The sequence below is a fragment of the Pipistrellus kuhlii genome, unplaced genomic scaffold (assembly GCF_014108245.1).
Source record: "Pipistrellus kuhlii isolate mPipKuh1 unplaced genomic scaffold, mPipKuh1.p scaffold_m20_p_18, whole genome shotgun sequence".
NCBI classification, from domain to species: Eukaryota; Metazoa; Chordata; class Mammalia; order Chiroptera; family Vespertilionidae; genus Pipistrellus; species Pipistrellus kuhlii.
In genome coordinates, this window is record NW_023425493.1 from 10,510,606 (window position 1) to 10,798,963 (window position 288,358).

The window sequence follows — 288,358 nt, forward strand, 5'->3', positions numbered from 1 at the left end:
GGCAAACACCAGCCAACCAATTGTCCACAGGATCCAGGCCTTCTGTGTTGACAGCTTCCCTTTAGAATCTCAATTTATGAGCGTTTACTCCACAGGTCGGGTGACTTTCAGACTTTGGCACCCATTTCTATTTAGATATCATGTTTGGTTCCTAGGCAACCAGCTGGCTGCCTTCCCTCACACTTCCCCCATCAGGGCGCCGGCTTACTCTACTAGCAGAACAGGTCAAACAGATCAATCTTGGACAAATCAGTGCTTGAGGGAACTTTAATGAAGGCAAGAAAGAAAGAAAAATTGGTACAAGAACAATTCAGAAGGGTTCTGTTCCAGGCAGTTTTGCCTTGTACAAGTAGAATGAAGTCATCAAGTCCGAGTTTTAAAGCTGGCATTATTTCAGGCATCAGTCCAACCCCTTCACTTTACAGTAATGAATCTGAAGCCCAGAGGTTAAATGACCTGGCTCAAGGTCGTACATTGAGAGTAAAGCCATAGTTAGAACCCGGGTGTCCAAATCTCCTTCTACTACAGTTCTACTACCATTGGGATGTTTATAAAAAAAGAAAGGGAAAGTACAAAGGGTGATTTTTCCATAAATTAAATCAACTTTAAGAACCAGACTTATTTGGAGAGTCAGAAACTACTAACATTGTTAGAAAGAAAGCAGGTTTTACAAGCTGGTTAAATCTGAATAATAAAAAATATCCATATGTACAATATTGTAAAAAAGAGAAGGAAGATGGCATTGGTGATTACTGAGCCGGCAGGGCCGGGGGCAGCTGCATGTTGGGGGTAGACTGCATGGGCTGCCAGCTTTCCTGGGTTTGGAGGATGCGATACAGCTGCTTCAGCTGAGCAACGATGTTATCTTTAATGTCTGGAGTCGAGATCTGCAGGCGGACACTGCCACTGTCAAAGGATCGTGTGAAATCACCAGAAAACATCTCGTAGATCATCCGAGCCACCACCGGAATAACCTGTTCAGGACACAGAGCACACAGGAATCTGCTGAGGAAAGGGTATTTTTTCAACAGCAGGAGTGATTCAAGATTGAAGGAAGGACCAGTGAGGCCCTAAGGGGTTCCCCCACTCTAGATATAGGATATGCCTTCATCTCTCTGAACTGTCCTACTAGGGTTTACTCTAAAAGTTGGTTCACATGAAGGTCAAGAATCTATAATAGATGTAGCATCATATCAGGCATCTAGATAAATAACTGCTAATTTAGCAAGACTTTTACCCAGATTTCATCTATTGCCTAGTCTTGTTGTACAAACCCAGGGGCCAAACCCAAGTGATCTTGGTTTTACTTCCCAGAATAAGATTGTGATCTTAAAGGTAATTGAAAGGTTTTTGTAAAAAAAAAAAAAAAAAAAAAGGCTGCAAGGGTCATATCCTGTTCAGTTTCAGCAAGACTAATGTCAGTAAGAGAATGAAAGCTAAAGGTCTCCACTAAACCTGTCACCCACTTTGAGGACCTGGTATTCCCCATTGTGGACCTACTGTGCAATGTGCAAAGCTCACGTCTGCTACTCCCTCTGATGGGATTAAAACCCACTCAGTGTGAAGGGTCCCTGTTCAGGGCTCTGCCTCAGACCTAGGAGCTAAAGCTTTGATTAAAAGGTAAAGAGGTATTGACACACCCTTATCGCCTCACCTGAACCAAGATGAGTTTCCTTTCCGGGGGTTTCCCGTCTGGCCATTCTTCTCCAAAGCATAAGTAGATCTCGAATGGCGGCTGCTTCTCTATCTGTCCTTTCTGGTGGGCAATGAGCTCTGCAGAAGGTGGAGAGCAAGTTTGGTGTACTGGGCCATTTCGTCCATAAATGCCATCCTATTATGTGTCTATTCAATTTAATTAAAATTAGTTTCTTAGTCACATGAACATGCTTAATAGCCACAAGTGGCTATTGGCTACCATACTGGACAACACAAATACAGAACATTTTCATCATTTCAGAGGAAACTACCAAGTTAGACTTAGGGTTCAAGCCACATTGTAAAATTCACAATGCAGTGCTCTCCCTAAATTCACCTGCTTGAATTCACCATTCGGATATTTTTCAAAGGAGAAGAGTATACGTTTTGCTGAGTATGCTGAACAGGGTCACCTTCCAAAGTTAAGGATAAACTGGTAGCATTTGGGAGCTAATGCCAAGGCTGTTTCCCTCTTCTGCCACTAAAGGTGCTAAAAACCAACCAGAAATAGCGCTTAAGTACATAGCATTGGAGTGGAATGACCTTTTTTGTTGCCCAGGTCACTTTCATTTCTCAGAACTACTGTTCTTTTTTACCTTTACTTCCTCCAGAAAAAAAAATATTTTTTTTGGCTAAAATCTTTGCAGAGCCAGGAAAGTGGGGAGGAATGGAGGAAGATATATTTCCAGGGACCACTTCCCACCCATCAACCTTCTGAAAAGAGACTCACCACTGAGGAATGTTTCCAGACAAAAGAGTTTGACCTTCTTTTGCCTCTCAATCAGGTTGGGAGCAACAAGTGATGGGGCGCATGGCCCCGACCAGTACACCTTGCACTGACACAGCCTGATGGCATAAATGGCGTGGCCGCTGACCTCGAGGATCAGTCCTCTGTCCATGACGTCTAGCAGCTTGCTGGTGAACAGCTTCTGCTTCTCATTGGTGATGTGCTCTGGACCTGGGAACTTGACCTGCTCCAGACTGACAGGACCAAAGAGCTCCTCCTGGTCAGGCATGGGACCCAGGTCCCCATAGAAGAGCCGGCAGCCCTGCGGGTTGCTCACGGTCAAGGTCTGCACATACTCTTTCCCACGATACTGAAACTTGATGTCCAGGTCAGTCACTGCAAGATGAGAAAGGACAGTGAGAGCCCTGCTCTGCTGCTCTGCCCATTTATCCCTACGACTCAGACAAGTCCATCAAGATTGAGCCACCTTTCTAGCAGCATTCAGGAAGGCCACTGCCATAGTTATCCTTCCTGCAGCAAAGGGAGACATCAACATAACCCTGAGACAGTCACGCCAAAGGCTGTCTTGAAACAAACAGTTCAAAGGTCCATCTATCCTATCTCTGCTCAATCACCACACCCTCTGGGCTAGAATTCCTCCAAGCTAAGGTCTTCCCATTGCATACTGAGTCTTTGTATCTATAGGCATTGGAAGGAGCTTGAAAATAAGCTATCTGGCTTGTGTCATATTTTTGTCTCGTTGTTTAAAGAAACCAGAGAAACAAGAATACCAACTCATCTTTCAATATATTATAAAAAACATGCAGCTCACAGCAAACTAAATTTTCCCCAAATCCCCTAGCCAAACTGATAAAACCAGGACTCCCACCCACATAAAGGTGAGTAACCTGGAGCTGTAACCAATCAGAGCATCCTCATGGGCAGTTATGCATAGGCTAATGTCTCTTTATTTCTGTCCTGGTAACTCGACATCCGCTGGCCTATTTCTGCCTTGGTAACCCATCATCAGTTGGCCAGGAACCATGCGCAGAAGGTACCTGTGGAAAAGGTAGCTATTCTACACAAGGCGAAGAAACGGAAGCAGAAGGTGAGGCAGCAAGGGACTCTTATTAGGAGCTGAAGACCCATCAAGAAAGCCCAGGGCTCACTTACTTGGAAGAGAGCTGATCCACAGCTCTGGAGAGCTATAAAAGGGCTGTATAGGTGCCTGGGGTACTTCCATCTCCAGAGGTTCCGTTTTGGGCCACACTGCTTCAGGGCTGCAGTTGCCCACACTGCAGTTGCTTACACTACAGTTGCCCACACTGGCCGGTGCCAAGGGAGAACCTAGAACAGAAGGATGTGGCTGAGCAGGCAGGGGCACCACACATGCACAGCATCTGGTCTGAGGCTCTAACACCTAACAAAGTCAACAGACAAGAGTCAAACACTGGACCAAGATAAATGTGGCAGCCCGTCACGGATCCCCACAACTAACACAACAAGAAACACTTGCTCCTGGGAAACATAATCATATCGGTTTTCCCATAAACTCATAGTCATGAAAACCTGGGTTTGCTGAAGATTAACAGAGGGGTGAGTTTTCTCTGGGGTTAAATCAGTATGGGCATGTATGAGAGGTTCCCTGTTGTAAAATTTGAACCCTGCAATTAAATAGAACCTGGTTATCTTTCATAAAATGAACTCAACAGAATCAGTTTGTTAGCTTTGAATAAGTGTTAATTTATCAGAATTCCATTAAAAACAAATACTTTTACATGCATTAAACATCTGGAAGGATACTCAAGGGAAGGAATTAGGAGGTTCAGAGACAGGGATGGAAGGAAAACCTTCCACTGATTATCTTTTTGTACCATTATGAATTTTAAATTATTTAAGTATTTAATCAAAAGTACTCAAATAAAGCTATTCTTAAAAGATAATTTTAAAAACCCATCTATTTCTTTGCTATTGGCCAGGTTGGCTCACTCAAAAGTCTACAGATATCTCCTCCTAGCCTCACCTCTTAGGCATCTATTCTTCCACAATTCTTCTTCCTTTGCCCCAACAGCTCTGAAATCACAGAGGTTAATGTTTCTTGGACCCTTTGCCTGGTTAAATCTATGTACCCATTTTACTTTTTTGTTTTTCGTATATGCTACACATCTTCCCAAAAAGGGTCCAAGGAAGCATGCAAGTATCTCATTTGACCCATAGCAGTCAGATGAAATTAGAAAAGCAGGGAAAGCTGCTCAACTGAATGCATGTCAAGGACCATTTTAGTGGGCAGTTCCAGCAAAAATGCTGCAGAGGAGCAGTTCAGCTTGTGTTGAAGCATCTTCTGGACAGCAATGGGAGATTTAGTACCTGCCCTATCACACACTGACCTTCCAACCTCTCAACTCATTTTTCCTGGGAAGCTGAATTTAAGAAGTCTACAAAAAAGAGAACCAAGTTGGCAACATAGGTAAACGCCCATTCTTGCTGCCTCCCACATCCACATCAAAATTACAACTAAACAAAACAACTATCATCCAGAACCTCCAGAAAGCTGACTGAATGCAAGTACTTCAACTAGAGAAGTAAAGAAGAAAGCATACTGAGACTGGTAGGAAGTGCAGAGGCACAGAATGGGCTGGAGGGAGATAATTGGGAGGGAGATAGCCTCTGTGGAGGCCACCCACAGGAGCAAAGGGTCCCAGCTCCACATCAGACACCCAGCCAAGGGTTTCAAAGCTGGGGAAAGAAATCCCTATGGGCATTAAGAACTATGGACTGTAAAAAAAACAGTGTGAATTGGGCCTGAGTGACACACAGGCTGCTGTAGACCCAGCTGCTCCTCTTAAAAGGCCAGTACCCTGAACTTAATTTACAAGATCTCACTTCCTCTGAGCTCCAGTGCCAGATGAGGCTCTGGGGGACCCAGACCCATACAGGGAGAAACTGGACTGTCTGGCATCAGGGTTGGAACTTAGAAGTGCTTACAGCAGTCTTTGTTCTGATACTGGGACCTCCCTGGTGCAGGGCTAACTGGCAGCCATTTCAGTTTGCTCCACCCTGGTGATTCCCTGAGACCCCGCCCCACCCAATTTATAATCCCACCCAATTTATAACCCTACCCAAGCTGTGAGCAGAAGCTTTTGCATATGAATGGTCTTTTTTTCCCTCCGGCTAAAAATTTGTCAGACAAGCTACAGCTGGGTCAGGGATTCCCAAACCCATCAATAAAAGGCCCAAGACCTGGCACCAGCACCAGCCTGCCTTGCTTCACAGCTGGGCCTCGACTGGGCATTTCCAAACCCAATACAAAGAGGAGGAATCTGCAGATCTCTCTAGCTCCTGCTGGATGGCCCCAGGCAGTGGCTTTGCACCTCCCTGGAGACCCAAGAGCCAGTGTACCCAGTGGTCAGTGTGAGACCATACCACATTACAACTCTTTACATGCATAAGCAACATATTCAAGGGCAGACTTAGGAAACACCAAAGCCCCACTGAAGCAAGTCCTGCTCCGTAAGGGTATCTCCTACACAGCAGTTCTCCCACTGTAGTCACAGCTGGTCCCCACAGCCAATTGGCCTGGAGCTCAATTCCTCCCAGTGACACCAACAGCAATCAAAGTTCAACTACAACAAAACTGTGCACACAGCCCACAAAGGGGTGTTCTAACAGTGTCCACCTCAGGTGATTGGGTAAGCTGAGCCACAGGCCCTATAGGCACCTACACAAGGCCTCTCTATCAACTAAAAGAGATTTAGCAGCTACCCAAAACATAGACACAAACACAGGGAAGCAGCCAAAATGCAGACACAAAGATGACACAAATGCAAGAAATGAAAGAAAGCAAACTACTGGATATAGCGACCACAATTATAAGGATACTCAAGAATCTTATAGAAACCTCTGAGGAAATTTGATTTTCAAGTATCTTAGTGATAATGCCAAAAAGAAAAGGACCAGTCAGAAATTAAGCATACACTGATTGAAATAAAGAATAATATAGGGAATTCAACATTGCCTAGAGGATCCCGAGAATCAAATCAATGATTTGAAATCAAGGAAGGATAAAATATCCAATCAGAAAAGCAAAAAGAAAAACAAATAAAAGAATATGAAGATAGTATAAGGAGCCTTTGGGACAACTTCAGGCCTACCAACATCCGAATTACGGAGTGCCAGAAGAAGAGAGAGAGCAAGATATTGAAAACCTATTTGAAGAAATAATGACAGAAAATTTCCCCTACCTGGTGAAAGAAATAGACTTAAAAGTCCAGGAAGCACAGACAACCCCAAACAAGAGGAATCCAAAGAAGACCATACCAAGACACATCATAATTAAAATGCCAAGGTCAAAACAAAGAGAATCTTAAAAGCAGCAAAAGAAAAACAGTTCCCTACAAGAGAGTGCTCATACGACTGTCAGCTGATTTCTCAACAGAAACTATGCCGGCCAGAAGGGAGTGGCAAAAAATATTCAAAGTGATGAATAACAAGAACCTACAACTAAGATTACCCAGCAAAATTATATTTAGAATTAAAGGTCAGATAAAAAGCTTCACAGACAAGAAAAAGTTAAAGGACTTAATCACCACCAAACCAGTATTATACGAAATGCTGAAGGGTATTCTTTAAGAAGAGGAAGAAAAAGAAAAAGTTAAAGATAAAAAGTATGAACAACAAAGTGACAACAAATACATATCTATCAACAATTAAATGTAAAATTTAAAAATTCTGATGAATAGAACAAACTGGTGAATGGAATAGAATCAGGGGCATGGAAATAGAACAGACTGATGATTCTCAGAAGTAAAGGGGTGTGTGGGTGGGTGTGTAGAGAGAGATTAAACAAATATCATATATGCATGTATGCATACCTATGGACACAGACAATAGGGTATTGAGGGCCTGGGGTAGGATGGGTACCAGGTAGAGGGGAGCTATTGGGGAGGAGGGGGGAAGAGGGACATATGTAATAATCTCAACAATAAAGATTAATTTTTTAAAATTATTTAAAAATCCACAAAAGAAAAGTCCCTAGCAGATCAATCCTATCAGAGCCAAGAACTGAGGGCAGTAGAAACCACACATTCCCATCACAGAGCCTTAGCTGAGTAGACCCTGTTCAGGAAGTGACAAAATTTATATTGAGGAAAAGGGCAGAAGAGTCTGCCTACAATTCATGAAAACGATGCCTGCAATTTGGCCTGAAAGAAATCAGCAAAATGTATAAAGTTTTGTATGTGGGACTGAGAATTAATAAAAAATTTTAACTGCTTGCCTATGACCCCTATTTGCTAACAGACCAGCAGCCTGGCTCCCAGTGCAGTGGTGGGATCAGCGGGAGCAAGGTCAAAGCCCTCCTCTGGACCAAATATCACCCCTACTCACCATTGATGTTCAGGAAGGGAAAGGTGTCCTGGATGGGAACATGGTGCTGTGACTGGTCCAGCTCATCTTCCTCATCTTCTTCATCCACATCATTATCCTTCTCATCCCAAGGAGCAGATCCAGTGGATCCTACCAAGAAAGAGGCACACAGCTGCAAGTGAACCCCTCAGGTTCTGCTGTGAGTGCTGCAGCTCCCCCACTGCACAAGCTAGGGACAGCTAGCACAGGGGGTCTCCGGGCTCAGTGTGCACCCTCAGTGCCCTAATCAAGAAGAGTGGAAGAGTGGATCCCTGGTTCCAACTCTTCCCACAGAGCCCTTATGTAAGCTCTCTTCCCCTCCCCTATTAAGGAACTGTATTCCTTACTCCCTTCTACAGAAGTCTCTTAATTTGTATTATAACCCTCTTCCTACACATTAGCATCTCTTTTAAGAACTTCAGGACACCAACTTCTTTCCTTTGTAAGCTTAATGTGAGAACAGACCCTTCCCTCCTGGCAGGGCCTCACCAGATCCGCTGAGGACAAATCAAAATTATCTGGCTCTCAAATAAATAAATAAAAATAAATAAATATCAGGCTCTTAATCACTTCTTGTTAAGGATTGGGTATATAGCAGGATCAGGTGGTATTCTCTTAGTAAAAGTATCCTACAACTAAATGGCCACTCACATCAACATTTATAAAGAGAACTTAAGAGCTTTTACACGTTACACCAATTGATTCTTGCAATAGCCTTCGAACTAGGCAAGAAAGATAAGCATCCCTATTTTACAGCTGAAAAACTGAGACTCAAGTCGGTCAAATGCCTTGAGTCAATGTCCCACAAATAGTGAAGGGACAAGAACCAGCTTTAGAACTCAAACCTTCTAGGTTTTATCTCTTCTTTCTTCTAAACTACCTGGCCTCTGCCCTTCGTGCTAAGTCCCAAGTAGCTATTTTTTTGGTAGAAATCTATGTTATACTCCTCTACTTTCTAAAGCTTTAAGCAATCAGACTAGTACCTATCCCCCTAAATGAGCAAGAAGATTTTGCTGAGTTCACATCTTCTGTTCTCTGGGTCCCTCCTAGGGAAAGGCTTTCTTGCTTTACCAGTCTTAAACATAAAAAGCCAGACAATTTCCAAGTCAACTATTTCTTTAAGAGTCCAGCCTAGAACTTGACAAATGATCCACCTTCTCCCCAGCAGCTGAGGCCTCACCTGGGTTAATGATGGAGCCCTGGGGCTGGGGGATGTCACACACTTGATATATCTTCACTGGATTCATGGGCACCTCCTTGGTGCCATCATACATCAAGTTGAATTCCCTGCTCTTGTTGAGAGCACAGCGGAGCTGGGCCTTCCATTTAGCCGGGTCAGGGTCATCCACCCCTTCCTGGTACTTCCCTGTCTCCACAGCCCAGGCCTGAGGAATAGGAAACTGCAGTGAGTGCCTACTAATGCCCAGAAACATTGCAAAGTCTGTTCACCCTCTCTCACACAGCAGACACACACACACACACACACACACACACACACACACACATACACACACACTGGGGCCTGCACAGATGACATGGAGGATCCATGCTGATGCAGCAGAAGGTAGCACCCACCATAAGGCCATCACTGTGATTTATAAATATCACTTGTTCAAACCTGTTCTGAGTCATACTTCTGAGGTTCTGGCCACTGTACAGGTCCCTATTTCTCTTCCTAAGATGGAAATAGCCCCTGCATTTTTATGATCATTTACGAGTCCCTTCCCATACGTTTTTCATTCAGTTTTCACAACAATCCTTGCGAGGCAAGAAAGACCGGGTTCATCCCCATTTTACTGAAGGGAAATCTAAATCCCAAGGAGATTGTGTGACTTGCTCAAGGCCACACATGCAATTGATGGTAGCAGGACCTGAAGACAGGTGTTGCAATTCCCAGTCAGAAGGGGCAGGATGAAAATGGGGAAGAAGATAGGCCTGGGTTCAAATCATGACCCCACCATGTCCTGGCTGTGTGATTTCAGCAAGCTACTTAGCCCTTCAGAGACTCTGCTTCTGCATCTACAACCTTCCAGAGCTGTGAGAAATAAATGACGTAATGGACCTAGCGTGTGGGTCAGGCACCCACTTCAGGCTAGCGCCCCCACCCTTATCCCACCATCCTGGCAAAGGCCAGTCAGAGCTTTGGATCTGTGAAAGCAACCTCACTTTTCTCCTAACTGCCAAAGCTCTCCCTTAGCATTCTGCAAACACATACACAGAAATGACAAAGCAGCTTCCCACCGTCCCCTTTTCTCAAGCCCTAAGCACGCAGATTGCTCTTCTGAGTGGGGCTTCCAGGAACCAGCCTCTTCGTCCATAGCCAGCCACCACCAGATACGTCAACAGCAAACCCAATTTCAGACCAGCTGGACAGGCAGGGTAGGCCCATCCCCCCTCTGTGCCAACTCGAATGTTGGTGCTGGTTTACAGATGTTTTCCTATCCCTATTGTATCATTATTTAATTTTAAATTAAGTGCTCATTTACGTATTCGGGCCAACTTTCTCTCTGCCTCTTCTCTCTACACCTGACATAACTGAGTCGGGTGGGAGACATCTCCAGGATGGCTCCCCTTTAAGATGTGAGCCCACCTTTCCTGGTCCAGTCTCAGCAAGATCTTGACAAGCCCACAGTAGAGACTGAATTTCACTTCTGACTTGCAGCTTACAGTCAGGAAACAAAGCGTGAATTCACTTCTTGGTGTCTTGGGGGTGCAGTAACGAAAGTTACTCACGAGCTGGAAGACTGGCCAGCACAGAGAAGTTGATCTGGGGATGGGGTGCAGGCTCGCAAGTTACCAACCACATCACACCCCTGCCCACAGCAGCTTCCCACCTACTTCTGGCTAAGTCAGCTCTGGTTTCACTTAACATTTGTAACCTGCCAGGTGGTTAAAACTTGTTTTCAGTTAAGTAAAAATGACTCTTGTATCACGACAAATTTTTTTTAATGTAATTTTCAATTTTTTAAGTTTTAAATTATTTTTCAATTACAGTTGAGGTATAAAATTATATTAGTTTCAGGTATACAACATTGTGATTAGACACTTATATAATTCATGAAGTGATCCCCTTGATAATACCCACCCAACACCATACATAGTTATTTCAATATTATTGGCCATATCCCCTATGCTGCTTTTTATTTATAGAAAAGATATTTATTTATAGAAAAAGTAATGAAAACATAATTAAATCACTTTTTAATTTTTAAGCAGAGGCATGGATAGGGCAAAATATGTCAATATCAAAAGAAAAACTTGCAAAGGGTCTTCTACACCCATCCTACAGATTATGCTAGGAACCTGATGACAGACACTCAGTAGTCCTGCCCTGGTCTGAAGAGCCATTCCCAGGCCCAAATACCTTTCTTTATAGCAAGAACCCTGAGGGAATAAAGAGGAAGAGTCCATTGCTGACACTTGGGAGCTTTTGGAACAACTCACAGGAGTTTGGCCAACCTTACCCCGGATCCTTTGGAATGTGAATTGAGTGCCTTGGACCAGTGGGAAAGAATAAATGACCTCATCCATCACAGACGTGCCCCAACAGGAGAAATTACTATGCCTGTGAAGTTTGGGCACCCCCATCATAAACACTGTTGCATCAGCGTTTTGGATTTAGGGTATTCCTCATGTCAAAAGAGAAACCAGAACAAAACATAAAACCCAACAGAGTTGGAGAGAATGGAAAACGTGTAAGTCAAATGGTGAGACTCTTTACCTTGAAGATGGTATTTTCCTCCTCCTGTTGGGGGCTGTGCCGGGTGGCATGTTTCCAGGGAATCTGGAAGCGTTTGGAGTCCCTGTGCAGCCAGATGAGCCCAGGGTACAGGCCACTGTCCACCTGGGCCACCAGCCAGGGCTTTAGCCGGACTCTGCGGGGGTGGAGGGCCATGATCTGGTTGGGGGAGGGGGAAGAGATGGGGATAACAGGAGAATGAGGCCAGTTGCTGGGAACTTTTCCCATCGCTGTTCCCTTATGATAGAGCTACAGTTTCATTAGATTACAGCAGAGAAACTAAATATGGGAATAAACTGTGCCAGGTGGGGAAGAAAATAAAAGAGGTTAAAGGGTTCTTTTGATTCTTATTCCAAAGCCATTTATACTTCATGCTCTAGCCAAATCAGACTTATCATGTAAGCAGATCACATTTCTTCTATTTAAATCCTGGAGAAGAAAAATGAAAAGATGATGTCATCTCTGCTGGAACACAGTCCTTCCTGAAGTATCAAGGGCTTTAGAAGAGAAAGAAAATTACTCTTTTTTTTTAATATATGTTTTTTATTGATTTAAGAGAGAGGGAGAGAGAGATAGAAACATTGATGAAATAATTATTGACCAGTTGCCTCCTGCACACGCCCCTCCCCCCACCCCCCATTGGAGATCGAGCCCACAATCCGGGCATGTGCCCTAACCAGGAATCGAACTGTGACCTCCTGGCTCATAGGTCAACCATGGAGCCACCCCAACCAGGCGAAAATTATTCTTTTCAAACTTGTCTCAGGAGACGGAAGAAAAATCATTATGGAAACAATAAGGATATGGGCACAAACCTGAAACATGCTCTCTTTTTAGAAAACTAAAGATAAATGGTAATATTTTAGTAAGAAACGATACCTTCATGGCTGGGGGCAGAGAGGGGAGGAGGGGGGGTCCCAGTTCCAAAGTCCTCACTTACATAGAGCAGGTAGTATATCCACCAGGATCTGAAGAGCTGGGCTTTGAGTCAGCTGTTCTTTCTCTGGGCCACCCAAAGATTCTGTACAGAAAAAAAAAGGGGGGGAGGGGGACTGATTTGGTTATCCACAGAACAATCTAGTGCGTGGAAAAGGACCTGGGAATGCTGGAGACAAAGGCTCTGAGGACCCTGCCCTGCAGCCGAGTCTGGTCAAGCTCAGAAACCTTAGAACCGTGGTCAGCAAACTCATTAGTCAACAGAGCCAAATATCAACAGTACAATGATTGAAATTTCTTTTGAGAGCCAAATTTCTTAAACTTCTTCTAATGCCACTTCTTCAAAACAGACTTGCCCAGGCCATGGTATTTTGTGAAAGAGCCACACTCAAGGGGCCAAAGAGCCGCATGTGGCTCGAGAGCCACAGTTTGCCAACCACAGATGGCCTCCTGACCCGGGTCTGCTTATTTCCCAGAGGCTGGAGTGAGCTGGCTGGTTGCAGGAGCCAGCCTGGGTAAAGTCTGCAATTAAATCTCATAAAAATACCCAGACATAGCAGATAGCACGGGAGGCAGCCTTCGCTCACAACAGTAAACAAAGGTTTGCCTCGATGATGTGCCCAAAGGAAAAGCTAGTCACTGAAGAATTGTTTGCCTGGAATGTTGTCCTTAGAGTTTTATTATTTATTTTTTGGTGTTCTTATTTTAGTTTGTTTTTATGTAAGGTGAGAAAGAAACACCTAAAAACTAACATTCATTCAGCAAATAGTTGGCCATCAGCTATTGAGTGTCCAGCACTCTGCTAGTTACTAAGCACTAAAGCTCAATGTTTCCATCAGACTCCTTCCTGAAGATATCCACATGAGAACTGCTCAAGCCCCATAAAGCCCTGAGGAGGAAAGGAAGACAAATAAGTCGCCTTCATCCCCAGAAAAACCCCTACCTGGATCACAGTTCAGAAACCAAATCGGTTGAGTCAGTGAAAGGCTCCCATTCAGAGGCGCTTAGCTGAGGGGCTGGACCATAACTCCGCTTCTCTCCCCAGCTAGACTTCCATCCAATGGGGGAAAACCCAATGCCAACTCAGCCCTGGCACTTTAAGAGCAAGGCAAGACCTGCTCTCACCTGAGCCTTCTGACCCAATTACCATCTCCTGCAACTGAAACCTTCCCCCTGGGGAGCACAGCTCAGTGAATAGGTGAGGCTGGTTGGCATGCAGAATTCAAGTGCCCCCCGTGCCCCCACCCCCCTGGTCTTGGCCTTGGTTTAGGTTGTTTTGCAGGGCAGCAACACAAGCCATCAAAGCCCAGAGACCATTACCTTATAAGGAGGAGGAAACACATTCTCCCAAGGGCAAGTTCTACTTTCTCCTCCTCAGTCCTAGCCTACTAGGAGGGGGAGGGGCAAGGGAAGGATGAAAAGAATAGAAGAATGGGCAGCCAACCAGTCAACCTAGCGAGGGGCTTTTGAGAATGTATATTGCAAAGCATCCAAGTCCTGTGTCTGGGCCTGTCTGACACGTGAAATCGACCTGTTGATGGATCATGGACTTTGAAGAAAAGTGTTTATTCTAGTTGATCCACAGCCCATGAAGAAAAAATTAAGGCAACCAGGCCAACACGAGGAACTGCACATAGTGATGGGGAAGGAGAAGCAGCCACCCATAGAGACCGGTGATTAAGATCTAGAGCCCTGGTTCTCAGCGTTCTCCCGAGATGGCCGTACCCAAGAACAACCCGCCCCAGCTTGCCCTCCTCCACCTTCTGGAAGTCAGCCAAGATCTCCCCCATCTGCCACCCAGTAACTAAGACTCTGAAAACAGGCAGAGAGGGGGGAAATGGAAGCAACCAAATAACAGAGGAGAATGGCTAATTACATGTTCACAGGCTGCAATATTAAGCAGCTATTAACAACAGGGCAGCTGAATAATTTTTATTGGATTTGGGGAAAATGTTTACAATATGAAGTTAAGGGAGAAAATGCAGCATATGCTATTGACTGCCCAGTAGTATCTCCATCTTGTAACAACATGCATGTGGATCCGTGTAAAGGGACACACAGAATTTTAAAAGGGGAATGAAAGAATACACCAATGCAACGAGACATTCGCAATGGTTACCTGGTGACAGGATCATGAGTGAATTTTATACTTGCCTATATACTTTTATATATGATTCATCTTTTCCTGCAATGACATGTTTCCATTTATACTTTTTTTTAAAACTACGAGTAGTATTCTTTTTAACCACAGGAAGCTAAGACATTTCTTGGCACTGTAAGGTATAGAACAGTGGTTCCCAACCTTTTTGTGGCCATGCCCCATCTAAGCATCTCTAAAATCCTGATTTCCCCCCCAACCCCATCCCATGATATACAATTCTCATTATTCAAAAAGTGAACTCTTCACGTGGAGGAAGCCTAAAAGGCCAGTAACTTGGTCTAAACAAGCTTCCAAAGAACATGGCATCCATGAAAGAGAAAAATAAAAGAATGAAAGCACAGGTGAAGGACTGAGGAAGAAATTGTTAAAAATAATAATAATATGAAGTGATATGAAAAAGTAGCAAATGAAGTTTCAAAACATAATAGAGAACTGAAATACATAAACATGTCACTATATATTTAGATGCTGTATTTGAGGCCCCTAGGACCATAAGAAATGCAAAAAAAAAAAAAAAAATCACTGTTAACACATTCTCAAATTGCCCCCCTTAAAAATCAAATTGCCCCCCTCCTCCTGTGGGGCGTGTGCCCCACATAGGGAACTACTGGTACAGAAGACAATGGCCTTCAACGGATGAGACCATGGTAACAACAACCCTTTTTATCTACACAGGCTTTACAGTTTTTATATGTATTTTTACTTAATGTGTCTGATTCCATCCCCTTTTGTAGCTGGGTTAACTGAGACACAGAAAAGTTAAGTGCTGTATCTGGGGCCTGGATCCAGCACCCCTGAATCAATGTGCTGTACCAAGTCCTGCCACTGCACCCCGCCATCCAAATCTCTCCCTTCTTCTACACACAGAAAGAGTGAACCAAAAACACCAACAAAGATGCCAACAGCATGGAGAGCCAATGAAGCGGCTGGGAGAAGACTACATGACACCCCCCTTCAAACACACTTAGATCAGAGTTCTCTTTCCAATCACCCTCACCACCCAAATCCCAATGCCCACAGAACCACCTCGGCCCAGTTGAACTCAGCCCTGGCATCTCTAGCTGCCATCCCAGCGAAATTCAAGGCCTGTGTATCCAACATGTATTGAACCAGCCAAAGAGCAAAGATGCTAATCTACCTCCTCCCTTCATACTGGGCACTGAGCAGGCACATTTTCAACCTCCCCCAGGCACTAACCATGCTCTCTCATACCCCCATTCCAGGGGGCCAGGCCCTCTATAAACACCCCACTGCCCCCTCTGCAGCTCCTGCCCAGACACGGTTCCAGGGGGCACAGCTACCCCAAAGCTGAGATCCGGCTGTCAGAGATTTTCTGCTATTTCTTGCAGACGGGCCTCAGCGGAGGTCCTGTTTTTCCCCTGCTTCCCAGAGGGAACTGAAATGCCAACTACCAGGTTCCCAGTCGGGCCTCTCTGTAGTTCAGCCCTGCTCAAGGGTAAATTCTGGGTCAACAGCCTTAATTCTCGTGCCCGTCTTTTCTGCTGGTCTGAATTTGGGATCGGCGAGCGGGGGAGGGGGGGGGGAGCGCAGGGTATTGGGTGCTGCTGTCCTCATTCCTAAAGGACGATTCAGGCTCCCCAGCCGCCTTCTCCCTCTCCCTCCCCAGGCTTCCACTTTCCATCGAGAGCAAGGTAGGGGCAGGGATGACCCCTTTACCACCGAGCAGGCTCCCTGTAAAGTGTGGCACCTCAGGCCTCCCTTCCAGCCCGGCCTGGGAGACTTTCCACATTTCTCCACCCCACCGGCCCTCCAGCACGGACGACGGGAAGAGGCCTCACCCGCAGCAACCACGCCCGGCGCCACCCTCCCAGCACCCAGCCTGTCTACTTGGAAATGCACAGGTGTCTCCCAGGGTGGGAACCGGGCTGTGCCAAACAAATCCCGGGAGAGAAAACAAACTGGCTGAAGGCCTTCTTGGCCTGCCCCCACCCCCGATCTCCCCCAAACACCCACCAGCACCCAAGGCCCGCGGGCCTGGGAATTCCCCCTTGGGAAATACGGAGGCCGGTGGCCCAGCGAGCCTGCAGAGGGTGGAGGCTCCTTCAGCTCCATCCGACGGCGGGTGGGTGGCAGGAGCCGAAGGCGGGTGGGGCGGGGAGGGAAAGGGAGAGTCGACCGAGTGTGGGGTTGGGGAGCGCCCAGCGCTGCGGGGCTCGGGCACCCTAAAAGCTACCTGGAGATGGGCGACAGTCAACCCCACAGGCTATCCCCCCCCCAAAAAAAATACAGATGTCCCCAAGTTTTCCTAACCCCGCACACTCAGGAGCGGACCTTTCTCCACCAGCGGCGTGTCCCTCCCAACCACCCCTACCCCCCAAAACCCCAGATTAACCTCCAGAAGCTGGCGTCCCCACCTTTCCTCAATCCGGCTACCAGAAGCGGACGTCCCCCCGAACCATGTCACCAGCTGCGATCGCCCGTCGCCGCCGCGCTCCTCGACAGGTCGGGCAGGTAGCACCGGGCTCCGCGCAGGCAGGGAGTGCGGGCTCGGCTCCCGGTCCCGCTCCGGCGCTTACCTGCTCCGCCCAGGTGCGCCCGGCCCACGTCATCGCCGCCCCCCAGGCGCCACCTGGCCACGCCCCCAGGTGAGACCACGCCCCCCGCGCTCCCGATTGGCCGGTTGCGAGAACTATGACACTCCGTGCTGGCGGGCGGCCCCGCCCCTCTCCTTACCTGCACTGAGAAAATGTGCAGATTCAGGCTCACAAACACCTTGTGCCCCGGGAGGCTGGTGGTGGTCCAGGGCACTGGAAGCGACGGGGAGGTCAGAACTAAGTCTGGAGAGGGTGCCACCTCGCCTTCATGCCCCATAAGTACCCTGCTGGGTGGAGACTGTTCACCCCAGATTCAAGGTTTAGGGATTCGGGGTGGCCCCGGCCATCCGTGGGCCTGTGCAAGCAGGATATGGGGAAGGGACTCGGGGTCTCCCACAGAGCAGGAATCCCGCCCGGACTCCGCCTCTTACCTGGGTGACCCTGGCTGAGTGTCCTGCGTCTCGGTTTCCTCGTCTATTCAGTCACGCTCTGGTAAAGATGAAAAGCAAGGCAAGGCGTCTGGAGATTCGCACCCCAATTGTTTATCTCATTTCAAAGTACTGGGATTCAAAGCCCAACTCCCTTGGTTACCACAGACTCAGGGGAAGTTTCTAAGCTACCCAGACCCCGGTTTCTTATCTGAGCTGGAACAAAGTAAGTCATAGCTCCCTGCTCAAAGGATCTTGTGGGGATTCAGAAAGTTACTGACTATAAAGTGATCGGAACGATATTTGGCACTCGTCGAGCGCTATATAAATAATTGTCGTGTCTATTAATGTATAAGGATAAAAAGTACCATTCAGGCAGAGCCTCACAGAACAAGATGAAATCTCCAGTTATTGCCTGAAATTCAAGGCCTCTAGATCCCATAACAGGCACTTGATGAGAGAACCCCTGTCCAGACAGAATACGTGCTTACAGTGAGCTATGCACCACTGCACAAGACCCCCGACTGCACTGGGCTGTCATCAGTAAGAATGGCATAAGGCCAAAACCGGTTTGGCTCAGTGGATAGAGTGTCGGCCTGTGGACTGAAAGGTCCCAGGTTCCATTCTGGTCAAGGGCATGTACATTGGTTGCAGGCACATCCCCATTAGGGGTTGTACAGGAGGCAGCTGGTTGATGTTTCTCTCATCATCGACCTAACTAGCTCTCTATCCCACTCCCTTCCTCTCTGTAAAAAAAAAAAACAACACACAAAATAAAATATATTTTTTTAAAAGACCTAAAAAAAAAAAATAAGAATGGGCATAAGCAGAGTACTTAGGTGTTGGAGTTTAAAGCACTGAGTGAGAGACCATAGAGGGGGAGTATTATGGTTGAGCAGTGTCTCCCTAAATTCAAATGTTGAAGTCTCATAACCTCCAGTATCTCAGAATCTGACCTTACTTGGAGAAAGGGTCCTTACAGAGCTCATCAAGTGAAAATGGAATCCTTAGGGTGGATTCTGCTCACCTTATAACTGGTTCTTATGAAAAAGGGAAATTTGGACACAGAGACAGGCACAGAGAGAAGATGGCGTTTACAAGCCAAGGAGAGGCCTGGAACAGATCCTTCCCTCAAAGCCCTCAGAAGGAACCAAGTTTACAGACACTTTGATTTTGAACTTCTAGCCTCAGGAAGCGGGAGACAGTAAGTTTCTGTTGTTTAAGCCACCCAGTCTCTGGTGCGTTGCTTCAGTAGACCTAGCAACCTGATGCAGATAGGCTGGAGAGCTCCAGATTTGTAATAATGTGGATTTGATCCCCAGTCCCAACTAAGCTTAGGGACATAGCCAACAAAAGCCTAGGAAGGCAGCAAGGCCCAAGCCTGACTCAGCCCACTGCTGTCTCAGCCGCTGCGTGTGACTAGCTCTGCCTTCGTGCAGGGGAAGGGCTATCTCAATCAGCACAGCCAGATCTTTATGGCTGATGAGCTCACTGGACAAGCACCATCTTCCTTATAGCCCCAGGCTAGGCTCCAGAGACCAAGCAAACAGTCCACTGCAGGTGTGTGCTATTCTAGCAGCTAGAATCAGAGAGGGCCACCAAGAGGGTGTCATTTGAGGGGAGATAAACGCCCAGTCACACCCTAGCCCGTTTGGCTCAGTGGATAAAGCATCAGTCTGTGGACTGAAGGGTCCCAGTTCTATTCCGGTCAAGAGCACGTACCTCAGTTGCAAGCTCAATCCCCGGCCCTGTGCAGGAGGCAACCAATAAATGTCTCTATCAGCTCTCTGTCTCTCCCCCTCCCTTCCACTATCTCTAAAAACAAAATAAATTAAAAAGCCCAACGGCATAAAAGTATAATAAAAGTTTACTATGCTAACTAGCCCGGACATCCCTCCAGACCTTCGGGACATAGCCAGGGCTCTGAGGGAAGCCTGGGTCCCAGGTGCCAGAGGAAAGAAAGCCAGAGCCAGCAGCCAGGGGAAGGAAGGCCTACTCTTGCATAAATTTTGTGCATCCAGTCGCTAGTAAAGGTATAAGCCCCCACACAGACATTCACTTTTGCACTAGCTGAGATCTCCACAACTAAGGTGATTTCTTAAAGATCTTTAGAAGACTCGTATTTTAGAATCAGAAAATTCAAGCTCGGAGAGCCCTGCCAATCCTCTAGTCCAGTGGTCGGCAAACTGCGGCTCGTGAGCCACATGTGGCTCTTTAGCCCCTTGAGTTTTTAGCAAAGGCCAGCTTAGGAGTACCCTAATTAAGTTAATAACAATGTACCTACCTGTATTAAAAAATGTGGCTCTCAAAAGAAATTTCAATCATTGTACTGTTGATATTTGGCTCTGTTGACTAATGAGTTTGTCGACCACTGCTCTAATCTGAGGGTGAAACTGGGTTAGAGATACTTGTATTTTACACACCAGGAGACTTCACATAAACGTCTGGATTCTCGGCAGCTCCTGAAGAATCAAACGCTCTCAACCCCCTGGACCGGCAGTTCCACCTGGCAATGGCTGCCCAGGTAGAGGGGCCTACTCATTACCGTTGGCACAACCCCACCTTATTGGGCTCACTCGTTTACTTTAATTGCCTGACCCTGTAGGCATAGGAGGTTGCAACCTCTAATCCAAATCTCCCCTTTTTATAGGTGGGGAAACTGAGGCCCAGAGAGGTCAAGTGATTTGCTCAAGGTCACATCAAGACTAGAACCCAAGCCCAGGGCTGTTTCCACTTGGACCTGGCTCAGCACCCCAGCCAGAATTCTATTCTGATTAGAACTGCACTGGTTGTTAATTTTTATTTTAATCACCGTGTATGTAGGTATTTTTGATGCTATATGGAACAAAACTAAGTCCCAAGACTTGGGTTACTCTACTGAAGAGCCAATGAAAGGGGATAAAGCAGGAGGAAGTAAGGTAGAGACCAGAAGGAACTTCCTGACTCTTGGAATGGTGAGATCTGGCTTGGTTCAGGGAATGAATCTCTCCAAGGATCTGGAGAAATCAGTTCTTTTGTGCTCTTGAACACTCTCTTAGGATTCAGACGTCCCCGATGTGGCTTGGGCCTGGGATATTCCCGTTGTCTGTCCATCAGATGGGGAAATGCTGACTCATTCCTGAGTGTGAGTTTCAGGCAGTGGGATGTATGTTTCAGCACATGGGGCTCTGATTCACAGCTACCTGGAATGGGGAATTCCCCTCTCCTGCTCCCAGGCCGTTCTGACTTGGTGAGAAGGGGTCTCTTTCATCATCACTCAGAAGCTTTAGCCCCTACAATATCAGTCATGTGACAGTACAGTCATGTGGCCCAAATCCCACTCTTCTTAGTAGAGCAGAGGGCATGGCTTCTGGGGAGGCTCTCGGTGGCTCAGTACAGTGGAGAGCATGAGGTTTCTGGAGTCAGTGATAGCAACTACTCTCTGAGGCGAAATGTGGGCTACTGAAGATGCCGTGGGGACCTCCAGCTAAATCACGCAATGCTGTGTACTCAGAGGCACTCAGACCCCAGCCAGCCTAATGCGGGGCATTCTGGAGCCCAACTGGTCTACCCCAAATCCTTTCTCCATCTTGGTTTCTCTCTCGCTCCATCCAACTGCCTCAAGGTGCCACGGTACAGATGAGCCCAGCACATTGCCTCGCCTAAACGTTAACACACATGGGTTGTTGCCCCTTCCTCTTCCCCTTACCCTCCATAGGTTCTATCCCAGAATGCAATCCAAAACATTGAATTATCACTAATTCTGCAGCAGAAATAAATTCATAAATAAGTTTCACTTTCCAACCCAGGCAATGCAATAGACTTCAGTTCGGCACTTTAGGAGAATTCTCCACTAGGTGTTCAACCTATGTTTTTTTAAAAATATTTTTTTTATTGCCGAAGCCGGTTTGGCTCAGTGGATAGAGCTTCGGCCTGCGTACTGAAGGGTCCCGGGTTCAATTCCGGTCAAGGGCATAATACCTTGGTTGGGGGCACATCCCTTGCAGGAGGCAGCTGATTGATATTTCTAACTCTCTATCCCTCTCCTTTCCTCTCTGTAAAAAATTAATAAAATATATTTTTATCTATTTCAGAAAGGAAGGGACAGGGAGAGAGAGAAACATCAATGATGAGAATCATTGATCAGCTGCCTCTTGAACGCCCCCTACTGGTGATTGAGCCTGCATCCTGGGGATGTGCCCTTGACTGGAATCCAACCCAGAACCCTTCAGTCAGAAGGCTGACGCTCTATCCACTGAGTCAAACCAGTTAGGGCTCAGCCTCTGTTCTCAAGCCAAGCTACAAATGTTCTCAAAGAAGCAGCTTTCTTTATTCCAAACTTGGATCTCGGTGCGGGGAGGAAGAGGAAGAGCTAGACCTAGTCAATTACTTGGAAGGAAGCTGCCCCCCCCCTCACCCCGCCCCTCAACCTTACTCCTGGGGCATCCTCCCTCTATTCTCTTTCCTTCAGTGTCAATCTGACCTGAAATTGACTTCCATCTCCCCTGGCAAAGGAAGCTTCCATTGGCCCTGCAGACAGGAGCCCAATAAGAAACTACAACTGTCATCATGGGACTTCACAATTCTGATGTCAACTCTGCTGCCCCATTGGGACAGATCAGTGCCCTGATTCTGACTTCATGGTCAGCACCAACCAACCTGCCCAGTGACTGCGTGCTGCTGTGAAATGGGATTGTGGATATGAAAGCTCTCTGACATTGGTCAAGTGCTTTGCCGACTGGAGAGATCATCCCCAGTGTTATCTGCTCTTTGTTTCCTCATGTAAATTCTTCTCTTTTGGCCTCTGTGGAGTCCTTAAGGCAGCAAGGCACAGGCCAGCCAGGCCTTGTAAGCCAGGAATTCCTGGCACAGGGCTAGGCTCAGGGTAAGGTCTGTGAGCACGGGACAATGAGCTGCCTTCAAAAAAACGAGTTATCTGGGTGTATAGAATTTTGGGCAGGGGTGAGGGGGGGGGGTGTGCAGTGTAGTAAGAAACTGTGCTTCTGTTCAATAAGGCTGATTGATCAAGTGTTTTACCTCTTCTCCTTCCTTAGTCCATTCCGGTATAATAATAATGAAGGAATTGTCAAAAGATAACCTTGAGCCAAATTCGGTTTGGCTCAGTGGATAGAGCATTGGCCTGAGGACTAACGGGTCCCAGGTTCGATTCCGGTCAGGAATATGTGCCTTGGTTGCGGGCACGTCCCCAGTGGGAGGTGTACAGGAGGCAGCTGATTGATGTTTCTCTCTCATTGATGTTTCTAACTCTATCTCTCTTCCTTCCTCTCTGTAAAAAATCAATAAAACATATTTAAAAAATAAAATAACCTTGACTCACAAAGTTAAGACAGGAGAAAAAGCGTGGAGTTAAAAAGGGATGAGATATTTAACGAAAACATTAAGAGATGACACATTCCAACAGATATAGGGCGTGGAGAGGGCTGATGTTTTGATCATAAAGCTTTCAGTACTATTTTATTTTTAAAGCAGATATACGTAATATTTAAGAAAAATGTTATCATTACTTCTTTTTTTTTTTTTTTTTTTTTTTTTTTTTTTTTTTTTTTAAAGAAAGAGCACTTGGGAGTCGAGAAACCTGATTGTCCATGTCAGCACAGCTTGTCCCTGTAGTTATCTGAGCCCAAGGAGCTGAACAAACTCCGAAATCACCTAATTGTAACCAGTCCTAGATCTACGATTAAATTCAGGAGGCAGCACTGATGTCTTCCCCAAACAACCTGCACTTTGCAATGAATCAAAACTTGTCTTAAGCCCGGCTGGTATGGCTCGGCAGTTGAGTGCAGAAACTGAAAGGTCATTGGTTCAGCCCTGACCGGTGTGGCTCAGTGGATAGAGCGTCAGCCTGTGGACTGGAGGGTCCCAGGTTCGGTTCCGGGCAAGGGTATGTACGTTGGTTGCGGGCACATCTCCAGTGGGAGGTGTGCAGGAGGCAGCTGATTGATGTTTCTCTCTCATCGATGTTCCTCTCTCTTCCTCTCTGTAAAAAAAATCAATAAAGTATTAAAAAAAAGAAAAAGGTCATTGGTTCGATTCCCAGTCAGGGCACATGCTGGAGTTGTAAGCTCGATCCCCAGAAGGGGGTGTGTAGAAGGCAGCTGATCAATGATGTCTCTCTCTCAGCAACGCTTCTATTTCTCTATCCCTCTTCCTTCCCCCTCCCCTCTCTCTCTAAGTTAATAAAAACATATTTTTAAAAAACTTATCTCAAATTACCCTTCTTTCAGTTGCTAGTTGTATGAATGAGCTAGCTGGACATCAGTTTCCTCAGATCATGCTTGAGGATACTGCCTGTTTCACAGGGACTGTTAAGAGAATTAAATGAAGTAAACACAACAGTAACAGGTCTCAGCAAAAGTTCTTTTTCTTTGGTGCTGTGCCTTCCCACTCTTTTCAATATATATTTTATTGATTTTTTTTTAATAGAGGTGAAGGGAGAAGGATAGAGAATTAGAAACATCAAGGGGAAACATCCATCAGCTGCCTCTTGGATGTGCCGCAACCAAGGTACATGCCCTTGACTGGAATCGAACCTGGGACCCTTCACTCTGCAGGCCGACACTATCCACTGAGTCAAACCAGTCAGGGCATGCCCTCCCATCTTTAGACAGGGATCTGACACAGTTCTGGGCACCCAGCATTCACTTAAGAAAAACTTGAAGAACTCAGAAATGAGTTCCTGTATGTTTTACTCTTGTTTGGGGCAGGAAGGCTATGAAGTGCTTCATTTCTGTTGACTGGGTTAGGGGCAAGGTCCCAGTGCAGACCCCAGAGCCCAGTGTGTAATTCCTTGGAGGAGATGTGGCCAGCTAACGGGCAGGCAAGGGAGTGTATAAATGACAGGTTCTCTGACCAAGTAGCAGCCCTACCATCCAGCCCTCCACCCTCGGTGGGAACTTTCTCTTAGCATAGTCCACATCCCCAGCTCCAGGCCAGACTCGCCTCCTAGCCAGAGACCTGCGGCTCTGCAGAAAAGGTAAGGATGGTGTCCACAGGGATGTCCCCTCTCTTGAGTGGCTCAGGACTGGCACACTCATTTTCACACTACAGACTCCCACACTGATTTCTCACATCGCCTAAAACTTGAGTTGTAGAGCATTAAAAAGTCATTCAAAAGTCATCCCTGCCCAAACCACACCCGAATTCCTCCAGCCTGAGCCACAATCAGTCTGCGCTAAGCTGCAGCCTAAACACTGTGGAGGGTGACCCCAATCAAGGAAGGAAGGGAAGATGTACATACCCGATGTAGGAGTTCGGTGTTGACCTCATGTGACCCCTGGCAGGCAGAACCCCAGAGTCAAGAGCTAAAAGGGTTTCGGTCTTTTCGAAGACAGGCTCAGACCCAGCACCGGGTCCATCTCTCATGAGACACAAGCATTCATCATTTCACTCATCATTCTGTAAATATTTTTTGCACACTTAGTATATGCCAAACAATATCCCTGCCCTCATAAATCATACTGCCTCCTATTGTCTTCTTTAAAAAAAAAAAAAAAAAAAAAAGATTTTTTTCATTGATTTCAGAGAGGAAGGGAGAGAGAGAGAAAAAAACAAACAAACATCAAAGATGAGAGAGAGTAATTGGTCGGCTGCCTCCTGCACGCCCCCTACTGGGGATCAAGCCCACAACCCAGGCATGTGCCCTGACCAGGAATCGAACCGTGACCTCCTGGTTCATAGGTCAACACACGCCCAACTACTGAGCCAGGCTGGCTGGGCAGTTTGCTTGCCTTTAAAAGAAGCAGCCTCTACGCTCTGGCCGATGGTTGCTATACAGAAACACAGGCCCAGTTTTGCTGCTGGGAAATCTAGATATTTAGGTAAAAACCTCCCAACTTTTTATGTGCTTGCAACAATATTTAAATTTTTTTTTCTGATTTATAGGTGCCATATGAAACATCCCACAGGAGCTGCTGTCTTGGAGGACAGCATGTGTATGTGTATTTTGCTCTTAAGAAAACAGGCTTGTGAAAGATGCAGGTCACATGGGAAGTAGCAACACTCAGGTTCAAGTTCAAAATCTCTGAACTTTGAAATAGACAAAATGACTGGCCAGAAAGATGGACTCGGGGTGGAAACAGGGCTGCCTCTGAGCCTTCCACCGCCTTCCGCCCCCGAGCTGCCCCCACCTGTCTCCAGCATCCTGGGTGAGGCCCCACCTGTTTTGAACCCCCCCTGGGAAACCTCTGATCCCACTCTCTGGGACTCTTATTTTGTCCCGACCTGGGAATCAGAGACTGGGGCAGCCCACACACCACCTGTCCCTCCCCCGGCACAGCAACATCTGCTTAATGCTGAGCGTCTAGCGGCAGCCTTTCAAACCCAAAAGGAGGACCCTCCCTGCTGGCCAGGCGCCCGGCCCACTGAGTCCCCTGGGACAGCCGGGTGGCTTCGGAGCTTTCTGTTCATTATTTACAAAACATGATTAGCAGACAGAACTGGAGATGGAAGGACGTGGGAAAATAGTAGAGCCAGTAAAGGGGGATTTGGGAAAACAGAACACCAGCCACCAGGCTTCTAAAATGAGACAAGGTTTCTACAAAGATCCACCCCATGGGTCTCCCTCCTGCCCTTTCTGTTAGGTCATGATGAGGGGAACTGCTTCCGAATGTTCCCCTTGCTCCCAGCCTGATGAACGGTCCTGTCCCCGGATGTGTGTGACCACCTGTCTGTCCCGGGGGTGTGAACAAAGTACCAGCTCTGCCCTTGTTCCTGACTGATGAGCCGGGGGCTGGATCTGAAGCTTCAGGGGCCTGGGAAACTGGGCGAGTGAGTCAATGGCTGGAGGCCCCGGGAGTTTCGCTCTGCTTTGGAGCTGGGTCCCCACCTCCCAGTTGCTATTCTGTGCGGTGGCAAGTGCCAGCTTGTCTCCCCTTCCCGCCCAGCCAGGAAGCCAGCTGCATTGCTCCTTCAGGCCCAGACCCGTCCCGGCCGCCCGGATTCCACCGCCCAGCCAGGAAGCGCCTCTCGGCCCAGCGACCCTTTCTTACCCTCTTTCTTTCTGGGGTTTGGCACAGGGGAATTTTTGTTCAGAGTGGTGGGGGGAGGCGGGCCCAGGGCAGTGGGCTGGATGTCAGGGTGTGAAGGAGAAAAGATGGGAAGGCAGGGAAAGGAAAGGTGAGGCATTCCATTCCTGGAGCTGTTTCATTCCCGAATCCAAGGCCAGGAAGGAGGTGAGAAGGATGGGCACGTGGAGTCCCGCCCCTGGGCAGCTGTGAGGAGGCCTTTCCCCGATTCCCACGGGAGGGTGGGAAAGAGGCCGGGCTGGGCAGGTGTGCAGAGGGCTGGCTCCCCGTGGCCCTGGGGGAACACGCCCTGGCTTGCTGACCTCTCAGGTAGGAGTCTATCGGGTAGGAGCACATGCACTGAGAGAGAGAGAGAGAGAGAGAGAGAGAGAGAGAGAGAGAGAGAGAGAGAGAGAGAAAGAGAAAGAGAGAAAGAGAACCGAGGGGGGTGGGGGGCAGGCATGAATGTGTTTATTCTTTAACTGAGATTCAGATGTAACTGGGTGTCCTGTATTTATTTTATTTTTATTTTTTAAAATATATTTTATTGATTTTATTTATTTATTTATTTATTTATTTATTTATTTTTTTACAGAGAGGAAGAGCAAGGGATAGAGAGTTAGAAACATTGATGAGAGAGAATCATCGATCAGCTGCCTCCTGCACACCCCCTACTGGGGATGTGCCCGCAACCAAGGTACATGCCCCTGACCAGAATCGAACCTGGGACCTTTCAGTCTGCAGGCTGACGCTCTACCACTGAGCCAAACCGGTTTCGGCTGGGTGTCCTGTATTTATCTGGCAACCCTGAGATAGGGGGTCAGGGCTTGGGAGAACTGGACTGAAGCTGACGTTCCACCCCCCGCCCCTACCACCACCTCCTCTTCAATATCTGCGAGGCAAGGGCCAGTTTTGGGCAAACAGCCTTGCCTTGACCTGCTCCTCAGTTGCTCCCTGGGCACTGGCTTTCCCAGCCCCCGGCCCACACAGCCAGGGCCCCTCTCCCTGCAGCTCTGAAACTGTACACTTTCATGTCAGGCGAATGCTCCATCCCGGAGCCCCTTTGAAGATGAAAGCTCTCCCAAGGAATGAAGTCTCTGTTGTTGTAATTAGCATCATTAAACGTGACTTTTCTCCTAGCCCTGTCGAAACCTGAGGGGACTTCACTTCTTTTTTATTTAATATATTTTTATTGATTTTGGAGAGGAAGGGAGAGGGAGAAAGAGAGATAGAAATATCAGTGATGAGAAAGAATCCTGCATGGCCCCTACTGTGGACAGAGCCCACAACCTGGGAATGTGCCCTGACCCAGAGTCAAACCATCACTTCTTGGTTGTAGGCCGATGCTCAGCCACTGAGCCATCCTGCCAGGCCTTCACTTCTTGCAGAAAGTACCTGCCTTGCTCTTTGAGGAGATGACCAACCTCTTCTGACCCAATGCTGGGGTGGGGTCAGAAGCCCCAGTCCCGGTGCCCACCCACCCTGACTTAGACTTGCTTTTACCTTTGCAGAGGATTCTTCGTCACAACAAGGCACCCATCTCTCCAGGCTCAGTAGCCACACTCTCCTTTCCTGGGTCAGTAACACCTGGTCCATCGTAAAGCCTGGGGCTACTGCTTCCACCCCAGCTCTGAACCAGACGGAAGGGGTGCCAGCTGCTGCCATCTCACCTTCTCACCCCAAAGGCCCAGCCCACTAAGTGCAAACTCTTCCTCTATTCCAAAAAATCAGGTTGTTCTTGTGCGAGAGACCATCTGGGAGGGCGGGTATTTCCCTCCAAAGGTTGGCCACCAGGGTCGTGCCCAAAGGCCCGAACAGACTTTGTTGTCTTCATTCTTTCTTTTTAAAAATTAAAAAAAAAATTATTGTTTAAAGTATTATATGAGTCTCCTTTTCCCCCCATTGACCTCTCCCAGGCTGTCTCTAACCCCCAACTCATGCCCTCACCCTCCTACTGTCGGTGTCCACTGGTTATGCTCATATGCATCCATACAGGTCCTTTGGTTGATTTCTTACTCCCTCCCCTCCTCCCCTCTCCTCCCTCCCCAGCTCTCATCTTCCCTCACAGGTTGGACAGTCTGTTCAATACTTCTATGCCCCTGGTTCTATTTTTGTTCATCAGTTTATGTTGTTCATTATATTCCACAAATGAGTGAGATCTGTTTTAATTATTTCTAGGAATGTGTTCACTTGCTTTTCCGAAAAAAGTGATCAACTCTTCCACAGAAAGAGCCACAGCATTTTGTTCCCTAAAGGTATGGCCTTTTCCAACAATACTAAGTGGGTTGTGCCAAATTAGCATCTCTCTCTCTCTCTCTCTCTCTCTCTCTCTCTCTCTCTCTCTCTCTCTCTCTCCCTCTTTCAATTCCCAGGGCTCTTAGCAGGCACTACTTTGGTTTCCTCAACCTACAGTTGAGTTCTGTCTGGCCTGTTATGTGGCCTGTTATGTCAGAGTTTGCAGAAATGGTCTATGAGGGTACCATTGGCAGTACAAAGCCTCTGCTCAAACTGGCCATAAGTTCACAAATTTCAGATGGTAGACTCTGTTGATGGCAAATTAGCAAGAGGTTATAAAATGTTCTTGTCCCCCAGAATCTGTCTTTAATATATTACATTGGCCCTACTCTAGATGCCCTTAGTAAATCATAAGAAAGAAGAGCCAGGATCTCAGAAGCATACTCTCTCAGGAGCTGGTCTTATAGGTGGCTCATCTCTCAGCCTACACACACACACACACACACACACACACACACACACACCTGGAACCAGAGAGCCAACTCCTGCCCACCCTTCCTGTTTCACTCAGTTTAATAGGAACTTGTGCTTAGACAGAAAATAATGCCCCACAAGAACAGTTCATATTGAACAGTATTGATCTAGTCTCTTTGAGATTCAGTGATCAGAATGTATCAGATGAACTGAGGGGGAGCCCTGACTGAGGCTCAAAGACAGGCAGTTGTGACCAGGCCGCTGATGTGAACCTCACCATAAGACGGGAGAATCTGGACCAGTGAACTGGGGCCTAGGGGAGAACTGGCTATGGGAACATGGGAGGCTGATCCTGAAGCCTCCTTCCACCCCATCCCAACCGGCACTGTGGGAGTGCCTGGGGAAATGACCCTAAAGAACTGTCCCATTGGGAGCTAGCTCAGCATGGCGCCCCTGAGACTAGGTGTAATGAGCTGGGGGACCTAGGGGGAGGGGAGGGAATGTGGGGAGAACAGCCAGGCTTCAGCAGTGACTGCTCAAGAAGCATGTAACCAGGACCAACCGCTGGGATTGGGTCCCCATCGTTGAAAGACTTGGCCAAACCAGGAGGGAGACAGGACTTCTTGCTAATCTACTCATGTAGAAGCTCCATGTCTTAGTTTGCCTGGGCTGCTAGAACAGAGTACCACAGACTGGATGGCTTACAGACAGCAGACATTTATCTTCCACAATTATGGAGGCTGGAAAGTCCAAGAAGATGCAGTGTCTGGTGAGAGTGCCCTTCCTGGTTCTTAGAGAGCCGTCTTCTCGCTGTGTCCTCGCTCGAGGAAGGGGTGAGGCTGCTCTCTGTAGTTGCTCTGATAAGGACACGAATCCCACTCACGAGGGCTCCACCCTCAGGACCTCTTCACCTCTCATGGCCACACCTACTGATGTCAACCCGTTGGCTGTCTGATTTCAACATGTGAATTGTTCACTCCAGCCCATTATACTCAAAGTGTCACTGGGATTCCCACAATAAAAGACACTCAGTCCTTTTAGTTAAAGATTAAAGCACTGGGACAACTTTGAAGGATGATTATTCTTTAAATAATATATGTCCTTTGTTTATCTTACACTCAGGAAGGACCTTTTTAGTTGCGAATTTTATTTCTAAAATCCTTACTTCTCCAAAATTGATCCAGAGACATAGAAGCATGGACCAGACTATGGAATCTCAGAGCGAAGGTGGAAGTGGGTGGATGGGTGGGAAGAGATCCACCAAAGAACTTGTATGCATATGTGCATATGCCTTGGACACAGGCAACAGGGTGGTGAAGGCCTGAGAAGGGGCTTGGGAGGGGAGGGCGGATAGAAAGGGTCAGTGGGGGGAAGAAGAGGACATACGCAGCACTTTCAACAGTAAAGATTTAGTTTTGAAAAACATAAAATTCTTAGTTCTCCCCAGGAACATATAGAGAAGAAAACAACGAGAAATAAAAAGCACAAGAGGACGCCGGAAAAATCTTGTTCGTGAGACATGGATGGTTGTTAAATGCAGGGCTGATAGTCCTGGGTTTTCAGGATCTAAACTAAAGGAAAAGCTTCCCCCACCCTCAAGTGGCAGGTGAGTCATCGCCCAAGGAAAAAGAATAAGATCGCCAGGTCCCAACCCTCCAGATGCAACAGGCTCTTGGCGGTTAAGCCAGAGATGTGCGGGCTGCACCGGGGAGTGACCTGGTAGCAGTCAAGTGGGAGAGCATTGCAGCAGCAGCTGTGGATTTGAGCTAATAGGCGATTGGAGACTCGATTTCATGCAGGATGTTAATTCTTCACTTCATTTTTGAAAAGGTAAGGACCACAATTCTACCCTGAGGATTTTTTTTTTTTTTCATTTCTTTTCTCCAAAAGAAGTAAACAAATCACATATTGTCACACAGATTGGCTGGCCGCACTCAGGAGAGTGGCTATTTTCTTGGGCAGGACGGCATGGAAAAGACAAACGAGAAAAAATGCCTCACTTCTGTGGACTGAAGGGTCCCAAGTTCGATTTGGGTCAAGGGCACATGCTCATGTTGCGGACTCAATCCCAGTGGGAGGCGTGTAGGAGGCAGCCAACTGATGATTCTCTCATCATTGATATTTCTCTCTCTCCCTTTCCCTTCGTCTCTGAAATAAAATTAATAATAATAAAATAAAAAAATAAAAAATTTCCTCCTTGGACCCAGCTAACAATGCTCAAGCCCTGCCCATGCTAACCTCATATCTCTCTCTCCACTAGAACTGCCCTGTCCCCAAATGCATTCACCACCATTCCTGCCAGCCATCAGAGGGACTGTGGCTCCAGTTGCTTTAGGATTGGAGGACACACTGATCCAAATATTCATCTGGCCCCCAATCCCTCATTGTGTCTCATCAGCATCTCTGGTTGGAGGAATGACTCCTCCTCGCTGTTCTCTTAGTGCGTGACTCACACGTGCTTTAAAGAATGTGTCACCTTGTGACGTCATGGAGGATCATCTGCTCCTAGGACGGGAACGGCTCCCTCCTCCTGGGCTGTGAGCAGCCGAGACCAGGGCCTGTGTTTGCTTTTCTATAAATTCCGTGGTGCTCACCATATGTCCTGTGTGCAATCAGCGATGGCTCAGCAGATGCCCTCTAGATCCTGTACTGGGCCCAGTGGAGTGTATGAAGTGCAGACTCACATATTACCCTGTTTCCCCGAAAATAAGACAGTGTCTTATATTAATTTTTGCTCCCAAAGATGCGCTAGGTCTTATTTTCAGGGGATGTCTTATTTTTCCATGAAGAAGAATACAGTGCACATTTATTGTTAAATGAAAATAAAGGAAATTTATTACCTTTATATGGTACGGTAGTACGGTAGTTGTCAACACAAACCAAACAAACTGTGAATCCTACAGTATCAAGAATTTACTCATTTATTCAATGACAATCATGTCATCATCTTCTGGAACATCATCATAACAATCCAATTCCTGAATTTCCGGGTGAATTTCTTGTGACTCCATTTCTTTCAGAATCAGTGGACCAAATCTCTCATGTTTAGCCTGGGGGGAGCCGTATTTTCAAGGGGATGCCTTATATTTCACTCAGAAGGAAACCTGTGAGTAGGTCTTATTTTTGGAGGATGTCTTATTTTCGGGGAAACACGGTAGTACTTAATACGTGACTGAGATGCGAATCCAGATCCATCGGAGGCCAGTGTTGGGTTGTAACCACTCGGTGAACCCACCTTTGCTGAGAAGGGTCAGTCCGTCAATGAGAGGCAACACCAGCTTTCCTGCTCCCCCTGGCGCTCCTTCTCAGTCTCCTGGCTGGGTCTTCCCCAGCGCCCCTCCTCCCCGCACCCCCCCTTCCCCTGCCAGGCTCCTAAGGGTGCAGGGCCCCAGGGCTCGGTTCAGGCCTCTTCTCTGTATTTATGATAGGTGATCTCACCTGGTGTCATTCACACGCTGACTGCACCCATAGTGCCTGGGCACCCCGCACCCTGCATCTCTCTCCTCCGAACCCCTGCTGTGCCCTCACATCTGACTACCTTCTGGACTTCCCCTTTGGCCGTCTATGGTAAGGATCTCAGGCTTCACATGCAAACCGAATGATGATCTTGACATTTCTTGGACAGATGATTCAGGGGCTCTAACACCACAAGGACAAACGCGGGAAGTGGGGTGGGGAGCAGAAGTTAACAGCTTTGGGGACCAGACCCCCTGGGATCCCGTCTTGTTGTAACCATGCCCCACACAGGGACTCCCGCGGATGGCATGGATTTCAAACACTGATTTCATGACAGTCTCAGCTAGGGGTGAGGACAGCAGGAGAAACTTGAGATAGCAATTTCAGGAGATGTTGAGAAGTGGGAGGAAGCGTTTGGTAAGAATATGAAAAAGTCTCCCAAGTGTTGGCGGGCGGCGTCAATAACAGACTCACTGCTCAGGGGAGGCACGGCAAGGAAGAGTGCACAGCCTTGTCACCCATGCCAGACAGCACTGTGGTTTCCCTAAGGCCCAAATCTGATCACATGACCCCCTTGCTTGAAAACCTTTAATGGCCCCTCACCTTATATGGGATTGGGCCTAACCCCCCGCCCCCCCCCAGCGAGGTGGACTGACCCTCACCTACCTGCCCCTGTGACCTCTCCCCTCTCATCCATCCAACACAGACCATATGCAGTTCTCCAAACACATCCTGACAGCTTTGCTCATGCTATCCCCTCTCTCAGGAACATGCCTTCCTTTGCATGTTGACCCAGGAAATCCTGACTGGGCACACCCTCTTGTGTACTTCCCCATAACTTCCCCATAACTTCCCCCCTCCCTCCTTCTACCTCCTAGCAGAACGTTTTTAAAAAATATATAGAGTTTTTATTGATTTCAGAGAGAAAGGGAGAGAGAGAGATAGAAACATCAATGATGAGGAATGATTATTGATTGGCTGCCTCTTGCACATCTCCCAATGGGAATTGAGCCCACAATCCAAGCATGTGCCCTGACTGGGAATTGAACTGTGACCTCCTAGTTCATAGGTCACCGCTCAACCACTGAGCCACACCCATTGGACCAGAGTGTTTCTTTATCCTCTGGGTTCCCATAAGCCAGTGTTTCCCAAAGTGTGGTACGCGTACCCCCAGGGGTATGGGAAGAGTTTGGTGGGGGTACGCGTTGCACCGGAGTTTGGTGGAGATATGCACTGCACCGTGCTTAGCTGCGCCTAATTCTACGTTCTCATGAGTACGAGGGGTACTCAGCGTTACGAAAATTATAGAAGGGGTACGCATATGTCAAAAACTTGGGAAACACTGCAAGCCATTGCGCCTCTTTCTAATACATTATTTAGCCCATGACAATGTAATGATGTTAATTGCTTTGTTTCCTTAACTAGATTCTGAGATCTTCAAGGTCTGAGCTTTTTATTTAATTGATTTTATTTTTTATTTGTTGTTAATCCTCACCTGAGGACTTTTTTCATTAATTTTCAGGGAGAGTGGAAAGGATGGGGAGAGACTGAGAGAGAGAGAAACATTGATTGGTTGCCTCCCACATTGCCCAGGTCAGGGGGCGATTGAGCCTGCAACCAAGGTACAAGTACCTGCCCTTGACTGGAATCTAACCCTAGACCTTTCAATCAGCAGGCTGATGAGAGCTAGGGCAGGTCTGAGATTTTTAAATCCTTGATGCCTCAGGCCTGGAATACAGTGTTTGTTTAATAAATGTTTGAGAAATGAATGAACATACACATGCTGTGCCTTTGCCAGAAAATACAAAAAATAGAGTGTAGTTACACCAATACTCCACTAGAGGGAGGAATATACACTTTTCTCCTCTAGCACATTTTTATGCTCTTTTTTTTTAGATTAACATATTCTGATGAAACATTTCAGTTTTAGGCTAGACCTAATATAAATCAACCTCTGATAGACCTGAGGAAACACATGTATTAAGGGTCACTATACACCAGGCTTGACAATGGGCAACTTCTTAAGGGCGCAGATGAACTGAAAGGGTAGGAACCGTACATGACATTTTGCATTTCTGTGTGTAGAGTGCGTCTAAGAGCATGACAAAGCTTTCCTTTTCTCAGACAAAATCTCGTTTTCTAAAATGTTCTCCACCTAGAAAGCTTATTGCTCCATCCATGCTGTGGGACCTGATGTCTACACAGCTTTCCAATTTCCTGTTCCGCATCCCTCATTTCCTGTCTTGAAGGCACACACGCTGTTTATAAAGTCAGCTGAAACAACTCATACAGCCTGAGATATAGTATCTAGAGCAACTTCCGAGTTCAGTACCAATGTTCAATGAATGTGACTGGTTGACAAATGACCAATGGCAGCAGATTCCCTCTCCCAACCCCTCGGGGCCCTCAGCCCCAAACACTGTCCTCCCTGCGTCCCCGGTACCAAGGGTGTCTGGGTTCAGCATGTGTCCCAGTGTACTGTGATAACCTGTGCACTTATTCCCATCTAGACAAGACTGCAAACTCCGTGAGGTGGCCGGCATGGGTCTTCCTCTCTCTCCTCGCCACGCTGCTGGCATAGCACCTGGTACACAGTGTTTATGAAATAGTTTTTGAATAAATCAGTAAGCTCATTTCACTATGAGGGCACCCAAAGACTGGTTTCTGCCAGCACACGCAGAGAGAGGCTAGACTGCTCTGGGGTGTGTCTAGACACATACATGTACTTAGTAAACTCAGATGCCTGGACACACACAAACACACACACCCTCCCTAGAATCTTCCCAAATCAGCGGCTAGGATATCTGAATTTTCATCATTAGAGCGTCATACCTTTGGCTTATATATGGCTCCCTGTCAACATGTCTTGACTCTGTGTGCCCTGCTATCACATAAATTTCAAAATGCAAACATCCCCTGGTATCTCGATTCCTATCTTCAAGCTTTGACCTCACCACCCCCTTTTGAGAATCTCAGCTAGGCCGCTGCTTACTTTCTGTAGCTTGCCTTAGAAAGTGGCTTGCTTCTGTCTTTTTGAATACAGAGCTAAATATTAAATAAGCTCTCTCAAGCCACATACACCGTCATGTTTGCGAGGAATTAAAGCACATCCATTTGCATGACTCCGTGAATTAATACTGATACTAAAAAAAAAAAAAAAATGAAAACTGGATGCATCACCATTAGAAGATCGAGTGAATTGACTTCTGGTGTTGAGAATTAGCGAAGGGAGAGAATCAAGTAATTCGTTCTGCCTTCCCTATATAAACTGTATCATTGGGTAACCAACATTTAGATAAGGAACAAGTCTGTCACTATGGAAAGAGTCCAGCAAGTGAGTGAAGAAAAAAAAAATGAAAGAATTAGAATATCTCCCCCTGTGATAGAAGTAGAGTGCAATCTTGAATAAACACATTTAGACATTAAGCACCAGTGGCTGCTAACAGCACAAAGTGAAAGGCAACCAGACATTCTATGCCTCCTGGTGGAAATGTAAAATGCCAACTACAACCAAGTCTGACCCAAGTTCTAGGTCTGCCCTGGCCAGGTTGGTTAGAGCATTGTCTGGATGCGCCAGCTTTGCCGATTCTGTCCCTGGTCAGGGCATGTACAAGAATCAACCAAAGAATGCATAAGTTGGAACAACAAATCACAAATCGATGTTTCTGTCTCTTGCTCTCTCAAAAGAATAAAAAAGAAAAAGAAAAATTCAGTTTCTGAAAAAAAAGTCCTAGGTCCAACAACCTATTCAGATAAATAGAGAGAGCATTAGAACACACAAAAAAACTAGCAAAGTGTTAAAAAAAAAATGTTTATGAGACAATTGGAATCTGAACACTGTCCTTGATATACGATGATATTAAATAATTTTAGGTGAAATGACGCTGATATGGCTATGTTAAAAAATAACCCTTGATTTTGGAAATGCAGGCTAATATATTTACTGATGAAATAATCTGATGTCTGGGATTTACTACTTAAAAAATAAGGCAAAGGAGTGTCAGGGGCAGTGGTGGGCACATATATAAAACAAGATAGCCTTGTGCTGGTCATTGGTGAAGCTGAGCAATGGGCGCATGGGGTGCATTATATCATTCTGTCTACTTTTGTATATACCTGAGATTTTCCACAAAAAAACGTTTTTAATTTAAACAATTGCCCTAGCCAGTTTGGCTGAGCAGATAGAACGTCTGCCTGTGGATTGACTTGTCCCAGGTTCGATTCTGGTCAAGAGCATGTACCTTGGTTGTGGGCACATCTCCAGTGGGGGCTGTGCAGGAGGTAGCTGGTCGATGTTTCTAACTCTCTATCCCTTTCCCTTCCTCTCTGTAAAAAATATATTTAAAAAATAAAAAATAAAATAAAAAATGTATTCATTCCTTCCTGAACTTTCTGAAATTCTTGTCTTAAGAGATGCCTTAGGACAGTGGTCTGCAAACTCATTAGTCAACAGAGCCAAGTGTCAACAGTACAACCATTGACATTTCTTTTGAGAGCCACATATTTTAAACTTAAACTTCTTCTAACGTCACTTCTTCAAAACAGACTCGCCCAGGCCGTGGTATTTTGTGGAAGAGCCACACTCAAAGGGCCAAAGAGCCGCATGTGGCTCTAGAGCTGCAGTTTGCCGACCATGGCCTTAGGACATTATCCTGGGCAGTCTCCGGGGAATTGCAAATACCCTGGGAAAAGTAACATTAATTCAGAAACCCCTCTTTTCGAACTAGCACCAAAGACTACTTCCTGGACCGCCTTTAGCCCAGAAAATGCTGTGTGCCTGAGAGTAAAGGTGAAGGAAAACTCTTGGAGGAAGGAAAAGAAAGGCTACCTGTGGGAAAGAGAAAGTGAACAAACGTTGCCTTCATCACACTTCTCCCAGGGCCTTCCCTAGCTGGCACATGCATCTTCTTTATGCGACTTTTCCTAAGAGAACTTTGACTTCAGACGTGTGGGGGGGAAAAGTTCACATTCTGGAGTCTCGGGTTAAAATGTCACCAAAGGTCCCCTTTTACGTCATCAAAGGCTAACGTAAGTACTTTCAGGAGAAGAGGGGCCCCTTTTCCACCGCTCAGTGAATCCATGAGGAGGCCCGTTGGGTGGAGCTGGGCACATGCTTGCCTGAACCTGGGAACCGTCTAGACTTGTCCACAGGACCACAGGATGTGGGAACCAGGAGGGTGAGGAGTCACCCCAATTGCTTAAGAGCGTGGCTTTTTATAGATTTCTGGAAGGATACCAAGGAACTGGTTGCCTCTGGGGAGAGAAGCGGGGGCACTGGGCACAGGGTGGGAGGAAGACGAAAAAAGACTAAGTCTTTATTGTTTCAGCCGGGTTAGCCTGTGGTGAGTGCCTTAAAGCATATGATGACATTCTGCACACAGTCTTTTGTTGACGTAAGTGATGTGTACCTTTCATCTTGACGTTAGACAGAGTCTGTTTGTTTATGGTTTCCTTAGCTGGGCCAGCTGTTGGCACCACCCGCGGTTTGCATATTTCCTTGGTACTCCCTTATCTGTCCTCCCTACCCCACCCCAGCTCCCAGAACAACTAGGAGGAGCAGATGGCCACCAGAACTGACACGACTAGGGTCCTCGTAGTGCCAGCTCAACTTCGGCAGGTGTGACATGGCCCTGGGCAAAGCTCACACTTTCCCACAGAAGCACCCTGTCTCTCTCCCCACCCCCTCTACCCCCCCGAAGCAGAGCCAAGTGAACAGGCTCCTGTTTCACCTTAAAAATTCAGGTGAATTTTGTGGTCTATGGGTTACCACTTTGTTTGTATAGGACGTGATCTTATATAAGGATCATGAGGAGGAACATGTCATTGTGTTTCTCTTGTGGTCTCAAGTCGCCTGCACACAGTACTGGTCCAGTTTTGTTTTATGCTTTTTTTTTCATTGTTTATTGAAGTTATTATTTACATACATCAAAATCCAACCATTTTAAATGTACAGCATGATTACTTTGAGTAATTGTATTCAAGATACAAAATCAAGATATAAAATAGCCCAGCCGTTGTAACTCAGTGGTTGAGCATCAACTCAAGAACCAGGAGATCACAGGTTCGATTCCAGGTCAGGGCATGTACCTGGATTGCAGGCTTGATCCCCAGTAGGGGTGAGCAGGAGGCCACTGACCAATGATGTTCCTCTGGTCCTCTCTCTGAAATTAATTATACATATTATATAATAAATTATATATTGTATATGATTAATATATATCATGTATTATATATAATTAATATATATCACTTATTATATATAATTAATATATCATATATTACACATGACTAACATATATTAATATATTAATATAATTAGTATATTATAGATAATTTATACATATATATATATATATCTCCACCTTAAAATGTTTTCCATTCCCCTTTGCCAAGAGTTGAGTTTTTGAGACAGGTAATTTAGTTCTACCGTGTGGTAAAGATGAAGTGAGATGTGCGGGCACCCTTACATATCGGTCGGTATTTTCATTATGTTATAATATATCCATCTCCGCTACTACATGTTAATGCAGGCGGACACCCACAGCCCACACAGAAGCACAAAGCAGGCCCCCATTTTATTCAGGCCTGGCAGCCCCAAGCCTGCCAGCCAGCCCACTTCCAGGACTAGAACCCACTTCCAGCGAGCCTCACTAGGGGGCAGAGTCGGAACTGGCAATTTCCGACGCCTGTCGTAAAAGCGCGCCGTAAAGCGGGCCTGCTTTACGGCAACCGGCTTCCGCCGTAAAGCGCCGCCGGCGAGCCCACGCTGGTGGGAGGAAGGAACAAGCTCCCGCGTGGGTAACGCGGCGTTGGAAGGCGGCGGGCTCTGTCGCGATGGGGAAGCGCAGCAGCCGCAGCCAGAGCCAGCTGCTCAGCACCCTGACCAAGAAGCAGAAGAAGCATCTTCGGGATTTCGGCGAGGAGCATCCCTTCTATGACAGGTACGGAGGGGCCTGCGTCTTCTCGGGGCGGGGGGGGGGGGCGGGGGGGATCGGGCTGGGCCCGCCGGCCTCCGGGGATGGCGAGGGGCAGCTCCCGCCGGTCCCCACGCCTCCCGGCGCCCGAGTGCTGGGCTGCGCCCCGCGGGAGACGGGACTTCCTACCTCTTGTCGATCCCGTACCTTTATGTCGGACCACACTCCTGCTGCGCTGGCTGGTTTTTGTGCGGAGAAAGGTTTTCCACATAGAGAGCTAGAAACATCAATGAGAAACATAGATCAGCTGCCTCCTGCACACCCTCCACTTGGGGATGTGCCTGCAACCAAGGTACATGCCCTTGATCGGAATCGAACCTGGGACCCTTCAGTCCGCAGGCTGATGCTCTATCCACTGAGCCAAACCGGCTCCGGCTGATTTGCTTTGGGACCTTCGCACTGATGTGTGGGTGGCTGTGGGTTCCTCTGAGTGCCAGGCGGCGCCCACCACCGGGCCGCTCTATCCATGACGGAGAGGGATGCTCTGATGAAGACATTGGCTAGAAACGGTGAACCTGAGACCTCTCATTTGCCAAATGTAGCCATCTTTGGGAGGAGGGCTAGTTGTGGTGTGAGCTAGTGTTTGTCATGGGACTACCTGAAACTTTTCATTTGTCAGCTGTTACCTATTTGCTATCTTCTTACCGTCGTAGTCCCCAGTGCACGTGTTGTTTTTACATGACTGTAGTTATAATGTGTCTAGAATGGTATATTCTGCCTTTTTCGTTGATAGTTGTGTCATCAGACATTTGCCTAATTGCAACATACTTACAGTTAAACATTTCCTGCTTCTTCCCAGGGTTTCCAGCAAGGAAGCAAAACCGCAGATCTGTCAACTGGTAATGCTTTCTCCCTTCTTTATGATAGTTGGTTCTGGGTTGTTACTTTTAAAATGATCCTATCCTCCTATATAATAAAAGGCTAGCATGCAAATCGACTGAACCGGCTGAAGGATGGGTCTCTGTGATGCTCACTGACCACCAGGGGGCAGACGCTCAACGCAGGAGCTGCTCCCTGGTGATCAGTGCGCTTCCACAGGGCTCATGGCTCATGGCCCATGGCCCATGGCCCATGGCCCATGACTGGCGAGTGCAGCTGTGGTGACAGTTCAGACTGCAAGAGGGCACAGGCCAGGCTGAGGAACGTCCCCCTACTCCCCCAGTGCATGAAAGTCGTGCACACCTGCCCTCTGGTATGTAGTGATAAAATTTGGCTACATTTCCATTCTTTTCAATTCTAGATGTAAGCTGTTATTTTAGTGATGTTGCTTCATTTTGAATGCAGGTATCATTAAAATGCCATGTGATAACTAAAACAGTAACCAGAATTTGAACTGCGCTGAGGGATCAATCTATTAGAAGCTGCTAGGGTTGCTTACCAGCCTGCATTCTTTTTTTTTTTTTTTTTTTTTTGTATTGTAATTTTCCCATTGCTCCTTTAAATGGGCCAAATGTCTGACTAATAGGTTAGATCTCTGTAACCTAAAGCTTTATGTTAGCTTTCTTCCCTGGGTGGAATATTAGCAGTTCCAAGAAGATTAAGAGCTGGCAAACATGTCAAACCTGCAGCTGGGTGGGGGGGGGGGGGCATGCTTCACTTATTTAGGTGCAGTGCCTTTACTTAAACGAGGCTTGTGGCCGGCAAGCCTCGAGTTTGACATGGTTGTTAGGGTCTTAGCTAGATTATAATATATAAGTACATGTGTGGCTAGCCTTGCTTGAATAGATAGGATTGCGTATTTGCAGAAAAGCTCATTTTTATTTAGGAAATTCTAAGCTTGTTATGCTCTTTGGCCTGATGATAGGCATAAGGTAGCGACGAGAACAATAAAATTGTGTTTTTAAAGTTCCCATTTTCCTTTTAGTCGGAGAACTCAGATACTTCAAACTCTGAAAGTGAATCAGAGAGTGAACCAGAAGAAGTTTCTGGGTACCACAAACTACTCGCCACATTAAAGAATGTTTCTGAGGAAGAGGAGGAGGAGGAGGAAGAAGAGGAGGAAGAAGACGAAGATGCTTTAGCTGAGGCAGAAATGAACAGCGACAGTGATGTCAGTAAGGAGGAGGAGACAGCAGCAGAGTCTGCTGGGATGCAGGACAGTAAGTGTCTGGGTTCATCCGCAGTGCCAGGATCATGGACAGGTTGCCGCCTGGGCACAGTGCCCTGTACTGTGTGAGTTTGGTGAAAGCACGTGGATCCAAAGCAGAGATTCCTAAACTTGTTGGCCTTAGTAATACCTTTGAGAGTCTGATGGAAAACCTAGGACCTTCTTGTGAGAAAAATGCAGAGGTAGCATTTTTGCTTAGGATTTCCAGAACTTCACCAAAGTTTCCCTTAATAGAGGAAAGAGAACATAATTTTGCTTTTGCAATAGTCTCAGTTTATTTATTTTTATTTTTTATTGTTATTTTTAAAATATATTTTATTGTGTTTTTTTTTGTTTTTGTTTTTGTTTTTACAGAGAGAAAAGGATAGGGATAGAGAGCTAGAAATATCGATGAGAGAGAAACATCGACCAGCTGCTTCCTGCACACCCCCTACCAGGGATGTGCCTGCAACCAATGTACATGCCCTTGACCGGCATTGAACCTGGCTCCCTTCAGTCCGCAGGCCTACGCTCTATTCACTGAGCCAAACCGTTTTTGGCAAGGTCTCAGTTTATTAAAGGGATTTCTTTTCCTCAGAGAAACCTAGTTTAATGAGAAAGAGACACAAATATACAAGAAGCAGGTTTTCATGGCACAGCTGGATGTAAGGTGGTGAGGAACTGCTGAGCCAGGGTAATGTAACAAGAAGGGCTGGGATTGCAAGCTTAAAAGAACCCTCCCTCACTAAGAGTCCTAGGTTTCTCTTTTCTTTAACTTTAAAATCAACTTTATTGAGGTCTGATTTACATGCAATAAAGCAGACCCATTTTAAGTATATAGTGCAATGGATTTTGACAAATGTATACACCTGTGTTACTACCATCAATGAAGCTACAGAACATTTCCAGTAACTCCAAAAAGTTCCTTCTCGTCCTTTTACAGTCAGTTTCCCATCCCAGGAACCAGGCAACCACTGGCTGCTTTGTTTCCCTAGAGATCAGTTTTGCCTGTTCTGGACGTTTGTTTATATAAGTTAGGGGTGTCGAACTCAATCAGAGAAGGGGCCAAAATCTAAAATCCAGCCTAAATCGTGGGCCGAATGGTTTACTGAACAGTCATAAACTGTCATTGTGATGGAAACACAGTGGAGTGCAGTGATGACAGCGCAGTGCGGGCCACATTACAAGGCCTGGCGGGACGGATTTGGCCCGCGGGCCTTGTGTTTGACACATGTGATATAAGTGGAGGTATATAGTATGTAGCCTTTTGTGTCTGACTCCTGTAGCTCCTCCCTTTGTGATTCATCCATAGTATTCTAAGTCATTAGTTTTAATAGGATAAAAATTCATTGTCTCAGACATAGAGGTGTGTTTTTGTTGTTGTTTTGTTTTTCCATTTTTCTTTTCTATTTTGGATTTTTCAAAATCAAGTTGTTTTTTTAATTATGAAAGTAACATATATATATATTTACTGTAAAAATCCAAGAATGTGGTATAGTTAACCTATATCCCCACCGCCTAGAGGTAAACATGCTTAGCATTTTATATAATCTGCCAGGTGACACTTTTATAGATATGCATATAAGTATGAGTATGTACATATATTTGTGTGTATGTGTATAATCTCATACATTTCTGTTACTTAATGTTTTCTTTGGTAATATAACATGGGCTTTTTTCCATGTGTGTAACTGGACTCACATTAACTTCTTAACCGGATAGTATTCCATTGTCAATGATATGGGGTAACTTAATTACCCCATTGATAGTGATGGAATCATTTTTCCCAGTAATTTCTTGTAAAACCCAGTGCTGTGTTGACCGTCTTAATGTAGAGTTTAGTGTACTTTGTCTAGTTATCATTTTGGAATAAGTTCCTAGAAGTGGAACTGAGTCAACAGCCAAGCTTAATCTTGAAATTTATTTTCTACCTGAATTTGCTTAAAAGTAAATGATGGCAGTAGACATCAGTGTTGAAAAAAAGCTAAGGAATTAGATTTTATTTGTCAACAGATGTATCATTGTATTTACAAAATGTTTCTCCAAATTGGAGGTAACGTCTTACCTGCTGACCCCAAGGAGAAAGATTGGGACGAGCCACCTGGCACCTCACAGCAAGAGTCCCCGGAGGAGTTCACAGATACAAAGCACGAGTCGCTCTTCAGCCTGGAAACCAACTTTCTCGAAGAGGAGAGTGGAGGCCACTGTCCTCTGAAAGCATCACAAGGTCAGATTTCATCAGGTGCTTAGTACGGAGGGTGTGTGTTCACACGCACTAATCTCTTGTTACTGGGATGAGTAGCAATAAAAACAGACACTTTAGCAGCCGGATTGTGCTTTTCAATGGTCAGGCAGCATGGGGAGTCGGGAGTGTGGGGGGAGCTGCTGAGGAAAGCAGACAGCTTAAGACCTGTAGGAAGGGCGGCCAGTTCCCCAGGCCTCCATTTCCACAATTGGAGACGCCTGACTTTCTTCCCATGCAGGGAAGGAAGAGAAAGAGAGAAGCACTGTGCATTTCCCTCTCTACCTTCACTTGCTCTTCTCTGTCTCTCCCGCACCCTTCCACTCTCCAAAAACCGATGGAAAAATATCTTCGGGTAAATATTAACAACAAAATAATAATAATAATAATAATAATAATAATAATAATAATAATAATGGAAAGAAAGCCACAGAGGCAGAAGAACTGGAGGGCCGTGTAATTCAGAATTTACATTTTGAAGAGGTAGATTGAAGGTACGTCCTGTAATATCCCAAATTTCAGCATGAGAAGTTTTTTTGAAGGTTTTTGAGCTGGGAAGTAGTGTGATTAGAAAAGTGCTTTAGCAAAATGAACCTGTCAGAAACTTTCACGCTCCGGACTGGGAGAGAGTTTGGGGAAAGGAATGGGAAAAGGGTGCGTTAACATGAAGAGCTGCATGTCATTCACAGAGGAAGACCAGAACATGCCTGCCACTTTCTCCAGGTGTTCTGACAGTCTCTGTTTCTCCATTAGACCCATTTCTACAACATGTCAACAAGGAACTGAAAGAAAGAGAAATTCAGGCTGTTGCCACAAATCCCAAAACTACCCAAGAGCTAAAAGTAAGTGTTGCTTGGTCATCTCCGCACGGGGGAGGGAAGTTCTAAGTAAAGCAGTGGTCTTGGGTTTTGGGGTCTCCCTGGACACAGGACATACACCAGTGGTGGGCGGCTTGATGGGGAGCAGGACACAGGGAGGCTGCAGGAGCCTCGTGGGGCACAGGTGTAGCTAGAAAGGGACTGAGAAGCTGGAGCGTGGGAGCCAGGCCACCTGTCTTGCATTTCCTCACTTTCTTTTTTTTTCTTCCTTTTTTAAAAACATATATATATATATTTTTTATTGATTTCAGAGTGGAAGGGAGAGGGAGGGAGAGAGACAGAAACATCATTGATGAGAAAATCATGTCCGGTGGCCTCTGCACTCCACTAGTGGGAATAGAGCCCGTGATCCAGGCATGTGCCCTTGACCGGAATGGAACCCGGGACACTTCCGTCCTCAGGCCGATGCCCTATCCACTGAGCCATACCAGCCAGGGCCATTTCCTCCGTTTTGTTGCATGTGTGTTTAGTTCTGTACTGTTTTGTCACATGAGTAGGTTCCCCTACCCTCCACCACCGTCATGATGCAGAACATTCCCAGCACCATACAGATCCCTCCGGTTTCCCCTTTGTCCCATTCCCAATCCTTGGTAACCACCCATCTCCTCCATCGCTATAACTCCTATAACACTGAAAAAGTTTGTCTGAATCCTATAACCTCTCCAAACCTCAGCATTTCTGACACTGTAAGAAGAGCATTCGGGCTTGTGGTGAGGCTTGAATGAGATTACTGTAGATCACGAAAGATCTTGGTAAATTATAAAGAACCATGTGACTATGAGGTATTACAATTCATTTCTAACATAGTTCTTGCTCTGTCTCTCCTAGTGGCCCACTCTGGGCCAGCTTGTCTTTTCATCCAAGTTCCAGAAGTTGGAAACATTTAAGCCCCCAAAGGACCTTGACCTAAAGGCACTTTATCTCCAGAAGCCCCTGGAATCCACCTGGACCAAGACCAACAGCCAGTTCCTCTCTGGCCCCCAGAAATCAAGCGGCCCCTTCACACCGCTGCAGAAAGAGCTCTTCGTGGTTATGAATTCTTACCGGGACCTGTTCTACCCAGAGAGGACCGCCCTGAAGAACGGGGAGGAGGTCCGCCAGGTGTACTGCCTGCACGCCATCAATCACGTCCTCAAGGCCAACGCCCAGGTGCTGGCCAACAACAGCAGGCGCCGGGGCCAGAAGCCTGGGGTGGGCGACGACGACGACTTCCGGGACCAGGGGCTGACGAGGCCCAAGGTGAGTGGCGGCGGGAGAGCTCTGCCCTCGAGGAGGAGGCTGCAGGGCACTGCCACGGAGGTGCCTGGCACTTGGCAGGCCCTCAGGGATTTCAGGGATTAGAATCATGCGCGAGGCCAACAGGCAGCACATTGGTGGCCAGGTAGTGTCAGAGCAGTGCTCTGTGGACGGTTTTTAACAGTGGCACTAACTAGGAACGTGTGCATAGGGAGGTCCCTCCATGATAATTCTCCTTTAAGATAAATCCTGGATGTACATAAGTAATATTCTATTATCTATCTCTCCTTTGTGATTGTTGGGCTGGATGGGACCTTACTAAGCCTCTTGTTTAATCCCCACCTGGGACACTTTGGACTGAGACCCAGATTCGTAGGGGCCTTGCTAAAGAGCCAGGAGGGGAGTAGCAGAGGTGGGACGGGAACCAGAGATTCTCTTCACTAAGCCACAGAAATGTGGAAACCTTGGAAAAGGAAAAATCCCGGTTTTCCATTGTGTAGTTATTGCTGCTTAAAGTAATTATGTTTATTTGGGCTCAAACGCAAGCTGCAGTTGGATTTAGGGCTGTGATAGAAAACACCTTTAATTCTGTTAACTGTCCTTGCTATTGCGGAGCTAGATCTGTGTCGCCTGTCCCTCCCCCTAGCCCATGCTGCTGCCTGCTGAAGAAGCGCCATCTTTTTGGATTATTCCCATTGAGCTGAATGGAGTCCCTCAGTTTTAATACTGGTCTAGCTTGTGGAGTTTTTTTTCTTTTAATATATATGTAAATATAATATTTAATATATATTAATGTATATGTACTTAAAATATATTTAATGTATTTAATATATATTAATATATATATACTTTAAAAAATATATACTGTATATTTTTATTGATTTTTTTTTTTTACAGAGAGGAATGGAGAGGAATAGAGAGTTAGAAACATTGATGAGAGAGAAATATCAATCAGCTGCCTCTTGCACACCTTCTACTGGGGATGTCCCCACAATCAAGGTACATGCCCTTGACTGGAATCGAACCTGGGACCCTTGAATCCGCAGGTCGATGCTCTATCCACTGAGCCAAACCGGTTAGGGCTCTTTATTATTATTATTTTTTATAATCCTCACCTGAGGATATTTTTCCATTTATTTTTAGAGAGAGTGGAAGGGAGAGGGAGAGACAGAGAGAAACATTGATGTGAGAGAAACACATCGATTGATTGCCTTCTGCATGCCCCCAACGAGGGCCAGGAGCCTGCTACCAAGATACATGACCTTGAACAGAATCAAACCTGTGACACTTCCGTCCATAGGCCAACACTCTATCCACTGAGCCATGCCAGCTAGGGCTTACCTTCATTTAAAAAAATATGTATATATATATATATTTTTTTTTTATTGATTTCAGAGAGGAAGGGAGAGAGAGAAACATCCGTGATGAGAGGGAACCATTGATTGTCTGCCTCCTGCACACCTACTACTGGGGATGGAGCCTGCAACCCCTGCAAGCAGACACTCTATCCACCGAGCCAAACCAGCTAGGGCTCTTAGAGTTTGTTAGTCCAGCCTCCTTGTTTGATTACCGGGAAATCAAAGCCGAGACACTTAGTGTCACAGTCGGGACAGTACTCGCCCCTCTTCACCCTCAGTTCATAGGCCCTGCATTGCATCTGTCCCCTCCTGGTCATGCTGGTTGCCTTCCGGAGAAACTACCCCAGAGTCCTGAACATCAGGGTTATGAGATTATGTCTTTCCATTTAGAATTGCAAAAAAGAATAAGAGACAGATTACCCAGGAAGCACATTGAGCATATGTGAATTACATGATCTAAATGGGGTTATTTCCACTGATGGTAATTGTTTACAAAACAAATAGAAATTATTTATTCTTTAAGCATTTTTGGTTTTTTTTCCTCAATAGTTGTAACTTTAACCTGCTTAGGAAATGTTTTGGAAAACTAAGGCCTACCTATATTGCCTATTAAAATAGGATCTTATTTCACAAATGTTTTATCATAATTTCTGAAAAATGTACTGCAGATTGTCTAGAAAAGTAGTGATGCATTTGTCCCTTTCCTTGGGTTTTAATGTGTAAAAATACTAAGTTTCACAGGAGACAGAAGTGAGTCACATTCCTTGCCCTCAAAGAGCTTGTGTGTTTATGTCCTTATGTGTTTTCGCTAGCGGACTCCTCTGTTAAGGGCATTGCCTTAGCCTAAAAGGTATTTCCCAGTTCTGCTTGAGAACTGCCTCTCATGGAGCCATGAGATTGAAGTCCACAGGACATGGTGCTGTGGGTATGAAAGCTGCTCAGCTTCTGGTACTGAGTCAGGCTCTGTGCAGAGGGGCTGGGGCCCCTGCGGTACAGGGCGTGTCAGCAGCGCATCCTCAGCAGGCTCACCTTGAGCTGCCCTTCCTTCCCCCTCCCCACCATGGCTGCCTGCTCCCCTGACAGGTGCTGATAGTGGTGCCCTTCCGGGAAGCTGCTCTGCGGGTGGTCCAGCTCTTCATCAGCCTCCTCGAGGGTGACAGCAAGAAGAAAATAATTGTGAGCAACAAGAAGAGGTTTAACGGAGAGTATGGCTCCGACCCCGAGGAGAGACCGCCCAACCTGAAGAGGCCTGAGGATTACGAAGCCGTATTTGTCGGCAACATCGATGACCACTTTAGGATCGGTAATTCCTCCTCGTCAAAACCGAGACCCCGAGGTGTGGGGGTCTCAGAGCTGGAGGCTGGAGCCTGGAATTAGGCATCTTTCAGGGGTCACTGGTTCGGCCTCCCGACAGAACCAGCATGCACTCGAGGCATGTTGTTGGCCAGGACAGAGAGTCTTACTGAGGCTGATGGGATAGACACTTGGCTAATGGGGTGCAGCGTCTCTGAAGGCACAGATGAAAGGCACGTGCACGTTATAACAGAAATGTCTCAGCACACGCATAGCTGTAGTGGGTAGTCTGTGCTGCAGGAGTTCTTGGGGAGCTGGAGGTGATGGGCTGTGGTGGTCAGTCTGGGGAGGCTGAATAAACAGCATCTGCATAGTGGTGGACCCTCCTGGCTGCCACGCCCCCCCCCCCCCCCCCCAGCGCCCCCCTTTGACCCCAACTAGAGCCACACAAGACTTCCTAACTCCCATTCAATCATTCACACTTTCTTGTCTCTCATTGAGCTCTCAAGTACTTGGTTGGTTGTATATTTGATAGAAGTTCTTGGGAAATATTCATTAGTCAAATATGCTCATTCATCAAACACTATTAAGCATCTGCTGTGCCCCAGGCACTGTTAAGAAGCTGGGGATACAGGAATAAAAGTTATGATGCCGAGGAGAGACCGCCCAACTGAAGAGGCCTGAGAATTATGAAGGAAGTAAGGAAGTCCAGCCTCATGAGGGATCAGGCAGTACAGAATGATTAACTGTTATGATCAGAGGTCGCAGTGGCAGTCCTGGGAGCATTGAAATGATCTCCTTACTCAGCGTGGGCACAGAGTGGTGAGGGAAGGCCTCCTGGTGGAGGTGCTAAGTTGAAACCTGAGTAGGATGTAGCCAGTTACAAATGGGCATGGTCAGAGTGGAGGAAAAGATTTGGGACAGGGAACTGCATGTTGCAGAGACACCTTAGGGTGAATAAGCCGGGCACGACCTAAAATGCACCCAGGCTCCAGCGAGCGCTGACAGCTGATGAGTGCAGCTCAGAAAAGAGACGTGGGCTAGAAATATAAGTTGGTGGAGAGGTGATGTTAAAACCCTGGCTAGTGAATAAATTTACCCAGAGCTTTATGTAGAGTGAAAGTCGCACCTGAGGGTGTATGGGGATTTGTGGAAGAGCTCTTTGGATCTGGAAAGATCAGTAATGATAGAAATGGAAGTCAGCGTTCGAGGCACCGGTGCGGAAAAGGACATTTCAGAGAGGGTGTGTTCAAAGTGCTGCGTATGCATTCATGACAAGAAAGACTAACGTGCCATTGAATTGTACTGAGAGCTTTTGGTGACCTTAGCAAGAGCCATTTCAGCGACTCCCTAGCATCAGAGGCCAGGTTGCGGTGCATTGAGATGTCAGAGTAGAGGCAGTTTTCTGGAGAATGACAGTAAAGGAAAGGAAGTGGGAGCCAGCAGGGACCACAGTGGAAGGGAGGGATAATGATTTTAGTAAGTCAGTTCGAGCATGGTCTATGCGAAGGGGGAAGGTTGGGAGGTACAAGGTTGGGGTGCGTGGAGAGGGTGGGAGCTAATGGCGGGGTAGTGAGGACTGAACTGATGTGTGCTTGGCTGTTTTGTGCAGGAGTGGCAATACTCCAGAGAAGCATCCGGCTCTATGCCCCCTTTTACTCCTCGGACATCCTCATCGCCTCCCCTCTGGGCTTGAGGACCATCATTGGCGCAGACGGGGAGAAGAAGAGGGATTTCGACTTTTTGTCTTCTATTGAGCTTCTCATCATTGATCAAGCTGACATTTACCTGATGCAGAACTGGGAGCATGTCCTGGTAATGCTGGTCAATACATAAAGAGGGCAGGAAGCTCTGGCTTGTCCTGTGGGGTTAATTGAGTCTAGATTAAAAGGCAGGGGTAGTTTGGAAACTGGGACATAGTCCCCATTTTCTAATTACCCACAGATTGGTCCATAAACTGTCCAAAGAGACAAATTCTTGTCAATATGCTTTTGGTTTGGTCTTCAGTGGAGATGGGAAAGCATTGTTCACTATTTTTTTAAATCATATTTTTATTGATTTCAGAGAGGAAGGGAGAGGGAGAGAGAGTTAGAAACATCAGTGATGAGAGAGAATCATTGATTGTCTGCCTCCTGCACACTCCACACTGGGGATTGAGCCCCCAACCCCGGGCATATGCCCTTGATTGGAATCGAACCTGGGGAAACTTCAGTCCACAGGCTGATGCTTTATCCACTGAGCCAAACTGCAGTGTTGTCAGTTGTAGGATTAAAAACCTATGCTTTGGAACAATCCTTATCACGGAACTACACGTTTTTGTTGTGTTTTTTTTAAAGCATATGAAAACTCACCTTTCCCACAAGCCCACTGCTTGTAAGAAGTTTGGGACAAAAGGGAGTACTAATTTATAAAGGAGAGCACAACTTATAGTACTCATTACCCTTCAACAATATTACAAGATAAAAATTTAAATAGCAAAGGCATGATAATGGTCCGTTGTCTTTCATTTGAGGAAGAGGCATGCGTGGTGGCTCTGGGAATGTAATGTTTTGAGGACATGTCATTGAAGGACAGCAGCTCTGCTTTCCATGTCATGTTCCTTCTTGACCAAGTGTGGGACTGTGGTGAATCCCTGATTCACCCCCAGGTGCGACTTTACACCCAGATAGAGTAACTAGGGGGCATTTCCTTTTAAAGGAAAGTTTCTTTTTCCTTCTTTTTTTTAATACTATATATTTTATTGATTTTTTACAGAGAGGAAGAGAGAGGAATAGAGAGTTAGAAACATCAATGAGAGAGAATCATCGATCAGCTGCCTCTTGCACACCCCCTACTGGGGATATGCCCGCAACCAAGATACATGCCCTTGACCTGGACCTTTCAGTCCGCAGACCAACGCTCTACCACTGAGCCAAACCGGTTTCGGTTTAAAGGAAAGTTTCTGTAGGTTCCATTTGATCCTCTTCGAAAGGTCTCCGAGGTGGCCAGTTTCAGCTTATCTTCTTGTTGGGGTTGTTTGCTTCACTATGGGCAAGTCACTCACTCCTCTGAGCCTCAGTTTTCTTGCAGTTTGGGAAATGATAGAACGTAGTTTATCCATGAGGTTAAATAAGATGACAGACTTATAACATGCGTAGCAGTGCCCAGTTGGTAATGCTCAGTAAATATTAATGGCGGTGCTATTTCTGTTGAAAGCATTTGATGAACCACATGAACCTGCTGCCCCTGGACTCGCATGGAGTGGACTTCTCTCGCGTGCGGATGTGGAGCCTCAATAATTGGTCCAAGTACTATCGCCAGACGCTGCTGTTCGGGGCCCTGCAGGATGCCCAGATCAACTCCGTGTTCAACAAATACTGTGTCAATGTGCAGGGCCAGGTGCGTTCCCCCCTCTGGGTCTCCTGAAGTGTTGTGTGTCATTTGGGTCCTGAGGAGGAAGGAGAGGAGAGAGGAGGTGATGGCGACGGCTTGCCGCCTAATGCTCTCATTGACTCCTGGCAGGTGGCCGTGAGGAACGTCCCGCTAACGGGCTCCATCAGTCATGTGCTGGTGCAGCTCCCACACGTCTTCCAGAGGATGGAAGCTGACAACCTAGCTTCAGTGATTGACGCCAGGTACCCGTCCCTCCCAGCGGCACGCCAGTTTACAGCTGGGTTCCGTGCTGGTTTGATAGATTGCCATTTACCAAATGAGGTGAGAGAATTGAACCCAGTCATGCCATTGTGAGAACAAGAAACCGAAGCCCGAAGAGAAATGGTGCCTTGACCTAGTTCCCATAGTTAGTTAGTGGCAGGGTTAATAAGGTAAAGCAGGGTCCTTCCCCTTAGACTGAGGCATTTTTAAGTTATATTATTGCTTAATGCTGCAAAGTATCCCAAGGCAACAACTTAATTGTAAACCCTCAGGGCAAGAACTGTATTTCTGATTTTCTCTGTATTTTTCCTTCTCCTTATTGTGTTTAGTCAGGGGCGCCATGGTAGCAGAATGGGGTTCAGCATGTGGGAGGTGTTCAGCAAGTATTTGTTGACTGACTGATGACGGAATGAGTGAGTGAGTGAATGAATGAATGAATATGTGATATGGTTGGGTACTTCCTAGAATAATTTTCTGCGATAACCAGCACTACCTCTATTCTTTATGATAAATGGTATTGGGGCTTATTTTTTTAATGTGCTTATCAAGGTTTAATCTTAGGTAATCACTTTGCCATGAGGTGAGCCATATTGGCCTCTTGGGGGAGGTAGAGGGAGGTTGCAACTTGCTCAGGTCACTCCATGAGTAAGGACGCTCCGGGCTTACCTCTAGCCCACTCACTCTGCCCTTTGCCTTCCCCAATCAGGTTTAACTTCTTCGTGAACAAGATTTTGCCTCAGTATCGAGATGCAGTCATGTCTCACACGCTCATCTACGTCCCCTCCTACTTTGACTTTGTGCGTCTCCGAAATTACTTCAAGAAGGAGGACCTGAACTTCACGCACATCTGCGAGTACACCCAGAAGTCCGCCATCTCCAGGGCCAGACACTTCTTCCTGCACGGGGAGAGGCAGTTCCTGCTCCTCACGGAGCGCTTCCACTTCTACAAAAGGTACCGCAGTGCGAGGCTCCGGGCGTTGTTTCGGGGTACGTGTGTGTGCGGAGGGGAGCGGGGGGATGCAGAGCAAATCACAGCTGCTCTGAGCACACAGCATGGCGGCATACGTAGGCTTTTTGGCATTACAGGACCCGCCATCACTCTGCCTCCTGCAGGGAAGCCAGGGTTTGGGGCTGGACAGACTCCTTTGGTTGCTTGGTTTCCTCCCTAAATGGGCATTGTTGCAAAAGGAGATAATGAGTGACAGCAACATGTATAGATCTGGAGTGGTCCATACTCAGGGTACTTCCTTAGCTGTGCTTGTACACCTCAGGAAGACAGAGGTGAACACTCTTAACTGGGACAGCACAGTGAATAGGGGAGGGGAGAGCCTGTCACAGAAGCTGTGTTGTGTGTCGGGTTGGGGGCTGTGGAGGCTGAGCACCGTGTTTGTGTTCAGAAAGCTTTGTGTCCTGAGGAGGTAGGCCTGCACGCACTTCCTCTCCCAGGAGAGCCCGGGCCAGGGGCCCCTCGATGTTTGCAGAGGCAAAAGGTGATTTTTTTTATTTTTTTTTTAAGGGTTTCAGCCTCTGTTTAGCTTCCCCACCATGTGACTTGGATAAAATAAGCCAGATTGGCCTTTTAAAAAAAAAACAATTCTAATGTGTTGAGTGTTGGTATGTTGAGCCTTCTGTTACTATTTGGGACAATTGCAGCCCTTTGTTCCCCCAGTTATCTTGCTAATTCTCTCTGCTGCAAATGAAAAAGCCCTATTTGAACCCTCATCTAAAAGAGAAGGAAATTGTGTCCTGATTTCTTTTCCTTCCTGATTCACAATAATGTTCAATGAATATAAGTTCTGTCTGTACTCTTTTATTAACTCACAGTTACATATGCCAACAAGGGGAATTTTCTCAGTGAAATCATTGCATCCCCTATATGCTGATACTAGGATGGTGCTTCCCAGACGAGCTCTTGTTACCAGGACAGGAGGGAGGAGCCCGGCAGCTCTCCTGCAGAGCGGGCTGCCCTGATGTGACCTCTTTGGGTAGTCAGCTGACAAAGTGATCTGAGTGGAGAGTGGAGAAAAGGCTACAATTGTGTGGGCTCCATCCAATTGACAAGGCTGTTGGCCAAAGAGTGTTCATGAATGCCTCCTGTTGACATTATTTGCTTTGTTCCAGGAGGTTCTTTTCATTCATGTTGGAGAGTAATATTTGGAGGGAGCTTGTACTCAGCAGGTCTTAAGAGCCCTTAGTTTTCTATTAGCTTGACAGATGAAAGCCAGCCCTTGTGGTAAAATGGGTAGGCTGGAAAACTTCCCACCGTGTGTCTTAGCAAGTGTGAATTAAGCTGGGATGAAGACTGCCTTCATAAAGCAGCTAGAGGACATGGTGTCCTACTTAAATAGTCAGGACAGCCCCCTGTCTTACACTGTCCATTTATTTATCAAACCATGTTTGCCTGCAAACTCATGAAGACTAACCTAGCGTGACCTAGCATGTGCCATTTGCTTTACACCCTGGGAAGGTTAATAGGTGAACCTGTGTTGAAGGTGAACGGAAAAAATGAGTTTCAGAGTTCTGTAGCTGCTAATTATCTCTGGGTTCCCATCTATAGAGCTTTTTGCTTGAGAGATCACCAAGGTGATGATGGGTGTTTTGATCAGCAATGCCTTTGTGATTTGATTTTTTTATTTGACCTTGGAAAAAGTACCTGTGTTTTGAACTGGACTGTACAACTCTGAAATTCTGTGTTTATGTTCTCTATGGAAATAGGCAGTGTTAGAAATATTACAGTTTGTGAGCTAGTAAAAAAAAAATTCAATCTGAAGATTTTCTTTCTTTGGGGGAGATGAAACGAGTAGAAGCTTAGGATTGGATGGTCACTCAGGATGGCCCTCCAGGGACAGGGAGTTCCAAGTTCTTTTCTGAACTTTACCTGTTGGCCAACCGGGGGCAGGTCAGAAACTCTGGAGGTGAGGTGGGATTCCTGGGGTTGGGAAGGGCTTCTGGGGTATTTCTGAGTATCCCTTGCTCCTACATGAGAATTCCAGAATATCCAGCTCCTACATAGAATTCCAAGTTTTAGGCCTGTTCTCTGTAGACCAAATGGAGCAGCCAGCCAGTGGCCTGACCGGTGGTCAAGTCTTTTTGATGACCTCCCTCAGCAAGCATGTAGCTTCTAAAGCGATATTCTATCATCTAACTGCAACACCATTACCATGCCAGTTGGCATTACTACAGTAATGTCATGTGATACGTAGTGTCTATTCAAATGTTGCTGGTTGTCCCCAAAATGACCATTGCAGCTGTTTCCCCTTAGCCCAGATTCAGTTAAGGCTCAGACATTGCATTTGGTTAACATGTTTCTTTTATGTGTCTTAGCTAGTAACAATCAGGAACAGCTTTGCTTCCCAGAAGACATTTGGCAATATCTGGAGACATTTGGTTTTCATAACTGGAGGGTTATTCTGATGGCCTCAGGGTTCTAGTGGGTTGAGGCCTGGATGCTGCTAAATGTTCTACAGTGCCGAGGTGAAGAAATCGTAACCTAAAATAATTCTCTCTCTTTTAATGATACTGACACTTTTTGAAGAGTCTAATTCAGTTTCCTGTAGAAAATCCCACAGTCTCAATTTGTCTAATTGTTTTTTTATTTAAGCCAGTGGTTCCCAAACTTTGCTGTACGTTAGAATCCCCTGGCCAGGTCGTACCTCAATGCCAGTTAAATCGCAGTGCCTGGGGCTGGGACCAAGCATAGATATTTTAAAAAACAAACAAGTGATTCAACATCCAGCAAAGTTTGGGGACTACTGATTTAGGTGAAATATTTTTTGGTAAGAATTCTACCTAGAGGATGTTGTCTACTTCCCATTGCATCTTATTCATCCCATTCTTTGTGATGTTAAGTATAATCACTTGGTCAAAGTAGATCTGTTCTTCATCCATCTCTCCATTGTAAAAATACCTTCCTTATGTAATTAATGTTTTCTATGGGGTGTGTATTGCTGCTTTTAACGGTTATATTATATGGATTTAATGGCATTATATTGTATGGATATATAATCAACCCACTTTTCCTTTAATAGGATTATAGATTTTCCTTTCTATTTTATGCTGTTATATACAACTAGAGGCCTGATGTATGAAATTCGAGGGGGTGGAGGGCCATCAGCCCGGCTTGCACCCTCTTGCAGTCCAGGAGTCTTCAGGGGACATCCTTAGTACTGTCTTGGAGAAGGGAGAGGCTCCCGCCACCACCACTGAGCTCACCAGCTGTGAGCCTGGCTTCTGGCTGAGTGGTGCTCCCCCTGTGGGAGCGCTCTGACCACCATGGGGCAGCTCCTGCATTGAGCATTTGCCCCCTAGTGGTCAGTGCACTTTATAGTGACTGGTCCACCTTTTGGTTGATTTGCATGTTAGCCTTTTATTATAATGCCAAGAACATCCATATGCATAATTTGTGTGTGTGTTGTTGTTGTTTTTTATTATCTGAAGTTTTACATATGTCTTTTTATTCCCTGGTTGACCCTGTCCTTCCAGCCATTCCTATCTTGGACAAGCCCCCACTGCTCCAGTGTCTGTCCTTTGGTTATGCTAATGTGCATGCATACAAGTCCTTTGGTTGCTCTCTAACCTCCCCTCCCCTGCCATTTGTCTCTGGATCTATTCTTACTCATCAAATTATGTTGATCCTTATATCCCACATATGAGTGAGATCATGTGATATTTATCTTTCTATGACTGGCTTATTTCGCTTAGCATAATGCTCTTCAGTTCTATCCATGCTTTTGCAAATGATAAAAGTTTTTTTTTTATAGCAGTGTAATATTTCATTGTGTAGATGTACCACAGTTTTTTAATCCACTTCATCTGCTGATGGGCATTTAGGCTGCTTCCACATTTTAGCTATTGTAAATTGTGCTGCTATGAACATAAAGGTGCATATATCCTTTCTGATTGGTGTTTCTGGGTTCTTGGGATATAGTCCTGTAAGTGTGATCACTGGGTCAAATGAAATTCCATTTTTAACTTTTTGAGGAAACTACATACTGTCGTCCACAGTGGCTGCACCAGTCTGCATTCCCACCAGAAGTACACGAGGGTTCCGTTTTTTCCACATCCTCACCAGCAATTGTTGTTCGTTGATTTGTTGATGATAGCCATTCTGACAGGAGTGAGATGGTAGCTCATTGTTGTTTTGATTTGCATCTCTTGGATGATTAGAGACTTTGAGCATGTTTTCATATGTCTGTTAGCCTTCTGTATGTCTTCTTTCGAAAAGTGTATATTTAGGTCCTTTGCCCATTTTTTGATTGGATCATTTGTCTTCCTTTTGTTAAGTTGTATGAGCTCTCTGTAAAATTTGAAGATTAAACCCTTATTTGAAATATCATTGGCAAATATGTTCTCCCATGCAGTGGGCTTTCTTGTTTTGTTGATGGTTTCTTTTGCTGTGCAAAAGCTTTTTATTTTGATGCAGTCCCATTTGTTTATTTTCTCCTTAGTCTCTATTGCCCTAGGAGCTGTGTCAGTAAAGATATTGCTATAACATATGTCTGCTATTTTGCTGCCTATGGAGTCTTGTAGGATTTTTATGGTTTCCCATCTTACATTTAAGTCCTTTAGCCATTTTGAGTTTGTTTTGTGTATGGTGTAGGTTGGTGATCTAGTTTCATTTTTTTGTATGTATCTGTCCAAATTTCCCAGCACCATTTATTGAAGAGACTGTCTTGACTCCATTGTATGCTCTTGCCTCCTTTGTCAAATAGTAATTGAGCATAATGGCTTGGGTCTATTTCTGGGTTCTCTGTTCTGTTTCATTGGTCTGTCTATATGTCTGTTCTTGTGCCAATACCAAGCAGTTTTGAGAACCGTCGCTTGGTAATATAGCTTGATATCTGGTATTGTGATCCCTCCAACTTTGTTCTTTCTCAGTATTGCTGTGGGTATTCATGGTCTTTTATTTTTATTCCAGATGAATTTTTGGATAGTTTATTTTAGATCTTTGAAATATGCCGTTAGTATTGTTATATGCATAGTTGATGACATAGTTGCTTAGATAATTCCTTAGAATAAATTTGAAAAGAAAAACTTGATACCTCAAAGGCTGTACACAATTAAAAATTTGCTCTGAATTACAACTTATTGGCTAACTCCCATCTTCCCCTTATCTTCCCTCCTATTCCCTCACCCCTGCTATCCAAAATTCATAATAATTTATACACTGGCCCATTTTTACAAAACCCCGCTTGTTACCAGTGACTTGGTAGTCAAAATGTAGCCTCATTGTTTTGTGTGTGTGTGTGGGGGGGGGGGGGGGGGTTGTGTGTGTGTTATTTTTTAATTTTTTATTTTTTTGTAATTGTCAGTTAAATGTAGAGGCTGAGGCCAGTAGTACTTATGTCCAGTCACACCTCTTTGTGTGAGGCCACTAGTGTGGGAGTTGGGAATCTAGTCAGTCTTTGGTTGTTACTATAGTAACCTAGGATACAGCCCAGATGATGGCTTCACGTGGAGCAGGGCCTTTCCTCAGCATCCTGCTCGCTCAGCTTTCACCAAGGCTGGTGCCCAGTGCCAGAGGAGGATCTGTCTCCATACTCCTGCTCCTCCCCCAGCAGCAGGCTGCCCCTGCTTACCCACTGCAAGGCTTGCTTAAGGCAGGAGAGGGGGCTCACTGTCCGGCTCGGGTTTAGGCAGGCCTTGCTCATTCTGTTTTGGAGGTGGGACTCTCTCTGGGTTCTTGCACATCCTCATGGCAGCCATATTGTGTCTGTAGAGGGGTCTTGGTGGGAAAGAGTTCCTACTTCTCTGTGGTGGCAGGCCTCTGCTCACATCAGTGGGATCTCTGGCCGAATAGGTTTCATGTTGTTTCCCCTGGAACAGGCCACTGTTGCTTTTTATTTGGTGTATGTTGTGGGGATGGACGGAGTTGGGGGATGGTTACTGCCCCTCTCTTAGGGCAGATGACTTTTGTTTCACCTACCCTCCCCCATCAGCAGTTGGCCTTTGCCCTCTCCCATTGGCTTCAGGTTTTTGCTTCATGTAAGGTATGGGTCTAGGAAAGTTCATATAAGGATTCATGTCTGTATCACCAGTGAAGGCCTGTGGAAAAGAGCTCATGAGTGCCCAGCTGCTGTGGCTCTGGGTTGGTGCTGACCTGTGAACCAGGAAGTCATGGTTTAATTCTCAGGGCACTATGCCCAGGTTGTGGGCTCAATCCCCGAGTAGGGGGCATGCAGGAGGCAGCCAGTCAATGATTCTCTCCATCATTGATGTTTCTATCTCTCTACCTTTCCCTTCCTTTCTGAAATCAATATATAATATAAATAGCTCATGAGTGAATGTGAACTAAGGGAGTGTCTAGGAATCCCAGGGAAGCTAAGCTATCATCCAAGCCCACACTTGTCCTTTAAGAATTGCTGAAAGTGTAGCTGTTCTTCCTGCCCACTTCCTTGGCAGCTTCCTCTTCCTCTTGTTCTCTGCCAAAGGGGAGATAGTTCTCATGTGCTCTTTTCAGAGGGCCTTGTCACTCTGGAATAGTCATTAATGGCCTGAAGCTGGCCTGTACTGGCTGTTGAAATCTCATTAAATGTCTCTTCCCAACTCCAAGTTCAGCAACATGACATTGGTGGCTTGAAATAGGCCATGAGGGAGTATTGACACCACAGAAATTGGCAAATGCTTCAAATCAGTACCCTTCCTTCCCAGCACCCCATCCAATCAGTTCACCTGGTTGCCTCGTAACATCAGCTGTCTAGGCTCAAGAAAAACGCTTTCGTATATGATCTGGAGTTTTCTTGTTAGTATGGGAGCAATGTTCTTTTGAATTTTCTACATCTGCAGAGGAGCTCAATGTTTGTTTTTGTTTTAGTAACTAGTGAGGTAGAACAGCTTACTCAAGTTCATTAGCCATTAGAATCCTTTATGAAAGGCGATGTTGCAACGTGAACCAAGTTACAATTTGAAAGAGGAGGGTCTCCAGAGAGATCAGGAAGAGCTGTGGGATAAAAAGGCAATGAAAGCTTGTTCTCTGTGAACAAAATAAAATTCCCAGGGGAGTCCATAAAGTCAGCAATGTATGAGCGAGACTAACAGGAAGAATCAGAAGCTTGTCAACATACAAAATCTTTGTTATGGTACCCCCAAGGGAATGATTGACCTCGACCCTAACCATATGGTGAGTCCCTGGGGTCCACCACTCCCTCCTCCCTGCCACCACCACTGTGCATCAGGGAAAGAATTGCATGAGCTGTTAAACTAATTGCTTTCCCATAATGCCTAATGGGTCCGCAGGCAGGATTTTGTAAATGGATGAACTTGGGACATCTGCCGTGGCGTTAACATGTCTGCAGAGTTACAAGAAAAGACTAATGGGAAAGCATTTACAGTTTCTGCAGTTTATCTTATGTGCTGGCTCTGACCTCATCTTCATTACAGAACAGTCTGTGTTGCCTGATTATAATAAGGATAATGTTAAAGTGTAAGTGCCTGCCTTGTAAGCTTTCTCTGACAGACTGCTAATCCCTAGTCTACTATCTTCTCCACTCTACCCAGAGCAGACTCAAGAAATGTGTTTTATTTTATCATCTCTTAAGCCAAAAGATTAGGAATTCAAAGATGATGTCACAGAAATAAGCCCTTCGAGCTCCAGAGAGCGTAACCTCGGGTCTGTTATTGGTGCCCTCCAGCACGCAGTGGCCGGAGCGAGCTGCGCCCTGCAGATCTCTTAGGTGGCTCTCCTGTACGTTTCTCAAGCAGACCTGGCCTCTCTTTCCCCTCCTGACAGGTACACGATCAAAGGCATCAGGAACCTGATTTTCTATGAGCTGCCCACATATCCCCACTTCTACAGCGAAGTCTGCAACATGCTGAGAGCCACCACCAGGGGAGAGGAAGCCGCCTGGACCTGCACCATCCTCTACTCCAAGTACGACGCCCAGCGGCTAGCTGCGGTGGTCGGCGCGGAGCGGGCCGCGCAGATGCTGCAGTCCAAGAAGAACGTCCACCTCTTCATCACTGGGGAGAGATGAGGATGTGCCGGGCAGGAAACAGTATTTGGCACAACACCGGGGCTTGGTTCTGTGCCACGTGGACCGGATTCTGACCACTTCTACGGGACCAGGACTGCCATAAGGAAGGGGCACCCAGCAGCATCGTGTCTGACACTTCTTTTCAGGTCACGTGTCCCTGAAAAGTTCAACGTAAACCAAATGTTGGTAACTCCCACCTCCAGGAGGAAACTAATGGGAGGGGCTCTTAGAAGTTGATAAAGCAGACTTCCACCTGTGAATATTTTTTTTAAGCCTTAAATTCTTTTATTGTGATTTTACCTCTAATTTATTACACTTGATAAATTTGTTCAGATTTGCCTGTTTCTTTTTGATATTTTCTTAAAGCGTACATGCCATTGCTTGTGAGAACGGGTGATGAGAAATTGGAAGACTTCTCGCTGCTGAATATCATCTTAATTTTGGATTGCACAGGTTTTGTAGAACTGTTATTTTTCCCCAACCAACCTTTAAAAACTGTAAATATTCTATTTTAATTCAACCTAGAAGAGTGCATTTATTCACTGATTTATTTTAAAAGACACAATAGTAAATATTTCAGTTAAAGTACACATTTAAAATATATATATATATATATATATATATATTTTTTTTTTAAATATATTTTATTATTTTTTACAGAGAAGAAGGGAGTGGGACAGAGAGTTAGAAACATCCAGGAGAGAGAAACATTGATCAACTGCCTCCCGCACGCCCCCCCACTGGGAATATGCCTGCAACCAAGGTACATGCCCTTGACCAGAATCGAACCTGGGACCTTTCAGTCCACAGACTGACACTCTATCCACTGAGCCAAACCAGTTTCAGCTACACTTAAAATATTATATAAAATAATTTCTATTTTGTTTCAAGAAATAATTTTATAAAACTCTGATGTTGAAATATCCATCTTCCACCTCATCATCTTCAACATTATTGTAGTCATTCTTTAAGTCATATAACAGAAAAAGGAAGTGGTACTTTTTGAAATATTTTTAAACAAAAAAGTACAGAACCAGAACCATGTAAGTACAGAACCAGTAAGTTGCTGACTTGATGGGCCAATCACTCCTTAAAAACCACTGAAGGACATTTTTCTATGGAACCACAAAACAACCATCAATCAGGAAGTTGCAATTAATATCTTGCCATCTAATCCTTGGACCCATTCAGGTTTTACCAAATGTCCCAATAATGACCTTCATAGGGAAAGGGTGTAGTCAGAATTACATGCTGCTTTTACTTACCCTGTCTCTGTATGTCTTTCATTCTGGAATTGGACCTTAGCTCATCACTGGCTTTCTTCACCTTGACCCTTTTGAAGGTCACAGGCCAGTTATTTGGTCCTTGTGATTGGGTTTAACTTACACATCTTTGGCAGGAACAGCTCAGGAGCAGTGTTGTGTGCCCACTGCTCTCAGAGGGTGGAGCCAGATCTCGGGAGTCCCATCCCTGCAGGCGATGCCTGACCAGTTGTTTCCAGTGGCGTTTGCAGGTTTTTCCCTGTAGAATCACTTTCCCCCTTTCCTTACTAACTTGTATTCATACAGAGTCTGCTCATCATCATTCATTGGGTGGTGATCCGCTACTATCCTTATTTCTTTAGATGTTTCAAGTCTCAGGATGAGCAGAAGCACCTTCAAGCAGACTCCTTTGACTTTTTTACTTCCCCACGCCCCTCCCCCACCATATTTGGACATTTCTTTGCTTTCTGGCACAGTAGGACATTCCACGCTTGTCTTGTATTTTTCCTACTCCAGCCTTACAGTAGAAAATTATTTTCAAGCTAGGATTTGAGAGCCAGGTGTGCTCAACACTATTATACTATTGTGGAGCCACTGGTCCAAGCCATCTCAGTGGTCAGCTTGGGAATACTTACATATGTGTACATGTATATGCACACACGTGTTTACATGACATCATTTATTTCTGTTTCTTTTTATCGAAAATCATGAATTCATATCTTCCTCCAATTCCAGTCTGACACCACAGGGTTCCTCTTAGTTTTCTCCCTTTTCATATCTGTAACTCCCTCCTTAAAGAGTGGCATGGGTGGCTCCCATTTTCCTCAGTGGAACAACCCTTAATTGGTACAAAATTTCTTCTATTGTACTTGGACACACTTAAAACTGCTTATTAAAAAAAGTGAAGACACTTTTGGTTCTTCCTGCTATTTCAATAGGCATTTTTATTTTTTTAAAATATATTTTTACTTAATTCAGAGAAGGAAGGAGATGGAGAGAGAGAGAGAACCATTGGTCAGTTGCCTCCTACACACCCTCGACTAAGGATTAAGCCTGCAACCTGAGCATGTGTCCTGACCAGGAATCAAACCGTGACTTCTTGGTTTATAGGTCAACACTCAACCACTGAGCCATGCTATTTCTCTCTTCCTAACATATAAACCACTGGGCCATTTCTCTCTTCCTAACATATAAAATAGAGAACTATGTATTCCATATGTAGATGGGTTCCCAAAGTTGCAAAAATTTAGGTGACAGTCTTAAGCTTACCGAACCTACGCAACAAAGAACTTTTTATATCTATAGAGTGCCCTGTGTTTATTGGCATATTGGTGCTGTTGTTTACCACCGAGCTTGTATATTGTGAGGAAAGAAATAAGTTTATTTGTCTAGTTCAGAGGTAAGAGGAAGAAGGAATGCTGACACCTGCATCTTCTATTTTCTTTTCCCCTGTGGATTGTAGCGAATCTGGCTTTCCTTAGCAGCATTCGCAAGACTCCCAAATCTCCAGCTCCTCTGCTCCTCCACTCACCTGGGAGCCTTGATTCCAAGTCTACGGTGTAGCCTGAGGAATATGCGTTTTAGTAAGCATCCGTGGTGATTTTGGTGCCAGTTTGTAGCCAGGCAACTGCTTCTTGCCTGCAGAGAACGCAGGATTTCAAGTGTGAACCAAGCATTGGGTTTTGTTCCTGGCTCAGCATCTGGGAAAGAAGGTAAGCTCAGCAGTTGGTCCTGGCTCCACAACATTGCAGTCGAGTCTCTGAAATGGTTTCATTAAAGCACATGTGTCAAACACAAGGCCCTCGGGCCAAATCCGTCCCGCCAGGCCTTGCAATGTGGCCCGCACCGCGCTGTCATCACTGCACTCCGCTGCGTTTCCATCACAATGACAGTTTATGACTGTTCAGTAAACCATTCGGCCCGCGATTTAGGCTGGATTTTACAATAGATTTTGGCCCCTTCTCTGATTGAGTTCGACACCCCTACATTAAAGGATGCTTTTGCCAAAACTGGTTTGGCTCTGAATAGAACGTCAGCCTGAGGACTGAAAGGCCCCAGGTTCGATTCCGGTCAAGGGCATGTACCTTGGTTGTGGGCACATCCCCAGTAGGGGGTGTGCAAGAGGCAGCTGATTGATGTTTCTAATTCTCTATTCCTTTCTCTTCCTCTCTGTAAAAAAATCAATAAAATATATTTAAATAAATAAATAAATATAAAAGGATGCCTTAGCATCAGGTCTCTTGCACACACAGTAAGGGAGAGTCTCTTGGACCATGGGTAATAAAGCGTAAGCTGGAATTACATATTGTCTTTTATTTTTCATTTTATGTTGTGTTTTTTAAAAATATATATATTTTTATAGATTTCAGAGAGGAAGGGAGAGGGAGAGAGAGAGAGAAACATCAATGATGAGAATCATTGATTGGCTGCCTTCTGCACACCCCCTACTAGAGATTGTGCCCATAAACAAGGCTTATGCCCTTAACTGTGCTCGAACCCGGCACCCTTCAGTCAGCAGGCCAGTGCTCTAGCCATGGAGCCAAACCAGCTTGGGCTCACGCTGTCTTGATATTTCTCAGCAAGCTTCTTCGCACCATGTGGCGAGATGGTGCCCATAGAAAATAGACAAAGGACCGGTCCCAATCCTGGGAGGATAGGGAGTTAAAAGACAGAAAGAGGAACGTACCCAGAAAGTTAAGACTTCTTTTTTTTTTTTAAATGTATTTTATTGATTTTTTTTACAGAGAGGAAAAGAGAGGGATAGTTAGAAACATCGATGAGAGAGAATCATCCATCAGCTACCTCTTGCACACCTCCTACTGGGGATGTGCCCACAACCCAGGTACATGCCCTTGATCGGAATCGAACCCGGGACCTTTCAGTCCGCAGGCCAACACTATCCACTGAGCCAAACTGGTTTTGCCTTTTTTTTTTTTTTAAATACTAATTTTAATTTTTAAAAAATATATTTTATTGATTTTTTTACAGAGGGACAGAGAGCTAGAAACATCCATGAGAGAGAAACATGGATCAGCTGCCTCCTGCACACCCCCCACTGGGGATGTGCCCCTCAACCAAGGTACATGCCCTTGACCGGAATCGAACCTAGGACCTTTCAGTCTGCAGGCAGATGCTCTATCCACTGAGCCAAACCTGTTTCGGTGAAAAAGTTGACTTTTAAACTTCTTTCTTCCCCGTAGTAATAACTAGCTTAGCACTTTTCTTTTTGCAGGGAAAAAAGCTTTGAATCATGAATGCTTCCTACAGCTGGCTGCACCACGTGCAGTATTCAAAAAGCAAGAGCTAGCTAATCATAGAGAACCAGCAGCAGCTAAACAGCCCTCTGCTGGCTTCCAAAGGCTTGTAATTGAGTGCAGATGGCCCCGGTGGGGTGGGGAGTGTGTCCCTGCTGACTCCTCGCACCCCAGAGGGCCAAGGCAGGCCCCAGAAGGCTCAGTGCTGATTGTGCCCTCCGTGTGGGCCAGGAGCCAGGCTGCCGAGGGTGTCAGGGGAGGCAGGAGGTATGGGAGCCTGCTGGCCGCCTTCTGCCCAGCCTCTCCAAGGCCACAGGAGCAGGTCTTCGGACAGCGGAGTTTAGATTGGATGAGTCTAGGGTCTTGCGATGTAATGGGCCTGGGGTGAAGGAGTGAGTTGCAAGTTGTTTATAACCATCTGCACAGCCTCATTGGGCAGCCTGCAGGAGGCTGCGAGGTGCCAGGAGCTTCGGGAAGAGGGATGTAGTGGAAATGCATAGACCTCGCCTGTCAAGGAGCATCCTTCAAGGAGGACGAGCCTTCACCTCACAGCCAGCCCACCCTCTCCTCCACCTGTCTCCTTCCAGTCTCTCTCAATTTCTCTCTCTTTAGAGGAGGAATCTTCATTACCACATCTTCCCCAGACTTCTCGTTGAAGAAGCTTTTCTGAAAGCCTAGCTCCGTGGTTGCCAAACCACGGCTCTCGAGCCACAGGTGGCTCTTTGGCCCCTTGAGTGTGGCTCTTCCACAAAATACCACGGCCTCGGCCAGTCTATTTTGGAGAAGTGGCGTAAGAAGAAGTTTAAGTTTAAAAAATTTGGCTCTCAAAAGAAATTTCAATCGTTGTACTGTTGATATTTGGCTCTGGTGACTAATGAGTTGGCCGACCACTAGCCTAGCTAAATAGAGTTCTAAGCAAACTTCAGTCAGCTGTTCATGACAGAGCCAGGGCATCGGGCGTGGCTCCACAGATAACCATCATGGGTGTAGTTTTTGGAAGCTGAAAGAGAGGAGAGTTCCCTCTTTCCTCTGGGCCTAGACATTCCCTCCCCAGTGAACACCCCTCCCTCCCCCCCCATTCAGCTGACAGGAGAAAGTGTGTTTCTTTCTAAACATGATTTCTTCTTCCTACACCGAGTGCTCGAATAAGAGTTGTCCTGTTCCTGGAGCTGAAGTCCTATTCCCGCTCCCAAGTTTGCTTTGCGTGTGTTTCTGGTCTCTGAGGACTTTTCCTTCTTCACCGTGGGAAGGAGTGGCCTCTGTTCGCGTTGCGTGTGTTCCCATGTAATCCCAGGGCTTCCCTTACACTCTGGCCACATTGTCCTTCACTCCTGTGGGAGCTGAGGGCGTGAGAAGCAACAGCTCCAAGCTGTGCTCATAACAATGGGCTGGCTGTCTCCACAGTCTCCAGAGGGGTCCTGACTGGTCTGCTTATTCCCCTGCACAGGGACATCTGAGCCTGCCCCTGGTGTCACCCTTTGCTGGAGAAACATCTGCGCTTGCTCATCTTCCTGATACCCCCTCTCCCCCCTAGCAGGAGGGATGCCACATTCCTGGGCTGCTCCTGGCCCAGCTGTCACGCTCTTGGGTCTTGGGCCTCTGCAGCTGGCTGTGACCAGTGGGAACCGGAGCCTCGCTTGCCTGCCGCTTGGCTGGCTTGGAAGCTGCACTGATTTCCTGCCAATCTGTCCTCCCAGCTGAGTCACGGCCACAGCTGGCTCCCTCTCGCCAACCCCAGGGAGTGACACGGAGCCCGGTGTCCTGCAGCCCTTGTCCTCACTGCCCTCTGCAGCGCCTTCATCTGTCAGTTTGACTGCTTCCCGGAGGGAGGGCCCTGGGCTCACAGCTGGTGTTGGTCCAGATGGCCATTGGTTTCTGCTTTGTGCTCATTATCTTTCAAAGCTGGCACTGAACTTCAGGAAGAGGAATGTAGTGGACATGCATAGACCCACATCACCACCGACCTCCTGCAGGTGCTCCTGGCTGCTTCTCAGCTTCCTCATCTTTCTCAAGTAGGGAGGAATGCCCACTTCGCTGACAAGGGAGAGAGAGAGAGTGAGGTAGTTTGCCTATGTTCAACTCCTCCTTCCCTCACAGAACCCTGGATTTTATTGGAATGGCACAATATGCAGCTAACATATTTTCCTTGCAATAAGGTGTGGCCAGGAAAGAGTGCACTAACCATTGGGCAGACCTTCAGGGGAGCTCTCCAGCTCGGAGGAGCACCCCTTTCCCTCTTCTTCCCTTTTGCCTTCGAGGCTCCTAAACTCTGTGCATAGAAGATGTGCAGCAGAAAGTCAGGAGCCTGCTCTCTGATCACATTCTGGAGTGAACACACTGGTCCTACCGGCCTCCCTTTGCCCTTTTATGGGAAATCTAAACCCCTAATCTGTGGAAGCCACGGAGGCCAGGCCTCTGCTGTTAGCAGCCCCTCACCGATACAGACGACAGACATGGAATCAGAGTCCTGAAGTCCAAGAACTGCTTGTTCTTTTCTCTGCAGAAACCAACAGGAGGACTGGATTTGAGGGTAAATGCCTGGCCACTTGGGGTCAGTGGGGAGGGAGTGATGAGGCCTCTGTGACTTTGCACTGTCCCCTCTGTCATGTCCAGCCCGTTCTGGATGCATGAAAATTGGGGAGGACCAGCGTCCTCTCCTAGGCTTTATGGAAACTGAGAGGAGCAGAAAAAGAAGTGGCAAGAAAACAGACTTGAATCCTGAAAGCCAGTGATCACCTGTTTTTCATCTCTCCAGTATATATTTCAGAGCAACATTAGGAAACGGTCTTGTGATCCAACCTGCCACGTGACCCGTGTGCCACCTGTCAGGCAGTCTTCAGCCTCTGCTTGATTGCTTTGACGGATGAGGTACTCACGTAGGCTCCTTTCATCAGCTCTGATCGTTAGAGACTTTGTAAAACTTCCACCCATCAGAAAGTCCTGGCACATCCACTGTCATTTTGGATTATTTTTGCTTATAAGCCACATTCTTTTCAAGTGAATAAAAAAGATTTTGGAGAGAGAAAGTTTTAGAAAGTAGCTGTGGGGATTTTATTCAGCAAATTCCAGTTCTTAAGGATGAGGAAGCTTGATATTTTATGAGTTGCAAACACCAGGTGGCGCTGTGAACAAGAACAGTAGTAGGCGCTTCCCCTCCCCTCTGGCTGTGCTGGGCTACTGCTGTCCTGGGCTCCTAGCTGCAGAGATCCACAGCCAACACACAGCAAACGCAGAATGTGGTATAACTCCTGTTTATATTTATACGTTCATACCTTATAAAAATGATCCCACAGATGGTGCGTTTATTTCAGGAAACAATTTTTATAGAGCAGCGAACACTGTGTTTTAAGAAATGGAAAGTCTCAAGCAGGTGTGGTGTATAATTAAACTCACAAATCACTCCTAAAATAGGCACTTCTAATACAAACCCAGAATTATAACTTTGAATACCTTCCTTTGGACACACCACCAAGTTTGTACAGATGAGCCCCAAGCTGAATGGTCCCCCGGCTCCCCGTCACCACGCTGTGCGACACCTTTTCTGCAGAGAAGAAATTGGCCACAGTGACTTACAATTCTAGTTGCTCACCTGAACCTTCCTTCTGGAGGAGTCAGAGATGATCTTGCAGAGACGGAAGTTTTCTCTGTTGGGGACGTTCCTAGCTTCTTATCCATCCCACCTGTCCCAGGCCTAGCTTGTTGGCTCATTTCCTTCATGAGACTGTCCACTCCTTCACCTATGCTTGGTCCAGATGTCCTAACCCTCTTGCCTCTTTGGTCCTCCTCTGGAGAATAGCATTTGCCTGGCCAAAATACAGCAGGGGGTCATGGGGAAAGATTTTTGAACACCTACTATGGGCCTGTAACAACTATCCTGGGTGCTTTACCTACATCATCTCACAACAACTTAAACGTAGCATCCATCATTATATTGCAGGAGAAATAGATGCTCAGAAAAATTATCATCTCCCAACATTAAATAGCTAGTGGCCAAGGCCACGTGTCAGGACCAGGACCGGCAGCTTGGATGGAGATGAATCGTTGAGGAGGTTTCTCCCTTTCTTGTCTGGTCAGTTTGGTCAGCGCTCAGGCCTTGATTAGGCTCTTCTTGGTTCAGTCCTCACTTTGGAACCTTGTGGCCAAAGCTTTGATCCCAGCTTTACCTTTTACCGAGCGTGTTACCATGGGCAAGTTGCTGACCTTTGTCTTGCCTCCATTTGCTTATTTGCAAGGTAGAGATAATGATGTCTTTCTTGGGGAGCAGTATTGCTAAGCATGACATGAAACCACATGCATATTTGTGGAGATCATAGGAATTCTCTCCCTTTCCCATGCACGCCCATTGATTTGTTCGTTCTACAAATACGTGCTGAGCAATGGGTGAGGCAGACATGCTTCTGCGCTCAGAGAGGATGGAGGAGCTGGAATGGGGAGACAGAAAATAGACAGAAGCTGGACAAAAATGTAATTTCAGATGGGGCTAAATCCTGGAAGAAAATGAAGCAGGGCCAGAGGATGGAAATCTTTGGCCATCCTGCTGCCTTTGATTGAAATGCCCCATTGCCACGTCCAAGCTATAATATTAACCCTCACTCATCTTTCCAGGCCCCCTTCCCATGGTCTTCTCTGTGGAATCTTCAGTTTATTACCAAATGGAATCATGCCCGCTTCCAGACTTTCCCACTGGTTGTCTAAACTTGTCTGTGAGGCTGGGGGCCCCCACTCTATCTCATTCATTGTTACAGTCTCCAAACCACTGCCCGCCCTCAAGAAAAGCTCCTTGGATAGGCCGAAGAGAAAAGCTGATCCTATTACCCCAAGCAACGCCCCGATGTACTGGTTCACAAGAGGCAAATCCTCAGGGTGGGCTGAAGGTGGGGAGAGAAAGGGAAAGGTATCCTGGAACCTCTGCAGGAGCTAAAAGAACAGACTTTCCAACAAAGGACCGATTGAAACATCGCTCTGTGTGTGAGTGTGTGCATTAGAGGCAGGGATGAAGGCTGGTAGAAGGAAAAAACCTGTTGTCTAGCAGGCGGAATCATGGTCCTCTTTTCTAAAAAGCCCAAGGCTTCCTAAGCCATGTCAATTTTGGAACATTTTTATTATTTCAGAAAGGAACCCCAGCCCAGCCAGCTTGGCTCAGTGCTTAAGCATTGACCTATAAACCAGGAGGTCATGGTTCAATTCCTGGTTAGGGTATATGTCTCTCCCTGTGTCCCTTCCTCTCCGAAATCAATTTAAAAAAAGAAAAAGAAAGAAAGAAACCCCATCTCCTTTAGCTATTAATGCCTTTAGTATCACACCCCAACCATTAGCTTTAAGCAATCACTAATCTACTTTCTATAGATTTCCTTGTTCTGGATGTTTCATATGAAATGGAAAAAAAATCATATAGTATATGGTCTATACTGTTTTCAAGATGTTTCTATATTATAGCTTGTCAGTACTTCATTTCTTTTGAGGCTGAATATCTATTCATCAGTTGACAGAAATTTGAATTGTTTCTACCTTTTGGCTATTATGAATAGTGCTGCTATAAGCATTCAGGTACAAGCTTATATGTATGTTTTTATTTCTCTGGGGCATATACCTAGGAATGGAATTGCAGAGTCGTGGTAACTCTGTGCTTATTTTCACATTTCTGATATGATCTGAGGGTTCTGATTTCTCCTCATCCTCACCAACACTTGAATTGTTTATTCTAGCCATCCTAGTGGATGTGAAGTGATATGTCATTAGTGGTTTTGATTTGAGTTTCAATGTTTTTTTATTAATATATATATATATATATATATATATATATATATCTTGTTTTATGCTCACAACTACTTTATGAGGTAGGTGGATTATTACCTCCATTTTATAGATGAGAAGAATGAGGCACAGAGAGGTGAAGTGACTTACCTAAGGTGCACAATGGGTGAGGATTAGACCAGGACAAGAACTCTCTCAGTCAGCTTTCTCTTTTTGTTTTTTAATATATTTTATTGATTTATTTATTTATTATTATTATTTTTTTTTTACAGAAAGGAAGGGAGAGAGAGAGTTAGAAACATTGATGAGAGAGAAACATTGATCAACTGCCTCCTGCACACCCTCAACTGGGGATGTGGCTACAACCAAGGTACATGCCTTTGACCGGAATCGAACCTGGGACCCTTCAGTCCCAGACCAACCCTCTATCCATTGAGCTAAACCCAGTCAGGGCTATCAGCCAGCTTTCATGCCCCTAAGTAGTCCACCATGTTGCCTTTGCAAAAAGAGTGAGAGGATTGGGGACAACAGGCAGAGTGGCCAAAGGATGTTTAAGGAGAGGAATACCCACTGCTCCATTTTAAATAGTTTATGTTGCTGCGTATACACTTCCTTCATCTCCATGTGTGAATGGTTAGTTTGCAGAAAGGGAGCCCAGTCCTTTCATCTTTGAGTTAAAACCAGGGTGAAGAGAAAGGAACAGCCATAAGATGTAGGGCAGAGAACAACAACTCAGCAGGGGCAGAAAGTTGGAGCCAGAGCTGAAGCAGATCAAGGCTCCCTTCATAATTCACAGAAATTTGCAAGAGGGCTCTAGCTTTTGAATAATCCCGACACTTCAAACAAACCTTATCTGGATCTGAAGGGACCAGGAGACCCCAGCTGGGTTCATTTATGGAATCATTTAACAGATTTGTCTCCACCTTCTCCCCACCCCACCCGCAGCCAATTCTTGGCCCCTTAGCCAAATGACCATGTGGTGCCAAAGCCGCTCTTTCCTCCGCTCCCTCTGTGTTAACACTGAACACACGAGCCTCTGTTTCTGACCTTGAAGAGACTGTAAAGTCAGCATCCATCTCCAAAATCTTTCTCAAAGATGGGCCTGTAAGAATTCAAAGGGGCTAGAGGACACCCCATATAGAAGCTTTCTTCCCTCAAACTCACCTCAGGAATCTTAAAAAAAATAAATAAATAAAAATTATATATATATATATATAGATAGATAGATAGATAGATAGATATAGATATATAGATATATAAAAATAGATATAGAGATATAGATATATAAAAATAGATATAGAGATATAGATATAGATGATATAGATATAGATATAGATATAGATAGATATATTGATTTCAGAGAGCAAGGGAGAGGGAGTGATGAGAGAGAATAATTAATCGACTGCTTCCTGCACACCCCACACTGGGGATCAAGCTGGCAACCTGGGCACGTGCCCTGACCGGGAATGGAACCTTGACCTTCTGGCTCATAGATCGACACTCAACCACTGAGTCATGCTGGCTGGACCCAGGAATCTTTTTGCTCCAACAGCTCCCACCCCAACACTACACACACACACACACACACACACACACACACACACACACTCCTCCTGGTTCACCACCAGACTGCCCGATGATTCTCTCTGATTTGAGAAGCCAAGGTAACAAGGAGGAAGGAATCAGGTGTATTTTCTGTATCTCCGTCCTGCATCCCTGGCATCTGTCTGCTGATTTATCAAGAAGACGGGCGATGGTTTAGGAATGATGGACGGTCCTCTGAGGAAGCAATGCCAGAAGCGTGATGAGCAGAAATGCTGAACAAGATGCTGGCTGGAGGGGGAATCTGTCTTCCAGGCCGATTAGTTTGGGTGGGAGCCAAGACAGGCAGAAACTTGTTACAGCTCCACTCATCTTTCTTGCCCCCTCCCCCCCCCCTTCCCTGCCCCTCCCTGGATCCCAGAATAAAATGAGATTAGCCTCACTCAAGGTGGCTCACTGGTCTGAGCATACCGCAGCAGTGTCTCAAGGCAGATGATTGTTACTAACAAATGCATATTATTCATGTCCCCATTTGGTCTGTAAGACATGTAAGGACAGAACATTGACCTTTTTCTGTAATGCCTGGAGTAACCAGTAAACACTGGACCCAACAGGTCACAGAGCAACTTGCCAAAGTGAATCGACTTCAAAGTAGAAATGAATTTTTATTTTTTATTTTTTTTATTTTAATTTTATCTCTTTCTGAACTTTCATTTAAAAATATGTTTTTATTGATGTTTAGAGCGGAAGGGAGAGAGAGAGAGAAACATCAGTGATGAGAGAGAATCATTGATCAGCTGCCTCCCATACACCACACCACTGCGTATTGAACTGTGACCTGGTTCATAAGACAGTGCTCAACCACCGAGCCATGCCAGCCCGGCTCTTCTATCATTTTTAAAATAAAGAGACTTTGTCTAATCTGCCAGTTGAGAAATGGAAGCCAGATGAATTCAACTCGTTAGGATGCACAGAATACGATGGATAATTATAAGCAGGGAGGCCCATGGTGAATTTTGGAGGAGAGAGGTTCTATAAAATGTTGAAAACATGATGCTCAGATAGTCACATAGTTGAAGATTTATGTACCTCATTAAGGAGAGAACCGCAGGACAACGCCAAATCAAAGGCAAACACAAGAGACTTTTACATATGACCATTAAAGGAAAGTATGTGGGAAGTAGGTTTGCAACATTACATAAAAGTTGTTGATATCCCCCATGGCAATAAGATCAGACTGGGGGTTATGTTTTCTATTTGATAGAATTCATTTGCCACATAGCAATCTTCTTAACACCTAACTTTATAGAGTCTGGCCCTAACCATTACTAGTTAGTAAGTCTAACTAAATCACCTCCCTAGGGCAAGCATCACATGATCCTTGGGTGGGCTTGTTAGACAATGCAACGGCATGACCCTAAAGGGTACATGTTAAACTTCGGATAATTTTTCTTAACCCACAACTTCACTCTTTATAAGATTCACAGGCCATTTGCCTATTAATAAAGTCACCGTACACGACCACAAGTAAGGCCAGAAAATGGTGTTCAGAAATTAAGGGATCCAAACTGCAGCCCCTGCGACTTTCCTCCCTCCCTCTTTTGCCATTTTCCCATCTTCCTCCATGCTCCTTGGAAATAACCACCCACGTGGAATGAATAGACTTACCTCTCTCTGTCTGGCTTATTTTAAGCCCTAGGTTTATAAGCCAGGATTTCCTGTTATGAATGGGAATTGTAGTTGTTAAAAACGTATTTGTTCTCTTTTGCTTTCCCCCCTCAAAGACCGAAAGCCATTTCTCTGGAATCCCACTCAAGTGTAGGTTGGCTGTGCCAACACCATCAACTACAATGACAGTCTTTATAGGCACGCGGTACCTGACAGTGAGGGGATTGTTTGTCGAATGGCTGGGAGGACAGCCCTGCCCTGTTGAACCAGGGTTAGTGAACTCAGCAATGGAGCTTGGGAGGCATGACTGTCCACCTCTGAGGGCATGGCTTGGGAAGAGCTCCAACTCGCTTCTGTGGCATTCTAAAACTGGCAATGGCAGGTGAGAGGATTGATTGGCACTTGTAACTGTTATTGCTTCCCGCTGGACCAGCTGGAGATTTAAAAATAACATTTCTCTTGTTTGGTCCCATTGCTCCTATGAATCCTCTAGCCTCCTCATAATTCTCCCTCCTGGTTCTAGGGGACCCCAAGGAGCACGTCACATCTAAATATATAAAAAGCCAGAGACCGTAATGCCATAACGACCAGAACGATCAGTCTCTAAGATGCCCACTGCAGCCAGCTAGTCCAGCCTGATCGGGGGCAGGGCTGGCTGGCCAATCACCCATGGCTTCTCCCCCAGCTAGCCCAGGCCTGATCAGGGCCTGACTATCCCCCACCCCCTAGGGGTACAAATTTGTGCACTGGGCCTCTAGTGTGTCCATAAAATAGTCCTCTGGGCTATGGCAGCATCCATCATTTTCCTCATGCCTTGGCTTGCTGTCTGAGTTCCGTTACACACATCACATATGCCAGTGAAGCCACCTGGAGTCCACCACTCTCCACCTCTCATGTGCCCCAGCCACCAGCACCACGGCAACCAATCCTCTGCACTGTCTACTGCCCTCCACACCCCTGCCAGCTTCTGTGGAACAACTCACTTAGTCTTTTTTTTTTTTTTTTTTTAATATATATATATTTTATTGATTTTTTTACAGAGAGGAAGGGAGAGAGATAGAAAGTTAGAAACATCGATGAGAGAGAAACATTGGTCAGCTGCCTCTTGCACACCCCCGATTGGGGATGTGCCCACAACCAAGGCACATGCCCTTGACCAGAATCGAACCCGGGACCCTTCAGTCCACAGGCTGATGCTCTATCCACTAAGCCAAACCGGTTTCGGCACAACTCACTTAGACTTAATTCTTTCCTATTGCAGCCCTTTCTCCCGAGGACTCAGGCAGGTGTCATGCGTGCCTAGAGGGAGGGCCATCTAGTCTCTCTGCTCCTCTCCCCTGGACCCAGATTTGCGCAACTCTACCCTTTGCTCCCGAAGATGAGCTCTTTCCTGGGGGGCCCAGGCCGAGGTTCTCCGAACATGCCCGAGGAAGGCTAGATCCAGGGTGAACGAAGTCTAGGTTCAGGTTGAGACCCTGTCACTCCACCTGCAAATGGACATGCGTGGGAAAACAAGACGTCACCCATCAGCTCTGAGAGGCGCACAGAGGCTGCCTTGGAGAAGCAGAGGGATATAGGCACAGCTTCAGGGCTTTAGAGCTTCAGAGCTTTAGGCTGGCGAAGACAGAGTAGGATATCCAAACAGAGAGACAGGACAGGGAGGCCTCCAGGCTCATCTCAGCTGTGCAGTTAATGAGTCTGGGCGAGTCACTTCTCCCTGGCCTCACTTCCCTTACACATAAAACCAGAGGATTCTGTCTAGATCAGGGCTCATCAAACATTTTGCGTAAAGGGCTAGATAGTAGATATTTGAGGTTTTGTGGACTATCAGTCTCTGTCACAACTACTTAACTCTGCAGTGGCATGAAAGAACCCATAGAAAAACGTGCCCATGTTCCAATAAGACCTGACCAACAGGCACAGGCGGTAGACTGGACTCGACCCCCCTAGGCCATAGTTTGCCAGCCCCAGGTCTCGGTGGTCTTCCTGAAGTTTCAGCGGTTCCTTTAGGTTAGAAGTGAATTACTTTGAGCCCACACATGTGACACATTTAAGTGTAAGCTCCCAAATATAACAACACCAACAGTTTACTTGTGTTCTTTTGTAGATAACACCTTTTCTTTTCTCCAGTAATAAATTGAATCCCAGCATCATTTATCATGAGCCTGAAGGTGCCCACTGATGGTCTTGCTGGAAGGGGAATCTAACGATACACATGATTAAATCGCACATATCAAATTATTCACAAGGTAATGAAAAGACATACAAGTAATAACTACAAAACTTTACAATTATTGCTGTGATTGTACTGTAATCAATTATCAAAACTTAAATCAAGTTCCATTACATCCCAATCTCAGATGCTAGCAGGGACCAGGTTCAAGGACATTGCAGTGTAATATGTGTAGGATCTACTGAACATCGGCGGGTCCTCTGCAGTGCATTCCTGTGAGAATGGATGGCCGTGCCTTCTCCGGGAAGTCCTGACACAGACGGAGACAGACCCACAGAGCAATCCCGTAACAGACTGCTCTTCAGATGCAGTAAAAGTCAGACCTTGGTTCAGCCGCAGAGAAAGTAGTAGCTTATAGAACAAAGCATGTGAAGAGAACCTCGGGTACCTCGGGTTCTGCAGTGAGGCACCCAGCATTCCATGTGGACGGAAATGGCGGGCAGAGCTGCACTGGAACATGCACAAGGCAGGATCCACACAGCTTGGTATTTCTTGTGATATTTCTTTTTTTAAAGGGAGATGAAGTATCATTAGAGAAGATGCTTAGACCACAAGCGAGTTACTGTGCTAAGAATTTGGTCTTTGACAGTTTCATTTCTAAAATGTCACCATCACTCAATATATCCCTTCCATAACAAGTTCCTTTGACAGTGGTGCTAGCTAGCTCCATAGGCTTACCTTAGTCAAGTCTTGGGCAGCCACATAGATGTCACTGGAGGAGCAGTTACGCAGTTGCTTCAGAAAACCCTCAATCCATTTCCAGCGGACGTTGGGATGGAGTATACTTTGGCAGAAATAAATTTATATTTTTCCAATAGGTTATCATTGATTTTAGAGAGAGAGAGAAAGAGAAACATCGATTGGCTGCCTCTCACATGCCCCACCAGGGATCAAACCCACAACCTGGGTATGAGCCCTGACCATGAATCAAACCGGCGACCTTTTGGTGCACAGGATGACGCTCAACCAGCTGAGCCACACTGGCCAGGGCACATTTTTCCTGTTTTACCAGAGCTCTTCATTTTACCTGTGCTGACAGAAAAAAAGATTAGAGGAGGGGCCTCTACTTAAGGTAACGGTTCAATAGCAGAACCAAATTGAGGACCTTGTTCTTTTGAAGCCACATTTAGAGCTCTATGAGCCTCAGTAAGAACTACATTTCACGCCAGCCATGTCAAACTTGTGGCCCACGGGCCACATGCCTCATTTATTTGGCCCGTGTTAGCCTTTGAGTTTGACACTATGATCCTGTGTGCATGCAAGAGCACACCTGCATGCCTGCACTCGTGGTTTCTGTTCTTTCCTATTTGATTATTTCCTTTCAAAAGGCTGGTCATGATCTGCTCAACTGACTTCACAGCCCCTTGAAAGGTCTCAGGTCAGCTCCGTTGTTTAGAAACTCTAGATGACAGAATTACCCACTTGCCATCATGACACCGCTTTCTCACAATAGCATGAACAAGTTTTCCCTCTGAAAGACTGCATGCCTGTGCCATTTTCATAGGCGAGAAGAGACAATGTGTGGTTATTTGGTTTTCTTGGACAAAAAAAGTTTAAATGTCCATAAAAGGAGCCACAAATCTGTCAAGTGTTTTCAAGGCATGTTCGAAACTCACTTTCTCCATGAATTCTTTCCACACGAAACGTATGGAGCATTGACTCAACACTGATGGGCCAGTTTGTTGTATTTTTTTCTTCTTCAGTACATTCAACCACTAATCCTGAATCTTACCCTTTTCACATTCCTTCTGGGAAAATAGAAAGAAGAGAGAGAGAGAGAGAGAGAGAGAGAGATATCAGTCCCATTGGTGTCTAGGAGGCTCACCCTGCTTATTCCGGATTCGTGGGGAATGGAGGCTCCTCTGTATGATGAAGGATCACGTGTCAGCTCTACAGATCAGAATTCGTGCTGGAAACGTGATGGGAATGCAACAAAAATGTCAAAATCCAGCTGGTCCAGAATGGAGCACAGGCTTCTGAAAAGATAAGCAGATTTCCAGTGCTATTTTAGAAACCTCAGGATCCGAAAAACAGAAACCCAACTAGTTTCAAACTCTCTCCAATCCTCCACCCCAAGCGTCCTTCAGAGTTATGTCCAGCAAGGATCCCTTTGAAATTCATTTTGTTTTCTCAGCCACCAGGGCTGCGAGAGGTCTTGGCTAGGGGCAAGGAGCAGAAGGGGGAAGTGCAAGAAGCAAAAGGTTTAAAAGTCCTTGCACTGGAGAATCGGGCTACAAATCAGAGAATCACAGCCGGAGACTCTCAACAGACCTTGCAAACGGACCCTCAGGCCTGAAAAGGTCTTTCCTAAAATGGTTTCGATCTCCTTTTTTCAAGAGGTGGCAACAGAAAAAGGAGCCAGGAAGGCAGAGGGCAAACGCTCTCTCAGTGGCTGCCCCGCTAAGCTCTAACCCTGAGCTGATGGGAAAACGGTTCCCAATGAAGTCACTTCATAAAAGAGGCCTTTTCCAGCTGAATGCCTCTGCAGTTCTCATGTTGATAATTTGTTGCTCTAATAAGCTGGAGCGGTTGAATGACAAGGCTGCAGCCGCTGAGGGTGGACAGAGGCATGGACCATGTTTGGCAACACCCTTGCCCTGGTGAGGGGCCTGAGGAAAGCTGACAAACGGCAGCTCCTTACAATAATTCTGTCCCCTGCAGACCTGGCGCTGAGCTCTGAGTTTCCCAATCTGAAGGTGGAGGACATTCCTATGCCACTGAGATAAAAGAGAAACCAGAAAGGCCCCTGTGCCTTTTGTTAACTGAAAGATAAACAGGGGAGGGCTTCCTTTAAAAAATAAATAAATAAATTCTTATTGATTTCAGAGAGGAAGTGAGAGGGAGAGAGAAACATCAATGATGTGTGAGAATCATAGATTGGCTGCCTCCTGCACACCTCCTACTGGGGATCGAACCTGAAAGCCAGGCATATGCCCTGATCGGGAATCGAACCCATGACCTCCGGTTCACAGGTTGATGCTCAACTACTGAGCCAAGCCGCCCAGGCAGGGCTTCCCTTTTGAAGACCTTGCTGGGATTGTTATCAGAGGGAGGGGGGAGGGGGAGAGGTGTGCGGGACCCCTGGAACAAGCGTTTCCGGAGGCCCACACGGAAGGATGCATTACGGGAGAAAGCTTCACCAGTATTTCTCTGGAATTACCTCCCTGAGTTTCCAATGTCCCATGTCCCTTTGTCCAGCCGTGGAAGTGTCTCTGGGGTTTCAATGAGGCTAGAAGCAAACCAGTGTCCAGAGTTTCCAGGTTGGAGCCGGGTCCTGCACAGCATCAGAGTAGTGACAGTCCATTAGGCCATTGTGTGTGGGGTTCGAGTGGCCGCGGGCCACGGGGGCAATGCATGAGAGCCCCACAAACCCAGTCACACAAGTCTCAAGAGTCCCAAGAGCCGGGCCAGTGTGGCTCAGTGGCTGAGTGTCAACCCATTGACCCTGGAGGTCACGGTTCAATTCCCAATCAGGGTACATGCCCAGGTTGCAGCCTCGATTCCCAGTAAGAGGTGTGCAGGAGGCAGCCAATCAACGAATGATCCTCTTTCATCGTTGATGTTTCTATCTCTCTCCCTTCCTCTCTCTGAAATCAATCAATCAATAAATCAATCAATCAATCAATCAATAAAAACACTTTTAGAAAAGGAGTCCCAAGAGCATGAGAGAACGAACCCCTATGTTCAGGGGCTTAAATATCCCACATTTTGTGCCTTTGCAATGGCCACGCCCACTCTGGCCAATGACCTTGGGTGTGGCTGAGGGCCAGATCTTCTCTAGTCATCCCAGCGTTACTGGACACGTCTGTCTCCCCTTTGACGCACCCCTGGGAGTGTCAAGTGGTAGCTTCCCGGGAAAGCTGTCCACATGACATGCCTCTAACGTGGTCTTCCCGCCTTGTGCCTTTCCTGTTACTAATGGCTGGGTTAATCACAACTGTATCAGGATGGGAGAAGGAGCATGTTCCCTCAGCTGTATTTGAACGGAAGCAGGAAGCAGGGAAAACCTTTATTTTTGTTCAGCAGTGTGGTTTTAGGACATTTGGGGGGAGGGGGGAGAGAGAAACAGGCCACCCAGTTTGAGGCTGTGGACTTTGAAGTTAGACCAAGTGTCAGTTCCAGTCCGGCACTTCCCAGCTCTGTGACCGCGGAACAGCGGCAATCTCTCTGAGGCTCCTGCTCCCATCTGTCAAAAGACAAGGCTACCGGGTCGGGTGGTGGTAATGAGTAAAGAAGATTGCATTCGTGAGTGCACTTATTAAATGGTGCAGAGAAAGGGGGAGTTTTTTCTATTTTACAGATGAGGAAATGAAGGATTAGAAGGATTAAGGGGCTTGACCAAAGTCATAAAAACCAGTGAGTGGTAGCGTCAAGATTCTGTTTGAAACTAAATCCAGGCACCCTGGTTTCCCTGCTGGTACAGATGGAAGCAAGCAAGCATTTAAACACAGCCAATCTCACTGGCTGCGAGCTGAGCCGAGCTCTTTCTGATATCCTTATCTCAAGCAGGCCAATCCCAGAGGATAAAGAGTATGCTCCCTCCATATCTCAGCCAGAATGAATACCCTTTGGATCTCGGGCCGACCTTGCTCAAGGACTCCATCGTTCTGAGCACCTGAACCCATTTCTCTCCGAATTCCAAGACTTCTGGTCGCTGGTTCCCTGTAGCCAGGATCTGCTGCTCCACCCTTCTTCTTTAGCATCTAAAAAAGATTTTCCTCTTCCGTCCTGAGACCCAAAAGAAAATTGGTGGTCCTGGCTCCCCACCTCTGACCTCCACTTCTCTCTCAAGTTCCCGTTTGCATTTGGTTTGAGTGGAAAATCCCACTGCGGCCTTCAACAGATGTATGCAGTCTCTAATCATATTGAATCTACAGAGATCAATTTTCATAATCCTGAGTTAGTGCCCGAGCTCCTGTGATCATCAGATATCCTGGACCCATTCTTCCGGGGACAGAGGCCCCTTGGGAGGCTACTTGATAGTGGGCAGTCATCTGTCATTTCTACTGTGCTGGAGAATAGAAGTGTGTGGCTCTGATCAATATCTTTCCTTTGGGGTTGGCATCTTCTGGCTCCATCCTCTTGTTGGCACCTTAAAGGGCAGCATTTCCCACCGTTTCTATTGGAATAAGTCCCTCCTCACTGTAGTGGGAAAATAAACAGAAGCTATGCCATCAGATGGAGTGTGTTTGGTTCTCTTTCTCTCCCTACTGATTTCCTTGCTTTCCTCTCCTTGACTCCTCCTTCCCTTCCTCCCTCATATCTTTTCTCTCCCTTCATTCCCCTGGTTCTCCTTTCCTCTCTCTCCCTTCTCCTTCCTATTCCCTCTTTCTGTTCCTGTCAATTCACACATGTTGATTAGGTATCCAATTGATTGGGCTAGATGACTGAGTACCCAAAGTGTTATGGTATCTGCCTCCAAGGAACCCACAGCTTACAACCTACTGGAAACTTTTCCTATAAAACCTTTTTTTTTCTAGTTTATATTGAGTATGGAAATATCTAGATATCATTTAGGTTTAGTAAAAATTTTCTTCCAAACACTAAAACTTGCCCTCACTGGTTTGGCTCAGTGGATAGAGTGTCGGCCTGCAGACCAGAGGGTCCGAGGTTGGATTCCAGTCAAGGGCACATGCGTGGGTTTCGGGCACAGTCCAATGTGCAGAAGGCAGGCAATCAATGATTCCCTCTCATCATTGATGTTTCTATCTCTCTTTTCCTCTCCCTTCCTCTCTGAAATCAATAAAAATATGTTTTAAAAAGCAATCATAAAACTCTTTGAGGATTATGTGTGAACCAGTCATTCATTCACACATCAGTGTGAATTCATTCCATAAGATTGCTTTCTCTCTCATACCTAGTTAAACAGCTGCCTTGTAAGAAGAAAGATTCTGGTTGGAGGAGGAGGAGAAGGAGAGAAAATGGTATCAGAAAACCATTTTTGGAGGTTGGCATCCTCAGGAAAACACTTTGACAAGCAAAAGGGCACTGTTCTATCCATCTAAGGCACATGTGTCAAACACAAGGCCCGCGGGCCAAATCCGTCCCGCCAGGCCTTGCAATGTGGCCCGCACCGCGCTGTCATCACTGCACTCCGCTGCGTTTTCATCACAATGACAGTTTATGACTGTTCAGTAAACCATTCGGCCCGTGATTTAGGCTGGATTTTAGATTTTGGCCCCTTCTCTGATTGAGTTCGACACCCCTAATCTAAGGCTTGTCAAACACCTCTGTGACCTCTGGTTATATAATTTGAACCAAGCCTGAATCAAAGAATTTGAAGAGCTTAAATTTTTTCTTTCTTCAGCTGTACAACTATGACTTTCTTCTCAGCATCAATAGATAGAACTCGCTTACTGAAAATCTTCCCTCGCTAGACTGGAAGCATGAGGAGATGAGGACATTACCTGTCCTGTTCATGACTGGGTCCTCGCTGCCCAGAACAGTGCCTGGTCTACAGACTGTAGGTGCTCAGTAGATTCCTGTTGAATGAATGAATGAAGTGACAGTAGGATACGCATTGACAGCAGAGGACAAACGAGGGGGAGATTACATGAGGTTGCAGTGTTTGGTTTTAGAAAGAGCTGCATGAAGGAGGTTTCTCAGATAAAGAGTTAGCAGCCTATTTGCCTGGAGCCGGGGACAGTAGAGGAAGAAAGTAATTTTGCTGAGAACCAATGGGGAACAGAGCCAGTTGAAACAATGGGTTTAGAAGCATGAGCACTCTGGCAATGAACTCTTCTGAATACAATGGACCAGTCTGACAATTGTCAGGACAATGGAAGTGGCTTCAGGCCAAGAAGGGGTTGCCAGGGGGCCTGTCTGGTGGCCTGTAGGGTCGCTTCCTGCTCCCCAGGGCAAGGCCACTCCCTGAGGGCTCCATGGAAGGCTAGAATCTCACAGAGGATGATGGGTACTGTCTTTCTCAAGAGGATGACAGGTGCTGTCACTCCTTGAATTCAGGAACCCTGCCCAGATTTGTTCTATGGGATTGTGCCTATCCAGAATGATGGATGAGGAGACTAGGCTGTGTCTCCTCTCAGGGAAGTCTCCCCGGCCCAGGCTGGCACGGGTATGGGGATGATTCAGCCTCAAGTTAGGGAATGCCTGTCGGTGAGCCCATTCAGCCCGGGATGCCAGCATTACATGTGCAACTGGCTGCATGCTGGTGACCTACTTTTCTGCTCCCTGAGTGATGACAGGAGTGGTTAAATCCTTTATCTTCTGCTGCATCATTCTTCCATCTCTCAACCTAAACCCAGAGATTCCCTCCTTCCTGGTGTCCATTTTTCTTTGTCTCAAATATAACGGAGTGTCATGCATCGGCCATTCATCATCCTCTCAGCAGCAGCGGTGACTTCTGATTAGTGGGACAGCACAGCGGCCGCGGAAGGGGCCGTGGCAATACTGGCTGCTCTGCCGGCAGCCCTGTCATCGCCTCCCCTCCCTACCCCACTTCCCCCCAGATTGGCGACTGGTGCTCTCTCTATGTCAACAGGAATCTGTCTGGGGATTACTCTTGTAGCCGGACATAATGAATTCAGCTGTTCGCTGGTGCAGCTAATGGGTTTTTTTGCCAGTGCTTCTGGGATCACGCTGAGTAATAGGACGTGTACATACCAGAGGAATGCCCATTTATTAGCTTCTGTGGGAACACACACATTAAGAGAATAGCATTTCGCCCAACTCTGTAGCTGAGGGGACTGCTCATTAAAAATTTCCACTCAGGCAACCTCGAGCTAAGGATTTGTATTCCAAAGAGCTGGGTTTATTTCGCCAAAAGCAGTAACTCGTAAGGAGAAGACTCCCACAGGCTCAGGGAGCACAAATGACTCTGCCTTACATGCAGATTCTGTAGGACAGTTTACCTCCGTGGAGGGGAAGGGCTGTAGGTCTGCAGAGAGGACCACCCAGGCAATGGTGGACACGTGCCATCTCTCAACATCGTGTCATTTGACTTGTTAACATGACAACTTGGGTCATAGGTCCATGCTCAGTGGCACTGAACCACACCGGCAGGGCCCACCTGATTCTTTTTATTGGCTTCAGCATCCACCCAATCACTTAAGCCCTAGACCTGGAAACCTTCCCGCCAACTTCTTTCAACCCTGTGCCCCCTAATCTGCCTACATAATCTTTGTCCTTCTCACCACCTCTGTTCCCGACCGCTCCCTTCTCTACCACTTTCTCCAACCCCAGGCTTGCTCTGTCTCTCCCTTTCACTGCTTCAGTAGTAAAAGTGGTCCCTGCTCCATCTTTTTCTTTTTCTTTTTTAAAAATATATTTTATTGATTTTTTACAGAGAGGAAGGGAGAGAGGGATAGAGAGTTAGGAACATTGATGAGAGAGAAACATCGACCAGCTGCCTCCTGCACACCCCCTAATGGGGATGTGCCCGCAACCAATGTACATGCCCTTGACTGGAATCAAACCTGGGACCTTTCAGTCCACAGGCCGATGCTCTATCCACTGAGCCAAACCGGTTTCGGCCTGCTCCATCTTTTTTGATGCAACTATAGAACAGTTTCCACGAGGCAGACGTGCTGATGTTATCCTCCTGATTAAAACCCTCAGCATGTAATTGGAGCTTCTTGGGATGGTCTTTGAGGTAGCCTTCCAGGGTCTCTATTGTCTCTCCAACTTTATCTCTGGTGAATAACCCCCCTCCTTCATCCCACTTGCCTGGCCACCCACCCTTCTTTATACCTCCATGCCTTATTTATTGTGTCTTCTGCTACTCACGGATCCCAGTGTACCTAACTAAGTCACTTTCCTCAAAGGAACCTCCTTCTCTAGCAGGTAGATCTGACGTGAGATTTGGGTAGAAGAATAGCTGTGATGTAGCCGGCCAATAGTTCAGGAAAATTCAACTACATTCCCATTCTCAGGTCCATGATGGTCATTTGGGATAATGAGGTTGGGGTGACCCTTTATTTCTAGTATAACTAGAAACACACTTTAGCTTAGCTAATGTAAAGAACTTAAATAGGTGAAGAAGCCATTTCTGGAGTCAGAATGCTCCGGGCTCTGAAGCTCAACCCTTAGTTTCCTCATCGTTAAATTGGGAATAACAATAATTTCGATCTATGGTTTTGTGAAAGGATAGGAATTATGCAAGTGAAGATCCCGGACTTTAGACCAGTGCCTGGCAGAGAGTGAGTGCTTGGCAAACGTAAGCTATTGATGTTGTCAGTAGTAGTGGTAGTCATATTGCTAGAACTCCATTTTACCAATCAAACCATCAGAAGGAATTTATCCCATAGCTATTGTAGAGAGTAAGGGATGACTAGGTGAGCCTGCTGTCCTGTTTGCAAAAACTGATTGACAGGTGCAGTGATGCAAATGAAAACACACAACCTATTCCTCCTCCTTCCCCCCCCCCCCTTTTATATTTTATAAAGGGAATTCATGGCCTGGTAGACATGGTATTGGGTACAAGTACTTCCCGCCTGTTTAGGCTTAAGGCCGCTAGAGTCTTCTGTAATTCAGCCCGAACCAGAGTACTCAGATCACTTTATGGTCTGCACCTCTGCAGGCTGCAATTTATAAGTCAATTCTACCTCCATGACCTCCCGTGATTCCCAGAGTGCCTTCCCACCCACAGAGACTTTGTCACATGCCTTTGGAAATGCTTTAGTTGCGGCTGTTTGGATGGTCATTCAGAAAACACCAAATATTTGCTTTGGTGGTTTTGTGGAGACACAATGGAAAGGGACCCTTGGCAAATAGACTTACCTTGAACCACCAGGCAGGGGAAACTAGCTGGGAATTGGGCTCGGCTTTATATGAAGAGCCATATGTTTCAGCTGAATAGGAAGAATCTGAACAGGGAATAGAGGAAGGAAGGAGAGGAGGGAGACGTGTCTTTCCTCACAGGTACTAGGTCTGCAGTGGCCAGAGCAGCTTTTACCCTCCAGTGGCACCCAGATGCCTGGGAGACAAGCCAACCATGATGAGACCTGGGGAGAAATGAAAGCAAGCCCAGTAGCAGCCAAATAACACTGCCATCCATTAACAAATTATTACAGGCCGAGGCAGGCTTTAATGAGATTTTAACAAAAGAAATCTAGTCTCGTTCCTCTGGGGCACAGAGATTTTATTATGATGTGAATGATTAAGCAGGCAAGGGGCCCAGAGAAAGAGAAGCAGCGATTAGACTCTCAAACCTCAGAGGGAAGGTAGGGGAGGGTGAGGGTTAGGGGGAGAGATCAACCAAAGGACTTGAGTGCATGCATATAAGCCTAACCGGTAACCATGGACAACAGGAGGGTGGGGGCATATGTGGGGAGGGGTTTGGGGTGGGAATGGGGGGATGAGGACAATTATGTGATACCATAATCAATAAAATAAATAATAAATAAATACATAAATAAATAAATAAATAAATAAATAAATAAATAAATAAGGAGAGCTCAGCAAAAGAGAATAATGATAGAGAAGAAACTCATAAAATGTTCAAGCCTGTGCCCGGCTCTCCCATTCACCATGAAGGCTTCTTGGAGGAATGGACACACGGAACACGTTCCACAAGGACTTTCAGCTTGGTACCTGGCCTGGTGAGCCAAGAGAGTCTTGAGGAAAATGGTTCCAGAGCTCCGTGTTGTGATTGCAACAGTTCTTTGTGCTTTTGGCTGTCTGAAAGGCATCAGGAGATTCCCAAGAGATTCTTAACTCAGAGGGGACTGTGACAGGAACAATGATGCTGGCTGGAGTTAGGGCCTGCCTGCCCCTGACCTTGTAAAACCACTGGGTGTCAGAAGAGAAGGTGATAAGAGTCTAATGGTTCAAGAGAGGAAAGAGAAAATAGGCTGCACAGAGGAGGTCAGAGGGAGGGAGGAAAAGTGGGGTCCGGGGAGCCGGATGTGCTGAACTGCTTGCATGCGATGGATTTTTCCTTCTATGTCTGCCACCCCTTTCATCGATCCACTAAGTGAAATGTTAGGTAGTCCATAATCCCAGGGAGACATGGAACCATTTCAGTGTTAATATTCCTGCTACCCAGGAACTTGTTTTGTGTGAAACATGGCTTCTGGTGCCTCAGTGAAGGGAACCGAGGACACTGGGATGATCCCATGGAGCTTGGACTATGAAACAGCGGTTTCCTGAGGAAGGGCCGCCCGCCGGACCACAGGAGGGTGGGGGTGAGTAAGTGGTCTCCCTCTGACAAGGACTCTTTGCTTGACCAAACTTTAGTCAGGCTGCCAGGCCTTCTCCTTCAGCCCATCTGTGTTCTAGCCTAGTAAAATCCAGTTTCAGCAAGAACCCTGCTAAGTCAGTGTAGCAAAAACCCCTGACCCTTGAAATCTGACTGGGTTCCTCATCTCCCTCCATCTCCCAAGTGATGTCTGATTATCCTGACCTGTTGTTCAGCAAGAATCTTATGAGGTCAGTTCACCCCTCACCCCTGATTATTCCTCTTAGTAATTTTTTTTTAAATTCTGGAGTTTGCCATCTTTTAAAATATATTATTATTATTATTATTATTATTATTATTATTTTTACAGAGAGGAAGGGAGAGGGATAGAGAGTTAGAAGCATCAGTGAGAGAAAACATCTATCAGCTGCCTCCTGCACACTCCCTACTGGGGATGTGCTCACAACCAGGGTACATGCCCTTGACTGGAATCGAACCTGGGACCTTTCAGTCCACAGGCCAACGCTCTATCCACTGAGCAAAACTGGTTAGGGCTCCTCTTAATAATTTTTAAAGATATATTTTTTATTGATTTCAGAGAGGAAGGGAGAGGGAAAGGGCAGTAGAAACATAAATGATGAGAGAGAGAGAATCATTGATCGGCTGCCTCCTGCACACCCCACACTGGGGACCATGACTTCCTGCTTCATAGGTCAACACTCAACCACTGAGCCATGCCAGCGGGACCTCTTAGTAATTTTTCATCCACCGACCCATACCCTGCTCTTATGCGTTCCCACTTGCCTGCACTGTACTTGGAACGGAGCCTGGCTCTATACTGAGGTCTCTTCTCCCCCATTGCAATAGTCCTGAATAAAATCCGTTAGGGCCGCCTCACTGCTCGGCTCTGGTTTTCTCTGACACCTACCTGGTGATGAGTCAGGGGGACCGGTCTCTTGGCAGAGGGGCTCAGGGTAAGACTATGCCGCCGTTTGCGGCAGCACAACCACCAGAATAGCTCTGTCCGCTGCTGGTTATACTCCCCTCGGGACCAGGGGCAGACACCGGCTGATAAAATATTTAGTGTCTGATAATATATGATAAATGAGTCAGGAGTATAGTAGCACTTCCCTAATGGCTCACACTGTGGGAAAAAGATTTAACAGAATTGAGGAGAGTTTAAAATGACATGGAAGATAAAGCTCAGGAACATATATATTGGGGATAGATGGCTCATTTGGCTAGAGTATCGCGCTATTTTTACTGTTAACTAACAATTATGAAGTACTTACATGATGCCAGGTGCTGTTTTAAGTATTTGCACGTTAACTCCATGCTTGCCATACTATTTAAACCAATGTTGTTGTTGTTGTTTGTTTGTTTTTAAATATATTTTATTGATTTTTTACGGAGAGGAAGGGAGAGGGACAGAGAGCTAAAAACATCAATGAGAGGGATAGAGAGTTAGGAACATCGATGAGAGAGAAACATCGACCAGCTGCCTCCTGCACACCCCCGACTAGGGATGTGCCCACAACCAATGTACATGCCCTTGACTGGAATCAAACCTGGGACCCCCCAGTCCGCAGACCGACGCTCTGTCCACTGAGCAAAACCGGTTTCAGCAGTGTGTTGTTGTTTTTTAAATTTCCTATCTGCCATGGACAAATACTTTCATAGAATTCAATAAAAATTAATTACTATAAAGTGAATTTTTTTAAAAAATGCAAAAGTTAAGCTTAATTATTGTGGGTTTTTTTTAAATTTTCTTTTTTAACTATAAGATTTAACTGACATAAAATTTCTCTGGCAAGTTGCTATAGAAGTTTCTAAAAGCTTATTCTTTATTGCTTATCTACTCAAGGGCCAGTCACAAACCTTGCCATGAGCACAGGTGTTGAAGAGTCACGTTAGTTCATTCCGCCCTCATAAAAAATCCTCCGATGTGGTTTATGTCTCCACTCCACAGATGAGAAAACGGAGACACAATGCAGTTATTTTGCTACTGAGGCCAAATTAGATCCTTGAGCACTCAACTCAGTCTGCCAAGAGAGGGTGTTGTGTGCATTGTAGGACAGCTTCTACTTACAGAGATGCCAGTATCATCCCCTCTGGTTGTGGCAACCAAAAAAAAAAAGTCTTTAGCCATTGCCAAATGTTACAGAGAACAAAGAATATTAATAATAGTCTTGTATTTTTATAGCTTTTCTGTTCAAAAAGGCCTCTGCATGTTTTAACTCAGTTGGGGAAAAGAAGGAAAGGATGAAAAGGAGAAAAGAAAGAGGTCAGGCAGGAGGGGGAGAGGGAGGGAAGGAGAGGATGTAAAGCGTCCCCAGAAAGGAAGAAAGGAGGGGAGGGCTGAACAGATGTGTCACTGTGATCTCTCGCGAGTGCACCTGCACCTGCATATCCTGCCAGCACTTCCGAGTCCAAGCGTGCAGACCGGAACTCAGCAGGTTTTCCCTAAACTTGCTCCTTCTCTGTCGGGTCAGTTTCTGTCATTGACCGCACCATCCACGCAGCCTCTGGGTATCCTCTTCAAAGGATACTTCCTCCCAGCTCTCCAGTGCTTAGGTATTAGGTTTGCGGATGCTACTTCTGTTATCTCCCTCAGAGTCCACGAGTCTCACGCACACCTGGTGTGAGTGCCAAGGGGGACCTCAGGCCTAGTCCATCCATCCCATTTCATAGATGAGGAAACGGAAGCCCCCAGAGGTCTAGGGTGTGGCCTTGGGGAAATTATTACTGGGAATCTCATTTCCTCGATTGTCAGAGGGGGATAACACGGTGGGCCTCACAGGGTTGTTGTGAGCTGGCACAGAGCCTATCTTTCACCATGTGTCTCCCGTCTCCCAGATCCTCGAGCTGATCCCAAGGCCAGATTTTGGAGGGGAAAGTCCACCCCTAAGCTCCAGTTCTCAGCAGCTTTCTCCTTTGCTTGTTGTACCATGGATCCCCACTCTGTGGAGATTATAGGGCACGTGCCAAGCCATTGATAAAATTGATATTTTTGTCCTTTTTTGGACAATGGATTTTATATCTATTATCTATCAGTTAGAATTCAGAGGGAGAAAGAGGGTCATTGTAAGGCCTGGCTCCATGACTGGGTCAGAGACTTTCTGCACGGCTCTGTGCACAGCTCTATGCAAGCTCTATGCTGCTTTGTCTGTTCTATAGCAAAGCCAACTTTATTTTCACAGATCAGCTCACCTGCAGGTCACGGTTCGATTCCCGGTCAGGGCACATGCCCAGGTTTTGGGTTCGGTCCCCAGTGGGGGGGTTGGGGGGGGCATGCAGGAGGTAACTGATGTATGATTCTCTCTCATCATTGATGTTTCTATCTCTCTCTCCCTCTCTGAAATATATATATGTGTGTGTATATATAATAAAAGGGTACTATGCTAATTGGACTGGGTCGACTGGCCATCTTCTGGACGTCTGACTTCCTTCAGGACAAAGCCATGGTGGTGGGGGCCAAGGCAGAGGCCATTAGGAGTCATCAGGCGAGCAGGGGAGGGCAGTTGGGGGCAATCAGGCAGGCAGGCAGGTGAGCGGTTAGGAGCCAGTGGTCCCAGATTGCAAGAGAGTTGTCCAATTGGAGAGGTGCAGGCTGGACTGAGGGAACCCACTACTTCCCCCTCCTCCCCCCCAGCACGAATGTCATGCACCGCTTCACTAGTATATATATATAATTAAAAATAAATAAAGTTTTAGTTCCAACCTCACCACCAAATTCTTGTTACTTTCACAAAGCCTTTTTCAGGGCCTCACTTTCCTCATATGAACATGGGTATTTGGTTCAGACCATCAATGACCCTTGTCCTTCCCTCATATTTTATTTATATGCACAAGTTAGTATTTGGGCCAGATTCCTTCAGGGTGTGATGGTGGTTCTTAGAGGTATGGGGAGATTAGTGAGTCTAGAGGAAAATGTAATAAATATAAAGGGAGAAACTTGCCAGATGCAAAGTGGGAGTTAATTCCAGGCATATTAAATTATCATGAAACACATCTATCTACATTTATTAAGAACAGGAAGCTCAGCTCTGCTTGCCTAAAGCCTTCATTTCCAAAGCAATAACAAATTATTCATTTCCTTCATAAGTTCTTTAGTCCTTGGGGTATTGAACACTAGGAGTTTGGCCATATTATTAGTTATTCTCATAACATGTGATAAAGATGATACTAAATATTTTACATCAATGACAGTGGATATGGCTTATGGATCTTCATTAATTTATTTTGCTTTTAGCATAATAGCTTAATATTTTACCATAGACTGTAGAGGTTTTTTTCCCTAACCCAAAGCATAACTGACATGTCTCATACTTGCAGTATTTTTATAGATAAGAACCACTGGCCACATAACAAAAAAACATTCTTTTTATGCAAATGTTTGTTAAAGATTTTTCCTATGAGAAAGTATTTTACTTCCTAAGCCACTTTAAAAAATAAGCATTTAAAACGAGTCATATCACTATTTAGCTGTGCATTCTCCATTAGTTTTCTTTCGCTGCATATTACCTCAAACTTTTGATGCTTAGAGCAACAACTTTTTATTAGCTCAATAAGTCAGATAGTCAATAGGTCAGAAATCAATAGGTCAGAAGTCTGTGAGCATAGAGTCTGACCAGGCCAAAATCCAGGTGTTGGCCATCTGACTCTTGCCCGGAGGATCTGGGGACGAATCTGCTTCTAAGTTCATTTCACTTGCTGGCAGAATGTAGGACTGAGGTCCCATTTCTTTGGCCAATGGATCTTATATCTATTATACAATATATCAGTATTGCTGGGTATTGATGGGAATCAACCCTTAGTTCCTAAGATTATTCGCCTCCTTGGTTCATGACTCCTTCAAGACAGCGATGGTGAATCGCATCTCCTTCATGCTTTGAAGCTCTGTTAGCTGGAGACAACTCTGCTTTTAAAGGGTTCATCTATTGGGTCAGGCAATCTCTGGATTACCTGACAATCTACTGCCTGGACAATCTCTCTGTCTCAAGATCAATCTACTTAGGACTTTAATTATATCTGCAAAAATCCCTTCTCAGCATTACCTACATTAGTGTTTGACTGAATAACCAGGGGACAAGAGTCTTAAGCGACCATATTTAGAATTCTGTCTACCACTTACTCTAACACAATTAAGCAAATGATCTAACCTCTACAGGCCTCGGGTGGTTTAGAATCTTACTCTGATGGATTTGATAGCTACATCTTCAAAGGGCTTACACACTTATTATAATTTTACAGCACCAGCTAATTAAAAATAAAACAAAATTAAAACTAAAAGCAAACAACAACCTCTCCGACTGGGTCTACAAGATGTCAAACCATGAGTGAACAAGAGTCAGATTTAATTATTATCAGTTTTACTCATGGCTGTTTGCCCAGCCCTTATGACAGTACCTGAATGAAGGAATATATAGCACTAATTAGAATCCTTTAGTTAACTCTTTATCAAGTGCTTACTACACAAAATGCATTTGTGCTGAATCTAGTGAAGAATATGAATATTCATAAGGCTCCATCATCTGTGATAGTTAATTTTATGTCTCAACTTGGCTAGGCTGTGGTGTCTAGTTGTTTGGTCCAATGCTAGACTAAATGTTGCTATGATGTTTTTTAGATGTGATTAACATTTAAATCAGTAGACATTAAAAAATGTCAAGAGATCAGACCAGAATGGTGTTTTGTCAGGGGCTGAGGATTGGAGCAAAGGGTTGATGTCGGTCAAAGAGTATAAACTTCCAAAGATAAAATGAATAAGTTCTAGAGATTTAATGTACAGCACAGTGATTACAGTTAATAATACAGTATTATATACTTGAAAGTTGATGGGAGACTAGATCTGAAATGCTCTCACCACAAAAAAAGAAATGGTAATTAATTATGTGACATGATGCAGATGTTAGCTAACAGCTATGGTAGTAATCATTTTGCAACATATAAGTGTATCAAGTCAATACCTTAAATTTCCATAACATTGTATGTCAATGATATCTCAGCAAAGCTGGAAAAATGAGTAAATAAATAAGCCAGTAGACATTGAGTAATGCAGATTACCCTCCAGAATGTGAGTGGACTCATCCAATCAGTAAAGACAGGTCACCCAAGCAAGAGGGATTCTCATCTCCAGGCCTTCAGACTCAAGACTGCAACATCCATTCTTCCCTAGGTCTCTAGCCTTTCAGACCCCAAAATTGTGTGGACCAGGCCCCTAAAATCTATCTCTTCCCCTACATCAGTGTTTCCCAAAGTGTGGTCCGCGTACCCCCAGGGGTACGGGAAGAGTTTGGTGGGGGTACGTGTTGCACCGGAGTTTGGTGGGAACATGCACTGCACTGTGCTTAGCTGCGCCTAATTCTACGTTCTCATGAGTACGAGGGGTACTCAGTGTTACGAAAATTATAGAAGGGGTAGACATATGTCAAAGTTTGGGAAACACTGCCCTACATGTATACACATGTATAAACATCCTACTGATCCTGTTTCTCTGGCGAACGCTGAACTGATACAGCATCCTTAGAAAGTTAGAATGACATTGGGCAGATTGAATAAATGAGTGGGAATAAACTATATTGGAGTTAGGAGGATAAGTGGTCAAGGAAGGCTTTATGAGCAAAGTGGGATTTAATCTGGAGCTTAAAGAAGGGATGAGAGATGAACAGACAGAACAAAGAAAGAAGAGGGTTGCACATGTGCAGACCTGGGGAGGCAGGCAGAGAAAGTTCGGTTCTGGTTGCAGGGAGAACAGCCCCGCTAAAGAGTCCTAAAAGGCAGGGGAACGCTATTAGAAAAGGAACAGGGAGTCCTGATAGGCCCTGATCGGCACTGGGCATTGAACACAGGCTGCAAAGAACCTTAAAGATCGTCCTTTTAAGTGGCCGATTTCCCATCATCTTGTTCTGGCAACAAGGAAACTGAGATCCTGGGTGACTGTCCTCTGGTCACACAGGACATCGGGGGCAGAGCCTGGAGGAGAATGCAGTCTCCCAGGGCCCCAGCCCGTGCCCTGGCTACATCTTCCTGCTTCCTGGTTATCCACACTCATCTCCTACCCTCTCCCGGAAGCTACTGTATTCCAACCACACTGGCTCTCCTGATGTCAGAGCCATTTCCCTTGTCCCCTCTGCCCAGAAGGGTCTCACTTCAGGTTTTCACATGCTGGAGCTTCTTGTCTCAGATCTCAGCTCATCTGTGGTCTTCAGAGACCACCAGCTCCAAATGATGCTTCCCCCAAACCAGTCCTATTACCCAAATTTACTTTCTTTGCAGCATTTACCAGTAAGTAGGGTCATTAATTTTCTAATTATCAGTTATTTGTTTCCCCAAATAAGTCCCATGAAGGCAGGATTTGTGAACTCATGTGCTTTATTCACTTGAACTCCAGCACTTTGAACAGTGTCTAGTGCGTATCAGGCACCCTCTAAGTACAAATGGAATGAATGAATGTTGAGTAGAGATCTCAGTCCGCCCTTGCCAGCGATTGAAAGGGGAAAAGAGATGGAGAGAAACAGAGAGACATGCTCTGAGGGCATGTTAGGCAGAGGTGGCTACAGCCAGCACAGCTGGTCTCAGAGATGTGCTCTCTGTCCTTTTTTCCCCAAGCAGAGGCCTCTGGGGTGCCCTGCAGAGGTAACAATCCTTACTGGGCAAGATCCCTGTCAGTACTGACTTCAGCTGCTTCCTCCCATTCCCCACATGCTAGTTTCTCACCAAACTGTCCTCCCAGAGACGAAACCTTCTGCTCCTTGCCTGGCTCCCTCCCGCCTGAGAAGACCAGCTAAAATGAACACCTTTGGCTCTCCTGACCTCGCTTCAGTTTCCATCTCCTTCATCCACTCTTGTGTTATTGGGACACGGCTGTGGTCATTAAGGACCCCCGATCATGCTGCTTTCACACTGCAGTAGCAGACCTGAGTAGCTGTGACGCATACTCCTGTGACCTACAAAGCCCAACGTATTTACTAAAAGGCCCTGTACAGAACAAGGATGCCAAGCTCTGCAGACGAATAAACCAAGGAGTTCAATTTGAGGGGGTTTTCTCGGCCTTTATCACCAACTCTTCATTTTCTTCCTTTTCCTCTGCCCGTTCTCTTTCTGCCTCAAAGGTGGGTACCCCACTTATACTCAGACACTTTCCTCTTCACCTTTAGGTGACCTTGCCTCTCCCCTCCCCCTCCTCCTTCACATTGCCGTCCACCAGTGCTCATTAAGGCACATCTCCCCACGTTCTCTTTCTCTCTCTCTCTCTCTCTCTCTCTCTCTCTCTCTCTCTCTCTCTCTCTCTCTTACTCTAATACCTCACCATCCCCTCAAACCCACCTTTCTGAGTATGGCAGGCAGGGCTCTCCTATGGGCAAGGCCAGCTTACCTCTCTTACCTCTTCAACTGCATTTCTTCTGCCTCGAGGCTTAAGTTGGTGTCTCACCATGTAGGATATTACTGGTCACCTACGATTTTAATGGAGTGAAAGCGTTTGGCCTGCAGCGGTGACAGTACAAACCTCTGATGGCAGGGAATTGGGTGCAAAGGCGGCGTCTGGCAGAGCAAATTCCGCCACATCTGTTTTACTGTTTTCCTCAACTAGCTATGCCACCCTGCAGAGAGTCTGAATCAGTTGACTTCTTCCTCTAAACCCTTCCTAGTGGTCTGGCTGTTGGTGCGTGGGTGTGTGACTGTATTTCCGAGTACAATAACTCTTTTCAACCGAGGATTTGGGGTTTCAGAACTGTCGTCAGCCTCAGTCTCCTCTCCCCTTCGCTAGCATGGATACCTGGAAGCTGACTGAGTGTTAGAGTTGCACAGGAGCTAAATTATTTCAACAGACATTTAGCAAACACTCGCTAAGTACCTAGTATATGCTACTGAATATGTCCTCCCCCCAATCCCCCCAATAAGCCACTTTGCCGTATTGATTGTATTGAGCTAAAGGCACTTAAGAAACAGCAGGTGTAAGAAGGGGCTCTCTGATCTCCCCTTTTCTTTCTAAAAGCAAAAGCTGAGACTCCCCTGTGAGAGATGCCATCCCTGTCCCAGGAGGAAAAGAACGTTTCATCGCCAGAGATGGGGAGCTGAGGCTGAGAGAAATCTGTGCAAACAGACCTTGTGCAAACAGACCTTGTCCGAACAGCCCTTACCTTCCTTTAGCCTCCTCCCCCCTATATGTTAGTTACTTTCCCACAATTACTACTCTTCGTTCGACCTAATGTATCAACACTTAGGTCCAAGTTCTCTTTGGGTCTTCATTTTTCTGTGAAGGCTCCCGTGTTCATATAGAAACATTAAGTACAAATATTAAATACAATGTGTATGCTTTTCTCCCCTTAATCTGTTTTATATCAACTTCATTCTTAGGCCCAGTTGCCCTAGGAGGGGTCCAGGTAACGTGTGCCTCTTCTAAAGCACTTTGGGAAGCTCATAGTATAGAGGGGAATAAATAAAAAGTAAATGTCATTACTTCAAAAGAAGAGCCTCTGTAATAAAGATCTGTGCAATATTAGGCACACCGAGGAAACAGTCCCTCAGAGGCTGAGGAGGACAAGGAGGACTTCATGGAGGAGGTCCAGGACGTGAAGGGCACCTGGCATCAGTAGTAGCTGCCCCTGAAGTGATTGTCTAATGCACATCTCTCTGTGCATTTCAGTTTTTAAAGTACTTATTAAAAATGAGCATTTAAACCATTTTGGACAACGATCCCATATTACTTTTCAAAGGGCGGTGTTCACCGACCCGCCACCAGCCGTGTCCATGCACCCCAGGCTCACCACCGTCTGGCTGCATTTGCGAAAGCGGCGAGTGGATAATTATGGTTAAGCACGTGGGAAACAGGACCTCAGCCTTGGTTTAACGTGCATTTCTTTGATCACTGGAGCGATCTCTTATGGCTGGCACAAGGTCACTAAAAGGCTCCTGGGAGGAGACACGGGCATTTCCATTCGAATTGAGTGCCTTTTAATGGGTCCCCTAGTCGATCATTTCTCCTTTTCCTTCGTTTATCTTCCATTGGAATCAACACATTCAGCCATGAAGTTCTTCTTTCTTTCTTTTGAAGGAATCTGACAGCTATCTACCCATTATGTTTATTCCCACGACCATCAGTATGGTTCAGATCTTTTAGACTTAAGTCCTGCGAGCTTTGCCCTGGCACCAGCAGGTCCTTCCCATGACAGCGGTCACCTGACAGTTGCAGAATATGTTTCACCACATCTGCCTCAGACACCAGCACCAGCCAGCAAGTAGGTACGCCTTTTCTGAGGTTTGCATCCCAGCCCCTCAGAGCCTCTCCTCCCGCCCTGAACCCCCACCCCACACCTCCCACACTGGCCAGGCAGTGTCCTCCTCCCCAAGGCCTGAGTTTCTTGCCCCTCAGAGCTGCTCCTCTAGTTTCTAAGAATTAACAATTGGGCCTCTTCTGTTTGTTCCCTAAGCCCTGGGGGTGGTAGTGCTTCCTGCTACCCCTCACTTCCTGATAGCTTGGAGTTCTCTTCTACCCTTCCAGGTATCTAGTGAACAAACCTACACCTCGTTCATTCTGGAGAAGCTGTTGTCAGGGAGAGCGTTGTCTAGGAAACAAGTGAACCCCAGGGAAGCAAGGAGTGAAACGGCTTGGATGCTATGTCTCTCCACCCAGATACCCTCTTCAGGGTCAAAGTAACCGCCTTCCAGCTGCTGGGAGTATCAACTCGGTGCCTCAGAGCTGTGTCCCCAGCTGTAGGGGACTCCCTCCCCCAAGGCTGCATCACCTGCCAGAGAGGCTGGTGGCCAATGACCGCTGAACGAGGGGACATAAAGACCAGCTCCACTTTGCCTTAATGGGCTCCAGATTCCCCGCAGGATCAACTGAGGCCTCAGGCTCCTCATTGTGGGTCATTTTCTCCCTCTGCCCAGCTCTGCTTTCCTCAGTTTCCCCTGGATTGTTCCTCTACATTACTCCCAATAAACCTCTGGAGGCACTCCCCAGGACCTCCTGGTTCATAAGGTCGATGCTCAACTCGTATGCCAACCTAGCCTAATGATGCCTGGCTCCAGGGTCTGCAGAGATTCAGGAGGGCACCACGATGGAGCTTGGAGTGGTGGGGGCACATAATGAGAAAAAAAAGACAGCTACAGAGGCTTTTGTAACTGCAGTGCCTTAGACCCCAAACAAAATAAAAATAGAGGACAGGGTTATAATTCCTAAAAAACAGTTGAATGCCGAGAAGGTGTGGGCAGTTGCACTCCACTGACACTTGGGAGATTTCTGTTGTTCTGTTTTCATTTACTTTTTAGCTCTAACAAGTCGAATTGTCTTGCTCCCTGGGGACCGTCCAGAACGCCTAGGCCTAGTGGGCCCTGCAGAACAGCGCATCCTAATTCCTTGTTTCACACAATGATTCCGTAAACAGAAGGGAGAACAATGGGTGAAATTGCTATTTATCTTCAACTCACATTATTTAGAAAACCATTAAGTTTGGGTGAGAAGGAATAATTTTAAACTATTAAACCCCTAAAAATGCTAATGAGCAAAATAGTCATCACCCACGACATTATGTATTCTAAAAAGTTGCTCCTTGAGTCTTTCCCTGGCTTATTCATGGACTAATTTTCTTAGTCTGCAAATAACTGTTTTTAGAAATGCGATTAAAATTATATCCTGCAGTTTTGAAACAATATTCAATTAGTTTTTTTAATGAAAGGGAATTTATACACAGGATAAAATATTCTTCAATTGCTAGCATAGCTTATACTTCCAGCAATGAGGTATAATAAACGTCCTTGAGAATTTTTTTAAAAAATCCAACATAATTTACTATTTTTGGTTTATTTTTCCGTATCATTTTAAATTATAACTACATTTTGTTTCAGGGAGATAAAAGTTTATAGCAACTAAATATCTGGCTATTTAAAGGCCTTAAAATAGTGTGATGAAACAGTCTAATCTGTAGTTTTAATATAGTCTGATTTTTTTTTTTGAGGAAATATTTTGTATAAGCAAATTTACAATGGGTTATACACCCTGGAGGTTTCCAGTTCAAATTTGATATCCTCCAAGTAGTACCGTAGTTTCTGGGTTTTTCTCTTTTCCATTCCATTCCTCCACATTTTCTCTTCACAATACCCCCTCTCCTTTTCCCCCCTTCATGGACAGCACAGGGAAGACACACTGAACAGGATGAGGAGGAAGGGATGCGAGGAGCCCAGGCAGAGGCACAGTGGGCAGGGAAGTATTCTTGTCACCTGGCGTCTTTTCCAGCACTGAGAAAGGTGTTGAAAGGCAGCTTATTCTGCAAGGGTAACAAGCTGAAAAGGCTAAGCACCTGTTAGTGTAGTTTAACCAACTGAAAACTAAATTTATATACAAAACACAGGGGTAAGATGAGTACTTGTTAATAGGCTCCATATTAACTTAATTAAATTAATATGATTTGTTGAATGACTATGACTACTGTTAATATATCACATAGTGACTAGGCCTAGCGGCTAAGTAGAACGTATAAGCAACTTGTCTGAACTATGTTGATTCCTTGAACTGTGTTTAACACCCTCCGATAACATGTATGTGTGTGTGTATTCGTGTATGTGGGTATTTATGATACTGCTCCTCAGTCTAGAGTGGATTGGAGGGGACTTTCCAGAATCATATATAAAAAAAGAAAATAGGAAAATTGTATTGCGTAGGTGTGTGCTGGCTTCATAGCAACTGGTGCCCACTTCCCTCCTCCTGCTATGACCTTTTCTTTTGTTTGGTTGTACACCTCTCCCCCATGTAACTGGGAAAACTGAACTCACTTCAGGCCCAGATTCATTCGTCTATGGGCCATGTCATCTCTCCTGTAACAATGAATAGTATTCTCCTATTCACGGGGATGGATATAGGCAGTTTAAAACCCGAGCCCCAAGTTTTTTGACAATCCAAAGACTACACAAACATGACGCCCAGGGCCTCTCCATTGGTAGCTGGCAGAACTGTTCTCAGGACAGCGAGGTCTTAAAATTGGAAGATACTGAGAAACTCTTCTTCAATATTTTCTTAATATTTAAAAAAATACATTTTTATTGATTTTCAGAGAGGAAGGGAGAGGAAGAGAGATAGAAACATCAACGATGAGAGAGAATCATGGATTAGTTGCCTCCTTCACCCTCTACTGAATATCGAGCCCACAGCACGGGCATGTGTCCTGACCAGCTGGGCTTCAGTATTTTTTAATACTTGAAAATTTTCATTGTGTGTTAGCTTTAACTTAAAATCTTCTATGGAGGAAGAAATACTCTGCATTTAAAATCAGACTTTATAGAGTAATGCTTTGCATACATAAGAATCACATGGAGGGGATGCTTTTTAAAATGTGGATTCTCAGGCCCTACCTCCAAAGGTTCTGATTCATTTGATGGATGAATGGGAATTTGTGTTTTTATCAAATCCTAGATTATACTGATGCAGTATTAAGGGCCACACTTTGAGAGACACCTATAGAAGTCTTTTTTATCCTATGCTACAAATAAAAATCTGATTTTATTGCCCAGCTGGCATGGCTCAGAGGTTGAGCATTGATCTATGAACCAGGAGGTCACGGTTCAATTCCTGGTCAGAGCACATCCCTGGGGTTGTGGGCTCGATCCCCAGTGTGGTGCATGCAGGAGGCAGCCAATCAATGTTTCTCTTTCATCATTGATGTTTCTATTTCTCTCTCCCTCTTCCTTCCTATTTTTTAAAACATCTGATGTTATTCAAGTATTTAAAACAAAGCCAGTTATTTAAAACCTTTTGGGGGATATTTTGCTTAACTAGTTTGGATGGCCACCAGGGCAAACTCTTCTTGGCAAGAGTTATGAGGTTGCTGCCAAAAGTTCTTAGTGAAAATTCAGATCAATGAGGGCATGGCACATTATTGTAATTCGCACAGCCATCTCATCACTTAATTAATTTTATGAGAAAGAAGTTTCTTACCTCTTATTAAAAGTCATATTTTTTTTTAAATTCTGTGTTTCTAAATGCATCACTGTGACATTGGACTTATAATACATTTTAAAAATATATTTTTATTGATTTCAGCGAGGAAGGGAAAGGGAGAGAGACAGAAACATCAATGATCAGAATCATTGATTGGTTGCCTCCTGCACGTCCCACACTGGGGATCGAGCCTACAACCTGGGCCTGTGCCCTGCCTGGGAATCCAACCATGACCTCCTGGTTCATAGGTTGATGCTCAGCCTCTGAGCCATGTCAGCTGGACTGGACTTAACATTTTTTTAAGGCAAGTGCAAGTTAGGCTTTTATGTAATTCAGAAATGGGATTCACTGAGGTAAATTTTAAAAAACTTAATTCATTGTTGATTTAGCTTTATGATGAGTTAGCATATAATTTCCTCCTTTTCTTAGTTTTTTTTTAAAAAAACAAAACAAAACACTAAACATATAGAATGACACATCAGTAGTATATTTTCTTTTCATATTTTCAAGTATTAAAATTTCTTTATTCACATTCTTTTATATGTATGAGATTGTTTAAGTAATTAAAACTTTGCTTTGCCTCCAACCCCCTGAAAACATTTATAGTGCATACTGTTGTTTCTGTTGTTCAACCATTGTTTTGGCTTTAACCTTTTTAAACCTTTGACAAATAAAAATATAGTTAATTTGGACTAATTACCAAATTACATTAATGAAGGATATGCATGTCAGTAACTATTTCATAGACATTATGTACAAGGATACAAAATGAAGATAGGGGAAATAATAATCTCATTACACTGTACACGCCCAATGTACTGCCTTGCTAAATCAATTTCACATTCTAGTTCCAAGTAGGAAGTCATGCCGTGTCTGTATCTTATTCCTGAGACCTCTCACTAGGCTTCCATCTTTTATTTACCTCCATAAGCTACGGCACATTTTAATTTGGGCTTCCTATCGAGACTCAATCGTCTTCCATAAAATGGTTCTAATCCCCATATTCCTGTGAATAGCACCATATTTTGGTTTCTTACATTGATAACATTAGAATTAGTCTTGTTTTTTTTCCCTATACTTAATCCCATATCTGTTTTGTCACTATACGCACTAGTTAGGACTCTTTAGGTTGCAAGCAATGAAGTGAAACTCCATTTAGCTTAAGGAAAAGGGGGGATTTGCTGGAAGCCTCCATGGGTAATTCACAGAATCAAAGAAAGAGCTGCAGGAAGTAGAACAGCTCTAGAAACTTCCAGAACTGGAACCAGCAAACTGGGCCACTGGAATGTGCTCTTTCTGTCTGGATGTTTCCCACAAGCCTTGGCTGCGGGTAGAAGACTTGATATCCTGTGCCTACAGCTCAATGTGTATAAAGGAAGACTGACATGGCCTCCAGTTCAAATGCAGCCAGTTCAGGGAGGTATTCTTATTGGTCCAGCTTGGGCCCTGTGCCTATTCCTTGCATGAATCACTGTGGCTAGTGAGATGTTGAACCAGGTTTGTGAATGGCAAGTTGTGTTAATCCTGTTCTCTGAGAAGCAGCTGACAGAACAGGATGAAACGTATAAAGATTTTATTTGGGGAAATAAATGTGAAAGGGAGAGAGCTGGGAAGCCACCAGATGCAGTCTGACCGTGAGGGAAAGAGGGAGAGATTGAGCTGGATCTTGATTACTGTGTAGTCTGTGGAAAGTTTAGGAAGGCTAACGAGTAGTTCTTTATAAAAATTTTTTAAAAAAATTGATTTCAGAGAGGAAGGGAGAGGGAGACAGAGATAGAAACATCAATGATGAGAGAGAATCATTGATCGGCTGCCTCCTACACACCCCCTACTGGGGATTGAGACTGAAACCCAGGCACACACATTGATAGGGAATTGGACCCTTGCTGGGCCGGCTATCAGGTAGTTCTTGAGCCAAAGTTGGCTGAAAAAAGGAACCTCTTGTCTCCCAGAAGCTGGACTGCCTTTATATTCCCATCAGCAGGAGCAGCCTGTGGGAGGCGTGGCCTCGGTGCAAACATGGAGATGGATTTCACAGTGTAGCCACTGGGGCCTGAGCCAGGCAGCATTGTCATGGCTGTACCTCAGTGCTCTCCAGAACCAGATGGCTGGAGTGGGCAGCCCCTCAAAAAAAGGGGATGTTTTTTCCAGACAGATAAAACAAGAATCTCTAGCACCTGAAGTATTGTCAAAATTCTTCTAACATGTCCTTCAATCCAACTCTTCTTTTTCATTTCCACAGCTGCTCTCACAGTCTTTCAATGTTTTATTCTTAGACTACCAAAGCATCTTCTAATTAGTTTCTGCCTTTATTCTCAACCGTCTTCAACCAATCCTATTCTGTCTTATAATTTTATGATCAGAACATCACCATGAATGTATCACTTTATTTATTTATTTATTTATTTATTTATTTATTTATTTATTTATTGTTGTATCACTTTATTAAAAAAATTTATGTTTTTATTTATTTCAGGGAGGAAGGGAGAGGGAGAGAGAAATAGAAACATCAATGATGAGAGATAATCATTGATCGGCTGCCTCCTGCATGCCCCCTACTGGGGATCGTGCCTGCAACCTGGGCCTGTGCCCCCACAGGGAATCGAGCCGTGACCTCCTGGTTCATAGGTTGATGCTCAACCACTGAGCCACACTGCCTGGGCAACGCTTTCTTACTAAAAGCCCTACCGAATTGTTGGGGAGTCTCAAATTCTCAGTATGGCATTCAGAACCTTCTAACATGAGTCTTACTATTCTCTAATGCAATGTTTGAATCCTGAAAATATCACTGTCCTTCAGGCACACTATGATTATTTCCATCCCCAACTTGTTTTAGAATCATAGGATCTCTGTGGTGGAAAGTCTCAGTATGAACATCAATATCATTTGCTCGCCACTTTAACTTCTTGAAGTGGCGAGCAAATGATATTGGGAGGTTAGAGGTGAATCTCTGGAGCTTACAACAAAAACACAGACAGAGAGGAGGGAGATGAGAGAAGGAAAGAGAGATAGGAATAGATGAATGAAAGGTCTGGTCTCTGAGACAAAACCAGCATGAGGTCTTTAGGAGGTAGAGAGCAGGTGGCTAGGATAAAATGAAGCCACTGGAGATCCGGACTATGGGAGATGGAGGGACGGAGAAAGTATGGGATGGGTTTCAGGAGAGTCTTACAGTAAGAAAAAAGCCCATCTGAGAAAACATCATCTTCAATGATCCCAAATGCCTCCACTGATACAGAGTAAAAAAAGGCAAGTGAGTAAGAGGGGAAAGGGATGGAAGGAAGGAGGGATGGCCGTTTCCCAAACCTCCTGAATGTGTTTGTTGACTAGGCCTGTTGGCATAATTCTGTTCCAATAGAGCTTACATGTGGGGTATGATTACAGTCTGGTTTACCCTGATTGGAAATCCAATTATTTTACAACTAAACCAAGAGGGATTATCCATGACTATCATAATCTGGGCTTCAGGGCTCATAACAAGCCAAGGTCCGTTTCTGTGCAGCTGCTGCCCACTGGCCGTGGCTCTAACCCTCGTGATTATGCAGAATAAGCCTGATTCCTTTTCATCTGGCAACCACTCACATATTTGAAAACAATTATCCTGGACTTTCTGAGTCATTTCTTTTCCAGACAAAACATTATCAGCTTTTTAACCTTTTCTCATGGAACGCAACTAAAAATATCTTGTTGCTGAATTCATTCCAGGTATTTTCTTTCTTTATTTTTTAAAAATATTTTTTTTATTGATTTCAGAGAGGAAGGGAGAGGGAGAGAGATAGAAACATCAATGATGAGAATCATTGATCGGCTGCCTCCTGCAAGCCCCACAATGGGAATCAAGCCTGCAACCTGGGCATGTGCCCTGACCAGGAATCAAACCATTACCTCCTGGTTCACAGGTCGATGCTCAACCAATTAGCCACACTGGCCTAGCTATTTTCTTTTAATATATTTTTTATTGATTTTAGAGAGGAAGGAAGAGGGTGAGGGAGAGGGAGAGAGAGATAGAAACATCATTGATGAGAGAGAATCATTGATTAGCTGCTTCCTGCATGCTCCACACTGGGAATTGAGCCTCCAACCCAGGCATATGTCCTGACCGGGAATCAAGCAGTGACCTCCTGTCTCATAGGTCAACGCTCAACCACTGAACCAGGCCGTCTGGGCCTCCAGGTATTTTCTTACCAGGGCAGAGAAGAGTAGCATTACTGATTTCTTTGTGATAGGTAATAAGCCTCCAAATTTCAGTCTAAAAATCACATTAATACTTTTAGTAAGTCCCTCTATATGAAAATTAAACACACGCTCAGTGAACACTCTAGGACCTAGGTGCTACTTCTGGCCTAGGTCTTCTCTACTGTGTCTTCACTCATTTCCTGGAGACTTCTCATTCGTTCAATACATTGTGACAAATGAGGAACCACTGTGGGTTGGCCACTGAGAACTGGAAAGATTTATCACCACTGGGACCCCCTGCATTGCTGTAACCTAGCAGAGCTAGAGGTGGCAGGATCCAGACTGATGGTGAGCCAAAGCAAGACGTCTAGGTCCTAAGGTGCAAAACTTACAGAAGCGCTCCCTCTCAGGCTTGTGCAAATGTATTCTGCACAGAATTTTTGTCCAGGTTTCTCTCCAGTTTATTGCTTTGGATACTCTCAGAATATAGATTAGTATAAGTATTGGCTGTTTTAACTCTAGAGCAAAGTTTTAGAGTTAGTACTTTTATTTTTTTATTATTTTTATTTTTAAAAAATATATATTTTATTGATTTTTTTAACTGAGAGGAAAGGAGAGGGATAGAGAATTAGAAACACTGATCAGCTGCTTCCTGCACTGTCCCCACTGGAGATGTGCCCACAGCCAAGGTACATGCCCTTGACCAGAATCGAACCTGGGACCCTTGAGTCCTCAGGCCGATGCTCTCTCCACTGTGCCAAACCGGTTAGGGCTAGAGTTAGTACTTTTATATTCCACACGAACAACCACCGAAGCATAAACTTGTATTTAATATAGTCTCGTGAAATGTTGGTCATTATTTGGTATATGTCAGAGTGAGGGAGTTCAGAATACAAGATTGAGTTTTTCATAGATCTTCCCATACAATAAGGAGAGAAAGAAGAAACCTACCAATCCAACTTCTGTCCCCAATTTGGAGGCGTTTATACTCAGGCGTTTCCTTAGGGCTGTGGATCTTTGATATTATTGTCCAAATTTTCCTTTCAAATTATCCCCTGGATCCAGATTCTCCCATTCTGCAGAGAGATAGCTCAGAACATTAAATGACTTCCTGTGACCAGCACAGACAAAAGCCCTGCAAGGGAAGTGTGGAGGAAAGAAAGAGGATTGGGAGTGGTTATATAACTAAGCCCCAGACATAAAAGGAGGCTACATCAAAAGAAAATGTTCCCTAACCGAACAGTAAAACCCTTTCTGGGAAGACAAGGAGGAGAGAACAGGCAAAGGTGAACTGAATACATGCCTTCTCCCTCAGGTCAGGCTGCCCTGTGTAGCTCAAATCAAACCTATGTGGGGAACTCCCCCGTTTTAGCGTCCCTCAGGAAAGGGGAACAGGAAGACAAATGAAAGGGGGTTACTCATTTAGGACTTAGTGGAGGGCCCTTTCAATTATGAAGAGTCTCTAAATTTTATAATATATGTAAATGCAAAATGTCAGGAACATTCTTACCTCTGATTGGCCGGGGGGAGGGGAGAAGGCTTAGGAAGTATTAGAGAGAGGGGAGGAACCATTTGAAACTTTATTTTCAGAATATAACTATATGCTTTTAACTTTAAATGCTATGTTTAAAAATTCAAAGATCACAGAATGATAAAAAAATATATATGTACATATATATTTAAAATATACTTTTATTGATTTCAGAGAGAGAGGGAGAGAGACATAGAAACATTAATGATGAGAGAGAATCATTGATTAGTTTCCTCCTGCATGCCCCACACTGTAGACTGAGCACACAACTCAGGCATGTGCCCTGACGGGGAATCAGACCATGACCTCTGGTTTATAGGTTGATGCTCAACCAACCACTGAGCCATGCCAGCTGGGCAGGAATGATAAAATATAAAGTGAAAGTTTATTCCATGCTTCTAGCTGCAGAGGAAACACCTGTTATCAATTTGGTATATATCCATCCAACACTCCTGCACCTTCAACAATATGTATGTATGTATTTATTTATTATTATTTGTTGTTAATCCTCACCTGAGGATATTTTTCCATTGATCTTTAGAGGGTGGAAGGGAGAGGGAGAGACAGAGAGAAACATCAATGTGAGATACATCAATTGGTTACCCCCACATGCACCCCAACCAGGGCTGAGAATTGAGCCTGCAACCAAAGTGTGAGGTACGTGTCCTTGACTGGAATCAAACCTGGGACCTTCAGTTCATGAGCCACTCTGTCTACTGAGCCAAACTGGCTAGGACAAACATGTTTTATTTCTTATACATGGGTTCTGGGGGAAAAAAACACAGAATATATATACACACACACACATATATATATACATATACACATATACACACACACACACACATATATATATATACACATATATATACATATATACACACACACATATATATATGTACACACACACACACATATATATATAGAGAGAGAGACATTTTATAAGTTCCAAGATCTGCAGTTGGCAAGCTGGAGATTCAGGAGGGCCGATGGTATATAGTTCCAGTCCAGAAGCTGGGCAGCTAGAGTCCCAAAGAGAGCTGGCATTTCAGGTTGAATCCTAAGGCAAGAAGACTGGCGTTTCAGCTCAAGGCTCTTACTAAGTCTTTTGTTCTGTTCCTCTTCAACTGATTAGATGAGGCCCACTCACATTGGGGAGGGCAACCTAATTTACTCCATCTAATGATTCCAATGTCAAGCTCATCCAGAAACACCCTCACAGACACACCCACAATAGGTTATTACCAAATATCTTGGCACCCTCTGGCTCAGTAAGTTGATACATAATAGTGAAACGTATAAACGTGTGAACTGACCTATAACCTATATGCATTATGGCATTGATGTTAAGAACATCAACGGTTATGTTATCTGTTGTGTAGTTTAACATATCAAAATTTAAGAACTACTAATATAAAGGATCCATGAAACTATGCCTACTATGATTTATTTATTAATTTAATCAAAATTGAAGTTATCTACTTTTATATAAAGAACTAGAGACCCAGTGCATGAAATTCTCACACTGGGGGGGTCCCTCAGCCTGGCCTGTGCCCTCTTGTAATCTGGCAGCCCTCGGGGGATGTCTGACTGAGGGCTTAGGCCTGCTCCCCATTGAGCGGGTAGTTGGACAGCCTTAGCACTGCTGCAGAGGCTGTGAGCCACTGCTGCTGTGCTCACCAGCTGTGAGTCTGGTTCAGGGTTTTTCTGGCTGAGCAGTACTCCCTCTGTAAGAGCGCCCTGACCACCAGGGGGGCAGCTCCTGTTGAGCATCTGCCCCCTGGTGGTCAGTGCACATCATAGCAACTGGTTGTTCCATGGTTTAGTCTATTTGCATATTAGTCTTTTATTATATAGGATTGTGTTTGACATTCTTATATTTGATTATTATAAGCAGTTATATAAACAAAGGAGATTTGAATGGCTTGTTTGCATAACATGATTTTCTCATCTACCTCAGATTCTTAATTTATTTTCTTAAATGTAGAATTCAATTTCCTTCCTGTGTATGTACATTCTTGAGGCCTTCTACAGATTGCTTTGTGCTTTGTACATGATGGCTGACTGCATTTATTGGTGTGTGACCTATCTATGCCATTTAAAAGGTATGTGGCATATTTTTTGACTTGTGAGTGAAAATTATTACATAACTATCACTTGTCATTATCATGGGACTATCCAGCTGTAAAAAAAAGTTTTTCATATAATCAAACACGTCTATGTAGAACAAAATTGTATACTTCTTTGTTTTGAATAAGAAGGCTGGTTATTTTAGTTTGTATCCTACTAAGCATATACTTGTTGAACACTTTGTGCTAAATTGGTCTATATGTTTGGAAGTTCTGTTCACTCTTCCGCACGGACAGGCCAGTATCATGCTGTGTTGTAATTGTGTCAACAAACCACAGTGTATTTCTCTATGCATTTAGCCAATAATAATAACTTTATTGATCAATGAGAAGTTATAACAGATTATACAGGAACACATCACATTTAGAGAGGAAAGGAGAAGGGTAGGTGGCCCTTCAGTTTGCATAGAAGACTCAGGAAATATAAAGGAAAGTGAATGTAGGGTAGTAAATTAGTGACTATTCTATTTGCTCTTTTTTTTTTCCTTTTCTTTTGTTAGAGCTTGTTCTATCTCTAAAGCTTGCAAGAAGGAAAACTACCATTTGACTTCAGTGAATAAAAACAATTCTCGAATGCTCCGTGTGTAGTTTTTTTCTTCAGTTAGTTCAAGTTGAGTTGCTCTCATTGACAAAGTTACCAGGATAAATAACTAATATTATAACCATTTCCATGACATGATTCATGAAAGAAATGCAATATTCATAGTTTTTACTAGATTTTTCATTAGATCTGTATACCTGACTACATCTCCTCAAATAATTACAATTGCTGACAAATCTTACAGTTTAAATTGTCTCCCTTAACTAAAAAACTCAAAATCCTTGAATAATATAATTTAACATCTACTAAATTTTTCAAAATATACTTTTTTAGTATGGGTACTTCTTAAATCTTCATTTTTACGTATGCGGCTATATATTGCTAGATATTATTTTCTTCCTTTTAGTGATTTTGGTCTTTTTCAATTGAATAGCTTAAATAAAGGAAGATTCCAACTTTAAAAAATCATTTCTTTCTTAAAAGTACATTGGAAACTTTTGTAGCTTGGAACACACTTTTCCATCAATACTAGTATAGTGTTGCTATTAATGGGTTATTTTGGTTGGCACATGAAAACTACTTAACTAATGTAGGTGAAATTACCACTTTCTACATCATTCACCGTCAGCCTTTCCTTTTTCCATTGTTATTTCAGCAATACCACCAATAAATGAAGTTTTGTGGTCCTCCTGGAAGTCAAACTATCCTTTTAAGTAATATTTCTATGAAATGTTGAGTTGAAATTTAAAATATCAAAAACACATTTCTATTTCCTAGTCTCAGGGAAGGGAATTACTTTGACTTTAAAAAATGTTTCCCCATTTCAGCCCTTAACTACCTCCACAACACATGATGGGCAAATTAGGTAATTGCTTGAGTTGTATGCATGAAAGCTGTTTTGAAAAATAATTAATAGAGAATTACAAATGAAGCAGTTCTTGAACATCCCCTATCGACCTGTGGTTGGCAAACTGCGGCTTGAGAGCCACATGCTGCTCTTTGGCCCCTTGAGTGTGGCTCTTCCACAAAATACCACGGCCTGGGCGGGTCTATTTTGAAGAAGTGGTATTAAAAGAAGTTTAAGTTTAAAAAAGTTGGCTCTCAAAAGAAATTTCAATCATTGTGCTGTTGGTATTTGGCTCTGTTAACTAATGAGTTTGCTGACCACTGGTATAGACTAAAGATAGTTTAGAGGTATAAGGTCAAAATTAGAAAATAATTGTATCATTACATAGGATGTATAATAAAATATAAAACATTTAAATTTTAACTAATTGATATTCTCCTAAATTAAAAGTATCAAACCAATAACATACTTTAGAAGTAGGGATGTGTAAGAAGCTAAGTCTTAATTCCATGTAGCTGCTAAGCAAACTCAGAAGCTATACAAAACAGTGAAACATTAAGGGAAGCCACATGATATTGTTCAACACTAGTATCATAGAAATTTTCCAACTAGTATTTGGAGAGCACAGTTTTGTGTTTTTTTAAAGGCAATGTTAGCAGGAAGAAGTCTGCATTATAATCTCTGTGTGGGGGAGAGAACGGCATAAATATTGAATAGCCTTGGCCTAAATTCCCAGATTTGACAAGTTTGAAGCTCAAGTTCATAAAACACACACACACACACACACATTTTCTGAGCACACTGTAGTGATAGGAACCTGGGTTATGAATGCTCATATAATTTGGTCATATACATAGTAACTTATGTGGTTGGTGATGAAATGATCATTAAGTTTTTCTGGCTTTCAATATGAAAAATTTTTAAAGGTTGCACAATCAGATTACTCAGAGCAAGCCAGAAACCACAAACCAGAACTGTGGTTTCAAGTGGAAACCAATGCCTTGGAATTCAAATACGTTGTTGTTGTTTTTTTTTTTTTTTTTTTTTTTAATATATTTTATTGATTTTGTACAGAGAGGAAGGGAGAGAGATAGAGAGTTAGAAACATCGACGAGAGAGTCATCGATCAGCTGCCTCTTGCACACCCCCTACTGGGGATGTGCCCGCAACCAAGGCACATGCCCTTGACCGGAATCAAACCCGGGACTCTCAGTCCCCAAGCCGACGCTCTATCCACTGAGCCAAACCGGTCCTGGCCAATTACGTTTTTTAATATAAATTTAAAAAAATAAGTTTTTATTGATTTGGAGGAAAAAATAAGAGGGGGGCAGGGAAAGGAGAGAAACATCAATCTTTCACATTGGTTGGTTGCATCCCATATGCACCCCGGTTAGGGATTAAAACTGAAACCCGGGCATGTGTCTTGACAGGGAATCAAACCAATGACCTTTCGGAACACAGGACGACACCCAACCCATGGAGCCACACTGACCAGGGCTAATTAAACATTTTTTTAATTGATTTTTTTTTAGAGAGTGAGGAAGGGAGAGGGAGAGAAACATTAAGGGGCTGCCTCCTGCATGCCCCCTACTGGGGACCGGGCTACAAAACCTGTACCCAGACATATGCCCTGACCATGCCCAGCCAACTGAGCCACACTGGCTAAGGCTCAAGATTGCTTTAAGGGAGATTACCTGGAGAAAACATCTTTGGCACTATACATATTTTTCTTGAATCTCACCGATACCAATGGTAAACACATACACAGAGCTTTCCTAAAATACAAGTAACATTTTCTGAGAAGAATGATATTTAATTATATTCTTGCTTATAGTCAGCTTTTCACACAGTGCCTGGTTGATATAAATATTCACTGGACTAAGGAAAATGGTAAAGAATGAATTTCAATTGACCACAAACTGACAAAGGGAGAGATTACATAAAGGCAAGAAAGTTTCTGCTCTAGATTTACAGTCCAACCTCACTTACATAAGTGCAACGTATTTTCTGCTTTGTGTTACGCCCCAATATAGCGATTTTGTACTGGGAGTTAGCGTTTTCTTTACAAGGAACAATCACTAACTCCCTGTTCCTAAGTCCTCAATGCTGCTTCTGCTCTTTTTTTTTTTAATGTATTTTATTGATTTTTTTTTTTTTACAGAGAGGAAGAGAGAGGGATAGAGGGATAAACATCGACGAGAGAGAATCATGGATCAGCTCCCCTCTTGCACATCCCCACTAGGGATGTGCCTGCAACCAAGGTACATGCCCTTGACTGGAATCGAACCTGGGACCTTTCAGTCAGCAGGCTGATGCTTTATCCACTGAGCCAAACTGGTTTCAGCTGCTTCTGCTCTTGACTGTGCCAGTCCTCAGAGTATCACATGAAGGTGAGAGCGGGGTACCTGGCTGTGGTTCAAGCACCTCAGGTAAACATTAAGGGGCCAATTGTTGCTGTGTTCAGACTTGGCCTGTGATCATGCATAATGCTCACAGGTTTGTGAAGTTTAAAAACTGGCGTGTGGCATGCTTTCCAGGCCTTTTGTCTCCAATGTGTGTCTGACCCCTACCTTTGCGTGGTCTTAAATGCGTGTTTATAATGTGCAGACAAATGCTGACTCCTATTTCCAAGGGGGGAAAAAAACAAGCTCAGGGTAGGGTCAAGGTTTACTAGGAGCGGGGCTAAGGGGTGAAGTGTGCGGGCGCCTGTGTGTGTGTGGAGACAGAGAGACAAAGAGGAGGAGAAAGAGGAGAAGAAGGCAGAGGGAGAGGCAGAGAGGAGCTACTGTCCTCAGGATCCCTCTCTCCGGTTTGCTGTTCGCCTCCTACATGCTCTCTCTCCACCCCACAGCAGAGATCTGAGGCGAGTCAACACCAACACAGATGCTCAGATCACAGAATCAATGGTAATCCTTGAGCATCCTCCTCAACCAAGGAAGACCTGTCCATGGTGCTGGCCGCATCCTTCCCACGCCCTCCTGGCGCTTAGACGCTGCACGCACCGGAGAAGCCGGCCCCTGCGAGGTGGTCCAGGCCCCGGGAAGTAACGGACCGCACCGCCTGCACATGCTCAGTGCGGCTCGGCCGTCTCAGGTGCGGATGCTCCGGCTCTCAGCACTGGGCACCTGTTTCGAATCACGGCGCGGGGCGCTGCGGGGGCGGCGGGGGCGGGGCAGCATCACGTGCCAGCGGCGGCCCGGGGAAGGTTCCATTTCCTCCGCAGCAGCCCGGCCCCGCGCTCCCGCATCTCGGGGCTCCCACCCCGCGCCCCGCCCCGCCCGCGGCTCCCCTCCGGGCCGCGCAGCCCGCGGACCGCGGGGCCGGGCCCGCCCCTCCCGCCCGCGGCCTCGGTGCGTCCTCCGCGCTCACGCCCGCCCGCGTCCCCGCCATCCAGTTGGTGCGGTCCATGGCGAGCACATCATGGCGATCGAAGGTAAGTGGAGGCCGGGCGCGGGTGGGAGGAGGGGGATGCCACGGGAGCCGGGGCTCGGGGCGCCTCGGGCGCGGACGGGGCCGTCTCCGGAGGACGGGGAGCGGGCAGAGGAGGCGCCGGGGTCCCGACCGCGTCCCGGGAGGCGAGTGGGCGGAGCGGCGCCGGGGTGCGCTGGGCTGGACTCGCGCTCGGCCCTGGCAGACGCGATCCGGCGGCCTCGGCCCGTGGCCCCGAGTGGGTCGGGCTGGCGGGTACCGTACGGGCCGCCGCTTCCTAACGGCGGCGCCCAGCGGGGCTCCCGTGTGGTGCTGCAGACCCCGCGGGACGGGCTGGGGAGCTGGGACCGCGGGGTGTACCTACCCCTTTTGCATTGACCTCGCTCCCGCAGACCATCCTCCCTTAAACCATCCTCCCGCAATACCCGCCTTCTCGCAAAGTGGGAGCCTAGGTTTGCTGTCCCAGCCCCAGCCCTCCTGGGTCCTTGCTCTGGAGCTGGTGCTGGACTGCGCGCAGCACCCTTCTCCCCTGCCGCTTCTGTTGGCTGTTGGAGGGGCCAGGAAATTTGCGTGGAGGTTAATTTCCTCCTCAAGTGTTTGTTGTTTTCTTAACACTCCAACTGCTTCTTTCCCCTCTACGTCTTTACAACAAGCACACACTCTTAGAAGCCTGTGTATGTTTCAGTGTTACAGCGCCAGCAGTTCTCCTGTTTTCGAAAAGGAGCTTCATTAATTTCCTGGATGAGGTAGTTGACATCAAAGGGTATTTTTCTCTTGTTTAAAAAGCATGCACCTGGAATGAAGTGCCTGCATTTTGCTTTGTGTTTAAGGAGGGTATTGTGGAAATTACTATCACATGGCTAGGATACTTGGTGAAAGACTGTAGCCTCTTCCAGCTTCTGTCTCTTGGATGAACTCAGTGAAAGTAGTTGGTAAAATTTCCCGGTGTGTGTTCATCAGTACAGATGTGCCTACAGCTGTATCGTTATTAGCCTCAGTTTATGTGATCCTTTAAGTATTGGGTCGGCAACTAAGTACTTGCGGATTTAAAAAAAAAAGACAAATTTTTCATGGAACTAAATAACTTTATTCTGTAATGTATTGCCCATTTTGATCAATGACCTTTTGCCATCTTTCAGGCAGCATCATAATCCCACGTTCAAAAAACTTCTGGTTTTTATTAGCAAAAAACTGAATCAGGTACGATTTGACATCATCATCATTATTGAAATTTTTACCATTCAAGGAGTTTTGTAAAGATCGAAACAAAAAGTAATCAGATGGTGCAAGGTCAGGACTATATGGTGGATGTGGCAAAACATCCCAACCAAGCTCCATTAATTTTTGCCGAGTGACCAAAGATGTGTGTGGCCTTGCATTGTCATGATGGAATACAACACCTTTTCGATTTGTCAATTCGGGCCGCTTTTCTTCAACTGCATTGTTTAATTTCGTTAGTTGTTCAATGTAGACATCAGAATTGATCGTTCGGTTGGGTGGTAAGAGTTCAAAGTAGACAATTCCTTTGTAATCCCACCAAACTGATAACAAAACCTTCTTTTGATGAATATCAGCTTTTGATGTTGTTTGAGTTGGTTCACCTGGCCTGCTCCACGATCTTTTCGCTTGATATTGTTGTAAACAACCCATTTTTCATCGCCAGTTATCAGTCGTTTTAAAAATGGATCATTTTCATTACGTTTCTTTAGCAAATCGCAGCTGCTAATGCGTTGCGTTAACTGTGATTCTTTCAGTTCGTGAGGAACCCATGTATCGAGTTTTTGAACATAGCCAAGTTGTTTTAAGTGATTTTCAATGCATGTATGTGATACATGAAGCTTCTCTGCAATCTCACGTGTTGTACTGTGACAGTCCGAATTGATTATTGCTTTGATTAGGGCGTCAACAACTTCAACTGGACGACCAGAGCGTTTTTCATCTTTGAGTGAAAAATCACCAGAACGAAATTTGGCAAACCAATTTTGACACTGCCGTTCTTTTAAGGCTTCGTCACCATAAACAGCACATAACTTTTTATGAGCTTGCGATGCGTTTTTCCCTTTGTGGAAATAAAAAAGCAAAATATGACGAAAATGTTCCTTTTGATTTTCCATTTTTCAACGAACGCCAAACGAAAACTACAAAACAGATCAAAAAACTTTTTTTACTGATTAACAGCTGAATAGCCAACTATCAAATAACAAAATGTGTTTTACATTTGTACTACGTCTGCAAACCTAAAAATTCAACTGAAGCCATATGTGTGAAACCCGCAATTACTTAGTTGCCTACCCAATAAAACTTTCCCTCTTCAGTGGTCGGCAAACTGTGGCTCGTGAGCCGCGGTTCTGTTGACTAATGAGTTTGCCGACCGCTCCTCTAGTGGATTCCAAATTTGTTTTAGCTGTGTGTTTGCATTGATCTTAGTTAGGTAAGAGATTGGTCATTCAGACAGTTTTAAATACTATCTACTTTAGTGAAAATGATGGAGAGCACCGGGAATAAGATTTACCTGTAATCCTTGATAGTCTTGTTATTCAGGTCAGTAATTTCAGCCTTTCCCCCTCACTGTATTGTTTGCTAGAGTTAAAAATCAAGAATCCAGATCCACCGATTTACATTTTGTACTTCGTTTCCCCAAACAATTTGTGGTAGGATTTCGTCCCAGGTGATAAAGGTAAAAAAGGACTATTCGTTTATAGTATCCAGATTTGATTCTATAACTTGTAGTTTCTTTTTCTAAATATATATATATATTTTTTATTTCAGAGAGGAAGAGAGAGAGAGGGAAAGGGAGATAGAAGCATCAATGATGAGAGAGATTCATTGATTGACTGCCTCTAGGATGGCGCATGAGCCTGCAACCTGGGCATGTGCCCTGACTGGTAATTGAACTGTGACCTCCTGGTTCATAGGTCGATGCTCAACCACTAGGCCTCACCAGTCAGACTATAATTTATAATTTCTTAAATATTTTGCAGTTTTCCCCAGTACTTCCCTTCTCTTCCCACCCTCTACAATGGTTGATTATAATTGATTACTTTTTCATTATCAAGATGATGGCATTTTTCTCTGCCTACTAGTGCTTGTATGTTTAAGGAACAGGATTGTTAAAGTCTCAGATTCTTCTGTGTGTGAGATACTCTTATAATTCCATACTTAAGCATTTGTGTGAGGTTTCATTATATAAAGATCAGGAATTATGTCTTTTCCAGTTTGGCAAAGAAACTGTAGTTAATATTAACATTTCAAATAAAGATGTCAGGTTAGTTTAGTTTAAATGCTAATTTTCACATATTAAAGCAGATTTCGTTGTTTCATTAATCTATAACGAAGGTATTTTTCCCATTGATTTTTAGAGAGAGTAGAGGGAGGGAAGCGGGAGAGAGAGACAGACAGACAGACACAAACATGGGTGTGAGAGACATATCAGATTGGTTGCCTCCTGCATGCACCCCAGCCAGACAGGGGACCGAACCTGCAACCCAGGTACATGCCCTTGACTGGTAATGGAACCTGAGACCCTCCGAGCTTAGGCCAGTGCGCTAACCACTTCACACACCATCCAGGGCCTAAAGCAGATTTTTAATGCTGTGTTACAAAATAAAATGAACTCTGATGAGGACTTTGTACTGGAGGTATCTTAGATAGTGTCCCAAGAGGGCACTCATTCAACATTCTTCTCAATGAAATGGTTCTTAAAACATCCAGTTACTTCATTCATTCAAGTCAGCAGACTTCTTGAGCCTTAGTTGTACTCGGTGTTCTGTGCTAGACACTGGGACTCTAAAGACGAATAAGACACATTCCTGCCCTCAAGGAGCACATGGTCTAATGAGGGAAACAGGTCATCGTAACCATGCAATTACAGTATAGCGTGAGCACCACGAGATGGGTCATTCTCCTTTCGTGTAAAAACATTTAATGATGCGGAGTTCATTGAATTCATATGCAGATGAACGTTATTGAACATTCTATGTCAGCGTGGAACTATAATTCTTGTAGTCCCTAAAACCTTTGTATTTGACAAAAAACTATGCCATTCAGTAATGTTGATCTATGTAATCATTCTAGTTCTGCTATCTGAGTAATAAGTTACAAGTCCACTGTTCTCATGTACATAACATCCCTTCTCTCATTTGAAGACATCTCTTAAGAGTTCTCTTTTGTAGTCAAAAGATCTAATTCTTCCTCTGGATGGTCTACAGTTGTATGTTTTAAAGATCGGAACATGATATTCTATTTCAGATGCACTGGTGAATAGGGTACATTAGAACTTATACCACACCCTGACTTGTGGCTAATACCCTGTTTCCCCGAAACTAAGACAGTGTCTTATATTAATTTTTTCTCCCAAAGTTGCGCTAGGTCTTATTTTCAGAGGATGTCTTATCTTTCCATGCGCTAGGTCTTATTTTCGGAGGATGTCTTATTTTTGGGGAAACATGGTATTATTAATGTAGCTTAATGTTAGTATAGCCTTTTTGAAACTTCATGTTGGCTTAGGTTAAAGAATCTCTTTAACCTGGACTACTTTCAAGTCATGTATATTCAATTCCTTGCCTAGCTGACCAGTGTTTTTAATTGAAAAACATCATTTATATCATTAAGCATACTCTTAATTAGCTCTGGCCTAACATTTTAGTCATGAGTTTAGACTTTTAAATATTAAGGATCACTTTTATTTCCTCATGTATGTAAAATTCTCATTTTACAATACCAAGTAGTCATTCTTTTTTTTGTTGTTGTTTTTTTTAGCAATCAGGTAACTGCTCATCAGTACTTCAGACAAATATAAGGTGATGGTGTTACCACACTGAGCGAACATAATTTCAGTCAAAGGTGAAGGAAGAATTTAGTCCTATCTTAGGTAAAGATACAAGTTTTAAAAGGTACTTTGAAATATTAAGAGCAATTTACAGATCCTTATTGTTACCCTAAAGCAGTGGTCGGCAAACTCATTAGTCAACAGAGCCAAATATCAACAGTACAGCGATTGAGATTTCTTTAGAGAGCCAAATTTTTTAAACTTAAACTTTTTCTAATGCCACTTCTTCAAAATAGACTGGCCCCGTCTGTGGTATTTTGTGGAAGAGCCACACTCAAGGGGCCAAAGAGCCGCATGTGGCTCACGCAATTTGCTGACCACTGCCCTAAACGTCTTGTGATACCAGTTTGTGAATGATTGGTTTAGTCTCACCCAGTGATTTTTCAATCTTTTTTTATTGCATGGCACACATAAAATAATTTCTAAAATTCTGTGGTACTTCAAAAAATACCGTATTTTCCGGCATATAAGACGACTTTTGAAACGAAAAAAAAAAAGCCTGCTCAGATTGGCCAGAGTCAGAGAGGCGGTCTATTTAAAAAAAAGAACTGGTGTTGCCTTGGAAGTGGGGGGTATATTTAGCGAATATAGGCCTAAACCTGTGTTTTAACTGTAAAATTAGAGGGGTCGTCTTATACACCAGAAAATACAGTACATGTTTTTTGTTTTGTTTTTGTTTTTTGCCAATTTGACAAAAAATAGTTATAATTTGACTGGTTTACTATTACTACTACTACTACTATTAATTACCTACCCTTTTTGCTCCAAAGTGACTTTTTAGAAAATCAGGTGCCTGTACTTGTATATAAGGATTTCTGGTACCAAGAAATAACCAATCTGATGCAGGCTTATCATGTGATGTAATCAGTAAGATGCAATTCTATTATATGATCTATATATTTATGCATTTACACCAGAAGGCTATTGTGTTGCCTGTTGGGCATTTTTTTTTTTTTTTTTTACAATCTAAGGTAGGGGTGTCGATAAGGGAAAAGAGGTCAGCGCCCCTGATTAAATAGTCAGGTGTTGCATTAAAAAAAAAAAATTCTCGAGACACACCGGTTGAAAATTGCTGGCCTAGCCTATCAAGACCTGTAATTGTTATCCAGTGTTTTAAGTCTTCTAGAGTTGGCTTCTGCCAATCTGACGTTGTTGACTATCTTCTGATTTTGATTAGTTACTTCTCAGGCTATCTAATGTTCTTTATGTTTTATACACACTGCTAGGATTGCACATATCGAATAGTTTTCTAAACACTTGTTTATACATTTGTATCCTCAGTCTGATGGTAGATTTCTAGAGGATAACTATTTGTTTTTATATTCCTTAGATTTTTTCACTGTATCTGAATATAGTATGTATTCAACATATGGTTTTTGAATTGCCGTGATGGAATTTTATACATTACTAGAGGCCTAGCACCTGAAATTCGTGTGCAGGTACGGTCCCTAGGCCTGGCCTGCGATCAGGGCCACCTTCTCCTGCTGCCTGCAGCTGGCCTGCCCCTCCACCCCCATCCAGGGACTCTGTTCGCCATCAGGTGATCAGAGCCTGACGTCTAGGGGTAGGGACTGAGAAGTTGGTGTTCCTTCTTGCCAGCCCCACCCCTGCCCTAAGTTGCCCTCTGAGTGTGGGGCGACTGGTGGGGCGGGGGCCTTGGCCTGGTACCACCCGTGTCTCTCCCCACCCCCCCACCCCAGTTCCTCATTCGCCATTGGGGGATCAGAGCCTGCTAGCCAGGGAAAGGGACGGAGAAGTGGGCAGTGCACTTCATAGTGGTCATTATGGTCATTCCGCTGGTAGGGTCAGTCTGCATATTACCCTTTTATTATATAGGATTTACATTGATTGCATCCATTGCCAAGATATTTGACCAAAAATCTGCTCTTCAGCACCTCTCCACAATTAGGCAGAGTGAGGCAATTTTTTGAACAGTTGATTTGGGGGGATTTACAGTTTAATCAATGATGTTCCTGCAGCAGGCACTTGGACTTCGGGCAGCAATACAATTTCTGATGTTTCTCAGAGATCGAAGACATGTTGGATATGAGGTAGATTTGTTCAGAGACCTCTGCAAGTACTTTTTAGTCATTGACAATTTAAGATTTCTTTTTCTGATTTACTAAACAAAATTAGAGAGAGAAAAATAGAGAAACAGTTTGTATTTCACTTGTTGTTGCTTTAGGTGGTATTAGAATGCAACAGCGTATGCCAGTGTGGACAGCAGAGAGATTGATTTATGTACTCTGTTGAGTAATATCTGCATTATTGCTTTCTTTAAATCGAATACAGTGTTTGCACATAGCCTGTGTTAGTAGTGTAGTAGATTGTCTTCATGGATTCGATTTCCATTTTGCTGACTTTATTCTTTCTGCCACAAATCCTCGCCAGTTACTACCTAACATGAAAATGCCTATAGTATGGAATTGGACAAACTACTATAAATAAAACACTACAAGCTTTTGAGTAAAATGATTACATGCATATGTTATCTATGCAGCAAGATCTTGACATGCATATTTTGTATGTGTAGTTAAATCTTAATTGAAACCTAACAAATTGGAACCACTGATTTGCCATTTTTTAAGAAAGAGAACATAGTGACATACAGCAAGCTGTTATAGGGAATTTATTTAAAAATAAACTAGAATCTATATGTACATTCAAAAGAGTTTATTTTCACACTTTGAGGGCTGTACTAGAATTCTCATTGGCAGTAATGTGAGTCATCAAGAGGTAGAGGATTTTAATGAAATATTAAATTATCTTCTGGATTCTGAACTTATTACTATGCAAAATGCATACTAGCAGCTTTCCAAAATGATCTGGTGCAGCAGTCAAAACCAAAAGGTATCTTCAGTGAGCTAGAAGATTAAGTAGAATGCCTTTTTGTGAGCTATGTGATTCAGGGCTTTATGGTATCTTAATGAGCTTCTAACACTCACAAACATAATTAAAATATTGAATTAAAAAGTGACTCAGAAGTGGGACAGGTTGATTACATTTGTGAACAGTACATTTACTTATATACGATAAAACTTATACCTCTTAGAAAAAAAATTATCAAATAAATTCATAGGACACATATGAATTAAAAAAGATACTTATGGATCAAAATACTTAGTATGCTTTGCAAATCATTAAGTGCTCGAAGATATTGTTTTAAAAAGGGATAGTTGGTTATTCTAGGTGATACTGACATAGTGGTGAGTATGTGTCTCAAAATTTAGACTTGTTTTTGGATAGGAATATAGATTAAAGGAGTTCGTAAAAATAAATATAGCAAAGACTAATTCAGACTATTTTAACTCTACAGTAATTGCTTAGTAATGAAAAAGCAAAGGAATTACAATTAGGGAGGATAATTTTCAGATAGTTGGAAACCTGAAAGTTTTTTTTTAAGAGAAAAAAAAATCTAAAAACAGGACAAGTTAGGAAGTATGAAAAGAGTAGCATTTATTTTGGAATATTTATACAGGTGGTTGTTAGAGATGAAATAATTGATACTGTGGAAAGAAGAAAACGTAGTCTCCTCTGTTTCCAGGGGAAATATAAGTTTTCTCTGAATTTTGTATTCTACCTGTGAGGCGTGCCAAAGGCATTAACATATTTTGGTGCTCACCATGGGCCAGGCATCATCCATTCATCCATCCATCCAGCATCTCCGTTGAGGATGGATGCATGACACTACTTTTTGCTCTCTTGACTGTAGCAGACATCTGTTTTGTTAAAAGTATTTCCTCCTGCCCCCACCAGTTGTGGACTTGACTTCAGAATCATTCTCAACACTGCCCTCCGTCCCCACTCTAGCAGCTACTTTTATAAAATCGGTATATAGGATAAAAACTATGTTCTTTCCTGGGGTGGTGATTATTTCTACTTTACAAAGGACTTTAGTAGTAATTTTTACTCCTTTTCTTACTCCCAAGATTAACAAGTATGTGGTTTACAAAGACACATATAATGGTAGGTGATGCTGACTTTAAAATCGAGCACCATATTTTCAGTTAGGGACTAAAATTGGTGTTATTCTTTGAAGGACTTAATTAGGGACAAGACCAGAAAGTATCTAGTGATTATTATCTGGTCTAATTGGGTTACTAAGTTGGTTAGGGGACTCGGCAGTATTAATAGGACATATTTAAAGTTTCATGCTTGTTATGTACAGTAATTCTGCTTAAGAATCCTATATAATAAAAGGGTAATATGCAAATTGATTGAGGATGGAACCACTGGTCACTAGGGCATGCACTGACCAGCAGGGGGCAGGTGCTCCACAAAGAAGCTGCCCCCTGGTGGTCAGTGCACTCCCAGAAGCTGGGCTGACAGCTGGTGAGTGCAGTGGTAGTGGCGGGAGTCTCTCCTGCCTCCGTCCTGCTGCCCGCTTAGGCCCACTCTCCCTGGGGATTCCCATCAGACATCCCACGAGGGCTCCCGGACTGCGTAAATGTCGTGCACTGGGCCTCTAGTTAGCTATAACAGCTTACGAGTAAAAGCTAGCTGTTAATTTAAAGGCTGTGACTACATTAATGCATGTGTTTTGGAGGTAAAACTTTAGGTGAGATGGAATTTATAAAGTAGCCCTGCAGTGTTTGAGAAGAAATTAATAAAACCTGTGCATTGTAGTGATTTAGGCTAATGGTCAAAATAAACATGGTAGGGAAAAACAAACAAACAAACCAGTTTTAAAAAGGACTCCTAGATCCAGTTTGAAGGAGCTCAGTCTTCGGGTTTAATTCCATTTTTTTCCCTCCAGGTGTATTTTGATAGGAATGCACATCACCACCTATTTTCTTTCTGTAGACATGTGGGAAAGCACTTACTTTATGAGGCTCCCACCCCTTAACAATCCCCAGTTCTCAGGCATAGTCTTAAGAATGTACATGTCCAGACACAAACACACACATGCACAGCACATGTGTGTGCATCCACACGCATCCATTCCTCTTACACCTATTACTTATGCCAATTGTAGAGGATTATGCCAGTTTACATTAGGGTCCTACATGGATTTGCCTGAGGGAAAAAGAGGGTAACTGTGACTCAACTTGTCATTTTCTGCCTATTTCTCATTTCCATGTTGCTGAGATGATTATTTCAAGAGCATTGTTGCTATTATCTCCAAGAATAGTTTTGAGAAATTTACTTTTATTTAAATGACCTTAAAGGGTTAGAAAACAATTGCATAATTTTTTTCTCTTTTTTTATTGTTCAAAGTATTACATATAGAAGTACGTATATCTCCTTTTTTTCCCCCTTTGACCTTCCCCCAGCCTCCCCCATAATTTTTGTTTTTTATAAAAATGAAGAAAAATCAATTTTTATTTTCTCTGTTAAACCTAGTATTATAATTATTTTTTTCTGACAATTAACTAGAGACCCTGGGCAACTTTACTTAACTTTTAGCGCCTTGGTTTGTTTATCTATAATGAGCCAGACAGCTTTTTTTCTGATTTCAAGTGTCTTATATTCTGTCATTCTATTATGGTCTCCAGTGAAAAATTGTATAAGAGTTCATTTGGGGGATGATTTATTCTAGCGGAAGATTCATCTCTTAAAGGGATAGACTGATTATTTTAAGTAATCATTCTCTCAAAGTGTTTTAACCACTTCTTGAATTTTGGAGGTCCCTCAAAAAATTAAGAGATCTACCATATGACCTAGCAATCTCACTCCTGGGTTTAATGTATTCAAAGGTAATGAAAATATATTGAAGAGATATATACACTCACATTTATTGCAATCTTATTCATAATAGCCAAGATATGGAAATAACGTGTCTGCCAGTAGATAAAGATGTGGTATATATATATGTGTACAATGGAATATTATTGGGACATGGGAAAGAAGGAAATTCTACCATTTGCAATAACATGAATTGACCTTGAGGGCATTATGCTAAGTGAGATAAATCAGACAGAGAAAGACAAACACTGTATGATATCACTTATATGTGAAATCTAAAAAGTCTAACTCATAAGAACAGAGTAGAATGGTGGTTACAATGGACTCAGAGGTGCGGGAATTAAGGAGCTGTTTTTTTAAGGATATAAACTTGCAACCAGTAGATAAGTAAGTCCTGGAGATTAATGCACAGTATAATGATTATAGACAATAAGATTGTATTGTAAACTTCAGGGATGCTAAGAGACTAGATCTGAATTGTTTCTACCACATACAAAAAGGTAATTATATGACATGATATAAGTATTATCTAATGCTAATGTGGTAATCATAGAGCAGTAATAACTGTATAAATCAACAAGTTGTGCATCTTAAACTTACACTATGTTATATGTCAAATATATTTCAATAAAATAATTATTCCCCTATATATTGGAAATACACACATACACACACACACACACACACACACACACATATATGTTTGATTATAAGTGTATCAAATCACCACAATGTACACTTTAAATATCTTACAATATTATATCGTGATTATGCCTTAAGCTGAAATTTAAAAAAGTTAATAATCATTCCTGTTATGAATTATATTCTTAAAATCAGAGAACACCCTTTTAGACTACCATCATATCTAAGTTAAGGTTTGACTTGTCTTTTCCTACAAATTAGCCATTTTTCAGATCTACTTTCAGAGATTAAAAAAAAAGGCATAAAATTTATAGCCTTTCACTTCCAAATGTGTATATATTAAAACATGCACTTATTGCATAGAATGCATATTTTTTTTCCTTACAGCCTTCCTGGTCTTAGGAAGGACTGAGGACAAAAGGACTGTTGAAAAGTGTATGATACTATAATGAAGTTTATTTAACTTTCTGGGGGGGGTTTTTGTTTTTGTACTTTTCAAAGTAAGTTTTCCCCCAAATTTTACTTTTATTGTTTGGCATTTGCTTTGTTGTTAATATTCCTTTCCATTTCAGTAATAAAGGAGATTGCTCTTGAGTCCCATGTGTACATCAAATGGATTCTCACTTGGTTAGAATTTTCAAAACAAATAGGAAGAGGAGTTTCTCTGGTGATGTGGTTTTTGTGCATGCATTGGCAGATTTGAAAATTACCAATTCTAAATTTAAAATATACTAATTATTGACTTAGCTTTATATTTATGCAATTCTTTCATGTGTAGATAAATGGAATAGTTTTAAAAGTGTGAGTTAGTGTTTTATTGTCATTCTGCAGTGTGAAGAAAAGTCGTAGAACATAGTAGTTTTTATTGTTACTGCTAATACTAAGTCTTTAAAAAAAACACCTATGTAGTTATATTTAAGATTAGATATGTATAGTAAAACCTAACCATTTATATTAAATATTGGGAAGTCTAGTTGTAATTACAGGTTTTAAAAAGTGTACCCTTGTTACATGAATTAAGTAAATATAAGTGTTACCTTCTAGAGAACGGGCCTTAATGATTCCCTAAGAAATATTTCTAAGCCCACGCAAACATTAGTGATGGCATCAGTTTACATTTTAGTTATATTGTTTTATATTGTTATTACATGATTCTATGTTGTTATTACATGATTCTTTTAAATTTCTCGAGGCTTGTTTCTTATAATTTGGTAAATATTCTCCTTCCAGTAATTTGACTAGTGTCTTTCTCCGTTTTAAAGATATGGGCTGTATAAGTATAGTCACTGTAGCCCTTCAGCAAGTGACCATGGGTTGGTCCAGTGGTAATAGTCAGTTCATAAGGCCTCACTGTATTTACACTGAGGTTCACTGAATCATCTTTTATAATCATAGCTACGTGAGGTGCTTTTTCTTGCTGAGTCTATATTCCTGATAACCAGTGATGAATCTGTGGTGTTGGTCATAAAGAAGCAATGGCATTGTTACAACCAAGTTAGAATGTAGATCTAACCTACTTTGGTGATAGAAATACGGTTTTCTAGTTTTTTAGCTTGGTTTCTGGATGACCTACTTTTTTTTTTAGTGGACAATTATGGTCTTTATTTCCCATCTTATTGCTGTAGAGATTTCTTTTTCTTATAACTTAACTGTTCATAATGAGATTTATAATGAATAAGATGATTAAATTATTTATACTATGCGAAGTTTAATCATAATTTACAGCATAATCATAAGGTCATGATTATATAGGACACTACAAAATTTTGTTCAGCTTACATTTATTTATGTTTATATATTTTTATTGATTTCAGAGAGGAAAGGAAAGGGGGAGAGAGAGAGAAACATCATTGATGATAGAGAATCATGGATCAGCTGCCTCCTGTACACCCTGTACTGGTGATAGAACCCATAACCCAGGCATGTGCCCTTGACTGGAATCAAACTTGGGACCCTTCAGTTTGCACATCAACACTCTATCCACTGAGCCAAACTGGCTAGGGATAGCTTACATTCATTTAGAGTGGTGGCATTAGCCTGGCAGGTATAGGTCAGTGGTTAAGCATCATAACACGAACCAGGAGATAATGGTTTGACTTCTGGTCAGGGCACATGCTTGGGTTTTGGGCTTGATCCCCAGTAGGGGGCGTGCAGGAGGCAGTCGATTGATGATTCTCTCTCATCACTGATGTTTCTCTCTCTCATTTCCTCTCTGCGAAATCAGTAAAAATATATTTAAAAAATAAAGTAGTGGCACTATGTTTCAGAGTGAAATAAATACTATTTCTATAGCAACTAATAATACTACTTTTACGATAAAGTAATTTTAGATAATACTTATGATAAAATAAGTTTTGGGTTTACCTTGTTAGTTTTATCATCATACTATTTCTTTATAAAACTTTGTCTTATTATAGATTGATGAGTGGGTAGCTGCGAATGGGGAAAGGATCACATTTCACTTTACAATGAGTATGTGTGATAAAGTATAAACAGTGGTTCACAGAACTGACCCTTCCGCAGTAGCTTACCTGTATATATCAAAGAGTGGGTCTTGCCTTGTGACCCACAGCTTGAGAACCGCTGCTGTAGAGCCTAAGACCATCAGAAAACACAGATATTTACATTACGATTCATTAACAGTAGCAAAATGACAGTTAAGAAGTAGCAACCAAAATAATTTTATGGTTGGGGGTCACCACAACATGAGGAACTGTATTAAAGGGTTTCAGCATTAGAAAGGTTGAGAACCACTGTAATCTAGATGATGGAAGAGGAATGTGCTAGGGAAATGGTGATATGTTTCTGCTCTAGGGAAGCTTGCCATTTAAAAGAAATACTTGAGCAAAACTCTTCATTCTGCTACAAGATTTACCAGGCCACTGAAAAAATACACAGGAGTACTCGGAGATTCAGGATAAACCCATTTCTTTTCCGATGTTTCACATGTACTGGTACAGTCACTCACGGGGTTAGCTCCCCTCCACCCTTTGCTTTTACCTCCCCCCCAAATTCCCCATGTCCTCATCCATAGGTATATGATTTTTGTCCAGTCTCTTCCTGCACCCTTCATATCCTTTTCCCCCTGAGAATTATCCATCCACTCCCTTTCTATGCCCCTGATTCTATTATATTCACCAGTTTATTCTGTTCCTCAGATTTTTAATTCACTTAACTTTTAGACTCACTTAACTTTTAGTTGATAGATATGTATTTGTTGTTCATAATTTTTATCTTTACTTTTTTCTTTTTTTCTCTTTTTAAAGAACACCTTTTAGCATTTCATATAATATGGTTTGGTGGTGATGTACTCCTTTAGCTTTTTCTTATCTGTGAAGCTCTTTATCTGCCCTTCAATTCTGAATGATAACTTTGCTGGGTAGAGTAATCTTGGTTGTAGGTTCTTGCTATTCATCACTTTGAATATTTCTTGCTACTCCCTCTGGCCTTCATAGTTTCTGTTGAGAAATCAGCTGATAATCATATTGGTGCTCTCTTGTAGGTAACTAACTGTTTTTTTCTTGCTGCTTGTAAGATTCTCTCTTTGTCTTTTGCTCTTGGCATTTTAATTATGATGTGTCTTGGTGTGGTCCTCTTCGGATTCCTTTTGTTTAGTCAGGTTATTTTCTGTGCTTAACTCCTAACAATATTTCTTTCTTTTTTCTTTTCTTTTTTTTTTTTTTTTTTTTTTAAGGTGGAGAAAGAACCTGTGGAGTACATGAACTTATCTGTATTAGAAAAGGTAAGTAATGCTCTTCATGGATATTTAAATGCAAAATGAACATTTCACAGTGTATGACAAAAGGCGGATAATTTAGGTTTATAGATTATAAAATTTAATAAATATTAATGTTTGTTATTTGTATTACAGACATGAGCACCCAGAAAGTGCAGTTGCTTGTTATGTGGATATTGGGAGTTGTTGCTTTGTAGTTAGTTTTGAGGGGCTGTGAAAGCCTGGTTTCTAGCATGTCCGTTGTTGGACATGGTGAAGAGGCAGAGATTGGAGGGTGTGACTTTTGTTCCCGTTCAGAGTCTGGAATCTGAGTGCATGCTGATCTCCCACTGACTTCTGTTCTGTTACTGTCCCCATCAGAGAGGTGTGAGGAGTTATTGACATTCAAATTGGGAGCATGTCCAAAGACCACAGCATCTTTTGAAACCAACATCTGTCCGTGCTTTCTTAGAAGGAACCACCAGGCAACTGGGTGGCTCAACACGGTGGCCCCATTCAGTTCCTAGGCAGGAGGCAAGGAACCAGGCATTCTCTATATTTGGGTGGATCAGGAGAAACTTGGGAGTCTCCACACTTATAAGTGATAACAGATTGTGAAGTGGTGTGAGAAAAAAAAAGGAAAAGATATATCTGGGGAGGTCCCAGGGTGAATCATCATAAATTTACTATTCTTTTCTCTCTTTAAACTTGGGAAACTTCCTTTTTCTTGCATCTTTCTTGAACACTGAGTTGGCCCTCCTGAGTCTGGCCAACTAGCTGCACTCCCCTCCCTAATATTTCCCCCTGAGGTGGTTGGTGGAGGTGTCCGTACCTGTGATACATGAGTATGGTTGGCCTGGCAGGGAGATGTCCGCATGCTTCCAGTAAGTCTTCAACAGGTCTGAAAAGCCTCAGCTGCTTCAGTGCTGGGGAAAAATCCTTTCTAGGTGAATTTGACACAGTCATACTAGCCTATCTGTGTGTCCCTGCTTGCAATTGCTGGCCATTTAAAAACATTCTCTTTTCTGTATAATAAAGTGTAGCTTACCTACATGCTTCTCTGCTACCATAAAGGAGAACATTGAAATCAGTTCCCTACAATGTCAGATTTGGGATTACGATGTTCACACTGTTCTTCTTATCTAAAATGGGGGACAGAGGGAACACCTTTATACATTGTTTGCTTCCTCCACGCAAACATTTTTAGTCTTTTAGAATATGTCCACCCAGAATTAATAAAAAAGCTTTATGTAATTTTATAGTTATTACCTGTCTTACTAAAACTTCTAAAACACAGAATTTATTTGGGAAGCAAAAGGCATTGCACAAGTCTTTGGAATCAAACGTTATCAAAACTGTGGTGAGATGGAGAGAGAATCAAGACAAGAATAGAGAGCAAGGAGGGAGGAAAACGAAATGGGTGCAGGCCTTTTGTAGCTGCAGTGGGAGCAGAAAGCTGCGGTGGAGAAAACGGCCTGGATAGGGTGAGATGGTGAGCACACCTTTTCATGATGGCTCCTCTTGCTATTCTTTATTGCTAGCTCCATTCCTCTCCAGGTAGTTCTCAGGCCATGCCTTGCCTTGATTTCTTTCTCCCATTTTTCTATAGAAAGTTAAATCGGTGAGTAAAATTAAAAAGAAAAAAATTATCTCACTGTAGTCACGCCATGGAAAAGTTTCCAAACTGCTCGATAGCCTCTCAGCATTCAGTACAGTATCTCATCCTAATGGAGGTTGCATAAGGATTTGAGTCTTTTCAAAATTAATGCTAAAGCTGTTGTGTTTTAAGATGGACTTTTATAGAGGAGAGTGTATGAAGGTTACATAAAATAGAATAATTGTAGTTGGTCTCAGTGGTTCTGGTAAAATGGCATCTCTGACATGACACTCCATTTCTTTCTGTCTGGCTGGCTGTTCCTTCTTTTCTTTGCTGGCTTCTCTCGGTCAGACCTCCACGTATTGGAATGTACCAGAGTTTGGTCCTGGCTTCACGTCATTTTTCAGTCTGTTTTTATTTGATTTTATCTGGTTCTGTTTTAAATGCCACACAAGTTTACAAATCCAGGTCTGAGCTGTCCTGGAGCTCCCTGCTCTTAATTCACCTACTTTCTTAATATTACTGCCTGGATATCTGTTAGAACAACCTGACCTGTCTAAAAGGCAAGTCTTGATTTCTTCACATGAGCATCTCCCTTCTTCAGTCTCCTCCTTCTCAGCTAATAAATGGAAGTCTACTGAGTTCCTCAAGTTCTAATGTAAGAATTAGTCTATATTTCTGATTCTCCTTCACATTTAACTTATTGGCAAATTTTGTCAGTTCTGCCTTCAAAATATATTTTTAATCTACCCTCTTTTCCATCGTGCTGTTATTGTAGGCTGGGTCTTTATCTTCTCTAGCCTACACTGCTGGAATTATTTTCTCACTGGTTTCCCTGCTTCCATTCTTACTTCCTTCCATTACAAACCAAAAGTCTTTTTAAATGTAAATTAGGGGGTGTCACTTTGCCAGTTGGAATTGTCTTGTAAATTCCCACTGTACATGGAATAAGATTAAAGTGCTTTACCCTGATCTACAAAGCCTTACATTATAACATCAACTCAAAATCCAAAAGGTCATCTATCATATCACATAGAAGTCTCATCATCTAAATCATTTCCATCAGGCATGGGTGAAATTCATAGGATCCATCCTGGTTCAAAATTTCTTCATCTGAAGACCGGTGAGACTAAGAAACAATTTACCTGTTCTCAAAATACAATGATGGAACAGGCATAGGTTAATAGTTATAGACATTTCCATCTCCAAAGTGAGAAAATGAAGGAAGGAAAGAAGGAAAGAGTCACTGGTCCCAAGCACTTTTGAAATTCAACTGGGAAGAACCTTTTAGGTTTCAAGGTGTGGAACTAATACTTCCTGGTGCTTATTCCTGTGGTCTGAGGCTCTGTTCTGGGCTTAAGGCTCTGCCTTTGGAGCCATCCTTCCTTTGTCATAAAAGGAAGTGTTTGTTTGCACTAAGTCGTTTTCCAACCTGTTTTTTTCCTGTAAAAGTTGGGTAGTCTGTCTGTCTTTTTTCATCTTGTCTTCTCTGACTCTTCAATTTGAGCTGGTGTTGTTTCTGCTGGTATAATATTCTCAAAAAAGAGTCTGGTGAGTCTTCTCAGTGTGTCCCAGCGATCCAATCCGTTAGACAAGATGTTCCTTCACAGATCCCTCCTAAATAAGTCCATCTCTACTTTTGGCTTCTGCTCAGAAGGCTGAGGGGAATCCATGAGTCACTTATCTCTTCTGAGAGCCCGCTATGGCACTGGATATTGTGACCTTTTGTTCATTTTGAGGCACTTGGAAAAGGTTGTCTAGCCACCAACTTAGCAGAGTTTAGAATGCCCCATGTTCTGGATTTTGTGTATACATAATATATTTGTGTATACACAATATATTTGTGTATACATAATATATTTGTGTATACATAATATATTTGTTTATAGGCAGGGACACTCTTGATATTTGTAGAATCTTAAGGATCAGTCAGATGCATTTTTATGTATAAAGCTGGAAGACATGCTCTGATTCTTTCTATTGCCCATCCTTTTAGTGGTTTGGTATTCAAGATTTTGAATGTATGAAAATTTATAGTGATTTGACACAAGCAGTGGGTCCAAGCGCAAGGCAGGACTACGGTGTGGGGGAGCAAAGAATTTTCTATAAACACAGAGGTTCACCCCGCTGACAGTGGCTGTCTCCCTGCCTTGGTCTGGTGCCCCTGCTCATCTGCTCCACCGTCGTGCCATGGTCAACGCCCGCCCTATTCTGCACACATCCCCTGGTGGTCAGTGCACGTCATAGCGACCGGTTGTTTGGTTGTTTTGCCATTCAGTCTATTTGCATTTTAGCCTTTTATTATAAAGGATGTGCTCTTTTCTCAGCATATAATTTATTGAATTTATTTTTGAAATATCTAAAGTGGTAATACAGTTCTCCCTATCTATACTATTTTCACTTTTTCTGGTTCTTAGGATAGATATCTTTCCCTTTGGTATAATTCAGTGACTTCTAGACAGTGCTAATAGATTTCCTTGAATTGAGGGGACCAATATATTTTTGCAGCTGCTCTGGTGGGGTATATTTTAAGCTTCTTTTTCTGGCCCAAGAATTTTCATTTTGATTGTGAATTTAAAGAGCTGGCTTTTACTACTATGACTAAAATGACACTTTCATGTACAATTTAATAGAAGGTGGCTCTCATGGAACTCTGTTTTCTTTGATTCATTCTCAGCTTCCTTGAACTTCTTAATGAGAGGTTTATGTGCCCCCGGAGGGAAAAGAGTCTTCCACATTGACTCATGCTTGTTATTTTTAGTTTTATATTCCAAACCGAGGCTGCTGTATGTTCATATCAGCATTAAGAAAGGCAGACCCTCGGCATCTGAAGGGGAGGAGTGGGTGAAGTTCAGGAGATGGGGGTAAAGAATACATTGCGAAGGTGACAACATCTGGAATAGTCATAAAAATGGAGAGCAAAGTCATGGTGAAGTCACGGTGAGAAGCCAGTCCTGACCTTACCAAGTTTGCCTTCTTCTGGAATACTTATGTCTAAAAGTACCATTTTCTCTCTCCTCCATTTATTTCTTTTTCTAAGAGCCCTGTCATTAGTTGGAATTTTGTGAGTATAAAACTATGGTGTTTTGCAGAATGATATCTGGGGAACAACTTCAGAAAGCTAAAGCCTGTTTCAGTCTTTTCTAGCCCATGTGCATTATTCAGCTGTATTATGTGCTCTGATAACTGACACTGAAAAAGGAAGCTCATTGATTGGTCCTAGGACAGAGGACCAGAATGTTCTTAACAGCCCAGCCCTTGGGCCAAGAGAAGTGAGTGTCCATGCATGCTTTTGCTCAGGATAGATCTGAAGCTGAGATGGCCAGGATGTCTGTCTATTCTTTTTCTTTTTAATACTTGAGAGAATAGTATTAGGGATGGATTCCTGATACTGTCCTGAGAGAATATATGATTTATATACCAATCCCTACAGCCCCTTTCAATGATAAGAGTCTAAACATTTTACAGAATATTCACTCCTGTTACCAATTTAGTTAGTTTTTCTCTCCTAACTTGTTTTCCATTAGAAGCAGGGTAAGGGAGCAGGGATAATTTCTTTCCTATGGACTTGTTTCATCCTAAGACCCAGACAGAAGAGTAGAATATATGCTGATTAATATTGCCTTTTAGTTAAATGATTATCATATATAAAAATATATGCTAGGACTTTTAAAAAAAATAAATTTAATTTTATGGCTATTTCTGCTGGCCTCTGACCATTTTCAAGAGGAGGGAAAATATTTGTAAAGGACAGTTTCTGTGTATCAGCTGTAATATACTTCATTTTTTCTACCTTTCAACCCCCAAAATTAGATAACAAAACCAGCCTTTAAGAAACTTATCCACAAAGAGAAAAGAAGAAAAAAAGAAATATATTCACAGAGTTAAAGCGGTGGCTCTAGTTGATGTGGCTTAGGTTTGCAGATGATTTCCCAAAAGAACTGGTAGTTCAGCTCAGTGAATCTCTAATTACTGTAAAATGTGGGCATCGTTAAACATTTAAGTCTTTTATTCACTTGGAATGTATTTCAGTCTACGTTGTGAAGGAAGGATCCAGCCTTATGTTTATCTTAACTAGCTATACAAATATCAGTTATTGAACAATTCATTTCATAACTTAAAATGCCACTGTATCATGTACTAAGTTATTATGCATATATGGGTCAGTTTCTGTATATTTTCTTTACTGATCGCTTCTTTTGGCACCACCAGCACATTGATTTTATATTTGTGGCTTTTATTATCTGGTAGAAAAGGGCTTCTTGATGAATGTTTATTTAAAACACTTCCTGGTTATTCTCTTATGCTTATTTTTCCAAATGAACTGTGGAATCACCTTGTCAAGTATCCCCTCCTGCAATTTATGTGACACTTCCTTTCCCTAAAATAATCCTAATAGGATCAACTTAAATTCTTAAATACATTTATTTCTCCATTTCTTCTTATATCTTCCAGTAGAATTTTATAGGCATACATATTTCTTACTGTTATTTTTATTGCATTTTATTTGTTTTGTTGTAAATGGGACATTTTATGTCTAGTTATTTTTTGCATATTAAGAAGTTACTGACATATATATATTTCATAACCAACCAGGACTATGAATGAAGGCATGGTTTAGTTGGGAAATCAAACAGCATGCTATAGTATTGATTTCATGTATTTTGTGTTCAAAGGTGTTGAGGGTCCCCGGGAGAAACTCCCCAGTTTGGTGATTTGCTAGGACTCATGGGACATCCTATATACAGTTGACTCTTGAACCACATGCATTTGAACCGTGTGGGTTCACTTATATGCAAATTTTTTTTCAATAAATATACAGTTGGCCCTTCATATCCCTGGATTTGCATTCAAAAATTCAGCCAACCAAGGATCAAAACCACTGTTTCCAGTCTGTGGTTGAGAACCCATTGATGTGGAGGGCCGACTATGTGCACTGCTCTATGCCATCCTATGTAATAAAAGGCTAATATGCAAATTGCCCTCTCTACCAGGAGTTTGACCAGTTCAACCAGGAGGTGGGGTCAGCTGGCCAACTGCCCTCGGTCCCTCCCTCTGGCGGCCCCTCTCCACCCCAATCAGGGGCCGGCTGACCGGACCCCACCCATTCATGAATTCATGCACCGGGCCTCTAGTTTTAGGTAAGGGACTGAGCATGTGTGGGTTTTGATGATCCTGGGGGGTTTGGAACCAATCCCCTGCCAATACTGAGAGAGGACAGTAGTTAAGTTTTGGTCAATTCAAAAGTCATATGTAGATTTTTGACTGTTTTGGGGTGGTGGCATCACTTACCCCTGCATTATTCAACTGTGGTTTCACTCCTGGCCAGGATTCATTACAGTGACGTAATAAAGATATACTGCTGGATCATAAGGGAGAAAGATATGGGTAGAATCTGAGGGAGTTCCCCTGTAAGCTTCCTTATGCTCTCTCCCTCACAGGAGGAGGTCAGACAGAGGACATACTTCCCAAAGCTACAAGAAAAAAATGTAGCGGCACATAGGCGGTGGTTCTTTTTTGTCTGTGAGGAACCCCATGAAAGTCTCAGCCTACGGTTATTTTTTGGGTCTGATCACACAGACATCTTCTATCTAGCTTGTAGCAAAATTCCAGACTCCGAGGAGGGCAGCTGAGGTTCTGCATAAAGCATAGGTCTACTAGGGGTGTCGAACTCAATCAGAGAAGGGGCCAAAATCTAAAATCCAGCCTAAATCGCGGGCCGAATGGTTTACTGAACAGTCATAAACTGTCATTGTGATGGAAACGCAGCGGAGTGCAGTGATGACAGTGCGGTGCGGGCCACATTGCAAGGCCTGGCGGGACGGATTTGGCCCGCGGGCCTTGTGTTTGACACATGTGGTCTACACCAACGGTCTCGGCCCAGGGAACCACTCTTCCTAGTGGATTATTGACTGGGGAGCACATTGGGAGCCATGGTCCTAGATGCCAGCCAAAGGCCAACCTTGTAAGCCACCTTTTCTAAGGATAAATCTTAGGCCTGCTCTGCTAACTCTTTTCTATACCAAAGGTTCATGGCAAAGGCCGTGTTTTGAAGTCAGCCCTTTTGAATTAATTTTATATATGATGTGACAAATGGATCAAAGATCCCCTTTTTTTTGCATATGGATATCCAGTTATTTTCAGCATTGTTTTTTTGAAAAGGTTATTATTTCTCCATTGGAATGTCTTCACCCCTTTGTAGGAAATCAGTAGATCATATATTTATGGGTCTGTTTTTGTACACCGTCCTGCACCATTGATTAAGCCATGTAACTTAGCTGTGCTCAGGTCTCCACATCCTCAGCGCAGGGAGCTCGGTCCCTGGGCCCTGCGTGGGTCCTTCTCTCTGTGCGTTGCTTGGAAACTTCCTCCAGGCAGTAAGCCTGGAAAAGAATGATCTCGTTTTTCCTTTCCTGATGCTTAGAGTTTTGGTGCCATTGTTTTATATATTGCTCAGTGTTTTCAGGTGGTGGGTACATCATATCCCTGTCCCTCTATCTTCACTGGATAGTATCAGAATGGGGTCATTTTTGGTATGTAAAGAGCCCATACAGAAATCGGGAGCAGAGGATTTTAAGGTAGAAATGGGGAAACTACATTTTAATTTTATAGGAATTGATAGGTCAGTGTAGATTTATGAATGAAAAGGAGTTTAAAACATTTGTGAAGGTAGACATTTTTGGCTCAGAGTTAGCTTAAGCGAAGACATTTTTTAGCCAGCTGACATTTAACTTCTGAGTAGTTGGCTTAGAACATTCCAGTTTGATTTCTGAAAGGGATTATTTATTTTAAATTGTAACGTTCCAGAAATGTGACACAAATATAGTTGCTTACATCTTTTTCTTCACTTTAAAACTTAAGTTTTAACAATGATAACAGATTATGCATATCATATTTACTTAAAAGTTAAATGTTATACTTTCTAAGCACATTGGGGAAATTAGTGCACAGTTTTCTTAACTAGTAAGTATATGGTGCCATCTAATGGCTAATATAAAAATTTCTTTGGTAAGTGCCAAAATGCTTAGCAGTTTGTTTATATGCTAATTAAATTTAATGTTGAAATCTTTGCTTTAAATGCCCAAGATACAATTTTATTCCAACACTAAAGTGTCATATATATATATATATATATATATATATATATATGAATGATGCTATATCAGTGCCTGACTTTCATTACATATAAAGTCATATGTATGCAATTAGCATATTTTAAGTTCTATTCAAAACAAATTTTGCAAGGAAAACCAGTTATAAGAAGCATGTCAAGTTTGCAGACCTTGCAAAGGCTGTCATTTTTAGTTCTTGTTTCCTTTTTCTGGTTCCAGTATGTACTTATAAATTAATGGTATGTGGACCATCACTTCTGTTGTAAACAGGGAATTTATTTTTCCTCTCCCCTCCCTCTTCCTCTTTGTATTTTTTATAAAATGTATCCAGAGCGTGATAATGATTAGTTAGACTGGCAGTTTTTAAGTGGTTCTCCAGATTCTTGGATTTCTGTGGAGCATCTCCAGAGGCTATCATGGAGGTGACTGAGGTTAGAAAAGCTGGCAGTGTAAAGACTCTGTACGGCCTGGCTGGTGTGGCACAGTGGTTGAGCATGGACCCATGAACTAGGAGGTCAAGGTCAGGGCACATGCCCAGGTTTTGGGTTCGATCCCCGTAGGGTGCATGCAGGAGGCAAGCCTAGCGATGGTTCTCCCTCATCATCGATGTTTTGTCTCTCTCTCTACCTCTCCCTTCCTTTCTGAAATAAATAAAAACCCGTTTTTTAAAAAAATAGACTCTCTAAGCCCTGCAGTGAAAAAGAAGACTCTTCTATCCCGTTCTACCTGGTTTTCCTAAATGCATCTCATCATAAAAACCCTTGTTTTCCTTCGTTTAAAAAAATAACACGTTAAAATTCTGTGATCTGGTGCTTTTTAGGCCTTATTTTGGGAAGTGTTCTGTATTTCCCTTTTAAGAATAAATGAATAGCCTTGGCTGGTGTGGCTTGGTTAGTTAGTGTCGTCCTGTATACCGGAAGGTGGCAGGTTCGATTCCCAGTCAGGGCACATACTCAGGTTGAGGGTTTGATCCCAGGTCAGGGCGTGTACAGGACTCAATGGATTGATGTTTCTTTCTCTCCCATCAAAATTGTGTGTTCTCTCTCTCTCTCTCTCTTGCTCTCCCGCTCTCCCTCTCTTTCCCTGCTTCCTGTCTCTGAAATCAATGAAAAATATATCCTAGGGTGAGGATTAAATAAATAAATAAATAAATAAAGGAATATATATATATATATATATATATATATATATATATATATATATTATTTGTTTTAATGGGATAAAATATTTTGTTTTTTTATCTGGTCATATGATAATGGTATTGATGATTACTACTATTGTAAATGTTACTATATAGCCTTTTTATATACACAATTTAAACAAAGTGGATATAATATTCTGTAAATTGTTGTGTCCAGAGTTTTCACTTACCTAATATTATGGGTATTTACCTATGTTATTGGCTATTTTTCATTTTATTTTCTTACTGTTTATCTGACTTTTAATGATCACATGTTATTCTATTATATAGGCATACTATTATTTATTAACCAATTTACTATTTCTGGATTTTGAATGTATACAGTTTTATACTGTTACTAATACTGCTTTAGTGAGTACAGTATTTTATAATTTTGTAATGGCTCTGATTATTTCTTTAGGGCACATGTGTCAAACACAAGGCCCGTGGGCCAAAATATCTTTTATATTGCTAAAAACTTCCTTTGACTAAGTTTAAGAATATTCTCATTTTAAAGTCTTTTATGAAAATTTTAGCAGTTTACATTGATAATAATATCATAAAGGACTTTTTAATTTCTTGGTTAAAACTTTGTCAAATTGGTATATTAATTTTTTACATTACATTTCTCTGATTAGTGTAATTTTTCATGTTTAATGTTGACTTATAATTCTTTGGTGACTACCTTGGCAATTACTCTTATAGATTATTAATTTTTTACTTAAAATATTAAGGATGTATTTAGAGTGAAAAAACATTTACCTTCTTTTTTTGCCATATGTTAATTTTTACCCTCCTTTTTATTGTTTAGCTTTGAATTTTGATTTGGCATATTTTGATACATAAGATATTCATGTTTGTATGTAGGGATAATATAATAATAATTTTATTTATGGATTCTTTATTTTATTTCATGCTTATAAATGTTATCTAAAATAAAAATTTATTGGACTTAATTTTTTCAAATAGTTAATACATATTTTCCTGATTATTAAAGGACTATAAATTCAACAAACATTAAAAATAGCATGTGTGCCCAGGTAGTGTGGCTCAGTGGTTGAGCATCAACTTATGAACCAGGAGGTCATGGTTCAAGTTCCAGTCAGGGCACATGCCTGCATTGTGGGCTTGATCCCCAGTGAGGAGGCAGCCAATCAATGATCCATTCTCATCATTGATGTTTCTATCTCACTCTCTCCCTCTTCCTTCCTCTCTGAAAAAATTTTTAAAAATTTTTTAAAAAGAAAAGAAAAATAGCATGTGTTATCCTTCTCCCCAGGATGACAACATTATTTATTGAATAGTCAGCAAATTTTATTTTTTCTATAGATTTGAAATTTATCCTATACCAGTTTTACTCTGTATAGCAGATTATTTTTATACTGTTTCATTGTTCTATCTTTTAAATATTCTACTACGTAATTACAATTTAGTGAAACCTCCTTACGACTTTTTGGACACCTGGAGTTGATTTGTATGTGGATTATTCACACATACACGCCCCCCCCCCCCCCATCTTCCTGATTTTCCCAGCCCGCTCTGTTGAAAAGATGGTTTCTCTCCAGTGCTCCACAGCCCTCGTTGTCATGTCAGAATCCACATGTGCACGTGTCTATTTATGACCTCTAATCTGTGCGATTGGTCCATTGTGTATCCTGCGCCAACACCCCCTCTTTTTAATTCCGGTTTTAAAAGAATTCTTGATGTCTCATACCGCATCACCAGACAGGTGGTTATTTTTGTGCTCACCAAGCAACGTTTTAATTACTGTTTCAGCTTTTTAGGTGCCCTAATACCAGGAAGATGAATGTCCTGGTTTCACATGCTGTTAACATTTCTGCAATTTTAAGAGTTTTCTCCCGTGTAAGTTTTAAAAAAGTTGTTCCTAATATCTCCCCATTTGAATCTGACTATTACCTTTGTGCCTAAATTCATTTAGTTTCTTATGTAGGTCTTCTAGACCTTGATACATTTTTGACTTTTTTTTTTTTTAAAGATAGCTAGAAACGTCCATGAGAGAGAAATATCGACCAGCCACCTCTTGCACACCCCCTACGGGGGATGTGCCCGCAACCAAGGTACATGTCCTTGACTGGAATTGAACCTGGGACCCTTCAGTCCGCAGACCGACGCTCTACCACTGAGCCAAACGGGTTTCGGCCGTTTTTGACTTTTGAACCAACCAATGAATGCATAAATAAGTGGAGCAACAAATCAATGTCTCTCTCTTTCTCCCTCTCTCCCTTCCTTCCTCTCTAAAACCAATCAATAAAAATTAAACTAGCTCCCTTAAGACCATTACATGATCCTTCTCAGCAGTTAGGATTTGTAAGTGCCTGAATATGAAATTTTTGAGCATAGATTATGAGAAAATTCTAGAGGATTGCACTGTGATGAAGCCAATTTTATTAAAGCAACAAAAGCAAGCGAATTTATTAAAGAAGCGAGGCAAGCAAATCTATGCATCTAGCTTATGCAGGGCAGACAGGCTCTCGGCTAATCTGAAGAGCAGGTGGGGTGAGGGGGTGAGGTGTTACCTATTCCCCTGCCTGTAGGTTTCACAATTCCTCTGCTGAAACTTGTGGTACCGATGCATCTCAAGGCCCCTTTTCACTTTGCTGTGGCCTCCCCAGAATTCATGAGAAGCACCTGGCAATTTTATCTTGCCGAGCCCTGAGACTGCTGGCTTCCCTGTTTAGGGAATAAAACTGCCCTTTTCCCCTTTCCCCTCCCCACCCTGGTTTCCTGCGCCCTCTCCTTAGGGAGGCTTCTAGCCATTTGCTGTGTCCTTGGCTGGGAGAGATAATGGCTTGTTACTAACATGCCTGCTGCGAATTGCACACTCTGTTCGGCCTTGTTTTAGCTTTCCTGTCTCCGTTTCCCCATTCCACTTGCCCTGGGACTTCCCTAGCTGCTTTATTATCCTGTAACATAGGTATTTACTCCGCTATTATTATTTGTTAATTTCTAGAGGCCCGGTGCACGAAATTGATATGTAAGAGTAGCTCGTACTTCAAAAAACGTTTGCTATGGCACCCTATGCCATGTTGCATTGGTAGCAGTCTTAGATATCCTGTATTTACTATGTCTCTTAACCGCACCGTTTTCTCTTGTGCTTGATTTAGTCCCCTGTTGTTTTGTATGTAACACACAATACACAGACTTATAGCCCGGGCTTGGATAAGTGCACTCTATGATGTTCATACAGCAACGGAATCACCTAGCGACATTTCTCAGAGCATAGTCCTGTTGTTAAGTGCACCCATTAAGAGGTACACCCCCATTCCTTCAGATCTTTTGGTCTTTTCACTGTAAATGACCCAGAAGGATAATGCTCCAAACTTCACTAGTATTTCGCCTCAGTCACTATTTTAACCAGAAGAGAGCGACTTGTCGCTTTAATAAGCATCAAAATTAATTGAACTCTAGTTCTCAGAAATGTTTTCCTCCTTTAGGAATGTGGCAGTGCTTTGAAGTTGAGGCTAAGTGGGAGAGTATATATGTCTCTGGGTGTCCAGAGGAAGCAAAAAAGATGGAAATAATTTCCAAAAGATTTACAGAGGTTTGGCTGCCACCACCTGAATTGGGAGAAAACTGAGAGGAGATACTTAAAGGAAGAAGAAAGTCTGAGACAGGAGGAGTTGATATTTTCTCTTTAAATAAATTAGTGGTCGGAGTTGTAATAGACTGACCTGGCCTTTAGGTCTCGCTTGTGCTAGCAAAGACAAACTTTACTTAGAAAATATCAAGCTCCCAGTATACTTATTCCAAGTTTTAAAACAAAAATTAAGCTTAATATTAATAGTATTCTAAAAATTTTTATAAAGGGGATGATATTGTATCTATAGCCTATTTCTGTCTTACCATGGCATCTAAACCAGTTTCCCTCTAAAAGCTATTAAATAATAGTGGTCCTGTGCATGGATTTGTGCACATTGAAGGGAAATTAATTAGAAGAAAGATTCATGCAGTAAAGATTTATTTTTATATTGCCAGTGCCCTTCACATGTACCGTCCAGTCAGTCACATGCAATTGGCACCAGCGAGAGCACATGCAAGTCAACGTTGCATGTCATATGTACCAGCCGTTCGGATGGATGGTCGGTCACTTACCCTTTTATATACACTGAATTGCCAGATTATCATGATCTCTTAATGCATAATAATCTGGCCATTTAGTGTGTGTGTGTGTGTGTGTGTGTGTGTGTGTGTGTATTTATTTATTTTAGAGGCCCAGTGCATGAATTTGTGCATGGGTGGAGTCCAGCCAACCTGGCCAGGGGGAGGGGACATGTGCTGTTGGCCAGCCTGCTTGCTGGTCAAACTCCTGGTTGAGGGGACAATTTGCATATTAGCCTTTTATTACCGTGTTTCCCCGAAAATAAGACATCCTCTGGAAATAAGACCTACTTACAGGTTTCCTTCTGAGTGAAATATAAAGCATCCCCCTGAAAATAAGGCTCCTCCCCCCAGGCTAAACATGAGAGATTTGGTCCACTGATTCTGAAAGAAATGGAGTCACAAGAAATTCACCAGGAAATTCAGGAATTGGATTGTTATGATAATGTTCCAGAAGATGATGACATGATTGTCATTGAATAAATGAGTAAATTCTTGATACTGTAGGATTCACAGTTTGTCTGGTTTGTGTTGACAACTACCGTACTACCGTACCGTATAGAGGTAATAAATTTCCTTTATTTTCATTTAACAATAAATGTGTACTGGATTCTTCTTCATGGAAAAATAAGACATCCCCTGAAAATAAGACCTAGCGCATCTTTGGGAGCAAAAATTAATATAAGACACTGTCTTATTTTCGGGGAAACAGGGCAGCTAGGATATACACTGAGTGGCCAGATTATTATGTGTTCAGAGATCATAATAATCTGGCCGCTCAGTATATATAGATTGGCAGTTTTTACAAATATCAGTTTTGTTGTTAATGCTTTTTTTTCTTTATAGACAGTTTCATTGGCAATTTTTTTGTTTGATTTATTTCTTATTGTGAAATCTCCAAAGCCATCATTTAATTAATTAAAAAAAAAACCTTCTGACTTACTAGATGTACTTTTGTGTTTTATGCAATTATAATGATTACTATTAATTTATTTGCTAATTTGAAAATTCTCAAAATTCCTTTATGAACATGAACTTTCTAAATATTTTCATGACAGTAACTTTAGCCATTTGGGACTTGTTTAAATAGAATCCCTTAGCCTTTCTCTCAAGCAAATTGTTAATTCAGTCCTCTAAATTTTATGTTCTTACAGCCTTTCTTTTTTTAAAATAATATATATTTTTTATTTTTTTACAGAGGGGAAGGAAGAGGGATAGAGAGTTAGAAACATCGATGAGAGAGAATATTCGGTCAGCTGCCTCCTGCACACCCTCCACTGGGGATGTGCCCGCAGCCAAGGTACATGCCCTTGAACAGAATCAAACCTAGGACCTTTCAGTCCACAGGCTGATGCTCTATCCACTGAGCCAAATCAGCTAGGGCATCTTACAGCCTTTCTTGATAGTCTATTTCCATTCTTAATCCCCACAGTATTTCTGTAACTGATATTTTGGATATCATTACAGGTCATTTTCTATATTTCTAATCTGAGAGTTCTATATTATGTGGTCTAACTGTGTACACTAAACCTTAGATAAATACCTTTTTGTTGTTTCTCCTATAGTATAAATTAATTTCAACCTTTAACATATGTTTAGTGAATTTGTTTTTATTTCTCTCTGTCTTTTAATGTTCTTAGTTTTATTTGGAAATTGGAGACCAGACTACTTTAATAAGAATCTGAGAGCATAACAGAAGGCTTAGTTTTCACCTGTCAGAAACTTTACACTGCTGATTTCTATTTGACTTTTGTCATACCTTTATTTTTTATTTTTTTCCTGACACATTCTACTAAGCTAACATTTTCATTAGCCTTTATTAGTATTTTGGGCTCTGGAGGGATAGTTATCGTGAAATCCATATTGAACTTAATTTTGATATATTATTCCTTTAATATATTGAGATCCCTCATGTATACATCTTTCTTTTAATGAATTAGCAACCATGCTCAACCTACTGTTCCTAGGACCTTTTACAAAATTAATAACATATTCTCAATTCCTTCATCCAGGTCATTGGTAAAGGTATTAGGTAACAGCATATAGAGTGACTTTCTTTAAGGTGGTTATGAGGCATTGTGTTTTAGATGTAATCCTACATTCTTTTGTGTATATTCATTCTATCTACCTATCTACTTACATACCTACCTACCTATCATCTATCCGTTACTGGTGTTTGAGGATTTGGGGTTCCCCAAAACAGAAATCAGGAGGAAATCCCAGAGGAATTTCCAGACAGATTTTATCAAGCTTATGCTCAAGCATAAGGGAGGCAGCACGGAGGAAAGGAAGATCTTCTGAACTGGCTTGGGGCTGGCTCTGTTGGGTTGTTACTATAATCTGGGGACAAAGCAGGTTCACACGTGGAATTTTTCACCTGGGGGTTAGAGAAGCAGGCAGTTGAAAGAGAGAGAAAATTTTACTGCTTTTTTTTTTTTTTTTTTTTTAAACAGGAAGTAGAGGAGCGATGACATTCTTGTGGCTGACCTATCAGTGTTTCTTCTAGCCACGTGGCTTCCTTGGGATCAGGATAGGGGCTGCTGGGTGGTGGGTGGCTCCACGGCTGTGGGGTTTTTATCCATTGTCCTGAGGATCCCAGGCTCAGGTTCCGATGCTGTCATATCTATATATTTCAGCACCCTGTTACCTACACAACTAACTACTTGCTGTTTCCTGACTCAAGTTGCTGGGCCAGAAAAAGAGAATATTCAGCTGCGGGGAGGGAGTGACTTAAATGGCCTCTTTAGCATTAGACCTAGTCACCAGTAAGAGTAAATACTGGTTGGGCAGCGAAGTTGGTACAGGCAATAAATAAATAGCAATAAATAAATTAATTAAATAAAATACAAAAAAACAACCCCAACAAAACTGGAGTTGGTACAGGCAATAAACAAACAAACAAACAAACAGACAAATAAATAAATAAATAAATAAATAAAATACAAAAAATCAAACAACCCCAACAAAACTGGTTCTGTATCAGTATTTGTCTCAGAGAGATCCCCAGTGGCTGGGCTGCCGTAAAGCCTTCTGACTTACTTGGGCTTTCTGATCTTAACCTAGAATTTAGATCCTCCCTATAAATTTGTTGACTGAACTGGTTTCATTTTAGAGAAAATGGTGAGATTTGTTTGGGAAAGTTAGACATATGTTTTCCTTGTCTACATAATCAGTCATTCTTTCATGGAAGGAAATTAATAAGTTATCTTGACAGTTTTCTGAGACATGAAGGTTGCTCCATGATTTCACGTGTTTTTCTAGATAATTGAACATTGGTATTTTGATAACTTGAACTAATATTTTCTCATATAACTGTTATGGTATTTTTTTTTTTAAATCTGCAACTTTTAAGGTATGTTCACAAAGTCACTAAGTCATTGATGTGTTGGTAGGTGATTGTGATAGGATGCCATGGATTGGAAGGCCATGGATTGGAAGATCTCTATTGTTGGAACTAGAAGTATCAATGAAGCAAGCACAGAAAAGCGTTTTTAAGAATAATCCAGGATATATGTTTATACCTTTACTAGTCTGTATACAGGAGACAGCCTGAGGTCTAGTTTTCCATTCCCAACCTTATTTCTACCAGAGTGCCTTATCACTTCCATGTTTAAAATAGTTTATTGAGTCCTCTTTGCCTTCAGGATAAAGTTCATAGTCCATTTTTCCAAGCACTTTCATGGTTTTGTCCTTGCTCGCTACCCAGCTTTCTCTCAACACTTACATCTTTTATTCTATCCCCTGGGCCTTACCGGGCTGTTACCTCTTGCCTCCGGGCCTTTTTGCTATAATTACTCTCCTGCCCTTTTGCTTTGCCCCTTGGTCTTTCTCATTCTGGAATCTTCCTCTTTCCTTGAAGGAGTCACTTCCTCCAGGAAGTCTTCGCCTATCTCCCAACTTAAGGCTAGGGGCCCCTGTCGTATTTACGTCTGTGAGTTCAGACACCAACTTGTTTTGTTCCGACTTCACTCCTATTTCTTGCCATTTAGGGAGTAATTTACTGTAAAGTTGGTACTTTTCAGACTTTTCCACTGAAAGGAAAGAGAATTTTTAAAATCAACTTAAAATATAAAGACATTTTCTTCATAGTTAATCTGTGTCATACTTTCCTAAATCTCCAACTGAAGTAGATACCACTGAATCTTATCCAGCCATTGCTTCTGTTCCGCCCTGGGAGTAGTGCTGGCTTTGTTACATTTGCTGTGGTTAACCTGCAGCACCACTCCTTATCTTATAAAGCAGTCTACATCGAAATTAGTCCCTTACTTCAATGGCTTAAAATTTGTATTTACACTCTCTGGAAGACCCAGCCTCCAGCTGCTAACTACCGCAGTTGATTCTGCTCCAGCACGGCCACGCTTGCTCACTGATTGCTCAGAAACTCTGTCTGCAGCTGAAATGGGAGTGGATTACAGCTGTTTTAAAAATATGTTTGCTTTCATGATATCTGTGGGACTATATATATCTCATCAAAAAAGGTAGGAAGGCATCACTTTGCAAATAGAGCTGCCCATTCTTTATTCAGACTGTATTGAGAATTCAAGCCAATAGTTCTTCACATTCGAATTCCTGTGTGAAAGTAGGCGCACGATGTGACGTGGAGCTCTCATCACCACTCTCACGTGCTGGACCTGTTTAGCAGAAATAAGAACACATGGTATGCTTTTAAGGTGGATGGACTTTTGATTGCATACTTATGTAGTCAGACACAGGACATCCATATGCCTTGAACTGGGCAGTGTTTTTAGTCAAGGCGGTGTCTTCTCAAAATGGACTAAGTTTAGGGCAAAAAGAAAAGGAGAAAGACTTTTTAAGGTGAGCAAAGGATATTTTAATCACTTCAGGAAGAGAAATACAGAGTGACATTAGGAAGATGATGGACTAGGAGGTCACCACACTTCCCATCCACACAAACGACTAAACAGCTACAGATGAAAATAGTTCCAGGACAGATCTGCACTATGGGGAGGCAGCTGCTGCAATCCAGTGGGACAAAAACAACTGATTACAGCTCCATAGAAAAACATGAGATGCATTTTACTGACATCACCTTGACCTCTAGTCCTCCAGAGCTTAACACCCAGAGGGATTCCCTTGGCCATGACCTCCCCTTAGAAGGAGACAGAATATCTCTGGCTCGTGTGTCTCTGTAGTTGGAGCGTCTGCCCTCGCACCCAAGGCTCGGGGTTTTTCCCAGTCCAGGGCACGTGCCTGGGTTGCAGGTTCCATTACTGGCCCCAGTCCGGGTGCAGGTGGGAGGCAACCGATTGATGTGTCTCTCTCACATCAATATTTCTCCCTCTTCCCCTTCCTCTTTCCTGCCTTTCCTCCCTCCCTTTTACTTCTCTGAAAAAGCAATGGGGAAAAAATCCTCATTCATGATTAAAATTCTCAAAAGATATAGAAGGAATTTAATCTCACTACAATAAAAGCCATCTATATATGTTCACAGTTAACATCATCATCCACGGGGAAAACTGAAAGCTTTTCTTTTAAGATTCGGTATAAGGTACAGCAAAGGATTCCTCTTTTCAGCATAGTCCTGGAAGCTCTAGCAAGAGCCATTAGACAAGAAAAAGATAGAAAAGGCTTTCAAATTAGAAAGGAAGAAGTATCTCTTTTTATAAGTGACAAAGACATCTGTTTATGGATTAGAAGAATTAATATTGGTAAAATGCCCGTACTACCCAAAGTGACCTCAGTGGAATCCCTATCAAAAGTCCAATGGCATTTTTTTTACAGAAGTAGAAAAAACAGTCCTAAAATTTTCATGAAACCACAAAAGACCTCAAATAGCCAAAGAAAATTTGAACTAGAAGAACAAAGCTGGAAGTATCATACTAACTGATTTCAAACTATTAATATATTACAAAGCTACAGTACTGATAGAAAACATTATGATACTGGCATTAAAAAAAAAAAAGAGAGATATATACCCATGGAAAAAATAGCCCAAAACTAGTCCGTGTATCTACAGTCAACTGTTCAACAAGGGTGCCAAGAGCATATGAGGGAGAGGATAGCTTTTCAGTAATGGTATCGGGAAAACTGGATATCTACATGCAGAAAAATGAACCTTTATTTTACAACCATATAACAAATCAACTCAAAACGGATTAAAGACTTAAATGTAAGACACGAAACTGTAAAACTAGAAGAAAACATAGGGGAGAAGCTTGGCATTGGTCTGGGGGAGAGTTTTTTTATATGACATCAAAGGCAAGATAATGAAAGCAAAAATAAACAAGTGGGATTGCATTAAACTGAAAAGCTTCTGCACAGCAGAGGAAAAAATCAACAGAGTGCAAAGGCAGCCTATGTCAGGAGAAAAATATTTGCGGGCCATATATCTGCTAAGCGGTTAATATCTAAAATATTACAACTGAATAACGAGTTTTAACATTGATTTAGGATTTTGTTGTTATCACGATATTGAATGAAGTTTTAATGTATTACATGGTGCTTAAAAGAAATATTCTATGTGGTTTGACATTTCAAACAAGTTGGTAGAATTTATTTTGTCAACGTGACCTTAGACTTTCCCCAGAGGCCAGTTTTACTTCTCACATCCTAGGTCTCACTGCCATCTGTGCCTTCTCCTCTGTTGTCCCTGTAAGTTACCCAGCAAGGAATTACATCACGTTTGAATAATTGCTTTTTAATATATATGTAATTGATTTTAGAGAAGAAGGGAGAGGGGGAGAGAAATAGAAACATCAGTGATGAGAGAGAATCGTTGATTGGTTGCCTCCTGCACACCCCCTACTGGGGATCAAGCCTGAAACCCAGGCATATACCCTTGGCCTGAATGGAACCTGGGACCCTTCAGTCCGCAGGCCGACGTTCTATCCATTGAGCCAAACCAGCTAGGGCTGAATAGTTGCTTTTTTCCCCACTGACTTTTTAAACATAAAATCAAGTTAATAGTTATATATTATTATATATCTTTCTTGGATTATATGCTATTTTCCAGTTTTGCATGATTTCTATCATACTATATAAAAATTTCAAGAGCGATCTTATGTATGCAAGTAGCTGGAATGTTACAAAAGGAAGTTTAAACACATTAAATTGACCTTTTATCTTTCCACATTGTTTCGTGAAAATACTGATAAATTCTCTGTTTTCTGTTCAAACCTGAGCAAAGCATATTGTGGGATTTTTCTGATTAGAAAGCAATATTTAGGGCTTATTAAATGGAAAGTGTTTTGTATTCTTTTGAATGAAAGTTGGCTTCTTACATAGTTCACATTTTGTTCAAGAGATAGAATTGCATCTATTGAATGAATTATTAAAGCCTCATGACATGGAGCTGGAGGACTAGTGTTCCATGCCCAGCAGGACAAAGAGCAATACAGACCTTATAATGCAAATTGTAAGTTGTTTCTTTTTACCCTCCTTTTTAAAAGAACTATAAGAAGCATAGGTACTTTTTATTTAAATTTGCATTAAAAATATAATGGACAGAAGAGTTTGGTAAAATTTGTTTTGCAGTGTTTGATTTGTTTGAATAGAAATGTTTTATTGGGAGAGGAGTATTGAACAGATACATTAATATTGAAAATATGTTGGCTTTAGTATTTCCCTTATACTTATTTTTATGTATATCCTAGTATTTTTTTTTTAAAATAAACTTTACTAGAAAATGTCCTTTTGTGATAAAATGCCAACTAGAATTTGGGTGAATTCTGCAAGACTTTAAAGTCAAAGTGGATTTGCTCTGGCTTTTATTTTGTAAGACTATTATTTTGTCATTTTCTTTCTTTGTCATGGCCAAGTGAGTTATATTGTTTTTATTGAAGCTTGAATTTTTGACAAAGATTATATTTTTATAAATTTACCTTTTATATATATGTGTGTATATATTTGTGTGTATATTTATAAATATATAGTAAAGATAACAACTAAAGCCAGTAAGTAGTATACAGAACTGGATAGTCATTAATATTTGATAAGCTAAACCTTTTGTTATTTTCTGGTTGACATTATTCTGTCTTGTACTTTTTTTCACTTTGCAGTATTGTCTGCATAGACAGGCTCCTAGAGCCCTCAGAAACCTTACCTATATTTTTGTTGAGCATTACTAGTGAACATCTACTTGCTGTCCTATAGAATACTTTGTTTTTAAACTTTTATCAACTTTTCAAACATGCCATAGTACATATTAATGTGACCTTGATTTAGTTTCTAAGCATAGCGCTAAAATTAATTTTAGAATATCTTGAAAAGTACCTTGGATATAAAAAGTATGATTCCAGTTGTATAACTTACATAGCTATTTTGAGAAAGTTGAAATCCTTTGCTACCTTTTAACATGTATAAAAGGTAAACCACAAGATGTGTTTCCATACTATATGCAGTAAGCCATATCGCTTGGATCACTCAGCCTTCCCTTTTTGTATTGCAGGCTGGCAGATAAGGAAGCCGTGTTGCTTGGTGTTGGGGACCGTGGGCTCTGAAGGCAGAATATCTGGGGTCAAATCCAGGTTCTACCATTTTCTAGATTTGTGACCTTAGACGAGCTAACTACTTCTGGGCCTCAGTTTGCTGATCTAAAGTCTAAGATAATGTGTGGCACTTAACTGTCATAAAATAGTTTTCAGCGTTAAAGTTTAAACTGGGAGAGAGTATAACAGTGCCTGGCAAACAGGAAGCAACAGGGATTAATATCTAACGTTCGGGGTTCAGAAGTCAGTGTGCCTGCTTTCAAATCAAGATTCCGTCGCTAAATAATAATTTTAAGAACTCAAAAATTATATATTTTTCCCTGAGCTTCAATGCCCATATCTATACACTTGGGTTGTACTGAAAGTTGTGGCTGTGTGCTGTTAGAGATTTTTGAAGATCCTCCTTAAGAGGTATTATATATGCATTTTTAAAATATAATTTACTTGTTTGCAGTGGATGATCTAGAATGTTTTGAAAAAAAGTTGGTTTATATGTAGGTAGGTAGATTAACCAGGATCTTAGAAATGTTTATGCTTCATAAGCAGATTCATAATAGAAATAAAATTTTGGTGGTAAATTTCCCTCTTATTCTGGATGAAAATATATTTTATATTTGTGAGATCTGAGTTAGTATAATTTCAGTTTTTTGATGGGGTTATAACATTTCTTTAGTTTAACGTTAGTGTATTTCTATTGCAGTTTTATGCACAAGTGGCATTTATCCAATGTTTTCACACTTAGAACTGTAACTGGCCAACTTCTGGCATCATGTCATTTGAAACAAATACTATTCTAATCCTGAGTGTAGGGTGAACATAGAAGCCTGAAGCTTTTTCATACTTTCTGTTAGAAACTATGTTATTTATTTCTTATCGACAACCATGTTATCATTTAAAAATCTTAAGTGTGTACAATTTTTTCAGGGAAGGTAGAACACGGACGTTTGGTCAGAGAGTGGATAAAATGGGAGCTCTGTGAATGGTATCTTTATATGAGATATCCTTCTCCTTTTCCTCATGGGGAATGATGTTTTGTTAATTTGTCACAGTATGTATTTATCTAAAAATGTGTAAAGTAAGAGACTCATCATTAATAAAGCCTGTCTCCTGTCCTGTGCCCCTGGGGCTGAGTGGATCAGTGGAATCTTTTACATGGATGAGGGTAAGCACAGGGAGCACTCCCAGATGGTTGGTATCTGGTCTGCGCCTCGCCAGAGTACTAGGCTCTTTCCCCTTTCCCAGGCGTCCACACGGAGCGTCCTGCAGGCCTTTCCCATGCAACGGGTCAAGCATTACACTCACTGTCTGTCTGTCCTACGTCCCTCTTTAGCCCCACTCCCTCAACCACATGCCTGCCTTATATTTTTTCATTTGGTTAATCGTGTTACCATTCACTTAAGCTGGAAACGTTAGAATTATCCTACCCTCCCCTTCACCCACACTCTCTACATTGGGTTTCCTGGAACAAAGACTAGAATTCGCTTCTCTGAGTCACTGCTACCACTTGATTTAAGGACTCACATTTTCTCTCTTTCTCTCTCTCCCAATTAATTTTTTTTTTTTTTTTTTGGTGGGGGAAGCAAAAACAAAACAAAACAAAAAAAACACACAAACAAACAAACAAACAAGAACCTAAAACCTCATATTTTGCCACCATTCACTTTCTACTGCATTTCAGTTTTCTAATTGTTTTAAGCAGAACAGCTCAACAAGTATCAAAGATTGAGATGACATTGAAGGTTCTTGGATGTTTCAGACCTTGCTTTCATCTGCAGTCATGGCTCAGCGGGTATATTTTAGCTCTCCTGAACAGACATTCACTCTCTTGCAGTTGTTTATTTAATGTCAGCTCCGTGGCATGGTGCTGGGTGCTTTGAGAAGACAGGTAACCAAGAGAGCCTGGAGGGTGCCCCATTAGCGCGTAGAGAATGCGCGCCCATTGTCTCTGTGCCTCTGACCATGCTCTTTCATCTGCTCTTTTAGTGTTTAATAGCATTCTATTAATTTTTCATGCCCTGCTCATGTGTCATTTCCTCTCTGAAGTGTTCGTAACTTCCCCAAGTAGTATTTCTTCTTTGTGCTCCAGTAATGCTTGATATTCATACCTCTGGTCCTTACCCTGTTGTACTTGTTTATAGTTGATCTTTCCCCCTAAGTTAGATTTAAATATGGGAAGGAGAGAGATGAAAGAGGAACACAGAAATAAGGATTGAGGCAAGAAGGGAAGGAGAGAAGGAAAACAGAACAAGCAGAATGAAAAATAGTTGGAAACATACTCTGAAGCCAGACAGGGTTTGAATCCCGACTCTCCTACTTCACTGGCTGGGCACAGTGTTTCTATCTTTGTATCACAATTTATAGCAGGAATAACAATAGCATAATTGTGAAGATTACAAGAGTTCATCTATGCACTAGTAAAGTGTTTAAAACAGTGCATGCTGAATGTGTTTATTGCTGTTTTCGTTAGCAATAGCTTTCCTAAGTGAAATGAGCTATGTTTTCTCTCTCATTCCGTTTTCAAAGAAATGGAGATTTTTCAGTCATCCAATTTCTGAGTGAGTTTTAGGCCTGGGGTAGAGCTGAGCTCCTATACGTATTTACTATTTACAGTGGAATAGTGACTATAAGGATATTGTGCATTTTGCTTCTTCGTAAGCATTTTGCCCTTTCATACCAGATTCTGTCTTGCTTCTGACCTTCCTAGCTTTTAGTAATCCTGATGGTGATTCTTCTGTTTTCATTGTTATCGCAACGTTTTGGCTTGGTGCACACCACCTATTTTGTCATTTACCTGGGATCTTTGTATTAAAATATTATTTTCTTTCCTGACTATTCTTCAGCCTAAAAGCGAGGGGGGCAGGACATAACTGTCTTCTTAGTTCTAGTAACAAGAGCTGTTCCTCAACATCAGCCTGGTGCTCACATAACACTCCTCGTTCCTACCCCCTCCTGCACTCACGCTCAGTGCCCTCCAGGACAGTACCTCCAATCCTACCCCCTCTCTGCCCCCACCCTCTGTCCCAAGACCGTTGGCCCCGCTGTGAACAGGTGCAGTATCCTATCAGTTCTACACCTGGCATGTCTGGCTTTCACAAGGAGTGGAAATCTAGGAGGTTGGAGCACTCCTCATTGGCTGGTTGGTGACTTCATTTTAAACAAGCAAGTTGGGTGCTAATTGTCAAGGCTCTTCCCACTAAGAAAAGCATCTTGGAGGAGATGGCATTTTAGTTGCTCCTGGAGGAAGAAAGCAGGCTGTAGATGGCAGAGGGTATTTGAGGCTTAGGATTTATTCTCAGTTGATACTTGAGTGTTTATTTTTTAGGCTCTGGGGATACAAATATTGAGTTCCCGTTACCCCCAAATGATTGGCATGGTGACAAATCGGCAGCTGTTGAAAGGAAAGAGGGGTTGCTGAGGATTGGCGAAGTTGGGAAAGATTTTGTCTGTTTTTCTATGCTATAAGATCTCCGTGGATGATTTCATGTGTTCCTTTTGAGATCAGATTTTCTTGGGAACCTGGGGGTTCATCAGAACAAAGTTTTATTGCGTTTCTAGAATATACCATGATCTCCTGCCTCTGCACCTTTGCACATGCTGTTTCTTTTGCCTGGATAGTGTTAACTCAGCTGATTCTTACTGATTCTTAAAATGTAACCACAGAGGTAGTAACTTTCAGAAAAGCTTACTTGATTTTTCAGCACTGGATCAAGTGTTTCTATGGGTTTCTATATTCCCTACCTCTCACCCCTCCCCATGTCACAGCCTTTATTTTGCCATGTTGTAATTGCTTTCATCAGACTGTTCACGGAAAACAGAAACTGTATATGGTCATGCTTGGTGTATGGCTGCTGCAGCAAAAATATTGGTTGGTTGAATGAGAGTGGGATATGGTAGCGGGAGGGTATGGTAGAGAGGAGACTTGCTCATTATGGGAAGAGAGAGCAATGGAAAGAGAGAGAGCAAAAACAAGGTGTATAGTAATTTGTGCACCTGATTCTGAGACAATGAGTGGGACCATTTGATTAGAGTAAAATACTGAAGAGAGAGGCTGGAGCTTTGAATGTCAGGTTAAGTCCAGTTTGTTTAATAAAAAAAGAGCCATTGAAGCTTTTAGAGATATGAATAATAATGTACATTCTCACAAATTTGATTAAATAATATGCTCTCGCATGGGAAATATTTTTTTAATTCTGGCATTAAAATTTTTGTAATACTCTAAAATGAACTAAATGTAAAACTGCCAAGTTTGAAGACTTTGCCTTTTAAGATGGTTCTAACATAATATATAGGGAAACTTTTAGAAGAGTTGAACAAATTTCCTTGAGTGAATTGAATAACTTGTTAAACTGTGCGGTTTGTCTTATAAACTAAACTCTGGTGAACTAGGACAGTTTTAAAATGTAATTTAAAAAAGACAGTACTCTAACATTTCTATGGGGGTTTCCTTGTTTGTAGCTAAAAGAGGAGTGGATGCTTACAGCTGTGACTTTTCTCTCTCTAGTATCTCCAGAGGCAGTTGGATTTCTGTCAGCGGTTGGGGTGTTTATTGTCTTGATGCTGCTCCTTTTTCTCTATATTAATAAGAAGTTCTGTTTTGAAAATGTTGGCGCATTTCCAGATCTTGGTTCAGGATACAGTACAAGGAACAATTCACAAGATAAAATTTGTAAGTATTATCACTGCTTCTCGTTTGTTCTTTGTATCTGTACTGTCCTATTAATATTTTTAAAAATACATACTAAAAAGATTGGTTTTGACATACTACCAATGAACATTTGAACCACTATTCTGTGAGAATAAGAGATCTATTAAGTAAATTAGGTTCAGTAACCCTTCTGTTGTCCACAAATTACTAATATAACATAAAGATAAATTGCCACTACTATACAATAACTTATTTTTAAGATGAAAGATTGACTTTTGAGACTATAAAGTTAATAGACACACTTTAAGAAGAAGGGAGAATTTTTTGTTGCTTTGTCTAGCTTAAATCTCTTATCCAAATAACTCTTGAAATAGCTTCCCATCCACCCCCATGTCCCTAGAAAGCTTTTGGAAGTATTCACTCTTTTCTTTCCCTGCTGCTGGGTTCTCAGCTGGTAGATAACTGGATTGTCTGGAGAAGGTTTTCTTTAGTAACTTGGTGTATGAAGTCTGGTTAGAAAAATGAGTGTTCCTTTCTCTTCCTTGGCAGCACTGGCATTGTATCACTCACTGTTACTCAGTCCCAGAAAAGACGAGGGAGGGCTGTAATACTGTTCTTTCTCTTAAGGAAACATTTTCCTTGGAGCTATTTTTTAACGTTATTGAGTTCCTTATTTGCTGTTTCCGAAGACTGGGTTGTATAAGTGACAGCAGGGGCAAGTTGACCATTACCAAAGGGAGTTAGTGTGGAAGAATTGTGAGGCACTACACAGAAAGACTTTGCTTTCCTGGTCTGTGTGCATGTATTGGAGAGATGTTCTTCTCTTCTGGCAACTTAAAAAGTGATCGCCTCATTGTAAAAATCGATTTGCTATTGAATTACATCTGTCACTTGCATTAGGAAGCTATAGTGCTTTATGTGGTTTTGATTTGTTTTTCATAATTCAACCCTGCATGTTGAGCATTTGTAAAAAATAAACTGGATAAAGCTGTCTCTGGGCAGCCTCCAGTAATTCTCTGGATCAGCATTTGTGATGTTCCTTAGTCCCATGACCCCTTTACATTCTTTTTTTTTTTTTTTAATATATTTTATTGATTTTTTTTACAGAGAGGAAGGGAAAGGGATAGAGAGTTAGAAACATTGATAAGAGAGAGACATTGACCAGCTGCCTCCTGCACCATCCCCACTGGGGATGTGCCCACAACCGAGGTACGTGCCCTATACTAGAATCAAACCTGGGACCTTTTAGTCCGAAGGCCGACTCTCTAGCCACTGAGCCAAACCGGTTTCGGCCCCTTTACATTCTTAAAAAATTATTGAGGTCCCCAAAGGACTTTTGTTTATATGCATATTAGAAGTTAAAGCCGGGGAGAGTTTAAAAATATTTTTCTCAACTTACTTATTAAAACAACAATAAGCCTATGACATGTTAATATAAATAACATTTTAATTAAAAAGGATATTTATTAAAACAAAAAATTTGGCGAGCCGAGTGACATTATTTTACATTTCTGGAACATTCTGATGACTGGCATGGAGGAAAGGGACAGCTGGGTCCTCACATCTGCTTCTGCATTCGGTCTGTCACGTAGTCACTGAAGATGCCAGGGTTCTTTGGTGAGCAAATAAAAGTGAGAGGATAAATATCTCCTTACTATTATTATAAAAATAGTTTTGACCTTGAGAATCCATTGGAAAGTTCTCAGGGATCTTAATTTTTCCGAGCCTGGTTTTTCTTTCACTTATTAAATAGGAATAATCGTGTTTATCTCCTAGAGTTGTTATAAGATCAAATAAGGTAAAATTTACAAATCACCATGCTTTGCATGTCGTAGCTACTGAGAAAATGTTCACCCTCTGCCCATCCCCGTTCTAACCTCTGTGCACAATTGCTGACATGTTTCCCCCTTTTTGTTTTTCTTAATTTGAAGTGGTATTGGTAGTTTGTTAATAAGATAGGGTAGTTCCCCTGCATAGACTAGGAATAAATTAACAAAAAGTATATAGTAAAAATCCTTTTTATACTTCTTCTTACAGGTATAGAATTAAAAACCAATAGTATTTGAGGGGAAAATAATTGTCTTGCTGCTGTTATGATAGCTTTGGAGTGGGAAAAAAATATCATTATACTTAAAGCAAGTGGTTTGATTTTTCTTTTTTCTGGAAGAGTCTTTGCTTCGACATGCTTCTTCAAATGCATAATGCATTTACAGAAAGATTTAAAAAGCCACCATGCGAAATACTAATATCGAGCTCAGAAATAGCAACACTTAAGCAAATGTTAAATTCAAGTTCCAAGTGGTTGATATTTTGAGAAGAGGAAATTTCATTGTACCTCGTAGGGACAAGGAAGTAGAAAATGGCATTTTTCAGAAAACTGCAGCGGAGCCTGCCCTCCATGTCCTCGCTGGTGGACACCATCAGTAGCGCGGTGGAGGACCTGACCACCGTTGTCGGGGAGGTCAGCTGTGCTCTGAGCGACGCGGTTTCTGAACAGGTGACCAGTATGATGAATGGCTTGCACCCAGAAGAGGAGAGCTCTGCAGCAGCGGAAGCTGCGGATGCTTCTAAACAAGAAGACGCCATGTCACCAGAAATTTCCAAAAACACCGATTGTCAGGAAACACCATCCAATGTAGAGCACACAGCAAATCAAAGGAATTGCTACCCGACTTCACTTTCACAAAGGCAAGATCAAGGAATGAATGAAAGACCATTTGAACAGATTAATGATAGGCAACAGATGCTATCCAAATGTCAAGAAACCAATAATGCTGGTAAATCTGTGGAAGGCCGTGTGAGTGATGGTGGGACATCAGTTGTTGAGCAGAAGAATGCAAGGGCTGGATCTATTTGCCAAGAACGTGGACCTACAGACAGGTATAAAAACATTGGCTTAGGAATGTCTAGTAATGGTAAGAATGATTTAAAGGAGGGAAGGTATCAAGAAACGAGAGAAAAACATTTAAAGAAAGCTGAAAACCACATTAAAAGGAAAGGGCCGAAAGGAAATGAGTGTTCAGGAAACGAGAACTCTCCAAAAGATATCTTGGCGAGCAATAGACATACGATAAGGAAATCCACTATGAAAGAAGACAAACATCTAGCACCGTCAACTAGCTCTAAAGATAAATTATATGGAAAAATCAAAGAACATATAAAAGCAACAAAAGGCTCCAAAGGGAAAGGAGACATAAAAGCAAAGAAAAGTGAAGCCATTTCTGCCAAGAAAGGAAAAGCAAAGAGTAAAGATGAAAAATATTCTAAGATAATACCAGGAAAAGGTGAGGTCGTCTGTGGATTTGAGTGATACAATTTCTCTTGATTTTTGAAATTAGGAAAATATCCAAATTTCTGAACTTTCCTATACATGCCTATATATCTGCTTTGAGACTTCCTTTATTCTTCTTGCTGGGAGACATGTTTAAAGTCATTCATTTTTTTTCTCACAGTCATTTCAAAGAGCAATACACACACTGAATATTGCCTCTAGTCCCTGCATTATTTGGCCAATTTTCAACAACCTTAATTTTTTAAATGTCTGGTTTGTTGTTGTTGTTTTTTACAACCAGAAACTCCATGGCTTTCTTAAGTAGTGTGAATCCTTTAGTTGGAGTTTATTTTTAGTTGTATTTAAATTTTATTTTTGTAACTAACACCAAAGTCCTTTGTACAGTGTTGCTTTTCAAGTCCATCCTAGTCGGTACCTATATCAAATGTTTTATATTTTCCTTTGGGAGCAGTAGATTTTATTTTATTTTTTTAGTAACATGCTTCAGCATATGTTCATTAGCCATACATGTTCACACAGTGAGTATACATAAATAATCTATTATTATTCACAAATTGTCTATAGAATTAAGATTCCAATCAAACATTTATAGTTTTCCACCACAATATGTATAAAAGTTTTTAAAACAATTAGGCAATAATTATTTGGTTTTGGTTGCAGAATTGCTTAAGAATCCTAGTAATTATTTCTATTAATTCCATAATCATTCCCATTTATTGCTGGTCTGATCCCAAGGCCAAAAGTACACTGGTTTTAATTTATAAAATATGTACCTAGAACTTTTCAATAAATTTAGATTCTCATAAAATAACAAAATATAAGTAATAGTAGAAATGAGGAATACTTTTTTAGTTCTGCATGGCTTTATATGGAATAAGGATCTGCTATTTATCAATTGTATAAATAGGTGTGGGTTTTTTTTATGATATAATAGAGGTTGACCCAGGATGAATGAGCTAACTAAAAAGGAACACCAGTTTTTGGAAATATTGTTAGCCTTCCACATCTATGGATTCCATAATTGTGGATTCAACCAACCACAGATTGAAAAAATATCTAAATATATACGTAGATATATGTATTTTAAATGTTACTTTGCTGCTGACATGTACTATATATTATAGTTAGATCTGTGGTAGTTGCATCTATACTGGACATGTACAGACATTTTTTTCTTATTATTAATCCCTAAACAATACAGTATATCAAGTATTTACATAGTATTTATATTGTATTGGTATTATAAGTAATCTAGAGATGGTTTATTTTTGCAGCATATTATCCCTTTATATTTTATTTTTTATTGATTAAGGTATGATTTAAAGTATGTGGCAGGATGTACATAAGGGACTTGAGCATCCTTGGATTTTGGTATCTGCAGAAAGTTCTAGAACTAATCCTCTGAATGCCAAAGGTCAACTCTATGTCCATTTTGGAATCTATTCTTCTTGTAGCCTTTTGAATGTTAGGCTCAGAGGTTTTTGGTAACCTATTATTACATGAAGTAGCAGAAATAAAGAAAGACATAAATATTAAGTATTTTATTGGTGGGACTTACACCAGGTGACACCTAAGCTCTAACTCTAAGCATTCAATTCCTCTCCCATATTGTAAAATTACTTATCCTGCGTCTTCCCACTTGGATTTCAAACCTTGATTTCTTTAGTACAGATCATCTCAACTACATATACTAAAGAAAAAAACATCTAGACTTCACAAATTCTACCTTCTGTGGTCTCTTCATCTTTCTGGAGTTGATTTATAATTCTAAGGAGGTTGCGTTTTAGTTTAAATGCATCTTAGCAAGCTGCTGTTTTAAAAGTTTTATCTTTTTAAAAGTAATAACTAGTGCTTTTAAATATAATAAACAACTTATGCCACCTAAAATTTTTATATTAAATATAGGTATATGTAAGAAAAACTTTTCCTAGTAATTTCACCATTTGCAGATTATAAGTGTTAAGTTTTTATATATCTTTCCACACATTTTTGTATGTGTATATAAATATATACTGCATGTGTGTGTGTATCTACTGCATGTAGGCGAGTGTTCGTGTGTGTGTGTGTGTATATATATAATATAGAGACTATGAATATACCTTCTATTTTATAACCTTAGTTATTTTTTTTCCCTGTGAGTTCTTGTAAGTTGACTTCATTTTCATTCACTGCGTAGTATATCATTGCATTGATATATCATAATTTGTTTAACCAGGCCTCGTGATGGATGTTTAGGTTCTACTTAATTTTTTGTTTTCTTTTGCTATTGAACACAATGCACTGAATTGTCTCAAATATATATGTTTCTCACCTATTACTTTCTTAGAATGAATTCTTAGAAATGGAATTGATAAATTCTTAGAAATGGATCAAATACTATACAGAGTTAAAAGCTTAATATGCATTACCAAATTGCTCTCTAGAAAAGTTTTACCAACTATAATTTCACTAATAATACAGGGTGGGCAAAAGTAGGCTTACAGTTGTAATACAAATAATACAATTGTAATAAGTACCATATTTTTCGGACCATAAGACGCACCAGTTTTTAGAGAAGGGAAATGAAGAAAAAAAGATTCTGAAACAAATAGTGTCCTAAAATATTTTATGTGCATTAAAACCCAACATCACAGTCTTAAACACATGTAATCAACCCTGTAAAGTAAACAGCAGCATTTAGAACCATTTTAGAGCCGGGCAAGCACACACAGACCACACAGAGCCGGGCAAGTAAAAAAACGTTTTTTTTAAAGTATATGTGTAGGCTATATTTGGACCAAAAGACGCAGGGACCTTTCCCCCCCACTTCTGGGGGAAAAAAGTGCGTCTTATGGTCCGAAAAATACGGTAATACTCTGCCCGTGTGGCTCAGTTGGTTGGGGTATTGGCCCATACATGAAAAGGTTGCGGGTTTGAAGCCCATCAGGGAGTGTACAGGAGGCAACTGATCAATGCTTCTCTTTGTATCACTCTCTCTCCTTCTCTGTCCCTTCCTCTCTCTCTCCCTTTCTCTCCCCCCCACCCCCCACTCTCCAAAGTCAATAACAAAAATATTCTCAGGTGAGAATTAAAAATAAATAAAATCTGTTTCTTTAGATGTCTGTTTCACATATACAAACTATAAACCTACTTTTGCCCTCTCCTGTACATGTCTGCCCATTTGCCTGTTTCATTCCTAGTATAAGAATTATCTATTTTGAAAATTTCAGCTAAGGCGATATCTTTTGTAACATGAATTATTTAATCGTGCCCATATGTTTTGGCAATACCTATAATATCCTTTGTATACTACTGATCCTTTAGAAAAAATGTGTAAAATGACGGGCCCTATTATTTTCTTTATGTGTAACATTGTAGGAAAATCCCTGTGACTAACATTATTTATGTCATTGGAGTATACAAATGAATCTTTTTCTATTAAAACATAAACTCTAGCCCTAGCTGGTTTGGCTCAGTGGATAAAGTGTTGGCCTGCAGACTGAAGGGTCCTGGGTTTGATTCCAGTCAAAGGCATATGTCTGGGTTGTGAGCTCGATTCCCAATGGGGGGGCGTGCAGGAGGCAACCCATCAATGAGTCTCTCTGTTATTGATGTTTCTATCTCTCTCTCCCTCTCTCTTTCTCTCTGAAATCAATAAAAATATTTTTTAAAAACCCCTTAAAATCTAAATGTTGGGCTTTAAAAAAATAGTCTTGTGCTTTTTGAGTGAAAAGTTTACATTTCTCTAAAGCTAAAAATTTAGCTTGTGTTTGTTTATATGTATTTATATATTTGTGTATACATGGATATATATGACATATATACATCTGTGTATATTGATTCTATATATATACGTGTGTGTGTGTGTGTGTGTGTATAAAAACTATAACAAATTCATCATCCTTTATTGCATTAAAATTTTTATTTGCTTTCCCTGTTGCAAATAGATAATTCCTACATGGACAGAGATGAGCATGGCTCATCTTCTGAAAGTGAAGATGAAGCGCTGGGTAAATACCATGAGGCCTTATCCCGAACACACAATTCCAGACTCCCATTGGCTGATTCTAGACAAAAGAACTACACTTGGGAAACAAGACAAAAATATAGTCCTCTGTCTGCAGAGTATGATGGATACAGTAGTGAAGCATCCATAGACGAAGGTAAGATCAATTTCATTTTTTCAGATCTTGTGCCTAACGTTCTAGGCATCTGAGGCTGCACAGTCAACAAGAGAGAGCAGGTACAGTAGAGTCACATTTCTGGGAATATAACTGATTCAAATTTATAATCTTCAGGCTCACGCTGAAAACCAAAACACCCAACACAAGACACTAAATCATTTAAATACAGTAGTCAGTCATTCTAGCTCTTTTTCCACCATGAGCGTGTGCCCAGCAGGCATGACGTGGAAGACGCTGTTCTCTCAGATGGAACCAGTTCCTGGATACCTGTTTCAGGAACTGATCGGTCTAAGTACCTCTGAGTGTTGACTGTGATGCCCGCGTGTAAATGTGTGCGTTTCCTTTCACTGTGGCCTCCGAGCATGAGCCACATGCTCCACGTGGCACACAGCAGAGGAAATGGTGATGTTTGTTCCTCGCAGGAGGAAACACTGCCCAGATGGGTTTATTGAGAGCTGGTACTATATTAGACTGGGCTTTAAGAGTGATTTAAGGACTTCTCAAAGATCGTTGTGTCTCTAATTGATTTTTGCCTCATGAACTGACATTGACTGTAGAACTGTGTAGAAGACATAAGCCCACTCTCCCATGTTTTTATATCTTTCTACAAGAGAAGTAAGAGGTTTTGACAATTGAGGCATGTTTATTTCCACATTTAAGTAAGTTGTTCATGTGCTTGTTATAACACAGGACTACTCATATATAATTGTGATCTTTATACCCAGATCTGAAGAAAAGAGCAGTATATCTTAGCGCATTACTATCCCAAACCATCCTTCATTGTATAGCTGTGATTGGTGTTTTAGGGCCTATGCCAGTCGATGACTTAAAGTCTTACCCCCAGCACGTACTGTAGTCAATGGAGCTACGTCATCTTTTTAAAAAAATATTTGGCTTAATACTAACTAACGATCAATAAACCTCTTTTTATTCCTACTAGCAACCAATATTTCTACTAGAAACTAATCAAGTACTGATGGATTACTATGTAGAAAGATCATTTTGAGATGCTAGAGAGGAAATAAAGCATATTAGACATAAGCTGTGCCCTCACGGATACTTTCTAGTGATGACGAAAATAAGACGTGTGTTCACAAAGGTAACCAAATAGTGCAAAGCCAGTCCCCAAATTGTTGACAGCCCTGGTGCATGGATAGCAGAGCAGAAAGAGGAGTTTGAAGCCTGACCCTTTTTCACATCCGGCTTTGTGACTTAACATATTAACTAGGAAACCTTGGGCAGTGCAGTTCATTGTTGATAGGTTTGTTTTATTGTCTCTGCAACGTGGATAACACCTCTGTGATAGGGCTGCTATGAACGCTGAATGACATGTGTAGTCATTTGTAGTACAGTGTCCACAGCGGACAGTAAGAGGTGGTCAGTAAATGGTTGCTGTCAGGGCGAGTGGTGAAAGCAGTTGTGGAGATGATAGGAGTCATGAGAGAGGCCCAAATTTGTAATCTGTGACCCTCAACACATCTCTTTTTGTTGCTTCAGTTTGGGATTTTTCTGCTTCCCTATTTATTTCTCCTTCTCTCGCATCCCCTACACTAGGGGTGTCGAACTCAATCAGAGAAGGGGCCAAAATCTAAAATCCAGCCTAAATTGCGGGCCGAATGGTTTACTGAACAGTCATAAACTGTCATTGTGATGGAAACGCAGCGGAGTGCAGTGATGACAGCGCGGTGCGGGCCACATTGCAAGGCCTGGTGGGACGGATTTGGCCTGTGGGCCTTGTGTTTGACACATGTGCCCTACACGTCCCTGCTGTCCTGGTAGCTTCTCACCTGTGATCCTGCTATCCTAGTGTAGCTTTATGTCTGTGGCAGAGCAGTGGCTCTTCCGTTCTTGCCTAAATCACTGGAGCTGGCGAATATTCTACCTAAATAGGTAGGACCCATCTGTACTTTTCTACCACGACTGCCTTCAATTATTTGATAAGACATCCAGGGCAGATGGATTTTAGGCATTCTGAAATGAGAATGATTTATTTCATATACACTTGTTGAAGTCTTTTTATGTGCCATATACCAGGGGCTATGGGTGAAATAGGAATAAAACAAGCTTCTTTCAAAAAGCCCGGGACTGAGGGAGGAACGCCATGAGGACATGTGCACTGTGATGGGATGAGAGGTCTGTTAGTTTCATGAACAAAGTACCATGGAAACGCAGAGCAGGAGGAGGCTCAGACTTCTTTTGGGAGGTGGGCATGTGGGAATGTCTAATGCAGTCTTGCGGAATAGGTGAACTGGACTTAAGAGAAAGCTCCTTCAACACCATGGAGTAGTGATTGGGTGAAAGCAGAAGAGCTTGTACTTCATGGTATCGATATAATTTAGGGTCTGTGTTTAGAGAATGGGCAGTGATAGGAGTGATTGCTCAGGAGATTGGACATTGTCTCATGAGAACTACAGAGTCCTGGGAGGTTTTTAAGCTGGACTGTGTTGTATGTCTCTGGATCTATTTTATTAGTTTATTTTGTTCGTCAGATTCCACGTATGAGTGAGATCATGTAGTAACTATTTTTTGAAAACAACTTTATTGAGATTATTTTTACATGTAAAATTTACTCATTTCAAGTGTATGACTCATTGATTTTTAGTAATTTTACTGAGTGGTACAAGTATCACCACAATTTATTTCTAGAGCATTTTCATTTCCTAATAAGATCTGTCATGCTCACTTACCATTAATCGTCATTCTCACTGTCAGTCTCAAGCAGTCACCTGCTTTCTATAAATCTGCCTTTTGTAGATATTTCATGTAAATGGAACCATGAAATCTGTAGTCTTTTGTTTGGATTCTTTCTCTTAGCAGGTTCATTTCTTGATGAAGATGTGTCAGTACTTTGTTTCTTTTGTTTTGTGTTTTTAATCCTTACTCAAGGATATTTTTCCATTGATTTTTTAGAGAGAGTGGAAGAGAGGAAAACACAGGGGGAAACATAGATGTGAGAGAAACACATTGATTGGTTGCCTTCTGCATGATCCCTGACCAGGGCCCAAGCCAGGAAGGAGCCTGCAACCAAAGCACTTGCCTTTGACCGGAATTGAACTTGGGACCCTATGGTCCGCAGGCCGATGCTCTGTCCACTGGGCCAAACTGGCTAGAGCAGTAGTTTGTTCCTTTTTGTTACTGAGCTGTATTTCATCGTGGTCTATGTGTATTTCACATAGTCTCTGTCCATTCATTCATTGATGTTCATTTAGCGCTTTTCCAGCTTTTTACTATTACAAATAATGCTGCTATAAACATTCATTTGTGGTGTTTGTGTGATTGCCACTAAGTATGCTAAGATCTTTGTGTGCACTGACATATTTAATCTCCATAACATCATATTATCGGCTCCATTTTACAGACAGAGGAACTGTAGAATTACAGTGGGCCCAGGATGCAAACACCCAGTCTGATTCTAAATCCCCTGTTTTAATCACTATATTTTCTACTTCTGTAATGAATCAAATATAATACTTATTTTCTATTACAGTATTTCTATTATATTGATTCATATAGTTAAGTGAGGATTCCAACTAATTTAGATCCACCCTTATATCATAGTCCTTTAAAACCAGAATTTAGGTTAATACTGTGTTTTCCCCCCCTCCCCCCATTGGATTTATTATGATTAGAAAGTTTTATGAAAAGAATAAAGGTGGCATTTACTTTGCCAGATTTATCCTTGTTTGCCTAGCCCCTGTCAAATAGTATAGCACATAGAAAAGTAGCCTGTATATGTTTATTGAATTAATGTCACATAGTGTTTTTCCGCCTTCTTTATTTACTTAACCTTTTTTCTATATATCCTAATTTGAAGAATTTAACGTAGATCATGGTTTCAATAGATGTCTGATTAAATATCCTGAGAATATTACAGATGTTTTAAAATACAAACATAGATCAGTAAACATAGGTTGACTATAGCTCAAGCAAAATATGAATAATTAAAATGCTTGCCTTTCTGCAGGTGATATTTTTTGCATGTGGGAAGTGTCCTCAGTGTCACAGTAGGGACCTCATGATCTCAATTGGTCACGTTATTGGTGCTACTGACTTTGCTTGATTTAAATGGTGTACTCTCCACTAGATTGCTCCATTTTAAAGGTCCCCCCTCCCCCTCTTTGTAATGAGCTTGTACATTGAGACTGTGTGACTATCCCATTCCCCAATACTCAGTAGTTTTTAGCATTTATTGATGAGTCTTGCCTAAATCAATTATTACTATATTTTAGCATTACTACTGATCTTTTGCATTCAGTGTTATCATCCATTCCTGTCATTTTTCCATTTGGATGTTCAAATTGCTCCAAATTTGGCTCTTTGTTGCTCCTTCAAGCTGGTTTCGGTATTTTTTTGACACGTCCCTATCGGATCTTTAACACGTCCTTACTTTAAATGCTTTTGGCAGAGCCAGTCTGTTTTCTTTGTGTGTTTCCCCTGCTCAGCCCAAGAATCAATATTAAAAAAAATTTTTTTTAATAACAAAGGTTATTATCAATCCATTGAGAAAAGACTAGAAATGATGCTGGTGTAACCTGCCATTCACCTGGAGAAAATAAAACGGGGCCTTCATCCTCCTCTGGTAGAAACGTGAGCCTACCTTGAACAGAGGGCACACTCTCTGAAGGCAGTCTGTCCACCGTTTACTCACCTGCAGGTCTTTTGAGAATCCATCCTGTCGAAATCAAAGCCCAGCAATGCAGGACGCATTCTGACAGTATTTTTTTTGTGGCTTTATTTGTAGCGGAAAAGCACTGACTATACAGTGAATAATTATTAAGAGGAATGGTTGCATACATTTGGCTTTTTCCTCTCTAAGAAATAATGGGGATAGCATTAAAAAAGAGTGAATAAAACTATAGCGGGTGTTGTTTGAGGAGAGAGAAGCGAGATGCAAAAATTATTGTTTGCTTGTGAAGCATTCCTAGTAAAATTACGTGTTGCTAAGGGTGTCGTGCTTTGAAGAAGAGAATTTGTGAGCTCTCCATGATAATCCAGGATGTGCAGGGCTTCCTCTGCTCAGCGATGTCATAGGGGACCCGGGCCAGTGGGGGAGTTCCCCTGTCCTCGACATGTGGCATCTGTCTCTGGCTCTGAGGTGTGGGTAGCCCTCCGGTACCTTATCGTTCAGTGCCATCCTTCAAAAGGAAAGAGCCCAGGGGGAAAGCCACTTTCGTTTTGAAAATGTCCAGTCGATTTTGCCTGAATCATTCCTATTTCATCATCCCCCTGGAGTAGGCCTGGTCACATGGTCATGCCGCCTCCGATGCCACAGCCATGTATGTGCCCTGCCCGTATTTGGTGGTGGCTGTTGGGCCCAAAGAAAGAAGAGGAAAGTAGGTATCTGGGGACACTGGTGTATTCTTGTTCAGGTTTGTGTATGATTCTGTGAGCTTGGCAGAAGACCTAGAAATATACTGGGTTGTTGTTATGGAATACACTCTGCAGCTATTGATGTGGGGAGTAATGAGGAAGAGAGGAGAGATTTAAATAAGAGGAATGAACACCAAAGAGTGCAGAGAAGCTAAACAAAATAAATAAAATCTCTATGTAATCTCATTATGTTTGTTTCATATAAATTATATTTGTACTACCCTGTTTCCCCGAAAATAAGACAGTGTCTTATATTAATTTTTGCTCCCAAAGATGCACTAGGTCTTATTTTCAGGGGATGTCTTATTTTTCCATGAAGAAGAATCCAGTACACATTTATTGTTAAATGAAAATAAAGGAAATTTATTACCTGTATACAGTACGGTAGTTGTCAACACAAACCAGACAAACTGTGAATCCTACAGTATCAAGAATTTACTCATTTATTCAATGACAATCATGTCATCATCTTCTGGAACATCATCATAACAATCCAATTACCGAATTTCCTGTGAATTTCTTGTGACTCCATTTCTTTCAGAATCAGTAGACCAAATCTCTCATGGTTAGCAATAGCACTGTCTTTAAATGAGTACTTATTGTCAAGGTAGCCTGCTCGCAGTGCATTTGCAATGCAACTGTCAGTGATTTTCTCCCATGAATTCTTCACCCAAGTCACAACTTCTTGTAGTTTAGGTTTCACAAAGTTTCTGAGACAGAGCCTAGAAGGGGCCTTATTTTCAGGGGGATGCCTTATATTTCACTCAGAAGGAAACCTGTAAGTAGGTCTTATTTTCGGGGAAACACGGTAGATGCCCAGTACACAAAATTCATGCACAGGGGTGGTGTGTGTGTGTGTCCCTCAGCCCAGTGTGCACCCTCTCCAATAAGGGACCCCAGTGGGATCGGGCCTAAACCGGCAGTTGGACATCCCTCTCACAATCCAGGACTACTGGCTCCCAACTGCTTGCCTGCCTGCCTGCCTGCCTTCCTTCTTGATTGCCCCTAACCGCTTCTGCCTGCCAGTCTGATCACTCCTAACCACTCCCATGCCAGCCTGATTGATGTCTAACTGCTCCCCTGCCAGCCTGTTTGCCCCCAACTTCCCTCTTCTGCCGGCCTGGTCACCCTAACTGCCCTCCCCTGCAGGGTTTACCTCCAATTACCCTCCCATGCAGGCCTGGTGCCTCACAACTGCCCTCCCTTGCAGGCCTAATCCCTCCCAACTGCCCTCTCCTGCTGGCCATCTTGTGTCCACATGGGAGCAGGATCTTTGACCACATGGGGGAGCCATATTGTGTGTTGGAGTGATGGTCAATCTGCATATTACTCTTTTATTAGATAGGATAGAGGCCTGGTACATGGGTGTGGGCCACCTGGTTTGCCCTGAAGGGTGTCCTGGATCAGGATGGGGGTTCCCTTGGGGCATGGGGCGGCCTGAGAGGCCTGTGGTGATTTGCAGGCCAGCCATGCCCCCTGGCGACCCAAGCGGAGGCCCTGATATCTGGAATTTATTTACCATCTACAATTGAAATTTTGTAGCCTGGGGCAGAGCCAAGCCTCCTGCTCGCTCAGTAGTGGCAGCCATTTCTTTTGGGGTTTGTATATTTTCTATAATTGAAACTTTGTTGCCTTAAGCGAAGGTCTGGGCCAGCCAGGGTGTGTGGAAAGCTTTGTTTCTTCCATTGCCAGGGGCAACCCTAGCCTCCCGCTCTTTCCAGCTCTATAGCTGCTGCCGCCATTTCTGTTTGGATTTGTTTACCTTCTATCATTGAAACTCTGTAGCCTTGGGTGGAGGCCTAGGCTGGCAAGGGCAGGCAGAAAGCTTGGCTTCCTCCATTACCTGGGAAACCCACGCCTCCCTCCTGCTCTCTGTGGCTGTACCCATCTTGGTTGGGTTTGTTTGCATACTCACTCTGATTGGCTGGTGGGCGGGGCTGGTGGGCATGGCTTGTGGGTGTAGTGGAGTGATGGTTAATTTGAATATTACTCTTATTAGGCAGGATGTGATGTATAACAAAATTTAAAAATTAGGAAAAAATACCAGTATGCACCATGTATAATATGTTAAATAGCACTTTTCCCTTTAATGTGATGGATTCTGGGAGATTGGGAATTATTGTTTAGGAAAATTCTGTACCTCTCTAAGCCCCAGGGATAAGATAACAAGAAAGATAGGTGCCTTTTGACTTCCGCCTTCCTCCTCCTGGCGGACATTTAGAACTCCAGGTTCTTCAGGGACTCCCAGCTTCAGCACACTGGTCCGGAGAGGAAGGAGGCCGAGGAGGCTTAGGACCCAAAGCTCTTGCTGGGCGGAGCGTGTCTGAAGCGCCTGGAGCCCCAACAGCCCAAGATTGGCATCTCCGTGGCTCCTGGCTCCTCTGCTCACAGCGTCCCCGCAGCCTGATTCCCGGAACCCTCCACCCTGGGGAGCGGGCTTCTCAGGTCCCGCCGCCCGGGGCCCCGCGCTCAGGATGTGTGTGGCCTCCTCCAGAAACCAGACCCTGAGTGGGCCCTAATCACGCGGGCCATGTTAAGGGTTTCCACATCTGGCGCCTTCAACATGGGACTTATGGAGAAGGTATTTTTCGCCTAAGAGCGAAGGAAAGAAGATAGGTGCCTTTTTGTGTGTGTGTGTGCTGTGTTTATAAATGAGCACAATGAATAACAGTTGGCAGTATGAAATATTACAAATTAACATTTTGAGAATAGGATACACTGGAGATATTGCTTAGGAAGAATCTTAATCACTAGCATGATAATTTCATCTGACTAATAACAAACAGACTTCTCTAAAAAGATTAAAGTAACAGTTAAGTATTTGAGTAAGTAAAGTGATGATTATTTCATGAATCATTTCTTTGGCAGTTTGCTGTGATGACTGTTGAGATGTAGAAAGAAAGTGTGAGTAAGCACATCATTCAGTTGTGTTGCTGATAATGCTTTGGAAACTGCTGGAACCTATACAGATGGTTGACATTAGTCATGTTTTTGACCTTACAATTTAATTACTATGTGGCTACAGTAAATAAAGGCAAACAAAAAATGTTCAGTAAAATTACAATGACTACATTTCATACCTTATCAAAAAAAGTCTGTAGTTATTCTCTACATCAAAATGTTGCTCTTTTCTGTACATTTTGTTCCTTTTGACATGATTGAAGTGGTTGATCAATACGAAAGCTTTGTACTAACATGAAAAGGAGTTCTTGGTATTTTAAAATGTGTAGATGATGCCCATCTAACTTTAATACATCCCCCCCCTTTACAAACTCATTAAAGTTATTATGCTATTGTATTTTGTTTTCTGCTAACTTCAGTGTCAAAAGTCAAACATAATTTATACATGCAAAACTAATAGTGAAAATAGCATTTTGAATAAGAAATCTGCTTTTCTGTAGGAGTAAATGCCGAATACCTGAGTGAATAGATTATTGTGTTCCTAAAAAAAACAACACCCTAATTTAAATTTTGTGCATATTCAGTTGAATAAAATGACATTGGTAACTGTCTTAAAATTTAACTCGTTATCCTAATTGGATTTTTTATTGAATTTATTGGGATGGCCTTCCATGGTTAATAAAATTGTATAGGTTTCAGGTGTACAATTCTATATAATACATCATCTGTATGTTTTATTGTGTGTTCACCACACAAAGTCAAGTTTCCTTCCATCACCATTTAAACCCCCTTTACCTTTTCCTACCTCTCTCAACCCCAATTTCCTCTGATAATGCACTCTTGTCTGTGTATGTGAGTTGTTGTTGTTGTGTATATGTGTGTGTGTTTGCTGAATCCCACTACCCTTTTCCCCCAGCTCCTAACCCCCTCCCCTCTGGCAGTGTCAGTCTGTTCTCTGTATCCACTGAGAAGTAAATGAGAGTAAGAGTTTGAAAGCTGGGGAATTAACAGCTCTTTTCTCCCTTCTCACTCCGCGGTGGGCACTTGGAATTCTGAATTCTGGGAGGGCATGGGGGTGTTTTGAGGCTTCCTGAGGAGGAGCCTGGGAAGCAGGGGAGGAAATGGGAGCTGTGGGGCTCAGGCATAGCAGGCAGCCAGCCAGCCAGGAGACGCCCCGACCTTTTAAGGGGATGGGAGCAGGGACTGCTGAGGCAGGGGAAGGAAGACGTGGCTGCCCTCTCCCGGGGAGGCTGAAGTGAAGTCAAACAAATGAAGGCCCTGCATCACCTGTGACTGAACCATCACATCAGCAAAAGCTACCCCAGCGGACTAACGCTAGAATGGGGTGAGGGTACCTTCCTGCAGCCAGTAAGGCAATCCTAGCAGTTCCTGCCATTTCTTTCCCCTATACGTCAGAGTAATTGGAGTTGCAAGAGAGAGAGGGAAAAAGTATTCCAACCTAAGTTGCCAAGGTTCTGGAGTGGGAGGATAGCTGACCTCACTTTGTCAACCACTCAGAGTCCCATGAGCAAAAGGTTATATTATCTTCCAGTGGGAGGGAGTGTTGAAAGCTAATACTTAAAGTGTTCACTCTGGCCAGCACTGTTTGAAGCTTGTGTATTACTTCACTTAATCTTCTAACCATTCTGTGCACTGTGGACTGTTAATAACTCTGTTTTATATTAGACATGTGGGTGTGGAAATGAGATTGAAGTTAGACTTGGGAATGGAGTCTTTAAATTCTACTAGTTTAAGATTCTCTACTCACAGAAAGTGACTGGGAATGTATGAACGCTGTCTAAGGTCAAATTCAGGGCAGTCTGGGGAAATTCCATATCATACAACTAAAACATAGAAATTAGAGTGAAAATTAAGCTATCATCATATTATATTCCACTTAATGGAGACTGTTTAATAAGCTGCTCGCTTATCTAATATAAATTGAGCTCAGCTTTAGTATATTTAACATACATATAATAAATATAAATATATATAGTATATCACAAAAAACAGTTATATTAATCTCTAGTTAATGAAATACAACATTAGAGTCATACACTGAGCTAAACTGGTTAGTTAGGGCCAACATCAGAGTTACAATACAGCATGTATTATTTATTCATTCGGGAATGAATTGGGCGATTAAGATTTGATAAATTCCCTGCTAATTTGAATGAGAGCATGTTTGTGTATGCATAGATGAAACAAAAATATTGTCAAGTTTCTCTGTTACATGGACATGAATAGGATCACATTAACATTAATGTTCAAGTCTCATGATTGCCAGCTTCACATACTCATTCCCATGGAGATTTCAAGCTCTTGCATTTCCCATTCCTTCAACTGTTGTAGGGAGCCCCTATGGGGTGGCATTCGGTAGCTCACAGACTAGCCCGGACTGCTGCTTCCTTTGGGGCCTGTTGCTCTGAACTGTTCCTCTCTGCCAGGTCTGCATCCAGGCATTGTCAGCACTGCTCCGAGCTGTCCAGCTGGCCTCTGGCTCCCGGCTGTCCCAGGGACGTGACAATTCAGCTTTCTTTTGCAAGTGAGAGACGGGATTCTCCTGCAGTGCATTGCTTAGTCCTCTGTCAGAGTCGTGGGCTCCAAAGTCTTAACAGAGTTGAAGGGGCTGCTCTTCTAGTTCATCCACAGTATGTTTTCTGCACCGAGTGTGAATCTGTAGCCACAGTGGTCTGACAAAGGTGGGTGCATTCACTTACGAGGCACCACCTTGCATGAGGGACTCTACTCTGGCTCCAGACACGATTGCTTAGAATGGCTTTTTCCTATGACAGGTGTCGCCTTCCCTTGTTATGACTGTCGAGTGGCAGTGCTCCTTTCAGAAATGGGGATGGTCTCCTTCATCCCACCCTCCAGTATGCCAGACATGTTTCCATGTAGTCTTAGTTAAGATGTTTTCCTGGGAGGCTTCTCGCCCTGTGAAATCAGTGGATGCAGGTAGATCCACGAGGGGTAGAGATTGAGAGGTTGGAAGTTGGGGGTATAAGGGTTCATCCAATGTACCCATGAGCGGTACCGGAGTCTCAGCTCTAGTCTAGCTTTGGCCCCTGCTGTATCTGTATTACCATTCAATCTTTCTACGGAGCTCAGCTGGTGTGGCTCGTGGTTGAGGTCACTGGTTCGATTCCCAGAGGTCAGGGCATATCCTGGGATTGTGGGCAGGAGGCACCTGATCAGTAATTCTCTTTCATATTTTTTCTCTCTCTCTCTCTCTCGCCCTTCCTCTGTCTCTAAAAATCAGTAAAAAACGTATTTTTTAAAAAGTTATATGGAACTTCATTATTTCTTTTGATTAAACCTACTTAAGATAAAAGGTTCGAGCCATCATGTGGTTGGACAGGTTGGTGCTCAGCAGTCCCATAAGTGACACACTTGACTTCTAATCTTGCCCTTCCTGTAATTTGTTACTTTGGGCATGTCACAGGCTCTCGCTATCTTTTGCAGAAATGATGGGATTGGGCAATACCCTATCTATAATAGTAAAAGCCTAATATGCAAATAAACTGACTGGTGGAATGACCCGTTGCTCTGATACACACTGGCCACCAGAGGGAAGACGCTTAATGCAGGCCCTGCCCACTGGTGGTCAGTGTGCTCCCACAAGGGAGCACCACTCAGCCAGAAGCAGGGCTCATGGCTCTTGAGCCCAGTGGCGGTGGTGGGAGCCTCTCCTGCCTCCACTGCAAGCGGGCAGTAAGGAGTGAGGGGTCCCGGACTGCGAGAGCCCTGGACTGTGAGAGGGATGTCTGACTGCTGGCTTAGGCCTGATCCCCAGGGGGACATCCCCTGAGGGGTCTCGGACTGCGAGAGGGTGCAGGCCGGGCTGAGGGATCCCCCTCCTTTCAGTGCACGAATGTTGTGCACCAGGCCTCTGGTGATATAATAAAGTTCATTCCAGTTCTCTCATTCTGAGCTCCTGTGTCCCAAACTACAACTACTAAAATTTCATTTTATTGCCTTTATAATTTTCAGTGTCATATTTAAACTAGTTATGAAAATAAATCATGTATGTATGCAGTTTATAGTCTGTAATAATTCTGTTAGTTCTTATGTGTTGGCTATTTCCCTAAGACTTTTTATTAGTCTCTGTCGAAATTAATATGATATTACTCTGCTCTTTGAACTTCGAAGCTATACTACAAATATTCTCTATAATAGGTTTGTAAATGAAGATAAAACTCTGGGCTAACTGTTTATCTTTGGAGATCATTAAAAATATTACTTGGTTGTAATTGTGGGCAAGAAATACGGAAATTTAAAGGAAAATATTTTCTAAAGAAAAAAAAAATTATGGTCCATGCCACTGTTACTGCCAGGTGAGATTGAGCTGCTGCTGCTTCTTTTTTTTTTTTTTTTTTAATATATTTTATTGATTTTTTACAGAGAGGAAGGGAGAGATATAGAGAGCTAGAAACGTCAATGAGAGAGAAACATCGACCAGCTGCCTCTTGCAGCTGGTACATGCCCTTGACCGGAATCGAACCTGGGACCTTTCAGTCCGCAGACCGATGCTCTACCACTGAGCCAAACCGGTTTCGGCTGAGTTTCTTTTTTAGGGTACTTTTAAAATTTGCTGTTGCTATTAAAATTTTGAATTTTTGTGCATCGAAAAACAATCAGTAGTTGAATTACTATAAGACTTTTTTTTTTCTTCCTACTTTCTTACAGAATAGTTATTGGACAGCTGTGGCTAACAGTTATCTATAAGCTCCTAATTAAATCAGGTCTTCATCAATGAAGACGTCTTTGATTTATCTACTCTGTCATTTGCACTTTTGTTTAAATTTTCCATCTCTACAAGAAAACGGAAAAGAAATATTTTATTCACCTGAACTAAATTCTCTGTCCTCTTTGAAAGGACTTCCGTACCTTGACTGGATTTCCCAAAGGCCTGCCATTTAATCTTTTTTCATTATCTCAGATACCATTGAAGCCTTCCTCGCTATCCCATTAATTTCATCCTTCATATCACTGCACCTTGACATTAATGGACTGTCATTGTCAAGGATATTATGTTTGGTATGCCTGTAATATTGAATAGGACTAACATGAAATTTTCATAATTGAGTTGCCCGAATCTGGAGGGTTTCTTTAAATGACGAGCCAAATTTGAAGCTTCTGGGATGAAAAATTATCAAAATATATGCATTTATTCTTGCTTGTGAGAATTTTAATCCACAGGCTAATCAATTATGTGTCACATTTCATGTTTTTGATAAATATTGATGTTTTCAGTAGCCTCAACAATAGACCTTCGTAAAGTAGGACTCCGTTATCTTTCTTAATCTTCCTTTTTAAAAAGCAAATAACCACTGGGAAGATGACAGGGATTAGAAGGTGGTGTGGTAATTATTCAGGGCTGTATCTTGACATATTTAGCTGGTAAGCCTCAATTTATGTCTAATAAATTGACATAAATTTTTCTAGACCTCAAGCTTTCTAGACCTGGGCCATTTCTAGACATACTACTGGTTAATTATATTGATTTCAGATAGAAAGGGAGAGGGAGAGAGATATAGAAACATCAGTGTTGAGAGAGAATCTTTGATGGGCTGCTTCCTGCACGCCCCCCACTGGGGATGGAGTCTACAACCCAGATATGTGCTCTTGACTAGAATCAAACCCAGGACCCTTCAGTCCACAGGCCGGAACTCTATCCACTGAGCCAAACCAGTTAGGGCCAGTAAAGGAGTTTTTATTTAAGGAATTGAAATGAAACTGACTTTACTGATATTAAAACCATAATTTGAATGTAATTGTAAAAATAGCTCCCAGATCATAGTGGGATCCTTGATTTTATACTATAATATCTGTACATTCTGGTTATTGGAAAAACTCCATATGATGTTATATTGTGAGCTTTGCTCTTTAAGTCTCATTCAGCTGTATCTGTTTCACTATAATTAATTTTCATAGACGAAGATGGTTGCCTTATTTATTTTTTTCAATTATCTCTCTCTTTTTTTTTTTTTTCAGTAGTGCAAAGATCTATTCTATGGTAGCTTTGCATTTTTGGCATTCCATCGCAGAAAGTATCAATTTGTCACATAAAGAGAAAAATTAGATATACTTTATTCATGTTAGAGTCACACCCTAGCCTTTTTAAAGGCAGCTTTGACTTAGAGTTGCAAGCCCGAGGATATTGGTTTGAATTATGCATGACTGTCTGGCGTGCAGTTGCATTAGCCTGCCGGATGGGTAATGTAAACATGTTCTGAATTTTAAGTACATGACAGCCGATGAGTGGCAGGTTAAAAATAGAACTAATAACTAAGTGCATAGTTGGAAATTTGATTTTTTTTTTACAGTGTAAAACTGTACAGGGATGATCTGTGCAAATGGTTGACTGCCAATCTAATAACTCCTCTTGTACTTTACAAATATAAAAGATGCTGTTGAATGAGGGTACTAGGTCAGTGATTTTTTTTTTCTAATTTGTTGAACTTTTGACAGCAGAAAACAAAAACACGGTAATGGGCAAGCGAATACGGATAAGAGTCACCTGTCACAGGCTATGAGGTAGTTGTTCAGGCCTGCCATTTCTAATACATTTTAAAAAATAAATAGGCAGGAAGCTTTTCATTGCTAGTTATTGCACCCTGCCCTCAGCGTGTCCATTTTGAATTCTAGAATGGCTAATGGCTACAACTAAATATTGTAGTTCACAAATGGAATTTGACATGCTAGTCTCATAAAAATCTGCACCTTTCACTCCCACAGAAATGGGGAAATAAGTCATTTTGAAGCACAGTCCCTGTCTTTGACACCTCTATTTTACTCTACGTTTCTAAATATAAATCCTCTGAATCCATGATGGTTATTTCATTGTGAAAATAATCGCTAATAGACTTTGATAAGAAGTGTTTTAGTTGCTAAAGTTTATGTGCTTGTATTATATCTGATGCACATATGTATATTAGTAGCTATTGGTGAATTTGACCCATGTTTTTCTTTGCATTTATGTTATTTTTCTTATTGATTCATAAGGGTTCATGGAGTTCTTTATTATAGGTTAAATATTTTTGTAGTTGATTTTTTTAATATTACTGATAATGATTTTCCATCTCAGAAACTTAATATTATATTAATATTTTTCAGCCTTTTTGATTAATGGCTTCTGGATTTTATGTTACATTTAGAAAGATCTTTCATATTTTGAGGTTTTCTTCTAGGATTTTTATGGTTTCATATTTTACATGTAAATCTTTGATCCAGCAGGGATTTATTTTGATGCAAGGACTGACGTGGATCTCTTAGCTTTCTTTCTTTTTTTTCCAAATTATTAACCATTCATCACTATTTTATTTACTATATTTTAATCACTGATATCAAGTACTAATGTTCTCACATACCAAATTTCTTTTTGGACTTTTGTCTATTCTGAACTTTATTCTGTTCCAATTACTTCCTCATTTACAGTGTCTAATGATATATTGTAATATTACATTATTTTTGTTCATATTTTTTATTATTCTTGTACATTAATTCTTCCAGATGAACTGGAGGGTAATTCTTGTGCTGTTTTGATTGGAATCACATTGGCCTGGGTAAAGCTAATCATAGCTGCATTATTCTCAGCCCAAAGTTAGAGTTCTCTGTTCCTACGTGGGGGCTGGGGAGGAGAAGGGAGCCCCGCCTCTTAATTACACTGGCCTGGGACTTAGCCTCGGCACCAGGTAGCTGAGGACGGATACAAAATGGTGACATTTTACTTCTCTGGGTGGGGGATGAGCCATGGAGACCCTTGTTATGGGTTGCAGCAGAATGGAGTTGTCTCTGCATTGCTAAGCTGGGAGGAGAGAGGGAGAGAATGGTCTTGGGTCACTTACCATAGACCACATGTGTCAAACACAAGGCCCGCGGGCCAAATCCGTCCCGCCAGGCCTTGCAATGTGGCCCGCACCGCGCTGTCATCACTGCACTCCACTGCATTTCCATCACAATGATAGTTTATGACTGTTCAGTAAACCATTCAGCCCGCGATTTAGGCTGGATTTTAGATTTTGGCCCCTTCTCTGATTGAGTTCGACACCCCTACCATAGACTGTCATCTTAGTGAATTTTCATGGGTGATATTGAATAGATCTTCTGTTCGTTTGTTGTTCATTTCTAGACACTTTAAGTGGTCTTTTTTTTTTTTTAATAGTTTCCATCAATTTCACTGGGGAGTGGCTCAGTAAAGCTCTGCATGCTGTCATACTGGAAGTTGGTCTTCTATTAATTTCTTTTTTTTTAATTATTTGTTTTCAGTATACAGATAGGGACAAGATTATGTCATAATGATGCATATTTTCTCTAGCTTTTCAAGATTGTAACTTTTACTATATTCCAAGAATTTTAATAAATGAAACATTTGAAGATCTCTCATAAGGTGTATATCATTTCCAGGCATTTTTTATGTCAAAATGTTTTGCCCTAGCTGATTTGTCTTAGTGGATAGTATATTGGTCTGCAGGTTGAGTTCGATTCCAGTCAAGGGCACATGCCTGGGTTGCAGGCTTGATCAACAAACAGTAGGGGGCATGCAGGTGGCAGTCAATCAATGATTCTCTTTCATCACTGATGTTTCTCTCTCCCTTCCTCTCTGAAATCAATGAAAATATATTTTATAAAAACCAAATTTAAAGCTGCTGTTTTAACAGTGTTAGCAATTTTTACTAATCTTTTATATATTCATCAACACTTACAGTTGCCAGACAGGCATTTTTGCCAATCTACTAAATGGTATTAAACATTGAGATGGAGTTTCTAGGTACCTCAGATATGACAAAAAATAAAATTTGTGAAGATTTGAAAAGATTAACTATGGAAATGTTATGATTGTCTGCCTAGAAGGGGAAGCAGACTGTATAGGCAAATTATTAGGGAATATTTTCTCCAGCAGCTTTGCTCATTATTTCTAATGTGTCTTAATGCTTTGCCTCTAGCTCTGGCTAGGAGCTCTGCACAGTGTTGAATATTAGTGAATGCTTCTTGTTCTGTTTCACAGGGAGTGCTTCTCATGTTTTTTGTTTGTGACGTTTGCTCTAGGTATTTGGAAGATATTTATTTTTATTTATTTATTTATTTGGAAGATATTTATTGAGGTAATGAAATTCCCTTCTGTTCCTCACTTTTTAAGATTATTTTGTTTTGGCTTATTAATTAATGTTTAATGCTATCAATTGCTGTTCCATATGAAATCGCACATTTTTATACTTTCATTTGTTTTAAATTATATGAAAAGATATTTCCATGTTCAACCAACTTTACATTCCTGAGATTTTCCTGAATCATATTTGTTTCCTCTTATTTCTGTAGGTGTAAACTCTAAAAGGAGCTTACTGTAAACTTTTCCCTTCTCAGACACTGCTTGTTTGAGTTTTAGAATTGAGTCAAGTTTCAAAAAATCATAAAAATGAGATAAATAAGTTTTGGATTATTTCCTCTAATTTTTCTAGAACATTATATAAAATCAATGTATTTGTTCTCGAAATGGTCGTTAGAATCAATCTGTAAAATCACCTTACATTATCTTTTTTTTTCTTCTTTTTTGTGGGTAGATTTTTATTTATTCAGTACCTAAATGTTGTATGTATAATTGGTTTCTGGTAAATTTTATTTTCCCAGGGATTTTCTATAAGTTTTAGAATTATGGTTAAAAGGTATTAATAGTACTTTTTGTTTAATCTTATTATGGTTTATGTGTGTGGTGTTTTTTTTTGGGGGGGTGGTCTTTTTTTCAAGGAACTTGGTTTGGGTTTATATGAATCCTCTCTATTAATATTATTAATTTTGTATTCTTTATTATTTTACTTCTTTCTGTGGAGTTAACCTTCCTTTAATTTCTTGAGCTGAATACTTTATTGTCTTTCAGGGTTTTTCTGTTTTCTGACATATACACTTAAGGTACTGAGTTTTTTAAAAATCTCTTCTGGTTTCTGAGTTCTAAGTAATTATGTTGTGATCAAATAGCATAATGTATTTGATATTAGCTTTTCCCATTTGTTAAAAAAAAAAAAAAAAAAAACAACCAAAAAACAAAAAAAACCCTGCTTTTTATAGCTAATGTATTTGTTTGGGGGGGGGAGGGGCGGCCAGGTATGTCCATCAAAAGAATATGTTTTCTTAAATTTTTGGTTGCAAGGTTCTATGAATGTCCTTTAGTCAAACTTACTGTGTTCAAATCTGCTGTATCCTTCCTAAATATTTTCTGCTTTACCTTTTAATTATTAGGCAAGATTTAAGTCTTCCAGTATGATTGTGGGTTTGTAAGACTTGGAATTTTGTTGACTTTTCTTTAAATATTTTAAAGTTATGTTTTAAGGGACTCAACATGTTTAAGGCTTATATACTTCTGTTAAATCATCCCATTTATAATTATATGGAAATAACCTTCTTTATCCTTTTACTTTTATGCCTTTTTGTAGGAGGGATTAAAAAAACTATTTCATTTGACATATTATACCAATACACCTTTTTTCTATTGATATTTATCAAGTATACATTTATTTTTAATGCTGTAACATTCAGCCTTTCTATATTCTTAATTCTAAGTATAGCTCTTAATACTTTAGGTCCCCTATATTTATTGCAACATATTATAATCATGTGTTTTAATTTATTTCTACCATATTATTTTATTTTATTCACTCCAATTCTCCATGCTGCTTTTTCTTCCCTTTTTTGTCTTTGGCCTGACTAAAATTTTTATAAATTCTTCTTTGTTTAAAGTATTACATATGTCTTCTATTTTCCCATTGGCCACACCTACCCCCAGCACATGTCCCTCACCCCCCTAGTGTCTGTGTCCATTGGTCATGCTCATATGCATGCATACAAATCCTTTGGTTGATCCCTTACCCCCACCCCCACTTCCCCTTCCTTCCCTCTGAGGATTGAAGGACTGTTTGATGCTTCTATGTCTCTGAATCTATTTTGTTCATCAGTTTGTGTTGTTCATTATATTCCACAAATGAGTGAGGCCATGTGATATTTTTCTTTCTCTGACTGGCTTATTTCGCTTAGCATGATGCTATCCAGGTCCATCCATGCTGTTGCAAATGGTAAGAATTCCTTCTTTTTTACAGCAGTGTAGTATTCCATTGTATAGACATACCACAGGTTTTTAATCCACTCATTTGTTGATGGGCACTTAGACTTTCCAAATCTTGGCTATTGTAAATTGTGCTGCTATGAACATAGGGGTGCATGTCCTTTCTGACTGGTGTTTCTGGTTTCTTGGGATATATTCCTAGAAGTGGGATTACTGGGTCAAATGGGAGTTCCATTTTTAGTTTTTTTGAGGAAACTCCATACTGTTCTCCACAGTGGCTGCACCAGTCTGCATTCCAACCAGCAGTGCACAAGGGTTCCTTTTTCTCCATATCCTCGCCAGCAGTTGTTATTTGTTGATTTGTTGATGATAGCCATTCTGACAGGTGTGAGATGGTACCTCATTGTTTTTATTTGCATCTCTCGGATAATTAGTGACTTTGAGCATGTTTTCATATGTCTCTTGGACCTTCTGTATATCCACCTTCGAAAAGTATCTATTTAAGTCTTTTGCCCATTTTTTATTGGATTGTTTCTTTTCCTTTTGTTAAGATGTATGAGTTCCCTATAAATTTTGGAGAATAGGCCCTTATCAGAGATAGCATTGGCAAATATGTTCTCCCATTAAGTGGGCTTTCTTGTTGTTTTGCTGATTGTTTCTTTTGCTGTGCAGCTTTTTATTTTGATGTAGTCCCATTTGTTTATTTTCTCCTTAGTTTCCATTGCCCTAGGAGCTGTATCAGTAAAGATATTACTACAGCATATGTCTGATATTTTGCTGCCTATGGATTCTTCTAGGATTTTTATGGTTTTCTGTCTTACATTTAAGTACTTTATCCACTTTGAGTTTATTTTTGTATATGGTATAAGTTGGTGATATAGTTTCATTTTTTTTTGTATATATCTATCCAATTTTCCCAATACCATTTATTGAAGAGACTGTCTTGACTCCATTGTATGCTCTTGCCTCCTTTGTCAAATATTAATTGAGCATAGTGGTTTAGGTCGATTTCTGAGTTCTCTGTTTTGTTCCATTGGTCTATATGTCTGTTCTTGTGCCAGTACCAGGCAGTTTTGAGAACAGTGGCTTTGTAATATAGCTTGATATCTGGTATTGTGATCCCTCCAACTTTGTTCTTCTTTCTTAGGATTGCTATGGCTATCTGGGGTCTTTTTAAATACCATATTGGCCTGATGTAATTTTTAGGGCCATAATGTAGTATGCAAAAAATTTTGTTGGTCTCCAAATTTGATGGTATTTGTATCTAGAAATAGCCAGAGGAAAGGGGATGATTCTAAACATTCTAAACAGCTTTAGAAATTTAGGAACATTTAGAGAAAACATTGTTTGCATTCAAGTTGACATTACTTATAAGATTTAGCATAATATTAATTACATATTAATATTATTATTGATAACTATTTATAAAATGTCTGCATAATGTAGTGGTCACTTCCATTATGTGATATAAACTCTTGTTCTCAGGAGGGAAATGTGTGTTTTTTCCTTTGCTCCTTTAACCTTTATATGCAGTCTTTTTGGCCAGCTTTCCCTCTCCTTTTGCATTGTACAACCATCTAGTTGTAGAATCACAAAGCTAGATGGGCTCTTGAAAGTTATAAGTCATTATGCCAGAAAGTCTATATCTCAAATATCAAAACATAAAACTTGGCTTGAGCAAATAAAGTTTTGGGGGGTTTTGTTCAAGAAAGGAGATTCTCTAGTTTCCTTTTATAAACCAATGCCTCATTAGCAATTTCCACTTTAAGAAAATTAAGCTCTTATTTTAAACCAGCCCCAAATGGAACTGTTAAAAGTTATGGATTTATAGCAGTTAGTATTGCAAAGATGTTTTTTTAATTGCAAGGATCTTAGTGATCTGGCTCATTTTCTTCACTTTCTGTGCACAGAACCAGTTGACAAGCTAACTTAGTTTCTTAGTGGCAGACCATGGGTTCAAACCCAACTTTCCTCCCTCCCTGCTTGATGTTTCTTACTCTCCCTGTTCCTGACATGTAACCTTCACAAATTCTGTGCCTCGCCAAATAGGTACTAAAACAAATGCACCTTGTTTAACAATCCCTGGGAGAAAAAGACAGTTAAACTTGGAATTGCTCTGTGTCTAGTGGTTTGCACTTTGTTATAGGTGGCACAGAGGAGGCACGTTGAGATCAGGTGGGTGCGTTTAGTGTGGGTCCACCCACAAGGTATTTCCCCAAACCACTCTGAACAGAACATGGCACTCATGAGAAGCTGGTTTAGGTGGATAAATTCGCCTGCTGTTCAACTCCATTCAGCAAGGATAGTTTTGAATGTAATTTCTATGACTTTCGCTATAGTTCTTAATGATAAGGAAAACAGATATTAAACATGTTCTCTGAGTCCTGATTAGACTTTCAGAGATATATTGTTTTTTCCTCAGCTAATTCTTATTTAAACAGAGTATTCCCATTTCCTTGAGCAGTTTTTATATTTTCTACTTAGAAAATTTTTGGTCTTTTAATAGCTACAAAAGATGCTTTTCTTCTCTACAAATGAAGAAATTGAGGCATTATGAGGTTTAACCTAGAATAGGGGTGTCGAACTCAATCAGAGAAGGGGCCAAAATCTAAAATCCAGCCTAAATCGCGGGCCGAATGGTTTACTGAACAGTCATAAACTGTCATTGTGATGGAAACGCAGCGGAGTGCAGTGATGACAGCGCGGTGCGGGCCACATTGCAAGGCCTGGCGGGACGGATTTGGCCCGTGGGCCTTGTGTTTGACACATGTGACCTAGAACCTCTTCATGGAACTTACTTTATCAAACTGAATTTTTGTATATTGTATGTGTTGCTTATAAATTCAAGAGCTTTCTTTTAGTAAATCATCTTTTACATTTTAGGTAATAAAAATATTTGTGTTTACCCAGCCAATGTGATCTTTAGGTCACAAGTCCTTGTAGGAGTAGTAATATTACTAGGTCGATGTTTCTTCATTAGGAAAATTAGAAAAATTAAGCATTCATTAAAGGAACATACCACATTTAATATAGTTCTTGTGAGTTGTTATGTCATGTGAAGAGACTGAAACTTAAGATTTATATGCACATTTGTCTTAAAAAAGTAAAACTATATCTCTGATAGGAAGTCACCTCAACACCATTTACATAATTATATTGTTTTTAAAACTGTTAAGTCACAAAAAGAGATGCTGAAAATATTTCTTGTTAGAAGTCACATCTGATATTCAATTTCTGATCTAAAAAATGTGTTTTAGTAAAAGGTTTTAGTTTAAGAAAAAATGCTACAGTAAGGGGGGGGAGGAAAGAAATGATAAGAATGAGAGGATATCTGACATAATCCAAATAATTTTTATTGATAATTTTTTAAAATGCTGTCCCATTTTGCAATGTTTTTGTTACAAGCCAGCAGTTCACCTTGGACATTCTATATGTTCTCATAAATGAATTGTTCTGAAAATATTTATCATGGACTATATAGATATGAATGTTGCTATGAGATATTGTCTTTAATTAGTTTTCATTATTGAAGATCTGAAAACTTGTTTGTTTTGGGCTCCAGGTTTCACTTTGGACCCTGTACTCACTGGTGAACTGCTATCTATTAGTGTATTTTAATGCTTATACCTTTTCTTTTTTTAATCCCTCTTCATTTCTTACCTCGTGATTTGATGTCTACTCAGATTTTTAAAATAACATTCCAGTCCCCTGGCTTGTTTAATTTAAAAATTCCTACACACACACACACACACACACACACACACACCTTTTTGTAAAAAGCATGAATAGTAGTACAAACAATTAGAAATTCATGGTGTCTAGATGGCTTGATTCCTGCCATGTCAGTTTCCTCGTGTTTGATGAGGCACATAAAGCAGTTGCGGGAGAATGCTTGTCACCGGTATCCATGGTGACTCCAAAGATATGGAACTCAAATGGGTAGAGAGTGAGCCACAGTAATAGGTCTCATTATAAGGGCAAAATACATAAAAGGTGCAGGCATATGTTTTTAATTAGTTTCCAAAAATAGCTAGAACCGGAGAGGATGCAGTGAAATAATACTTTTCACTATTAGAAATGGTATGGGCAGCATTTGAAATTTAATAATTATCTTTTACTAAAGGACGAGAGAGGCACACTCTGAATACTCATAGCAGTGTAGTTTCTCAATCATAATTTAGACAAGGGAGAGCACACAGAATAAAAGGACACTTAGTTTCATTTTGATAGAAATGTAGAATTCGCTTACCCTTTTTAATTCTTATCCTTCTACATAGTTTATTCATAACAGCACCTTTTAGGCTTTTCCTTGTTGAGTCTAATGTACTTATTAGAAAACATACTCAGTCTATACAATGTGCAAGAATGAGCCCATGGGTTTTTATTTTAAAATGCAAGTAAGACAATAGCCGAAATTCTTATTGTTCATTAATATTACATTTTCCACCTTTTTGGGAACATATTAACTTTGAGTGGGTTAAAACAGGATTCGGGGAAAGTAGACTATAATAATTAAGTATTTTCTGTGAGAGAATTATTATGGATAAAAGATTAATAACTCTTTTGAGACAAAATTCTTTAAAGATTTCTTTTTGAATTGCAATCTGTAAAGAATAATCTTGTATTGCATTGCAATTCAACACATTATTTCTTCCTGTTGCTATAGAAACTAATTCTGGTGCAGCTGTGATTGCTAATCAAAATTCTAACATTATACAACCTTTTCCTCCTTAGTGCTTTATTTTATTTTTAGTTACAAAATAATAAATGTCAACGGTGAGCCGATAACAGTGGTCAAACATTAATGCAAAGATTTTTTTTAAAAATTTGAGCCCTTTCCAGTGAAAACAGAGAGGTGCTCTTACTGTATAGTTTCAATATGAACAAAACAAAGCCTTTTTACTGAATTACAAAGGTCTGTAATTGCTGTTACATCAACATTATGAAGCACTTAACTGCTTCATAATTCTAAATTGCTACAATTTCAACCATCTATTTTTGAAGTGTCTGGTATTATAAAAAATGAAAAAATAAAAAGTCCTCAGAATGCCTGAAGTGTTTTAAAACAAAATGGGAATGAGAACAGCCTTCCTCTTTTATCCTACAGGAACTGAGATCACATTCCCAGATTATGTCATAAGAAAAAGCTAATTAGTTGTTCTCATTCTTGTCTTTGTTAGTATATAACCACCACTTTATCAATTCTACACTGTTAACATCATCTACTGTAAACCTATGTTTACATTACAGGCCAGAACTGAATTATGTATTCTGTCTTTCTAAGAGCATGGGTTCTTTCCCATTTCATAAAACAAATATAAAAACTTCTCACCAAATTATTAATAGCAAAAAAGGTAATATATGAACTCCAGAAGGCCTAGTATAATTCCAAAATGAAATCTTTGTTATGTTATAGGATATGTTGTTGTATATACAGCACTTACCAAATTTTATTTTCTGATTTGGTACATCAAATAAGGCAATAAAAGCTGAAATTTATAATTTCATATTATTAGTTGATTTAAGTTATAACTCAGATTTGTAAAAAAAAGGCTATTTGTGGTCTGTTATAAAGATGAAATGAAACACAATGGGAAAGGTAACAGGTATGATTTAATTTCTGTTTTAATTTTTACTTTCGTTTACTGATGAGCATATGCTGATTGACAGCATATGCTAATGACAATCTAGGAGCATATAAAATCTTGCGGACTTGAGAAGGTACCATATTATTTAAAAATTTGTACTTGTAAGTAAATCAGGTCTATTTTATTAGATTCTTTACATCTCTGAAGGAATTTGAGCATTGTAAACCTGTGGTTATCTATATCCCTCCAAGATAACTAGGAATTTATTCCTTATGCATGAGAACTTTAATATTTTAATGGAAACCTTTCTGATTTGTTTCTTATGCTTAGCTTAAACCTTTAATAACAATTTAGGGTCATGATTAATATTGACTTACTAGACAGGACCAAAGTAAAAGTTGTAAATGAAGATGCTCATGCTAATGTAGGTGGCATGGAGCATCTTGCTAAAAGACTCTGATATGGGAAGTAATCCTGTACTTTGCTTTTTGAAAAATCTTTGATAACATTCTGTACAGTTTTAACAGGGCAGAATTCTTGCAAAATTAATCTACAAACTAACTTAGAAATTCTGTTGCTTTTTCTCAGGAACATTAAATAATGAAAAATATCTGTCTCTAATTCACTTACTCTTTCTAAGTTACACTGTATAAGAGTGTAGGGTTTGGTTTGGCCTGGCTGGTGTGGCTCAGTGGTTGAGCATAGACCTATGAACCAGGAAGGTCACACTTCTAGCAAATGGCAGAAGTGGAGTTAGAACCAAGCTGTCTAATACCCCAGGCTGTCTGATACCAAACCCCACATATTTTTAAATACGCTTTTTAAAATTGATTTTTGAGAAGGGAGAGGGAGAGAGAAACATCCATAGGCTGGCTCCTTCATGCCCCCTACTAGGGATCAAGCCTGCATTCGCCAGACTGGGAATTGAATTGTGACCTCCTGGTTCATAGGTCAGTGCTCAACCACTGAGCAACACTGGCCAGGCCAAACCCTACACTCTTACACAGTGAAGTATCGAGTAGACCATAAATTAGGGTATGAGCATAAGGCGTTGACACAAGCATAGGCATCTCTTTGTCAGCCTGCAATCCCGGCTCTATCCTTCACAATGTTTATTAATAATGTTAGAGGAAGCATGCTACATTCTTTCAAGAATTTCTGTTCGATTGTTTACAGATGACTTGGGTCCAGATTTTTATAAATTCTTTTCTATCAAAATAAAATGCCCTCCAGAAAGCAATACATCTTTTCTAATTCTCCATAATGTTGTTATTGCATAGATTTTTTATGACACCAACAGTATGTCTTTGATGTTAACCTGGGACTTAATTTGTGGGTAGCAGTACCTACATGACATATTTATTTTTAAATATTGCAAAATGTTATATTTTATGTAATTTTCTTTCCCATAGGTTCATTCCTTCAGCAAATTAAGCATTTTGATAGTAGGCCTTCATCTTTTCTTTTATGTTGCCGACAACTAGTATATCTTTGGTAATCATAAATATTCATTTATCTATTGAGACCTTACATTGTAGACCTGGGGAATATTAAGAGTCAGTGTCTCTACTCAGAATCTCAGAACAAGTAGGAGAAATACATGTTTTTAAGAGCTTTATTGAGATGTAAATCACATACCATAAAAATCACTTGTGTACAATTCAGTGGTTTTTAGTGTATTTTCAGAGCTGTGCAGCCATCACCATAATCTAATTTTAGAACATTCTCATCACTTTAAAAATAAATCCTGTCCCCATTAGCAGTCATTGTTCAATGCCACTCCCCAGTCAAGGCAACTATTAATCTATTTTCTGTCTGTATATGATGTTTGCCTGTTCCACACACTTTTCATGTAAATGGAATAATGTAATATGTGGCTATTTGTGACTGATTTCTGTCACTTTGCATGATTGCACGGGTTTTCCATATTGTAACATGTTTCAGAACTATATTATTTTGATATCTCATTGTATAGGTAAATGCATTTCATTTATTCATTCATCCCTTGATGAATATTTGGGTTCTTTCTACCTTTTGACTATTATGAGTAATGGTGCCATGAGCATTCATGTACAACTCATTATGAAATGTATGTTTTCATTTTTCTTAGGTACATGCAATGTAGGAGTGGAAAATGCTGGGTCATATCATAACTCTATGTATAACGTTTTGAAAAACTGCCAAATTACGTTTCAAAGTGGTCGTACCATTGTACATGCCCATTAGCAGTGTATGAAGGTTCCAGTTTCTTCACATGTTGTAAACACTTTTATTAGATGTTGTTTTTCTGTGATTTGGGGAAATAGTTGTTAAAGAATTACGTATACTGCAAAGTACTATGGAAAGTAGGTACAGAATGTTGGCACAAAGGATGGAATTGTTAAAACAGAACAGGAAACATTTTATGCTAGAAATAAAGAGTCTTGGATCTTGGAAACCAGGACATCCATAGGTGGACATTGGAAACAAAGAACAGTGTACTGAGCCATGTCCAATATTAGTGAGTCATGATAATACCCATCAATTTTAGAAAACATGAGTAGTCTGGCAAAGCAGGTACAGTGATTTTCAAACTGCAGAGAGATCATGAAATCAATTCTATGGATCTTGAAAAACATTTTAAAAATTGAAATTATATTGACCATAAAATATAATTTTTGCACACAGTAAGGATAAACATTACTTAGTTCCTGTGATTTAAAACAAAAAGATGTGAAAATGTTTCTTTAGAGTGTGTACACTTGACTTATCAAGTAGCTGAATAGAACATCAGGAAACTTTTCACTGACTCTTTGTGTAGTGTGAGACACAGATATGAATACTTAAAGCTCTAGGACAGTGGGTCAGCAAACGCATTAGTCAACAGAGCCAAATATCAACAGTACAATGATTGAAATTTCTTTTGAGAGCCAAATTTTTAAAACTTAAACTATATAGGTAAGTACATTGTTATTAATTAGGGTACTCCTTCAATCACACTGTATGTGCACGTCCCCACATTGTGTTTTGTGGAAGAGCTACACTCAAGAAGCCAAAGAGCTGCATGTGGCTCACAAGCTGCAGTTTGCCGACCACTGTTCTAGGTTTATAACAATACTAGAGGCCAGATGCACGAAATTTGTGCAAGGGCCTCGCAGCTGCTATAGCTTGCCTCAGCCCTCACAGCCCCAGATTTGTCCAGAAGGTCATTCTAATTAGCATATTATGCCTTTATTATATATTTTTTAGTCACTGATATTTTTTAGAGCTCAGTAGAAGTGACTTGTCAAGCTAAGTAGATCAGTGTTTCTCAACCTTTTCCCATTGTTGCTTCCCTACAGAGATAATTTTAATTTATATAAATCAACTTAATTTGAATTTAACTTCTAAATAAAAGAAAATTACTAAGTAATTAAGATTTTGTTTGGTAGGGTTAAGCTTAGATTGGTCAAAATTTGTCCCCCACTTCAGTGCTTATTTTAACCCCCTTGGGTATAATATTACCCTCATTAAGAATATGTGATCTAGCTTCTTCCAATTGTGTTTAAAATTAGAAGAACTGGAATTTCCACTTCAACCATGAAGAAATCACAGTGCTATAGGACTTGCTTTTCTGATAAATAATTAGAACACTGGGAAAAATGATAAGAAACAACTGTCTTCATGATTTCCTCAAAAAAATTAGAAGTGGAATTGCTTTTTGATTCAGCAAACCCACTTCTAGCAAAAGATCCCAAGAATCCCCATCACACAGGACAGCTGGAGTATTGCTCTCCTTGCCCCATGAAAACAACCTGTTAACCTTTCTCTCTGGATTGTTCTGAAAGAAAAATCATTTGCTACATTAAAGCTGCCTATCAACTACATTCACTCAGCAAGGAGGCTCTCTGGAGTGACATCTCCAGCTGCAGCCATCTTCTGATGAAGTGTATGATCATTGGTCAGGCCTGTTAAGTTTGCAGTGGCCAAGCTAGTGAGGACATTTATGAGGTCAGCAGTTCTCAAGTCTGTGATGGTAGACTAGTCTCTGCTCTTCCCTGGGGGTGTCTTGTTGTTAGAGAAAGGAAGCCCCCGTGGTCTCCAGCTGTCCCCCTTCCTCTACCAAATAGCCACTGTGTAGAAAGCCAATGTGTAGCGTCTGCCAGTTGCTAAGAGTACACATTATAATTGTAAACCCAAGAACTGGGAAAATAATGCACGGTGATACTTTAGATTTCTTCTTAAGTATTTGATGTTATCTGATGCAATGATACGTGGGATTGCTTTTAAATTTCACTTTCTAATTGCTCGTGTGTGTGTGTGTGTGTGTGTGTGTGTGTGTTGTGTGGTGTGTAAGTATTGCTCTCGTATCTAGTGACCTTGCTCAAAGTGCTTCTATTTCTAATTTATCTCTAAAATTATTTTGGTATTTCTATATCACAATTATCATCTGAGAGTAATGGATTTTATTTCTTTCTTTCCAATTCTTTGCATCATCTTTTTCTCGCCTCATTGCACTGGCTAGCACCTCCAGTACATTAAATTGAAGTGTTGATAACAGGCATTGTTGTCTTAGTCCCTTCCTCAGAGGTACAGCTTTCAGCATTTATTTCAGCATTAAAAGTGATGTTTGCTGTGGGACTTTCACAGATACCCTTTCTGAGAGAAAAGAAATTGGCTTCTATTCCCAGTTTGTGCAGATATTTTTGTCACGAATGGATAACTTTTATCAAGTGCTTTTTTATTCAGTACGATTAAAAGAGCATTTAATAATTTTACCTTTATTCTTTCAATGCAATTAATTAAATATCCTAATGTTAAATCCACCTTACATTTATAGAATAACTCTATACTCTTAGTATAATATAAACCAAGTTGGTTGGGATGTGGTACCCTGTTTATATGACTCTAGGTTTATTTTAATATTTTGTGTAGAATTTTTGTATCTGTGTTTACAAGATAGATTGGCTTAGTTTTTATAAGATACTTTATCAGGCCTCGGTAATCAAGGTTATGCTGGCGTTAATTTCAGAAATATTTTCTCTTTTTCATATTATCTGAAGTGTTTTGTATAAGATTCGCGTTTTTTACTTCCTTAAATGGTAAATTCGCCAGCGAAGCCATCTGGGTCTGGAGTTGTCTTTGTTAGAAAGGTTTTAAAGTGTGCATTCAATTTCTCTAAGAGATATAATAATATATAATTTTCCTGCTGCTTCATGAGTTTGTTTTGATAGGTTGTGGTTCCCTAGGAATTTGTCTATATCATCTGATTTTCACATTTATTTTCAGAAAGTATGAAGGTGTCACTTTTATGGAGATTTTTTTTTTTTTTATTCACAAAATTAACAAAAGGTGGGAAAATAACAAAAGGTGGGAAAATATTAGAGTCCCTTTTGCCCCCTTGAACCATTTGACAATAAGTGGCCCACTGACTAGCTGCTTTATCACCCCAAGTACTTTAGTGTATATTTTCTACAAACAAGAGTATTCTCCTAAATACCCACTCTACAACCATCAGAATTAAGTTACTGACATTGATATATTATTATATCTTATCCTCAGAACCCATTCATGGTCAACAGCTCTTCAAATAATGTCTGTTATAGCAAAAAGGTTTTGTTCAAAGTCATGCTTTGCCTTCATTTGTCACACCTCCTTGGTCTCCTTCGTCTAGAACAGTTCCTCACTCGTTTTTTAAGATGGCAGGCATTTCCCTTTTAGAATGTCCACGTCTCTCTGGCATTTGTCATGGTTAGATTCGGGTTGTGCATCCTGAGCTGGAATGCCACCGAGGGGTGCTGTGTGCCTCTCACTTACGAGGTGATGCACAATTTGATTGGTCCCATGACTCACAATGTCCGCTCTGATCTCTCCGTTAGGGAGGTGTGTCTACTAGGCCTTTCATTGTCAAGTTGCTCCCATTAATTAATTACTTTGTCAGAAGGTACTTTGACACTGTGTCCATAACCTGTTCCTTAAAGTTCTTTCAAATATTTATGTCTAGATGGACTCATGGCTTTCCTCCTTCCCTCAAGGTGTTGTAAGTAGTTACTAAAATTATTTATTTTGAAACTCAGATTGGTAGTGGGATTTGGTCTGTGCTAACCCCTACAAGCTGGCTTCTTTGTCCTGAGAACGTGTCCCCTTCATTCTTTGAGCATGCTCCTACTCTAAACAATGTATTACCATGTAAAACCTGATGTTGCATTCAGGGTTTATCTACACAGACGTAGCTGTTCTGAAATTGTGAACTGAGCCCTGTCTCCGTAAGCCCCCCCCTCCTGCTCTCATGTCCATGCTGTTCACAGGCATGTCCTCAGTCATTGAGACACAGCGTGGAGGTAAACACTCAAAGGACCGTTTAAGAGGGGAGGAAAAGCGGTTGCACCTTAACTGCTGCAGGACAAGGTGGAGCTGGTCAGACGGAGCACCGCCCCAGGCTAGGGGGGGACAGGGGGTGGTCTCCGATGACGACGATGGAGGTGGGATGGGACGGATGCAGCCTTCATCCATTTTTGCTGATCGATAGGGAGCACCGCTTGTCAGGATTCGGATCTAGGGCAGACGTGAAAGAATAGTTTCTGGTGAATTTATTAAACTAACATTCAGTTCATCTCAGTAATTGAGGAAAATAAATGAAGTTTTTGTGTGTGTTTTACCCACAATCTTTTTATCTACTGTGGCTAGAGAGGACACAGATCATAAGGAAGTCTGATGCTTCAGGTTTGTTCTGAAAAAGAACTAGGTAAGCTATTTCATGGATATTGATCGCTCCCGTTTTTATGCTATAGAACTGGCCCTCTCTAGTATTTGAGAGTATGTTTTATTTTTTCCTAATACCACTGCGCAGGAGGAGAGAGTGGGAAATCCGATTAGCTTACTTCTGCATCTGAACTAGTGAAGCATAAAATTTCCCATCAGTCTTTTTTTTTTAAGTTGTTTGCAATGGTTGTGGACTGTGCTGCGTGCTGAGGCCACTTGGAAACAGTGACCCGATTCTTACTCATTGTCAGGAAACTGCATCCAGAGAATGAGAAGGACGCCCCCTCTGGACGAACTGCAGCCCCCGCCGTACCAGGACGACAGCGGGTCCCCCCACCTCTCGTGTACGCCCTCCGAAATCGGGGACAGTAAATGTGAATTTTCCCACTGCAGCAACAGCCCACGGCGCTATCACAAGTGCCCGAGTGAGGGGAGCACGGGTCACGAAATAGAGAGCTTTCACAACAAAGGATACGAAGAGGACGTTCCCAGCGACAGCACGGCCGTCCTGAGCCCCGAAGTAAGTGAGAGCACACAGAGTTTGTAGAGTGACTGTTACCTGGAAGATGACAATCCTGTGCTGCTGCTCTTGGTAAGGAGGAGGTCTTAGCACGTGGTGGCTTAGTGTACCAGTTTCTATCCTCGATCTAATCTTTAACCAGCAGACTTACCGGGGTGTCTCAACCATCCTTCAGGCTGCTCTCCCTGTCATCCCCCCTCCCCCCCGCCCCCGCCCCAGAAGATGGATAGCTGAAAATGAGAGCAATACATAAAATATTGAAAAATTAACTTCCAAGTTTCAACTTCAAGATAGATTTTTTTAAAAACAACATTCTGGAAATATTTGTTTGTTTCGTAATGAGTGAGGTTTCTATTGATGTTTGTGTCTTTTAAAATTTTATTTTATTTGGGACATTTTTATATTGGGAGGCTGCCCATTAATATTTTGCAAAATAACAGTTTTGCATTTTCCTATCCTAGAATATAGAAGAGGTAAGTCATGCTCAGCTTCACTAACGAAATTTGAACTCATGGCGTCTGTTGGTTGTGTTTTAAGTTATTTCCTCTTTTGGAGCAAAAAAAAAAATGTGAAAATTAACACCAAAAATAGGGGTGTTACACATTTGAAGTCTTTACATGTTCTAGAAAGTTCTTAAAAAAATTCTATAAAAGAGGAAAATTATAAAGGTCATGTAGAGGGTTTCATAAGGTAGTATTTATTTTTTAAATTTCTCTCTTTTAGATTTGCAAGTTTTTACAACTTCTGTCCTAGACAACATTTTGTAGAACTATAGTGTGTCATTGTTCTTGCTAGCTGACTTTGCCTCCACTACCAAGTGTTCAGATATAAAAGAAGTAAGAGGATCCAGATGAGGTAGGTTCCACACTTAGGACAGGATGCCAGCAGGCACAGAGGCAGGACCACACTATGTGAATCCTGGCGTAGGTAATGCCCATTTGTCCCATCTCACTCTTCCTGCTCCACCTGTATCCCCCGGTTATGGTATGGCAGCAAGGACGTGAGTTGAACTAGGAGCAGGGGTGCCAAGGGCCAGAAATACAAACCTTATTGCAGGGGCAAGTAGTCCTCATCACCCGTGAAACTTTGGCAAGTTAGCCTACGCAACAGGCATAGGTTTTACCTGCATTTCTTGGCTAGAACACATGACATGATCATGGCTTGGGCTTCCCATCCCTTTTAATAAGTAATATTCACTTGTTCTATTTTTTCTTACAAGTTACTTAGTGACTATATTTACTACATCTTCACAATTCTGCCTGTCTCTCTGAAGCTGCTTCATTATTTATTATCTGTAGTGATACAGCTGGTGAATTCTGCCCATATTTCAGAAGCTACTAACTTGCTATCTGTGTTAATACTTCTGACCAGTCTCCTCTAGAATTGACTATATTCAAATAGAGCAAATATTGACATAAATATTTATATGCCAATAACCTCTGTTAATATAAAACTCACTCCCGTATTTTTAAAGTTTATTTTACTTCCCATCCCTTTAATACATAGTAAGAAATACAGAATCTTGACTTTCCTCTGGGCTTACCTCAGGATGTGGCTACTTTAGCCTCTCCACACACACTGAGCTGGGAAGAGTGAGGGTTCAGAAGAGCCTGGCAGGGAGCTCGGACCCCAGTGATGATTTCTTGCTGGTGGACACTGCTCACAATTCTAAGATCCCTTGAGAGGGAGGGTTATTTTCTGATTTAGAATTCTTACAGAATACACCTATAAGCTTAATCTGTGAAGGTCCTGAGAATTGTTAGAATGGACCAAGAGAAACAAAATTCAGAAATAGCTATCTAGAACATTTAAAAAAAAAAATTTTTTTATTGCCCTGAAAATAGCTGTCATGACACTGTTTTAAAAAATAATTGAAATTTCTAAGCATCTTTATTTGCCATTAAGAAATGGCATGCATTAAAACATTTTGGTCTAAACTGTAATTTTATTTTATTTTTTTACAGAACAAGAATATGTTTATTCTAATTGAATTATATATATATAATTTATATATATAAAAGGTCTTCTAGGAAACTTGGTCCCTCCCCACCAAGTATGGTCCTTAATTTGTCATCTTCTTTTCCATACATGTTACCAAGGGGGTCATAGTACATAGACATATAATATTTATGAGGTCGAAAACATGTATGTATTTGGTTCAATACTGCATCCCTCCCACCTAAACCAGAGCTTGACACATGGTAGGTCTTATAGTTAGGATCTGTATGAAGCTGTTATAACAAAGAGTCCAATGCCATGAGTAAAACTCATAGAAAGATTGTCTTTCACTTACCAGGGTGAGTAGATGGCTTTGCCCAGGGGCCCAGTTCCTTCTTTTTTGTCACTGTCATCCGTAGGGTGCTGTCTTAGTCCCCGTGGTCCATACTGGCCCACACATCCTCTCTTGGTGTCAGCTCTTCTGTGGGAAGAGTGGGAGAGAACGGAAGTGAAGGCATTTCTTCTATAAATAGAGTCTGGATGTTTCATATATAGTAACCTTCGTTTGCCACCCATTAGCCACAGCTGAGCCTCATGGACATATCAGCCAGGAGGGAAATTAGAGTCTTTTGCTAGACTGTGTGTCACTGGCTAAAACTCACAAAGAAGAGAAGACTGGCAGTCAATAGTAGGGACTCCTAAGTAAGAGTAGTCCACATTTTAAAATGAAAAACATTTAATATTTATTAAAATACTTGAAGGAGCAAGTGATAGAGTTGAAAGGTCAGTCAATAACTGGCTGAAACTCTGTTCACATTCCAGGTGGTTAACACTGGCAGGAATTTGAGACAATTCCAGGAAAATGGGCATAATTTCTTTTAATCACATAATTAAAGTGAACAGATTTGGTCCTTCTTGAACTTTTGAAATATGTATTATTCTGCCATTTTCAACAGTAATTAGTATTAGAAATAAGTTTTAAATTCTGATTAAAAATTATGTTACAGAAAAGTATTTGGTTATAAATATTTTGAGAACTTTGTGTTTATAATTTCACATTTCCAGTGATTTTCAACTATCATAAATGGGACCAATTTTTTCAATAGCATTATACTTTTCTTTGTATTCTCTTTCTCTCCAGCCTAATGTTGACATGTCAGTTGCATTGTTTATAATGTTGGAAGAAAATGTAATAGGTTCCTACAACAGGATCGGAGATACACATTGAAGCATATATTTTCAGTTCTCATTATAAAAACATATCTCACCTTTCTCAAAATTGTAACGGTGAATACAAAATTCTCTTTTTGGATAAGTTTTTGGGGTTAGCTTACCATGTATAGTACTGTGGCTCTGTAGAGTAGCTGCCGGTTGTACTAAACTGTTGATTGTTATCACGTTCTTTGTGGTAGCCAACCAACCAGTTCTCACACCCACTTCCTGAGACAGACCAGGTATTTTAATTACATGCCAGATCAAAGAACAGAGCTAAAACTGAAAACATTTAAATTTGCTTTTCTTAGGACATGTCAGCTCAAGGATCATCTTCACAGCTTCCCAAACCCTTTGATCCTGAGCCAGAAGCTAAGTATGGCACGCTGGATGTGACTTTTGACTATGACTCACAAGAACAGAAGCTCCTGGTAACCGTGACAGCTGTCACAGATATACCAACATATAACAGGACAGGTGGCAACTCATGGCAAGTACACCTTGTTCTTCTACCTATAAAGAAACAGAGAGCAAAAACCAGCATCCAGAGAGGACCATGCCCTGTCTTCACAGAAACATTCAAATTTAACCATGTTGAATCTGAGATGATTGGAAATTATGCAGTTCGATTTAGACTGTATGGTGTACACCGCATGAAAAAAGAAAAGATTGTGGGGGAAAAGATTTTTTATTTAACCAAATTGAATCTTCAAGGGAAAATGTCATTACCTGTGATATTGGAACCTTCTTACAATCATTCTGTGAGTATCTGATCAAATAGCCCAAATACAGTTTGAGTTCAACGTCTGTGATGTGCACAATTTTAATATGATAAGCCCAACCACCTTTCATTCTAATTTTCACATGTAAAGGTAGCCATACCTTTACAAAATTTCTAAGCCCTTGAATAGGTAGGTATAATTTTTTTTTTCATCTATAAGTTGCCCTTGAAGATTATATATGATTTATATATGATTTCTCTTATGTATATATGATTTCCCTTATGTATTTTATCTTTCACAGGGTCTAGCCCAGTGTCTTAAACATTTATTGGGTGGTTGATTCTGACATCATCTGAACTCCTTATAGAACACATTGTTTTCTTTCCAGGTTAAAACTGTGTGATACATTAAGAACGCTCTAGCTCTATATGTTTGATATTACTTGCTCGTATAGAACATATACTGCTGACTAGGTCAGGACTGATTATAATTCCAGAACTGCTATGAAATATAAAGCTTCAAAAGCATGGCCTCATTATATTTTCCACCTTTTTATACTAAGATTTTTGTAGTGTTTCTGGAAAAATACTTAAGTTTAGTACCATCATCTGTTCTCCCTTTTCTCTTTTCCTCCAGGTTCTGATCACAGACTTCTCTTTTCCTCCAGGTTCTGATCACATACAAGTCTGTCTGTCTGTCTGTCTCTCTCTCTCTATATATATATATTTTTTTTTTTTTAAACTAAATTCCTACAAGCCATTGCAGATCACCAGAGAGTTGCACTATTTATTTAAACCAGGGAGGTACATTATGCCACATAGTTACTTGGATTATGAGAAATCTGTGATATGCTATAAATTATGAATGATATTTGCTCATCTGTTATACTAATTAAAAACCTTTATAAATACACTGATTTCAGAAGAAATTGATACATTATTTTAAAATATAATATTTCAGAGTTGTTAAGCTTTGAAAAGTAAGCATAAGATTAGTGTCTCATTGAATTTGTACCATGCAGCTTTTGATCATATCAGAATGTCATTCACAGTAGAACCACATACCATTTTACCTACTAGCCACGCAGACCAAATAATGTGATTTTTAAATTTTTTCATTAAGAGTGGGAGAATTGCCCTGGCAGGTTTGGTTCAGTGGATAGACCACTGGCCTGTGGACTAAAGGGTTCCGGGTTCAATTCCGGATGAGGGCACATGTCTGGGTTGCAGGCTCTGTCCCCAGTGGAGGGTGTACAGGAGGCAAGCCGGTCAATGATTCTCTCTCATCATCGATGTTTCCATCTCTCTCTTCCTTCCTCTCTGAAATCAACATATTAAAAAAAAGAGTGGGAGAATATTTAATTGGCCTTCACTTTTTCCTCTCCTCTAATAAATTCCTGATTTAATTTTTTAAAAGGCATTTTCTGAAATTATCAATTCTGAAATTTAAAATTAGTAGGGAAATTGATAATTTGTTATAAAGACTTAAGTGTTATCCTACAAACCCATATGGATACACTATATTTATTGTCACCTTTTGGTTTTTAAATGTTGGAAGTGGTTATGGCAGATAACTTCTTTAGTTATAGATTTATAAATAGAAAGAAGCTGTGCATAATGGATTACATCAAGAGCTATAATTTGGATAAGAATAAGATTTTGGACTTTGAGATGATGAGGTTTAGATTTAAGTATAGGGACTTACTTTGAACTGATAACATAATAGGATGAGACTTTTAGGAACCCTGTACTGGGGCACTACATTTCACAGGTGGGATGTATCTGAATCATGGAGGCCAGAAGACAGACTGTGGTAGGCCTAATTCTAAGATGGTCCTCCTGACCTTCATTCCCTGGTATTACTTTTGTGATTATGTTATGGAACATGGCAAAGGGATTTTTAAAAATGTAATTAAAATTGCTAATTAGTTGACATTAAGATAATGTATTATCTGGGTGTGCCTAGCTCAATTACTTGAACCCTTGAAAAGCAAAGAGTTTTCTATGATTGGTAGCAGAGAAAATAGATTGAAAGCATCAGTGAGATTGAACACGAAGTTCTCTGTTGCTGAGACGAGTGGGTCATGGTAGGAGGACCGTGGAGCAGCCACTAGCCAACCACCAGCAAGAACGTAGGGGCCTCAGTTCTATCACTGCAAGGAACTGAATTTGGCCAACACCTGAGTAAAGTTGGAAGAATGTTCTTCCCCCGGAGCCTCCAGATAGACTCCAGCTGAGCCAACACCTAGATTAAAGCCTTGTAAGATCCTTTACAGAGAACCCAGTTGAACCCACCCAGACTCTGACCTACAGAAACAGTGAGATAATAATTGGATATTTTTAAATATACAAAGTTTGAAGTAACTTATTAGACAGCAGTAGAAAATTAATACAGCCCACAAGGCCTAGCTCTTTACAGAAAACTTTTGTTGACCTCTGCTCTAGACAACTAGGGATTGAAAATGAGTATCAGATGTGCAAATCACTTCTTTGGTTGAGGTGAATACTCAGATAACATTCTGTAAGTCTACTTTCATCCTAGTGGGATATTCTTTACCAACTCAGGAAGTCTCCAGCAAATACCTTTATGTAACTATAAACATAAATAAAATCTGCAAGTACTCTTTTTCTTCATGGTTGCTCCCTCAACATAGATGCAGTCACTTAGAGAAACATTATTTCATTTTCTTCTATTAAATTTATAGAAAGTAAAACAGATTTTTAAAATAAAAATATTTTTGTCGAAACTGGTTTGGCTCAGTGGATAGAGCATCGGCTTGTGGACTGAAAGATTCCAGGCAAGGGCATGTACCTTGGTTGCATGCACATCCCCAGTAGGGAGTGTGCAAGAGGCAGCTGATCAATGACTCTATGTAAAAAAGTCAATAAAATATATATATTTTTTTAAAAAGATATTTTTGATAAAACTATATTTCTGATAAAACTATATTTCTATTTCTGTTTGGACATACTCATAGAATGGTGTCTGCAAAATGTTTACTACTACTCAAATTGTTATTAGGTAAAGTCTAAGGTGATTTTCTTTTTTACTTTTGTTATTTCTGTATTTTCTGTATTTTTTTTTTGCATGGTTTATGATAATCATTTGTCAGTTTACAGAAAAAAATAGAAAGGATAAAGGAATTTGGTGAAGATGAGTAAATAAATTCCTACCTAGATGTTTTAGGGTAACCAAAGCGATAACAGGAAAGATAAGACCTAGTAGAAAACTTAAGTTTTCTTAAGTTCTAATGAGAGGGTTCTGAAAATGTGCCTAGATGTCTATATGTCATTAAATCTGATTCCATATTATATTTTTAGGTAAATACATACAAGTTATAGGAATTAGACAGGGGAGTGGGTGGGATTGTCTCAGCAGTGAGGAGAGAAGACCTTCAGTACACCTAAGTTTAAAGATTGGAAGGGAGGGGTAAGAAAAGAAATAGTAAAATATAACAAAAAATGAAGTTATGCAGGAAGATATATTGAATGCTGCTGATAGAACCAGTATTGAAAGCTGTCTATTGCATTTAGGATATGAAGGGAATGATTAGTCTTAGAACAGTGGTTCTCAACCTTCCTAATGCCATGACCCTTTAATACAGTTCCTCATGTGGTGACCCCCAACCATAAAATTATTTTCGTTGCTACTTCATAACTGTAATTTTGCTACTGTTATGAATCATAATGTAAATATCTGTTTTCTGATGGTCTTAGGCTCTACAGCAGCGGTTTTCAACCTGTGGTTCAAGACCCACAGGTTGAGAACCGCTAGCAGGGTAGCTTAGAAGGACCAGTTTTGGTGAGGTACAGGGGCCAGAGTCCAAACTAGATTGGCAATCATGTAGACAACTTGTCTTCTAAATTTGGCTGTAAAAAAAAGTATAGGACAGTATTTGGAAAGGATGGGGGAGGGAAATTAGAAAGATGTTTTTGAGGTTAAGAGAAATTTGGGCATGCTTACATACTCTGCAAGTAATATAATAAAAAGATGGAGTATAAGATATAGGAGAGCTAATTGAAGAAATATAGCATGTTCTTAAAAATATACTTTCATTGATTTCAGAGAGGAAGAGAGAAACATCAATGATCGGCTGCCTCCTACACGCCCCAGCCACTGGGCATGTGCCTTTGACCGGAATTGAACCCGGGACCTTTTAGTCCGAAGGCTGACATTCTATCCATTAAGCCAAACCAGCTAGGGCTGAAGAAAGATATTAATTGGTGTGTCTGGAATGAACAGAGAAGCAAAAATATTTAAGAGATTTATTTAAATTGTGGACCAAGAAATCTAAGTGTAATAAAGAGAGAAGTGGAGCTACAAAGGGACTGATAGGCAGGGGGAAGTAAGTGGGCTGAAAGTCCTAAATATATCAAGGAACAGATATGAGAGGAATAGTTGAGGAAGAAATATAGAAAGTTAGGCAACTGTGGTTAGAAAGGAGAATTTGAAATAGAAAGTAAAATCACTGGAAATGGACAAGTTGGTCAAGAGAGGCCAGGTTCTTGGGTGGGTTATCCACGTGGATATTGAAGTCACAAAAGAAAGTGATAGAAATTGAAATGTAAAAGAGGGTTGAATCAAGGGTCATTGTTCTCAAGGAATGAAGATAAAACGTCCAGGACAGAATATTTATATAGACAGGATGACATAAGCCTAAAAGGAAAATAGTTATTCTTTTCCACAATTTTAGAGGAGTGGTGGTTGACACAGCAGCAGAGAACTTCGCTTCCTGACCCCAACGCCTTTTGGGGATGAGGAAATAACCAGGTTAAAAGTCTGCATAGGATGATGTGTCCTCAGGGAAGAATGGGATTCAAGCGGAACGAGGTGTTTAGAGAAGAAACTAAAGTTCTGGAGGAGTTTATCACAGGTCAGAAACTCCAAAAGACATCCCTGAGAAGAGGAGCGTAATGGAAGTTTGTGTTAGTGAAGAAGTACAGAGAACTACAGAATGAATATGAAAGTAAGAGAGATGGCCGGTATCAGGGATTTGCCCTCATTTACATTATACCAAAATGTCATTGGTAGTTTGATAGGGATTACATTGACATTGAATCTACAAATTGCTTTTGGTAGTATGGGCATTTTAACTATATTAATCCATGAGCATGATATACTGTTCCATTTATGTGTATCCTCTTCAATTTCTTTTTTCAGTGTCTTGTACTTTTCAGAGTATAGGTATTTCACCTTCTTAAATTTTTTTTACTAGATTGTTGTTTTGATGCAATTGTAAACGGAATTGTATTCTTAATTTCTTCTTCTGATTGATTACTAGTGTATAGGAATGTGATGGATTTATTTTTAATTTTTTCTTCTGCTACTGTACTGAAATATATTAGTAGATTTTTCAAGGTTTCCTATATAGTATGTCATCTGCAAATAGCGACAGTTTTATTTCTTTTCGATTTGGATGCCTTGTATTTTTTTTTTTTTCCTTGTCTGATTGCTACTATGGCTAGGACTTCAAATACTATATTGAGTAATAGTGGTGAGAGTGGGTATTCAAATGTCAATTCCAACCCTAATTAGTCTATTTAAAATTGTAGATTTTTCATAATGGCATAAAATTAGAAATCAACTACAATAAAATATCAAACACTTGAAGGCTAAATAGCATGCTATTAAACAATGATTGGGTTACTAAACAAATGGCAATGAAATCCAGGGTACACAGTGAAACAGTCCTGAGAGGGAAGTTCATAGCTCTAACAGGCCTACCTCAAAAAATAAGAAACAATGGTAATAAATTATCTAACCCTACAACTTAGAGAGCAACAGGAAAAGCCCAGACTAAGCAGAAGGAAGAGAATAAATAATAAAGATCAGAGTGGAAATAAATGACATAGAGACAATAAAAATATAATACAAAAGATCAATAAAACCAAGAGCTGGTTCTTTGAAAGGATAAACAAGATTGGCGAACCTCAAGCCAGGCTCACCAAGAAACACCCGATCCCATTAAGATACAAAAGATTATATAAAAATACCACAAACAACTCTACTGCAACAAACTGGGCGACCTAGATGAAATGGACATTCCTAGAAAAAAATAATCTTCCAAAATTCAATCAGAATAAAAAAATGAATAGGCCCAATAACTACTGATGAATTGAAGCAGTAATAAAAAACTTACAGCAAACAAAAGCCCTGATTCAGCCCACCACCTGTTTTTCTAAATAAAGTTTTATTGCAACTCAGACATGGCCTTTGTTAACATACTGTCTTTTGTACTACAAAAAAGGGTGGGGTATGATGAGATCATATGGCTCATGAATCCAAAAATATTTACAGAAAAAGTTCACTGACCCTTAGTTACAAGATAGAAATGAAAAAATCTCCAGAAATAGAAAATAAAAAGAGTAGGAAAAAATGAAAATACAATTAAATAAAAATTAAATAAACAAACGTTAAGAGACTTAGACAACCTAAGAGGATTTATAACATATGCCTCAGAGGTGATTCATAAAGAAAACAGAGGGAAGTTATATTAAAATTTGATAATCTTTCCCTAGCTGGTTTGGTTCAGTGAATAGAGTGTCAGCCTGTGGAATGAAGGGTCCTGGGTTTGAGTCCAGTCAAGGTCACGTGCCCAGATTGCCGGCTCCATCCCCAGTTGGGGGAGGGGGATTTAGGAGGCAGCCAATCAATGAACCTCTCTCATCATTGATGTTTCTATCTCTCCCTCTTCCTTCTTCTCTGAAATCAATAAAAAAAAAATTTTTATAAAAATGCAACAAGCTGATGAACAAAATAAAACAGAACAGACAGTTGTCAGAAGGAATAGGGTCAAGTGGGACTGGGTGAAAAAGGCGAGGGGATTAAACAGTACAAATTAGTAGTTAGAGAATAGAGAGATGCAGATTACAGCATAGGGACTATAGTCAATATTGTAATAAATACATATGAGGCCAAGTGGGTACTTGAAGTAGCAGGATGACCAGTCTGAAAAGTACGTGATTTTCCAATCACTTTGCTGTACATCTGAAACTAACAATTATATTCAATGTAAACTGTGATTGGCAAAAAAAAAATTGCCAAAGCTAAAGGGCTTGAGTCTCCAAATAAAGGACCTGAAAAAAAAAAAAAAAATCCAGGCTTCGACACATCATTGCGAAGTTTCAGAATCCCATGGTAAAGAGAAAGTCCTAAAAGGTCCCAAGTAACACAAAAACATTTAGAATGGCATCAGAATTCCCCACTACAAAGCTCGATGCTGGAAGACTGTGAAAGTAAAGGCCTCAAAATTGCAAGGGTATAAAGTTATTTCCACTTTAGTGTTTCATATTTGTTGCTTCCTTAAATCCTCATTGTTTCCCCCCACTTTATAGATCAGAAAAATATCTTAGTGCCTGTCTCAGTCCCTGATAGCCGATGGATTGGCAATCTATCAGTATGCCCAAACCACTCCAGTTTCTTTCCTCTGCCTGGAAGAGTGCATTTCCCAGACTCCCTAGAGTTTCAAATGCTAATTAGGTTCCACCAATTAAATTTGTTCCTGCATGATATGCAAAGTGAAAGGAAAGCCGCTTTCCTTCTGCTTCAGGGCAGGCAAGTTGAAGGGAAGATGTTTTTCTCCCTCCAGCAACGTTCTGATAGCTGGTTTGCAGCATCTTGGAAGCGAAGAGGTGACTGCAATGGCAGTGATGACTTCCTGATCCTTTGATCAAACTAAAATAATTGTGTTTTTAACCCATAACGTCCCACCTTCTTGGTGAATGTACAATAGTAGCTCCTTGTGTGGGTCAGTTTTTCAATGTTCTAGGAGTGATTCCTGCAGGCCCAGCCAAACCCACTTTTGTGAGCACCTCGTTTGTGAATCAGATCTCTTGCTTCTACCTAAAGCAGTGGTCGGCAAACTCATTAGTCAACAGAGCCAAATATCAACAATACAACGATTGAAATTTCTTTGGAGAGCCAAATTTGTTAAACTTAAACTTCTTCTACCGCCACTTTTTCAAAGTAGACTTGCCCAGGCCGTGGTATTTTTGTGGAAGAGTCACACTCAAGGAGCCAAAGAGCCTCATGTGGCTCACGAGCCGCAGTTTGCCGACCATGGACTTTAAGTGATTTCTGGTTCTGTCCCTGATCCATGACTGACAAAGTTCACAGTAAAGGTTTAATGTTAACCCTGGAATAAGATTTTTGAATTTATATCAAGGTAGTTCATGCTATACAAGGACACTGTCAATTATAACTAGGGGTTGATTCGAACTAAAATAATTTTTAACATAATTCCTGAGAATAATTTCATTAGTAAAAGAAAAACAAGAGTAAGTTACTTTCTTCAGTCGTGATGGTGCTTCCTTAGGCTGGGTGCAATTTTTAGCATTTGTTGTATTAAACTAATTTAATCCTCACTGTTACTTCTAATAATAGTGACTTTTAGCCTTAATTTATAGCTGGGAAAGCAGGCATAGGAAGGTTAGCTGAATTGCCCAGGGTCACACTCTCAGTTGTAGAGTAGGGATTTAAATCCATCTGCCTCCACCGCCTGTGCTGTTATCTATTTTGGACTTTATCTATGTTTATAAGAACTAGAGAACTTTTTGTTACCTATGGGCTTATTTGTATTCTACTTTTACATACATATTGGAAATGCCAGCCAAAAAGTGAATATTTAAAATGTAAAGTTAAAAGCTAAATAGACCTACTACCCAACCCTCTTCTCTCCTGCAGTTTAAAAGCAGAATTTCTCAAAAGGAAGGTAGGACAGGGTGGGGGTAAAAGGGAGAGATCAACCAAAGGACTTGTATGCATGCATATAAGCCTAACCAATGGACACAGACACCAGGGAGAGTGAGGGCCGGGGTGGAGGGGAAGGATCGGATAAGGACACATATGTAATACCTTAATAGAGAAAAAAAGCAAAATTTCTCAGTGAACTCTCCTACCAATTGCATCAGAATCTAGAATACTTTAATCAGATTTAGTAAATCGAAATTACTAGGAAGCAGCCTAGAAATCTTTAAGTAAATTCCCCAGGTGATCACTAAACTTACAAGACCATTGGCATAAAAAGTATTTTCCCAAAGAACATAGCACATCTGAGTGAGCTGCAGGATGCTATACCTTGGGTTAAGTTCAGAGAATATAACTCTGTTTCCTGTATTTCATTGATCTTTCCATCCTTTATTGTCTTGGTTTCCTTCTCAAATATTTAGCATTGTATGTTCTTTGGGCATTCATAAAGTAGTTAAAGAGGAGAATTATTAAAAAAAAAAAAAGTGTTAGTGAAATGATAGTAAAAATATGAAGATAAGTTTCCTTTAAGGAAATTACACACCCATGAAGAGCCAGAGATTGCACTGAATAAATATTTGCATCTGTTAAGATTCTACTCGTTTCAAGTGAATGCAAAGCAACCCTAAAAGGCTTGACAATACAGAAGATCCAGAGAGTAGGCCTGTCTTCAGACATGGCTTGATCCACTGACTCAAATCACATCTCTAAGGTTCTGGTTTCTCTCCCTTCTCCCCTCCCTCACCCTAACTTCTGTATATCAACTTCCTAATCAGCTTTCACATAGCGGCCTTCTTGAAAAGTTGTGTGTCGCACTAGGTTACCTGCCCATCCCAGAACCAATCCTCGACTACATGGATGGGCTTCAGCCCTAGAACAGGGTCACCCCGCAAAGGACATTAGATAAGAGACAGAAAGGAGTCCCTTCACTTCTGGGAGGAAGTGATGACTGGATGCTAAGGAGACAACCAACTAATATTAATGTAGTGTTTATTTAAACTTCTTTAAAAGAAAAACCGTTGAAATGTTAGTGATTGGACATACCAGGGGTAAAATTCTATTTTAGTCAAATTGAAAATAGCTCAGAATCAAATATACTTTTTTTGCACATCACATTAGAAATCTTGAATTTTGTGCTGCAACGCAATTAGTGTCTTAATTTGTCTATGAGCTAACTCCTGAAAATTGTGATGCTCGGTTCTGATCACACTAGTATGACTCGGGGAATTTTAAAAGTAATGATGAATAGGCCCCCAGTTAGAACTGTTGAGTCATAAACTTGAAGGAATTGGACCAGAGTATCTGTAGCTTTAAAAGGTCTCACAAGAGCCGCTAAAGCCTGAACATCCTTGATTGTTTGCTCTATGGCAGTGGTCAGCAAACTCATTAGTCCACAGAGCCAAATATCAACAGTACAACGATTGAAATTTCTTTTGAGAGCCAAATATTTTAAACTTAAACTTCTTCTAACACCACTTCTTCAAAATAGACTCGCCCAGGCCGTGGTTTTTTGTGGAAGAGCCACACTCAAGGGGCCAAAGAACCGCATGTGGCTTGCGAGCTGAGATTTGCCGACCACTGCTCTATGGAATCTATCTATCTCCACTATGTCCTGGAAAGTCAGAGGACTAAAATGAGTAATTGCCACGTTAAACATCTGTTGCAGCTGACCACAATATTCAACATGATACCAACTATAACAGTCAGAAAACTGGACTATCAGAATTGTTAATAGATAATATCTTTCTCCAAAATTATCTGCTCAAATTACCACCACGTAAACTATAAAAATCACCTCTAATACAAATTGTTTTATTTAAAATACTGTAATGAGAATTGAATTTTTATAAATTATTTTTAAAATAGGCAGAAATGGTGAAGGGCACTAGTAAGTTACATTTCATTGTCTTGGGCTTCTTTCAAAACTTGATATGTCATATATATTTTTAAAGATTATTTATCTCTGATTCATGAGAAATTTGAAATATTCTGATAACAGAAAACAAAACAAAAAACAGTTTAAAGGGGTTTAAATCCTTATGGCTATAAGAAAAATGTTTCACAAAAAAATTTCATTATATGTAACCTAGAGTATTATAGGTTAGGTTTTCTTTGGATTCAGTTTATTTAAACAAAGTTTATTATAGCACCAAGACATTACAACTAACTTTTCATAAATTGACAAGTTCAGCGTTTCCTGGGCCTCATCAGGAACACAAATTTGGGGAAATATGCCAGCTGGCCCGTTAACAGTCCTCAAGACCGTCTTTAGAACACAGGCCCACCTGGACTTTCCCATAAAATGACAGGCAGGGAATGAAAATAGCATCTAAAAATTTGCTCCAAAATAGTACACGTCGTGATAAAGTGAAATAAGAAGCATCGCTGTTTCTCTAGCTGTTAGCATTTCATTTCCTGGGAATGCTTTAGATGCTGTGTGAGGATATGTACAAAACAAGAGTGATACCGTTGTGTGGAATAACTCAGGGAGCTAGGGAATTCACTACAAGTTGCATTAAGACTCTCAGAATTCTCCTTCTATATTCCCATTTTAATGAACATATAAATCATAGTTTGCTATTTTATTTGTCATTAAATTATTCATAACATTAAAAATTTGACTCAAAACTAATCTTCAAATATGTGTTTTGTGGCATAAGAGAATTGCCATTTTGAAGTTTCCAGAAATGAAATTTGAAACTCAAGGTGTTCATAAATTTAAACTAAAACCATCTTTGTCCTAATGCCTTAGTAAGAGAGTTTTAAGATTATCAACAGCGTAAAGTGGTTACAGCACCTGGGACTTAGTAAGCACTCAATATCAGTTTTACTAATATCATCGTCATCACTACATTCCTAATACCATCACCATTATTACCTTCACCTTTTCCCTACTTCTTCCAAAAGAATAGTCTAATTTGGCTTCTTTTTGGTGGGAATCGACAGTTCATTATCCTCACAATCCGTTTGTCCTCATTATAGATGGATAATTTTTTCAAAAAAAATTTCTCATTTTTGATACGGATAGTCTTATTAATACAGAGGTAGAACTTACTCTAAAATATAAAACAAGCCTGGCCAGTGTGTGACTCAATGGTTTGATTTCCAACCAGGGCACATACCTGGGCTGCTGGCTCCATCCTCGCAGGGTAAGGCATATAGGAGGCAGCCAATCAATGGTTCTCTCTCATCATTGATAGTTCTGTCTCTCCCTCTCTGAAGTCAATAAAAATATATTACAAAAAATATATAAAACAAAATGTAAATTTTTGTAGTCTTAATTTTACATGAATACAGCATAGACCAGTGGTCGGCAAACACATTAGTCAACAGAGCCAAATATCAACAGTACAACGATTGAAATTTCTTTAGAGAGCCAAATTTTTTAAAAACTTCTTCTAACGCCACTTCTTAAAAATAGACTGGGCCGCAGTATTTTATGGAAGAGCCACACTCAAGGGGCCAAAGAACCGCATGTGGCTCGCGAGCCGGTTTGCTGACCACGAGTATTAGACCATACTAAATATCCTTTATGGTTACACCACTTTTTTATAGAGGCAAAACAGGTGGGGCAAAGAGGAAGGCAGCGAGCCACTGGAAATCAGCAAATGAGCAGCCTTTATAGGTGACGGGCAGTTGAAACATTGCTGGGGAAAGAGGTGGTACAGGCAGGTGGCAGAAATGTTTCAGGGATGATGGAAGCATATGCTTCAAACTGTTATAAAAATAGATGTGTATCAGTATTCTAGGCAGATGAGGGGACTTGATCCTACCCATAACTTTGTCAGCGCCCTCTGAAAGCCTCCCAAGAAAGAATGGGAACTCTCAAGAGGAAGAGGGTGTGGCCCCCTCTTTTGGGAGGGAAATGCACAAGGCACACACCCCCCCACTCCACCCCTCCCCTGCAGTTCCTGTGTTCATTTCTTCCCCACCAGCATCCTCCTCCTCCTCATTGCACCAGTGCTCTTCCAAACTACTGCTTCCCCCATTCTTTCTCAGTAGAAAATTTGGAATCTCACTACTCTTCCAAATTATGGAGGAAAAAAGGTATAAGATTGAGTATTTCAATAAAGCCGTATAATAAAGATCCTTGAAAGCCAGAGAGTTTAGACTTGTCAGTCAGAAGTGACTGTGGAACTGAGAATCCTGAGCAGAGTCTGAGTCCCAGTCTGTTTCCTGTGTGAGAACTGGATATGAGACTGAGAAAAATAGCCTCCCCAGGCCTGACTTCTCTCATCTCCAAGCACATTAGGTCCAACAGGTGGGTTTGAACAGGTTCTACAGAAATGCTTCTGGGATTCTGCAAATGTTTGCTTCAAATTTCTTATCAAAATTAGAGTATAATTCAGGATTGAAAACATCAGTATAAAGCATCAGTATAAACACAAAATTTTAATTCATTGGAAACTATACTATTTCACATCACATAATTTTTTCCCCCTGTAGAGTTACTAACAAGGCTGCCTCTGCCATCCCTCTATATACTTGAAATTCTTATATTATGTCCTTGCTTAGAAATAGTATGGCTTGGTGTTGATTCATTGCTTAATTAGGCCTTATCTATGTCTGCCCATAACACTTGACTGAGTTGATGCATCACAGTCAATACTAATTAGTGGTGTGTTTCATTTTGTGGGGGGTGTTTTGTTTTGTTTTGTTTTTAACGTTTTACTGATTTCAAAAAGAGAGAAACATCAATGATGAGAGAGAACCATTGATTGGTGCCTCCTGCATGCCCCCTATTGGGGATCCAGCCCATAACCCAGGCAGGTGCCCTGACCAGGAATCAAACCAAGACCTTCTGATTCATAGGTTCACACTTAACCACTGAGCCACACTGGCTGGGTGCTAGTTAGTGTTTTGGCTATGACACTGAAATCAGGTAGTTTTAATGATTTATGTAAATTCAGAGTAATACAGTCTTTAAAATGTAAGTAATACGTAGATACAAAATTACTAATAATTGTTAATTAAATTTAAGTGATTTAACTTAAAAAGTTTTTTTCCCCATTACTTTATCTTTCACTTTTCTCAGTCAGTTAAATGGACTAATATTCTGACATTGGAAGGCAAGATAACCCACAATTTATCAGGACTTTATAATATTTACATAAAGCAAAACACTTAACACTGGATGCCAAACTAATATTGACTACTACTGACACAACCTTAATATCAAACTTCCTTTTTTTAAAAAATATCTTTTATTGATTTTTACAGAAAGGAAGGAAGAGGGATAGAGGGCTAGAAACATCGCACACCCCCCACTGAGGAAGTGCCCTCAACCAAGGCACATGCCCTTGACTGGAATCGAACCCGGGACCCTTCAGTCCACAGGCTGACACTCTTATCTGCTGAGCCAAACCGGTTTCGTCTCAAACTTCCTTTTTATCAAAATAGTTAGAACTCAGTAATAACTATTTACCAATATAATGCTACACTTATCTGTTTCATGTGTTTGAGCTTGGAATAAGATTTTTTTTTAAATTTTTTTTATTGATTTCAGAGAGCAAGGGAGGAGGAAAGAGAAAAACATCCATGATGAGAGAGAATTATTGATCAGCTGCCTCCTGCACATACCCCACTGGGGACAGAGCCTGCTATCTGGGCCTGTGCCCTGACCAGGAATCAAACTATGACCTCCTGGTTCATAGGTCAACAGTCAACTACTGAGCCACAATGGTAGGGCTAGAATACGATAAAAATTTTTCAAAGGGTACTGTTACTAAAGCTTTGTGAAAAACACTAGTTGGATGCTCTATGACACATGTGTCAAACACAAGGCCCGCGGGCCAAATCCGTCCCGCCAGGCCTTGCAATGTGGCCCGCACCGCGCTGTCATCACTGCACTCCGCTGCGTTTCCATCACAATGACAGTTTATGACTGTTCAGTAAACCATTCGACCCGCGATTTAGGCTGGATTTTACAATAGATTTTGGCCCCTTCTCTGATTGAGTTCGACACCCCTACATGAGTTACTTTCTAAAGTCATATCATTCTGAAATAGGGAGTCCTTAAATAATTTTTGATAACAATTTATCCTATATAATAAAGAGCTAATATGCTAATTACACTGAGTGGCCAGATTATGATCTCTGAACGCATAATAATCTGGCCAGTGTGTGTGTGTGTGTGTGTGTGTGTGTGTGTGTCTGTGTGTGTCAGTGTGTGTATTAGAGGCCCTGTGCATGAATTTGTGCATGGGTGGGGTCTGGCTAGTCTGGCCAGGGGGAGGGGACATGGGCGGTTGGCCGACCTGCCTGCTGGTCGAACTCCTGATCAAGGGGACAATTTTCATATTAGCCTTTTATTATATATCATATACACTGAGTGGCCAGATTATCATGAATTCAGAGATCGTAATAATCTGGCCACTCAGTGTAGACCAAACAGCAGAATGACCGTCCAGACGACCTTATGGATGAAGCCTGTGCTGCGAGGGCTGGCCAAGGCTGCAAGGGGCTGCGAGGGCTGGCCGAGGCAGCTGGGCTGAGTGTGAGGGCCGAGCCACTTGCGTGAATTTCGTGCATCAGGCCTCTAGTTGAAATATAATGAAATAGAATTTCATCCCATGCCATGAAATATTTTACCCTTTTAAAGTGTACAGTCATGGTTTTTTAAATATTTACAGAGTTGTGCGACCATCACCTCTGCTAAATCCAGAACATTTTTATACCCAGAAAGAATTAGTAATATCAGCCCCTGGCAACCACTAATGTGCTTTCTGTCTCTTTGGCTTTGCCTCGTCTGGACATTTTATATGAATGGAATCATACAATTTGTGTGTGATTTTTGGTATCTGGCTTCTTTGACTTAAAGTGATGTTTTCAAGGTTCATCCATGTTTTGGCACATATCCACACTTCATTGCTTTTTTAGGGTTAATAATATTCCATTGTAAGGACGTACAGCATTTTGTTTATCCACTCATCTGTTGTTAGACATTTGGGTTGTTTACATTCTTGACTATTAAGAATAATGATGCTATGAATATTTGTGTACAGTTGTTGTGTGGACGCATGCTTTCTTTTCTCCCGAGTTTACACCTAGTTCTGGTATTGATGGAAACTCTATGCGTACCATTTTAGAAACCGCCAAACGGTGTTTTAAAGTGGATGCCCTATTTTACTACCCCACGAGCAGCAATGTATGGGAGTTCCAGTTTCTCCACATTCTCTTCAATGCTTGGTATTGTCTGGTGTTTTTGTCTTGTTTTTAGCTCTCCTAGTGAGTGTAAGGTGGTTTTGATTTGCATCTCTCTGATGACTAATGACATTGAGCATCATTTTATGTGCATGATGGTATCTCACAGGTCCTTGAGGCTCTTTTTTAAATATGTATGTATTTTTTATTGTAGTTGACATACTGTATTAGTTTCAGATATACAAACCAGTGATTAGACCCTGTATAACTTACTAAGTTAGCACGCAATAAATGTAGTACCCATCAGTGCCATAGTTATTACAATATTATTGATTATATTACCTATGCTGTACTTTATATCCCTGTGACTATTATGTACCTACAATTTGTACCTCTTAATTCCTTCACCTTTTCACCCATTCCCTAGACCCCTTCCTCCCATGTTAAAAAAAAAACATTTAACATTTATTGTTATACTGGTATGGTGGTAATGAACTCCTTTAGCTTTTTCTTTTCTGGAAAGCTATTTACATGTCCTTGAATTCTAAATATTCTAAAAACCATGACTGTGTTCTGGGTAATCTTGGTTGTAGGACCTTGCTTTTTATCACTTTGAAAATTTCTTGGCAATCCCTTCTGCTCTACAAAGTTTCTGTTGAGAAATCAGCTGGTAGTCTTATGGGAGCTCCCATGTAAGTAACTCACTGCTTTTCTCTTGATTTTTCTTTGTCTTTAACCTTTGACATTTTTATCATGTGCCTTTGTATGGGCCTCTTGGTGTTCATCTTGTTTGGGACTCTCTGTGCTTCTGGGACTTACATGTCTATTTCCTTCACCAGGTTAGGGAATTTTCTGTCATTTTTTCATATAGGGTTTCAATTCCTTTCTCTCTCCTCCTTCTGGCACCCCCATGACACAATGTGGTACACTTAAAGTTGTCCCAGAGACTCCTTATGTTATCCTAATTTGTTAGGGTTCTTTGTTCTTTTTGCTGTTCTGATTGGGTGTTGCTGCTTCCATACCTTTCAAATCTCTGATTTGATCCTCTGCTTCATCTACTCACTGTTGATTCCTTATAATGTATTCTTCATTTCAGCTCATACATTCTTCATTTCTGACTGTTTTTTTTTTATGTTTTCTAGTTCTGATTTTATGTTTCTTATATCTTTACTGATGTTCTAAGTTCATCTAACTATTCCCTAAGTTCATTGAGCATCTTTATAACCAGTTTTTTTAGTTCTGCATCTGGTATATTAAATTGTTTGTCTCCATATTATTTAGTTATTTTTCTGGAGTTCTGTTCTTTCACCATTCTGTTCTTAAATATTTTTAATAGAGGTATGTCACCATCAAAGCTAATTTTATAGAAGTCTGGTTTACCAGTCCTTCATGTCTTTTCTTTAGCATAGAGATTGGTCACACAAGGTGTGGTAAGCTGATTCAAATGGTCATCCAATGATATAAGACCTAAGAATATTATCAGAAGAAAGCTACAAGGCTAAAGGTTCAAAAAAAGTATATTTTGCTAAATTCAAATTAAGTGAACGATGAGGAGGTTGCCCTAATTGAACACAGGAGACTTGTGTGCAGCTCTCTCCCCACCTGTCCCATCCCTCATTTCCCACTCCATATATTGGTGGCAGATACATAGATGATGGCATATAGGAAGCATCAGAATGGAGAAAAGCTAACTAACATGCTATTGCATTATAGAAATAAAGTTGTCTTATAATGATCTGTTTTCAAAGCACTTATATGTTAGCCTCTCAATATGTAAGTTACCCAAAGGTTCTGGGCTAGGCACTGTTTCTTTCAGCTCTCCTATCTCTTGTTAAGTACCCCTTACACTACTAGCTGATGAGATGCTTTTGTGTACAGATGAGCCAATTTTGAGATGATTTCTGGAGGGAAATCACCAGTTGTATATGTGAGATTAAGAGAGGGAAGATGCCCAAGATTTTTTGCATTAAAAGTATAATTTTAGTACATTGTGACCAGCCAAAATACAAATGCTATTCTACTGTGTGAAAATAAAGATCAAGCTGCTGTTAGTTAAGTAAAAATATCAGGAAAATCATTACCAAATATTTAATTTAAGCAAAAAAAAATTATATATTTTGCTAATTTCCCACAAGGTGTCAGTAGCACTTTAAATAATAGCAATTGCAGCAGTTATTTGGATATCTAAATTTGTTAAGTATTACACATTTGGGAGTGTATTATGTTTATTTGTTCCACCATCATTTTTTTGTACTTCAGTGTTTTGACAAATTTCATATATTATTTAGAGGTATATGCAGTGTTTGCCATCTACATTATTATTGTCTTCCAGCCTATTATAGGGTTTCTTAACTGTAATACTGGAGCGTAAGTTTTGACTTCTTAGAAGACTCAAAATATGTTGGAGAAACTAGGTCAGCAGGGGGCAGCACAGCCTTACAATGTTTAGATTTTGGTTATTTGAAGGGACTATTCAGAAACAGTATATAAAGAATATGGTACATGGTTTTTCAAGTTTTTCAGCATTCACACACTTTATTTCAAATGAATTATTATCTGTAACCAAATGTGTAAAGTAAATAAACATGATATTTTACTAAGAAATCTAATTTTATAATGCTGACTTAATCACATCAAACACTGAAAACATACAGAGCTGTTTTGACGAAAAATTTAGAATTCAATTTTGGAGATAGCACTATTTCTATCTTCCTTTTACAGATAAGGAAATGGAGTCTAAGGGAATTTTGAAATATGCCCAAGGTTATACAGATGGCAAACTGTCAGAGCTTACATATAAACCCACCTGTCTTACTCCAAAGCATAGGTACCTACAATTATGCAATTGCCGATCATAGGTTTTAGGCTTCAGCTTTGAAATGCAATTCAATTCACATCTTTAATTATACAATATATAGGAAAGGCTGGTTCACCCTGATAAGGAGTTAACAAATGGCAACTCTTTTTTAAACAGCTTGCCCTGCAATCTCCAAATCGTTCTCAGATAGAAATGGCAGATGAATCTTTAGTCAAAAATGTAAACAGGAGTGTATTAACCCTACCATACAAATAGTAAATTCACTAGTGTTCTCTAGTATGTTAGCAAGCAGTATAAGTACTGAGGCAGTAGACAGTTATTCCACATTTCAGATACAGCATAGCGGTGCTAACGACCTTGTCCAAAGTCACATTCCCATGGGACTGACAGACTCCAGCGGCCTGGCTCCAGAGTTGGCTTTCCTTCCCAGCATGTTGTACTGCCTCTGTTTTAATACTCATCTGTCTGCATCTATTATTTCAGCATTTACATAGTTAAAAGTATATTTAAAAACTGAATTTAATGGGTTCCACTAACTGCAGGTGGAAAACCAGTATCCAGTGGATATTGAAATATAATCCAGAACTCAGAAGGCACTTAAAAATAAATTTGGGCAATGATTTTCTAATCGTCACTCTACTTAGTTTTCCAATAGTAAAATATATATACGTATATTTTAAAAGACAGAATCCAATCATCTCATTTAAAACAAATTAAAGGGAACCTTTAAGACATTTGGAATACTACCCTAACTTAATAAACTACCGTAAGCTTAGGAATAACTCTGATTCTAGCACTGTGCAAGCTTAATGACCAATTTTTAAAAGCTCTCACCTCCCCCAGGTGTAAACATAAGGGCATTTCCAGGGTTCAGAGTCTCTTTACTACCTTAGTAATCTAGTATGCGTTGCCAGTGACTCAGATAGTTCAGAGAAGGAAAGTTTTTGCAACTTTCAGAACTGTGATAGATCAGTGAGAAGACAGGGAAGACAGCTACATTAATTTTGAAATAAAAGTCATAGTTCTTATTATGTGCTAACGCAGTCAGGTTACAGAAATCATACACAATTGCTTCTACATGTTTCCAGATCTCCAAGATTGATTGGAATAACTCAGATATTTTTAAAGTCTATGTTTTGCTACAGGGTAAAAAAATTACAATTTTTTTAGTAAAATGTAAAATACGCACCAACATAGGCTACAAGCACTGTCTCAGAAAGACACATCTATCATGAACACAGCAAAGTAATCGTGGCCTGTGCCCAAGCTCGGTCAAGTCACATGTTTGGCCTTACGTTATTTTTCTCGGGCGTAGAGCTAAGCATGGGGTCCCCCAGTTCAAAGGGCCACATTGCTTCCCACTGCTTAGCAGGAGGGAGAGGGGGGGACCTTTTTTCTGTCGAGGGCCATTTGGAATCTATAGCATCATTCATGGGCCATACAAAATTATCAACTTAAGAATTAGCCTGCTGTATGTGTTCAAACATCTCATTCACTCACCCCTAGTGCCTTGGCAGGGCCAGGCCCAATGATTTCATGGACCTTACACAGCCTGTGGGCCGGACATTCCCCACCCCTGGCTTAGAGAGTAGATCCAGTTTTTCTTACCATCACATTTAACGTCTTTTACAATTTATGATTTTCATTCAATAATATTGACTAAGTACCTGCTAAATGACAGGCACTGCACTAATTTTGGGACATACAAAGATAGGTACACCAATGGTTCTGCCCTCAAGAAGGAAGCACAGCCCAAGTAGAGGTTACAGTGCAGGATGGTAAGTCTCAGACGCTCGGTGGGTGACGCTTGGCTTACGCTGCCTTTGTAGCTGCATCTTCCATCGTCCTCCCCACAGGCACCCGCCACATCAGACCAGTTTCCATTTAAAATGTGCCACCCACTTTGGGGCCTTTGCTCACTGCCTCTGCCTGAGATGCCCGACCCTGTGCCTGTTGAAATCCTATTAGGGCAACTTCAAATCGCTCTCCTCTCAGCAATGTAGTGGCTGGTATCCCGAAGTTAACCACGCCCACTTTCATTCTCCCACAAAGCCCCTCGGGCATGTGGCTGTCGGCCTTGAGACCAGTGCACCTCCTCTCCCCGGGGCAGTGCCTTGGGCAGAGCAGACCTTCCATAAACGCTTATCCTGCTGAGTGTCCACTTAGCTGTCCATTTCTCTTCTGTCCTGTGTCTGTCAGTGTGATAAGCAGTATGTTGTCTACTAATGACTTCTTGCAACTAGCCTGAACTCTGGTCAGAAATGAAATTAAAACCCTATTGTGAGGTGAATCGGAGTGTTTCTAAAAATCACGAAGCTGCGAATATCAATATTCCAAGGGTGTAATGGAAACTGTTCGTTTTCTACCAGGATACCAACCCCATTACCTTATACCTTAAATGACATCCTGCTTTGTTCAGGTAGCCAAACTTAGAGTATAAGGAATCCCCACAGGAAAAAAAAATAAATAAATAAAAAAACTCCCCCTTGAAGCTGAATTCACATTAAATAAAGTGTAAGCAGAAAGAAGTGATCTACTGTGAATGACAATCAGCAGACCCAAAAGATAAGTATATTGGCATCTCTAGGACATGAATTAACAGCACACTGTGAAAGAGATCATAAAATAAGTATGCTTTAAATGAATAAAGAGCTGAAAGAAGTTATAGAAACCACACAGGGGGAAAAAAATACATGACAATATGGGAAAAGAGGCAGATTTAAATAATGACCATATGGAACTTCAAGAATGAAAAATTGAGTTCTTAAAAATAGAATCAATGAAAAATATGAGTAAGAGGGTAAGGAGAACAGAGGGTGGAATGAGAATGCGAAGTATATTTTCTTATAAGAACTCCAGAGTGAGAGTCTAGAGAAAAATGAGGGGTAGTATTTGAAATACATAGTAAGTCATCAGATTGAGAAAGCACAAGCCCTAAGCAGGATTATAGACAATGAATCCACACCTATAAAAATTACAGCATGAGGAGGAAGCACCAAAGGAAAATGATAGACATAACCATAGGGAAAATATAAGGGAACAACAATTTGTCTAGCAGAAGGCTTCTTAGCCTCAGAAAACAGAAGGCAGTGGTACAATATCTCTGAGGTGTCGAGGCAGATGAACTACCAACTTGGAATATTATATTTTAAGGGAAAAAGTGAACTCTAGATATTTTCAGGCCAAGGCCAAGAGAGTTTACCACGCATAGTTTATTGCTGGAATAATTACTAAAGGATACACTTTTATAAGAAGAACACTGCATTCAAAAGAAGGAAGAGACAGAAGATGTGATGATGAACCAAGAGTTTGTTAAACATGTAAAAAATCTAAATAAGCAGAGATTAAGCAAAAAAAAAAAAAAAAAAAATGCTAGTAAGGGTATGGAAGATTTAAGTAACACTTAAGGTTTATTTTATGGATATAGGTGGGATCTCTATTTAATACATGTAATACAGGTAGAACTGTCACAAATGTCAACCATATGCTAGGCCACAAAGGAAGTCTCCACAAATATCAAAGAATCAATATCATGTAAGTTTCATTCTTTGACCACATTGCAATGAAATTAGAAATTCATTCAGCAAATACCTGTTGCGCACATACTGCATACCAGACATTGTTTTGGTTAATTGGTGTGCATTAATAGAAAACAAATAAATTTGCATAAAATATAATTCATTAAAGGGGAGGGAGAGAGATACCTTACACATAATAAATATAAATAAATGGTATATGAGAAGGTTATGAGTATTATGGGTGGGAAGAGAAACAGGGTGAACAGGATCAAGGATGCTAGGGGGAAAGGAGATGTAATTTTAAATAAGAGGTCAGAGCTCATCAGGAATGTAGCATGCGAACAAAAACTTGGAAGAGACAAGGAGTTAGCCATGGCATATCTGGAGAAAGAACATTGCAAGCAGATGGAACAGACAACCCTGAGAGCCCATGGTGTGTATGTGTTGTCTTCAAGGAATACCCAGGAAGCCCTTTTAGCTAGAACTCCATGATTGGGGAGAATAGTAGGAGGTGAGATAAAAGACAGTCACCTACCACTCCCATTACCTGACTCTATATATTTAGCTACTCAAACAAACAAACAAACAAACACCATTCTCAACCCACAGGCAGAAAACATAATGGAAATTAAAAATATTTAGAACCAAATAAAATGAAAACACTATTAAATTTGTGGGGTGCAGGTATCACAGTATTATAGTGAAATGTATAGCCTTAATAATATATTTGTAGGAAGGTAAGAAAAAGTGCAAATTGGTGAGCTAAATATTCTTCAACTCAAGAAGTTAGAAAAGGAAAATAAAGAGAAGTTAATGAAAGAAAAAAAATAGTAAAAAGGTTTAACTATTGTATTTTTTAAGTTACTAATAAAATAGGTAAACACCTGGAGATATTGATCAGGAAAGGAAAAGAAACAACTTGTTACCACCAATTAAGAGGAAATTTCAAAATCATGAAGAGAATAACTCTAGGAAAACAGATGAAATGGACATTTTTTAGAAAATGTACATTTCTAAAAAGTGATTTAGCAATAATGAAAACTTAAAAAGACTTATTACCATTAAAGAAGGTCAATTAGTAGTCCAAACAATTTTCACAAAAGATGGCTGAGTTTCAAAGGAAAGTTGTACCCAACCTCAATGAACATATAACTCTCCTAGAATAATGCACATTTGATGAAAAAGAATATATGATGTTTATATATATATATATATATATATATATATATATATATATGAGTATATGTATATATTCATGTATTTTTGCTGAATTCAATTTAACAGTGCTTAATTTGTAATTTCTTCATATATGCTTATAAGTAGGATTGGTTTATAATTTTCCTTATGTTCTTGTCTAGTTGGTATCAAAATTACACAATTCTAAAAGTTATGTACTTTTGCTTTTCATCCTCTTAAATAGTTTATATAGCATAGGAGTTGAGAGCACAGGGGGAAAAATCATAAATTTTATAAACTAATGTCACAAGCATATATGCAGAAACACATTAAATATGTTCATATTGAATGTAGTAAAAAAAAATCATTTGTGCACGTACATACATAAGTGTATCGACCGACCTATGTATAAACATGCAAATTTTTATCAGAACAGGACTTGCTCATGACCACTTCTACATGATGCTGTAGTCAAACCCTGGTAATATAAAACATTTAGTTTGTATTTGTTCTATAATTTTTTATATCTTAAATCATTAAGATGTTAAGTTCTCTGTGTGAATATGAAAAAAGCTTTTCTTATGAAAGAAAAAGTGAGAATTATCTACTTTTTGTTTTCACTCTGTTACCTGGCCTGAATGTCAGAGCTCTCTTCCCTGGACCACCTTTTCCTCTTCCTTGACTCTCGCAAGGCTGATGACTGTAGACCAAACCCGCCAAGAGTGGGAGAGAAGTAGTCACAATGGGAGCAATGGCAGTGACACGCTCAGCTCCTTGGTAACCTGGGTACCTATCCCACTGAAGGCCAAGGGGGGAAATGCAGCAACAAACAACTCCATTTTTGTGGTGAACACCTGCTTTTCTCTGCCTAGCATCCCTAGCTTGTGGCCGCAGAATCCAGATTATGCTTGAGAGCCAATCTGCCTGTGCACCTCTGGGAAAGTGGCCTTTTTCCAAAGCCCTGGGATGAGAGATCTCATGAGCCCTACCTAGCCAGTGCAGGGCTTTTGGTTAGACTGGCAATCAGGATGCTGTCCTCTTTCCCACCACACTCAGAGCTGCTGAAAACAGGATAGCAACTAGGAGGGAAAAGTCTACCTGAGGATAAAGCTATATTTGGGAAACAAACTTAGAAAATGGAGGAGGAGATCTGTTCCTACGGACTCAGGTTGAGGCCTGGGTCAGTGAGTACCAGCTGTCAGTTCCCTAAGCCATGGAATTCCCCTGTGTTGCCTGAGCCAGGTAAAGCTGGTTATTCTATCGTTTGCAGCTGCATGTATCCTGAATCCAGCAGCACGCTGCAAGTTAAACGATTCGGCCATCCCCTGCTCACCCTATTAAGTTATCCTGACGAGTCTCTTGGTGTTTTTATCTTACAGATTTCACTAGATGGGGGAGGGAGTGGGCTGGAGGGGGACAAGATTTGGAGCAGTTCGGCTATTCTTGCTTTCTCTGTCCTGAAATTGCCTGGGGTTATCTCCTCCTTGCCTTGACTGGTGAGGGTTCAGGGCCTTGGGGCTGGGAAAGGCCGAGGCAGAACTCCCATGAGTACACACACACACACACACACACACACACGCGCCTCTTGCGACTCTTCAGCACCCTCTGTGTCCTCATTGTCGCATTTTCAGAAAAGTCTAATGGAAGCATCTCATGCATAAATGACACAAAACAAAAACAAAAAAAACACAGAATATCTTCCAGCCACAGTGAAAATAAAGTCAACAGAAACTTCTCAAATGGATAGTAATTATCACTGTATAGTTCCGTTTTTGCCTTAAAAATACGGAGTCTAAGATAGAATTAGTTTAGTACCAATAGAAGTCCAGACACTTAATAAAAGCAGACCTAATGATGGCTGGGATTTGTTTGGCTTTGGGTTAATCACCTGCCCCGGCGGTAAGTGAATGCTGGGGTCTGAGAGAGACTAGATGGGCCTCCCGAGTGCACAATGATGGAGGAGCCTGCCCAAGGAGCAGTCCTTGGAGAGGTGCCCTTGGAGTGTATCATGTCTGCATTTAACTTGTCTTCGCTGCAGCTACTCCATCTATGGAGCTGCTCTGCACTGCGTGGTGGTGCTCGCTGACCTCCCTGGACAGGCCGGTGCAGGGACGGCAGCGGGAAGGCCACGCGATTAGCACTCTTCCTAAGGTGTCAATCCACACAGGACTCTTTCAGACCCTCGCTTCTTCTGTTAAACACCATCATACTTCAGCGCGGCTCCCTAAAATAGAATGTGGTCACCAGGGATTGTATCGCTCTGGCTCTTTTCTTGGGCTTGAGGACCAGAGAGGCCATCCCCAGGATTTCCTGGGACCTTGTGTTGTTGCTCAAAATTGGCACCATGACGTCTGTGCTGATAAGAAAATGTTAAGAGTCACATCTCGCTATCTGACAGTAGGTTAATGTGAAAAATACTATATTGTGAAGGATGTATTTCACAGCATCCAACAGATGCTGCGAGGATAATAGCTCATGGAGCGAGGGCACCAAATGTGCACGGGCGTGTTTTTGACACTGTTTTCCTGAGTGACGATGCAGGCTAATTGAGACTTACTAAAATTGTGCTCTCCTCCAACTGGCATGAAAACATACCAAGTTCTGTGTTTTGTAGACCCATGATTTACAAGTGTATGCTGCATTTTCCTTTTGGCTTTCTCCGCTGGTTTAGAGTTAAATTGGAAAATATGAGATGTTATCCCTCTGAATATTAGTCTAATGAGTTCATTCAGTCCCAGTATGTATTAATTCTTCTTCACTCACATAGCCAGCAGTAGATTCAAACTTGAAGATTCAATTAAGGCATTTTCAGATTTTTTTTAAAAAAATCTAAAGCTTGCTAAATCTAAAAATCTGTTACCAAAAAAAAGCACATATTGTAGTCTTTTTATTTAACTCATGGAGTGGATCCCTTTAGGGAATCTTCCATGAAAACCCTGAATATGTATTTTTATCCATGTATGCTAGTTTAGATATATTGTAGCATGTAATTCTTTTATGAAACCTTTTCTTCTGATGAAACCCAACACACATTAATGTTGAAAACAAAAACTTACGACCCATGGAACTACATCCGGGTCAAGAAATAAAGTGGCAGTGACCCCAGAAGCCCTCTGCAGGCCTTGCCCAACCACTCGTCCTTCTCTCCCCCCATCTAGAGTTAACCACAGTTTTGATTTATACTGATCACTTTCGTGACTTCTTTATAGTTTTACCACCTATTCACGGCTCTGAAATACCATGATTTGGCTTTGCCTGGCCTTTGGTTTTGGTGTGCGTGTTTTTTATTTTGAGGGCACGCTTATTAAAGCTCGGGCCCGCGGAACAAGGGCGGGCTTCGGATGGAAGAAGCTACCAGAGAGGCTAGAAACGCTGATGGAAGAACTGGGCCTGGGTGGGGCTGCTATTGACTCACAGAGAAGTCGGAGAAGAGGGGACCGTGGAGACAGGTTCAGGGGCGTAGACCGAGAGGACCTGCTGCTGCCCAATGCTCCCTGGTTGCAAGTCTCCTGGGGACCTTAGCGGTTAGGACATGCACGCCTAAGGGAAGTAAGGTTTGGTTGTGTCTTTGTTGCTGTTGTTGAAATTTACATAAATTGAATGATAACAGCTAACTATCCTTTTAGATTCAGCATTTTTCTCTCAATGTTTGTAAATGTAGTTATTTTTGCGATGTAGTGTATATTATACAGTATAGTTATTTTATTATGTGAACTCACCACAAGTTATCCATTCTACTGTTTGGGGCCATCCTATATAATAACAGCCCAGTGACCGAAACAGCGGAATGACCTTTATGATCAGTATGACCAGAACGACCACGGCCCCTTGCCCCTGCTGGCTCCACCCCCAGCAGGGACCCCCACCTGTGCATCAGGCCTCTATCCTATATAATAAAAAGCTAATATGCAAATTGACCAAAAGGTGGAATGACTGGTCACTATGATGTGCACTGCCCCCTGGTGGTTAGTGCGCTCCCACAGGGGAGCACCGCTCAGCCAGAAGCTGGGCTCATGGCTGGCAAGCGCAGTGGCAGTGGCGAGACCCTCTCTTGCCTTGCAGCAGCGCTAAGGATGTCCAACTGTCAGCTTAGGCGCATTCCCCGTGGGAAGTGGGCCTAAGCCATCAGTTGGACATCCCCCGAGGGCTCCTAGACTGCGAGAGGGCGCAGGCTAGGCTGAAGCCCCCTCCCCCCCAAAAGCACAAATTTTGTGCACCGAGCCTCTAGTTATAAATAATGCTGATATGGACATTCCTTCATATGTTGCTTGATAAACATTGCACATATTTCTAATGGACATGGATGTGTGTGTGTATGTATGTGTGTACGTATGAGTGGAATTGCCAGGTTATGAGGTATGTGTTTTTTTAAACTTTACACCACCACCAGAGAAATGTGAGAGTTCCCATTGCTTTGTGTCTGCATCACACAATTGTTTTAGCCCATCTACTTGTTGTGTAGTGTTACTGCAATGGTTTTAATTTCCATTTCTCTGATTACTGATGAAGTTGAGCATCATTTGCATATATTTATTGGTTATTATTTTTTAGTATGTTTTTTATTGATTTCAGAGAGGAAGGGAGAGGGAGAGAGATAGAAACATCAATAATAAGAATCACCCATCAGCTGCCTCCTGCATGCCCCCTACTGAGGATCAAGCTTGCAATTTGCATGTGCCCTGACTGGGAATTAAACCATGACCTCCTGGTTCTTGAGTCAGCACTCAACGACTGAGCCACACTGGCCAGGTTATTGGCCATTCTTTCATAAAATTGCTGGTTCAAGTGTCTGTTTTTATATTGTGCTATCATTTTTTTGCTGATTTATAAGTGTTCTTTCCATATCCTGGATTTGAGCTAATCATGGAACTATATGTATTACAGATCTTCTCTCCCCTTGGTTGTTTGCTTTTTCGCCATCCTAAAAGTCTTTGTTGAATCTCAAAAATTCTGAATTTTAATGTTAACAACCTGACCAAACTTTTTTTAAATATATTTTTTATTTATTTTAGAGAGGAAGGGAGAGGATAGAGAGATAGAAAAATCAATGATAAGAGAGAATCATTGATTGGCTGCCTCCTGCATGTCCCTAGGGGATGAGCAAGCCCACAACCCGAGCATGTGCCATTGGCAGGAATCAACCCTGGGACCCTTTAGTTTGGCTCTGTCCACTGAGCCAAACCAACGAGGGCCAAACTTGTTCCTTATAATTAATGCTTTTGTGTCCTCTCTAGGAATTACTTCCCTGCCCTGAAATGATATAGTCCCTTATGTATAGATTTACTATTTTTCCTTTTTTCATTTAAATCCAGAATTGAATTTTTGGTATGCTTTGAAGGAGGGTTTAATTTTCATTTATTTCTATGTGGATAACCAATTGTCCTACCACTATTTATTAAAAAGATGATCCTTTCCCCACTACTTGGTGGTTCCATATTTGTTGTAAATTAAGTATCTATATGCACAGATTAATTTGTGGGCTTTCTATTCTATTGGTCTGTTTTACATTGTTGTTTTTTGTCATTGTCTTAAATAATATAGCTTTATAATAAATTTTGATACTAGAGCAGGCCCCCTGTCTTGTATATTATTTTTATTGTGGTAAGAATATTTTAACATATGTCATTTAACAAATGCTTAAGTGTGTTATGCAGTCTTGTTAACTAGAGGTACTATGTTGTATAGCAGATCTCTGGAACTTACTCATCTTGCATAATTGGAACTTCATACCCATTGAACACAACTTTCATTTCTCCCTCCACCCAACGCTTGGCAGCCATCATTCTACTCTCTGCTTCTATTGAGTGTGACTGTTTTAGAGACCTCAGATAAGTGGAATCATGCAGTAAATGCCTATGACTGGCTTGTTGCACTTAATATAATATCCTCTAGGCTCATCCACGTTGTCACAGACAGCTGAATAATATTCCATTTTATATATATTCCACATATATTTTAGAATTAGCTTATGAGTTCCACAAAGAAATCTGTTGAAATTTTTATTGTGATTACCTTTGATCTATAGAGCAATTTCGAGACGATGTTATAAAATTGGGCCTTTTCATATATTAACACAGTATACCTACGAAACACTTTTAAATTTCTCTCAGTAATGTTTGTAGTTTTCCGTAGAGCGGCCTTGCGTATCATTTATTTACTCCTAAGTATTTTGTATTTCATGCTCTAATAAACCCTATTTTAAGATAAATTTTATTTTCAAAGTTGTTGGTGGCATTCAGCAATGTAGAGATGTAAATTTTTACCTTTGCAGGCCACCATTACTCATCTGTGGATTAGTTCAGATTTCGTGTGTGCATAGTTACATAATCTGCCCATAGGACTGCTTAACCTCCTCTTCCAGATCATTACACCTTTCATTTCGTTTTATTGTTTTTAGCGAGGCTAGGCCTCCACTGGAGGGGATCTCCACTGCAGTGTTACTAGAAGTGGTAATAGTTGACATCATTGTCACATCCCCAATTTCAAAGGGAAAAAGTTAAAAAAAATTTCTATTAACTATGATGTTAGAGATTGTTAGATTTGGTTTGCTAACTGTTTAGTTAGGGTTTTGAATCTATGTTCATGAATGAGAAAATCCTGTAACTTTTTATAATGTCCTTGTCTGATTTTTGTTTGATGGTTTTGCTAGATTTTTAAAGGAAGCTAGGGAGTGTTTCTTCTTTCCTACTTCTGTCTAGAAAAATGTGGGTAAGTTTAGCATTATTAATTAGAATTCACTGGTGAAGCCATATAGCTAGATTTTAGTTTTGTTTTTAGTTTTGTTTTTTTGTGTGTGTTTTTTTTAAGTTTTTAATTGCAAATTAAACTTTTCCAGTAACACTGTTTACTCTGTTTCTTCTTGTGTCAATTTTCTTTATCATTTTCTATGAATATGTCTATTTCACCAAAATTCCCAATTTAACCCTAACTGGTTTGGCTCAGTGGATAGAGTGTTGGCTTGTGGACTCAAGGGCCCCAGGTTCGATTCCCATTAAGGGCATGTACCTTGGTTGTGGGCACATCCCCAGTAGGAGGTGTGCAGGAGGCAGCTGATTGATGATTCTAATCTCTATCCCTCTCCTTTCCTCTCTGTAAAATATCAATAATATATATATATATATATTTTTTTTTAATATATTTATTTTTTAATATATTTTTTTAAATTTTCAATTTATTGGAAGAGAGTCTTCATACTATCCTTTTGCCTTTTTATGGTCTACAGGCTATGTAGTGATGTCTCCTTTCTTATTACTGATATTTGGCATTTGTACCTTCCTTTTTTCTTAATTAAACTCTCCAACATTTACCTATTTTTATTAATGTTTTTAAGTAACTTATTTTCATTATCATTTCATTACCTATGGGTTATTTAAAAATGTTTCCTTAATTTCCAGTGATGTAGGAATTTTTTCTTTACAAGAAGATAGCTTAGATTTCTAAATTAAAAAACATTTTGAAGATTTCCATTATTTGAAATTCATCGTTAATTTGCTTTTATTTTTGTAAATACTTATAAAAATTCCACTGTGAGCTTGAGAAAAATGTATATTCTGTAAGGTATGGTGTTCTATGTATTACCATTAAATCAATTTTCTTATTGTGATATTCAAATCTCCTACTTTCTTTTACTATGTTTATTTCTCTGTGTGCTGTCAGTTATTGAAACAAGTGTACATACTGAGTCTATACTGGTGTGAATTTGTTTCTCTAGTTCTGGCAGTTTTTGCTTTATGTGTTTTGACCCTATCTTATTAGTGCATGTAAATTTGGAATTACTTTATCTTTCTTGTAAGGATTATTATTGAGTGTAAGGATTATTACTGTATCATTATTGACTGTATCTCTTCATCTCTAAATAATGGTTATTGCCTTAAAACCAAATTTGACTAATGTAGCTATGTCAATTTTCCTTTGGTTATTATTTGCATAGTTAATTTTTCCATCTTTTTTTTCCCCAACTTTCTGTATTTCTGTGTTTTACCTGTTGATTTATAAATAGAATATTGTTTTATCTTATTTATTTAATGAAAGTGTGCTAATCATTGTCTTTAAAGACATTGTTAAAACGTTTACATTTAATGTAATTGAGTCTAAATCAGTGTCAGTCTTTCAAGGTCAATAAGTCATTAAACAACACAATTTTTTATATTATGAAAATAGACAGTTTATTAATGTCTGTGAGTTTAAGAAATTTAACTTCTCTGATTTGTATGTAAATATCCATGGATTTATAAAACCTCATCTATCATTTCTTTGACTGCTATATAATGAAAAGAGATGCAGAGACTAAAATATGCTCCGAACAACATTTCTAGTCTAGTGTTTGCATTAGATCTTGCATTTCAAAGGAAAGTATAAGGAAATTTTATCTTTAAAATTTCATCTTTATTGTGATTTACTTGCCTAATTCCACTAAACATGCATTAACAAATTAATATATTTTTTTTTTACAAAGTACTATAAAGATTTCGCTTTTGATTACAGGGCTGTGACTCCCAAATGAGTGTGTCCGAAGTGTCCTGTAGTAGAAGCACATCCTCCTGTCAGTCTCTTGAGCATGGCTCAGTTCCAGAAATCCTCATTGGCCTGCTTTATAACGCCACCACTGGCAGACTATCAGCAGAAGTCATCAAAGGCAGCCACTTCAAAAACTTGGCAGCAAACAGACCACCCAGTGAGTGGAAAATGTTTGTTTTTTCTAATTCTAATGTTTTCTGCACTTATGGGAATCTCAGTGTTAGGAGCTTTTAGTCCTACCATTTAGTCTTAACTGATCAAAATGAAATGGTGTAATAACCATCAGCTAATCTGCTTCGTGATTTCTATTTCCAGTCATTTGTGGAGTAGAAAAATTTCAAATGCAACTTATGGATTGTAAGGTGTCGAGACTTTATTTTTCTAATGTCAGTGGAATAAATTTTCCCCGTTATAGCCATTATCTTCCAATGCCAGAAAAGGTTACAGGGTCTTTTTAAGTTAACAATATTCCGCCAAGATAATCAGAAATATGGGTAGTTATTGCTGTTACCTGAAGATTGATGCTGTGTGATCTGTCTGCATGCAGAACTAGACACTTTTCTCCCTTAACAATTTAAGAAGAAACTGTGTTGTTTTTTTCTTCATATTTTTCTTCTTTAACATTATAAGTCAGTACTGTCACCAGAGTCTTTTCTTAAATGGAATGTGCTTTGGTTTTACCAGGACCAGTAGAGTAAGGAATATTTTTGTATTTACCCCAAATGCTAGGAAGGGAAACTAGATAGTATGCCTCTGCCCTGTCTCTATGCCTCTCACTCTTCCAACTCCTAATTTCTCTCCCAGGTCAAGGTAAGTTTATGGAAGAACAGAGGAATGCCCAAAACTATTTGTTGAAATCTATGGACACAAACTTGGAATAGCAGCTTTTTTGTACTTCTCTAAATTAAAGCTGTTTAATGCCCCAAACTAAAAATTTGGAAATTTTGAATAATAATGGTCACTTTAAATTTGTTTAAATATTTCTTTCAGACTTGCTTAAAGCAATCTCCTACTCTAATTATCAAATAGTTCTTGAAGGAGGAAGAAACTTTTCTACCCTTGAATTAGCTTTTTTTTTTTTTTTTCAATCAAACTGAAAAGTCATAAATACATATCTGATTTGCTCTAAGTTGTCTTGGAAACCTGGCTTCTTATATACATCCCTGAAATAAAAGTCAGAAGGCCAAAGTTATGGTCATATTTCTACCTTGGACAAGTGCCCTGACTCCCCTTAAGTCTGTTTCCTTATACATAAAATTAAGGTTGCGTTTCTCACAGGGTAACTGTGAGACTCAAACAGATAAAGGTGCATAAAAGAAGGATGGATTATTGTCCCCTTCCTCTTTTCAGAACGAAAATTTCAGAGGGTATAAAGAAACAGTTATTAGAATAAACAGCTACTTGGTTTTCTTCATTAATACACACTTAGAATGCAAACTCTAATGGCCTGGGAAGTAACTCACATGAGCAGAGGTTGTGGATGAAAGATAAGGAGCATGGTGAGGCCCGTGACAAACGGGAGAGTGTACACACTCTGAATTAGACATTCAGATGGGAAGTTTTTGTTAGCACCACAACAGATAAGATACTTTTGGGGTTCCGTTTAGTCACACGTTATGTTTGCCCTTAATTCTTGCTTTAGCTAATAGTCTAATTTTTTGACAAATATTTAACTTGAGATGCTAAAAAATAGCAGAATGAAGTGATGTTTGCCTTTCTGTCCTTGTTCTACCCACTTTAATAGAAACAGAAAATCACTAATCAGACTCAAAATGAAGGGAGCAGAGTAGAAGAGGTTAAGAGATTAGCATCCACAATATAAGGCAGATCTTTCCGGTTTTAAAGAGTAAGTTAAATCAATTTCATTACTTTAGAGTTAGATCTTCAGTATCAGGATGTTTAGCTGAATTGAATATAAGTCAACATTAAAATTAGTTATACAGGGTAAAATATAAAATAATGAAGTGAAATATAAGACAGATTTGTCAGTTCATCTTATTCTATATATATTATATAAAATTGTGACCCTTCACATCTACCTAGGTACTAAGCTTTGAACTGTGTTATAAACTGAATAATCCAATTTTTAACCAAAGAACACAATAACAGTATTCAAGGGGAAAATTTATTTGGTAATTCTATTTTACTTTCCATCACTTAATTTTATATTACATCAAGAGTAATGAAAGTATTTGAAATATTAAGTATTGCATGGATAAACTTAAACATTTAGGATAATAATAACAGTGATCTTATAACAACTTTTATTCAGTCTTTTATAGCCTGATAATTTGCATGCTTCTATGTTCAATGTGCTTTAGTCCAAGAGGATATCATTATAAAGATGTCCCCCTTTAGAAAACACTGTAATTTTTGTTTCAGATTACACAATGACCTTAACAATTCTCATTTCATGAGTTTTGCCCAATGGCCCTTTTGTTCAGCCCTCTACCTGAATTAAAATGCTAAACTTTTGTGTTCTTCCACTCCAGTGAACAGTGTTTCCTCTTTAATTCTAACCTTTGACCCTCTTTCACCCAACAATTGACATCTGGTCATTATTTCTTTTACTGCTTTCCACCCCCTGTTGTCAGATGGACTGTTCTGTTGTCTAAAACACTTGATAGGTGGACAGGTTTATATAATCCGAGGTGAGTTCCTGTAGAGGCTAATTGGATGTTGTCTTTTCATGCAAAAAAAAAAAATTTTACCCTAAAACTTGCCAGCAGTGAAGCTGTCCACCATGTTGGTTTCAAAATATGCACATTTATTATCTGTGGTACTTTAAGTAAAACTAACTTAGAATTTATCTCTGATTATGGATGATGGTATTCAGAGTATAAAGTAAGCAAAACTTTTTAAATTAAAGGCTTTTTTTTCATTCATTGTATTTTGACTCATACAACAGAAATATAGTTACTTCATCAGAAATAACTGCAATTTTCACTAAAATTAATTGAAATTTTGATAAGAAGTACACATGATGGATCAACATGCTGAAGGTCATCTGCATGAATCAAATGACCTTGAAAACACAGTTGTTTGAAGAGAGGGCTTATCTCCCAAATAATCAGGCAATGGACTGTTACTTTCACTCTGTACACTAAACATCACATCCATTTTATTTTCTAATTCATGAACATAGTTCAGATTCATTCTTACAATTGGATGTTGAATTGTGTCAAAAAAAAAAAAAAAAAAAGGAACCCTGTAGTATCTATTTTGACTCCCCAGAAAGCACATTAAATGTACTCTTGCATGAAACCAGGAGAAAGTTTTACTTGACTTGCTGATGAGCCCTTAATGCATTTGGCTTCGTTTTCGGCTCTTCGATAGTTTTAAAGTGTAATTAAAAACCACATCCATGCAGAGATTTTTTTGACATTTCATCCTAAGCTGTTTTGATGTCATCCTTGCATTCCTGTCTTCCTCTTTTCCTCTTTATCATTTGCCTTCATGTCTATTTGTTTGTTTATCCTTATTCTCTGAAAACACAGTGGAATGCTTTACAGTGTTGTGGCTAATTGAGCTTGCTAAGTGTTTATTAATGCTATGATGTCCTGCTTAGTGAAGCTAAATGGGATGGGATGGGGGGGGGGGCGGTCCTGGGTGGTCATGGGCGGTCAAGGAATGACTGGGAGGGCAGGGGAAGGATTATGAGGTATACCTTTAAATTCTAACTCTAAGTTAGAACTAGTAAGGTTAAGATATGAGTATCCCCAAGAGATTTTCTGCCTCCTTAGCATTCTCTGTACCTGTCACATATTATAAGCATCTACATCAAAATGGAATTAGTTGAATTTCCATTAAACATGGTATACACCATATCCTTATAAAGCACAAGTCATTTTCTCAGCACATGTTACAAGAATTTTTTTTTTTTTTTAGTTTTTCTCAAATGATATTTGTGGTATGTTGTTCTGTGTTTTTGTGTTTGTTTTTCTACAGATACATATGTTAAATTAACTCTCCTCAATTCCATGGGTCAAGAAATGTCTAAATGCAAGACATCCATCCGCAGAGGGCAGCCAAACCCGGTGTACAAGGAGACGTTTGTCTTTCAAGTGGCCCTGTTTCAGCTCTCTGACGTGACCCTTATCCTGTCCGTGTATAACAAGCGCAGCATGAAAAGGAAAGAGATGATAGGCTGGATTTCTCTAGGTCTGAACAGCTCTGGGGAGGAGGAACTCAATCACTGGACCGAAATGAAAGAGTCGAAAGGACAGCAAGTGTGCAGGTGGCACGCGTTACTGGAGTCGTGAGGAGGACAAGCATTGGCAACCCCAGGCAGCGGTGCTTCCAGCGACGACGCTGCTGGTTTTCACCTGGCCATCGTTACGAGAGTGATTCTTTGAAGGATCGCCTTCAGCGTTCTACCAAAACGTTTTTAGTTCTGTGGGAAGACCATCTAATTCTGACATGAATGCAGACAGGTTGTATGTCTGGCAGAGCTATTATAGTTTGGGACAATGAACTCTATCATCATCGTTAAGCTACTGATCCTCCAGAGCTTTGGTTGAAGTGAATTTTTTTTTCTTTAGCAAAAGAGCCACTCATTTCCTGAAAAGTCAAAATCGTCAGTGATTTTTTTTAAGATTAGAATTTTTAGCTGCAACACAGTTTTAGTATCACTCTCCATATTACCCAGAAAGCATATTTTGACTGGCCCGTTCCTGCTGTTTGGAATGTGTTTTGATAAGAGAAAGTAGTTCTCCAACTTTATGATAAGGCATATCTGATGTTGAAGGGTTTCAATCGCATTGGAAATTGTTTTTCTTTCAGATATTTTCCCTTTATGCACAGAGCTTCATTGTACCTGAGTTCTCAGTAGCACTAAATCTGAGTGCAAGATTTCATTGTCATAAAGGCACTTTTAATGTTATTTTCAAAACTCATTTCTTCACTTGCCTCTGCTTTTGCCCGATCCAAAGAGACCCAGTCACTGCAAGTCCTGTAGACAGGTTGTACTGTAGACCTCTGTAGCTTTCTGTTGAAAGCACTTCCTGTATTCTCGTATTCCAATGTAGGAAGCTCATAGAACAGGACCTTACTTTAAAACTCCTTTCAATGATTGACTCTTTAAAATTGTTGTACTGTGCAAATACATTTTTTTACAAACTAAAAACTATGGTGTGAGCTGTTGAAAACTGCGAATAACTTAAGCTAAAGAACATTTTAATGACCCGCTCTGAGTGTTTAGTAGCGAGCACTGCAAAAAGCAAGGTAGCATTCACATAAGAAGCTGTCCTCTCTAAATCTTCTGCTCTCCCACTGCAATTTGTTATTTCTGATATAAAGACTCTCCGCTTCTCGGTTTGAACCAGAACAAAAAGGTTCCTGGATTCCTTATGAAGTTCCTAGTGACTTGTGACTAGATTTTATGAAATTTACGGATACGTTCTTCAACGTGATGTCATCCTGTGCCTTTCGTGTAAGTTAATTTTGCTCATACAGCTCGAAAGTTGTATTTGCAAAGTTAGGCCTTCAATTTTTATAAATGAAAGATTCCTCAGAACAGTGTCACAAGCTCTCTGTTTCCTCCTAAAGTGTGTGAAAGTTGTAAAATGTGTTTTGTTTTGTTTTTTAACTCGCAAGGCATTTTCATTTGTTTTTATATTTAGGAACACTGATTAATCAGGAATACTCTAAGCTGTTTTCTCTTTAATTTTGCTTCTTAACCAATATATAATTTTGTGCATACACTTTATTAAATATAATAGAATGTTTTGTATATATGAACAATATTTTTCTCTTTCTGATTTTTAGTTAAACTAGATGAAAGCAAAATATTTGCCAATTATTAAGCAAGTATGTCATTGCTCCTAGTCCCAACTAAGCACTATATACATTATTTTAAGCGAGGGCTTGTTATTATCACAGTAACAAAACCATGCGTACATATTATTGTCTCAACGTGGCTATCCTGAAAGGCCTTAAGTCCAAAAACTACCAACAACGATAGATTCCTGGCATATTTTAGTTTAAAAATGGCAGCTCTATGCATTCATGCACATGAATTATAAGATAAAATGCAAATGCTACATGACATGAGTTTTAAGACTGTCTATTATAGAGTTGCATTAAAGGGGGAAATCCATTCTTTTGTTGTTATATTATTCAGCTTTTCCCAGGGTTTTTTGTTTTGTTTTGTTTTTTTGTAATTGAGTTAGGTTATAAAGTTAGAACATGGCATGATATTGCATGTAACAGTATGGAAAGGGTTTTAAGGGTGAGAAGGGATATAGGTTTTACTGAGAAATTAGATTTAGGCATTTGATGCCAGAGGTATCTGTCCTGGCTGTGAGACAGCTGCCTCATTGCTAACACCTGGGATCTTCCTAATAAAAAGAGACTCGGTCTTATGTGTAGCTGTAACAAAGCCTAATCACACATGTTCTAAAACCAGCTCGGTGCTTTTTCCTTCAGTGAGGAAAGACCTCACTAGCTGTTCCTTGTTCAATCTGTCCTCCTTCAGCCTATGCCCAGAATGGCGTGTGTGCTCTGATGTATCCTTAGGGATTTGCCTGGGACAAGTATCAAATCCAATGTGGCCTAAAAAATAATTAACAATTTTAAAAACTTTCAACGAGGACCCTGTCTCCATCCCAGCTGCCAAGTCCTCAAAGATTATGGATTATGTGTATGTGTATCTGTATACACACCTGCACACATACATACTATGTGTATTTATACATACACGCATGCATGTATGTAAAGGTGAAAGTGCCCTGGCTTTTTCAGAAAATGAAATAGAAAAACATTTGTCAAGTTGATGGGTTCTTTTTCTCCTCTGTATAGTTACGAGAAATTATATTTGGTTCTGGGTGCTATTTGCTGCCATTCTCCTCCACACACAGCAAAACACACTGAGTGGCCAGGTTATTATGATCTCTGAACATGTAATAATCTGGCCACTCTGTGTATATCCTCCTGTATAATAAAAGGCTAATATGCAAATTGTCCCCTTGACCAGGAGTTCAACCAGCAGGCAGGCTGGCCAATCACCTTCAACGTCCCTTCCTCTTGGCCAGACTGGCTGGACCCCACCCATGCGTGAATTCATGCACCAGGCCTCCATATATATATATATATATATATAATCATTGAGTGGCCAGATTATTATGCGTTCAGAGATCATAATAATCTGGCTACTAGGTGTATGTATCTTTTTTCCTCTGGACTGACACAAGTTAGAGTAATTACTTCCAAAAGTTGGTCTATTCCTTTAAAAAAGGATTACATATGGCTCAAGAAACCCCCTTCACTCTACTGAACCTGCTCTACGAGGCAGTCCTACTGCTCTTTTGTGTGCTTAAATTTGCATGAAGGCAAAGTCTTATATCTCAGCAATTAGAGCAAATAGGGGCCCACTGGTTGTCTCAGAAACTCGAGGAAGGCAACGCACTTTCTTATTGTTCTCTTAAAATCCCCCAAGTTTTATAATAACACAAGATAATCCAAATATGGCAATTGACTGGCACTCATATAATTTCCTGAGCCTGGAATTACAGACTTTTTGTCTCCCAAATGAGCTGCAAAAAGTTATTTATTACTGCCCGGGAAACCAAGTGTATTTCAAACCAGTAAAGAATTTTAGTATATTATCCCTGTATCTTTCAGAAACTTCCTTCTGGAGTCTTGTGTCTTCTGCACTATCCACGTTTTGTGTAAAATCCATTTGTATATTTTCTTACTATGCATCCAGTGAATTCTCAATAATGTGGTATTTACTAGTGATAAAAATAACAATTTGGACTGCAATTTAAAAAAAAGAAACACCAATGAGAAAATATCTAAACTGCCCTGATTAATATACAATACATATGTCGAAGTGTAGGGCCTGGTAAGGCATAGTCATCCACATGTTAAATCATTTTCTTGATAGCATCATCATTTTCATTTCATTTTTCAGTCTAATAAAAAGCATAATCAGGGAATGCAAAGTAAGAGAGCACCAGGAGGGGAAGAAGTCATAGGATTATGGGTATTCTTCAAGATGAAGTTGGAGACCAAATGACAGCATAGTTTTTCCAGTGAACTGAGAGAGAGGCTATTTGAAGGTATAAATTTTAGGTGGATTAAGAATACTAGTCACCAACACATTTTGTTGAAGATCTTTATCCATATAGGAAGAAATGACACAAATCCATGCGCATAAAATTGCCACTTTCCTACACAGACTACATAGTCAATTCATAAAGATTTTTCTCATTGATAGTCACATTATTTCACATTGATAATTATTATTCACTTCCCCCCCCCCCCATTCGCTGTCCCCAGTTCATCCATGGCCAACCCTGGAGGGAGCCATCAGTCTCACCCATCACCGATCAAACTCCATACTGAGCACAAAGTGGAACATGCTATCAAGCATTTTTTAATTATCTTTAAAACATCATCTATGTCCACCAAAATACATAATAATCATACTGGTAACGGCTATAATTTTCTAGGATCTAGCACAATAAGTTATTTTTTTTTAATATATTTTTATTGATTTTACACAGAGAGGAATTGAGAGGGACAGAGAGTTAGAAACGTCGATGAGAGAGAAACATCGACCAGCTGCCTCTTGCACACCCCCCACTGGGGATGTGCCCGCAACCAAGGTACATGCCCTTGACCAGAATCGAACCCGGGACCTTTCAGTCCGCAGGCCGACGCTCTATCCACTGAGCCAAACCGGTCCCAGCACAATAAGTTATTTTGTTTGAGTCTCACAACAGTAGGAGATAAGTAATATTACCCTTTTATAGATGAAGAAACTGCAGCATAGAGGTTAAACAGACCTTCCCAAAGTCATTCAATAAGCAGAACTAGAGTTAGAACCCCACCATAAATTTCTCTAGACCCATCCTATGCATCTCGCAGCTGCAGCCCCCTTTACTAGCTACAAGAAAAAATAGGACAACATTATGTTCATCAATAACCCTACCCACCTCAGGTGAATGGCAGAACTAGGGAAAAAGGAAAGAAAAAAAGACACAGAGCTTGGGAAAGGAAAGCAAAACAAATGGTACTTGTGCGGCCTATTTGTAGTTGATTTTCAAAGTCGTGGGGGTTTAATTTACATTGCAAGTTTAGCTTACATTTACATTCTGAAACTGTATTCATCAATGTCTTCTACTCATTGCATACTTTTGGCAATCCAAGGTAGCTGAATTATGTCTGAGCACCTTTCTGCCCTGTGAAGTGGAAAGGGATAGCCTGTATTCATCGCCCAGTGTCAATGGTGAGAGGAGAGACTCTTGTGCTCTCGTTGCGATTTACTTGTGTTTCTCCTGTACCCTTCATTGTGGTTTAACTGGACCGCAGCTAATTTTATTGCACATGTTCCTCTTTTCCCCTTGACAGTAGTTAGTGTCTTGTCTTGATATCTTTATGTGGCCCTTACTCACACAGGCACATGGTAAATATTGGGTTGAACTGAATTCCCTGGAGAAGAAATAAGGCTACGACCATGGAGTGCAAAGGAAGAAAAAAGGGCCCACCCTCTTCTTTATTCTTCTGATTGCTGTTTGATATTTGGGCTTGTCTTTTAAATATTCAGGACTACTCTGAAAGGGGGGGGGGGGAATCCCTTTCTGTGTATTCCCTTTCACGTGTGATCACTCACCTGACACTGATTGTTTAAACTGAATACCCAATGGATGAAATACAATACTCCATTATACGCTGGGAAAAAATTAATTTTCTGAAATGTGTTTATATCTGCAGATATGGCTAGAATGCCTCTTTCCCTAGATCTAAGCAGTTCATGTTGAAGATGACTATTTTGTGGAATGAGAACATAGGAATCTTCCCTTATCCCTGAGATCTGTTTCTCTTGCCTCTCACATCTGGCCATGAACTTCTTCCCAACGCTTCCTTTGTCAGGGTCTGAGTGTGCTCATCTCCAGGTGGTGTTTTCTTATACCTTCAGGGGAGGGTCTCACCAGTAAATCCCGTCCAAAACCCCATTAACGCTGGTGAAAGAAATCCATAAGCACCAACAGGAAGAAAGAATCCGGAAGTGTAAAGAACTAGGACCTCAGAGCCCTGGTGTAGGGTGGCAGCTTTAGCGCCTAAATGTGGCTTCAGTCCTAATGCAGGGGAAGCCAGGTTCTAGGAAATGGGAGTTTAAGTCCATATGTCCAACACTGTCTCCTTTTTGTCTTCTCTCCTCCCCCAGTAGCTTGTACATTTCAAAAAATTGTGAGAGAGCCTTAAAACTTGGTTTTCAATATTTCAAATTAACCAGGCAATTTCATAAAAAGAAAACCAAAGTCAATCATAGGAAGCCTTTTGGGGGGAGGGGGAGAAGGCAGGGGGATGGTGGTGGTTTTTGTTTGGGGTAGTCTTTTGGGTAAATATCAGGAATATTTACAACATCCTATAATCATGTCCCATTTGTTCTGTGAGGGAGAGACCAAGGTAGCTTTTGCATATAAATTGGCTCTATTGGTATTTAAGAATGTTTAAACCATTATTTGAAGTACAACTGGAAAATAAAGCAGATACTTCAAATAGTGTTTTGAAATTATAAATATTACTTTAAGTTAACTAAGAAAACTTACAACTCACATTGCAAAATTAATTTATCATTTTCCTGCGTAATTTTATTGAGATGGCTTTTGCTTTTGTAGTGAAAATAATAGAGTGACGACAATTTTGAGGAATCTTTAAAGCTGTCATAGAGTGGCAAACAACCTTTGGATTTTTACTAAAATTTTGAAATAAAGTATATCAATATTCTCAGTTCAGTTAGTCTTTGCTGAAGAACAGTTATTATATGCGTTTTAAGGGTCTTGATAAATGTTGAGTTCTGTTCTTTTTCTAAAACTCATGATGTCCATTACTGTTCACTGCACTGTGTTTTATTTCTTAAAATAACGTAACATGGAAAACTCAATTAGTGGAATCTTTTCATCAATATCCCTACTTTCCTCCCTTCCCTCTCTTCCTCCCTCCATTGCCTGCCTTCCTTCTACTTCCTTCCTATTTCATTTTTCTGAGGCAAGAAACTTCCTTAATAGAGTTTCTACAGAGCTTTCTTACTTATTTTTCTAATCATGGTTAAAACAGTGTGGTGAAGTTTAAATGCTCTGTGAGCAAAACTATTAACCTGAAGAAATGCACTACTACTCACCGTTCCCCTTGGTCTTACACTGTCTCCAGCATAGTTTCCAGTGACTCAACATTAATGGAGCTTATTAATATATACAAGTATCTGTGTGGTTATCAATAGTGTTGTATTACTGTCACATTAATATGCATTTTTTGTCAAAATATAAACATGCGTGTGTGGAACAACTCATTTTATAGAATGATCATATATCTCCTCATTTTCATGTAATTGAAAATGTGCTTCATGTTGCATTTGATTCTCACTATCTACTTTTCTACTATCTATATACACCGATTGTCTCGGTGCCCTTTCCTTTTGTATAATTGTATTACAAAATGAAATTACTGACCTCTGTGTAAACAATGTACAAACTGTTAAAATTATTCATCTAAAGAGATTTTAATGGCAGTTTAATTTTCCAGAAAATAAATTTTTGCGTGGGTTCAAGGTTACTTTTCTTCACCTTTCTGTGAGAAATCTCTTCACGTACTAGTACTCACTAGGAATGGGTAAGCATCTGATTTCTAATGATACATAAAAATCATCCCTAATTTTTATCATTGATAAGTAAGCGTTGCCCTGCCAGGTGGCTCAGTTGGTTGGAGTGTCTGCCCATACATCAAAAGGTTGTGGGTTCGAACCCCAGTCTGGGTGCATATAAGAGGCAACTGATAAATTAACCAAAGCCAGTTTTAATTAACTTTGTTTAGAGTAGAACACCAGTGCCCAGCGGGTCTGGTTTAATCTTCTTTCTTTTTGTAAGAATTGTCTGAACAGAACACAAAGAAGACATGGAACACTTCTTAAATGGGTTCATCATTTAATCAACTAAGTTTAAGGAATTCGTATTCCTTCCTAATACTTGCTGCTGAATTATCCCTTTCTCTCAAACATTTTTGTATTTCCATTATTAAGGTGTTTAAGAAGAAGCAAAAATAATAGACTTGCTTATGAGTTTACTCCAAAAAGAGAGTCACATTTATCTGGGTCATGGCTTATTGTCTTTCACAGAATCACAATAGACAAGAAGTGAAATTTTCAGGTACCAAACTTATGGACCTGGGTCTCTGAGAACATTATATGGACTTGACCCCAAAGACAAGGGAGGTAAAGGCAAAAATAAGTGAATGGGACTGTATCAAACTAAAGAGCTTCTGCACAGCAAAAAAACAACAAAAAAAAACAAATAAATAAATAAACAAACAAACAGGCAACAAAACAATCAGGCAGCCAACCAGATGGGAGATGATATTTGCCAACAGTAGCTCTTTATATGTTTCTAAAACATATAAAGAAATTGTAAGACTCAACACCAAACAATCCAATCAGAAAGTGGGCAGAGGACTTGAAAATACACTCTCCCAAGAAGACATACAAACAACCAATAGATATATGAAAAGAGGTTCAACCTCACTGGCAATTAGGGAAATGCAAATCAAAACTACAATGAGATACCACCTTACACCTGTTACAGAGGCCATTATCAACAAGACAAGCAACAACATGTACTGGAGAGGTCCTCATTGCTGGTGGGACTGTAGACTAAATGCAACCACTATGGAAAGCAGTCTGGCGATTCCTTAAATTAAGAATAGAGCTAACCTCGTGCACTGCTGGTAGGAATGCAGACTGGTGCAGCCACTGTGAAGAACAGTATGGAGTTTCCGGGTGGGGGGGGGGGGAGGGAAATGGAACTCCCATTTGACCCAAAAATTTCACTTCTAGGAATATATCCCAAGAAACCAGAACCACCAGTCAGAAAGGATATATACACCCCTATGTTCACAACAGCACAATTTACAATAGCTAAGATTTGGAAACAGCCTAAGTACCCATCTGCAGATGAGTGGACTAAAACCTGTGGTACATCTATACTATGGAATACTACACTGCTATAAAAGAAGGAGGAACTCCTACCATTTGTAACAGCAAGGGATGGACCTGGAGAGCATTGTGCTAAGTGAAATAAGCCAGTCAGAGAAAGATAAATATCACATGATGTTACTCATTTGTGGAATATAATGAACAACATAAACTAATGAACAAAAATAGATCCAGAGACAGAGAAGCATCGAACAGAACATCAAAATTCAGAGGTAGTAGAGGGAGTAGAGATCAACCAAAGGACTTGTATGCATGCATATAAGCATAACCAATGACACAGACACTAGGGGGGTGAGGGCATGTGCTGGGGAGGAGTCACATGTAATACCTTGATTAATAATAATAATAATAATAATAATAATAATAATAGAATAGAGCTACCATATAACCCAGCAACCCCACTCCTGGGTATATACCCAAAACTCAAAATCATGTATTTTCAAAAATATATGCACCACTATGTTCACTGCAGAATGATTCACGTTGATCAAGATATGGAAACAACTAAAGTGTCCTGTGATAGAGGACTGGATGTGGTACATCTATGCAATGGAATACTCCTCAGCCATAAGAAAGGATGAAATAGTACCATTTGCAACAACATGGATGGACTTTGAGAATATTTTGCTAAGTGAAATAAGTCAGACAGCAAAAGCTAAGAACCATATGACTTCACTCAAATGTGGGATATAAAACTGAAACTTAGGAACACAAACAGTTGTGTGAGAGTTGCCAGAGGGAAGGGGGTGGGAGGAGAAGGGGGTCCTAATGAGGTGACAGGAAGATTTGACATTCGGTGGTGGGCACACAGTGCAATATACAGATCTGGCAACATAGAAATCTACACATGAAACTTATATGTTCATGTTGACTAATGTCACCCAAATCTACTTAATAAAAATTTAAAAATAAATAAAACCACAAAAAATAAAGTGCAATTTCAGCAGAAAGCAGGCACATCTGCATTCTGAATAGTACTGGTATATCATTAAATTATCATTTTTGTTGTTTACAGAGGTACTTTCCTAGTTATTCATCATATTCATCTTATATGCTTAAGATTAACTTTTAATTGCAAATTGATTGTAAATCCTTTTATCTCTAATAGTATTTAAACAAATATATTTTCTTTCTGTAGGTTATCAAACTATTCCATGATGTTTCCCATTTGAAAATAAAGCCGTTCCCAATTTAAAAATAAAAAGTCTCAGTAAAATGCCAAAATATTTTGTTTGATTAGTACTTTATAATGAATTATAATAGTATAATAATACAGTAAATACCTCTACACAATTAAATGCCAAATAATTGGAGGCAAATTATATTAAGGATCTCATAAACTTACATTAAGTATAATAGTAAGGAGAAAAAATGAAGGCTTCTTTTCAGTTGGCATAAGGAAAATAGATGCAAAAGAAAACCTTCCAAATAGTACTTTTAATAGGTGGTAGGAACTTCCCACTCTTTACCAAATCTATGCTTTTCTCTTTTTCTCAGTCATATGGCTAGCTTATATTTCTTAGCTTCTCCCTTGAAATTAGGTATGGCCATGTGACCAAGTTCTAACCAATGGAATATGAGCAGATGTGACATCTACCAATTTCAAGAAGGCTTTTTAAGAAACAAATATGCCTTCATGCCTCCTTTCCCTTTCTACCAGTAGGATATGGAGAAAAACAGAGGCAGATTGGAAAGATCCTGTGTCACTGAGTCACCTCAGAGGAAAGAGACAACCAGGTATCACCTATCTTAGCAAGTTACCATAAATGAAAAGGAAACTTGCCAAAACCAGTTTGGCTCAGTGGATAGAGCGTAGGTCTGCGGACTGAAAGGTCCCTGGTTCGATTCCGGTCAAGGGCATGTACCCTGGTTGCGGGCACATCCCTAGTAGGGGGTGTGCAAGAGGCAGCTGACAGATGATTCTTTCTCATCGATGTTTCTAACTCTCTATCCCTCTCTCTTCCTCTCTGTAAAAAATCAATAAAATATATTTTTTTTAAAAAAGAAAATGAAACTTTAAATTTTTAAAATATATTTTTATTGATTTTAGAGAGGAAGGGAGAGAAAGGTAGAAACACCCCCTACTGGAGCCTGCAACCCAGGCATGTGCCCTGACCAGGAATCTAACTGTGACCTCCTAGTTCATGGGTGGACATTCACCCACTGAGCCACGCTGGCTGGGCAAAAACTTATATTTGAGCCATTACACATTTTAGACTCCATTTGTTACTGCAAGCAATTGAGACTAAGACCAATATGGAGAATGAAAACCTACAACATGTTCACTAGCGTAGAAGCTGTGGTGAAGAAGTAGATACAGCAAGCTTAAAAACTAATCCATGTGATGCAAAACATTTGATAAAATTATTGCCTATTTTGCTTGAAAGGTGGTCACTGTATAGTATATTGTATAGTATAAATTGTATAGTATAAATTGTATATATTGTATAGTATAAATACATATATAATGTGTGTGTGTGTGTGTGTGTGTTAAAAGATATTACAAAAAAGCAGTAAAGTCGGTCAAGGAGCAAGTGGTTTTCAAGCAGATATCGAAGGGAATGGAGAGAGCCTAGAGATTAAGTGCTTCTGAAATTGTACACCTAAAACCTATATAATTTTATTAACGAATGTCACCCCAATACATTCAACAAAAAAAGTTTTTAAAAATTAAGAAGAAAAGAAGGAAAAGTCTACTTCTTCTGAACCCCAAATAGTAAATTTAAGACTAAAATGAAAAGGCCTATTGACTGCCCGTTACACAAAGGGACACAACCATGTGCCAAAGATCAGAACTTTCAGTGCTGCCTCTTATTTCAGAGGAACTCAAGGGCAACTTGATTCCTATGAAGGAAGCTCTGAACAGTGCCTAGCCCCCCACAAGGAAAGGATTCTCAACACAGAGTTCAAATGAAAATGCGGCATTTAATGGAAAAGGAAAACCTTCCCAGAGTTAGAGTGGGGTACAACTGAGAATAACGGAAAAGGAAGCTCTTCTCAGAGAAGATCCAGAATCAATGAAAAACTCCCCTACCAAGCGAGAAGCTGGGGTTCTGCCCTGACCAGGGCCCAAGCTAAGGAGGAACCTTCAACTGAGGTATGTGCCCTTGACCAGAATCGAACCCAGGACCCTTTGGTCTGTCTGCTGATGCTCTATCCACTGAGCAAACCCAGCTAGAGCTAGGTCTTTTTTTTTTTAATATATGCCTTTAAAGCTGTAAATTTCCCTCTAAGCACTGCTTTCTCTGTATACCACAGATTTGATGTTATATTTTTCATTTTCATTTAATTTAAATATTTTTAAATTTCTCTGGAGATGTCTTCTTTGGCCCGTGTGTTATTTAGAAGCATGCATTTAATTTCCAAACCCAGAAAAGTAGTTGGTTTTCAGTTTGTTTAGCTTGTCCCTGTTGTAAGGATATGAGAAACTATTTACAAGGTCTTCCCAGTATCTTGGAACTAAAACCAGAAGTTCTTTAAAAAGTTTTTTTTTTTTTAATATATTTTTATTGATTTCAGAGAAGAAGGGAGAGAGAGATAGAAACATCAATAATGAGAGAGAATCATTGATTGGCTGCTTCCTGCATGCCCCACACTGAGGATCCAGCCTGTAACCCAGCATGTGCCCCAACCAGAATCCAACCATGACCTCTCGATTCATAGGTCAACTACTGAGCCATGCGGATCAGGCTGAAAGTTTTGTAATCACTTGAGCTTATTTCATCTGGAGATATGACTTATTCAGCACAGAGTTATGACTTTGAAGCAACTTGACTGGGGTTTACTTATCTAGCACTTAGTTAATAAGTGTTCATGTAATTTTATTTATTTTTTAAAAAGACATCCTATATAATAAAAGGCTAATATGCAAATTGACCAGTGGAATGACTGTTCGCTGTGATGTGCACTGACCACCAGGGGGCAGATGCTCAACACAGGAGTTGCCCCCAGCCTACAGGCTCCAGGCCAGCCAAGGTGGGTGCCTGCAGCAGTCCCCCCATTCCCCAATCACTCTCTGCAGGGTCCCCACAGATCAGCCCTGATCACTGGCCAGGACTAGGGATCTACCCATGCATGAATTTTGTGCACCGGGCCTCTAGAGTGTATATATTTCTATTGATTTCAGAGAGGAAGGGGGAGGTAGAGAGAAATAGAAACATCAATGATAAGAGAGAATCATTGATTGGCTGCCTCCTGCATGCCCTCCACTGGGGATCAAGCCTATAACCTGGGCATGTGCTCCTGATCGAAATCGAACCTGGGACCCCTCAATTCACAGGTTGATGCTCTATCCACTGAGCCAAACCATCTAGGGATAATTTTATTTATTTTCATCTTCTGCTTAATGAAAGGAAACTCATTAGTAACTTCATATGCTTGAAGGACTAATATTAAATCATCTGTATTTATTCTGAATAATACTAATAACTTTAATAAATTCTATTTTCCAGCCTCTAGATTAGGGGTGTCGAACTCAATCAGAGAAGGGGCCAAAATCTAAAATCCAGCCTAAATCGCGGGCCGAATGGTTTACTGAACAGTCATAAACTGTCATTGTGATGGAAACGCAGCGGAGTGCAGTGGAGTGCAGTGCTGACAGCGCGGTGCGGGCCACATTGCAAGGCCTGGCGGGACGGATTTGGCCCGCGGGCCTTGTGTTTGACACATGTGCTCTAGATCCTTTTAAACTATCTTAATGTCCCCTTAATCTGTAAAATCTGAGTCTGTACCCAATTATCTGTCGAGGGGAAGAACGTAAGGGCTTACTTTATGTCTCAATATTTTATACCACTTATCTCACTTTTCCTTTATTTTTGAAGCACAAAATGACTCTGAGGATTCAATATTAATTATAGGCTTTCATACAAAACATTTATTTAAACAAAACAAAAAATTTGAGAATTATTTTTAGTAGCTAGTATTTTGCTACTTAACCTATACAATACAGCTGTTCACACAAATTAGTTTCACATTTTTTAAACTAAAAGTTGCCATATATTGCAAAGTAAACCCAATGGGAAGGTGGTATAGTCAATATCCTACACTCCTACCACTCGTTAAAAAGGACTATTATAAAATAATTAGAAGATAGGGGCTCTGAATACAGCAGTATTAATATCAAGTGAAGAAGATATTTTTCCATGAAAATCTCTGGGTGAAATAAAATATATAAGTCACAGGGATATATTTCAAGGAGTCTAATGGAGTTCATGGTTTGAAAATGAAACGCTAATAAAAGTATTGCCAAATGCACTAGAAACTATAGAAATGTGCCTAGGACTTGCAGCATAGAAGAGAAAAAATATCATTTGGGTTATTCAATGTATTTTTCTTTCCTTCTTTATTTATTTATTAGTGAGAGAGTGGAAGAGAGAGGGAAAGACAGAAACACATCAATTGGTTGCCTCCTGCAGGGGCTCCAACCAGGACCCAGGCTGGGGAGGAGCCTATAACCGAGGTGCCCTTGACTGGAATAGAACCCGGGACCCTTCAGTCCACAGGCTGATGATGCTCTATCCACTAAGCCAAGCCAGCTAGAGCTACTTAAGGCTTTTTAGTATTCGTTGCTTGAAAGCCTTTAATAGCTGGCCATCATTTCCTACTTATTGACACTGCAAACATAATCACTTTGTTCCCAATAGTTATTTCTGATTTCTGCTTGTTTTGATTTTGCTCTAAACGGGTTTCTCTTTGACAGCAACAGAGTGAACAATCTTGAAGGGCAGTGGTCGGCAAACTGCAGCTCTCGAGCCACATGTGGCTCTTTGGTCCCTGTGTGTGGCTCTTCCACAAAATACAACGGCCTGGGAAATCTACTTTGAAGAAGTAGCATTAAAAGAAGTTTTAAAAAAAATTGCCTCTCAAAAGAAATTTTCAATCGTTGTCCTGTTGATATTTGGCTCTGCTGACTAATGAGTTTGCCGACCACTGTTGAAGGGTATTTGGAAGGTTAGGCGGTGGAGGGAGGCCTAGGAAAAAAATCTTACGTTTCTCAGTTTTACTTAAGCTTTCAAGTACTTAAGATTCACCTGAGGATGGAGGCATGTTTAAAACACAGATTTTTCAGACCTCATCCTCACAGAAGCACCTCAGATACCCCAAAGATCAATTAAATTTCCTCTTGGGCCAACTGAATTGGCCAGATTATTATGCGTTCAGAGATCATAATAATCTGACCACTCGGTGTATGTATTGATTTTACAGAGAGGAAGGGGGAGAGAAAGAGTTAGAAACATCATTCGGCTGCCTCCTACACGCCCCCTACTGGGGATCGAGCCCGCAATCCAGGTACATGCCCTTGACCAGAATCAAACCCGGGGCCCTTCAGTCCTCAGACCTACGATGCTCTATCTACTGAGCCAAACCAGTTAGGGATGAATTACTCTCAAGATCTAGGCATCAGCTCTTCTCAACTTTGCAGAATCACTCTGTCTAGCTCCTTCCTCTGAAAACTACTTAAATGCCTCCTCTGAAATTGCCTGAACCGGGGGCTGAATCCTGATGATCCTGATGTAATGTAGAAACCTCAGGTGCAGAATCGACTCTCCAGCATCATCAGGCTTTAAATGAATGTGTGATCTCTAGAAGTTTACAAAATATTACCTGGCTTTAATGTTTACTTCAGATCTAAAATATATTTATCGTACATTGAATATTGTTCTAAAATTGCTTCAGTGATTTTATTTGGGCAGGAGAACTTCTCTTTACCCCTCACTGCTAGAACCTTTTTGGGGTCGAGCCTCGTTCATAGATACCAACGTGTGGATTCAATCAGCTTAAATTGCATTGATTGGCGGTGCATACACTGATCTACATCAAAACCGAGGAGCAAGAATTTCACTGTCACCCACTGAAGTTTCAGAATAAAATAACATTTTTGGTGAACTGGGGTAGACCCAAATCAAGTCTGGATCCCAGAAATGGTCATGGGACCCCTAAGAGTGAAGGGTGATCTTTTAATGATCTACTGCTAAATAATAAACAACCTTGAAACTTAATGCATGATAACAACCAAAAAAAATAATAATAATAACCACTTCTTTTGCTCACAAATCTAGGAGTCAGGGATTGGGACAAGCCACACGGAGAAGGGGTTCACTGTGCTCCATGATGTCTGAGTTCTCAGCCGGGATCATCCTGATGTTTGGGAGCCGGACCACCTGGCTCCCCATTGCCCGTGTTTCTCTCTTTTTCACACAGCCTTTCCAAAGGGTGAGCCTGAGCATCCTCAGCACGGCAGCCTCGGTGACGCCAGACTCCTTACCTGGCACTCAGGGTTCTAGGCGCTCTGGCTGGAAGCTGAAAGGTTTCTTATGACCCAGCCTTGGAAGTCCCAGAAGGTCACGTCTGCCACATGCCATTCGTTTATTAATCCCTAAGACCAGCCCAGAGTCAAGGAGAAGGAAACAGACTCTGCCCATCAGTGGAAAGCGTAGCAAGGAATTGACAGCCATCCTCTGGCCACAACTCTTATGTTTGTCCCACATGCAAAACACACGTGTCTCTTCTGAAGGCACCCAAAGGTCTCGGCCATTTTAGCGCTGACCCAAAGTCCACCATCTCACCATGGAATCAGGAGGCAGCTCCTTAAATACAGCTCCTCGGGATCTGACCCCCACCCCCACGTACACACAAAGATTCACGTTCTCTGCCTCCTCCACACCCCCAGTATCCAATGGTGGCACAAGAGTAGGTAACTGCAGTAAACGCTGCCAATAAAACATGGGGGGAGGATGGAGTGCCCTCAGCAGTCCCAGATCTGTCTCTTGTTTCAACAGTGTTTGGACAGAACAGACCTAGAACAGCCAGACAGAACAGGCCCTTCTCCCAGCCTCTGGCCACCCTCCAGTGTCTTATCCAGTCACCACCTTCAGCACCACTTCTGAGACAAGCCAACACACCAGTTTGTTTGTTTTTTTCTACCTTAACTCCTCTCCATTGCCGAACAACTATGAGCTCCCAAATTCGTCTGAATTATCCCACCAAAGTGGAGGCTGCCATCAACCGCCCAGCCCCCCTCCCCTCCTGCCTCTGCGGGCCGCCCACACCTACCTCTCTCTGGGCGAGTTGGCAGAGAAGCAGCACCAGGGCTCCGAGTGTCTCTTAGAGATGCAAACCCAGCGCGGTGGTGGCCCTCTCCCCCAGGACGCGATGAGGCCCCCCAGGATGAGCGGGCAGAACTCAGGGCGCCAGGGAGGAGCCTGACCCAGGCCCTTGTGGACCCACAAGCCTGGTTCTGACCCCGCAGACCCTCAGCTCTGACTTCCTGCAGAGCCACTTCCGGTGAGGAGGTGAAACTCATCAGGAAGATGGGCCACACCTGGCTCCCCTCCGCAGGCTGAGGCCCCCAGGCTGGGCCGGGCCAGAAGCTCCTGGAAAGCTTACCCTCCCGCACAACTAGGAGCCTGTGGAGCCCGAGGCCTTTGAGGGGCCCCTCTGCACCGCCTGGTGTCTGCTTTTTATCTGAGCCGCTCTCTGAAACTGCTAGCCATTCCTTTAGCCACCCTGAAGCCCTCTCCCATTTGGAGCAAATGGAAACAAGCTTTTGTAGCCAAAAAAAAAAAAAAAAGTGGGGGAAGGATGGAACAAAAGGTTCATAGTCACTGATGCACAACATTCATGAAATCCATCTAGGCCCATAGGAAGAGTTTCTTTGCTCTGAAGCTATTTCTTACATTGAGAATCTCTTGCTGAAAGAGACTGGAGATAAGAGAGTTGTATTTTCAAACTCCAAAAAGTCCTGACTCCTTGATGTGTCCCCTGGCGATGCTCAAAACTTGAACAGCTCCAGTTTTAACTCTTTCCTTACTTCTCGTGTTGTGTAACAGGCGACTAGAAAAAGCCAAGTAGCACTTTCAGCGTGCTGCCTGGAAACCCAGTCGGCCAGATCCTCACCATCTCCCCCACATTACCACAGGCAACAGTTTGGCTAGCAGTTCTGCCAGGACACACCTTGCACGCTCCTTCCTTCCACCTTGCCATCCCTCAGGGCCTGACTGAGCGTCTCAGGAGACTCTTCCAGCTTTCACAGTCTCATCAAGGCCCTTCCGGGTCCCACCTACCATCCAGTCCCAGTCCGGTGTCCTACGTTACAGGTTTTGTTAAGTCAGCAGCCTTTTTGGTGTTTTTTTTTTTTAAGGCATCGAAATATGCTCCAGTTACCTATGCTGTGTAACGACTCAAAACAGCCATCATTTGTTTTGCTTACAAATCTATAGGCCTAGAATTCAGACATTGCACAGTGGGAATGGCTCTTGTCTGCCCCAGGATGTCTGGGGCCTGAGCTGGTAGGAGTTGAGTGGCTGGAGGCTGGAACAGGGTAGGAACTAGCTTGGGTATCCTCACAGCATGGTGGCTTCAAGACAAGCAGACTTGCCCTAGCCTAGGGGTGTCGAACTCAATCAGAGAAGGGGCCAAAATCTAAAATCCAGCCTAAATTGCGGGCCGAATGGTTTACTGAACAGTCATAAACTGTCATTGTGATGAAAACGCAGCGGAGTGCAGTGATGACAGCGCGGTGCGGGCCACATTGCAAGGCCTGGTGGGACGGATTTGGCCCGCGGGCCTTGTGTTTGACACATGTGCCCTAGCCGGTTTGGCTCTGTGGATAAAGCACTGGCCTGGGGACTGAAGGGTCCCTGGTCCGATTCTGGTCAAGGGCACATACCCGGTTGTGGCCTTGATCCTCAGTAGGGGGCGTGCAGAAGGCAGCTGATTAATGATTCTCTCTCATCATTGATGTTTCTCTCTCACTCTCCCTCTCCCTTCCTCTCTGAAATCAATTTTAAAAATATTAAAATAAAAAGATAAGCAGACTCTTTAGATGGGTAACTCAGAGCTCCAGATGAGTAGACCAGGGCCCAAACAAAAGCTGCAAAGCTTCTTATGACTTAGCCCTGAGGTTGGCAAACTGCAGCTCGTGAGCCACATGTGGCTCTTTGGCTCCTTGAGTATGGCTCTTCCACAAAATACCACAGTCTGGGAGATTCGATTTTGAAGAAGTGGCGATAGAAGAGATTTAAGTTTTAAAAAATTGGCTCTCGAAATAAATTTCAGTTGTTGTACTGTTGGTATTTGGCCCTGTTGACTAATGAGTTGCCAACCACTGACCTAGCCTCAGGAGGCCTAGAATGTCACTTCTGCCCCATTCCATTTGCCAAACAAGTCACTATAGCCAGCTCAGGTTCAAGGGGAGTGAAATTAGACACCTTCTCTTACTAGAAGGAGTAACAGAGAATGTGTAGCCATTAAAGAGATGGACTTTTATAATATGATTTCATTAGTTGGAGCATGAACAATTTTCTATATTGCAACACCAAATAATAGCACAGAGTTTGGGAGCCAATGGAAAGTATTATAAATGGGTGGTTGAATATAATCAAGAAGACATTTAAATCTTTGGAATGGTGAAAACATAGCCACACATTAGGTTTCATATTTGGATTCCTTAAGCATTGCAAAACTTTTCTCAAATATATTTAGACAAAAGATGTCAGCACAACCTTGACCTCAATTAATTCTCACCAAAATATCCAGATAATTGGATAAGGAAGATTTGGTGTAAAGATGCCACATAGCTAGTTTTCTATTTTGTGTAAGGCATTCTGCTTACTTATTTAGTATTAATTATTTTTTTAAAATATATCTTTATTGATTTCAGAGAGGAAGGGAGAGGGAGAGATAGAAACATCAATGATGAGAGAGAATCATCAATCAGCTTGTCTCTTGCACGCCCTCTACTGGGGATCAAGCCTGCAATCCCAGCATGTGTTCCTGACCAGAACTGAACCCAGGATCCTTCAGTCAGCAGGTCGATGTTCTATCCACTGAGCCAAACTGACTAGGGCAGTAATAATGATTTTTAAATGCTATCATATAAACTCAAGGGGTGCTCAAAAATAAAAGCACAAAAAAACAAAGCACAAAGCCATAGGAAAGCAATCAAATTCATCCAGTGGGATTGTGTAAGTCATATAGATTTTACAGAAACAATTTATATGGTAGTAAACCCATAATATGATCTTGAACAATGTGTAAAGTTAATGTTGTTTATTTTCTGCCTAATTAGAAGCCATGAATCTCAGACTATTAATAATAAAAAAAGCTATTTCTACAAATACATGTTAATATATGCTATCACAAACAAGTACCTGCTCAGGCTCAAACAGAATACAGCAACTGTTTTTAACATTAACTTAAAGAACATAGTTTTAAGCGTGGCTGGCATGGCTCAGTTGAGCATTGACCTAAGAACCAGGAGGTCAGGGTTCAATTCCCAGTCAGGGTACATGCTCAGGCCGCTGGCTCATTCCCCATAAGGGAGCGTGCAGGAGGCAGCCGATCAATAATTCTCTGTCATCATTGATGTCTCCATCTCTCTCTCCCTCTCTGAAATCAATAAAAAATATTTTTTTTAAATTTAATTTGTTGGCTTCTAACTAGAGTGAGATCCACATAAACTGCATCATGGATAACTACATAGAACCATTGGAAAATTCTGTCTTCTCTAAGTTTTTTTATAAACCATAGCTCAGTGGTTCTCAACCTTTCTAATGCCACAACCCTTTAATACAGTTCCTCATGTAGTGGTGACCCCCAAGCATAAAATTATTTTTGTTGCTACTTCATAACTATAATTTTGCTACCGTTAATGAATTGTGATGTAAATATCTGTGTTTTCCAGTGGTCTTAGGCAACCCACAAGTTGAGAACCGCTGCTGTAGAGCCTAAGACCATCAGAAAACACACATATTTACATTATAATTCATAACACTAGCAAAATTACAGTTATGAAGTAACAATGAAAATAATTTTAGGGTTGGGGGTCACCACAAATGAGGAACTCTATTAAAGGGTTGCAGCATTAGAAAGATTGATACATAGCTCATAATCTCCATTTCCCAGAAGTGAACTTTCTCAACCTATATGTATGGAGTTCACATGCCTTTTGTTCCTGGTTAATTGCAGAATTAGGTTTTGTTATTAAAATGAGGAAAACTTTTTTGTTACAATTAAAATTGTATATTTGTGTAAAACACTTTAAAAGCTAATTTAATGAGTATTCCATTTGTCTGGAACTTCTATTTAACCAGCACTTTGCTAGGCATTTTTAGTGATGACTCTACACCAGGCAGGGTTTTGAAATGCATTCTGAGTTATTAAGGATTTAATTATACTTAATATAGGTTTATACATAATATTCAAATAATTTGAAAATTGATGTTGCATGCAGAATCAGCAATTATTTTAGAACTATAATTGATTTTAGAGATAATCAAATTCAACCACATCGCGCACACATAAGAAAAACAAGGCCGAGCCCCTGGCCAAGCAGTTCAGTTGGTTAGAGCATGTCCTGACACCCCGAGATTTGGGGTTCAATCTCAGGTCAGGGCACATACGAGCAGCGACCAATGAATGCATAAAAAAGTGGAACAACAAACCAATGTTTCTGTGTGTGTGTATGTGTGTGTGTTTCCCTCCTTCTCTCTATTTCTCTCTCTCTCTCTCAAATAAAGAGATAAGTCGAAACCGGTTTGGCTCAGTGGATAGAGCATCAATCTGCAGACTGGAAGGTCCCAGGTTCGATTCGATCAAGGGCATGTACATTGGTTGCGGGCACATCCTTGGTGGGGGGTAGGCAGGAGGCAGCTGGTTGATGTTTCTTTCGCATCGATGTTTCTAGCTCTCTATCTCTCTCCCTTCCTCTCTGAGAAAAATCAATAAAATATATTTAAAATAAAGAGATAAAAATAAAGTAAGCCCCACCCTGGCCGATATGGCTCAGCTGGTTGGAGCATCCTCCCATATATCAAAAGGGTTCCATCCCAGTTTCTCTCTCTCTCTTTCTAAAAAATAATAAGCATATTTTAAATATATACATATTTAAAAATATATACATATTTTTAACCAGATAGGTTGAGTCACTTGTCCAAAGTCACACAGCTAGTTAACGTCATAGTAGAGCTGGAGCCCGTCTATTGAACCCTAGCTGATTACCATATCCATTGTGGCCAGATTGACTAACCCACCATTTCTTTCTTACCTAGAGGATAGAGAGATTTTTTTTTTCTGTAATAATATGTAAAAAGAAAAGGAAAAAAAAGATAGGCCAAAAGGCCAATCACATAAAAGAGATCAGCTCTTTGTGGTGAAAACAAATTAAGTTTCCATCCTAAGGTCTGAATATTTTGAAATGGAATCTCTCAGAATTAACTCTTCACCCTGAGATTCTCCTTCTCTTTTTATAACTCCAGTTCTGGCACAGCATTAAGCACCTGTACCTGCTTGCTAGTTAACAATGAAGAATGATGAGAATGAACAAGAGGTAACTCAATCCTCATTCCTCTTCACCTCAATGATCAAGTTGAGCATTTTTATCTTATTAATATCTGACTGTGAAATCCCCTGACACCTGAACGACTAGCAATTTATTTATAAGGATACGGTACTTGATTGGGAAGCTTTCTGCCAGCAGAGATTTTTCAAAGAGTTTTCTTTCTCCTGGAGTAAATAGTATATTTTTAATTATTCATAATGTTTCTCCTGTTCTACCACCAGCTTCCTCAGAGGACAGAGGTACATTAGGCTCTTCTGTTGCTGTAAGAGCGAAGCGTGAGTAGAATGTAGACACATATATTTTAGCATTTCATTGTCATTCCAGGCAAACAAAATTAGACATGACTTGCAAATACTGCCGTCAGAAACAACCAAAGGTACAAAGTGATGCAACAGAATTTATATCGCATGCACACCAGAACACCTAAATGAAAAGTGCTCGTCGTTGAAGAGGAAACTGGAAAGATCTCACATTCTTACAGCTTTATTAGGGAAGTAAAAAAAGAAAAGTGAGCATGGCCTATAAATATGACCAGAAGAGGGTTTTTTTTTAGATTTATGCTAAAGAGATATTCTAAATTCTGAGCACCTTCTATAGGAGCTAAGTTTGGTAACCTTCCTTGTCTCATATAGATGACTTACTAATTAAACCAAGAGATGCCTTCTCCCTATTTTAAGGTTACCTGGACTCATTAGGTTAGTGTTTTACAATGCTAATCCTTTACGCTCTTCTTTCGGGTGTAATAGGATTCATTTACATACAATAGAATTCATCACTTTTAGTGAGCAGAGCGCAGTCCTGTGAGTTCCAACAAACGCTCACAGTTACATAACCGCTAGCATCTCCCTCTCTCCAGGCCTTTCCTCACACTTCTGTAAATACGTCTTTCCTCACTGCAACCCTTCCGGCCACCAGCCTTTTCCCTGTGCTTCTAGTGAGCTCATACATATTTAACCTTGCGAGGCTGGTTTTTCTCACTTAGCAGAATGCATTCACCCACGTGTGTTTGTCAGCAGTCTGTCCCGTTTCATTGCTGAGCAGTGTTCCCTCGTGTGGGTGTGCCACGCACCAGCTAATGGCCATTTGTTGTGTTCCCAGTTTGGGGCAATGAGAAATAAGACAGCTATAAGCACTCACCTGCAATGTGTGTGTACATGTGTGTGAGCATAAGCTTTTATTTCTCTTGAGGAAATATATCTGTGTGTGATTGCAGGATCACATGGCAAGTATATGTTAACTTTATTAAAAACTCCTAAACTGTTTTTCCAAAGGGCCTATAACATTTTGCATTCCCGCCGGCAATGTAGGAAAGGTTGAATTTTGTTTTGTAGTGTTAGCCATTCTAATAGGTGTGTAGTGGTAACACTTTATGATTATAATTTGCATTTCCCTAAGGATGAATAATGTTCAGTGCCCTTTAAAGGGCTTATTTGCCATTTGTCTATCCTTTGGAGCAGGCGTCCTCAAACTTTTTAAAGTGGGGTCCAGATCACGGTCCCTCAGAGAGCTGGAGGGCCGGACTATATGAACTACTAATTCCTACTGTAACACCTCGGCTGCGCTCACTGCCCAAAAAACCTGGCGGGCCGGATCAGACTCCTCTGCGGGCCGCATGTGGCCCGCGGGCCGTAGTTTGAAGACGCCTGCTTTGGTGTGTATGTTCAATCTTTTGCCTATTTTCTTAATGGGTTGCTTCTCTATCTATGAGGTTGTGGGTTTGTTTGTTTTTTGCAATTTTTTTTCTCCCAATCTGTAGCTTTCTTTTCATTTCCTCTTGGTTATTTGAAGAGCAGAGGTATTTAGTTTCATCTGTGTGGGTTGTTTTGTTTTTTGTCGTTGTTATAAATAAATTTTATTGATTTTTTTTTTTTTTTTTTTTTTTTTTTTTTACAGAGAGGAAGGGAGAGGGATAGAGAGTTAGAAACATCAATGAGAGAGAAACATTGATCAGCTGCCTTCTGCACACGCCATACTGGGGATGTGCCCACAACCAAGGTACCTGCCCTTGACTAGAATCAAACCTGGGACCCTTCAGTCTTCAGGCTGATGCTCTATCCACTGAGCCAAACCAGTTAGGGCTGTTTTGTTTTGTTTTGTTTTGTTTTGTTTTGTTTTGCCTATGGGTGTCCAATTTCTAGCACCATTTCTTGAAAACACTGTCTTGATTCCTCCCCAGCCCCACACTCATCTACCTTCAGCTAGGTACTCACCTTCTTCAAATGTCTTTCGCCCTCCTGTGAGATAATGGCCTTTATAGGACCGCACACTGTGAAAGAACAATGAGAGAATCCATGTGAAGTCATTAGCATCGTGCCCAGCCCATGAAAGGAGCTTTTAAAATTACCTATTATCATGCCTGGCTAGCATGGCTCAGTGGTTGAGCATTGACCTATGAACCAGGAGGTCACAATTCAATTCCTGGTCAGGGCACATGCCCAAGTTGCAGGCTTGACCCCCCAGTGTGGGGCATGCAGGAGGCAACCAATCAATGATTCCCTGTCATCATTGATGTTTCTAACTCTCTCTCCCTCTCCTTTATAAACAAAAATATTTTTTAATTACCTATTATCATTTAAATAGTTTTCCCAAGGGTAATTCATGTAAAGCTTCTTTGCTGTCTTAGAAAACATAGCTATGTTAGGGATTATGGTGGAACATTCCAATACATTTTTAGATAAAACCCCAGGAGATGTAGTCATCCTTCACTCTTAGACGACACTTCAGAATAAAAATTAAGAGCTGCTGCTAGAAGTTACTTTAAGGATGGATAGAGATTTGGGTTAATTTAGCTGCTGAATTATGTGCGTGGTTCCAGTGTCATCAGAGCTTGTCTGGCCTGCCTCCTCTCAGGAAGTGCTTGCCCCTATAGCTCTTTGCAAGTCTCTTCCCTTTCAATACAGTGTGTCAAATATACTGAACACTGAACATTTCATATGCGTGTTAGGAGCTGACTTGTGTACCCAAAAAAATTCATGTGGAGTCTTAATCCCCAGTATTTCAGAATGTGACTTCATTTGCAAACAGCATCATTTAAGTTATAATTAGACTAGGGGCCTAGTGCACGAAATTCTTGCACAGTGGGGGAGAAAGGGTGGTGGTGTCCCTCAGCCCAGCCTGCACCCTCTCCAATCTGGGAAGCCTTGAGGGATGTCCAACTGACTGTTTAGACCAGGCAGTCAGACATCCCTATCACAATCCAGAACTGCTGGCTCCCAATGCTCACCTGCCTGCCTTCCTGATTGCCCCTAACCACTTCTGCCTGCCAGCCTGATCACCCCCTATTACCCCCATGCTAGCCTGACTGATGTCTAACTGTTCCCCTGCCAGCCTGTTTGCCCGCAACTTTCCTCCTCTGCCGGCCTGGTCACCTCTAACTGCCCTCCCCTGCAGGGTTGATCACCCCCAACTGCCCTCCCTTGCTTGCCTGATCACCCACAACTGCCCTCCCTTGCAGGCCTGGTCCCTCCCAACTGCCCTCCCCAGCTGGCCATCTTGTGGTGGCCATCTTGTGTCCGCATAGGGGTAAGATCTTTGATCACATGGGGGCAGCTATTTTGATCTTGTGTGTTGGAGTGATGATCAATCTGCATATTTGCATATTACTCTTTTATTAGACAGGATAAGATGATGTCATTAGGCTGAACTCTAATCCAATATGGTAGGTGCCCTCATAAAAAAGGAGAATTTGGACATGGTGACAAATACAGGAGAATGCAGAGATGGGGGTGATGCTTCTCACAAGCCAAAAATCACCAAAGACTGTCAGCAACCACCTGCCACTAAAGGCGTGATATGGAACAAATTCTCTTTCATGGCCCTCAGAAACCCTGTCAGCATCTTCATCTCACACTTCCAGGCTCCACAACTGTGAGAAAATAATTTTCTGTTGCTTAAGCCACCCAGTGGGTGGTCCTCCCTTATGGCAGCCCTGGCACAAGAATATGGTGTGTAACGTGCTTTCTCTATTAAGTGATGGGCTATTCCCTAGATGATTTTGTTTTTGTTGCATATCTTTCCCAGGGTGTCAATTTAGGTATAGTATATCTTCTAACATAATTGCATCATCAATTGAATTAAATTCCTCTTGAGTTACATTTGTATAGTTGTATATAAAAGTAATTGGGGGGAGACAGCAGAGAAAGAAAATGTAATTACTGATTTCTTTGGACTGAATGAATAAATTTACTTTTATATCAGAGAGTGGAAGGGCTCAGAATCACTAAGACTTTCTAGTTGCGAGACGTTTATTTTCTAACTCAAGTCCTTTCTGATTCCCATTTGGTTTGTACGTTTTCTTTAAAAATGCTGTGTAGCCCAGTTAGTGTGGTCCAGTGGTTGAGCATCGACCTATGAACCAGGAGATCACTGTTCAATTCCTGGTCAGGGCACAGGCCTAGATTGCAGGCTCCATCCCCAGTAGGGATGTGCAGGAGGCAGCTGATCAATGATTCTCTCTCATCATTGATGTTTCTATCTCTCTTTCCCTTCCTCTCTGAAATAAATAAAAAATATTTTTTAAATGGATACACATATTTGTGTACAGATTGTATAGGATCTATACACTATAAGGCAAGAGTAACCTGCTTTTCCATTTAAAATGCTCCCCACTAGCATACTGCTGAGGGGATAACTAGGCAACAGCATCCTAAGACATCTATTACACAGAAATCCGAGTAGTTGCCAAAAGCGGTTTGGCTCAGTGGATAGAGCGTCGGCCTGCAGACTGAAAGGTCCCAGGTTCGATTCCCGTTAAGGGCATGTACTTTGGGTTTCAGACACATCTCAGTAGGGGGTGTGCAAGAGGCAGCTGATCGATGATTCTCTCTTATCTATGTTTCTAACTCTCTATCCCTCTCTCTTCTTCTCTGTAAAAAATCAATAAAATATATATTTTTTTTTTAAAGAAAAGAAATTCGAGTGGTTTAGGCATCTGCAAACACAAATGGAGTTGAAAAAATGTTTACCTAACACATTTCATTTCTAATGGAATTTCCAATCAATGCTATGTATGTGTCTAGATGCACAGTCAACCATGGAGGTCTCTGAACACACGAGCTATCTCGGTGTGCACCTCTGGAATATCTCTAAAATAATTCTATCCCTCTTCCTATTAAGGACTTAAGTTCTGGCCATTGAAGCTATACATTCTAAGGAGAGTTGAGAATTGTGAGATAGCTATGCTGATAACTCAAGTTAAAAACACATTTTCTTTTATTATCTGGATGTTGCAGGCAAATGTAAGAACCTATTCGCATGAATTATTACCCAGAGAATTGACTCAATTTTCCATTTCTTTTTGCTCTTGTGCGTATGGTCTAAATCATTGGATAAGAAATATTCCTAGCAATGAACTGCATTTAAAAACCTTGGTTTAAAAAAAAACAACTTTTTTTTTTAAATCACCAAAGCCAGTTTGGTTCACTGGATAGAGCGTCAGCCTGCAGACTCAAGGGTCGCAGGTTTGATTCCGGTCAAGGGCATGTACCTTGGTTGCGGGCACATCCCCAGTTGCGGGTGTGCAAGAGGCAGCTGATCGATGTTTCTAACTATCTCTCTCCCTTCTCTCTGTAAAAAATAAATCAATAAATATATATTTTTTCAAAAGTCATTTTTATCTAATGGCCAAACGTAACAAATAATAACAGCAATTCCGTACTCTTATGTGGCTTTGAAGTTACATGCATTTCCTTACGGTCCATCTGGTTTGATATGCTCAGATTTTTTTTTATTTTATTGAGATGGGCACTGGTGGGAAAAAGGAGGAACCAAGACATCAGGAATTTGATGGCGATTACACAATTTAGGACCCATGACTCCTGGTTTCAGTGTTCTTTCCACTGCATCAAGGGTTCTTAAGCTTTTTGTGCCATGAGCTCACTCTTGGGGAATCTGAAAAAAGCAGTGGACCTCTTCTCAGAAAAAGGCTTATAATTGTATCTTTAAAAGCATCATTGAGTTACAAAGGAAACCAGTTATATTAAAGTACAAATATCAACATACTTAATGTGTTTGATGCAGTCTACATATGCTTCTTTATTAATGCATTCAGCATCAAGATACAGTAGCAAATTTAATAACTGACACAATTCCAAAGTAGTGATGAGTATAAGTGATTTTTTAAATTATCCTATATAATAAAAGGCTAATATGCAAATTAACCAAACTGTGGACCGATTGGTCATTATGACGCACACTGATCACAAGGGGGCAGATGCTCAACACAGGAGCTGCTCCCTGATGGTCAGTGCGCCAGAAGCTGGGTTCACAGCTGGCAAGCACAGCAGCGGTGGTGGGCAGCACTAAGGATGTCTGACTTCTGACAATTGGACATCCCCCAAGGATTCCCAGACTGCGAGAGGGTACAGGTTGGGCTGAGGGAACCCCCTGAGTGCACAAATTTTGTGCACAGGGACCTCTAGTCTACAATAATTGTAAAGTGATATGCAAATATCTGTGATTTCTATTGGTGACAAAGTCACTGATATTGCAACATGTAAGACGTTGGCAGTTCCCAATAAGTAGAAATCCAAACAGAAGGTGGCATTAGAGCTTTGAATTGAAATATTTGCTTGATCGGTTTCTGGAGTGATTGCTGGGTTCTGAAGAACGAGGCTGACCTTGATAATGGTCTGGGGTGCAGGGTGCCCTCACTGAAAGGTCTGGAACCCACGCTGAGATATGCATCCTAAAGCCAGAAGGCTCCATAAGTGAATATCGAATAAATGGTATTTATTCATTCAATAAGAATCATCTGCTGAAAACAAGGAACTGAGTGCACCCCTCTTCAGAGCTTGACCCTACCTCAGATATTCAAAGGCACTCATAAAAAATCCAGAGGTCAACAGAAAACAAAATTGCATTATTCAATAGAGCCATTCATCTTATTGGCTTAGGCCTTCAAGCCAGGGACATATATTCTACTTCTAGTCATGCCACTGGTTCTCTCAGTAATTTTGGTCAACTTGTATTTGTGTGTGTGTGTGTGTGTGTGTGTGTGTGTGTGAGAGTGTGTGTGTAAATATTTTATAGACTTTTTTTTTTAGAACAGCTTTAGATTTATAAAAAAATTGAGACAGTAGTACAGAGAGTTCCCATACATTCTACATCAGTTTCCCATTATTGACATCTAACATTAGTCTGATATATTTGTGACAATTAGTGGACCTATACTGATACATTATGGTAGCTAAAGCCCATACTTAGGTCCGTTTTCCTTAGTTTGCACTTAATGTCCTTTTCTGTATGAGGATCCCATATTACAATTAGTCACCCCTCAGGCTCCTCTTGACTGTGACAGTTTCTCAGACTTTCCTTGTTTTTATTTAATGACCTTAAGTTTTAAAAAGTAATGGTGAGGTGATTTGTAGAATGTCCCTCAATTTAGATTTATATGATTTTTTTTTCACAATTAGAATGAAGTTATGGGTTTGGGGGAGGAATACCTAAGAGGTAAAGTGCCATTTTCAATGCATCGGATCAAGGGTATATGCCATTTTCAATGCATTGGATCAAGAGCAATAGGACTAATTAATGTTGATGTTGGCCTAGTTCACCTGGCTGAGGTAGTGTTGGTCAGGTTACTTATAGTAGAGTTTCTCTTTTTTCCTCCTGCCAACTCACCTTTCACATTTCTGTAATTAATTAGTGAAGAGAAGTTCATTCCCAGAAAGCATGGTAATTTAACCCTTTATAAAAGTGTGGATCTAGAAGAGACTTGGGGAGATTAGTTAGTCCAATCTCTAGGCCAAGCCATCCTGCACAGATGGGTTTCTGGCTGGCTTTCTTTAAAAAAAAAAAAAAATATATATGTATATATATATATATATATATATATATATATATATATATATATATATATATATATATATAAAATAAAAGACTAATATGCAAATAAATGGGATGGAGGAACAACTGAAACAACCAAACAACTGAACAACTGGTCACTCTGACGTGTGCTGATCACTAGGGGGCACGTGCAGAAGATGGCAGGCATTGGGTGGACCAAGTGAGCGGGATGCCAGACCAAGGCGGGGTTAATGAAAATTCTTAGCTCCTGCACGCCACAGTCCCACCCGGCGCTTGCACTTGTTGCCAATGCCTGGTGCTGGTCCTGATCACTTGGCGACATCAGCAGATGGAAGTGGTAGCTGCCAGCCCTGATTGCCCCTGAGGGCTTCTCCACCTCCCCCTGCTCCTGAGGGGTGATCAGGGAAGCAGCCACCACTCCCACCTGCTGAAGGCACCAGCCATGCTCGCTCTGCTGGTGCCAGGCCCAATTACTCCACACTGTCAGCAGGTTCGAGTGGTGGCGGCAGGATTGGGACTGCTGCTAGACAGGGGACTAGGGGCCATGGTGGGAGGGGCTGGGTGGGGGCAGGAAGGATGGGCCAAGTTCCTTTCAAGGTGCATGAATTCGTGCACTGGGTCCCTAGTGTGTGTGTGTGTGTGTGTGTGTGTGTGTGTGTGTGTGTTTATATTATTGATTTTAGAGAGAGGGGAAATGGAGAGGGAGAGAGAGAAACATCTATGAGAGAGGAACATCAATCAGCTGCCTCCTACACATCCTCTAGTGGAGATCCAGCCTGCAACCTGGCATGTGGCCTGACAGGAAACTAAACCCATGACCTCTTGGTGCATGGGTCAATGCTCAATCACTGACCCATACCAACCGGGCTGGCTGGTTTACTTTTAAATATTAAAAAAAAAAGATGACTCCACAGTGAACTAGTTCTGACTCTTGACAATTGATGTTCTACAGCTCAAAACAACAAATTAGTGGGATGTCTTGACTACTTAGATATGTGCATAGCCCCGAAGCATTTGCACCATCCTAAATAATTTCTGGAACAAGATGTACAGTAGCCAAAACCGGTTTGGCCTAGTGGATAGAGCATTGGCCTGGGACTGAAAGGTCCAGGGTTCGATTCTGGTCAAGGGTATGTACCTTGGTTGCGGGCGCATCCCCAGTAGAGGGTGTGCAAGAGGCGGCTGATGGATGTTTCTCTCTCATTGATGTTTCTAGCTTTCTATCCCTCTCTCTTCCTCTTTGTAAAAAAAAAATAAAAAATATATATATTTTTAAATGTATAGTAAATAAGCATGTTAGTGGAGGGACACATGATTGAATAAAATATAAGGCAATCTAGCATGGTGGATGTCCGTATGAAAAAGGTGTCATGGCTATAAACTGGGCTGATACGATCCAGTTTCATGTGCCAGGTCCACCCAATGCAGGCACGTGACTTTGGATGAGTCACGTGGGCTTTTTAAACTTCAATGTCCTTGACTGTAAAAGGGGGTTAATCGTACCCACTAATGAACGTTGTGCACAGAGAAACATACAGAAAGCACCTGGCATGGGTAGGCCCTCCGAACACCAGGTATTGTTACTATCCAGGGAGTAACGATGTAGAGTCACTGTAATGGGGTCTGTTTTAGATGGGTTTTTGTCTGCTCAAACCGAGTTTAGGGAATGCACCCTCGGAGCTTCCCACCTTCCTCCACTCCCCCTTCTGTGCTTTTTAAATTCTTTACCCCCTTCCTCTTCCCTTGGGCTGCCTGTGCCTTCCTATTCCCCTAGGCCAAGCTGCTTTGACACTGGGATTTCTGAAGCCGCAAAACTTCTTAGTGATTGGTAAGAATTCCTATCTGCCCCTCACCCCCCACCTCCTTCTCCCCTCCCATCCAGAGCCGCAGAGAGCTGAAGGGAAGGGGGAAACGGCTCTGCGTTTGTTTGTTTGGTTTTAAGTGGCTGCTTTGCTGATCCTATTACGGTAAAGGGTAATGATATTTGGGGATAAAAGTCTATGAATAAGTCATGATAATAGAAGTAAGAACCAGAACTGCGGAATCTAAAGCTCACGTTAAAAATAGCCTGTCATTTCCAACTCTGCCTACTAAGCCTTTTCCTAGACGGAGAGGCGCAGACAGAGCCCGGCGAGCGGGGCAGACTGCCTGGGAGCCGGCCCCCAGCCAGGGGAAACCACACTGGGGCTCAGGGGCCGCTCTGTTGTGGTCACATTCCATCTCCAGCGCCTCCTCCTCTGGGTTTCTCCGGTGCAGCCATGAAACTTCTTTTCCTCCGAGCCAAGTAACCAGAGTGATAAATGTCCCGTCCTTGAATCAATAATGACTTGATTTAAGGATGGAAACTTCCAAACAGGAGAACATTTGGGTCTGGTTTGAGGACTTGGTTTCTGGAGACACATCTTCTTCCGCGGATCATCCATTGTCACGTCCACGGCCGGGACAGGCCTGCCACCCAGGGACCCAATTAAAAGCCCAGAAACCAGCAAGGCTACACCGTGCGGAAATAGGAGGGGAAGAGACTGCAGCTCGGTGAGAATTCGGACCCCTCGTCGGTCTCTGAAACATTGTGGGATTTCATTGCCTAGGGGACTGGTCAGACAGGGGTCCTGAAACCTCAGCATCAAAGGATGCCAAGCCCGGGTTCCAGGGAACTGAGGAAAAACAGATACCCCCGCAGCAAGGAGTCTGCTGCACACACCAGCCTCTGGTCCAGAAACCCAGACCCCTACGACAGCCAGCCAAGACTTGACGAGCAGTGGGAGCGGCCGCTTCAGACCAGCCCTGGCCTCAGGTTTCCTGCTTTCATGGCTAAGGTCACAGGCTAAGGCGTTCTCCAGATCTCGTTCTTGAACACAGACACTGCCGCCCCTCCCTCCTCCACCCCTGCCATGTGCCAGGAGTCTGCTAGGGCTGAGCTGCACAAATGGGAAACACCCATCAAATGCGGCAGGAATATTAACTTCACTAGGAAGCCTTTATGTGCCATTACTTTAGAAAGGTTTCCTTGTTAGTCCTACCATTAAACAATTAAATTGTCAGAGATGAATCCTGTGCATGTGTGTGCAGAACGTGTGTGTGTGTGTGTGTGTGTGTGTGTGTGTGTGTGTGCGCGCGCGCGGAGACTGTGTCGTTTCCTGCTCAGGTGATGTCTGCCGCAGCTCGCTCGCTCTCTCTCTCTCTCTCTCTCTCTCTCTCTCTCTCTCTCTCTCTCTCTCTCTCTCTCTTTCTTTCTCCACCCCATCGTATTTCCCTTTACATTGTGAAAATAAATACATCTTCCTGATGGCAAAAGCAGCTTTTGTTATGAGCTTTGCTTTGCCTCCACACCCTGTACCACTGAGGATGTAGGAATACAAAATGAAATGCTCCAAGATGGATCTGTCCTCAAGTATCGCCCTGTCAGAACAGGATTCCTCATTCCCTTTTCCTGACACGAGTTGCTAATACAGGCATTTTACTCTGTGGGCATTCTATCCATGGACATAATATGAAATAGATCTAAATCAAGGCAAGGCCGATGCCTACAGAGGCAAGAATGATTACCATGTGCTATAGTTCCCTTATGTTTTCATCCTAATTAGAGCTTTGTGCTTTCATAATGCTGATTTCCTTGTTCTATGTCTCTATTATAAAATGTTCGACCTATGAGCCCTGGCGGGGTGGCTCAGTGTTTGGAGCATTATCCAGGACACCAAAAGATTGTGGGTTCTATTTCAATCAGAGCACATTCTCATGTTTCTGGTTCCATCCCTGGTCAGGGCACATACATCAGAGGCAACGGATCAATATTTCTCTCAGATTTCTCTGTCTCTCTTCTTCCCTCTCTCTCTAAAAATAACATATTGTTGCCTAGCTGATGTTGCTCAGTGGTTGAGTGTGGATATATGAACCAGGAGATCAGGGTTCAATTCCCCGTCAGACACACGCCTGGATGGTGGGCTTGATCCCTAGTTGGGGGCGTGTAGGAGGCAGCTGATTGATGATGTTTCTCTCATTGATGATTCTATCTCTCTATCCTTCTCCCTTCCTTTCTGAATTAAAAATATATTTTAAAAGAAATAAATAAGTAAATAAAAATAACATGTTATTAGTGAGGATTAAAAATAATGTTTGACCTATGAAAATCAAGCATGCTTGTTTAAACACACATTTTACTAAGTCCATATAGAGTGTTTTAGTACAGAGAGAGCATAATACTTAAAGCACATTGAATAATATTTAATAAATTTAATTAAAATCATATTTAAATCTCTATAATTTTTATATAGCTTAAATTTGTACTTTATTGGATTATACTAATGCCTTTGTCAGTTACCAAAACCCCTCTTTGAGGCTTTAATCTTTTAAAAAAGTAAAAAAAAAAATATAGTGTATATATATATATATAATAGCTAGCCACAAAGATGAAAAGACTTCTAGAAATTACATGTAAAAATACAAATCTTCCATGTTGAATTAATTATCTGTGTGCTAATGCAACTACTAGTCACCTACTGAATGCTTTTTGATGTGATGACATAGTGTTATAAACATAATCTGTTCTCCTAATATGAAGCCTCATAAAATGTTTAGCTTACTTGTTTTATAACAATGTACAGGTGAGGGAAATAGAGAGAAGAGGGTTTTAAAGTCAAATGTATAAGTAGCTATAGTTTCTCTAAAGACTACCTCTCTTTGGTCTGTCTCTCTACGTTGACTTATGTCTTTTTTTAACAAGATGACAAAATTAGGAATGTTGGGGCCTACCTTGTCACAAGTGAGATTCATATTTAGGCTTGACATTAGTTAAGGTACCCTCTGCCGTCTAGCTCTGATACCCTCACACAACCTTGCATAGCCTCTTCCTCGCCTCAACAAAGTCTGTCTTAAGGTTTTGGATGAAGCATTGCACCTTTTCATTCAGTTATTCATCCTTTTGTTCTTCTGTGTGTCTGTGTGTGCCTATGTGTTTAGGTTTTCAGTCAAGAAAAAACTGTACTGGCCCTTCCCCCCATAGGAATGAAGAGAATATGGTAGAGAAAGTCTCCTTTGAAGAGGAAAAGGAAGTTTGGACAGAAAATGTAATCTTTGAAAATATTTCTACCATCTTATTGCCATTTTTCTTATTTGTTTGTTTATCTCAGTTCGTTTTGTAAAAAATTGAAGTCTATCTCACCCCCAATACAACACGTGCACATACACACCACACTTTGGCCCTCTTGCTCAAATAGATCTTTCTTCTGCTTTCTGTGCTTCTGAGAGCAGCACTGCCATCTTTCCAAAGATGAAGATTTAAGCCTTGATTCCGTCCCTCATTCTGTGCCCTGGACCCAGTTCCTCACTCTGTGCCTGTGCCCTATAATGTGTGATCAGGATCCTTATCCCTTAACCCTCATGGTGAGCTCCCTACCCCTCCTCTCTGGTTATCCCGGTCCCACCCAACTTTCCTGCCTAACTTATGGCCCATCTTTCCTCTAACGTCTTGGGCTGAGTGTTGGGGTTGATGTACACCTACCTGATCACCACACTTGTTTAGCTAATACGACATTGACTGCATTAAAATGATTTCAATAGAAATTTTTTAATTTCAAAAATTACCCAGTAGGTTAGGAGAACATCTCTTTACAAATAATTGGTTTGTTTACTGTAAACCGTTCTTCCTATCCACTAATATAGGTCCCTACACATAGTAGCCTCAGCAAGGGGCCATTCAGAAATAATACTTATTGGCTCGTAGTCCATCTAAAATCATGTCATTAATTATATTAATTGCTTTGATTAAAGATTTTTGGTAGCATTTAGGAGACGCCTATTATAATACGAATATCCCAGAGAGAGAGAGAGATAACACTTCAAGTTCATTACCAATGATTTACATTTGGGGGGACGGATTATTTCAGGGATCCCTGATGAAATATCAAATCCCTTTCCACCTGTGATGGTAAATCAATAGATTAAACCACACAAGGAAGCACAGCATATAACCACTTCTGCCTTGTGATGTAGGATAGTTAAGAGAGACTGCCTGCTCCCCCAAATCTACAACCCCACCTCAAATTTCTGCTTTTAAATGTAAGCCAAAAGGATTTCTGTACACCATTAAATAGAAATATCCCTGAAAGAGGTCATACATTAAGCCACAGAGTTATTTTCACCTCTGAATAAATACATTTATCAGATTCTTCACAGTGCTGACGTAAGCCCTTTACTCTTAGATTTTCTGTTTATGTCTTCACATATTTCATTAAGTCCTAAGACTTCAATCTCAGTAGTTATTGAAATAATCATAAATTGTTATAATTTGCTCTTAAATTCCATAGTTAGCTAGACCAGAATATTCAGCTATGCATTGGACATCTCCATGTGCCTGTACCATGAACATCTCAACATAATCATAACCACACATTGTATTCCCTTCAAACGTGCCTCTTCTCATCAGAACTGGATTCACTCAGCCACATCGTAACTCAGGTAGGACCTAGGAGTCATCTTCACACTTCTCTTCCCCACCACCCATCAATGATTTCATCCTAAAGACCACAAACTGTGTTACCTCCCACCTCAGTCCTTCCCCTTCAGGGGCCAACACTATAACACAGACCAGCGTTTCCTTCCCTTAAACTGCTGAACAGCCTTCCCAACACCACTCTCCATTGTACTTACTCTTCCTAAAGCTCGGCTTTGATTGTGTCATTCTCTAGTCCAAACACCTTTCATGCTTCCCATTGCTTAAATTAAAATCAAACTCACCATGCTTTTAAATGTTTATTATTAGCCCTAACTGGTTTGGCTCAGTGGATAGAGCATCGGCCTGTGGACTGAAGGGTCCCAGATTTGATTCCGTTCAGAGGTATGTACCTTGGTTGTGGGCACGTCCCCAGTGGAAGGTGTGCAGGAAGCAGCTGGTTGATGTTTTTCTCTCATCGATGTTTCTACCTCTTTATCCTTCTCCCTTCCTCTCTGTAAAAAAAAAAATCAATAAAAAAATAATGTTTATTATTAGATGGTCTCACCTCCCTTCTTTCACCTACCTTACTTTAGCAAGACTGGAATATTCCCATATTCCCTGTCCGCTAAAGATGCCTTTTAGTTTCCAACCTAAGTGCCTCAAGTGGCTTACTCTGCTTGAAATACTTTTCATCCCATTTCCACCCATCGAAAGCCTACCTGTCCTTCAAGGTCAACTTCATGTTTCACTTTCGTAAATGAGTCTTTCTGGCTCTCCTCAGCGGGATGTGATCTGTCCCACCACGGAACTCCCATGGTATCAATTATGCCCTGAATTGCTAAGTAGTACCATTCTTTCTATGCTTGTCTTATGCTGCTCATTCTACTGACAACTCCATAAATCTTGGAACAGTGTCTTATTCATCTCTACTTCACCCGCAGTGCCTAGCTCAATGCCTGCATATAAAACGCACACACCATTATTAAACTGTTATTGCATTTGGAAGGATGATGAGAAAGACAGTGGAGGAGTTTCTGGCTTCTGAAAGGGTGGCTTTGCCAAGAAGTGACATTCCAGGGTCCTGGAGAGTAACTTTACACGCTTTGTCATTTTAAGACTATAGCTTCAGGACAAGCATCTTGGCAATAAATGGAAATCCGCTTGGATGACATTGGGGACTTTCAGGCAGAAAGGCAGCATGCCATTGGGCACCAGGGGATCTTGGGAATGTCTTCAGGTCCTAGAATACTGCAGGTCAGATCAGAGCACTGGGCCACAGAATTCCATTAGAGGCAAATGAGCCCTTGCTGGTTTGGCTCAGTGGGTAGACTGTCGGCCTGTGGACCAAAGGGTCCTGGGTTTGATTCCGGTCGAGGGCACATGCCTGGGTTGCAGGCCCAATCCAACGTGCAGGAGGCAGCCAGTCAATGATTCCCTCTCATCATTGATGCTTCTCTCTCTCTTCCTCTCCCTTCTTCTCTGAAATCAATTAAAAAACATATTTTTTAAAAAGAGGCAAATGAGTGATAAAAATGAACTGCCTGTTTTAACTACTCTCCACTCACTAAACTAGCCAGAGTAGCTCTAATAGCCTTGTTCATGTCTATGTACACATGTTTATGTACACATGTTTATGTACACATGTTTATGTACACATGTGAAACTAACTGTTGGTCAATGTCTCAACCAATCAACACATATTTACTGAGAGCTTTCAGTGTGCCAGGCACTGTGCCGGATGCTAGAGATATATGAGTGAATAAAAAAGACAAAAATCTCTGTCCTCATGGAACGTACTTTCTTGTAGTAGGAGATCAATGATAGAGTAAATGTGCAACACATAGAGATTATAAGGTGATAAATCCTTTGGATAAAAATAAAATAAGATATGGAGATGAAATGTGATTTTTAAGCACAGTGGTCAGGCCTTGTTAAAAACGTGATATTTGAGCAAAGCCTTGGAGGAGGTGAAGCGTTGAGATGTACAGCTACCTGGGATAAGAGCATTCCAGCCAAAGGGGATAAGCAGTGCACATGCCCGGAGGTAAGCACATGCCTGACACATTGAAGCCAGAGAAGCTGGAGACAGAGACAGGTCAGAGAAGCGAAGGGACGCCTCCAGCCTTTATAGGCCTTTGTAAGGATTTGGCTTTTACAATGAGTGAAATGGGAGCCTTCGGGAGAGTCTTAGCAAAAAAAATGGTGTCATTGGTTGTTGAGTTGAGACTGAACTGAAAAAAAAAAAAAAAAAAAAAAAAAAGGCCAAGACTGAAGCAGGAAGACAGTTAGGAGGCTACTGCAAATATTCCAGGCAAGAGATGATGATGGTGGCTTGACGAGGGTGGCAGCAGTGGAGATAAGTGATCAGAGTCTAGAATGTTAAAAGTAGAGACAGAAGGATTTCCTGATGTACCTGATATAAGGCATAAATAAAAAAAGAGAGTCAAGGATTACTCCAAAGTTGTTGTTTTTTGCATGAGCAACTAAAAAAATAGTATGATTCATTAACTGGAAAGCAGACTATTTAGAGCGGCAGAGTTGGGGGAGAGAGAAAACCACAGGTTCTGTATTGGATAAGTGATGCTTGTGATATCTAAGAAACATCTAAGTGGAATCTCGAGGTCAGGAGAGAGGTCTCGACTGAAGATCTACTAGGGAGTCAGAATAAAGATGGTATTTGAAGGCACAAAACTGTATGAGATCTACAAGAGAGTGGCTAAAAGGTAGAGGCAAGGTTCAAGGACGGAGCTGCAGGCACTCAAACATTCAAAGGTTATAGAGAAGGCAAGGAACCAGCAAAGGAGACTGAGAAAAGCAGGGGGCAAACCAGGTGAGTAAGCTTTCCTGGAAGTAGCGTAAAAGATGTTTCAAAGAAAGGGAGGTTATCAACTTGATCAAAATGCTGCTTGTAGGTCAAGGAAAATGTGAACCAAGGAAAGGCTTTCAATTTAGCAATGTCAAGGTCATTGGCGACCCTGACAATACCAGTTTCAATGGAATGATGGGATGGGAAAGCCTCACTGCAGAAGAGTTGAGAACTGGAGAAGAGTTGTTAGAGAGCAATTGGACATAGGCACCTCTTTTTGTTGTAAAAAGGTTGTAGTTTGTTTTAAAAGCCCACAATTCAGATAGTTTACTAATCCAAATGAGCATTGTATCCACAGCAATTTGAATTAGTCAAATTTTACTTGAGAAATCCCCCTTTCAAATGACAGAAACTTTTCTGAAATAGGTCTCAGCAGCTGTGAATCTGACATCCTCTTTTTTAACTGAAGAAAACCAATCACTGTCTTCAGAAAATTTGCAGCTTAAGGTATTTTAAGTTGTATCATCTAGTTTCTATCCTGGAACTTCACACACACACACACACACACACACACACACACACACAGAGGAAATGATGACATCATAGTTCTCCGGTTGAATATTTTAACTTATTATAAATTACATTAGCTCATTCCAAATATCTCATGATTGATTTATCGTTAGGTCTTTTCTATAAAATGTTTGAATAATGTTTCCCGTTCCACGGACGTTTATTTGACTGCCTTTCCTACTTGTAGACTTTGGTTCACATTGTCAACAGTTGGGCACTGAATCTCAGAAAACATTAAGCTTGAGATGAAAGGCAGGGCAGGAAACGCTGTCAGTAAGACGTGCTAACATAACATCTCTGCACAGGCCAGGGTCAAGTTCATACCCAGAACCACAAGGGGTGCTGTGAAGTACAATGACCTCATGCTTGTGTTGTGGTGCCATTTTGCTGTCACATTAAAGCCAAGAGTCCTCCCCTCCCAAGGGCAATGCCAATTTCCCAGAAGGCTCATTTCTCAGAGCCAAAGCTCCGAAGATGCCAGTGCAGCCCATGCTGATACTTCGTCTCCTGTTATTTCTCAATTTTATGCTTAATTTACTCCTTTTGGTTTTATGTATTTTGACACAGCCAAGAGTATGAGGGGATTTCCCCATAGTCCTTTAAATGCTATAAAACTTTAATATAGGGAGATAAAAACAATAATAAGCCATGCCTCCCAGCCCAGTTCTTCATTTACGTTAAGCACTAACCACTTTTTGATATTTAGATTTCCAAGTCCTTGCACAGCTCCAAATGCCCTTATGCATTTCCTTGCCCTCCCAAATGAAAATTATATTCTGCCCATAATCTGGGCACGCAACACCCATTGATTGCACAAAATGGCATCTTTACAATTCTTAAATTATCATCATAATGGCCTATGTATCACGCCTGAGCCAATGCAATTTAATATGATTCCGAATAAAGCCAAGATGAATGCCCATTCCCAATTTTAGGCATGCAACCCTGAAATGTCTTTTGGAAAAAAATTAAATTCTGCTCCTGGAAGTCCGTTGAGTGTGTCTGTTTTCGGCGTAATTGCCTTTTCTCGGCTCCCTAATACCCTTAAAACCTCTGAGAGGGCTTTCATGTACAAAGTTCAGCAAAAAATACCTTCAAAGCAGATTAGTTCTAATTATGGTTAATATTTGTTTGCTGCTTTGTTCAATAAACTACATTTGCTTTTTTTTAAAAAAAAAAATTCACTTAACTGCATGTCAGTCACCCACATTTTAAGTGTACAAATGAAATGGAAAACATTTATTACACAAATTTAATTACAATTCTAAGAAATAAACATGCAAATTAGATAGAGTTCAATTTGCAGATGCTAATCCTCACGCTTGATCTTGCTCCTCTCCCTTCCCCCCCCCACCCCCCCCCCATCTCCCCTTCCTATTTTCAGTCTGTGCCTCTCTCTCCTGGATTCCCAGGGAGCCAGGCAGCCAGGGGTTTGGTTTTTCACAGTCGGAGGATCACTGTTCTAAAGAAGTGTTATATTTAGCACATCTGGCATAGTAGCAGTAAACAAACATTATAGTCTTTGTAACACTTCTGTGCAGGTGAGGTGCCTTCCCCCCTGGTTTTATTAGGTCTCTCAGCCTTCCCAGCCTCTGCGTTCATTACACCTGAAATGACCCATCTCCACTCTCGAGGGGGTCCCCAGACAGAAGTCATGAATTCATGTCTCAAAAAAAAGCAAACTCCAGTTGAGCCCCATATAGGAAGAGGAAAGGACTATTTGCAAAATAATCATGTGATTCCGGCGTGGTTTACATGACATTCTCTTGACCAAGGATAGCCTCCTTTTACTACTTTTTTTTTTTTTTCCTGGAGGTTTTCCCTGGAGGCTCCCCAGCCACAAAGTGTTGCCAATGGAAGTTGCAGCAAGACCAACGTTGCTTTTTCATACGCAGGCAGCTCCGGAGGGGACCGGGCGGGGGCGGGCGGCCAGGGGAGAGGGGGGAGTCAGGGCTCCGTCCTGCAAAGACATCTGTTTCTCATCTCCGTTTGCTGTGGCGAAAGGAGAAGAAAGTCCTTTTGCAAAAAGGGTGGGAAAGCACAGATTTTTCTTTCTTATTTTTTTTTTAAATCACACGCACGCACAACAACAAAACTAAACCATTTTTTTTTCTTTTTTCTTTTTTAAATGAGAAGCTATCTCAGAAGGTTGCCAAGCGAATACATTATCCGGCTGAAACCGAGCCCCCAGGGCTAGGGCGGGAGCCGGGAGCGCGTGGGGTCTGGGTTGCGGGCTGGAGCTGGGCCCGCCAGTCCCCGGGCACGGGGAGGGGAGGGAGAAGAGGGGAGGGGAGGAGAGAGAGAGGGGAGGGAGGGCGGGCAGGAGGCAGGGGGCGGGCTGGGGTGGGGGTGAGGGGAAGGCGCCCCGTGTGCAGCCGGAGGAGCGGCGGCGGCGGCGGCGGGAGCAGAGGGAGCGGAGGGAGGGCGAGAGAGCGGGCGCGCTTGTCATGCTGCCTCTCTCACCCCGGGGGCATCCTGCACCACCTCTCCTCGGAAATCCGCGGGGAAATGGCAAACAGGATTGACGGGTTTCGCACGCACCTCGCCAGACAGAGCCGCTCATTACCATAACCGTCTGCAGCGGCGACGGCGGCGCGGCGCCCCGGTCGCGGCGGCGGGACCTGCCCGGACCCTCGCCCGCCGCCTCCCCCGCGGCCACCGCCGCCGCCGATCGGGCCGCCGGGCGGGACCGGCGCGACTGGGGCCCCGGCCGCCGGGCTGGCGCCGAGCCCCCGAGCGGACCAGCGGCCGCCGCCTCCCGCTGACCCCGCGGTAAGAGCCGGGCCGGGCGGGGCGGGGGCGGCGGGGCCGAGGCCGATCCCCCGGGGCATCTCGCTCGCCTGGACCCGCACCCGCGCGGCCTCCTCGCGCCCTCCCGGCACCGGAGCTGCGCCGGGGTCACCGGGCGGATCCGCTCAGGCCCGATCGGGACCCGGGAGCAGGGGGGCGGCGCGGGCCGGGGCGCAGCCGGGCGCGGAGGTGGCCGGGCTTCCCCGGGGCGGGAGCCGCCGCCGCCCGCGCGCACCGGGCCGAGCGCAGGGGCAGGTGGCCGCGGCGGCTCCGGCGGGACCTCGGGGTCACAGGCGGACGCCTGTCCCCTTCGGTCCAGAGGACGGGGGACAGGGGGGAGCGATCCTCTCGGGTCTGCACGCCGCGGCCCCTGGCAGGTGGGGAGGGCGGGATGCGGGATGCGGATGCCAGGAGCGCGCGCCTGCAGGGAAGAGGCATCGCCGCCGGAGCCGCCACCTCCGCCCCCCGCCCCCGCCGCCCCGGCAGCCCGGCCGCGCTGCGGGCGGCGGCGGCGGCTCCCTGTCCTCAGCTCACCTCCCCGGCGGGCTCGGCGGCCGCCCGCCTGGTCCCCGCCTCCGCCCCTCTGCTCCCTGCCCCCCGCCCGCCCTGGAGCAACTTTCCCGAGTGTCCGGCGGTGGCGATCGGTCGAGGTGGGGGTGGGGGTGGAGATGGGGGTGGGCGGTGGCGCAGACCCGCGGATGCCGGCGGGAGATGCGGTCGCGGACCCGCAGCCCCGATGCTCCCGGTGCGCAGGGCGCTCCCGCCGCCGGGGCTCCGGGCGGGCTGGGCGGGAGGGAGGCGAGATGGGCTGCGGGCTGAGCGCCGACCCGGCCAGCACCGCCCGGAGCGCAGCCAACTGCCCTGAGTCATTTCCTTGGAATCCCACCTTTGGTGTTTATTTCCCTTAGAAGGAAACTTGGTTTAAAAAAAAAAAAAGAAAGAAAGAAAGAAAGAAAGAAAAGAAAAAGAATAGCTCTTATTCTTCAGGGGAGACTGTGGAAAGACAACTTGCCTTTGTTCCCAGACTCTTGGGGTGTTGTTTACTTTCTCCTGGGGGCCGGGGGCAGACCGGGGCTCTGCTCGCTGCCCCCCACGGAGGGGCTCGCTCGGAGGCACGACCCCGGGGGTGTGTCTGGTTGGGAGCTGGGATGTGAGGGCTGCTGCCAGCCTGCAGGGAGGTCGGTTCTCTAAGCTGCGGATCCCAGGCTTTTTGTGTGGTTTTTTTTTTTTTTTGGCCCTGGGATGGGGAGACCTGGCCCAGGGACCTGGACACCCACCTCGCACCTCTCCTCCTCCAGCCCAGGACCTGGCCTGGAGCTCAGGGCTCTGGGAGCTGAGGCTGCGGAAGGCGCTGCTCAGGGCAGACAGGTGTTCCCTGCCAGGCCTGGCAGGAGAGCGGTGTCTGTCTGTGTTGGAAGGGTTGGAAGGATTTGATTGTGCCCATCCAGCCTCTTCCAGCCACCGCTCTCCAGAGGGCGGGCTGAGCTGTTGAGGTCTTATTGGGGACAATGTGGAGCGGCCTGGGCTTGGCTCCACTGGGCCAGGGCGTTGGAGACTGGCAGTGTCAGTGCTCTGAAAAATAGCAAGCCCTTTCCTTCCCTGCTTGCCAGTGTTGGCATCAGACCTCTACCTGCCTCAAGGCTCTTACTAAAATGTTCTCTCATTTCTAAGGACAGAAGGGGGTGAGAATGACCGGAGGCCTCCGTTAGATTCAAGGTGCCACTGAATCTGGGGCTCCCCTGTTCTATGTGCCAGTCACTCTTATTAGCATCATAATGGGAAAAAGAAGAGAGAAAAAAAGCCCAACCCATCTGGAAAAACCAAACTGAATAGAAGTGCCTGGTAACTTTACCGCGAGCATTGGCTTGAGCTCTCGGCCATCTGGGGATGCTTGAGAGGTCATACCGCTACATCCACGTGGCTCACAAAACAGGCACCTCACCAAACAGGCATGTCGGGGCCTGAGGATAAAAGGTTAGAGCCTTTTGATCATTTTAAACGCAGTGTATAGACAAAACACACTTGAACACACTTTTTTTTTTTTTTTAACCCACTCATCTCTGATGTTAAGCAGATTTTTGCCATTCATATACATCTGGGTGGCTCTATTGCATATTGACAGCACATCAATGTGTGGACTTCAGCCTCTGACTTCGGTAGTAGGTTGATAGGTAAATGGCATCGTACAGAGAATGACGACAGTGTGGTCTGCACATGTACCACCAATAAAGAATCACGTGAACCATCGGTGCTGAGCGCTGCACACTCCAGTCCTTCCTGAACCCGAAACGTGCCTTCTTCATTTGTTAACGTCCCTGACTACACAGTCTAAGTAGACTAGAAAGACTGAATTGCTGTGGAACACAATGCTCTCCACGTTAGCATTGTGTGCATCCAAGTTTTCAATTCGGAGAGGAAAAACTTAACTGAAATTAGTATCATAAAGGAAAAAGCACACACACACACACACACATAAAAAAAATTAAAAAAAAAAACACAAAACAACCAGCCAAAATAAAAACAATTTTGCCTTGTTTCAAGATCATGCTTCAAGTTCCAATGCGTGATGATAAATATTTATGTCCTGGAAACAATACTAACAAATAGGAGCACTGAAAGCCTTAACCAGAAACGCTACAACAATAAGTCCTCAAGAGGTAAACAAACTCTTGCTGACATAACACAGCCCAGGGCCCACATCGGGCCCTGTTAAACAAAGGCGATTGCTGCTCGGCCCTGCCAATGCTTTCCTCTCTTAACATGGGTCAACCTGCTTTGGTTTCCATGTAATAAAAGTTCTTCTCGGGCAGAAGGTTCGAATCTTATTCCTAGAATCCGGCACAAAAAAAAGGGAGGGTAAATGTCAGGCTGGAAAATATTGTTGCCGTCTCTAAGGGAGGGCTACTTGCCTCCGAAAAACCTCTAATTCATAGGTTCACGGCAGTAGCACTTCCTGAGGCAATTGTCTTAAAATAGGCCGAGAGCTTCAGCGTGGACCATTTCATGAGCGTCTTCCAGGGAATAAATTAGCACGAGGTTCTGTAACTTGTTCGGGTGCGGAGTTGGAGGGTGTGACAGGTTACATTTTTTTGGTGGATGACTCAAAGGACGAAATGAATGACATGTCCCGCCATTTCTTTTTAGAGCATTCATTGAACCTCTTTTCTTTTTTTCTTCTTCTTCCTCTTCTCTTGCAATAAGATTTTTTCTAATAATCCTAGCAGCTGCCTCTTTGGAGGGCATTTGGAAAGAGAAGGGGTAAGTGGTTTAGAAGCCCAAACCAGCTGGGTCCTAATTCCAGCCATTGACCCTCCACCCTTCCAACCCAGACACCTCCCCTGGCCATCAGAAGGCTTTGCTTCCCTCTCTGGTGAGGTTGGGGTGGAATTTAGGATCTCCAAGAGAAGCCTGGGTGAAGATCGGAGTCCTTGCTGCTAGGAGCTGCTGTGCTCGTCCGAGGGACATTTGTCACTTTGATGAAGCTATTTTTTCCCATGCTCCTGGTGGCTTTCACCTGGAAGTGGCCCCTTGTTAGAACACGTAGGTAATAACAGTCTCCCACGAGACAATGGGAGGAGAGTCACCCTTTCCCCAAAACATGACAAGCTGTGTAATTTGGAGAAGAAAGCAAAGGACTAGAGCCTTCATGCATATTTGCAAGACAGCCAGTCTGCAGAGGAAGCCGGCCTGACCTCACTCTCTGTGACAGCTCTTCAACCTGCAGAGCGAGGGAGAAGGTTTGGCCCTTAGTGAGGCATGAGGCTGCTCCTCCATCACCACGAATCTGTGGCCCCTGGGTCCTTTTACTGTAGGATCAGACCCTTTCCTCCCTTGAACTCACTCTTGACCCTGCCTGGAGGCCTACTTAGAACCAAGTGAAGGGCACTTAGCCCCCATGGAAATGACCCATCCCCCCCCCCCCCCAAACCTGAACTATGGAGGGGCCACAGAGCAAGGAGGCTCCCTGTCCCTGGGGAAGGACAGGAACCGGAGAGAGCAGGGCAGGGGTGTGTTGCCTCCTGGAAAGTTCCTGCCTCGAGCCTGGGCTCTGCAGGGTAAGGAGTTGCCGGCTGCCTCTGGCCCCAGCGCCCTGGCTCCTGTTTAATATTCTGCCTGCCCCGCTGATGTTGTGCTTGGCTCCTGCGGGACTGCAACTCACGGCTTGCAACTGGAGCCAATTTTCTGTCTTCATCTCTCCGTGTTTTGACTGGAGGCAGATCCAGTTCAGGCCGATCAGGGCTGGTGGAAACAACTACCAAGTGTGTTTCTGTCTGCTGCGCTTTGGGAGAAGAAAAGCGGAGGGAGCCCCAGACTGTTGTAGAGGAGCTGGCCCCGCGGAAACGAGAGGAGGAGGAGGGGGCCGCGGAGTGGAGGAACCCCCGAGAGCATCAGCAGGGATTGCTTGCCGGTGGAGGTTTCTGCCTCCCTCACCCCTTTCTTCTGATTGATTAGCGGGTCTCATCAAAGGAGACTCTCGGGGGATTGGCTAGAAAATTGATTTCGCCTTATTAATAGGAAGGACGCGCGGGAGCTTTGGCCTTGCCTCCTGGCGGTCCATGCTCTGCGGCAAGGTCAGGGGGAAGATGTGTGTTTAGGAGGCAGAGCAGCTGTCTCGGAGAGGGCTGAGGGGAAGCTGAGAACAATACGAGATGGGGTTTTTCAAGATCCGCCCATGAGATGCCGATTGCCGAACAGAGGCTGAGCGAACAGCAGCCGGAGAGTTTACTGAGGTTCTCTTTGAGGAAAAAAAAATAAATAACAAACTGCTTCAGGGTGAAAGGAGGGAGGACCCAGACGTAAAAGTTTCCCAGAGCAAAGGGCTGAAGATGCCAAGGCCATGGCCTGCCTTCCTCCTGATCAAGGCTGTTTTCTGTTTTTTGGTTTTTTTCCAGATCTGAGGCTGTCAGAGATGACTCTGGTTCTGTCCATGAATAGATTCTGCGAGCCCATTGTCTCGGAAGGAGCTGCCGAAATTGCAGGGTACCAGACACTATGGGAGGCTGACAGCTACGGAGGCCCCAGCCCCCCAGGGCCAGCGCAGGCTCCTCTGCAGGGAGACCGGGGAGCCGGCCCCCCGCTGGCAGGTACCGCTCTTGACCTTGGCCCGCTGCCCTCTGAGGCCAGGCTGGTGGGAGGAGAGGGTGTCTGCAGGGCCTCTCTGAGCTGAGCCCAGCTCCAGGGGTTCTTCCAGGCAAGCCCCAGTGGGTTTGACAATGAAATCCTGGTCCCATGGGACAGAAAGGAATCTGCACTCCGGGCCAACCATGCTGTGTGTATCTCTTCTTCTTATTAAGCACACAATTGGCTTTGGTATTGTAGGGGGCGGGGGGGGGGGCGTCAAAGCTCAGAAAACAGAACTATGTTCTTTCTCAGGCTTTAGTCTAATGTTTTAAGGTAAGCTCCTTTGGATTTGTGTGTAGTACTAGCAATTTTTAAAGAGCCCTACCATGTAACACAAGTGCTTGTGAAGTCTGATTGGCTAAAAAAGGATTAAAAGCTGTGGTCTTTTAAAAAGCAGACCCTACTTGAATTCATGGTTGACCTGTTACGTTTTTGAGAGCCACAAGGACTTTGGTTACCCAAAATTTTTAAATTTCATATTTTGAAAGAAGAAATACTGTAACTCCGATGTGCAGATAATCGTTTCTTTCCCTACCTAAAGCCAATAATACCTTAAAGTTGTTTAATTATTAGTGCTTATAATTTAGTATATGTATGTATCGGGTGTTCCCCAAAATGTATACACACACTTTGAATAATTATAAAGACGGTGTTTATTAAAATACATTTCATTTTCAAAATTGAACTATCAGCTGTTAAAGTGTATACATTTCAGGGGCGCGGGGGGGGACCCTGTATTTGAACAGTGGTGTTATGGTATCATGAATTTAATTGAACAATTAGAATAAATATCAATATTATTTCGGAATTGTTACAGTCCTCCCCTTTTGAGTTTGCCTGTGCAAAGAATCTGAATATTTAGTAAGTGCTGAAATATGTCGTTTTCCTCTGTCATTGTCTAGAAAGCCTTGGCTGGCCTGGGCTGCAGGATTTTGCATGATAGCAATTATTAAGACAAGTGTTTGTTTTTAATCACCACATGTACAGAGAGCTACATAGCCAAGTTATCTTCTAGAGGGAAAGGAGAGAAAAGTATTTTGTTTGGAGAACCTCTGGCAAACGGCATGTCATTTGTCATATCTGATTTATTACCACAGGATCACATTACAGGGGAATTTCAAATCCTATAACAACATCCAAGATCACATACTTTAAGAGGAAGTATGTGGAAGAAGAGGATTTTCACCCACCACTCAGCAGCTGTAGCCATAAAGTATGTTTTTTTAATAGTCATTACTTTTATTAAGAGTTTAAGATACCGAGTAACAACAGTTGCTTGATCCATTTCCAGAAATCCAATTGTTCCCCCTAAGCAAGGAAAGGGAGGTACTTCTCGAAACAGCCATATTCATCGCTGTCACTTTTTTTGGGTTCCTGCGTTATTTTTCACAAGGAGTTGGAAAAAAAGAGCCAGCAGGCGCTCCACTGCCCAGAAATAACAGAATTATATAACCCAAGGAGCGCCTCTTTTACAAATGATTTCCTTTTCCTCGCGCTGTGTTGCGGGTGGTGGCTAGTCCCGGTGCTCCCGTGTGCTGCCAGGCCCTGTCCCTTCCCTGGCCTGCTCTCACCCTCAGCTCTGGCTCCTGTGACAGTGCCCCTCCGCGTGTGCCCACGTGGGGTGCTCCCTCTGGGCTTTGCCCGACCCCTCCCGGGTGGACCCACCCTCCCTCCAGTGTGTGCATGGAAGTAGAAACCTGCACTTCCTTGCAGGTTTGTTACATACGTTCAGTTTGTTCAGATATATCATCCGTTCCCAAGAAAACACCAAAGTTAACTTTTTGCACGTTATTATAAGAAAATTACAGGATCGGGACAGTGTGTAGAAGTGTGAAGCTGGCCATCGAAGCTTTTCAAACACCATCTCTTTTCCCTTACTGTTATCTTTCATACATATATATATATATATATATATATATATATATATATATATATATATTGACTTCAGAGAGGAATGGAGAAGGACAGAGAGAGAAAAACATCAATGATGAGAGAGAATCATTGATTGGCTGCTTCCTGCACACTCCCCACTGGGGATCGAGCCCACAACCCAGGCATGTGCCCTTAGCCAGAATCGAACCTGGGACCCTTCGGTCTGCAGGCTGACGCTCTACCCACTGAGCCAAACTGGCTAGGGCTATTATCTTTCTTCAGAAAATAGCTGCTGCTTTCATCAGCCTAGACGCTAGTTGTCTGAAAGGCAGAGAGGATTTATAGTTTTTCTCTCTGTCTCTTCTTACTCTCCCCACTTTCCCCATCACCACCCCTGTGCTTTAGAAGTCACCTGGACCCTGCTCATGAAGACATCAGCACACACTGGCAGGCGTTGGGCTTCTCCCTGCGTGTGTATCCCTGCCGGTGGTCAGCCTGGGCTGGTTCGGTTAGGCTACCATTTGGTTTTTTTATGAGCTGGAATAGCTGGCGCCTAGGACACAAGCAGTGTATGCCCCTTTTGTGATGTGGTTGTGGCAGTTTTCCAGTTTCTGCTGGATCTGTACCACCCCTCACACAGTGATGGTGGGTATCCCCCAGCTCAGGAGGGAGTCCTCATTCCCTCTCTGCATCCCCGCTCCTGCCCAGCCCAAAAGGATGCCTACTTTGGCCTTTCAGATCCTTTCAGGTTCTGGGCTTCATTCCTCAATCATCATCCCCCTTTTGAGCAACAATCATTGCAAGTATGAAATCCAGAGGATTGAAAGAGGGACAACAAGGAGACCAGGTCTCATGCCCCTGGATGGCTAGGCCAGGCTTTGAAGTGGAATCCTTATGACTTGCATGTCGGCATCTTTTTATTATTTTTAATTTTTAATTTTTTTAAATATATTTTATTGATTTTTTTACAGAGAGGAAGAGAGAGGGATAGAGAGTTGGAAACATCGATGAGTTAGAATCGTCAATCAGCTGCCTCCTGCTCACCCTCTACGGGGGATGTGGCCGCAACCAAGGTACATGCCCTTGACCGGAATCAAACCTGGGACCTTTCAGTCCACAGGCCGACGCTCTATCCACTAAGCCAAACCGGTTTCGGCTGTCGGCATATTTTTAAAAGCATTTGTTGGCATACAATATGTGAGTCTGTGTGTCTATATACATGTGTATTACACACACAAAAGCACAAGTATCATAAGAGTATGGCTTGAAGAATTTCACACAGTGAACATGCCTGTGTCATTAGTATCCAGATCAAGAAGCAACGTCAGCCCTAGCTGGTTTGGCTCAGTGAATAGAGCGTCAGTCTACGAACTGAAGGGTCCCAGGTTCGATTCTAGCCAAGGGGGTTACCATGCCCGGGGGTTACCAGCTTGTGTCCCCAGAAGGGGGGCGTGCAGAAGGCAGCCAATCCATGATTCTCTTTCATCATTGATGTTTCTCTCTCCCTTCTTCCTTCCTCTGGAATCAATTTAAATATATATATATTTATATATATATATATATATATCAATATATATATATATATTGATATATATTGATATATTTTATTTTATTTTTTATTTTTTTTAACAAAAGAAGCAACATTACCAGAACCCAGAACCCTTCCATGGCCCCCTTCTAGTCACTGCCTCTCTGCCCTCCAGGGAAACTACCCTCATGACTTTTTTTTAAAATATATTTTATTGATTTTTTTACAGAGAGAAAGAGAGAGGGATAGAGTTAGAAACGTCGACGAGAGAGAATCATTGACCAGCTGCCTCTTGCACACCCCCTACCGGGGATGTGCCCGCAACCAAGGTACATGCCCTTGACCAGAATCAAACCTGGGACCTTTCAGTTCGCAGGCTGACGCTCTATCCACTGAGCCAAACCGGTCTCGGCTACCCTCATGACTTCTTACAGCACAGTTAAGTGTTGTGCCACGAAAGAGGCAGCAACCTGGCTTGTCCCTGCTGAGGTCTCACGTGTGGCTGGACTCCCTGGGCCGTGGCCACACCAGTGAGCCAGGAAAAGGACTTTAGCAGCCTGGGGGGCAGCCTCTCTAAGGGGACCTGGGGAAACAGGGCCGCCTGCTCCCAGGTGCAGACACAGCTCAGAAAGAACGATGCTGCGATGCTCTGCCCACCGTAGGAGTCCCTTTCCTAAGCCTTCTCTTCCTGTTGTGATTTCCTAGACCATCTCCGTTTTCGAGGAGCGAGCCCACATCCTTTACATGTCCTTAGAGAAGCTCAAGTTCATCGATGACCCTGAAGTGTACCTCCGGAGATCTGTACTGATAAACAACC

The 288,358-nt window shown here is 41.8% G+C and overlaps 4 protein-coding genes across 18 annotated transcripts in view; 3 read left to right on the forward strand and 1 right to left on the reverse strand.

The window, feature by feature from the left end:
* Positions 1 to 249: 249 nt before the first annotated feature.
* On the reverse strand, positions 250 to 17,236 carry IRF6 (interferon regulatory factor 6). Of its 7 annotated transcripts, none has more exons than XM_036442202.1 (10): positions 17,037 to 17,235; positions 12,505 to 12,585; positions 11,547 to 11,723; positions 10,416 to 10,487; positions 9,006 to 9,210; positions 7,808 to 7,936; positions 3,596 to 3,769; positions 2,426 to 2,818; positions 1,655 to 1,773; positions 250 to 974 (listed from the first exon to the last, which is right to left on the reverse strand). In XM_036442202.1, the coding sequence occupies exons 3-10, from the start codon at positions 11,718 to 11,720 to the stop codon at positions 750 to 752; spliced, it is 1,491 nt and encodes a 496-aa protein (XP_036298095.1). In that variant the 5' UTR covers positions 11,721 to 11,723; positions 12,505 to 12,585; positions 17,037 to 17,235; the 3' UTR covers positions 250 to 749. The 7 variants fall into 7 exon arrangements, with proteins under 7 accessions (XP_036298095.1, XP_036298096.1, XP_036298097.1 ...); XM_036442203.1 differs by lacking the exon at positions 17,037 to 17,235 and adding an exon at positions 12,956 to 13,516; XM_036442204.2 differs by lacking the exon at positions 12,505 to 12,585 and having other exon boundaries at positions 17,037 to 17,236.
* Positions 17,237 to 39,538: 22,302 nt separating this feature from the next.
* UTP25 (UTP25 small subunit processor component) lies at positions 39,539 to 77,557 on the forward strand. Of its 7 annotated transcripts, XR_004988697.2 has the most exons (13): positions 39,539 to 39,752; positions 40,585 to 40,624; positions 41,650 to 41,884; positions 43,922 to 44,113; positions 44,867 to 44,955; positions 45,820 to 46,230; positions 48,669 to 48,888; positions 50,491 to 50,693; positions 52,074 to 52,256; positions 52,380 to 52,492; positions 53,218 to 53,463; positions 77,071 to 77,212; positions 77,324 to 77,557. XR_004988697.2 is itself a non-coding variant. In XM_036442193.2 (12 exons), exons 1-12 carry the CDS (start codon positions 39,646 to 39,648, stop codon positions 77,328 to 77,330), a joined length of 2,046 nt encoding a protein of 681 aa, XP_036298086.1. In that variant the 5' UTR covers positions 39,539 to 39,645; the 3' UTR covers positions 77,331 to 77,347. The 7 variants fall into 7 exon arrangements, 6 of the variants coding, with proteins under 6 accessions (XP_036298086.1, XP_036298083.1, XP_045439055.1 ...); XM_036442193.2 differs by lacking the exon at positions 77,071 to 77,212 and having other exon boundaries at positions 77,324 to 77,347; XM_036442190.2 differs by lacking the exons at positions 77,071 to 77,212; positions 77,324 to 77,557 and adding an exon at positions 61,240 to 62,003 and having other exon boundaries at positions 39,540 to 39,752.
* Positions 77,558 to 114,607: 37,050 nt separating this feature from the next.
* SYT14 (synaptotagmin 14) lies at positions 114,608 to 238,225 on the forward strand. 2 transcript variants are annotated; one of them, XM_045583102.1, is made up of 8 exons: positions 114,608 to 114,923; positions 129,769 to 129,816; positions 156,746 to 156,910; positions 164,108 to 164,323; positions 196,231 to 196,499; positions 199,961 to 200,410; positions 232,256 to 232,445; positions 236,237 to 238,225. In XM_045583102.1, exons 1-8 carry the CDS (start codon positions 114,911 to 114,913, stop codon positions 236,548 to 236,550), a joined length of 1,665 nt encoding a protein of 554 aa, XP_045439058.1. In that variant the 5' UTR covers positions 114,608 to 114,910; the 3' UTR covers positions 236,551 to 238,225. The 2 variants fall into 2 exon arrangements, with proteins under 2 accessions (XP_045439058.1, XP_036298568.1); XM_036442675.2 differs by lacking the exons at positions 114,608 to 114,923; positions 129,769 to 129,816; positions 156,746 to 156,910 and adding an exon at positions 158,895 to 160,173.
* Positions 238,226 to 278,595: 40,370 nt separating this feature from the next.
* SERTAD4 (SERTA domain containing 4) overlaps positions 278,596 to 288,358 on the forward strand; it is a 10,603-nt gene continuing 840 nt past the window's right edge. The window contains exons 1-4 of one of the 2 annotated variants that reach the window (XM_045583103.1): positions 278,596 to 279,002; positions 283,913 to 284,104; positions 285,239 to 285,354; positions 288,247 to 288,358. The exon at positions 288,247 to 288,358 is cut by the window's right edge and continues 265 nt beyond it. In XM_045583103.1, coding sequence (XP_045439059.1) covers positions 283,930 to 284,104; positions 285,239 to 285,354; positions 288,247 to 288,358 — 403 coding nt within the window. In that variant the 5' untranslated portion in view covers positions 278,596 to 279,002; positions 283,913 to 283,929. The remainder of the gene's footprint in view (positions 279,003 to 283,912; positions 284,105 to 285,238; positions 285,355 to 288,246) is intronic. The other variant, XM_036442411.2, reaches the window with a different exon arrangement.

Bases quoted from the DNA above. Each gene is read 5' to 3' on its own strand.
- IRF6 (XM_036442204.2), bottom strand. From the start codon at position 11,720: ATGGCCCTCCACCCCCGCAGAGTCCGGCTAAAGCCCTGGCTGGTGGCC. The intron at 10,488-11,546 runs GTAAAGAGTCTC...CCTGACTGTAAG, and splicing joins AGGAAAATACCATCTTCAAG to CTGCAAGTCAGAAGTGAAAT. The intron at 3,770-7,807 runs GTGAGTAGGGGT...CTTCTGTTCTAG, and splicing joins TCCCTTCCTGAACATCAATG to GTTCTCCCTTGGCACCGGCC.
- UTP25 (XM_036442190.2), top strand. From the start codon at position 39,646: ATGGGGAAGCGCAGCAGCCGCAGCCAGAGCCAGCTGCTCAGCACCCTG. The intron at 44,956-45,819 runs GTAAGTGTTGCT...TGTCTCTCCTAG, and splicing joins AAACTACCCAAGAGCTAAAA to TGGCCCACTCTGGGCCAGCT. The intron at 52,493-53,217 runs GTACCCGTCCCT...TTCCCCAATCAG, and splicing joins GCTTCAGTGATTGACGCCAG to GTTTAACTTCTTCGTGAACA.
- SYT14 (XM_036442675.2), top strand. From the start codon at position 159,249: ATGGCATTTTTCAGAAAACTGCAGCGGAGCCTGCCCTCCATGTCCTCG. The intron at 164,324-196,230 runs GTAAGATCAATT...ACTCATTGTCAG, and splicing joins TGAAGCATCCATAGACGAAG to GAAACTGCATCCAGAGAATG. The intron at 200,411-232,255 runs GTGAGTATCTGA...TTTTGATTACAG, and splicing joins AACCTTCTTACAATCATTCT to GGCTGTGACTCCCAAATGAG.